General features: G+C 39.9%; 1 protein-coding gene across 1 annotated transcript; it reads left to right on the top strand.

The window, feature by feature from the left end:
• The first annotated feature begins 38,793 nt into the window (after window positions 1-38,793).
• On the top strand, window positions 38,794-231,778 carry LOC126418787 (midasin-like). The gene is made up of 32 exons (XM_050085718.1): window positions 38,794-38,871; window positions 42,559-42,673; window positions 46,401-46,691; window positions 48,494-48,703; window positions 54,559-54,689; window positions 56,619-56,778; window positions 58,625-58,785; window positions 67,975-68,160; window positions 72,931-73,224; window positions 74,648-74,897; window positions 83,683-83,909; window positions 102,252-102,466; window positions 110,535-110,866; window positions 118,140-118,310; window positions 130,367-130,756; window positions 136,679-136,819; window positions 137,647-138,623; window positions 142,319-142,460; window positions 145,596-145,787; window positions 147,964-148,125; window positions 158,027-158,261; window positions 164,306-164,434; window positions 172,946-173,271; window positions 182,892-183,126; window positions 197,719-197,903; window positions 202,561-202,645; window positions 208,288-208,586; window positions 216,088-216,252; window positions 218,073-218,207; window positions 218,948-219,087; window positions 224,612-224,858; window positions 230,780-231,778. Exons 1-32 carry the CDS (start codon window positions 38,810-38,812, stop codon window positions 230,957-230,959), a joined length of 7,170 nt encoding a protein of 2,389 aa, XP_049941675.1. The 5' UTR covers window positions 38,794-38,809; the 3' UTR covers window positions 230,960-231,778.
• The last annotated feature ends 604 nt before the right edge of the window (window positions 231,779-232,382 follow it).

The following is a 232,382-nucleotide window of genomic DNA, read 5'->3' as shown; positions in this document are numbered from 1 at the left end:
ATTCCGTTAATTACCAATGATAGATTGTGCAGGTGAGTTATACCACGCAAAGTTTAATCTACCTTATATTAAACTGAAATGAGCAAGGCTGAAATAGTATATAGTAAGCTTATCACAAAGCTGCTTGACCTACACATGGGCCACTGAAATATGTCACTTGACAGCTCACATGTTGTTGGCTATAGCTGCCTTCGCACATTCTCACAGCTCTGGTACCGAAATATGTTTTGTGAATGCGTGTTACTATCACTACACATACAAGCCACTGCATAATAATGTATATGTAAGTATAACAGAAAAAGTGTTTCTGACAATGGAGAAAATAATTACTGTGAAAAGAATTTTATAGTATACAAGAATTGACACTAAAACCATCATCATAACAATCACCATCATCATCAGCAGCAGCAGCAGTTATTAACTGTTTATTATCACATGTAGTATCACATGTAGTTGGCTTCTCCAACAAGTTTACCAACATGATCTACTTCCTTCTTCCATGAGGTGGCATCTACAGTAGCACGAACTTAATGTAACAGCCTTTCCACTTCTTTTGTAGTTAAAGACATTATTATTTCAAATGTAAGTTTGACATCACTCCAAACCAATTCAATTGGGTTGAAATGACAGTGATAAGTTGGTAGCCTAGTTACCATATGACCTAGTTCCCTTGCAGCTTCATCTACTCATATGTAAGTGCCCATAGGCTTATTTTGTTTCACAAGTGAATGTAACAGCAGCTTTGTCATACCCACTTCTGCAGCAGTGTCTGTTGCCAGCAACCACTGCACTATAATATCCATAAATGTGCCGACAAACTGCAACAGTTTGGAATGAATCAAGATCTGTAACTGCGCGAGGCTGCTTTTTCCTTTTTTCTTTTCAGTAGTACTTAAAAGTACACTGTTTTCTCCACAGGGGCTGTTCCACACAGTTTACTTAATTCTCTTGCAAGTATTGAAGTAGCCCCCTTTCCTTATTGCAGTTCTTTGACTGAGTCCTAGAGTTTTCCAGTGTAAGCTCTAAAACTTCATCCACAGAAACTGATGGACACCTACTAGCAGAAACAAATTATTTTTCTTGCTTGTAAAACTCAAGTTCTAAAGCCTAATTATTTAACAGCACTCCACAGTGCAGCAGATTATTACTTGGTGAATAATGTCTTTTTGATGAAATTTTTTAATAAACAAAAACTGTAGTCAAAGTGGTAACACGACACAACTATATAGAAGCAGGCGGTTACACACTAACATCCAATGGTTACATAGAAGCCAGCAACATGATAACGTTGATTTCGGAACTGACTTTTGTTGTTGTGCTGTTGTTGGTTCAGAAGACACAGTGCCTCGCATTCCGTGTTTGTTTGTCCGTCAATTTGTGGAGTGACCTTAAAGTACCATGTTTCAGCGGGCCAAGGTATATGTCAGTTCCACTTACTGTTAATAAGATTACTTGTCTATAGAGCACAAATATTTGTCCCTTCCCATAGTTTAGTATATTTGTTTGTTTGACTAGGAAACTGGAGCTTGTCATGTTTCTGCATTTTGTTTTATTTTGCCAACATTGACCCTTTGCTTTTGCAACCATCTTTCCTTCACTTTCATCAGACAGGCATTTTCCTTCAGGTGATAGATCTCAGAGTTGGTTGTACAGTGAGAGACATCGTCAGTGGTTTATTGTTATTGACCCCTTAAGGGATTGTTTTGTGTGCAAGGGACACTTTTTTTCAGTAGGAGCTGTCAGCAAAATAATGAGGGATATTTAAATGCATGGACCCCACAGTTTATCATTGAATCAACAGCTTTTGTGGGCAGTTTTCTTACCAACTGAGCTACCGAGGCATGACTTGCTCAGAATTCAACCTGACAGTACCCCTCTCCAACTTTCGAATTTCCGTAGGAGCTCACCTATGTACCTCGATAACACCTATGGCAGAAAGGTGTTGGTGGAGAACAGCTTAGCCACCATTCGGGGATCAGTGATTATTTGCAAAATGAATCTTTCATCAGTGCATGGTAGATGGTACCTTGTACCACTAATTGTTATTCTCTTTCCTCATCCACTCCCAGATAGAACAAGGGGAACACAACTGTTGACATTCCTCCATACAAGCCCTTATTTCTCGTACCTTGTCTTCACAGTCCTTACGTGAAATGTGTGTTGGCGGCAGTAGAATTGTAGTGTGGTTTCACCTGCAAATTCCTGTTCTCTAAATTTTCTTCATAATGTTTCACAAAAAGAACACAGTATTCCATTCAGGGATTCCCATTTGAGTTCACAAAGGACTTCTGTCATACTCGGGTATTGTCCTAACCTACAGGTAACAAATGTAGGAGCACACCTGTCAATTGCTTCAGTGTCTTTCTTTAGTCTGACCTGCTGCAGATCCCAAATGTTTTAGCAGTCCTCAAGAATGGGTTGTGCTAGTGTTCTGTACACTGTTTCCTTTACAGGTGGGCTACACTTATTCAGAATCGACCGTTCCACTTATCAAGTAAAATTGGAAGAAACAGTGAGGACAATTACTCTATATAATGAAACCACCAAATCAGACATAGATTTAATTCAGGGCATGTGTATAAAGAAATAGAATGCTTTCACTGGGACAAATGTCTACAATAAAGAAAGAAAACAGTACAGTAATTTAAGACTTCTGTGTGTGACAACACTCGCATAGAGAACTGACCAGACGGAACAAATGGTCCTTTCAGAAGGGAAGATTTTTAAAAGGTCCATTGGACTGGGCATGTGGTGCTTTGCGTTTCATTGTGCTGAGTGTAGTATACACGTATGGATCCTGTGCTGGCCCTTATTTCCTGCCGGGCCCAGGCATTTGAAAGTTCCAACAAGTTTTTGTTTGAATCTTGAGGATTATGGTAAAAATTGGAAGTCTAATGCACCAGCCATGTAGAAATACAAAGAAACATCACAAAGGGATGTGGACAGAAATCGATTTGGGGGTCTGTGTTGTATTTAGTGGCACAACACTTCTAAAATACACAAAGAGCTGGTGCTTGCCTGACAAATAAAAACAGTAGTAAATAAAACATATATCCTTCTGAAAGGAAAATTAACTACAGTGTGGACTATGATCATTATGCTAAACAAAGTTTTAATCAAAAGACACCAGATACATATTTTGCTCTCTATCTCCTTGAGGTTCTGAGTTGCAGAGACCATATAAAATTACTGCCAGAATATGTGTAAAAATAATGCATTAAGTTGCCAGCTTCATCACTGTTCAGTATTCAATACCAACCATACAGTGAGGCAGTTTCATAGGGTAGTCTTTATGTTTAAAGCTCAGAGGCAGTGCTGAACCACATAAACAGACACATGAAAAGCTATTAATGCTTCTGAGAAAAATGCGAAGGGGTATACTCTTAAGAGTGAGAAATGTATACAAAACAATGCCAGTAGATTCCCTACTTGTTATCTTGGGAATATATATACCTCGAAGACCTTTAACTACAAAGGAGAGTAGCTCTGAAGAGAAAATACATGAAAAGAATGTGGACAGTACATGGTGTGTTACTGGGTATTGGAGCTGCAGTACTGACAGGGAGTGGCAACACATGTCGGCATCACTTCTGCCAAACACTAAAGAATAAAGTAGGATGGAGCATTTAGTTTCCACAAGATAAGTGGTCCAATTCATCTCTGGGCACGGGTTTATTCTTCATACACCTATTTATACAAAATTCAGATCAAAGAAAACTGACAGCGTTGTGTGTGGTGAGACTGTAACACTGGAAGATAATATTTCGCATTGTTATGGTGCAGCTCCTGATTCAGAATGATACAGGTGTGCTGTCAGAGCAGTACACACTTATGAAGTTCTGTATTCCTCAAAATTAATGAATTCTTGCAGACAAGTCACAGAAGGAACTTTAAGCATATATCACTGCAAGATGTGCGATATGATACTCCAAGTGAGTGTGATGTCACAATGCTTAAGACCATGCACATGTATTTTGGAATGTTAAGACTAAAATCCCTACCTAACCATTGATGTTTAGGTCTTACGTGGTTTCTCTAAATTGCTTTAGGCAAACCTCGGGCTAGTTCCATATGAATTGGCAAAGCTGACTGTCCAGTCCACACACACACACACACACACACACACACACACACACACACACACACACACACACACCAAGTACTGTGATTGGTGACAACAAAGCTTGACAGCAGATGGAAAATTGGACGCTTGTCACTGCCAGGATGCCAACAGTCCACGAGAAAGAGGGATGATGCGACTTTGGTATAAGTAAAGCCATGTGACAAAAAGTGAAATGTGAGCTCCACATGTCAGTTCTGACATTGAATTGTGGTGGTTTTCAAGGACTGGCTATGACTAAATTTGGACATTCTATCGGTTAGACCTATGATGTGATGCGATGGCAGCAGATGGCAGTGGCCTGAGTTCAGTGAGAAGCGATCACAGGCTCTGCGTAACGATATTTTTCTCATACAGTGCTTCAGTAGTAGAACCGTACACACTGGCTGCAATGGTTGAAGACAGGATCCATTTCACGTTAGCTGTGCCCCTCACATTTGAAAGATATGACTCCAGAACCACTCTAATTTGCTGTGATGATAATAACAACAATAATAACAAAAGAGAAATATACTGCTATTAATAAAATAATTAATATATAAGTACAACTAAAACAGTGCAGATTGTTTGAAACATACTAACATACGTTCCAGCTGGCAGTGACTTTCTGATTGAGATATAATATACCAATACATGAGTGTAAGGCACTTATCTGTAGTATAATGACATTTCAACATAACCGTGTCACAAATTTGACCTTGCACGGAAATGTGTGGTGATTAAACTGACTTGTTGCATCTGCTACATTAAGTGGAAGAGCACTATGTGATCAAAATTATCCGAACACTTCGCCGAAAATGACTTAAAAGTTTGTGGCGCCCTCCATTGGTAGTGCTGGAATTCAATATGGTGTTGGCCCACACTTAGCCTTGATGACAGCTTCCACTCTCACAGGCATATGTTCAGTCAGGTGCTGGCAGGTTTCTTGGAGAATGGCAGGCCATTCTTCACGGAGTGCTGGACTGAGGAGAGAGATCGATGTTGGTCTGTGAGGCCTTGCACGAAGTCGGAGTTCCAAAACATCCCAAAGGAGTTCTATAGTATTCAGGTCAGGACTCTGTGCAGGCCAGTCCATTACAGGGATGTTATTGTCGGGTAACCACTCCGTACATTATGAATAAGTGCCTGATTGTGTTGAAAGATACAATCACCATCCCCAAATTGCTCTTCGACAGAGGGAAGCAGGAAGGTGCTTAAAACATCAAGGTAGGCCTGTGCTGTGATAGTGCCATGCAAAACAACAAGGGGTGCAAGCCCCCTCCATGAAAAGCACAACCACACCATAACACCACCACCTCCGAATTTTACTGTTGGCACTACACACACTGGCAGATAATGTTCACTGGGCATTCGCCATACCCACACGCTGCCATCGGATCGCCACATTGTGTACCGTGATTTGTCATTCCATACAACGTTTTCCCACTGTTCAATCTTCCAATGTTTACACTCCTTACACCATTCGAGGCATCATTTGGCATTTACCGGCGTTATGTGTGGCTTATGAGCAGCCGCTCAACCATGAAATCCCAGTTTTCTGACCTTCCACCTAACTGTCATAGTTCTTGCAGCGGATCCTGATGCAGTTTGGAACTCCTGTGTGATGGTCTGGATAGATGTGTGCCTATTACAAATTACAAACCTCTTCAACTATCGGCAGTCTCTGTCAGTCAACAGACGATGTCAGCCTGTATGCTTTTGTGCTGTATGTGTCCCTTCACATTTCCACTTCACTATCACATTGGAAACAGTGGACCTTGGGATGTTTAGGAGTGTGGAAATCTTGCATACAGACATATGACATATGTGACACTCAACCACATGACCACGTTTGAAGTGCGCGAGTTCTGCGGAGTGCCCCATTCTGCTCTCTCACGATGTCTAATGACTTCTGAGGTCACTGATATGGAGTACCTGGCAGTAGGTGGCATCACAATGCACATAATATGAAAAACTTATTATTTTTTTGGCAGTGTCCAGATACTTTTGATCACATTGTGTATGTTCCAGTACTGCATTTTATGTTTCAGTAGTATGTGATCATAATTTAAATTACTGTGTAAGACAGCATCTCTAGTTACAGTGTGTGGAAATGGAGCAGTTATCTATAAGCCACATTTTGAAAGGAGGAACAATAAGAAAGAAATCAATTAGTCATTTTGAGCCACGTCACTGAATTATCCATATCTGTTAATTATAGCACTTTCGCATATCCTTTTTCTAGAATCATACCACGTGCACGTGAAGTTCTGCAGATAGCGAGAAGCCTTAATGAAGTGTTCTTACAAGGTACATCAGCTGTTATCACAATCAGTCGGCGACTGCGTGACATTATAGGGTATGTTCTTCATATGGACTGTGATCTTCGTGTGAAACTTAACAGGTAAGAGGGATATTGTGGAAGCAATCATCATATGATATAATCCCTGTAATAGCTTAAAAATATAAAACGTAGGACTAAAAAACCACTAATCTTCACTGCAAAACTACTATTTCGATTACTGTTTATTACTCTTTAGTCCTAAATGTAGACTGTCAGAAATGTGATTGTAATGTTATAACATCGTTCAACGATAATATGATTTTACATAAATATTTTTTACCTTTATGCATTTTATGTTGGTGTACATTGAGGTGTAGGTGAATATGGAATGGGGGTAAGAAATGAAAGAGGAAGCCGCCTGGTAGAATTTTGCACAGAGCATCATTTACTCATAGCAAACACTTGGTACAAGAATCATGAAAGAAAGTTGTATACATGGAAGAGGCCTGGATATACTAGAAGATTTCAGATAGATTATATAATAGATTTAGGAACCAGGTTTTAAATTGTAAGATATTTCCAGGGGCAGATGTGGACTCTGACCACAATCTGCTGGTTATGAACTGCAGATTAAAACTGAAGGAACTGCAAAAACGTGGGAATATAAGGAGATGGGACCTGGATAAACTGACAGAACCGGAGGTTGTAGAGAGTTTCAGGGAGAGCATAAGGGAACAATTGACAGGAATGGGGGAAAGAAATACAATAGAAGAAGAATGGGTAGCTTTGAGGAATGAAATAGTGAAGGCAGCAGAGGATCAAGTAGATACAAAGACGAGGACTGGTAGAAATCCTTGGGTAACAGAAGAAATATTGCATTTAATTGATGAAAGGAGAAAATATAAAAATGCAGTAAATGAAGCAGGCAAAAATGAATACAAACGTCTCAAAAATGAGATCGACAGGAAGTGCAAAATGGCTAAGCAGGGATGGCTAGAGGACAAATGTAAGGATGTAGAGGCATATCTTATTAGGGGCGCAATAGATACTGCCTACAGGAAAATTAAAAGAGACCTTTGGAGAAAACAGAACCCCTTGCATTAATATCAAGAGCTCAGATGGAAACCCAGATCTAACCAAAGAAGAGAAAGCAGAAAGGTGGAAGGAGTATGTAGAGGATCTATACAAGGGCGATGTACTTGAGGACAGTATTACGGAAATGGGAGAGGATGTAGATGAAGATGAAATGGGAGTTATGATACTGTGTGAATAATTTGACAGAGCACTGAAAGACCTAAGTCGAAACAAGACCCCGGGAGTAGACAACATTCCATTAGAACTACTGACAGCGTTGGGGAGCCAGCCCTGACAAAATTCTACCATCTTGTGAGCAAGATGTATGAGACAGGTGAAATACCCACATACTTCAAGAAGAATATAATAACTCCAATCCCAAAGAAAGCAAGTGTTGACAGATGTGAAAATTACCAAACTATCAGTTTAATAACTCATGGCTGCAAAATATTAACGAAAATTCTTTACAGATGAATGGAAAAACTGGTAGAAGCCGACCTGGGGGGAAGATCAGTTTGGATTCCATAGAAATGGTGGAACACATGAAGCAATACTGACCCTACGACTTATCTTAAAAGATAGATTAAGGAAAGGCAAACCTACGTTTCTAGCACTTGTAGAATTAGAGACAACTTTTGACAATGTTGACTGGAATACTCCTTTTCAAATTCTGAAGGTGGCAGGGGTAAAATGCAGGGAGTGAAAGGCTATTTACAATTTGTACAGAAAACAGATCGCAGTTATAAGAGTTGAGGGCCATCAAAGGGAAGCAGTGGTTGGTAAGGGAGTGAGACAGGGTTTAGCCTCTCTCAAATATTACTCAATCTGTATATTGAGCAAGCAGTAAAGGACACAAAGAAAAATTTGGAGTAGGAATTAAAATCCATGGAGAAGAAATAAAAACTTTGAGGTTTGCCGATGACATTGTAATTCTGTTAGAGACAGCAAAGGACTTGGAAGAGCAGTTGAACGGAATGGACAGTGTCTTGAAAGGAGGATATAAGATAAACATCAACAAAAGCAAAATGAAGATAATGAAATGTAGTCAAATTAAGTTGGGTGATGCTGAGGGAATTAGATTAGGAAATGAGACACTTAAAGTAGTAGATGAATTTTGGTATTTGGGGAGCAAAATAACTGATGATGGTCGAAGTAGAGAGGATATAAAATGTAGACTGGCAATGGCAAGGAAAGCGTTTCTGAAGAAGAGAAATTTGTTAGCATCAAGAATTGATTTAAGTGTCAGGAAGTCGTTTCTGGAAGTATTTGTATGGAGTGTAGCCATGTATGGAAGTGAAATGTGTACGATAAATAGTTTGGGCAAGAACAGAATAGAAGCTTTCGAAATGTGGTGCTACAGAAGAATGCTGAAGAGTAGATGGGTAGATCGCATAACTAATGAGGAGGTACTGAATAGAATTAGGGAGAAGAGAAATTTGTGGTACATCATGACTAGAAGCAGGGATCAAAGGATCACCAGTTTAGTATTGGATGGCAGCGTGGAGGGTAAAAATCATAGAGGGAGACCAAGAGATGAATACACTAAGCAGATTCAGGATGATTTAGGTTGCAGTAGGTACTGGGAGATGAAGAAGCTTGCACAGGATAGAGTAGCATGGAGAGCTGCATCAAACCAGTCTCTGGACTGAAGACCACAACAACAACAACAACAACAACGTGCAGGTTGGGCACAGTCTTATTTGAGATGCCATTACATGCTGTTCTTCCCATACTACTGTATTTTGATCATGAATTGTTGTAAGCGTGCACTGTAGTTTTTGTGTGATGTAATTGAATTGGGCATTTTTTTAATACTTACATAATTGGTGTATTATTTCTGGTCTGCCTGAAGGTAGCCATAACTGCTAGCTTGCTCGATAACACGTACTAGGACAAAATTAGCTAATCACAAATGGAATTGAATAAAATGTGGCAGAGAGAGCAGCAAAGAGGAGATGGGGCATGGAAAGGGGGAGGGGGGAGACATGCTGATGGGCATGACCAAGCAGGTGGGGGAGGAGGTGGGGAGTGTGGAGGAGGAGATGAACATATAGGGGGGAGGGGGGGGGGCAATGATGTGGGCAGAGAGACAGGGGAGCATGTGGTGGTAAATACAGCTTCATACACAAAAAGTCTTTCAAGAAGCTTCTAAATTCTGCTGTAAACACTTTTATCTTATTTATGTGGCAACTGTGTATAACCAAGCGAAGTGAACAGTTTTGTAATAAATGCAAGCTATATGCCAGGCTCAGTCAAATGAAAACAGGACAAATGGGAGGAGTTAATATAAACTGTTTGTTATTTCAAAAGTAACCTATGCTTGATTTGTGACTTTATGCGACGGCACACCTTACTGGTACCTCTGACAAAAAGAAAGCACTAAAATAACATTTTAAGGCATCTAAATTTCAAAAAAACGTCCCCCAGAAGTTCACAGTACCAGAACCTTTTTTGCAAATCAAGCACTGGCAGTAACTTTTAGTAGAGTTATCCCATTGTGAGATGAGAGGTTCAGTGCCCTCACAGAAAAATGTTTGCGGCTGCCCATGGAACCGTGATTGTACCAAGGCATGTGCCTCTTCATCTGAAACATATCGATGGTCATGAATCTCTTTCTTCAGTGCTCCAAAAATATCAAAATTTCGCAGGGAGAAATTGTGGCTTTTTGGTGGATCTTTAAAGGCTTCCGAGTGAAACTTCTGCAATGTAGTCAAAACAACATGCACAGCAGCCTGGGAAAGTTATGGTGACCATTTTCTCCGACAGCAAGAGCCCGCTGCTCGTAGACTTTCTGAAAAATGACCCCACAATTAGTACACAGCAGCATGTCAACACTTTTCAAAAGTTAAAGAGTGCTGCAAAGTCCAAACTTTCAGAAATGTTGATGGACAGTATAATTATCTTGGTGGATGATGTCTGCCCACGTGTTGCCAAATGCCAAATATATTTAGACTTTGCTGCATACATTTTTCTGGGAAATCCTTACACATCCTCCATACAATCCCAATCTCCTTGCCCCCCTCCCCCTTGCCCCCCTCCCCCCCCTCCCCCAATGTGATTTCCATATTTTTGGAACCCCAAAGAAAGTGATTTGTCACAATCGATTTGCTATGGACGAAGAGATGTACAATCACGGTTCCGAAGACAGTCGCAAACAATTTTCCATCTGTCTCATTTTCATTTGATTGCCCCATATGTTTTACACATCTGAGAGCAGAATTACTTCATGAGAATCTTTGGAAGCATACTATCAATAAAGAAAATATTCCAATACATCAGTTTGTTAATACTGTGTGTGGCTAAAATGAAGCATTCAAAAGGAAATAAATTGTGTTGTTTAAGAACATGTGTGTAATAGTGCTGAAATTTGATTTATATTATATTCACATTCACATATCAGTGTTGTATCTCTCCCTATTATAATGACTTCTTAATGCTGTTATTTAGCACCTGTGATAACATTTTAGAACCCTGAAGATGGAGTTGAAGTTCTAATAAACCAATATTCCATGCTGTAGGAATGTTCTCGTAGAATGCAAATACTTTTGGATTAAAAGAGATCACTCATTGAAAAGCAGAAGCGTTGAGTTATCAGTACGCATATGGGGGGGAAACAACTTGTTATCTTTTGGAGTTACATATTTGAGAGCTAAAATGCCCGCCCCCCCCCCCCCAACCACACACACACACACACACACACACACACACACACACACACTTATGTCCCTACATGGTGCCAGCTGGAATAACATTGGAAATGCTGCATTTCAGCAGGTGGACTGGTGGTGGTGTGGGGAGTGTCAGGTGGAGTGGTGAGAGGGATGCAGGGGTCAGGGAGAACGACTTTCATGTGGGCGACCAACAGCTCGGAGGAAGCAGTCAGTTTCCTGCCTAGGAATGTGACAGGGAGGGGTGGCTTGTAATGCACGATTGTAGAAGCCAGTAATGAATGCGACACTCCGTGAACATGATGTGGAGATGTGAAATGGAAAGAGGTGACAGGACTGGGAAGGGAAAATTTTAGGGCTACCGTATTTACTTGAATCTAAGCAGCACCTGAAAAATGAGACTCGAAATCAAGGAAAAAATTTTCCCAAATCTAAGCCGCACCTGAAATTTGAGACTCCAAATTCAAGGGGAGAGAAAAGTTTTAGATCTCACCTCCAAATCTAAATGAAGTTGATCCATTGTAACATGAGAGACAATTTAGGTCAAATGGATGAAGATAACAGCTACAGTAGTTTGGTTCGAGTTGTAAGCTCAGCATTTAAGCTTTACCAGGTAGCCATTGTTGTGCGTCAGGTGCTCCGTCCGTATTTATACGGGCACCCTTCCTTTTTCATGTGCTTTGTCTGGTTTGAATTGATTGCTTATTTTGCTTTGATCTGATAAGTGCCGTTTTCTTTGTTACAGGTGTTTGTGTCACTCTAAGCTGAAAATGCATTATTGTACTGTGTCATGCATTGTTTGTTGCATTCCGATAATCAGTGTTTACGACCTGTCGCTGCTCGCGGCACGGCTTGCTTTTGTGTGCGCTAACGCCGCTTACAATAAAAAAAAGAGAGGAATTGTCTCATTAGCGAAATAATGGCAAGAGACTGCTATTTAATAGACTGCATATGATAGAAGATCTTCTGAACGAGAGTTTAGAGAAAATTTTTCTCTGTTTGAAAATGTTTGCAGATTCCTCTTTAGTACATTACATTCTGCACAGAAATTAGTCATCTTAGATTTAAAAATCTAGTCTGTTGCCGTGCTCCATTTCTGACTGTATCATTATTTAGCATAAGATTAATACGAATATAAACATGACATGATATGTATATTCTTCCACATTTGCAGTTGTCTCACTCTAGTTTCGTAGTTTATTAGGCAGACAGGATTTAAATGAGATAGCAGCAAACATGAAAGAATACATGGCATAATGTTTGCATTCGTGTTATTCTTATGGTGACGTGAATACTGCATGTGATTCACAATTCGTAAAAGTTCCTATTAGCAACCATCTCTTGTCACAGGTAGGAAATAATTCAGAACGTAGAGTTGGCATCACAAACAGTCTTGCCAGTCGGGTTTTCGTAGCAGATTTTTAGTGATGACTTCAAATGCAGTGTGTGTTGTTGTTGTTGTTGTTGTTGTTGTTGTCTTTAGACTGCAGACTGGTTTGATGCAGCTCTCCACGCTTTTCTATCCTTTGCAATGCAGAGTAGCAACCGTTATAAAAAAAAGAATGAAAATAACTTAGAAGTTAAATGCTGAAATTTAAAACAAAATTTTATTAGGTTTGTAATACATCTTATACGAAATGTTTAAAATATCAGTCGTGATTCTGAACCACTGTTACTCGATTCTTTGTTGCTCATTTCTTCATACAGAGCATCGTCCTCTGTACCATCTAGTGCATTGGATATCGAACATTTTTTTAAATGCTTGTTGCGTAGTCTGATTTGGAACACACTTCCATGTATCATAAATCCATTGTCACACTTGCGCGTTTTACACATCCTGTTGGTGTCAGTTGTCTGTTGCTTTTTGAAAGCCAGTCTGTGTACATGCGTTTAAACTTGTCCTTAAATGGTTTATTCAAACAGACGTCAAGTGGTTGCAGAATTGACACCATCCCGCCTGGAATTACTGCCAAGTCTGTTTTGCTTTCCCCTAATTTTCGTTTTACTGCAGGTGTTGTATGGCCTGCGTAGGCATCTAATACCAACAGGCTGTGTAAACCAAGCATTGCGCCGGGACGACGATTCCACACATGTTTAATCTATTCCAGCATCATGTCCTCCGAAAACCACCCAGTACCGTTTGCTCGTACAATTACAGCTTTTGGAAACACTTCCGATTTCGGTAAAGTCTTTCGCTTGAAAACTATGAATAGGGTTTATTTACGTCCATCTGCTGTGCAAGCCAGCATGACGGACATCCGCTGTTTTTCACCCCCTGATGTAAGAACACTTGTCTTTCTTTCCTTTGGCATCAACCTTATAATTTGACGGCATGTCAAAATATAAGGGAGTTTGGTCAGCATTTCCTGTCTGACCAAGAAGGTATTGCTTTTCAGTGCACCGCCTGATTATGAAACGCTGAAATTCCACAAGTTTTTCTTTTTTCAGCAGCTTCTGTACAACTGAAGTTCGCCTCCGAAGTGAAAAACCCCAGTGCTTCATAAACAGATCAATCCATCCGCGACTAGCCTTAAAATTTTCGGTATTTTGTTCTCTAGCAATTTCGTGTGCCTTAGTTTTTAAATTTTTGGCATTCACAGGCAGGAATTTCTGACACTGTTGATTAACAAATTCATTTAAAATCACGTCTAGTGCATGATATTGGCCCCAGTTTGCCCCACTAAATGCTTTCTGCTACTTGAACATTCAAATAATTTGTTTCTCTGCAGTCGCCATCACCTGACGTTGCTCTCATCAATCCCGTATTGCAGACTTGCAGCACGATTAGAACTTCGTTCCCCAAAAGAAATTTCTCCCATCTTGAATTTGTACTATAATGAAAGTGCTTCATCATGGTTCACTAACACCAACAAGCACTTCACAAACTTCCACGAAGCAATAGGTGCCGCTGCTTGAAACCTTAATGAGCCCCAGCATAATCAACTTGTGTAACAATCGTAAAGCCTTGTGCATTGTTGGTATTTTTGTGTAAAGAAATTTATTATTGTTGCTACAAATATTTGAAAGGCTGCTACAATCGAAGACAAACAATACGGAATTTCTATTTACTTCTTTGGATAATGTACGAAAATGCAGTGGTCGAAACTCGGTGCAGAGAAAAATTCTACCTTTTCTTAAAATTTATTTACTGACATAGAGGTTTTGGCGCCAATATTTATCTTAGTGCCTGCAAAGCATGCCTGTGTAGCGCTACACATATTTGACGGAATAAGTCAGTTGTTGCGGCACCTACTAACATTTTTCAGAACTTCCAATTACTTTGCTCTCGATTCTAAGCTGCAGGTGGTTTTTTGGATTACAAAAACTGGAAAAAAAGTGCAGCTTAGATTCGAGTAAATACGGTAGGGTTTGTAGCGACAGTGGGTTACCGCAGATTGATGCCAGGACAGTTATGGGAGCATAGTTCAGAAAAGCTGGTAGTGGAGGGAATGATCCAGATGGCCTGGGTATTAAGCAGTCATTGAAATTAAGCATGTTGTGCTTCTAGGTGGTCAGCTTGGTTCTTGGCCACAGTTTGGTAGTGGCCATTCATTCTCCTGGACAGTCAGTTAGCAGTCATACTGACATAAAGTGCTGTGCTGTTTGCAGCAGAGTTGGTATATCACACGCCACTTTCACAGGTGGCCCAGTCTCTGTAGGGGTAGCATAAGCCTGTAGCAGGACTGGAGGAGGAGGTGCTGAGTGAGTGGATTGGGCAGGTCTTGCACCTGGGTCTGCCACAGGGGTCATATCCCGGCGACAAGGGACTGGGAGTGTGGGAGTGGTATAGGGATGGATTAGTAGGTTGTGTAGGTTTGGTGGGTGATGGGGGAACACTTCAGGAGGAAGGGCTAGGGCAGGATAGCCCTCATTTCAGGGCAGGCTGAGAGATAATCAAAGCCATGGGGAAGGATGTAGTCCATGGTGATATTTGGTGACCGGGTGGGGGTCTCCTTCACAGCTGATTCTTCTTGTCTGGGGGGAGGGCGGGGGAGGGGGGGGGAATTGGGGTGTGTGGATTAGGTTCAGGGGGTGGGGAATGTATTGCCTGTATGTGAAGGCTTTTGTGAGGCGCCTTCAGCATACACGGCAAGCGAGTTCTCGTTACTGCAGATAAGCTGTCCACTGGTGACTGCGCTGTATGGGGGATGACCAGTCCACCTGATCAGAATACAGCATTGGCACTTTTAGTCCATCCAGCACTGTGTAGGGAGCATAGGTGTGTGTGTGTGTGTGTGTGTGTGTGTGTGTGTGTGTGTGTGTTTTACTGTAACTTGTCAGAGATAACTCCTAAAGCTAGCAGGTTTTCGCCTGTTGACAAAACAGCGCTTCTGCTTAAGGATGACTTCTTTTTTGACAACTCGACACTTCTACCCTTTGCCGAGTGGTCTCCTTTAACCCAGAACCAATGTTACAAATAATTGGTATATTTTTTGACTAATAATATTATATATTTAATTTGTTGATATGTCAGCTTGTGCTACTGTTTGGGAAGTACACTTGTTTATTTGCTAAAAGTAGAGCATACTGTATAAGGTGTTACAACAGTGAATGGCACATACCAAATGGAAGTCATCCATAAATTGGCTGGTAGACGTATAAATATTGTACTGACATGTCATATGCAGTGTGCTTACAATAATTAAAATTGTCTTAGATATATGGTGTGGTAATTACATAACAAATTAGAAGACTGAGTTGATGGGCAGTACTTAGCACCAGGAGGTGAACTGTGTGGTACTACCAAAACTCACATATAAAAGTGAGAGAGAGAGACACACTGCCGAGCTTTCAAAACTAGTAGACCTTTCATTAAGGAGGGGAGAGGTTTAGGCTGGGGGATGCTGAAAAGGAAGGGCAGATCACTACTGAGACACCAGAATGGGACAGCCCCACACATAGTGAGAGCAATAGTAGACAAAGGAAACAAATAAAATATTAATCTAAATTTTGTTTCTGTGTCAGATTGAGTAATTCATTTAAAATACTTCACCACATTTCACATCAATTTTTTATTCTTTCATAACCATTCCATAATGTCAGAATATACACTTTTTCTAGTTTTCTCTAGGATTGGGGCAGTTATTTGTTTATTTATCATATGATGATACAGAGCTTGGACCAAATACATAATTTTAAGAGTATACAGTGAAAGGAATGAAAAGCAGAATACAGGTACAGAATCAAATGTCCAAAGTGTTATGCTAAATTATGTACACATTACACAAGTTCTTAATTTCTAAGTCCAGTGTGTTGACCCAGTTGAGTGCTTCAGGTGATGCACGGTGGATATCATTTATTGATCCCTTGAAGGCTCGTTTCAGGCATTCACCAACAATGTGATTTATTGTTTGTAGGACAACTCCACAGTCACAATGTGGAGATGTTTCCCAGCCCCATTTGTGCTTTAGATATCCGCAGTTCCCTTCTCCTGTTCGGATGCGGTTGATGATTCTCCACTGGCGTCTGGGGAGTGTGAAACTTGGAACTTGCATGGAAGGCTTTTCAACCAGATGACTGTTGAACACTGATGATTCTTCCCACTGACTTCTCCATACTTCGTTGATGTTAAAGTTGGAGGCTTCAAGATGTTGTGCAGTTTGCCAATGTCGTTTTCTTGACTTCAGACGCTGATGTTCCCCTATTAATATATCACTGTGTACGAGTGGCTGGGGGTTCTTCTGAATGTTTCTCCAAATCTTCAGGAGAGCATCTGATCTTCGTAGAGCTGGAGGTTGGATATTCCTTAAAACTGGTAGCCGTGCAGTCTGAGTGCTAATTATGCAGCCTGTGATGAGTCGCATTGTCTGGTTGAGTTGCACATCTATCTTGCTACAGTGAGCACTGTTCATCCAAGTTGGACAACAGTATTCAGCAACAGAGTATGATAGTGCCAAAGCAGTTGATCTTAGGGTTTAAGCACTGCAACCCCAGGAGGTACCAACAAGCTTCTGAATGATATTACGGGTCTTTACTTTTGCGGCCACGTCTGAGAAATGTTGTCAGAAAGTTAGGGACCTATCGAGTGTTATTCTGAGGTACTTGTGTGTGCTGCAGTACTTTAAGGTTTGTCCTTGGAGTTTAACGTCTGGTTTATAGTCAGAGTGTCTGTTCCGTAGGTGGAATGCTGAAGTAAAAGTTTTCTGAGGGTTTAGGCGGAGGCACCATTTCCTGAAGTATGTGTCCAGGATTTCCATGTCAGCAGTTAATGTTTTTTCAACAGTGGTGAAACTGGAGCTCTGGGTTACCAAACAGGTGTCATCAGCATATATGAATTTCCTTGAGGTTGTGACTGGCAGATCATAAATGAATAAGTTGAAAAGGAGAGGGGCCAATACAGATCCTTGAGGTAGTCTGTCACTTACTTTGAAGACCTTGCTTCTGTCATTATCAGAGTAAATCTGGAAAAGTCTGTTGCTTAGCATGTTGCTAAGTAGGTTTGTGAGTTTCCGACACTGACTGATGCTCACAAATTTTAAGAGAAGGCCTTCTCACCATATAATGTCGTAGGCGGTGGGTAGATCCAAGAAAGCAGCTATGCTTACACATTTCTTCTCATATCCATTTTCAATATGGGTTGTTAATGCAAACACTTCGTCATTACAGCTTCTACCAGGCCTGAATCCAGCTTGTTCTATGGGTATTTGTTTATTAATTCTTTCATAGATCCTGTTGTAGATGAGCATTCAGTAGTTTGTAATGCTTAACAGGGCTATTGGGCAGTAACTTTCTACTTTAGTTGGGTCTTTGTTCAGTTTAAGAGTTGCTATTAGCTGGTTTTTCTTGAATAATGGTAGGAGATTTCCAGTGGAAAGAATGTCTGAGAAGAAGTTAGGGGGAGCAAGGTTACTCGCATCTGTAACATACTCTAAGTCACATGTGCCTCTTGGGTGGTGCTAAATGAGTAACAACGTGAGCAGTGAAAACGATATTTTCACAATTACAGCAAAAATTGATAGTGTGACAATAATCGATGTCTACGAGCCTCCCGGAGTAAACTGGCCTACTCCTCCTCTACTGTCTCAGCAACATCCATCTCTATTCCTGGGCGACTTCAACAGCCATCATAATCTATGGGGATATTGTGAAAACGACAGTAATGGTGAAACTCTTTGTGAATGGATGGAAGCCGAAAACTGGAAGTAATTTTTGATGCCAAGGATCCACCTACCTTTCATTTAGGATGTTGGAACAGAGGATATACACCTGATCTGTGCTTCCCAACTCAGCTTCACAGCACCCATACCCAGATACGCCACTCAATACTTAAAGATTTCCTCCACAGTCAGCACAGACCTATTATTCTAGAGACTGGAATATGTGTACCCCTTGTGCAGTTGCATCCGAAACTGAGGTGGAATTTCGAGAAAGCTAACTGGACTGAATTCAGAAAACAAACAGATAACAATATCAGATGGGTAAAGCCAAAACACACTAACTACAGTCGGTTTATAGGCATAATTAAAGGACCAGCCAGACGATTTATCAATAGAGGCTATTGTAAAGAATATACACCTGGCTGAAATGAGGACAGTAAAAAATTTCTTGAAGAATATGAAGAAAATCCAACTGTTAACAAAGCTACGGACCTTCTGCAGTCACTTGATGAGAATAGGAAGATCTGACATGAAACCATAGAATCATTCAACCACACACATTCAAGTCGAAAAGCTTGATCTGTTATAGGGGCAGTGGAACTGTTTGTGAGACTGTATGTGTATGTCAGCATTGTAAGGAAAAGATAGATTGCTACTTACCGTAAAGGTGACGCGTTAAGTTGCAGACAGGCACAATTAAAAGGCACTTACACATTATCTTGCACCCACAGTCCTTGTCAGAAAAAGAAAGAGAAAAACACACACACACACACACACACACACACATTCTTCATTCATTCATTCATACAAGCCAGCACACCTCATGCACACATTGGCAGACATTAGCACTCTGGTCCGAGCTGCTATAGGTGGCGGTCGTGTGTGTGTGTGTGTGTGTGTGTGTGTGTGTGTGTGTGTGTTTTTCTCCATTCTCTCTCTCTCTCTCTCTCTCTCTCTCTCTTTTAAATATGAAGTCTATGCCTGAAAGCTAATGTGTAAGTGTCTGCCTGCCTGCAGCTTAACGTGTCATCTTTATAGTAAATAGCACTATATCTTTAACTTGTAATGTTCTTATTCCAACTGGAGTTCCCATTGTTTTTATATGTCTGTGTGTAGTGATTAGTCAGCTCGTTAGTTACTTAGTTTAATTTGTCTGTTACCTCTGAGAAAGGCTGTAGCACAAATGGTTAGTGATAATTTCAGTTTTGTGTACAAAAGAGTTCTAAATACAAAAATTATTTTATATCTGACAGCTACTTTCTAATGTCTTGCTAGTTGATTGCAAAGTAGTTTGTATGATGTACTCTAGTACTACGTTAATTATCATTATTTAAGGGGAGTTGGAACACCCTATCCTGACAATGTTAAATTTAACGTCTTGGCTTTCCTGTATTTCAGGAACCACTGTAGCCATTGACATGAAACTTTTACTGGACATTAAATTGTATGTACTGAGTCTACTGAAGTACAATAATTGCATTTCAGCCACTGCTTTTGGAAATACAATTTTTTAATTATACGGTTAAAATTTTGTGTACTTTTTTGTACATTATCCTAAATAATTTTAATTATGCATATTATTATGTTCTTCTTTTAGTTCAGTAGACTCAGGATATGTATGTTATTACTCCCTCAAAATTTGAATCTCTACTCAAAGTGGTTTCTGAGATTTAGGGAAAAATGCAACAGAAAATGTAAATTTTCAGGAACGGCTTCTAAAGTTTCAAAAGACTGTAACTCACTTAATATGTCTTAATTTTTTATTTTTAGTCACTCAGAAACACCCTCCATCATACTGTATATCATTGTCTTGACCTTTTCCAAGTTTTTTCTTCTTTACTTCTTTCTAGACTCCAACTGTGCTGCATACTCTGCTTTATCAATGCGAACCTTGTCCATCCGTTCAAGTTCTCTGATGCAGTTAGCTCCAGGATTAATTCCCATATGCTGTAGCACTTTCACTCTACCAATGCTGCCATCATTGAAAGCAATAAAAGCATTACTGACTCTCACTTTAGTGTCTTCATTCTAACAAAAACATTTTTTGGTAACCGAGTCCATATAAGATTATTGAACGACTACTTGGGATTTTGGGTCTGACCATGAAGACAGTTCTTCAGTAATTCAGGATTTGCCAGGTCTCTGTAAATAGGTTTTATGATATCTATGAATGCTTCTGGGATGGGATGTTTATGGCTGTATGTACTGTTTGAGTACTGGGCATTGTTGTAATTGCACCATGAATCTGGTTTTGGGGGGCAAAGGTGGTGTACTGGTTTTTCATCAGTTGACAATCTTTGGAAGAAGGTGGCCCATACTGCCTGCTTCATTTTCAACAAATCCTCAGTATTATTTCTAATGGCCATTCCATAATGCTGCTGTAGTTCATCAATCATTTTGTCTGGCAGCCTGCCTCTTATGGTTTTCCCATTTTTCTTGTCTCTCAAACTTTGTTTCAACTTCCTTGACGTGGTGCCCATCCTCTTCTGGACATAACCTTTATAACACAGCAATCCACAGCCTTCTGTAAAAAACATTGCCGATTTTATTAGATCTTGAAGTAAAGCAAGTAAAAATTTTAACATTTTCAACTGGTGTAGATAATTACAATTTTAAATCATCATTAGCACCTAAACAAGTTGAAGATTGGCTTAGAAAATCATTTGACAGAGAAGCACCATGTAAGGCAACAATAACTGGTGTAGTGAATTTAAGAGAGTGCTTTTTTTAGTGATGAATTTTGTGAAGGACATCAAAGGATGCTGTTACTAATAAAAATATTACTGCTGTCTGAATAGTGCATGAAGAAGATAAACTGACAATTTATATATGTATGTATTGCTATTTGAACAGTGCTTGAAGAAGAGCAACTTTTTTTTTTGGGGGGGGGGGGTTGACACTCGACATTTGTACAAGCCAAATTCCAAAACATTTTACACTGACAATTAGACATGAGTAAACTTTGTTGTGGATGGATTCCATGTAAAATGAAAATGCATTGATTAGAGCAAAAAGCTCTGGAAAAATTCCAAGGGGCCACTTCAAATTGGTTTGGAATATTGCCACACGTGACGAATTTTGGATTTATTGTTGTGATCCTGAAAAGAAGAGTGTCACCTCAGTAGATCTTTTGAACAGAACTAAGGCCACAAAAGTCCGATGAATTCAGTGCCGATAAGAAGATAGTTGCTAGGTGCTTTTTTTCCCTTTTTTTGTGAAGTGGGCCATATTGCTACTATTGTTACAAGATAGACATACTGTTACTGCTGATTGGTACACGTCTGTTTACACACAAGTTTTTGAAAAAGTTGGCGGAAAAATACTCAAAAGAAAAAATAATTTTCCATCATGACAAAACATTGTCATATGTATCAAAACCAACGACGTTACTTTTTCATCGTCAGATGAAAAAAGTGGAACATTGTAGAAACCTTGTTTTTGAAGTCCCTCAGAAATAATGGCATAAAATGCAAAATGTATTGGTGCTAAAGGGGAATACTTTGAAAAACAATCAAATCATCTATGTATTTTTTTAAAACTGATTCTTGTTTGATTTTCTAAAGATTTTTGGTGTTACCCTCATATGTGCCTGTCAGTTGCTCAACACCTTCATTAATTTTGTCTCTAATGACTTTGTCTTTGAAGGAATGTCAAAACACTAATCCTCCTCCTCCTTTTTAGCCTCAGTTTCTTACAGATGTACATAGATAATTTGGTAAGCTATGTTGAGCAACATTATGAGATAGATTGTGTTTGTACATTCTTCTTTAATGTAATCTTTATCTTATCATCAGTGACAAAGGCCTTTTCTTCCATTAATACATGGAAATAACTTTTTAGTATAGTCACCAATATCTAATTTCTTTATGACTGAAAGAACACAATTAAGTATTAGTTCTTACAGTTTAGATTAGAGATCAGAATCACTTTTTTAATGTGTCACACCAACAGTTTCAATGACAAATATTGGTGTAAGTATTAAATTAAACTTGACCCTCACCCCTCATCTGTCTAGTCTTATTTTAGTTGTATACATTGTTTAGCATCATTTTGAAACATACCGATTACATGAATTTCTCTTCTCCAGGACTTGTGCGATACTTAGCTGCTGGCAAGAGCACGAAAGAGAAGCACAGAAGCAATTTGGTGCAGAGTGGATTAAAGCATTCTTAACAAAACCATCAGGTGTAAAAACACGAGAAAATCTTATTGAGGCATATCGCATGTTATGGTCAGATTGCAGTTCTGCAGAAGGTAATTACTTAAGGAAAAATGTTCACTGCAATTCAGTAAGGTGTGGGATATTGTAACACTTCTGCTTTTCATACAACAGTAAACATTTTCGTGTTTGTTCAATAACACAGGACATATTTTTGAAAAAGAAAATGCTGGTCATGCATTCAAGTAGCACTTTCTGTCATCTACTTAATTTTACCATAGTCGGACACAAAAGAAAGTTCAAGAATGCCCATCACGAGCTCTCATGCACCCTGATGCTATGAGCTCCAAACACTCTTAAAAGTGCTACCAGAAGTGCTGTGGGAGTAGTAACGTGTATCAGGATGGACAGTCACTAAGTCAATGTGTTTACAAAATGAATATAATCGAAGGAAACATTCCACGTGGGAAAAATTATATATAAAAACAAAGATGAGGTGACTTACCGAACAAAAGCGCTGGCAGGTCGATAGACACACAAACAAACACAAACACACACACAAAATTCAAGCTTTCGCAACAAACTGTTGCCTCATCAGGAAAGAGGGAAGGAGAGGGAAAGACGAAAGGATGTGGGTTTTAAGGGAGAGGGTAAGGAGTCATTCCAATCCCGGGAGCGGAAAGACTTACCTTAGGGGGAAAAAAGGACGGGTATACACTCGCACAAACACACATATCCATCCACACATATACAGACACAAGCAGTTTGATGTCTGCTTGTGTCTGTATATGTGTGGATGGATACGTGTGCCCGTGCGAGTGTATACCCGTCCTTTTTTCCCCCTAAGGTAAGTCTTTCCGCTCCCGGGATTGGAATGACTCCTTACCCTCTCCCTTAAAACCCACATCCTTTCGTCTTTCCCTCTCCTTCCCTCTTTCCTGATGAGGCAACAGTTTGTTGCGAAAGCTTGAATTTTGTGTGTGTGTTTGTGTTTGTTTGTGTGTCTATCGACCTGCCAGCGCTTTTGTTCGGTAAGTCACCTCATCTTTGTTTTTATATATAATTTTTCCCACGTGGAATGTTTCCTTCGATTATATTCATTTTGTAAACACAAGTGAAAAGTCACTTGAGACAACTCAAAATTTTGAGAGAGAATAAATGGACAGTGCTTGACCAATAGACACATGTGAAAGTAACATAACATCGTCCTAGTATTAGCAGTAGCTGCTTAGTGCTCTGAAAGTTTTCTTCCTGCACTTCATGTTCCAAGCTTTAGACAGTATGTTGGCCCTCCCGTAAATTAGAGAGATGCTGGTGTCTGTGCAGAGAGATGGCATATTGGCCGATACGAAATATTTATCATCTTATTTTTCGAAAACTGTTTGGTGAAAAAATTTAATTTTCGCCCATATTACAGTCCGAAATCTTCACTCGATAAAGAATTGAATTTCTTTTTGTTATCCATCATGCATACTGTGTGGCATCAAATTAAGTAAAACATTGCTCGAAATTTTAAAGAGTTCGTAGAGGTACAAATGCATTATGTATGCTTTGCATATGGTTAATTTTAGCTCATACATTGCAGTGAATGAAGAGATATCAAAATTTTCTGGACGGTTATGTCCGACAAGCCCGTTGTTTCAATGAAAGTTTATTGTGTTAAATTAAAGGCCAGTCTAATTGTGGTCTCCTTTGAAACAAAGGAACTTGAAGGTTATCATAGCAGACACTCCTCTATTGTGGATTGAAACTAGTTCACTTATCCGTCTAACACAAATTACTTAATGAACTACTAATAATTCCCCTAGAATTTAATCATTTAAGTTCATTGTTGGAACTATCTGCAGTCTCAGCATAACTCACAATATCAGTGATATTTAATATCTCTATAACTTCTGTGCGTTTCATTAGTACAGCCAATCTACCATTAGAGATGCTATTCAACGTGTGCTGGCTGCCACACAAAACTCGACACACTCCCACCAAACTGAACTGCCAAACTGTTCTTACCACACAACTGGCCACAATGGTTTCCAATGCTAACTGCCCGCTGGCCACAGCTAATTGCACTCCTGGGTTCCTGTTCTTCTATACACTCATCTCCCTAGCCTCTACCGAGCGAGGTGGCGCAGTGGCTAGCACACTGGACTCGTGTTCAGGAGGATGACGGTTCAATCCCGCGTCCGGCCAACCTGATTTAGGTTTTCCGTGATTTCCCTAAATCACTCCAGGCAAATGCCTGGACGGTTCCTTTGAAATGGCACGGCCGACTTCCTTCTCCGTCCTTCCCTAATCCGACGAGACCAATGACCTCGCTGTTTGGTCTCTTCCTCCAAACCGACCCCAACCCTAGCCTCTGATGTCACAAATTGACAGCAGAATGTTTCTCACAAGTACAATGTAAATTATTCATCACTTTATTGTTTGCGTAACAGGCAGATCTGAATTCTTGCAATGATGTAAGTTATTCATAATTCATTAATATAATGTATGGTGCTCTGCCCAGTTAAAGTCAATGCCTGTAACAAGAGCCTGTCAGTGACATTGTGTTTGTCAGAAACAGATTAATATTAATGAAAATACACATTTTGTAAGCACCAGCACACTCATTGCAGTATCAGTTCCGAAGTGATTGCTCCAGAGACAGTGCATTGTCGTCAGCAGTTCTGTCCGCTTCCTGTACGGTTGAATGTTTTAGCAAGTTAGCATCAGCATGTATGTGCGGTGCACGATTTACTGTTTGCCCCTAAAACATGTTCCTTGATGTTCCACAGTAAGAACATTCATTGTAAGACATTCGCGTCCATTCGACACGGCCATTAGCTGATCTTGAACGTGTTACTACTTCTTCTCTTGTTTATAAGTAGCTAGTACATAGCCACTATATTTGTTAACATGAGTAGGTTTGACAAAATGTATTAGAAGTATCACTCTGATGAAAAGAGGGAATGAAGGTTTAAAATCAGATTAGTCACTCTTTCCTTTCTTGTAGTAAAAATTATTTTTGGAAACATGCCCTATGACTCCATTTTATACTTACTAGAAATAAAGAAACTGAATTCTACACCAATATCTGAAATGTAATCTTTCGCATTCACAGTTACACGTTTGTCAGATGATGCTATCAGTAGCTTCTCAGCCGAAGATGAAGATGAAGATGACCATCATACAAGTGATGCAGCATTTGAAGCAACTACTGTACCTTCAGAATTGTGGCCAGTCATGGAAGTACTGTCGCTTCGCTTGGGGATGGCAGCTCTTGCTGTGTTGTTGCAGAACCCAGACAAAAAGTCGGAGGAGGACAGCAAGGTGGTCGATGAAGCTGCTAAATTTTTCTCTCGGTTGCCCAGCACCCCCCTGAAGCTTGCAGCAATCTACCTGACAGCAAAGCACACAAAGTTACAGGTAAATGAAATTACAGGTATTTTCCCACTGTATGCCTTATCCTCGTAAGCACATTCATTTGCAGCTTGATTGGTAATAAAATAGAAGGCTAAGTGTTGTATAGAATAAATTCACATTTTAAAGGTGTCAAATATCATAAAAAGGATAGATTGCTGCTCATCATATAGTGGAGATGTTGAGTGACAGACAGCCCTGATGAAGCAATTTTAGAAAATTCTGGAAGCTCGAGATTCAGCTACTTATTCAAATTTGTCTTTTAATTTTACACAGAATGATTTCAAGTTAGTGGTTCTTACCATGAAGATTAAAACATTTATTGCCATTAAAAAGACAAGGAGATTTTTTTATATGTTGCATATGTAAGCCAGTTGTCAACTTGGCCAACGAAATAGTTTTGTTTATTTGGTTCTTCATATTACTCATAATATGTGTATTTTGTTCAAATGTAGAAACTGGAATAAAATACTTTTATGAAGTTTATGTTTTAGGATGTTTTATTACCAACAGAAATTCATCCAGAGTTGGTAAATGTTTAAAAGAACTCTGATCCTGTGCTTCCAGCAGTTAAGAAATGGTAGCTAAATTCAAACATATAATACCCATTGTAGATAGTCCATCTAAAGAATGTCTAAAAACATCATGAGAGTGAAGAAAAGAAATTTTTGAATGTTTAACACCAAAGGTGCTAATTATTTATTGATACACTAGTTTTGGGCTTTGCCCATTTTCACAAGGGCTTTGGCCGTTTCACAAACCATGCATTTTGTGCTTGGTATAGGTTTGGTTTGGGCAGTTCTGTTTATGTCATCTCACTTAAACATAACTCAAACAATGGAAATTTCAGGATGGAATAACAATAATATTATGAAAATGATAGATTGCTCCTCAGGTGTATAGAGGAGGCATCGAGTCAAAGACAGGCATAATGAAACATTTAAACTTGCAGACAAAAGGCCTTCTTCAGAGCTGCAATACGTGACACACTGAAAACCTTTATATCGTGAGAGTGCTTTATGTGGTATTGCACAACTGATAATTGATGGTTTATTAAATAGCTGGCAGTACCATTGGCATATTCAGTTCAGTGCATTTCACATGAAAAGTAATAGCTGGGTGGGTGCCAGATTTGTTAATTGCTGACCCCCCTCCCATTCAAGAAAGGAGGGGCGGGGGGGGGGGGGGGGGGGTAAATATGGAAATAAATTTCATCATAATGTTTGAATTATTTTAAAATTTTATGTACCAATATGTTACTCTGGATAGGAATCCTCCACACCAGAAACTAAACAGCAGTCAAAACAGCTTTGCTGCTAAATTTTATAATTTCTTCCTAGTTTCAACCATCACATTTTCCAAATTGGAAGATACTGAGACAAGTGATTGTGGAATACAAAATCAACAAAAATTTGCTCAACAATAGAAAGGCATCAGAGATTCTACACAGATTATGTGAAGGATCTTTTTCATCTTGTACTTGCAGTTTGTTGTAGGTTCCTGTAGCAACTAAAGGTACTAACCGATTGGAAAAAATGCAGACCATTTCTGTTTTGAAGGAGGGTTGTAAAGGCACATAGTTAATAAATGAGACATTGGTAACAAGTTCATGTAGTGTTGCAAACCACTTAAACAACTACTTTCTTTCTGTTACTGATAGCTGCGGGTTATCGGGTTCAGTAAACAGTACAATGGAATATCTGATACCAGTCTTACAAATAACTTCAGTGAAATGAAAATGATACTTGTGTCTCCCAATGAAGTAGCATCCATCAGTAAATCCTTAAAATCAAAGTATTCTAAAGGTTATGATAACATATCAGCAAAATTAATCAAAGCATCCTCATGCAAGTTGAGTTCTATTTTAAGTTATTTGTGTACTCAATCTCTTTATCAGCGGAACATTTCCAGACTGGCTAAAATATGCCAAACTTAAGTCTCTTTACAAGAAGGGGGATAAAGAGATACCGTGAAATGTTTGAAAAGGTTGTCTTCAAGTGTCTACTTAAGCATCTTACTGCAAATATTATATTGATCAGTTCACAGTTTGGATTCCTTGGGGGTTTCGATATAGAGGAGGCTATTTACACTTACAGTGAGAATGTCCTTAATTAATTAGATAACAAATTAAAGGCTAATGGCATTTTCTGTGACCTGTCAATGGTCTTTGACTGTGTGAACCACAGCATTCTCTTAAGTAAATTAGAATTTTATGGTGTCTCTGGCAATACTGCGAAATGGTCTTATCTATCTAACAGGAAACAAAGGGTGTCACTGTGAAATACCTGTGCAGTAAGCAGTTAGTCTTCATCTGATTGGAAATTAATTACATGTGGTGTTCCTTGAGGTTGCACCTTGGGTCTCTTGTATTTTCTTGTGTACATTAACGATCTCTTGTCTGTTACATTGCGAGATGCAAAGTTTGTTTTGGTTGCAGATGATGCAAACATTGCAATAAGTAGCAAGTTAAACACAGATTTAGAAATGGCTGCTTATCAAATTTTCACTAACATTAATAAATGGTTTGAAGCTAATTCACAGTCATTAAATTTTGAAAAGACACAGTTCAGAGCCTGTAAGAGATTTTCTTCCAGTATGTGTATAACATATGAAGAAATGCAGATTGAAGAAGTTGACAGTGATAAATTTCTGAGATTACAACTCGGTAATAAATTCAGTTGGGAAGAGCATACCATAGAATTGCTGAAGTGCCTAAACAAGTCTGTATTTGTAGTGAGAATGATGTCAGATGTAGGAGATATAAATATATTAAAAAATTGCATACTTTGTTTCCTTTTGTTCTGTTGTGTCTTATGGTATCATATTCTGGGGTAACTCGCCAAACTGAACAAAAGTTTTTAGCATGCAAATGCATGTAATAAGACTCATTTGTGGTGTAAATTTAAGAACATCATGTAGAAACCTGTTCAAGGCACTGTGTGTTTTGAGCACTGCTCCTCAGTATATTTATTACTTAATGAAATTTGTTGCAAGTAATATGTCTCTATTTCCAACCAATAGCTCAACTCATAGTATCAATGCTAGGAATAAGAGATAATCACTTAACTTGGTCCAAAAAGGGTCCAGTACTCAGGAACACACACTTTTAATAAATTGCCAGCAACTACTAAAAACTTGGTTTCATATAAATCACTGTTTAAATAGAGTTTGAAAGATTTTTGATAGGCATCTCCTACTCTATAGATGAATATCTTATCAGAGACTGCCGGCTGGTGTGGCCGAGTGGTTCTAGGCGCTTCAGTCTGGAACCGCACTGCTGCTGCTACAGTCGCAGGTTCGAATCCTGCCTCAGGCACGGATGTGTGTGATGTCTGGAGGTTAGTTAGGTTTAAGTAGTTCTAAGTTCTAGGGGACTGATGACCTCAGATGTTAAGTCCCATAGTGCTCAGAGCCATTTGAACCATTTAACAGAGACTTGTCAGGCCAGCTGAAATAAAAATGTCTATTAGATTTCAGTTTTGACAGCATCTGGCCACAACAGTTAATATTATGTATTTTGTGTATGATAAATTTATTAAAAGTGCGTAACTATGTTTCATTGTGACAGCGTATTAATTCCGTAAATGTTAGCCGTTCCACTTCACTGTAATGTATTCAGATATTTTGACAATCTCCTGGCAAATGATCAGGGTAGTAAGTATTATATTCAAATGTTTTATGTTATTAGTTTTAAATTTTCTGACTTGTTCCACACCCATAAGATTCATCTCATTTTTGGGTCTGTGGAACAAAAACTGAATCTAATCTAATCCAACCTGGGTCTCAAAAAGTGGGGATGTACCAAGTTCCGTGTGAATGCAGTACACCTGATAGCTGATACACAATCTGCGCAATTGAAGATTGATGTACAGAACACACCACAGCAAGTGTGCAATAACAGAACATTGCATTGGAAATGGACATAAAATTAATTTACAGCAAGCAAAAGTCTTGGTTACCACTGATAAATTTTTGGACTCCATTTTCAAAGAAACAATTGAAATCAGTGTGACATAATTTAATCAATAGGGACATTGGTGTCCAATTTAGCAAGACATGGGAGCCAATACTAAGCTCTACCAAAGCAGAACGTGACATCCGGGCACAAGATGTGACAGCCCGGTGGAAGGAAGTCAATCGAAGGCACCCCCCCCCCCCCACACACACACACACACAGTTGCAGCAACATGCCCTCACACCACCGAGCACAGCATCGGGCTAACGAGGCCCGAACTCTGTAGGTATAAATACTGCCAGCATGCAGCTGAACCATATTTCCATCAGCACCAACTGATGATGGTGGAACAGTTATTCACAGAAATATCATGGACCTTTGACGATTGGCTTCAGCTGTACAGCCGAGAACCTCAGAAGCAGCATATGCTCCGGGAAAGCCTCAGATCACATATATCTTTATAGTTATACTGCAAACGAAGATCTGGCGAAACTTGGCTTGGTTTATTTTTGTATGAGATCCAGAGCTCCTCGGACAATGGAGCCTAGGTTGATATTGTGTCCTTTATCTCAGAAGGCAATTGATAGATATTTGCACTGTCACTTAGTGAACAAAACAGACATTTACTCTGTAGTGGACCAGACTGGTGACCAATTTCAGCACTTCCTTGCAAGTAGGACTCAATGTGTCACTCTTAATAGAACAAGATCATCGAGCATAGAGTTAACTTTCAGTATACCCGGAGGGAGTGTTGTAGGATTGTTACTGTTTACAGTATATATAAATGATGTGGATATAGTTAAGAAGGTCCACCAGGCCATTTACGGATGCTGTTGTCTCTAGGAATGCTGCAATGCCGGAAGGCCGTGGCAAAATGCAGGAAGATCTGCTGAGAGTCAGTGTCACTGCTGGAAACAACAATCAGCCATCAGTCGGTTTGTAACCTCTGTTGGGCACGTGGATACCCCAGCATTGTACGTTGATGATTTTTGCATCTGGTGCAGCTCCCACTCGGTAACATCTGTGGAGCACCGGCTCCGAGGTGCCACCTGGCGGGCCTCTGCAAGGGCCGTCTCCCACAGCTTCCAGCTTTATCCGTCCAAAACTCGAATTACGCATTTTTGTCATCGACCCACAGACCGACCCAACCCAGAATTTTATTTGGGTGACCAGCTCCTCGATGTTGTATCACCGTCCAGTTTCTTGGGTGATATTTTTGATAAAAATCTGACGTGACTGCTCCATATTCACCACCTGAAGACTGCACGCATGCTGAAGCTTAACGCTCTCCACCTCCTGGCCCACACTTCTTGGGGTGCAGACTGTACCACACTTCTCCATCTTTACTGTGCTCTGGTTTTGTCCAGACTAGATTATGGTAGTCAGGTTTGTGGCTCAGTGACTCCTTCCACACTGCAAATACTGGACCCTGTTCACCATTGCGGGGTGTGTCTGGTTAATGGTGCCTTTCGCACTAGTACCGTTGACAGTCTCATTGCAGAAGCGGGGATTCCCCCTCTACAAATACGATGGAGCCAACTCTCGGTTTCTTTTGCAATCACAATTCACCAATTCCCTGGCCGTCCCATGTAATATGTCTTCTTTGCCAACAAGGGAAGTCTCTCTCCTGATAATGCCCGTGGGTGGGATTGCCTGTGGGAATGCGTCTCACTCCCCTCTGTCGGGATCTCTGTCTCCACTCACTGTAATGCGCCCCGTGTATCCCCCCCCCCCTGCCCCCCTCCCCTTCTATAGTGATGGTTCTAAGATGATAGGTAAGGCAGGACACACTTTCACATCTCCTACTGGTTTAGAACACCATTTATTGCCGGGATCGTGGTAGTGTGTTCTCAGCAGAGCTCCTAGCTATTCACAGGGCCCTCCATTTTGTTTCTCAGGCCTCCCTCCACAGTGTTTTAATTTGTACTGACTCAATGAGCAGCCAGCAGGCTATCAACCCAAACTACTCTCATCACCCTTTGGTCTCTGCTATCCGTGACCTCCTCTCTGCCTTTGGCCGTGCCACCTGCTTAGTTGTCTTTCTCTAGGCCCCAAGTCATGTGAGCGTTCTGAAGAATGAACTGGCTGACCATTTGGATAGAGAAGCACAGACTTCCCCCCGTTCCCTTTCATGATTCCAGCTGTTGGGTATGCGGTTCTACGTCAGATCTCTCTTTGCCCAATAGGAGAATGTCATCTGGTGCGCTACTTCTCACAGTAATAAACTCTGTACAGTCGAGGAGGCTACTGCAGTTTAGCGCTCTTCCTTCTGCTCCTCTCGTAAGGAGTCCACTGTTTTATACCATCTACGTATTGGTAATATCAGGCTCACCCAATGTTTCCTCCTGCTTAACGAACCACCCCCACTGTGTGATTGTGGAGCCAGATTGACGGTATCCCACATATTGTCCTTCATGCTAAGCATAGTCTTCCAGATTCCTTAATTTTAATATTAGCAGACAGCTCATGGACGGTTGAACGTGTCCTCAGTTTCTTGCGTGAAAGTGGTTTCTATTTTCAGATGTAAGGTTTTGCTTCATCCCTGGAACAGCGCTGTGAGGTTTTGGTTGGGATCTCTCTTCATGTTTTGTCGGTCTGGGACCGATGACCACTCCCCCATGGACAGACTACTATTTCACCCCTCTGTTTTTCCAGTTCTTAGATTTAGTCTACCCTTTTATGCCTTCTACTGTGTGTATTTTAACTTTCTCGTTTTATAGTTTGACTCCTCTGCCTAGATCTGTCCACTTTTAGTGGACCCTCTCTCATCTGTGAGTAACTTTGGAATTGCGGGACTGATGACCTTCCCATTTAGTCCCATACGCCCCCCCTCAATTAATCTGAGAAGAGTTTAATTGACATGAAGCCAGACTGTTCAGCTGCCAGAGACTGTGTGTGTGTGTGTGTGTGTGTGTGTGTGTGTGTGTGTGTGTGTGTGTGTGTGTTTTCATCTCCAATGAAGGCCTCATTGGCTGAAAGATCACTTTCTGACAATCTTTTTGTTGTGCCTCTCCACAGCTTAGCATCTCCACTATAATATTGTTAATTCCATCCTGGATTTTCCATTGTTGGTTTTCTCTCCCAAATACCTCTCGTGAAATGACCTTGATGAGAATATCAGACAAATCAGAGCTGACATGTAGTGTTACTCTCAGTTGTCCTTGCCATGAACCACCTGCAAGTGGATCAAGCAAGGGGTAAAATTGATATTGGTACAAGAAGTGTCCTTCGCCACACTCCATGAGGTGATATGTGTTGCATAGATGTAGATATGAGTGTTCCATCTACCCTCTGTCACAGAAATCTGGTGTCATCTGCTTCACCAATTGCTGCAGTTGCCAGAAAGCTAAATGTCAGTGAGAATACAGTAGCGTGTTGGAAATTGGATGTACTGTATTTTATGAAGTGGTTATGACAGTTGTAAATGCATATATTGCAGAAATCCCAGAATTACACTTGTGTGGTGAGGTCTATTTGCTGGAAACATATTAGATAGTGTATCTAAAAAGTGTCTATGCCGAAATTTGAGTGCATTTATGACCGAAAACGTACATTCATTGTGTGGCTAAGAAATCTTCATATTTTCCTTAAAAGTTTTAAGTTAATGATTTGTTATGGACATAACATTACAGTAATACTTGTTCCATAGCTCATAGAAACGACTTTTCACAATGATGTGAAACATGTCAGTTTAGCATAAGGTTTCTTCACAAGATATAAAATTATTACTTTTTTTTCTTTACAGTTAATGCTTCATATCTAAAAATTCATCTATTGATTAGGAGGAGTTGTCATTCAGAAATTATTTTAATTTGTTTTTAAATGCTGGTTGACTATTTAGTAAATGAAGAAGGGCTTTAGTGGAAGTTAATTCTCCACTGTCTGTGCCAAAGTCAGATTTAACCCAGAATAGTGAAGATCATCCTTTCTACTAGTGTTACAACTACACAATTTGCTGTTATTTTTGAACTGGGATGGGTTATTAATAACAAATTTCATAGGTGAATATTGTGAAGGTACTGCGAATATCCCTATTTCCTTCAATAAATGTCTGCAAGGTGATCTTGGATAGGCTCTGGCTGTTATTATGATTGCATGCTTTTGTGCAATGAATGCTTTTTCTCTTAATGATGAATTACCTCAAAATGTGATGCAGTTTGAAAGCAGTGAATGAAAGTGGGCATAGTATGCTAATTTACTTATATGTTTATCACCAAAATTTGCAATAACCCTAATATCATAAGTAGCTGAACTCAAATGTTTCAGCAGATCATCAGCGTGTTTCCAATTTCTCACCAGTGCACACACCCAGAAATTTTGAACATTCTGCCTTATCAACAGATTTCTGATCAAAGTCTATATTTATCAATATTGTTGTGCCATTTACTGCACAGAACTGTATATGTTGTGTTTTCTCAAAATTTAGTGAGAGTCCATTTGCAGAGAACCACTTAATAATTTTCTGAAAGGTATTGTTTACAATTGCCTCAGCTAATTATTGTTTGTTGCATGCGATTACCGCGCATGTATCATTAGCAAAAAGTAATCACACCCAGCAAACAAGAATTAGCTGAGGAAATTGTAAATAATGTCTTTCAGAAAATTATTTAGTTATTCTCTGCAAATGGACTCTCAGTAAATGACATGAGACTTGTATAAAATCTTTTGATAATATTTTCTGGCTTTCTTAATGCAATGGTTTTTTCTTACTACAGGATGGAACAGTACCTGAGATGATCAGATGGCAGTTAGCACACCTGGTGAAGTCTCTGGCATGTAATAATACTACTGTAAAGTCTGCAGAGAGTTCAGTAGAGGTGGTGGATTTAGAAGCAGACACCAGTAAGGTATGAATTGCCCAACTTTTATCCCAAAATGTGTGAAAAATAGTTTTTGTCCCAGAAAATTAAGATTTGTATAGTGGAAATAGATTTAATATGAATATAATAGAGGGAAACATTCCACGTGGGAAAAATATATCTAAAAAGAAAGATGATGAAACTTACCAAACAAAAGCGCTGGCAGGTCGATAGACACACAAACAAACACCAACATACACACAAAATTCTTGCTTTCGCAACAATGGTTGCCTCGTCAGGAAAGAGGGAAGGAGAAGGAAAGACAAAAGGATATGGGTTTTAAGGGAGAGGGTAAGGAGTCATTCCAATCCCGGGAGCGGAAAGACTTACCTTAGGGGGAAAAAAGGACAGGTATACACTCGCACACACACACATATCCATCCACACATACACAGACATTTGTAAAGGCAAAGAGTTTTTGAGTGCATTTATGACCGAAAACGTACATTCATTGTGTGGCTAAGAAATCTTCATATTTTCCTTAAAAGTTTTAAGTTAATGATTTGTTATGGACATAACATTACAGTAATACTTGTTCCATAGCTCATGGAAACGACTTTTCACTTTGCCTCACGAAATACAACAGTTCAGTATACCTGTGTTAATGAAATCAGTTGTAGTCACCTTGCTACACCAGCATTCATATTCTGCCTCATTTGCAATAGCACCTCACGGTATGTACGGTTACTGGGCACAGGGAATTCAGGGAAGTGAAGCCACAGATGAAGCAGTTGAGAATGTCCACGTACACCATATTGTATCTCAGTGTGCCATCCACATACAAGTTATCAGCTTACTGTCGAGTCACAGGATCACATAAAGTGAGCAAAAAACTGTCTGAGGTTGAGGAATAAGGAGCTGCCTTTAGTTAAGCCAGTTACATGGCTGTGGAATTCCCCCTCTTCAGCCTGTGAGAGTAGTTACACTGTAATGTCCTCTGGACAGGACACATCCAGGCAGTGCACTGGTTCTGTCTCAAGCAGAGTATGGCATCTGTGGTGTCCATATGTTGTACAACATATCTTAACTAAAGTAAAGTTGTTTTTGAGCTGAAGGTTTATTTGGACACTGCTGTGCGTTACCAGTTGTGGTCCTGTTGGAGGTGGTATGACCTTCCTCTAATTTTGAAATTACTTACCCATTCACTAGAACTACAGTTACAATGTGGACTCTGAATCACAGTGCAGCTTGATATTTTTCACATTTGTGCAAATCCTTGTCAGAGTAGGAAAAAAAAAGGTCAGAATAAACCCTATGACAGTTTGGGAACTGAACTGCAGACATTCGGTTTGGTATTTCGACAGTTATCCACTTGACCACCAAACCACACTATGATATATATCGCTATACGTGGGCAGCAACTAGTCAGTCTGTCATTCACCACTGTGTTCCAGGTGATGATGACACAAGTGTAAGTAGGAGATGTACTGTGTTTTCAGGGTGGCAACGCATCCGTTGTTTATGTTTATGAGTAACCAGCCACATTACATCAGCTTTCGTGTTATTTCTTCCATTTGTATAATTTTGTCAAATGTACCTTCTTAAAATATATCTAAAAACAAAGAGTTTGGGCAGAGATGTCAGTCGAGGCGGAAGAGACTTCCGCCTCGACTGACATCTCTGCCCAAACTCTTTGCCTTTTAATATGTCTGCTTGTGTCTGTATATGTGTGGATGGATATGTGTGTGTGTGTGCGCGAGTGTATACCCATCCTTTTTTCCCCCTAAGGTAAGTCTTTCCACTCCCGGGATTGGAATGACTCCTTACCCTCTCCTTTAAAACCCACATCCTTTCGTCTTTCCCTCTCCTTCCCTCTTTCCTGACGAAGCAACCGTTGGTTGTGAAAGCTAGAATTTTGTGTGTATATTTGTGTTTGTTTGTGTGTCTATCGACGTGCCAGCGCTTTTGTTTGGTAAGTCACTTCATCTTTGTTTTTAGATATATTTTTCCCACGTGGAATGTTTCCCTCTATTATATTCGTACCTTCTTAAAATGTAGACATCTCACAGTGTTAGTTTCTATGTGCAACAGAGCTAACTTGCGTGCCACAGTGGAGTGTAGAGTGAGTGAATGAGCTTTCAACGAAGGTTGTATGTTATCAGTTTTAAAGATTTCAATTGTTTAAGGAGCGAAGGTAACAACTGACTATATACTAGTGGCTCCAAGTCATTGAAAGGCACATTAGCGAGACTAAGAACTTTGCTATCCTCTCCTTTGACCTCTCGTCCACTAATAACTGTGCTGCTGAGCACCTTAAAAACTGGAGTTTTCACGATCGTTCACAATTTTGTGTTGCGTTGAGGTATGTCTTGCACAGTTTTTAGTGAAGGCATTCAGTCGTGAGGGATGTTGGCAGTCGACCACCCACTCACATTCGTGGGCAGTCTGATTGCTGCAAGAACCTCACAGGCACTTCTAATTTTTTGCTTGTGTCCCATCACTTGTGGACGCACCTGTTAAGTGACTCTTCAGAGAACATTTATTTATTCAAGTCAGAAGCAAATGCAACACACGATAATTACCATTAAAGAAAAAAAAGAGAGAAAAAATTATTAAGCTACACTACCATTGCTCAAAATCTTGCAACATCAGTTGCGCTCGGAGTCTCGAGCAGAAGAGCAGCATACGGGACATAGTTGACAGACCAGTGGGTGTTCTGTGGTGTGTTATCCTCCTCTGTCACAGTTGGTTGTATCCACAAGGAAGTGCTATTTCTGGAGGTTACTTCTGGCTCTTCCAACTCCAGTCCAAAGGCGGGTGAGTGACTCCCGTAGAAGATTATTAACAAAATTGTTGAGTATGCCATATAAAAACAATATTTATAATGCTTACACCTCTGGACACAAAATTATGGACTGTGCTCAGCAAACATCATTTGATCAAAAGTATCCAGGAAACCGTCCGCTGCTCGTGGTCTCGCGGTAGCGTTCTCGCTTCCCGAGCACGGGGTCCCGGGTTCGATTCTCGGCGGGGTCAGGAATTTTTCCTACCTCGAGATGACTGGGTGTTGTTGTGTCATCTTCATCATCATCATTCATTCCCATTACGGTCGGAGGAAGGCAATGGCAAACCACCTCAACTAGGACCTTGCCTAGTAAAGCGGTGCGGGTCTCCCGCATCGTTCCCCTACGCTCTGTAAAGAAGCATGGGACTTCATTTCCATTTTTTTTTTTCATCCAGGAAACCACTAGTGGACATTATTATGGGGTGTGCCCACCCTTCATCTTTATGGCAGCTTGAACTCTGCTGGAGACCTTTCAGTGAGGTGTCTGAATGTCTTTGGAGGAGTGGCAGCCTGTTCTTCCTCAAGAACCAAACCCAGAGAAGACAATGGCGTTGGATACTAGGATGTAGTGCAAAGTCAGCATTCTAACTCATCAGGTGTTTGGCTTGTGAGACTCTGGGCAGGCTGGTCCATTTCAGGAATGTTACTGTCCACAAACCATTGCCTCACAAATATTGATTTATGAAAGGATGTATTGTCATCCTGATACAGTTGGTGATCGTGTTCAAACTGTTCCTCTATTGTACATTAAAATGTGTTCATATCCTTCCACATTATAACAACAAAAAGTACCCCCAGAGCAAAAGGCCGCCCCCACCCCCCTCCTCCACCCCGTGCCCCCGTACTTCACTGTTGGCACTACACATGATGGCAGGTAATGTTTTCCAGGCATTTGCCAAACCCAAACATTAAATATCAGAAGTAATGTTGAAGTGAAGATTATTCTACTTTGAAAACTTTCACTAAATTGCTGATAATGGGGTAACAAAATAGATGTTTCTTACATATTTTAAAGTATATCAGGATATTCACATAATCCAGATTTGCACTGTATTGTTGTGGATCTAAACAGTTTTTATATAGTATTTTTTGTTCTTGTTAAAGGTTAAAAGCAACCTCAGAGTCATAGCATTTTATGTGAAGTTGTCCAGGTCACCAAGTGGCATATCATGCAATGAACAGTTATACTGTCTAATTTCCATTTCAGTTTATTTTGTATTAATTTGAATAATGACACTTTTGAAATGATTAATTGTTGAAGTTTGATTGTGTTCCATTCTTCTCAGATAACTTCTTGTCTGCCACATTACTCTCTGTTGGCCTTACATAGTTGGAGACTGGTGGAAAAGGCATTTGGCATTGGTGCAAATGGAGACATGCTGCAAAATGTTTCACTCAGTGATTATAAGGAGCACTGCATCAGACTGGAGATGTTGCGTGCATTTTTATGGAAAAATGCCATTGCACTTGACAGCAGTTACCTTGATATTGTGTGAGTATCCAACTACAGTGCATTCCGCTTCACTTCCTAATAAGGCTCTAAAATTCTAAACTAGTGTCAGAAGTACATCTCTCATAATAAATGCTGATCTTTTCCCATTGAGGCTGCGTGCCTCTTAAATATATGTTGTGAATTGTCTGTTGTTTCAGTTAAATTGGGTATCATTTTCTTTGTGAAACGTGAAATCTTAATGAATACAGTTAGTTGTATTAAGTTTTATAACCAGGTCTTTTTTCCCAACCCAAAAATTATAAAAACTAATGATTGGTGTGATATTTAGTGATCATATTCCATTAATTATGCCACTCAGAAAAAAAGCAACAGGAAATGTCTTGTGATGGTGCCTAATGGTTAGTCCTGCTGAGTTGCTCTTCTATACAGTATCCCATCAAGCAAACCAGTTGCTTTTTTACCTGCGATTGTGCATACTTTAGGTATACACGACTCTGTTTAAAAGAATAGCTTGATGTAGTTATAGGGTGAGCTGTGCACATCTGCTTTCGTGCCTCACAGCTAATTGGCTGAAAATAATAACCAGTAGTTGTGGTCCTGCAGTTAAATAGTCTATGCATTCGCTAGAATTGTGAATTAATAAAATACACAGAAATATAAAAAAAGAGATAAATAAATAATTTAACGAAAGAGGGTTCTGTTGTAACATCTGTAATTGATGTAGATGATGGAGAATTATATTGAGAAATGTTTATTCAAGAAAGGATATCCCAAATAAATGGAAAATGCCTGTGCAATAATTAAATATAATATAGACCGAAACTCTCTTCTAAACTGCAGTTAAGTAACATTGAGAACATTATGAGAATGGTAGCAAAATCCACAAACTAGATAGTTAAAAAAGATACGTGAAAACTAAGTCCATTTCATAATCACAGTACATGAAATATTCATCAGTTCAAAATAGTTCAGAGTTCAAGATGATGATTCACATATTGAGGCACATGATACAAATAATAGTAATGGATAATCCAGGATAGAATGTAACAATAGTATGAAAAGGAAAGTTGCCACTCACCATATAGCGGAGGTGCTGAGTCGCACAAAAAAAAACTGTCACATATAAAGCTTTCGGCCAGTGAGGCCTTTGTCAAAAATAGACCCCCCCCCCACACACACACACCACTGAGTGTGGGGTTCAGTTGCCGGAGACTGCAGAGAGAGAGAGAGAGAGAGAGAGTGTGTGTGTGTGTGTGTGTGTGTGTGTCTATTTTTGATGAAGGCTTACTGGTGGAAAGCTTTATTTTGACATAGTCTTTTTGTTGTGCCTGTCTGCAACTCACCTTTCTGCTGTATGGTGAGTGGCAACTTTCCTTTTCATAATGAAGAATAGTAACTCATACTCTGTCTATCGTCAGTTCTGTGATACAGGCAGAAAGAATTAAAGTTGTACTCTGGAGCACATTTAGACCTTTTGAAATATAAAGTCCCATCAGAATAAAAAAAACTCCTCCATGATCGAATACCACTTGTTACCACATGGAAGCCTGCCTCCTTCCAGAACTAATGTAAAATTGTCCAGAATCGTTCCCTTGAGCTCTTCACTTGAAAAAGTCCCAGTCTTCACTTTACCTCTACTGTCTGCTTTCCCATCAGCTGATGAAGACAATTCCCACAAAAAATACAGCATAACTAAGCTTTAAAGATTTGTTTTGACTCAACAAGATCACTTCCCAGACAAAATTAATATGTTAAATCAATATTTAAATAAAGTATAGTTATAAATATTTGGTCACATTGAGATCATTCACAATAATTACAAAAAAAGGGTTGTTCGTAACTAATAGGCTAGTATTCATGTGCATTTGCACCCACGTTACATGACAACAAATTGTTTAAACAATTATTTATGCCTTCTTGACAGAATCATCTTTATTTCTCTTTTCTAGTGTAGCACCCACTAACACGTGTGATTGACCACTTGTAAAATAGCACAGTTTTGTAATAGCACTTGCAATCAACATTTAAGTAAAGTTACTAGCCAAATAGTAACCTGCTCATTACATAAAAACACAAGTATAACAATATGTGACTTATTCATACTGTATTCGTTTGCAGTGTAGTTGTGGAGAATATGACATTCTGATAAACATTTTTCTAGTGAAAAAGGTATAAAATATTTCATAAATTAACAAATAAAATAGATACACATGAATGGCTTTCTGGGATGATATCTATCATACTACATATAGTTTCTAGAAATTGCACGAGACATTTCAAAGTTGTTAATTCAGAGATTCCTTGTGAAAATGTTTATTTGTTTTGAATATTAACATTTGTAATTTTAAAGGTATTGAAATATTGGTGAATCCTTGGATGTGCCTCATTTTCTGAGATCGCAGATGTATTCATATTTGGTTTAATATTCTTTTGTAAACTATTATAGACTCCTAAAGAGCTAAAAGAAGCCATCTTTCAGCTTGTTTGACACCCCGCAGTTTTTGGAGCATTGTCTCCTGCATAAAGGCCATACGAACAACAGCCATCCAAATTCCCAGCTTTGGGATTTACACATTTCTGGTGACACTGCTCGTCCTTGCACCTGGCTCACCTGCGGTGGCCGCTGTGTCCCGCCCAGACGAGACACATTCTCTGCCCTGGGGCCAGCCAGCTTTCAGCTACACAAGCAAATTCACCTCCCCTTATACCAGTTGTAAGCAACTGATTAGCTTGCCTACATATGCGTAATGTTAAAATATGTAAAGTGTACGTTTGTGCAGTTGGCATGAGTGCTAAGTTATTGGTATAGAACCATCTTCGATTATGAACGTTTTTGTTTAATGCTTGTACACTGCAAATTTTATCTTCACTTTTTATTTCTTATTAAATAGTGTTGATATGGACATGCTGTCTCACAGGTATTGGTAATTAAAAAAAAAAAAAATTGCTGTACTTTTGAGGCAAGGAAATTGCTGCTTCCATTAGACTTGTAAATATCAGTAAGCTGACAACAATATGGACAAAATATTGAAATGAAAACAAAAAGAATAAGGAAAGTTGTCAAATGTCACCTTGAAACTTTGGACAAGAGAAATATATAATATTATAGGTGGGATAGAATACACAGGACAAAATAATTTCCGGGAAATTCTTTTCCTTTGTGTTTAATTACTGCCAATTACTTGTTTGGGCATGGCATATTCGAATTTGACTATTATATTAGTCTCGTACCTATTAGCAGTGCTGCATTTTACCATCTACTAACTAGTAACATAATGCAGTATCATAGCTAAGATATTGTCGGCCAATGAGTTCCAAATTTTATCTGTTGGTGTAGCAAACTTCTTTTGATACTTAAAAAACTAAGTTTCAACATTCCTTCTTCTGACCCTCGTTTTATTGATTATGGCACTTTATTTCTGATGAATTCATTGCTAATGGGGCATTTGTAACTTGACTGCAATATGAAGGGGAGAGAGGGCCGAAGAAATAAAAACAGAGTGATGCAGAAGATTTCAGTCAATCTGGCCATAATTTTGTCAGCTGAGAATAAGCATGGCATAGCTCAAGATCTTTGCATATATTTAGTTTGATGCTAATGACCCACTCTTTTGTATTATAAGCTAACTTAACTTGTATACTTTTGAGAAATTTCTTTTTTATGCTTAACATGCCTCTTGGTTTTTGCTTTCTGTTAGCTTACTGACATTTTGTTTTCAACTATAGGTATTATGACGCTTTAGCTTGTAAAGGAACATTCAGCTGGTTCCTAGATGCCCTGATACATTCAGTGCCAAGCTCAAATAGTCTGCTTACCAGCAGTCTTTCTATTAGTGAAAAGGTTCGTATACTCCATTATTGAAGTGAACAGTATTTTTTAGAATTGATACTTTATGCCATAAAAAAATTCTGCCTCCTTATTTTTTTAATAATTATTGTATCTTGTAGAGCAATATTTTGCATTGTTTTATATTTATTTACTTTCATTTGACGTCACAAAGCCATTTTTAGAGTTACAGCAACTATTTCATTTTGTAAGTGAGCACAGTAAATGCAGATGGTTTGCTGACAGATACACTGTATATACAGGATGTATAAACTTTTAAGTCACAGTACAATGGTACAATGTAGAATAATAGTTCCTGATTTAATATTTGCAGTGAAATAAAAGTAAATAAAAGTAAAGTGAAATAAAAGTAAAGTGAAATAAAAGTAAAGTGAAAAATAAAAGTAAAGTGAAATAAAAGTAAATGATCTGAAGGCTGACCGATCCATCGTCATTCTTCCGGCGGACAAGGGTTCCACAGCTGTGGTACCTGATCGTCGGGAGTATGTGGCTAAGGGACTGCGTCAGCTTTCAGACAACACTACTTACAAAGTTTGCCAAGGTAATCCCATTCCTGATGTCCAGGCGGAGCTTCAAGGAATCATCAGAACCTTAGGCCCCCTACAAAACCTTTCACCTGACTCCATCAACCTCCTGACCCCACCAACACACCGCACCCCTACCTTCTACTTTCTTCCTAAAATTCACAAACCCAATCATCCCGGCCGTCCCATTGTAGCTGGTTACCAAGCCCCCACAGAACGTATCTCTGCCTAAGTAGATCAACACCTTCAACCCATTACATGCAGTCTCCCATCCTTCATCAAAGACACCAACCACTTTCTCGAACGCCTGGAATCCTTACCCACTCTGTTACCCCCGGAAACCATCCTTGTAACCATTGATGCCACTTCCTTATACACAAATATTCCGCACGTCCAGGGCCTCGCTGCGATGGAGCACTTCCTTTCAAGCCGATCACCTGCCACCCTACCTAAAACCTCTTTCCTCATTACCTTAGCCAGCTTCATCCTGACCCACTTCTCCACTTTCGAAGGCCAGACATACCAACAATTAAAGGGAACAGCCATGGCTACCAGGATGGCCCCCTCGTACGCCAACCTATTCATGGGTCGCTTAGAGGAAGCCTTCTTGGTTACCCAGGCCTGCCAACCCAAAGTTTGGTACAGATTTATTGATGACATTTTCATGATCTGGACTCACAGTGAAGAAGAACTCCAGAATTTCCTCTCCAACCTCAACTCCTTTGGTTCCATCAGATTCACTTGGTTGTACTCCAAATCCCATGCCACTTTCCTTGACATTGACCTCCACCTGTCCAATGGCCAGCTTCACACGTCCATCCACATCAAACCCACCAACAAGCAACAGTACCTCCATTATGACAGCTGCCACCCATTCCACATCAAACGGTCCCTTCCCTACAGCCTAGGTCTTCATGGCAAACGAATCTGCTCCAGTCCGGAATCCCTGAAGCATTACACCAACAACCTGAAAACAGCTTTCGCATCCCGCATCTACTCTCCCGACCTGCTACAGAAGCAAATAACCAGAGTCACTTCCTCATCTCCTCAAACCCAGAACCTCCCACAGAACAACCCCAAAAGCGCCCCACTTGTGACAGGATACTTTCCGGGACTGGATCAGACTCTGAATGTGGCTCTCCAGCAGGGATACGACTTCCTCAAATCCTGCCCTGAAATGAGTTCCATCCTTCACGAAATCCTCCCCACTCCACCAAGAGTGTCTTTCCGCCCTCCACCTAACCTTCGTAATCTCTTAGTTCATCCCTATGAAATCCCCAAACCACCTTCCCTACCCTCTGGCTCCTACCCTTGTAACCGCCCCCGGTGTAAAACCTGTCCCATGCACCCTCCCACCACCACCTACTTCAGTCCTGTAACCCGGAAGGTGTACATAATCAAAGACAGAGCCACGTGTGAAAACACCCACGTGATTTACCAACTGACCTTCCTACACTGTGACGCATTCTATGTGGGAATGGCCAGTAACAAACTGTCCATTTGCATGAATGGACACAGGCAGACAGTGTTTGTTGGTAATGAGGATCACCCTGTGGCTAAACATGCCTTGGTGCACGGCCAGCACATCTTGGCACAGTGTTACACCGTCCGGGTTATCTGGATACTTCCCACTAACACCAACCTGTCAGAACTTCGGAGATGGGAACTTGTCCTTCAGTATATCCTCTCTTCTCGTTATCCGCCAGGCCTCAATCTCCGCTAATTTCTAATTTCAATTTGCTGCCTCTCATACCTCATCTGTCTTTCAACAACATCTTTGCCTCTGTACTTCCGCCTCGACTGATATCTCTGCCCAAACTCTTTGCCTTTACAAATGTCTGCTTGTGTCTGTGTATGTGCGGATGGATATGTGTGTGTATGCGAGTGTATACCTGTCCTTTTTTCCCCCTAAGGTAAGTCTTTCTGCTCCCGGGATTGGAATGACTCCTTACCCTCTCCCTTAAAACCCACATCCTTTCGTCTTTCCCTCTCCTTCCCTCTTTCCTGACAAAGCAACTGTTGCTTGCAAAAGCTTGAATTTTGTGTGTATGTTTGTGTTTGTTTGTGTGTGTATCGACCTGCTAGCACTTTCGTTTGGTAAGTCACATAATCTTTGTTTTTAGATATAAATAATTCATTAGTTACAGCCAGACTTAATTACTAACATAATTATCTTAATTTCAAATATATTTTGTTCTATTCAAGGATGAATATATACCATAAATTATTCACAGTAATTAAGGCTAAGTGCACTTGCTTGTACTTTTTATTGTTACATGTATGCTTCAGTAACACTGATCAGAAGTATTATGAAAAGGATAGATTGCTACTCACCAGAAAGTTGACACATTGAGTTACAGACAGGTACAGCAGAAAGACCATTACACATTTAAGCTTTCGACCAAAGCCTTCTTCAAAAAACACACACACACACACACACACACACAGTGACCCAAGCACGTGACCTCTATCACCAGCTGGTCCGGACATAATCTCTGTGTTTCTGTCTGGAGTGGCCAGAGGTAGCAATCGCTACCGCCATGAGAAACAGCAGCAAGTTAATGACTAGCCTAAATTACTATTAACATACTTGTTGTCAGCCAAGGGCAACCATCGTATTGGTAGATACAGGTTCCTGATAAAAGTCAAATCCTGTACCTGATTGAACAAACATTAATCATTCTATAAATCAGATCAGTTGCTACTACTCAATGAATATCTTAATAAATTCCTGTAATGAATTTAGTAGCAAAAGAATTTCCTAAGAAGTTGGATTTGCAGAGATCTGAAAAACTGTCATCTGTCTAATTACATTTGTGTGATACTGTTGCCCTTTATGATTAATTCAAAATATCTAGTTACAGCACTTCTGAAATGCAGTAATATTTGATTTGATTTTATGTCTGTGGTGAGATATTTCATGGCCATTGCAAAACCAGATCTTTAGTGGCTAGAAAACCCAACATATTTTTGCTTGCTTTAATAGTTGTGCTTCGGTATTTCTTTATTTATCAAATAAATTTTGCAGTAATTTTGTGTACAAAATTTATGGGAAATATATAAAAAGAAAAGAAGAGAAAAAAAAAAACTAGCGTCCAGGTGACTATAAATTGATCAATATTAAGTTTAAGTCTAACTGTAAAACATGGAAGAAAGTAAGTCAGACTTGATAATATTTATTTTTTTTTTCATTCCAGATTGATACCGCAAGAAAGTTTCTGAGGATTGCCGAGCCTCATAGAAATTATACAAACAACCTGAATGGATGTCTTTCTCTTTGTGAGTCTTTTGAAGACATAGTGCAGTTTCACGAACAATTGCAGCAGGAACTCAGTCGCGGAAAATCTACTGTGCAGATCAGAATCACTGCAATGGCAAGCCAACTTTGGTTTGCAATGGGCCAATTTCAGATGTCAATATTTACTCATCTCGGTCTTGTCGATCCTGTTAGGAAGAGGACGATGAAGTTGTCCTATGCCAAGGAAGAGGTATTATGTGTGGTAGTATTTTTGAATACATTTAACTCAATTTTTGTGTCTGTTCATTTAAAATTAAAAAATTGGAAGGAGGAAAGTTGCCATCATTGGCACGGTGAGAGTAGGCGGGCGGGGATGGGCAAACAGCTGACGTGCAAGCAGTCTTGCAGCTGGGCTGCAGCACACGCAGCCGTAGTCAGTTTGCTGAGCTCGGATGGCTGGTGGTGGCCAAGCGGGTTGTGCATGTGCAGAAAGTGTGCAGTCAAACTTTCTGGTGGCTTGCCTACACCAACTGCATTTGCCCGCAGGCGAGCTGGAGAGTGTTGGTGGATGCCCGTGCCCGATGGGTCGGCATTGGAACAGCCTGGTCTGGAGCTGAGCATTAGGACAGAGGAGAGCAGGTGTGCTGAGGACTTAGTTCCTGAGTTGTAATTTTTTATGTACTTTTTTTTTTTGTGTGTGTGTGTGTGTGTGTGTGTTTGTGTGTGTGTGTGTGTGAGATTGATACACGGTATACTTTTATGCATTGAGTCAGGATGACAACTCTAGTTTCATGTGTAATACCTTGGAAAGTGACCTGATCATCTTTGTCAAGTGCTGTGATTGATGATATTGTGTGTACTTGCCACCTGGGCTCAGACACTGTGAACAAAAATGATTAGGTTGTCAGAATGTTGGAGAGTCTCTTAACATTGTTTCAGGCACAACTTCCTTCAAATTAAATATGCAGCCATTTTACCTTCACTCGTGTCATAATAGTGCTGTTATGTACAGTTTATTAGTAACTTAATGGGGGGAAATGCTCCAATATTCAGTAAATAATATTTGCCTAATGTTAGAGGAGTTAAATACAGGAAGAATACTTACAATTCATAACAGTTAATTTATTGTGTGTATGAAACCTATAACTGCAAATATTTTTCTTTTGTTTTTTTTTTTTTTTTTAGTTTCTTCTTCAAAAATAATTCTAGTAATATGGACTGATCTGTGTCTATTTTCACAAATTTGTATCATGGACTTTTAAACGTTTGACATGATATTGAATGGAAAATATTTCTCAGTAACTGGGAAGACTATTTTGTTGTGCTGTCTTTTCGCCTTTCTTCATGTCATGAACCTCTTTGCAACCACACCCAGAATCAATGGAACAAATCAGACAGTGTGTCAGGCCACGTATCACACTAGACAGTTTCCTGCTTTCCTAGGATGTGTCTTCATATTCTACTGGTATATTTACGTTGGCTTTAAGGATTGTAGTGACCATTTACAGCTGTCAGCATTTATAGCAATCACTCTAGAGACCAGCCGGAAATTTAGTTCTACCTCCCTTTGTGACTTTTGTTTTCTGTGCTCCTTGTGTTCTTGCAAAGATATGAAATACAAGAAGAGCTTTACCTCCAAAATTGTTGACAACTTGGTCACTATGTTATGTAACCTTTTTTTTTCCGTCCCATTAGGTAGTTGAGCAATGGTTTTCACCATCGTCTTTTGCAGATCAAGAATATTTTAGTCAGGACACCGCTTGTATTTCATTGAGCACACATTTAAAAGTGTCATCTTAGTTCTGTGTTAGTAAATACTACTGTATGATATCTAGGGAGATGAAGATAAAACCTATTAGTTCACATGTGAAAACAAACATTGTTTATGTGAATTTATAAGGGCTCTGATTGTCCAGAAACTGAGTGATGCATTTTTATTGTTTCTGATTTTGATTGCACAAAAGTTGTCATCCACATTGTCCATTTGTAATATTCTTATGAAAGAGAAATGTTTTTACTCTTATTTGAACATTGTAAAATCTTTGTCTGCAGTTGGAGTTTGTCGAACGTCTTCTCAAAGCGTTTGAGATAACAGCAAGACTACAGAGCCGAAACTGGGAAGTTATTCCAGATGCTGAGGTGCCACCCTTCATTCGTACCTTAAGGCTTCTTAAGGCAATGTTGAACGAAAAATGCACGAAACTTGAACAACAAATATCCACCAGGCCACAGAATGCTAAGCCTTTCACACTTCTCAGGAAGGTATGACTAAAATGTACTGCATTAGTTGAGACTTTTTTTTTAAAAAGTATGGAGATGTTGTATTGATACTCCTATCAAACATAAATGGGTAACGTGTAAGGAATTCTGCATACCCCCTATAGTTCGCAAAACAATACAAGTATAATGCAAGAAAGTGAAGTGTATGTCTGGTGAAGAGAGTAATGCTCTGCAGTGCCATTGTTCTTAGGTAGACTGTTCACAGAGTTTTACAGGCAACATATGATTGGTGCGCACACACACACACACACACACACACACACACACAGAGAGAGAGAGAGAGAGAGAGAGAGAGAGATATACATATATATATATATATATATATATATAAATCTAACAATGAATGTGAAGTAAGGAACTCGACACACCAGGAGTAACATTGTACCAATGCAAAAGACTTGTTAATAGATGGGGCACTGATTCTAAATTCTCACACCCGCAGTAGAATTGTGGCTGCAAAAATTACAAAACAAAAAGAAACTACATTTTAATTGCAAAATCTTGTAGCAGTAGATGGTGATGAGGCTTTTTCAGCGGTATTTCCCACAATGATTGGGCTGACTCCGTTTCACCTCTTATAAAGTGGTATCTTGTAACTATATGTTTGGTTTGGCTCTGAAAGCCACTAGCCTTCGACTGGTCAGTTGCTCATTCTTGTCACACGCTAGTTTGGTTGGGTATTTCTTATTGGGTTTGGAGGTAGTTCACTGTGTCTTAGCCTTTGAAGCCGCAGAGCCTTCTGACGTGCTGAGGCCAGGGCCATATGTTGTGCATCAGTTGTGGATTCAGCTACTGTTAATTATTTCTTTCTATGCCAGGACATCACTGCTTCTTGATATTTAAAAGATATTCAGTTGTTAACTTTATATCCTTAGAATCTCCTGCCCAATCTGCATCACAGTAACCTATTATGTGGCAGTTCTCTGCTTTAGAAAGCAGTAGCTTCATACTCTTGGTACTTTTGGGTATCCATAGATCCTTCTGACTGCCACCAGCGTATCCATGGATTATTACAAAAGTAGCTGACAGTTCATATCGAGTAAATGAGGTCAGACCTTGTTGCTAAATGAACCAAGACTATTGCTTCATGATAGGGTATGTTCTTCATAACTTCTTGCTTGTATTCTGTTTTTGGACTCATATCGAGAGTGAGCACCAGGTTATCGTCCACTGGCGTAGATCAGGTTACATTTTTTTTTATCGAATCTGTTGAGAATTTGCTGTACATAGTGCATGCTCCATCCACAGACAATGTTTTCTGTGCTTCCTAATAATTAGGGTATGTAAACAGTTAGTAGCTTCACTGAGCTGGAAGATTTCTGGTAGATTGTTTTTGAGGAGATCATTTTCTCCTTGTTTGCTACTGAAATGTTGTCCACACAAAGAGCAACCATTTAAATGTCAGAGCCTTGATTTTTGCAATAGTCATTGTCATGTTTTTGAAGTTTACATTCAACTGTGTACCGTCTAATTTCAAGTTTGTTTGTTTGTTTGTTGTTGTTGGTGCCCCCCCCCCCCCCCTCTCTCCCCTGCCCAAGTGTCATTCACTCTCCTCAAAACTGGATCTACTTCTGTAGTATTCACATAAGTCTCTCCAGGTAAGTCAAGAAAGCTGTATCAGCATCTACAGGGTTATTACAAATGATTGAAGCGATTTCACAGCTGTACAATAACTTTATTATTTGAGATATTTTCACAATGCTTTGCACACACATACAAAAACTCAAAAAATTTTTTTAGGCATTCACAAATGTTCGATATGTGCCCCTTTAGTGATTCGGCAGACATCATGCCGATAATCAAGTTCCTCCCACACTCGGCGCAGCATGTCCCCATCAATGAGTTCGAAAGCATCGTTGATGCGAGCTCGCAGTTCTGGCACGTTTCTTGGTAGAGGAGGTTTAAACACTGAATCTTTCACATAACCCCACAGAAAGAAATCGCATGGGGTTATGTCGGGAGAGCGTGGAGACCATGACATGAGTTGCTGATCATGATCTCCACCACGACCGATCCATCGGTTTTCCAATCTCCTGTTTAAGAAATGCCGAACATCATGATGGAAGTGTTGCAATTGTAAACGGTAAGGCTTCTGCTTTAGCCTTTTCCGTAAGATTTTCCAAACCGTCGGCTGTGGTACGTTTAGCTCCCTGCTTGCTTTATTCGTCGACTTCCGCGGGCTACGCGTGAAACTTGCTCGCACACGTTCAACCATTTCTTTGCTCACTGCAGGCCGACCCATTGATTTCCCCTTACAGAGGCATCCAGAAGCTTTAAACTGTGCATACCATCGCCGAATGGAGTTAGCAGTTGGTGGATCTGTGTTGAACTCCGTCCTGAAGTGTCATTACGCTGTTATGATTGACTGATGTGAGTGCATTTCAAGCACGACATAACGCTTTCTCGGCTCCTGTCGCCATTTTGTCTCACTGCACTCTCGAGCGCTCTGGTGGCAGAAACCTGAAGTGCGGCTTCAGCTGAACAAAACTTTATGAGTTTTTCTACGTATCTGTAGTGTGTCGTGACCGTATGTCAATGAATGGAGCTACAGTGAATTTATGAAATCGCTTCAATCATTTGTAATAGCCCTGTACATGATCAATGTCAAGTTCACGTTCATCAGCCACAGCGAATAAGGACCTTAATGATTATACCTGATAACTGGTGCATATGTTTCATCCTAGTCCAAGCCTTGCTTCTGAGCATGACTTTTTCTGGCGAGTTATGCTTTGTAGGGTACAATGTGGCCTTTCAGATCTGTCTTAGTTTTGACTACCCATTTTGCATTTGTTGGCTTCTTGTCTGAATGTAAACTGACAGACACCATGTGTGGTTCTCTTTACAAGATTGTAACTCTTCTTCCATTGCCTTCAGCCAGGTTTCAGCATTGTCTTCCAGTGAGACGGGATTGGCTTTAGTTGACTGTTTAGCCCAATAAGTAATCACGTCATGTAGCTTCTTTAACTATAAAATGCTTGATGACTCTTCAAACAATGGAAAACCCAAGATAGAATATAGCGACTCAGCATCTCCACTATTTGATGACTGTTCATATTGACTCTATGTGCAGCAATTGCTCATTGTCATCATTTGCATTATCTGGACTTAATTCATAATTGCTGCCAGTGTGCAGTGATTGATGTTATAGTCTCAGGTTCACCTTTTTTTCTAGCTCAGTTGTTGTTCTTGCATTCCGTTTCTGTTCTGTGAATAGAATGAACAATCGGTTTGGATCCTGTGACTCGATTTCTTCTTTATACAGTATAGAAGCACCTTCATAAAAAAGTGTGTGCCATTTTATTGATTCTTCAGCAATTTGTTTCAAAAAGCCTGTAAGCTTTTAATTCTTCACAGAATGCTACCAAGACATACTCAATATTTTTGTTGCCCCATTGTCATTGGTTAGTTCCCAGAATGTGAATGTAGGCCTTGCTTCCAAATATTTTGAGATTTAAAAGGGGGACAGAGACAAGCTTGCAGTGGCTCTATTATGCCCTCAGAAACATTCACATGGGCGTCCATGGGTCCAGTGGAGATTATGCAAGGCACCATGATGACCAAGGAGTATCTATCGTATGCTCTTTACAGGCCATTTACACTGTTTCATGACAATCATGTTTGCCTATGACAGTGGCACTTTTCAGCAAGATAATGCACCATGTCACAAGGCCAGGAGTGTGATGGGGTGGTTCGGGGGCTGATGTGCTGGCCTAGCAGCTCGCCAGATCTGAACCCAATTGGACACATCTGGGATGGGACTGAACATGACATCAGAGCTCATCGTCTCTCCTCCCCGGAATTTACGAGAGTTAGGTGACTTGTTTGTGCAGATGTGGTGCCAAATTCCTTGGTGACATACCGAGAACTCATTCCTTCCATGCCATGATGCTTTGCCACTGTTACCTGTGGCAAAGGTGGACATACTGGCTATTAGATAGGTGGTCATAATGTTCTGGCTGATCAGTGTAGACATCTGTTGGAGGAGCCAAGCTACAAGCTATTAATTCATTACAGAATTCTCTTACATTTCTGTATGATTATGTTGTACTAAACTGGAGATTTAGCATTGCCAAGTGCCACAGGAAATATTGTGGCTTTACCACACACCAGTCACAGTATTACTTGGGTTTGTTTGGTGGTCAGGCTGTTCACAGGAACTTTTACCCTTTCCTTGGTGCAGTTGGTGGTTTTGGCAAAGCCCTGCAGTTGAGATGAATGTGAAGGAGTCCTACATAACACTGCGAAAAAAAGTTCCCAGTCTGTTCCCAGTCCCTTCCTCGTACAGCCTTTATTGAGCTACAGGGAGGGTACATTCCAGACCTCTTGCTGGTGTACTGTGGCACCTTTTCCCATCACAAAATAAGCATGACTTTGTAATGTCCCTGCCCAACATCCATCCCCAGCTCCGACAAGCAAAGCTCCTGCTCCTGCTGCACATCATCAGTACTTCACCATTCGTCTCGGTGGAGAAGCACTTTGAAAGTGTATGTCCTGTTTCTCTACTTTGAAAGTGACATTTTTGGTGTTTAATTTTTTTAATAACAAACAAGTTTTCTTTTTTCCCCTAGCCCAGATTTGTAATTTTCAGGGTTAAATTTTAAGTAATGACATACGAGCAAAAATATCTTTTGTGACTATTTTCTAGCTTTGTTTCCTGATTCATTAGATTGCTGGATCTAATCAAAGGGGTGGAAGTCAGGTTGTTAAATCAAAGAGGAGGAATCAATATTCATACTGATCATACAAGAAGTTCTTTGTATGTACTAGTGAAGTATGCTTGCCTTTTTGGTACTAAGGTAATCTCTCTTCAAAAAACATTGATTTGAAACTGTCAATCATTTGACATACGATAAGTGCTGTGTACTTCCATACAGATTTAGTTTTCATTCAGATTTAGTTTTCCAACTCACTGAGTCAGCGATATAAAAATTACCAATTTTTAAATCGTGCCCCTTCTTGGATACGTTTTTGTGGATGTCCATGACTTGTTACTAAGTTTCTGGATATGTTAGGCTGCAGCACGATGACAATATTGTGTGTGTGTGTGTGTGTGTGTGTGTGTGTGTGTGTGTGTGTGTGCGCGCGTGTGTGCGTGCGCGTGCGTGCGTGTGTGCGTGCGCGCGCACACCTTTCTGGTGGATTGCCTCGGCTATCAAGTGAGTGCTTGCCTTTATTAAATTTACAAATTGTGCAAGTTCTAACCTTACCAGTAAAGTTCTCCAGATTGTGCCTAACAACTGTCAAAAGACCTGCTGGAGGCTGTACAACCCTTTCCTCACATCTCTTTTTATTCATTTATTTTTCTCTCCTGCTCGTCTATTATTTACATTTGTGTAGGTTATGTTGCAAAGAGAATTTATGTCTTATGTCTAACATAGTCCCTGGTGTGAAATACCATCATTTCCGAGTACTTTTAGGTTATATCTTTCAAAAGAAACTCCATTTTGTTGTTATAAATAATTTACAGATTGTGGACTAACTCTCTCTTAATTTTTCATGGTTAAGTAAATTTTTAATAATAAGTTACAGTAGCAAGAAAGTTTTTGAAGAGACACTGTCAGATTTTGTCCTTTTTGTAAAGGGGTGGGGTGAAGGAGTACTGTGAAAGTGAGGTCTCATAAGTCCATGCATGTGAACTAACAACTCTAAAACAAACCCTGGGTCTAACATTTTGTACTGAATGAAATGTTGCTATCATTAAGAGTATATTCTAGTTTCTGAATGAGAGCTTTGAGTTATGAGACCAACTCGTGCTGATCCCTAATCCCAAAGTACTTGCTAGAAATTGTCCAATAACAAATGGAGTTTTATTTACTTATTTGATATTTTGTGCACAGGAAATCGAAAACTACAAGTTGAACCTTCATGGAAAAATGGGAGAACTTAGTAAGCAACTCTCAGCAGTCACACACAAATTACTGCAAAAAGAGGCCCAGAATGGTATGACACAGGGAATCCCAGAAAACAGGTAATCAGTATTCGTAAACTTAGTTTTAATGTAGGCATGCAGTTGGTTTAGTGGTACAAGGAAGAGGCTGAAGCAAAATATTCATAAAATTAGTGAGTTTTTGGATATCTGTGTAAAAAAAACCAACCTTACAAGAAGGAGCTAGTGAGATTTTAAATTTTATGAGAAAAGAAACATACACTGTTAAAAGATACATTAAGCTGCAGATTCAATGCGCGAATAGAGCAAGAAGGGTGAAAATAAGTTCTATGCCTCAATCAAAATAACAAAGTGATTGACAGATGAGCATTGGAGGGACCGATATTGTCTGTCCACATTTGCTTGTGGATGCAATGTGGCTGTGGTAGCAATAACTGAGCATTTCAGTTATGGATACATTCATATGCTGTCTGTTAACAGCCTGTGTTAGATGTTCTGTCACATAAATTGCTCACAGAAATGATGTAAACAATACAAACAAATCACACTTGTTATTTTACTGACTGGTAGCATTGTTTGAAACTTTTTGCAACTGGCTTATAAGGTAGCAATGTGATGTGACAATGGTGAACAGACCAAGCTGATTCTCTGATTGATCAATATTATTCTGTGAGTGGTTGTTCTAAGGGTAGCTGTACTGAAACAACTAGTTACCAAGTCACATTTTTTATTCTGAGTCAGGTATAGAGATGGATACAATCACCCTTAATAGCAACAAGAGTCTCACAGGAAAGTTATGTGATATTAAGGATGTAAATCATGTCACCTGGTATCTTCATATGTCATTGATGGCTGACATTGCTGTGTTCTACCAATAGTTGTTTGACATGATCACTTCCTTTAATTCTATAGTAATTTACTGATTTCATCTGCCACTATCTCTTTCCTGCACACATTGCTGGACTTGCACCCCTGAGATAAAAAGTAAAAAAATTATTGTAATAATAATAAAATAATAATAATAATAATCATACAGTCTGAAGAGTTGTAAAGAGGTCACAAAATATGAAAATGAAGGCTCAATAACATGTGTTACGGCATGTTCTTCATGATCTTTATTCTTGCAAGGAAATTTGTTGTGGGTTTGCAACTGATGATAATATTTCAGAAAATAAATCATCTATGTCCCCAGTTGACAATTTTTATTTATCCTGTCATAACTAGTTTTGAGACCAAAGCATCATCATTTGTCATACCTCATCACTAAATCTTGACTACTATAAAGAAGGTACAGAATATGGAAATTAAGGCCAACATTACATCACTTCTGTGCTCATTATAACTAGATTAGATTAGATTAATACTAGTTCCATGGATCATGAATACGATATTTCGTAATGGTGTAGAACAAGTCAAATTTTCCAATACATGACATAATTAAGTTAATTTAACAACATAATTAAGTTAATATAACAACTTTTTTATTTTTGTTTTTTTTTATAATTTTTTTTTCCTTAATTTATATCTAAAAATTCCTCAATGGAGTAGAAGGAGTTGTCATTCAGAAATTATTTTAATTTCTTCTTAAATACTTGTTGGTTATCTGTCAGACTTTTGATACTATTTGGTAAGTGACCAAAGACTTTAGTGGCAGTATAATTCACCCCTTTCTGTGCCGAAGTTAGATTTAATCTTGAATAGTGAAGATCATCCTTTCTCCTAGTATTGTAGTTATGCACACTGCTATTACTTTTGAATTGGGTTTGGTTGTTCATAACAAATTTCATAAGAGAGTATATATACTGAGAAGCTACTGTGAATATCCCTAGGTCCTTAAATAAATGTCTGCAGGATGATCTTGGTTAAAGTTACTAGTATTGTTATCATTGTGTACACTAATATGTGGGATATGGTAAGATATAAATTTCTGTGTCATAACAAACAGAAGCAACTGTGCAATGGGAGTATATGGGTGAATACCTTGATAAAGTGGTTACATTTCCATTCCAGAATGTATGACATTTTGAGTATAAGAAGAGAGGCAGTTGATGTGATTGACACGGCATTTGGTATGCGAGAATCGCAGCAAGCATTTACTGCCAGGCTTCAGAATATGTATGGAGACCACTACCCAGATCTTGTGACTCCTATTCTGTTTGCTCTTACTCAGGTATGTTAAGAATTGGATATAATGTAAGTACATAAGGGAAAGGTAGATTACTACTTACCATAAATGTGACACATTAAGTTGCAGACAGGCACGACTAAATGGCAATTAGTCATCAGCTTTCTGCCACAGCCATCGTCAGAAAAAGAAACACGCACACATTCATTCACACAAGCAAGCACACATCTCGCACACACACATGACCACCATATCTGGCAGCTCAGACCAAAATGCGACTGTCGTGTAGAACAGAAGCAGCACTCTGGAGGGAACTGGCAAGGGAAGGAATAGCATTGTATGGGTGGGGGCAGGAGAAGAATGCAGTCTGGAAGTGGGTGCAGGGACTAGACTGCTAATAAACACAGCATTGGAAGGGATATGATCTCTGTGGCATGGGGTTGGGATTATGCGTGGCATAGAGATGGACTAGAATGATGTGGAGGTTGGTTGGGTGACAGAATACCACTTTAGGAAGGGTGAGCAGTATCTTGGTTAGGATATCCCACGTATCAGGGCACAGTGACAGGTAACCAAAGCCCTGGCGAAGGATGTTCCAGTCCAAGGTGGTGTTGGATGAGGAAGGGGGCATTCCTTTGTGGCTGGTACTTAGAGGTGGTGAGATGATTGGGGTTGTGAGAAGAAGTGGCATAGGAGATCTGTTTGCAGACTAGGTCAGGGGAATAGTGCCTCTCTCTGAAAGCCTTCATGAGACTGTCAGCATGCTTGGCGAATGCGTTCTTGTGCTGCAGATACAGCATCACTGGGTGGTCAGGCTGTATGGGAGTGATTTTTTGGTGTGGAATGGATTACAGTTGTTGAAGTGCAGGTGCTGTTGGCGGTTGGTGAGTTTAATATGGACAGAGGTGTGGGTGGAGCCATCAGGGAGGAGGTGGCCAACATCCTGGAAGGTGGCACACTGGGTTAGGGAGTACCAGGTGAAGCGGCTGAGAGAGAAGGTGTTGAGGTTGTATAGGAATGAAGACAACATGTCATGGTCCTGAGTTCAGATCATGAAGATATCATCAGCGAACTTGAACCAGGCTAGGGGTTTGGCGTTTTGGGAGGCTAGGAAGGTCTCCTGCAGGTGGTCCATAAACAGTTGGCATAGGAGGGCGCCATGCAGATGCTCATGGTTGTGCTGCAGATTTTTTTGTATACTTACCCTTCAAAGGAGAAGTAGTTGTGTGTTAGAATAAAGTTGATAAGGTATATGAGGAATGAGGTAGTGGGTTTGGAGTCTGAAGGACAATGGCAATGGTAGTGTTCAGTAGCGATAGGACTGTGGGGGCGATGGATGTTCGTGTGTTGGGAGGTGGCATAAACAGTAATGTGTAAGGCTCCAGAAGGTAAAGGGGTGTGGTTGGTGAAGACTTGGTGAAGAAAGTGGATGGTACCTTTGACATAGAAGGCTAGGTTACAAACAGTTGTTTGGAGGTGTTGGCCAGTGAGGGCCAAAATTCTTTCAGTGGAGCCACAACAACCGGTCACAATGGGGCTTCCAGGGTTGTTGGAGCATGTAGAAGGTGGGTGTGTCATGGGGGTGAGGTTCTGGGAAGAGCCTAAGGCTTGAAGCATTTTGGATTGGAGGTTATGTTGGATGTCTGGGATGGGATCACTCTGGCAACATTTATAGGTAGATGAGGCAAATAATTGGCAGAGCATATAGCTTTTCTTAGTGCCCCTAAAGATACAAGAAATGATGATTGTGAAAGTTAGTACGACTCTTTTCATTTATTCTGTTCTTTGTATTGTTTGTGCCTTGATGCATTATATTGTTGCTTATTTGCCCTTGTCTACAATCTCATTTTTATATTTCGTTACGTGTTGTTACTCTTCATTTGTGACACAGGTTTCATATGCCATTGAAGTACAGTGCAGTGTGATCCATAAACTTATTGAACCAAATGATGATACTTGGAAACTGCTTTGTTATCCTTCTATTGGTACTGTTTATCAAACAGTCAATGAAATTCTATTGAAGTCAAGCTCAGGAAGTGACTGGAGTTTTCAGTGAGTATTTGCAGTGCATACACACTTTTGACTAAATTACTATGTGAAATAATTGTCAAGTTTTTGAAAAGTTAGATCTGCCTTTAAATACTGCACTCACAGGGTTTTCATTAAACTGCTGGGTGGTGGATTTTTTTTTTTTTTTTTTTAACTAACATTAAATGATTAAGCTTAAGAAAGAAAGAAAAGACGTGCAGATACTCTGATTCAACACTTCACATGAGAGTATCTAGAGCACACACAAATTAAATGTTACTTATCATGCTGTTACTATGTAGTTTATTTGTAACAGGCACTGTGATGACTAGTTAATGATTTTCAGCATGAATTTTTCCTGAGTGTGAAATGACACAGAATATACCAGTCAGAATCAGTGACGTACCGTATAACAGGAACAAATATGTTGGTCTGCTAGACTGTATTATAGTTGCTTTTTCCATGCATCCCGAAAAAATTGCAGTATATTTGTATAGCCTGTCTTACCTTTTATTTCATAATATAATTTACGTAGTCCTGACAGTTGGAATACCAGTTACTTTGGAATAAGGCTGGACATCTCGGACATCTTCTGAGTCGTGGTCACCTTTGTGCTCAGACAACAAAGACTACCAAATCCACTGGTTAGTCCCTCAACCGTTAGGGGCAAGTAAGGCCAGCAACCTGCTTCTCTGGTACTTTAAATATGATGCTGGCAACAATCAGAGCAAAATGCCTCGGACCTTTGGAGGTGACACACTCCCACCTCTAATTGACAAACCAGGGAATCCTAAGACACGACTCGGCAAACGAATGATAACGAGATGGGGAGCTATTAATATCAATGGGGGCTACTCTGGGAAGAAGGTAGAGCTGGCAGAGGCTGCAAGTAAGATGGGGTTGGACATTTTAGCTGTTAGTGGCATTCGGGTAAGAGGTGAGAAAGAAGAGGAAGTGGGAGAATACAAGGTCTACCTGTCAGGAGTCAAAGCAGGAATAGCACAATGGGGTGTAGGGCTTTACATCAGGAAAGAAATGGAACCCAACATAGTTGCAATAAGGTATGTAAACGAACGACTGATGTGGATAGATTTGACGGTGTCTAGCAAGAAAATTAGGATTGTGTCAGTATATTCGCATTGTGAAGGGACAGATCAAGATAAGAAGGATAGTTTTTATGACACACTCAGTGATGTGTTGTTAGAGTAAAGGACAAGGACAGTGTTGTGCTCATGGGTGATTTTAATGCCAGGATTGGAAATCGAACAGAAGGGTATGAAAAGATTATGAGTAGATTTGGAGAGGATATGGAGGCCAACAGGAACGGGAAACAACTCTTGGATTTCTGTGCCAGTATGGGCTTAGTAATCACAGACTCCTTTTCTAAACATAAGAACATTCACTGGTATACTTGGGAAGGCAGTGGAACCAGATCTGTCATTGACTATATAATAGCAGATCAGGAATTCAGGAAGGCTGTGAGGGACACACATGTATTCAGGGATTCTGTGATGACACTGATCATTATTTAATCTGCAGTGAAATTGGGATTGTGAGGCCGAAAGTGCAGGAGGTCAGGTCCATATGTAGGAGATAAGAGTGGAGAAACTTCAGGATAAGAAAATCAGGCACAAATACATAACAGCGATCTCGGAAAGGTACCAGTTAGTTGAATGTCAATTACAGTTATTGGAAAAGGAATGGACAAGGTAAAGGGACACAGTGCTAGAAGTGGCTAAAGAATGTCTTGAAACAGTAGTGTGTAAAGATAGGATGAAGCAAACAGCTTGGTGGAATGACACAGTCAAGGCAGCCTGTAAAAGGAAAAAGAAGGCGTATCAAAAATGGCTACATACTAGAACTCAGGTAGACAGAGAAAGTTATGTTGAAGAAAGAAACAAAGCCAAACAGATAATTGCAGCATCCAAGAAGAAATCTTGGGAAGACTTTGGAAACAGGTTGGAGACTATGGGTCAAGCTGCTGGAAAACCATTCTGGAGTGTAATTAGCAGTCTTCGAAATGGAGGTAAGAAGGAAATGACAAGTATTTTGGACAGGTCAGGAAAACTGCTGGTGAACCCTGTTGATGCCTTGGGCAGATGGAGGGAATATTTTGAAGAGTTGCTCAATGTAGGTGAAAATACAATCAGTAATGTTTCAGATTTCAATGTACAATGGGATAGGAATGATGATGGAAATAGGATCACATTTGAGGAAGTGGAGAAAATGGTCAATAGATTCCAGTGCAATAAAGCGGCTGGGGTGGATGAAATTAAGTCTGAACTCATCAAATACAGTGGAATGTCAGGTCTTAAATGGCTACACAGGATAATTGAAATGGCGTGGGAGTCAAGACAGGTTCCATCAGACTGGACAAAAGCAGTAATCACACCAATCTTTAAACATGGGAACAGAAAAGATTGTAACAACTACAGAGGTATCTCTTTAATCAGCATTGTGGGTAAAATCTTCTCAGGTATTGTTGAAAGGAAAGTGCGAGTATTAGTTGAGGACAAATTGGATGAAAATCAGTGCAGGTTTAGACCTCTTAGAGGTTGTCAGGACCAGATCTTTAGCTTATGGCAAACAATGGAGAAGTGTTACGAGTGGAACAGGGAATTGTACCTATGCTTTATTGATCTAGAGAAGACAGATGACTGGGTTCCAAGGAGGAAGTTATTATCTGTTCTACGAGATTATGGAATAGGAGGCAAACTTTTGCAAGCAATTAAAGGTCTTTACATAGATAGTCAGGCAGCAGTTAGAGTTGACGGTAAATTGAGTTCATGATTCAGAGTAGTTTCAGGGGCAAGACAAGGCTGCAACCTGTCTCCACTGTTGTTCATATTATTTATGGATCATATGTTGAAAATAATGGACTGGCTGGGTGAGATTAAGATATGTGAACACAACATAAGCAGACTCGCATGTGCGGAAGACTTAGTTGTGATGGCAGATTCGATTGAAAGTTTGCAAAGTAATATTTCAGAGCTAGGTCAGAAATGTAAGGACTATGGTATGAAGATTAGCATCTCCTAAACGGATTGAGTGCCAAATAGGAGGAATAAAGTTATAACTGGTGGATGGTTTCAAGAACTTAGGATGCATATTCTCACAGGATGGCAACATAGAGAAAGAACTGGAAGCAAGGTGTAGCAAAGCTAATGCAGTGAGCGCTCAGCTACGATCTACTCTCTTCTGCAAGAAGGAAGTCAGTACCAAGACTAAGTTTTCTGTGCACTGCTCAATCTTTCAACCAACTTTGTTGTATGGGAGCGAAAGCTTGGTGGATTCAGGTTACCTTATCAATCATTTTTTCCCCCATAATCTTGTAGATAACCTGTTCGCCATATGCCACTTACACTAATAATAATAAAGTAATGTAGTAATGTCACCACCCCACATTTCTACACTGGGGATCAGGCATTTTTGAGGTGGAGATTTACCAGAAAATAGAGCAAACTATTTGTTTTAAGAAAACTAGTCTGCACGTAGCTGATGACCCATTTGATGGTATTTATAGATTCTGCTCTGTATATAGTTATACAAATAACGCTGTGCATACCACATACAGCTGTGTATACGTGTACCCCACAAGTGGTACCCCAACACAAGAATGAAAACTTGGTGAATGTACTATGAGGGCACTGAAAATTCAGCAGTACAAAAATAAGAAAAATTCTCATGATGTGGATGTAATAACTGCTGTGTCACCAACAAGAATCTGGGTACATCATTTGGTATCGTACACAGTACTAACTCTATTAAAAATAGGAGTACCACACCATTATGATGATACAGAGAGCAAGGATCAATAACCAGTCAGTGCAGGATTATCAGTATAAAAATGACAATCCATGCTGTTAGCACAGCAAGTAGAGGAGAATGTGTGCTAACTCCACTAGTTCACTGTCCCTGCCACGACATGTCAGTTGCTCTGTGTAGCATTAAACATTCACGTCACGATTATTAGATATGATGAGTATTCATTAAATAACAATTGAAAAATTTCATGTAATGAAGAATCATTTAGAAAAGATATGCATCACATGATCTTTGCAGCACCATACAATAGAAATTTCTACACAGATGTAATCAAAATTTTTTGTTTATAAAATGTGTCGCCACAGAAACTGTTGACACAGGGCTTTACCGCGGTGATATTTTCCATCTGCACAAGAACTTTAAAATATCTTTTGATGGATATGTGAATAGTGTTTTTCTTCTAGTAGAATCGTAGTATCTAATACGCTTAAGCACACTGAGTCACAATTTCGGAAGAATTCCCCTTAAAAGGCACAAAAACTTGTGTATTTCAACAGGTCTTTGTACAGGAATTTGCTGCTTTGTTTGGGCTTGACCTTTCCTTAATTTTCCTCAGATTAACAGAAGGATACCATTTCTAGTCACCAGTAATGATACAGGATTTGAAATGACTAGTGTTGTTCAAGAGCCAATTGATGACAAGCAAGCAAGAGATGCACGTAAGGCCACTTGCTGATTTTTGTGACTTTGGCGTATAGCATGCCAGTTCTCAAACAGTGCACTGACACGGACAATTGTGGATCAATGTGCTTAAACGATCTTCATCAAACCTTGAAGGTCTTCCTGAATGTAGAGTCACTAATGTCAAAATGGTCCTCCTTAAAATGAGAAAACTGTTTTCTTGCCATGCTCTGCCCAACAAAATTATCCTCATATATTGCACTAATGTTTGTGGCTGCCTCTGGTGCTGTCACCCCTATATTGAATTCGAACAGAAGAATATGTTGGAAATGTTCTGATGTCCCCAGTTGGCATTCCATTGTCTAGCACCCACAGCCCCACTCACTATCTCCAAATGACAAAATGACAACTCAAATAACTACAGTGAACTACAAATCAAAAATTATGACTGATAAATAAATCCATCACGACCTAAGTAACAACATGCAAAGCAAAAGGGCTATGCACTTATGCACCAACTTAATATTGTGAAAGAGCCTGTGAGTGTTTGTCATAAAAACATTGCATACTACAATTCAGCAGTATATTGTAAAGGAAATGTGTACATACATAACATGGAAAAAATGTTGCTTACGGAAGCAAGGAGCAAATAAAAAAATTAAAAAAAAATTGATGTTGCCTAAGTATGCATTCTGTATATATGAGGCATATCACCTTTGTTGACATTTGACATAATGGAAGAAAAAAAAACATTTTTTCTATGTGCTTTTCATGGAAAGATGCCGACAGTGAAGACAGCCACAGCTGAACATCGTTTTTTGCATCCTCGTCACAATCAAAAAAGCTTCCTCCGAAAGCACACTTAAAGCTGAAGAACAAGTGGTAGCCACAAGGTGTGTAATGGAGGCTGTATGGCAGGTGGTCGAACTGCTCTCGGTCAAACCGTTGAATAACGTTATGAGTGACACCAGAAAAACGGGGACTTGTGTTGTCACGAAGCAACACAGTGCTTGGCTGAGCATGCCATGTTTTTTTGGCAGTGTCATACCACATTGTCGGTTTCACCTCTGGGAAGCAAAAAAGTACACGTGATGTTTTTGTGCTGACAATGTTGTCTTGCATTTTTGTTTTTTGGGGTATCGTAGGTGCCTCCACTTCATTGATGGAATGTTTTGATTCTGGACTGGCATGATAAACCCTAGTACTATCACTGGTTACAATTTTTTTTTTTAAGAATTCATCTCCCTCATCTCTGTATTGGGTAAAAAATGTCAAAACACTGCCAAGTTGCTTCGTTTTATGGACATCAATAAGCGTTTTTGGAATTCAATGGGAGCACAATTTGTGAACATTTCTGCAATTTCTGACAATCTCATGCAAAACAGTTTTTGAAGTTTGTGGAAACTCAGCATTCTTGTTGTGAACTATGTGTTTCCACAGTGGATGTTAATTCTGGTGGCAGACTAATGGACAAGCGCACATGGTGCACTGTCAGAAGTGCTGATGCATCATGCTTGAAGTGTGGTGGGAATTTAAGGCATGCCAGTGTTTCCTTGATTTGGAGTGTACGTCTCTGCAATGATGGGAAAAGCTTTTTTGCTGGGGGGGGGGGGGGGGATGAATATTAGCTCATTGCCTATTCCTTTTGCTCATCTAGAAGTCATGTCAATGCTATTCAGAACTGATTTATTATTTTGTTGTTCTTCATCAGTTTAAACTTTCTTTGAAGACATTGTTGCTACTGTCTTGCAGAAACTAGTACCCAGACCTATGCAGTTTAAACAGACAGCTTTCACATTGTAATCTGATGCTATACAGCTATATGATTACTATAGTATTGCAACTTAACCTATTGTAAAAGTGGATTTTTGAGGGATATGCAGGGCTACTAAATCATTTTCAAAGCTCTGTATTTTCCAAAGTGTTACATGTGCAGATATAATTGATACATGAATAGAACTGTAAACTTACCAAATTTGCATACTGCACTCTACAGATGTTCTACAAGTGATGCTTTCATCGTGTGACACACATCTGAGCGGTAGTCAGTTTCATTCCATATGTCATGTAACAATATCCTGTCATATCAGAGCAGCACTGATACATTGTCTGGGCTGTTTCGGTGTTCATGGCAGTGTGGGGTATGTAAATACAGTTGTTAATGTACTTCCAAAGAAAAAAAGTCACAAAGCATTAGGTCAAGCAACCGGGTGGGGGGTGGGGGGTGAGGGGACAGACAAGGAAACAGAGCCACATCATCTTCACCGCTATGTCCAATCCAGCGATGCAAACGTTGGATTGGGTTGAACATCAATGCCCTAGTGAGATGTGCCTCATCTTGTTGGAATCTTAAATTCATGGAATCAGCAGTCAGTAGTGGAAACAGTGATAACAGCAACACATCGAGGTAAGAGGTAATTGTTACAGTCTTCTCACAGAAGAAAAATGGTCCATATGGCTTTGTCTGTGGGACAGCATAGAAAACATTAACCTTTGTTGAATCTTGTTGTGTTCTGCAATTTCGTGAGGATATTCAGTGCCCCACATTCTCACATTGTGGTGATCGTCCTTTCCAGATAAATGGGAGGCTGCTTCATTGCTGAATATCAGCTTGGGGCAAAATGTTCATGTCAAGTGGTTTCTGCATTGTGATGACAAGTGAAAGCAATAATTTTCTGATTTTAGTTATTGCACAAGCTACAGACATTATGGTTTGAAATTTAACCACTGTCGAAAAATGTTCCCACAGTTTGTTGCAGTATCCTAAGTTTGTGTCTTGTGTGAGCCACTGATTTTTTTGGACTGTGTACGAAACTTTCCCTCACCTTCTCCAACCAGTGCCCATAAATTGTCGATACCGACACGCAGTGCTCTGTTTACGTGGCGTTTCGGTTTTGTAATTCCTTCTGCATGTATACTGCACTGTTGTAACAGATAAACATCTCACATATTCCAACACAAAAAAATCTCTTTTTTGCATTGTCAACATTTTGTCAAGACTTGCACTCATAACACCAGCTGGTGGACATAGTGCAAACTGAGTGAGTTTACTGTTCTGTTCGTGCATCAGTCATATTTGTACGTGTCAAACAATGGAAAATCCACAATAGAATAATAACAATATTAGGAAAATGAAAGATGTGATAGATTGCTACTCACCATACAGAGGAGTTGTTGAGTCACAGACAGGCACTACAAGAAGACTACTGAACAAAAGGCTTTCTTCTAGTGTAGAAAACGCACACACTTTCGTGGCGGCCACCAAGACCAGACTGTGAGCGACTGCACCTGATTTGAGAAGCAATCTGGGTGGTGGTGGTGAGGGATAGCAGGATAGAAGTGGTGAAGGGTGTAGTGCTGTTTGTGGGAGCACGCAGGAACTTGGTGGGAACAGTAGTGCCACTAAGTGTAGTCAGGGGGTTTGTCGGGAGGGCAGTGGAAAAGGAGGAAAGTAGAGAATGGAGGGGACAGCGTTTATTTAGCTGTCTTTTTGTTGTGCAAGTCTGCAACTCATCAGCTCCTCCATATGGTGAGTAGCAGTCTTTTGTCTTTGTAAGTGTAATACTTTGGAAAATATAGAACTTTGAAAACAAATGAATCATCTATAGTACCTCTGTATATGACACCTCATTTTTTATTGGCTGAGTGAATTGGGAGACACGGTTTCCTGTGTTGTATCATTCCATTCTCTTGCACTGAGGAACTCAAATGTGCCAGTTGAAAATAAATTACGTTCAAAGATTTTTGACTGAGGAAGCTACATAGGATTGAAATTGTTGTCTGATGGCAATGCCTAGTATTGACAGTGTATACAATCAAATGTCGAGATAATTTCAAAATCAAAGAGTAGTACACAGCAAATTGCAGCCACATTATTTGGAAGTACATTAATCACTTCATGAGTGATGAGTAATAGCTATACTATATCGTTAAGCATATCTAAGCTGTTAGTCCTTGCCAATAATAAGTGAGATCTGAGGGGTAACAGTTTGACTTCACATTAACATGTAGTCAAATGTGCTGGGTGGGTGCTTGAAATAACAGCGCAGTTTCTATAGATGCCGCCTCACCCATCAGTCGTAGTCTCTTACACGATTTTATGCATTGCTCGTGGTTAGTCGTAATTGATTTTTATCACTCTTTGAACTCATTGTCATTTTCTACTCCCATATGTTTAAGTAATTTATATCTGGATTAAATGTGGGAAGGTACAGAGGACTGCAACTGCGGTTGTTGTTTTACTAGAGATTGCTTATCGTATAGCATATATCGGTGGAAGAAAATAAAGAAAAAAGGCTTCGCCTGTGGCATAAATTGTAAGCAACTTTGTCCCTGTTTCATTATAGCTCCGGTGTCCTTGCTGATATTTATTTGTCTTATGAATCAGTCATGAGAGAGAACTTCAAAAAATAAAATATTTTGGGGTTATTTGAGGAGTCACTTTTCGACTTGTTTATTATCTTTCATGTTGTGAACAAATTGCAATTTACTAAACTGATCAACTAATTCCAAATGTAGCAAGTATGTAGTCATCAGTATATGGATTGTTTCACGTCAGAGTTCAGTCAGTTTATTTGTTGTGAGCTTTTTATGTAATTAAGGCAGTTTCATACATACTTTGTTGAAATGTTATTGTAGTTATTATTATCACCATCATTAGTTAATTTAAAGGCAAAGAATCAACTTGTTCTAATTGATATTATTGTGCCTGATTCAGTTATTTTAATTATATACTAAGTGTACTTCTAGTTGTAAATACCATTACAGGCAGTGCATGGCTAGCTTGCATGACCTCGGATGTCTGATGTCTGTTATGGGTAACTACAATGATAACTGCAGGAAAGTATGGGCACATTTACATAACCATCTGAAATATGTTGTGTCCATTTGGAAGAAACAGGATGATGAAAAACGGATTCGTGAGAAGGAGAAAGAAGCTCTTTATGTACACAAGTGAGTCACAATTTCCTTTAGCCTTATCTTTGTTTCTATTAACAACCTTTTATGTTTAACAAATTTGAAAAATATTGTGGTGCTGTTATTGTTATTATTGTAATATTCCTCTAGACATACACTGGACCACACGGTTATTAATCTTGGCAAGATTTCCTCTTTGTCCCGTGCTCTGTCATCTCGACACAATGACTGAGCGAGGTAGCGCAGTGATTAGCGCACTGGGTAATGATTCAAATCCACGTCCAGCCCTCTAGATTTATGTTTTCTTTGATTCCCCTTAATTGCTCCAGACGGGTGCCAGGATGGTTCCTTTGAAAGGCCACGGCTAATTTCCATCACCATACTCGAAACATTCCAAACTTGTTCTCCGTCTGTAATGACCTCGAAGTAGATGGGACGTTAAACTCCAATCTTCTTTTCTTTTCTCCTGGCAGAATAGTTGTTTTTAATTCCTGAGTCAATCTCACTCTAGTTTCTATACACATTTCCACTGTTTTTAGTAAATGCAGAGGATCAGATGCTCTAATAAGCGTCCTATACTGATCTCTGTCGTGAATGGTGTTTTTGGTCAGTTTTTAATCGCTCAAGATCTTTCCCAATAAATGTTGTCCACTTGCTTTCCCTCTAAGGACAGTAGTGATAATCCTTGAATTTTAATAAAGAGAAACTAAAGTGATTGCCAGGCCATCAGGAAGACTTATTTCAGGATGTCCTTTCAACGTCCACCTTTGACAGTACTTTCACCTAAGTACTTAGATCATCTTGGTTGTCAGTAATATACATCAGTATTGCTCTTGCATGCTTCCTAATATTGTCTCTCCATCTTCCATCAAGCCATTGTCTCAGTGTTTCTTATCTCTTGGAATCCTTCTTCCATGTACCATCTAGTCTAACATTTAAATCTATATCTACATATATCAATGTTTCTCCTTTCTTTTGCTGACTTCAGTTTCAACACCAGATCGATCCACGAGCAGTGGAATGTAAAATTTTGACTCACTCATTGACCAGAACTTCCTGGGATTTTCTGATAGATTTTTCAGCAGAATCTGACAATGGTAACAGCTGTAGGCTTCACACATGACCCGTCTTGTGGATGCACCAGTTGTTATTATATTTTGCTCTATCAGTTCATTTGCAGACATAATATTCAGGATTACCTTAAGACCGGTTGTTTTTACCACCTATAACATACGCATAATCTTCCCATTTTATACTGGGCAGGTTGAAGTCACCCTCTGCTACTACCATATCCCTGGGGTAGTTTTGTGTTACCCAGTTTAGTTTATTTTTAAGTGATACCAAGCACATTTCTGAATCTGATGAGCAGTAGAGACATCTAATAGTGAATCAAAGTCCACCAATCTTGTTTGCTCTTGTCTGTATTATTTTGCAGCTGAATTCATTTTGGACCCTGCTAGAGCTAATGTTTCTGCTTGTCACCATAAACTCTCTTCATCCATTAGAGTTTTATATGTCTTTTGAACGCGAATTCCATGTGTTGTCAGAAATTTTACTAGTCTCCACTTCCAATTTCAACCAACTCTCGGTTTCTAGTAAGTCACGAAGGTGAGTACTTCATATGAAAGATATGAGCACTGGGTCTTTGCTGTGGATACTGTAGCAGTTCACAAGTGATATTTTGAGATTCTTACTCTCCGGATTTGCTAATTGGTCTGTTGAGATAATTGGTTTATCTGATGCTTATTTTTCTGTTGGATGCCTCAAAGATTCACTTAACACAAAAAGTACATAAATAAATAAAATAAAAATTTGCAATCCACACAACCTCTGCCGCTCAAGTGGCCATTTGTGGTACGTAGCGCCGAGGCCGACTTTACAAGTTTCCCCCGAGTAGCGCAAGTCGGAGGAATCTGGAGCCCGTCTCATCACAAAACCTCTGTTTAGACCTATCACTCAACTCCAATCCAGAGGACTTCAACCTTTTCTCGGAATGATGCTGCCAATAGACAACTGTGCTGAACTTCATGAGGGTAGCTAGCTGTCTTCACCATGTAAAAATACACACTCTTCTGGAGATATCCATTAATAAAATATTTTCAGATTTCAAGCCACATAAAGTGGTTTACGGTCCACGAACTTTCAGCAGAGATTTCCTCCTTTCCATCGGTTGACTGTTGTGTGAATGCAGTAGCCGCGCTTATATAGCCATGCCGTCGTCAGTGACGCCCCACACCATATATGGCAATGTTTCGGTTGCGCGACCACCTTGCCAGCTTCAACTCCCCAATCACAGGATCCACTGTCTTTATTGATGGTGTTGTCAAATATTTTGATCTCTATTACTTCATTCATTATTCTGTCAGTCTGTTAATAATAGAGGTATTGTCAAACGCAATTCACTGTCCGTTTTCCAGTGCATGTTCTGCTACAGCTGGTATTTTAGGACAGCAGAGGTGAAAACACTTCTCACGTTCTATATGGCACTGTTCAATAGTGCAGACAGTCTGACTGACATAAAACTGTCCACACCCACACGGTATTTTGATTTTGTATACTCCAGGTATTCTGAGTTCTGTATTGTCTTTCACAGGCTTCATTAGTTGCCAGATGCACAGTAAAAATGCAATCTTCATTGTGTCTTCTTCGGAGGCTTTCTACTGTTGTGGCTTGGATGAAACTGCTTGTGAAATTTGTCTTTTATTTTAACCATTTTCCTCGAAAACTTTTCGTAAGTGGCTGAGTTCCCTCTGCAGGTTTTCGGTGTCTGGGACAGTTACAGCTCGATATACCGAGGTCCTCAGAACAGCCCGATTTTCTGCTTTGTGCTGGTAGCTGGTGGCATGCTGATACCAATCTGTGTGGATAGGCATGCAGTAAATGCTATAACCGAGGCATCCATTGGGTTTACAGTGGACAAGAACGTCCAGCAATGGCAAGGAACTGTCCTTCTGTGCTTCCATCGTGAACTTTATGTGGTCGTGTGTGTTGCTGATGTGTTCTAGGAGCCCTTCCAGCTTTTCATGCCCACAAGGCCATATGATGAAAGTGTTGTCAGCTTGTTAAAAACGCCTAGGCTCTGCAGGAGCCATGTCCGAGGTGATGTCCTCAAAATGCTCCATAAAGAGGTTGGCTACAACTGGGGCTAATGAGCTCCCCATCACAATGCTGACCGTCTGGTTGGAGTATTTTCCACCGTGTAAAAAAAAGATGACTTGAGGGTATGTTTAAATAAATCTACAATGGTGACATCAAAGAGCTGGGACAGCAGGTCTATAGAGTCTGTGATGGGTACACATGTGAATAGGGAAACCACATCAAAGGTAATCACAATATCCCTGTCACCGAGGTGTAGACATTTAATTCTATCGATGAAGTCCACCGTATTTTTTATATGGGGCATGCGATGTCAAACAAACATCAAGAGAAAGCTTTGCAAATCTAGAGATTGATGGTCCGTTGGTCCTTACTATAGGCTTTAAAGTAGTACCCTTCTTATGCACCCTTGGCAGACCGTAGAATGTGGGTAGTCTCACGTCAGTGCCGGAGGGAGAAGGTTTTTAATAACTCTCTCTTCCAGCGAGGACAGTTTGAGAAGCCCCCAGGTATTCCTCACTATTCTGTATTTTGGGTCGTGAGAGAATTTTTCGTATGTGTCTTCCTCCAGCATCTGTTGGATTTTGGTGTCATAGTCAGCTCATTCCATGAGGTCAGCAGCATTTCCCTTGTCAGCTACCAGGACGATGACGAGAGAATTGTTGCAAAGGGCACGGAGGCCATTGCATTCAGCTCTAGTCGTGTTTGGTGCTGACAGCTTGAATTTTAAAAGAATGTGACTCATTTCTCTACAAATTTGTTCTGCAGTTTCACTGGAAAACTTGAGAAATGCTTGAATGACACCACTTAATATGTCAGCAAAAGGGATATTTCGTGGTGAAGCCACCCAGATTACACACATTCCCCTATTTTATTAATGTCTTCAAACAGTGAAAACTCCAGGTAGGAATATCAACAATGTAGGAAAAGATAATTGCTACTTACCGTGACGTGTCTTATTTACGGTTGTTAATGTCTTCACTGTGTCTGCCATTCTCTGGAAAGAACTGAGAGCCAGGCAAAAGACATCTCTGCCCGCGCGTAATGTTTAGAAGTTATTAATATAACATCAAATAAGTATCAAATAGCATGTTATTTGATGGTGTAGGTGCTTATTGCAAATATTTCAGCTTGATTGCAGTCTTACGGGAACTTGAAAAAATGTATGGTGAAAATCCCATTTTCTACGTATTGATAACAAAATTTCCTGGTGAGTAACAGAGAAACAGAACAAAGAGAAGGATCTCAAAAATGAATCTAACCAAATAAAGACAAAAAATGGAACTTGCCAGATGACAGCTGACGTATAGATGTGCAGAACCTGAGAAATAGCTTGTTTTAATAATAGCCCTCCCTGAATGTAGTGCAAGAGTGGAAAAGGCCAATAGAAATAATAATCTTCAAGAACTATGCAGTACTGTCATCCAAGATCCTTGATTGCTGAGTTCCCTCTTGTCCTTTCCTGCTCTCTCTTCTGTATCCCATGGTTCAGAGAGACTTTCACACAGTCTCCTTTAGTAGTCCCTCTTTTTCAAAAATCTTTCCCTTGCTAATGGTAAGTATCCCACTGCAAATGAAAGTATTTTAATGTATCCCTTTAATTATTGTACTTTCATAATAAAAAGAAGTTGAGCCTACAAAAGTGAGTTGATGCAATTTTGATGTCTTTTTCAGTTATTTATTTGTTTATTTATTTATATGTTGTGACAGGAGTACTGTATCAGAAGAACAACAAAATGAAGAGGAGCTAAATAAACTCTTTCCAGTGTGGAGCACTCAAGACTTTTCAGAATTCCAGCCACAAAGCCTTGAACAAAGCAGGCCAGTTTCAGATAGCGTGGCATCAAAGGATTCACAGCAGACAAATCCTTTATTAACGGAAGATGATTTCTACTCAGTAGTAAAGCTACACGGTTCTCTTGTAAGAGCCTTCAGTCACTCATTGTGGCTTCAAGGATCAGCCAAACAGTACACACCTGATTTTTCAAAGGCATTACTCCTCAGGTCTGGCTTCTACATTAATTCATTAGATAATAACATTACATAACTGGTTCCTCTTGGCCTCGCCCCTCTGCCCTCACACTCATCCCTTTTATTCAGTTCAACCTCCATACTTCCTCTCCCTTAAGTTCATCCCATCTCTCACCCCCCCACCCCACCCCCACCCCCCCACCACCCCCAGCCCTCACTTTCCTGCCTCTTTTCTCACTCCCTTGCCCTACGTATTAAGCACAATCTTTTTCTAATTCACATCTTGTCCTGTTTCATTCTCTGTCTTGCTTTCACACTTCCCATCTCTCACTGCACAGCTCAATCTCTCTCTCTCTCTCTCTCTCTCTCTCTCTCTCTCTCACTCACTCTCCTTCCATCAGTAATTCTTCCACATATTTTCATCACATGTATGTAAGACATAAAGTAATATTTAAAATAGAATTAAATCAGTAATTAATTTCTTTTGACAAAAACTAATTTTATTTATTTTTTATTTTTTTATTTTGTAATGCTCAGCAGTTTGTGATCTGCGTCTCTGTAAACACTCAGTTATCAATTTTGAGTAAAATTGGACGAAGTATTAGGATTTGTCTCACATTTTTAAGTATTTTTAAGTTTCTATCTTAAATTAATGTTGTATGAAGGTGTAATATTGCACTGTCATAAATTTAATATTTGCATAAAAAATTTCAGTTGAGTCAAGTAACAGAAGGTGAGATACATGTAGTTCAAGCCACAAAGAAACACACTCCTAAATCTTTGAAAAGTTCTTTTCTAATGAATGAAATCAATTGATAACCTGTAGAACCAACAAGGAGGTTTCACTTTTTAAAGACTAAAAGTTAAAGTATAGGGTTGTTATAATTAAACTTTTGCTACTTGGGAGGACCCCTATGAAAAACTACTGGTCTTAGGACAATGAAATTTTGTGGAGATACTTGTAAGAACATGTAGAATAGAAATAACAAGTAAATCAATGAAAGAAGCACATTTTAATTTCTACGCGGGAGGATAACAGGTGTTAATTGCATGATTTCTGGCTGTGATGCTGCATGAAGAACAGGATTTATCACAAGGGAGAAGTTGGCAAGTAACTTGAAGTTTGTACAGGTGCTGTTTTACAGTTACTCACAACACTTTTCAAACAGTGGGCTGTGGAATGTTCAGCTGTCGTGACACAGCTTATGCATGGCTTGGAGATTACACATTGTACCCAGTGTTCTCAGCCATGGCAACAGTAATTTCTTCAACAATTTGTGGCACACCTGCCCACTGGCCTCTCCCAGTAGCAATTCCCGTAAAATGCCTTCAATACAGAAAAAACGTGTAGTTCCTTTTTCCAGTGATTTGTATGTTGTAACTAATATGTTTTATTCCAGAGATGAAAATGCAAAAATATTTAACAAAAAGCAATTTTTTTTTCATACAAATACAGGTATGAACACATGCATGAAGACATTCCAAATATTCTTCAGTCACAGAACAGCTTTGTTGACAGTAAACTAATTGCAAGTCTTCTGGTACTGGCGACAACAGAGTCACACAGAAAAAGAGTTGAAAAAAGTGATTTCTACCAAACGGGGCAAATCGAGGAAACTGCACGATGCCTTCCTGTGCTGAGGAGAATTCGAAGTGATATTTGTAAGCTCTTAGAGCAGTTCCCAAATTTTCCTACATTGAGTCAGGTTGGTATTAGATTAAATGAAAGACAGATTAATAAATTGTTGCTAACCAATTCTCTCTCACCAAACTCAGAAAAGGTAAACTACATGTGGTTCAGACTTGTCAAAGATTTTCTCCCATTGTATGCCATATCTAAAATATGAAGATAAACGGATAGAAGTCAATGTCAGTGTTAAATTCTTCCAATTACAACTTGTTAATAAATTCAGTTGGGAGCATACCACAGAACTACTGATGCACCAAAATAAACTTTTATTTTCAAGCTCATCAATCCAATGTAAAGTTGTCCAAGTCCTAAGAATAGCTTGAATTATTTTACATGTGAACTCAAGAATATCCTTCAGAGGCCTGTTAAAAGGACTTGGAATAGTAACTACTGCATCCCAGCATATTTGTTCCTTAAGGAAATTTGATATATTTTTCAGACCAACACCTCAATCCATGGAATCAAATCTAGAAATAAGAATAATCTCCGTAAAGATGTACAGTGACTTACTTTGGTCCAAAAATGTGTCTTATTATTCAAAAATACACATTTTCAGTAATGTGGCAGCAACATAAAAAGTTTAGCTACTGATCAAATTCAGTTTTGAGGAGTGCAGTGGATTTATCCTGCTACTGCATTGATGAATATTGTTGTAGAACCAGTTAATAATATCAACAAATGTGAATGTTATGTAAAATTTGAGTTCCGCACAATGCAGTACAGTAATGTGATACATGTTAACAACTGTTGTAAACTGCTTTTGTTCAGTGATGCTGGGCTACAATATCTCAAGAATTATCTTGTGCACTTTGATGTATATACATAATTTAGAAGCAAAGGTAAACACTCTATGAATAATAGAGGCAATGAGTCATCGACTGGCATATACACAAGACTCAAAACTTTTCTAGCTATTGCAATAAGTACTTTTTCTGAGCTAGAGTACACCACACACACACACACACACACACACACACACACACACACACACACACACACACAAGTGAGGTGTTTTGTCAAGTGCAATGGTGAGGGGAGAAAGGAGTCATGAAGCAAGAGCGAGGCTTGAGGTAGTGTGGCTGATGGCTGGGAGGGAGGACGCAGTTACCTGGTACATGAATGTGATGTGGACACGCACTGGTGAGTTTGTGCAGCCCATGATGATGATGATGACAGTGACTTAGATGGGTAGATCAGGATGGAGTATCAGAACAGAGGGACAACAAGAAAATCCAGGAAAAATGTGGGAATTTTTTCATCAGGGAAGAACCCAGCAACTTTGTAGAATTTCAGTAATTTTTCAATGTTTTAGTTTTAAGTTGAATTTCGGTAATTTTGACTGGTAAGAACTGATACCGTAAAAAGAATTTTACTGTAGCCTGCTACTGCAGAAGTAAAACATGAGAGAATGACACTGGAATAAACATTAGTTGCAAAGAAAATGCACCATTTACCAAAAAAAAGGGGGAGGGGGTCAAAGGCTTTATGATGAAAATGATGAAAACTATGCAATACTTCCTAACAACAAACTGCTTTCGAAGAGTGTGATATCACAACTGTTTACATTTCTAACAGGTCATGGGAAAATATTGTGAATGATGGTTTGAGAAGCGTTGTCTCAAAGTAAATTTCCTTTTATGCTGGATGAATCATGGTACGTGTGGGAATGAGCAACTAATTTCTGAAGTTGTGGAACATTTGACTCTCATTCAAAACTTAGCACTTTGAGGACCAGCCACTTCGAGGAATGTCAGACCCCGAAGACCAGCCATTTAAGCCATTATTTAAAATTTTACCAATACATTTTTGTTTGTTATATCTTAAAGGGTAATATATGCTAAAAAATAATAAGCTTAAAGGTTAGTTTTTCATATTTATTTAATTTTTTCACAGATCACAAGTTGTGCAATAATGATTGCAAAAAGTATAGGTTGAAATGCTAGACAGAACATGTTAACATTTGGGGTGCAATAGTGAAATTTATAATCGTACTTGTCCAAAATATTTAGCTGCTGCATTTTAAGCTGTGCTCTTAGGATCCTGCCTAACCATCACATGGGGAAAAACAGCAAGAAACTTTTGATTACCAATATTATAAGTGAAAGCTTAGCTTTTCCTATTTGTGTGTCTGCACCACTGATCAGTGTTGTTTCTATTGGCTAACTGCATCATTTGTCCTATGCTCTGAATATCTGCTGTCATTGGCTGGCAAGATCACGACATGAGCTGTGATTAGCAGACAAAAGCACACTGCAATCTTGACTTCAGTGCTTCAGAAGCTACTGTGCTGTATTGGATGGAATTCATATTTATACTTTCATAATACCGAAATATGCAGTGTAATTTTGGTGTGCGTTAAAGATCTTTCTAAAACACATTATTTTTTGCTGGATGTCACTTGCTAAAGTGCCAGGAAGTTGTACATTGTTGCCTAAAAACTTTACCATTTAAGGGATTGATAAATTGTACAGCTCTGAGGGAAAGTATATTGTCATGTAACACAGAAAAAGTGTACTTTCACCCTCCGGGGTATATCGTATCTTAATCCGGAAAGAAAGTATTTTCACCCGGAAAAAATTGTATTTTTAACTTGGAAATACGAAATTTATTTATTCGTATCTCTTTATTTTTTTGGCGTATACACCCTGGATTAAGAATTTTTACATCACATTTCTACCAAATGGTTAGAAAAATATCAGTTGAATTAACAACTTTTGTACTGTCTTCACCAAACATATCTTACTTACACTGTATCAGACTTCTTTGTTCAAATGCTTCGAATTAGAATGAATCGCAAAGATCGTTTGTAAGGTATTTCCTTAACTAATGTCCCCCCCCATGAACCATGGACCTTGCCGTTGGTGGGGAGGCTTGCGTGCCTCAGCGATACAGATAGCCGTACCGTAGGTGCAACCACAACGGAGGGGTATCTGTTGAGAGGCCAGACAAACGTGTGGTTCCTGAAGAGGGGCAGCAGCCTTTTCAGTAGTTGCAAGGGCAACAGTCTGGATGATTGACTGATCTGGCCATGTAACAATAACCAAAACGGCCTTGCTGTGCTGGTACTGCGAACGGCTGAAAGCAAGGGGAAACTACAGCCGTAATTTTTCCCGAGGGCATGCAGCTTTACTGTATGATTACATGATGATGGCGTCCTCTTGGGTAAAATATTCCGGAGGTAAAATAGTCCCCCGTTCGGATCTCCGGGCGGGGACTACTCAAGAGGATGTCGTTATCAGGAGAAAGAAAACTGGCGTTCTACGGATCGGAGCGTGGAATGTCAGATCCCTTAATCGGGCAGGTAGGTTAGAAAATTTAAAAAGGGAAATGGATAGGTTGAAGTTAGATATAGTGGGAATTAGTGAAGTTCGGTGGCAGGAGGAACAAGACTTCTGGTCAGGTGACTACAGGGTTATAAACACAAAATCAAATAGGGGTAATGCAGGAGTAGGTTTAATAATGAATAGGAAAATAGGAATGTGGGTAAGCTACTACAAACAGCATAGTGAACGCATTATTGTGGCCAAGATAGATAGGAAGCCCACACCTACTACAGTAGTACAAGTTTATATGCCAACTAGCTCTGCAGATGACGAAGAAATTGAAGAAATGTATGATGAAATAAAAGAAATTATTCAGATTGTGAAGGGAGACGAAAATTTAATAGTCATGGGTGACTGGAATTCGAGTGTAGGAAAAGGGAGAGAAGGAAACATAGTAGGTGAATATGGATTGGGGGACAGAAATGAAAGAGGAAGCCGCCTGGTAGAATTTTGCACAGAGCACAACATAATCATAACTAACACTTGGTTTAAGAATCATGAAAGAAGGTTGTATACATGGAAGAACCCTGGAGATACTAAAAGGTATCAGATAGATTATATAATGGTAAGACAGAGATTTAGGAACCAGGTTTTAAATTGTAAGACATTTCCAGGGGCAGATGTGGACTCTGACCACAATCTATTGGTTATGACCTGTAGATTAAAACTGAAGAAACTGCAAAAAGGTGGGAATTTAAGGAGATGGGACCTGGATAAACTAAAAGAACCAGAGGTTGTACAGAGATTCAGGGAGAGCATAAGGGAGCAATTGACAGGAATGGGGGAAATAAATAAAGTAGAAGAAGAATGGGTAGCTTTGAGGGATGAAGTAGTGAAGGCAGCAGAGGATCAAGTAGGTAAAAAGACGAGGGCTAGTAGAAATCCTTGGGTAACAGAAGAAATATTGAATTTAATTGATGAAAGGAGAAAATATAAAAATGCAGTAAGTGAAACAGGCAAAAAGGAATACAAACATCTCAAAAATGATATCGACAGGAAGTGCAAAATGGCTAAGCAGGGATGGCTAGAGGACAAATGTAAGGATGTAGAGGCCTATCTCACTAGGGGTAAGATAGATACCGCCTACAGGAAAATTAAAGAGACCTTTGGAGATAAGAGAACGACTTGTATGAATATCAAGAGCTCAGATGGAAACCCAGTTCTAAGCAAAGAAGGGAAAGCAGAAAGGTGGAAGGAGTATATAGAGGGTCTATACAAGGGCGATGTACTTGAGGACAATATTATGGAAATGGAAGAGGATGTAGATGAAGATGAAATGGGAGATACGATAGTGCGTGAAGAGTTTGACAGAGCACTGAAAGACCTGAGTTGAAACAAGGCCCCCGGAGTAGACAATATTCCATTGGAACTACTGACGGCCGTGGGAGAGCCAGTCCTGACAAAACTCTACCATCTGGTGAGCAAGATGTATGAAACAGGCGAAATACCCTCAGACTTCAAGAAGAATATAATAATTCCAATCCCAAAGAAAGCAGGTGTTGACAGATGTGAAAATTACCGAACTATCAGCTTAATAAGTCACAGCTGCAAAATACTAACACGAATTCTTTACAGACGAATGGAAAAACTAGTAGAAGCCAACCTCGGGGAAGATCAGTTTGGATTCCGTAGAAACACTGGAACACGTGAGGCAATACTGACCTTACGACTTATCTTAGAAGAAAGATTAAGGAAAGGCAAACCTACGTTTCTAGCATTTGTAGACTTAGAGAAAGCTTTTGACAATGTTGACTGGAATACTCTCTTTCAAATTCTAAAGGTGGCAGGGGTAAAATACAGGGAGCGAAAGGCTATTTACAATTTGTACAGAAACCAGATGGCAATTATAAGAGTCGAGGGACATGAAAGGGAAGCAGTGGTTGGGAAGGGAGTAAGACAGGGTTGTAGCCTGTCCCCGATGTTGTTCAATCTGTATATTGAGCAAGCAGTAAAGGAAACAAAAGAAAAATTCGGAGTGGGTATTAAAATTCATGGAGAAGAAATAAAAACTTTGAGGTTCGCCGATGACATTGTAATTCTGTCAGAGACAGCAAAGGACCTGGAAGAGCAGTTGAATGGAATGGACAGTGTCTTGAAAGGAGGACATAAGATGAACATCAACAAAAGCAAAACAAGGATAATGGAATGTAGTCTAATTAAGTCGGGTGATGCTGAGGGAATTAGATTAGGAAATGAGGCACTTAAAGTAGTAAAGGAGTTTTGCTATTTGGGGAGCAAAATAACTGATGATGGTCGAAGTAGAGAGGATATAAAATGTAGGCTGGCAATGACGAGGAAAGCGTTTCTGAAGAAGAGAAATTTGTTAACATCCAGTATTGATTTAAGTGTCAGGAAGTCATTTCTGAAAGTATTCGTATGGAGTGTAGCCATGTATGGAAGTGAAACATGGACAATAAATAGTTTGGACAAGAAGAGAATAGAAGCTTTTGAAATGTGGTGCTACAGAAGAATGCTGAAGATTAGATGGGTAGATCACATAACTAATGAGGAAGTATTGAATAGGATTGGGGAGAAGAGAAGTTTGTGGCACAACTTGACCAGAAGAAGGGATCGGTTGGTAGGACATGTTCTGAGGCATCAAGGGATCACCAATTTAGTATTGGAGGGCAGCGTGGAGGGTAAAAATCGTAGGGGGAGACCAAGAGATGAATACACTAAGCAGATTCAGAAGGATGTAGGTTGCAGTAAGTACTGGGAGATGAAAAAGCTTGCACAGGATAGAGTAGCATGGAGAGCTGCATCAAACCAGTTTCAGGACTGAAGACCACAACAACAACAACAACAATGTCCATTGTTCATATACGCTTGTGCTTTGTGTCTCTGCTTATCTCCAAGGCAGACTTTAATCTCTGCATCTGAGCTGGTACTTCCTCTCTCAAAGTTGCTGCAATTGCCGTCCCAAGTTAAAGACCTGCGTCACACCTCAACATAGACCACCACACGCATATAAAAACAACCCCTCACACAGTATTTGTACCTTTAGATTTGATATCTTATTTTGTAACTTTTAGTTGCGAGTATCGTTCATTAGAAAGTAGACGTAGGGACAAGCATCACTCCTCTGTAATGGTATGTGTCACTCAGCATGAAGTGTGAGGCAGCCAGCAAAGTTTTCAGTCTTGTTTGTGAGCATGTCTATGAGTTGTTGCCTCTACTATTCTGTGAGTGGTTATAATTGCTGGAGCTCATTCAAGATCATCCTGCAGACACGTATTTAAAGAGCTAGGGATTTTCATTGTAGCCTCTCAATATATATATTCACGAATTCAAAAGTAATAGCAGTGTACATGGCTACAATACTAGTGGAAAGGATGATCTTTACTACTCAAGGTTAAATTTAACTTTGGCTCAGAAGGGGGTACATTATGCTGCCACAAAAGTCTTTTCTCACTTACCTAATAGCATCAAACGTCTGACAGATAGCCGTATAGCATTTAAAAGGAAATGAAAAGAATTTCTTAATGGCAACTCCTTCTACTCGTTAGATGAATTTTTGGATATAGTAAGTGGGAAATTCCCCCCCCCCCCCCCCCCCCCAAAAAAAAAAAAAAATAAAAAATAAATATCATGTAATATTTTGTGTAATGTAATATCTTGTATAGACACATTGTATTAACCTGACATGTTCCACATCATTACGAAGTGTCATACTCATGATCTATGGAAAAAGTACTAATCTAATCTAATCTAATCTTTACTCCTAATTTATTTACATTCTGCCAGAACTTTCTATTACTATATCAGGGTGCATAAGTTTGTGTGTTTGTAGTAAGTTTAATTTTGCTCCATAAATGAAAATCTGTTGATTCCCCCCCCCCCCTCTCCCCCTCCCCTCCCTCTCTCCCTCCCTCTCTCCCTCCCTCTCTCCCTCCCCCTCTCCCCCTCCACCATCTCTCCCCCTCCTCCCTCCCTCTCTCTCTCCCTCCCCCATCTCTCCCTCCCTCCTCTCTCCCTCCCTCCTCTCTCCCTCCCCCATCTCTCCCTCCCCCATCTCTCCCTCCCCCCATCTCTCCCCCTCCCCCCATCTCTCCCGCCCTCCCTCCCTCTCTCTCCCCCTCCCGCCCTCCCTCCCTCTCTCTCCCCCATCTCTCCCCCTCTCGCCCTCCCTCCCTCTCTCTCCCCCATCTCTCCCCCTCTCTCCCTCCCCCATATCTCTCTCCCTCCCCCATCTCTCTCCCCCTCTCTCCCTCCCCCATATCTCTCTCCCTCCCCCATCTCTCTCCCCCTCTCTCCCTCCCCCATATCTCTCTCCCTCCCTCCCTCCCCCATATCTCTCTCCCTCCCCCATCTCTCTCCCCCTCTCTCCCTCCCCCATATCTCTCTCCCCCTCTCTCCCTCCCCCATATCTCTCTCCCTCCCCCATCTCTCTCTCTCCCTCCCCCATCTCTCTCTCTCCCTCCCCCATCTCTCTCCCCCTCTCTCCCTCCCCCATCTCTCTCCCCCCACTCTCCCTCCCCCATCTCTCTCTCTCCCCCACTCTCCCTCCCCCATCTCTCTCCCTCCCCCCCCTCTCTCCTTCCCCCCTCTCTCTCCCTCCCCCCTCTCTCTCCCTCCCCCCTCTCTCTCCCTCCCCCCTCTCTCTCCCTCCCCCATCTCTCTCCCACTTTCCAACTCCCCACCTATTTTAGTTCCATGAGGACTATTTAACTTAGTATCTCAGGCAGGGATAGTAGCTAATCTCCTTTTATGAAATGCATGTAATCCATTCCAGTTTGACATGTTTTACTTCCTTGAGAAAGCCCTCACTATGGATGCATGGAATATAAAGTATATCGGACCTACCAGAATCACATAAAGTCTGTTGGTGGCGTGTTTTAAAGTATTTCATTCACAGTCTGTTATAAGTTATCTGTGAAAATGTAGTGTGCATCTTCAGAGTGTCATTCTTGAGCTACATGTCACTCTGGTATTGGCAGGAAGGTATCCTCATAAGAAGGACTCAGCTGATTTCAGGATGTTACTTGTTTATGAGGATTAAAACGTTTGTGTACCTATAAGGAATATGATTTTAAAATTTACTTATCTACCCATAGCAGATCATAAAACTACAAAAATGGTTGCTTCTTCCTCTCAGCCGGTCTTGTTGAGGTGAAGTCTTAAGAATTATGCATGATTTATATGTTGTCTCATTATGCACACAGATTTTAGTGAATCATTTGTGTTCAAGCCTGTACTAATAAAACAAAACTACATGGTTCCAGAGACCTTTTCAAGGCTCAAACATCTATGATGTATGTAAATGTAGACTGAAGTGACAAGTGAAAATTTGTCCCAAGACCAGGATTGGAACCTGCATATCCTGCTGGAGACCCAGGTTCATATCTCGCCCTTGGTACAAATTTTCACTTGTCACTTCAGTCTGCACGTATACATCACCATCTCTAATAAATCAACTACCTGATAATTTATTGTTCTTAATTATGTATTTTAATAAAGAACTGTTTCAAAATTTCCCAGATGCTCATTGTGGTGGACCGAATATTGGGATTTCCTGTCTCAAGCCCACTACCACGCTTTCTCACGGGGCTGGAACTTTTGCTGAGTAAGTTTGAGGAATGGGAACAGAATGCTCACCAAGGTGTTAGTCTGCTGGAACACCGTGCTGCTCTGACACAGCTGATTTTCGACTGGAGGCGGAAGGAACTGGACTGCTGGAAATCGGCATTCGATGCTGCTTTGACCAGGTAACTGGAAGGGGATTTGTTGGGGTCTAAAAACACACAATTTGCAAACATGTGGTATGGTTCACTCCAATTTGGTTTTTTGCAGAATATCTATCAACAGAACATTCCGCTTACGAAAAGGGTAGTCAGCATGATCTTGCTAGCTAATGTTTCTTGTCCCCTCCCCCCCCCCCCCCCCAACCACTCCTCCCCCCTCCCTTCTCTCTTTCTTTGTACAACAGAGTACTGTCTCATGATTTACTAGTTATCATTGTTACCTATTTATGCAAGAGTTCTATGTTGGATTTTCAGTTTCTTGCTACGTGTGTACTAAGCTCCAAGCTGCAAGAGATTTAGTCCGCTGTGTATTGTCTTTTGCTATTATAACTTAATAAATGAACTCTTCTTTTCTATAATGCTTTCATCATCCAGCCATGATATACTCCACTAAGGCACGTATACCACATGATAACCAAGGAAGACATGTCAAGTTGCAGTCAGGCACTTGGCCACTAGGCCATTAGTCCAGATTATGAAGATATAATCAATGAACCTGAACCAGACTATGGGTTTGGTGTTTTGGTAGGTTAGGAAGGTCTTCTGTAGAAGATGTCCACCTGGGGACAGCGTATCTGAGTGACAAAAACTCCCTTTGTCACTATACTGGGGGCTCGCTAAGGCCTTCACAGACAGGCACTATCCACTAGACCTAGTCTGCAAACAGATCTCCTGTGCCATTTCCACTCACATCCCCGGTCCTCCCACCACCCTTAAGGACCAGTCACAAAGGAGCACTCCCATCATCACCCAGCACCACCCCAGACCAGAACAACTTACCATATCCTTCTCCAGTGCTTTGAACACCTATCATCGTGCCCTGAAATGAGGGCCATCCTACTCGAGATACTTCCCACCCCTCTTAAATTGGTGTTCTGTTGCCCACCCAACCTCCACAACATCCAAGTCCATCCATATGCCACTCCCAGTACCAACTCCTTGCCACAAGAATTGTATCCCTGGAAGATCAGGTGCAAAACCTGCCCTATCCACCCACCCATCTCTTTCAATTTCAGTTCTGTCACAGGATATCCTACCCCATCAGGGGTTGGGCCACCTGTGAAAGCAGCCATCTCATTTATCAGCTCTGTTGCAATCATTGCACAGATTTTTTATATTGTTAAGAGTACCATCCAGCGGTCCACTAGGATGAACGACCTCCACCAAACTGTGGCCCAGAGCCAAGTAGACCACCCTGTGGCATAACATGCAGCCGAACTCGAGACCCTTGATTTCAATGGCTGCTTCACTACTTGAGCCATCTGGATCCTTCCCTTCACCACCAGCTTTTATGAACTTCACAGATGGCAGTTATCCTTACAACACATAATTACCCTGGCCTCAACCTAAGGTAACATACTGTCCCCACACCCTGCATCCAACAGTTTCCACCGCCTCTGTCATATCGTCCCTTCCCCATTCTCATCTCCCACCCTGTTTATTTGCAGCCCTCTGCCAGCTTATCTGCCTGTCTTTCCCTGCTCCTCTCATTCCGCCCCCCTCCCCCCACCTCTCTGCCCCACAACCTCCTGATGCTGCTCCTGTTAGTGTTCTAATCCCTGCATACTCCACCAGACAGTGTTCGTCTCTTTCCCCAACCATTCCCTTTGCCGCTCCCTCGTGATTGCAGCTTGCATTCCACGTAATAGCTGCCTTCCAGTCTGAGATGCTGGAGTTGGAGTTCGTGTGTGAGTGAGGTGTGCTTGCTTGTGTACGTGAATGGTGTCTCTCTCTTTTTTACTGATGAAGGCTGTGGATTATGTAAGTGTCTTTTAATTCTGCCTATCTGCAACATAACATGTCGTCTTTACGGTAAATAGCAATCTGTCTTTTCCTACCTGGAGTTTCCACTGTTTGATTTTTGCTGAACGGCTTCCTTCCACCCTACAACCCTGCGATGTTTTCCATTGTTGCTCTCTGTAGCATTACTCTTCTCAGTGTCCATTCTTTCCTTTGTTTATTCATTGCATTCCAAACTGTATCTACTTCCGAGCCACAATGTATCAGTGATCGTCCACGTACAACACAGACTTTTTCTGACCACACAGGTTGTTGATGCAGCATCTAATGCCTTAGATTCTTTCCTCCAGTATTATAATTATATTTATCCCTATTGATCCCACATCATCCCTCTTCCTGATGAACTCTAGCGTTTTATTTTCCACACTTGCCCTTGACACGCACACACACACACACACACACACACACACACACACACACACACACACACCCTGTACCTCATCATTCCTTTTCATCCTTGTATCTGTACTTTTTAACGTATTTGTGCATATTTTTACATGGTTTTGTGTATTTTTACATATTTGTTCATATTTTCTGGTATTTGTGCATATTTTTGTGTATCTTGTGTGAGTTTCTTCATGTCTTTACGTTTTCTTTGTGCATCTTTACACATCTTTTCACTAATCCAGCTCCTCTCAGAAACAGTAACCCCTGTTGTGCCCATTTCTGTGTCATTTCCGTTTCCTTTTCACCATTCCTGCCACAATGAACCCTTGCTCCATCTTGCTACAGCAGTTCAGGAAAGTATCCCTTTCCGTTGCTAAAAACCAGACCCACATCCTGCTTCTCAAATGCTGCCTAAACCATGGAATCCCCACAAATGACCTACACCTTTTCAGGCTCCACCAGTCCCTGGCCCTCACAAACCTGGTACCACGAAAACACATCTCTATGGCACAGGCATCCCAGAACCATCTCTGCTCCCTCCACAAGATACTATTACTCTGCAATCCCTACTCCATACATCACATCACCAAAATTGAAACCTTTGCTCTCCAGAAACTGGAGGAGCATTCCAGACGCCACTTGCATAAATTATCCAACCTGCTGACATCCTACTGCTGCCTCGGGTCACCATTATCCGACCCCTATTGTACCCACAGTGTTCCTCCTCATCCCCCCTGTTAGCACCTAAACCCTGCCTACCTGACCTTCTCAACTCGCCGCATCCTTCCAAAACTCCCTACCAATTTCCACCAAAACCAGAGCCAAAACATTCCTGTAATACTGTTGTTAACATTATCATCAAAACCCTCAGCTCCACAGAAGTTTCAATCCTTTCCTAAGGCCTCACCTTTAGCCTACACCCAACTTTAACCATGCTAGACTTTTCAGAGACCTACTCTCCTCCTCCCAATCCCTGCAATGGAAACATCTCTTTCCCACCAGTCCTTCCAATCAAAACACCCTAATTCCAACACTGGACCCTGTCTCCCAGTTCGTACCACAATCCAACTGTGCTACTCCCCCCTCCCACCTGCTTGTCACATTCCAGGGATCCCTTACCTCTAACTTAATCTCACTATCATTCCCTGGGTCCCTTCCTCAGAACACCTACCTTTCAGTAGAAGAAAGAACAACCACAGACAATCTCAAAACAAATCCTGACCTTATTATCCTACCTTCAGACAAAGGTTCCACTACTGCTGTTGTGAATCACAGTGAGTACCTGGCAGAAGGCCTCCGCCATTCATCTGACTCCACCTGTAAACTCTGCCAGAGTGATCCCATCCCAGAAGTCCAACACAAACCTCAATCGCTGCTTAAAGCTTTACGCTCTTCCCAGAACATATCCGCAAAATCCATTTCCCTCCTCACCCCTATGACACCCCACACACCCATCTCCTACATGCTCTCCAAAATATATAAACACAACAATCCTGTATGCCACATTGTGGCTGGTTGTTGTGCGCACACTGAATGAATTTGAGCCTTCATTGACCAACACCTCCAATTATTTTATTTAGAAACATTCGTACTAGTCTTGCAATGTGTGATGAGTGCAGATGTTGCTGTAGGATAGTCAGAGAGGGAGTGGTCTGTGTAGACTGTGGGGTGGAATTTCATTGGGGTGCTTGTAGTGGGAAACTGAAGGGGGAAGTCAGTGAGGCTCTTCCATGGAACTGTAGGCTCTGCAAAAAAGACAAGAGAATCACTGAACAGAAGGCAAAGATTTGTGCCCTTCAGGCTGAATTAGATCATGTGAAATTGGAACTAGATAGATCGAAGGGGGGAAAATGTCGTGGGAACTGGGTAAAGGTAACAAGCAATGGGCGAAAGTGGAGCAGCTCGACAACTTCTACATTTGAGCTATCAATATCGAATAAATTTGGCTCGTTATCTGAAGTAGGAGGGGAAGAGCCACATACAGCCGTAGGTTACAGTAGGGTGCAGCGGGCTTCTAACCGAGAAACTCAGTGTAGGTCGGTACCGAAAGAGAGTAGGAATAAGAGAGTCTTGCTGCTAGGTAGTAGCCATGGGAGGGGCATAGGCCAGATGGTGCAGGAAAAGTTAGGAGCACAAGTATTGTGAAGTCAAGTGCTAGCCATAGCCAGGTGACAGAGGACATAGGAAAATTATGCAAATGTTTCGGCAGAGAGGATCACATCATTATAGTAAATGGTGCAGGAAATAGCATGGCTAAGAACAGTAGGGGTTACCAGGATAAAATAGGAGTAGCACCTACATACACAAATGTGAGTTTCATGGAGGTCCTGCAGAACCTTGACCAGCTCCAGGTTAATACTTCTGTGAGCCGTGTTTACTCCGAGTTGAGCAGGTTACTGCTGACTGAAATGAATTCTCACATGACCACAGTGCCTGTTGGTACAATTGGGAGATGGGGTTATACTAGACATAGCCTGCACCTGAATAGGAGAGGGAAAGATAGGTTGGCTGAACTTTTTGCAGGAAATGTACAGGGGCCACCATCACACAGTGCAAGATCCGTGTGGTTACTGGTGTCAGAGGGGCCCCGTTTTTAGGATAAAATCAAGTTTCAGGCATCCTGTTTCGAAAGAAGTCACTGAAGCAGAAGTGTCCCACAAGAATGCACAGAAAAGTAAGGTTAGCTTATTCGACCAAAATTTCAGAGGATTGAGTAATAAGGTAGAAGAGCCTCTTGCCTGCTTGCAAAATTTAGAGGAAAAGAAAGACATCCTGTGCCTGTCTGAGCACCACATAATCACAGGGTTAGATAAGTTACATATAGAAAATTACAGTCTAGCAGCTTACTCGTGGAGAACTGATATGGGAAAAGGAGGAGTTGTTGCATATATTAAGACAGAACACAACTTGAAAAGCATTGACACAAGTAGATTTTGTAGTGATCAGCACATAGAAGTGTGTGCTTGTGAATTAATTCTGGAAAACAGTTCACTTTTAATTGTAACAATACATAGATCCCCACTGGGAAATTTTGAATTATTTATGAGGAACCCGGATTACTTACTGTGCTGTCAGTCCAACATCAGCAAGCAGTTAATAGTTAGTGGTGACTTCAGTGTAGACTTCCTAAAGGATTCTGATAGGAAAAATGATCTGGAAACCTTTTCTGGATCCTACAATTTGCTCTCAGTAGTTAACTTTCCAACACAGGTGGATGGAAGACAGTAGGTCCCTAATTAATAATATTTTCTTTGGTGAGGCACAAAGCAAGAAAATAACTGTTTACACAGTAACAAATGCTCTCTCTGATTATGATGCACAGTTAGTCAGGATAAATGACACAGTGCCTTACGGTGTGAATACACCTCAGTGGAAGTCGGGTAGAATCATTAATGATAACAGGGCAAATGTTTTTAAAGAGTAGTTTACGAGAAACAACCTGGCATGAAATTTACAAAGAACCAAATGCCAATATAAAATTAAATCTATTCCACTATAAAATTCGTATCAATATTTGAAAATAGCTTTCCGCATAAGCTAATCGGAAGGGACATTACACAGCCGTGGAAAAAACCGTGGATCACTAAAGGGGATTAAAGTATCTTGTGAAAGGAAAAGGGTAATGTATCTTTTGGCAAGAACAAGTAGAGACCCTGCAGTGGTCGCACACTACAAGAACTACTCAAAATTACTATGAAAGGTTATTAAAAAATCAAGAAACATGAACATAATGTCAGAAATCAGTACGTCTGACAACAGAGTTAAGGCAGTATGGAATATAGTGAAGCAAGAAACAGGATAACATTAGTACTGAATTGAATGGAAGGGTTATAAATGACAAATCACAGGTAGCAAATGTATTTAATAATAGAAGAAAGCATAGGGACCAACAGTTAAAGAGAAAGATCACAGCAATATGTTTAAGAAGTAACCCTCATAAAATTACATCATATGAATGTACCACCAACTTCTACTTCTGAAATTAAGAGGTTCACACTTTCTCTCAAGAATAAAAGATCTTCTGGTTTTGATGGTGTTTCCAATACAATACTAAAGATTTGTTCCTATATAATAAGTCCAGTACTCAGTATTGTCCGAAATATGTAATGCATCTCTAACTCGAGGCATTTTTCGAGAGACTAAAATATGCCGTTGTTGAACCCCTCATTTAAGAAAGGTGAGAAGTCAGACGTCAGTAACTACTGACCTGTTTCACTGCTGACTTCATTTTCCAAAATTTTTGAGAAGGTGACGTGTTCTAGAGTAGTATCTCACCTCGGCAACAGTAATATTCTCAGCAAATCACAGTTTGGTTTTCAGTAGGGTTGTGATACTGAGAATACCATTTACATGTTCACACACGAGGTGTTACAAGCATTAAATAACAAAATAGCACCGGTAGGTATTTTCTGTGATCTATCCGTGGCATTTGATTGTCTGAATCATAGTATACTCCTAGATAAATTGAAGTTTTATGGGACTGATGTTATAGCCAACAAATGGATCGTCTCATATCTAACCAAAAGAATGAAGAAAGCTGTTCTTAGTAGTAATTCTGCCAACATAATCCAGGGACATAATTCTGACTGGGGAGAAATCACGTACGGTTTTCCCTGAGGCCGAGTCTTAGGTTCGCTACTGTTTCTCATATATGTAAATTATCTACTGTTTAATGTACAGCAAGCAGACTTAGTTCTTTTTGAGAATGACACTAGTATTGTAATCACTCCCAGTATACATACAGAAATGGAAGAAATGGTGAACAAAGTTCTCAAAAGTATCATTTACTGGTTTTCTGCCAGTGGTCTGAATTTCACAGACACACATCATAATCAGTTCTGCACCTGTATGGGTACTGCACTAGTGATAAGTGGGTGGAAACTTCAAAATTCTTAGGTGTCCATATTGATGAGAATTTAAATTGGGAAAAACACATTTTGGAACTCCTAAAACAACTTTGTTCAGCCACATTCGAACTTAAAATCGTAGCAAATTTTGAGGAGAGAGAAATAGTAAGTTGACATATTTTGCTTAGTTTCACTTAGTAATGTCATATGGAATAATGTTCTGGGGTAACTCATCTTTGATAAAGAAGATCTTCATTGCCCAAAAATGTGCTGTAAGAATAATATGTGGTGCTCACCTGCTATCATCGTGTAGACATCTGTTTAAGGAGTTGGGCGTTCTGACTACTGCTCCACAGTATATTTATTCCCTCGTGAAGATTCTTGTAAATAATCCACTACAGTTCAAAAGGAACAATGAGGTACATAATTACAATACTAGAAGAAAAAATGACATTCATTACTCAGCTTTAAAGTTGTCTTTAGCACAGAAAGGGATGGACAGTGCTCCAACAAAAAAATTTTGACCACTTATCCAGTGATGTAAAGTGTCTAACAGATAGAAAGATAAAACTTGAAAATAAATTGAAAAAGTTTCTCCTTGACAACTCCTTCTATTCCATAGAAGAATTTCTATGTTTGTAATGTGTAAAAGGTGATGGGTAGGAATTGTTAACTCAATATGTATATCTTGTTTTCATTTTTTGGGGGGGAGGGGGGATTATATGGTGATGTTTAGAGTACAAGTAGATGTACAAATTAATTTGCAATATGAATGTAAAATGACTTGTTCCACAACACGACAATTTACCATGCAAAATGATCCATGGAACATGAAAGTGACTGACTGACTGACTGACTAACCAACCAACCAACCTACCAGCTACTTGTAATCTAGCCTCCCACATCAAAGGCACCACCCACTTCCTTTACCAACTCGCCACTATCCCCCACCCATTTACCTCCTGACCCCACCTCCCTATATACCGACATCAGTCATGCCCATGGTCTTACTGACATTAAACACTATCTTTCCCAATGTCCTTCAGACTTCAAACCCACTACTTCATTCCTCATACACATTACTAACTTTATCCTAACCCACAACTACTTGTCATTTGAAGGGGAGATACGTAAACAAATCTGTGGCACAGCCATGGATACCCGCATGGCACCATCCTGTGCCAAGCTTTTTATGGGCCATCTAGTGGAGACCTTCCTAGCCTCCCACAACACCAAACCCCTAATCTGTTTCAGGTTCATTGATGATAACTTCATGATCTGGACTCAGGGCAAAGACACCCTATCTTCGTTTCTTCACAACCTCAACACCTTCTCTCCCATCCACTTCTTGTGGTCCTCCTCAACGCAGCATGCCACCTTCCTAGACGTTGACTTCCTCCTCTCTGATGGCTCCATCTGCGCCTCTGACCTCATTAAACGTGCAGACCACCAACAACAGTACCTGCTTTCCGACAGCTGCCATCCCTTTTACACCAAAAAATCCGTCCCATACAGGCTGGCCACCCAGTGATATCGTATCTGCAGCAATGAAAACTCCCTTGCTCACTATGCTGAGGGTCTCACAAAGGCCTTCACAGAAAGGCAATACCCCCCAGACCTAGTCCGCAAACAGATCTCCCATGTCATTTCCCCTCACATCCCCAATCCTCCCACCATCCTCAAGAACCAACCACAAACGAGTGTCCCCTTCATCACCCAGAACCACCTGAGACTGGAACAACTGAACCGCTTCATTCACCAGGGCTTTGATTACCTATCATCATGCCGTGAAGTGAGGGACATTCTACCTGAGATATTTCCCACACCTCCTAAATTGGTGTTCCATTGCCCTTCCAACCTCCACAACATCCTAGCCCATCCTTATGCCAGTCCCAATCTCAACTCCTTGCCACAAGGATCATATCTCTGTGGAAGACCCAGGTGCAAAACCTGCTCTATCCACCCACCCAGCACTTCCTATCCCAGTCCTGTCACAGGTTTATCCTACCTCATCAGGAGCTGGGCCACCTGTGAAAGCAGCCATGTCATTTATCAGTTCTGCTGCAGTCATTGCACAGCTTTTTATATTGATATGACTACCGTCCAGCAGGATGAACGCCCACTGCCAAACTGTGACCAAGAGCAAAGTAGGCCACACCATCCCTTTCCCTTCGCTGCCCCTTTCAGATTGCTGCTTGCATCCCACTTGATAGTTGCATTCTGGCCCGAGATGCGGCATTGGCAGTTGTGTGTGCATGAGGTGTACTTGCGTGTGGGTCTCTCTCTCTCTCTCTCTCTCTCTCTCTCTCTCTCTCTCTCTCTCACTCTGTTACTGGTGAAGGCTGTGGTGGAAAGCTTTATGTAAGTGTCTTTTAATTGTGACTGTCTGCAACTCGACATGTCTCCTTTACGGTAAGTAGCAATCTGTCTTTTCCTACGTTATTGATATTTTTGCCTGGAGTTTCCATTGTTTGACATGATAACCAAACCTTTTTATAACATCTATCATCCTTGGGTGTTTGGGTTATTACTGGTATTTTAATTTATATCCCATTCTTGTTGCTGGACTCATTACCATTGTATGAGGAAAGAAGAATAGAATTTCTTGGTCATCATTGTTATTTTAACTTAGTAGTTTTGGTTTTTATTTCAACACCATTCTCATATTTTTGTTGTTTTATATTCATTTTACATGTACTTATTTTATTTTATTTGTGTTGATGAAAAGTTGTCAGTGAAGTATAAGAAGTGGAATAAGTAAAATTAATAATTCACCACTAGTTGAGGCATTGAGTTATTGATCGACATACAAACTAGACTGAGAATGTCGCAAGATATCAAATAAATCCTAACAGGCACACACCTGCATTGCTGACTACAGTTTGTAGGCTCTGTAGTGATACTGTGCTGAGAGGTCGTGTCAGGTAGAGTGTGTGAGGAGGAACAAAAGGTGAGGAGTGGGGCTGTGGTGGTTTCAGAGTATTCAGTGGCATGGTGGAGATCAAGTCAGCACATTACACATTGAATGCCACAGCCTGTGTGACACTGCCTTTGGCCTGTTCACATTCTGGCGGCCTGTGGAGTGGAACTCCTTTCTTAAACGATGCAGTCAGCTGGAGCATGACATGTAATCAATTGAATATTTGAGTCTTTAGTGTATTTGAAGCCTTGGCTTGATCATGAGGTGCATTTTACTGGGAGTCAAATGGTCTTTAGCTCTGTTTGTTTCATCATTAAATTTTGTAAACTATTATCATCCATATCACAATTCAATAGTCATATAATGTACATTTTGTCATGGGTACACTTGTACTCCACTGTAATTCACTGATTATACACTTACATCAATGTACGTTATTTGGTTAGTGAATTGTGGTACAGATGAAAATAGTTTACAAAATTTAATAAACAACATGCTGAATTAATGAACATGGGACTGTACTAAAATGTACCTGATGATGAAGCCATAGGCTTTGAAATGCATTGTGTTAGAGAACTCGATGAAGAAGGATTTCTTAACCCAAATAGCCATATGAAAAGCAGTGAAGGCACAAATGCCAGTAATGAACAAATTGAATTGTCAGTTGTTACAAATGGTGTTGTGCACACTGAATTACACTGAGATGACGAAAGTCATGGGATAGTAATATGCACATACATAGATGGCGGTGGTATCGCGTACACAAGGTGTAAAAGGGCAGTGCATTGACTGACCTGTCGCCTGTACTCAGGTGATGTATATGAAAGGTTTCCGACATGGTAATGGCTGCGTGATGCCAATTAACAGACTTTGAATGTGGAATATTAGTTGGAGCCAGATGCATGGGACATTCCATTTTGGAAACCAGTAGGCATTTCAGTGTTTCAAGATCCACAGTATCAAGAATATGCCTAGAATACCAAATTTCAGGCACATCATCTCACCATGGACAACACTGGCTGACAGTCTTCACTGAACCAAGAGCAGCGGTGGTTTTGTAGAGTTGTCAGTGCTAACAGACAAGCAACACTGCATGAAATAACCATAGAAATAAATGTGAGACATAAGACAAATGTATCTGTTAGTGTGTTGTGTCGAAATTTGGCATTAAGGCCGGTATTACACTATCAAATTTCTTTGTCAAAGATTTGATCAAAGATGTGATCAAATATTCGTCTAATATTTGTGACAAAGATCTTTGATGTGGCACTAAAACGGGGAATTACACTGTCATCATATTTTTCGTCAAAGTTCAAGATAGCTGACAACAACAACTTGTTATTAACAGCAGCAGTTGCATGTACCACAATTGCACTGCGTGCACATGCGGAAGAGAAACGGGGGAAAAAAAGGAAACATACCTGGGCAAAGCCGTGGGTTTTACGACGACATGATAAAAGCATTCAACAAAACTTGTTATGTGAGCTTATAGTGGAGGACATCAAGTCGTACATAAGTTACTTAAGAATGGATGAGCTTACATTTCTGTATGTGCTCAGTGAAGTGTATCCTCATATCACAAAGCACAATACTCACTTAAGAACTGCTATATCTGCAGAAGACAGGCTCACTGTAACACGTTGATTCCTTGCTACAGGAGAGCGTTCGGTTAGGTCAGGTCTCCAGTCTTCTTAATCTATTTTTGTATTCAGGGCGCCTCACGTTGTAAAGTGCCTCATCAGCTTCATACATCTCTATTAATTTTGTAGTTATCGGTACACGCCAATTGTAATTTACTGGTAATGTTTATAAAAAAATTACAGGTGACAGAACATTGCAACGATGCTAGTGCTCCACGTGGTAACACGTACATTGCAGTGAACAGATGACAAGCGACTTCTTTGATCAAATCTACTGCGAGGCCCTAGATTTGATTAAATATTTGACGACATTTGACGAAGTTCCCTATCACACCATCAAATTTCTTTGACAAAGATATTGGACAAAGAAATTTGATAGTGTAATACCGGCCTAATGGGCTACAGCAACAGATGACTGATGTGAGTGCCCTTGCTAACAGTATGATTTTGCCTGTAGCACCTCTCCTGGGTTCGTGATCATATCGGATGGACCCTAGATGAGTGGAAAACTGTGGCACGATCAGAAGTGTCTCGATTTCAGTTGGTTAGAGCTTGTGGCAGGATTCGAGTGCAGCAGACTCCACAAAGCCAGAGACCCAAGTAGTCAACAGGGCACTGTGCAAGCTATTGGTGACCCGATAATTGTGTCAGCTGTGTTTACATGGAATGGACTGGGTCCTGTGGTCCAACTGAACCGGTTGTTGACTGGAAATGGTTATGTTCAGCTACATGGAGACTATTTGCAGCCATTCTTGGACTTCATTTCCCAAACGATGATGCGCCATGTCACTGGGTCACAGTTGTTTGCAATTGGTTTGAATAACATTCTAGGTAATTCGAGTGAATAATTTGGCCACCCAGATCACCCAACATTAATCCCATTGAACATTTGTGGGACATAGTTCAGATGTCAGTTCAAGCACAAAATCCTGCGCTGGCAATACTGCGGACAGCTGTAGAGGCAACATGGCTCAATGTTTCTGCATTTGAATCCGTATCACATCCAGTTGCAAACACTACGCCAAGCGAAAGGAGATCCTACATGATATTAGAAGGCGTCCCATTACTTTTGTCACCTCAGTGTATTTTACTGTTTGACTTGTCATGCAGGAATGACTTGTCAGCTGTTTCCATTATTGCTGGAAAGTAGCTGGAGCACCCAACTACACCAAATGTTAGGCTCTTGTATTTGTGCAACTTCTTCTTCTTCTTCTTCTTCTTCTTCTTCTTCCTCCTCTTAACATGTCAGTGACACCCATTTAAATGAAGTGTAGTGCCTCAGCAAGGTGCATTGCTTTTGTGTTTCCTGATAGCAGATCCTCTTGTGTCACGAGGAGATGGTGTAAACAGGGCAGTGAAGGAAATGGATCATCGTCTGTTCAACACTGCATGCACGGGACACATCTGGGTTATCGCACGGTACCCATTTGAACAAGAAACTTATAGTTCGGCCAGATCCTATGTGAAGACAATTAAGTGATTTCCATGTTGGCCACAACAGACTGTTTCATGTGGGCAGATCCTCTTTTGGAAGTATTCAATCACTTTTAGCTCTTTCCTGCCAGTGCTGAGGTCTCTCTTCCGCCTTTGACTTCACTAAGGGGTATGTACTTGAGATGAAACTTTTCCTACTGCGAAGATGTATAGCAACAGCTTCGTGCCCATGATGTGTGTGTCTGTCATCATTGTTCACTTTGCTCCTCTCGGATTTCGCAATTACTATCTGCCCAATATCGGCTGGAGCTATTCTGACCAAAACCTGGATCTTCTCAGTTGGGGCTGGTGTCGAGCATTGTGTCACCTGGTGGCAAGTTTGGCAAAGAGCAATACCAACGTGTTCCAAGTGGCAGGATTGATGCCACACTGGGGAAGCATATTCTCCTGCCAGGCAGCACAAGGCTAGAGCTGAAGTCAAAGTACTTGTAGGCTTGCATCACAACGTGTGCATTTTTAGTTTTCTTTAAGATATTATTTCGTGCTGCAACCTTCAGTTGGATGTGTCACAATGTTCCTCAAATGCCAGACTCCTATCAAGAATAACCCTTCGGTATTTAGGGGTAGAGATGTGAGTGAGAGGAGTTACCAGCTATGAGACGTTTAACCTGCAGGTAGCATATTTGTTACTGGGATGAAAAATGCTGACTGCTATTTTAACATATTTGTTACTGAGATGAAAAATGCTGACTGCTATTTTGCTTGAATTTGGCTTCAGGCTGTTGACCTCATAACACTTTCCCAGATCAAGACGAGCAGACATAAAATGTTTTCAGTGTCTTCAATGTCTTACATTGGGCAGAGGTGGCCACATTGTCTGCATAAATAAATGAGGTGCAAGCCTTGTTATGTGGTTGGTCATTGGTGTACATTTTAAATAGTGTGAGAGTAAGAATGCTTCCTTGGGGAAGACCTTTTCTGTTGCTCAGGTGTTCTGCAGTGTTCTTCTTAAAGCTGTTTGTCTTTGGTTGTGTTCTACACCTTTAGGAGAAGTTTTCTGATGTTTTCCATGTCGTAGGCCACACTCAGGTCGACAAAGGCAACACTGGTGTCAGTACCTTTCTCAAAGCTATCCTCAGTATGCTGGGTAAGATTCAATACCTGCCCTGTGCAGGACCACCCAGGTCGGAAACTGGCTTGTTCTGTAACGAGCTTATGTTCTATGAGTGGAGTGAGGCAGGTTAGATGAATTTGTTCAGATAGCTTGGTCAGATGACAGAGTAAAGATAGCGAAAACTTTTCAGGTAGTCTTATGATTTTCCGGGCTTGATCAGAGCGATAACATGGGCTTACCTTCAGAGTTTCTAATTGTTGAACATTTCCAGGCAGTCATTGAACGTCTGGTGGAGCCAGTCGGTACCCCTTCTGCCAAGGTGTTTTAACAATCCTACATATACATGTCTGCCCCATCTTTCAGAGCTCGGATACCATTAGTGATGTCTTCTTTTGTGATGGGGTGACTGATACCATCGGTTTCTTATTTTATATTGCATGTTACGTTATCTGTAGTTTTCAGATGCTACCTGCTGCACTTCCCATTAAGTAGACATTGATGGGTGATTTCATTTGGTGTGACGTTGCTAAATCGTACAGGTTTGTGAGTGCCATTGGAAAATGTCTTAATTGCGGACCGAGACTTCTTGCAGTGTTGTGTAAAGTCTAGATCTGTCTTCAGCTTGCACCACACAGCTCTGTAAGGGAAACCTACGACTGCATTAGTGTGTCACCTAACTCCCTCATTATGTTGGAGAAAGGGTCTTCCACAAAGCTGCAACAATAATCGTCATATAGCTGCATATTACCATCTTGTAACCATGATACGTAGCTGATTCTGCAGCCTTTTGCAATGAATTTGTTCTGCTGACATGCTGCTTTAAGTAGGGGTTTGATAAATGCATCATAGTTCTTTGGATTTGAATCTATTTCCAACACTTTATCTTCAACCATTTTGCTGAAGATGTCCCTCTTGGTGTTTTTAAAGTTGAATTTGTATTGAAGGCATGTGACTTGAGGTTGTAAAACTTTGTGGGTGGTACACATAACTGGTCTGTGTTGTGCGGAGGGTATTGCTTGGAGAACCTGCTTCTTTATTATTTGCCTGGTGTACAACTGACAAGAAGGGGATCAGGGATGTAACTCTTCTCTCATTTACAGCAGTAGAATGTCTTGTCTTTGGTTGCTTTAGATCACAGGTGAGCTTGAGTTGCTGGCACTCTGTCCCACAGCTCAACTTAAAAGTTCATCATTGTTACCTGCACTATATCCCCAATCAGTGTGGTGGCTGTTGTAGTCACTGATAATGACTCTGTTTTCTGGTTAGCAGTAGGGGGATTGTAGACAGAAGTTGCAGTGCACTTTTCGAATCCCATAGCTAGGATTTTGAAGTCCTCATCATCTTTTAGATAAGCAGATTTTATCACAAGGCTTGGTTTGCAGAATATTGCAATTCCATACTTAGAGTGAGGTGTCTCCATAACTAATCTTATGCCATCAATTCTTTGTCAGCAGTAGTTCATAAGATATTGGGTTTCTTGTACGCATAAAATATCACAGTTTTTGACATAGGTCAGATAATAAGACTGAATTCGTGGTTGAAAATCCCTTGATGTTGATTGATCAAGGACAAATACAGCTCAGAATGTGTGTTCGTTACAAGGAGTTGGTGTTCTGCATCGTCAATTGTAGGTTTCCATCCACTGACTCATTTAAAAGGTACTGACTGTCCGCTTGTATAACAGCTCTTACATGCACGTTATGGGATATGATTATTACTGCCTGAATATTTGTGGCTATTGTAAATGCACTGCATGCAGTGTGTGTGTGTGTGGGGGGGGGGGGGGGGGGGGTCGGGCATTTTTTTATTACTTCCCTCAGCGTTGTCCACTGACTTGATAACAGTTGCTTGAATAATACTCTGAGTCTGTAACATGCTGAGTTATTCATTTATAGTGTACTGTAAAGAATAGGGAATGTCGCAGCATTGAAAGAGTTTATGTACCACTGATGACATCTTGGGTATGTGAGCTGTAAAGTTATTCACACGTCCAAGCACATGACTAAACAGTGCTGTCAAATGCTTATCCAACACATCTAATGTTTGGTTGGGGATGTTGTCTACAGATGTTAAATTGATTGGTCTCTTCCATGTATACAAAATTCTTTCACTACTGCTAAACCACGTCTTAGCAAAGATTAGAAATTGGAAAAATCTGGATTTTGCAATAGATGCAAAATAATGTGAATTCTGCCTCAAAATGCAAAAACACAGAATTACCAAATAGATGCTATTTCATGGCAAATTCTATACTGAGGAACTATTTTATCAGAGATAGTTTGGATAACTTTACTTTTGGCATTTAATATCGAAAATGTAACCAATTTTCCGTTTGTGACATTGTACATCGTTTGGCAAAGCCCAATTTGGAAAAATAATGTGCATCAAAACCTGTCTGCAACATAAAAAGTGCACAAATGAAATGACCTCCAAGTGTGCCCCATGCTCTGGTGCCATGATAACTGTGGGTGGTTGAATGATTTATTTAAGATACATGCCATATAATGCAGCTTAATATTCAGCTGTGGGATCTACCATTTTATAACAAAGAAATGCATACATTTATTTAATAGCTAAAGTTCAAAAGTTGGTATAGTGTGGACACTTTTAATGTGCCAAATTAGGTGGTAGATGTTTGAAATGATGGTTGCATTGAATACCTCTAGAGGTCAGGTGTGAAATACCTTGTTAACAGTATTCTTAAAATCACAACAAGCAGTTGCACGGTAGCTATTCCTGGATGTTTTGTGTTGTGCATTGCTCGTTGTTTACCTTTCTTATTTTGAAGTGAGTGATGTGTCTAATCCTAGTCCATCACGGATTTCGATTATGATGCTTACAACACCATTAGAGTTATCCTTGCGACAATAGTGTGTCAGTTCTGCTTTTGCAGAATGTGGATGTGGGCTGCTGACCATGAGAGGGATGCAGGGCTCGTTTTCCTGCACTGCTCCTCTCCCCTTGCATGCTCAGAATTCTGGTTTGTTTATACTCGTGGTTGGCTGCCACTGTATAGTGTCTGCACTCTGCGCTATAGCAATCGGAAAAAAAAAATTGTCACTTTTTTCTACTGTGCCGAACCCCTAATGCTTGAGTAGAGTTATGTAATTTTGGTTACGTCTACTCTGCACCTTGTCATTTCTACCTGTAGCACTGTTGAGCATCGATCACACAGCTATGAATGCTCATGAAAGGTAGAGATTAATATTCTGCAATCAGTAATCATTGAATTGAATGGGAAAAGACAAAGAATGTTGAGAAATACCTTAAATCAGAGATGACATTGGTTCACCCATGGGAAAATGCTGCTGTTTTTCAAGACAAAAATCATTTGTTAAAAGTTTAAATACAGCCATACAGTTTTTGCATGAGCAAACATTTCAGTATTTCAGTCAAACAGTTCCCAATCAGCATTTTTTCAAACTGTAAATTTTTTTTTAGAGAGCGAGAGAGAGAGAGAGAGAGAGAGAGAGAGAGAGAGAGAGAGAGAGAGAGAGAGAGAGAGAGAATATTAAATCCTGCTCTCTGCATAATTCAATCAGCTGACTTCCCTTTCATTCATTCCCCCCACCCCCCCCCCCACCCCCCCCCCCACCCCCACCCCCACCCCACCCCACCCCCCACCCCCATTCCATGTGTTCTTGTACTATTTTTCCTTCTCTTCCTTTTCCCACTATCAAAATCCAATTCCCTGTCACAGTTAAGGCTTTGTCTCTCTTAACAGTTTAAATAATTTAATTTACCTCGTTATAAATTCTTTCAAACTACTCATAATCTACAGAACTAGGATGCAAATATATCCTTGATTTCCTGAGATTGGTCATGGTTTTTGTGTTTATCTTTTGCTATGATAATCCATTCACTATGCTGCCCAACTCACATTTCTATTTTTTGTTTGTTTGTTTATATTCTTTGTTTATTATTACATCTGTTCTTGTACTACCCCTATTTGATTATGCATTGATGGTATCTAGCCTGCCTATATATTTGTGTGTGTAACATTCAGCTTTACACCTGTTTCTTTCTGTGACTGTGTGTGAATTGTTATTACTTATTTTTTTAGAGTAATCATCATCCATATATGTACTGAACTTTTTCCCTTTGCAAGAATCATCATCTTCTAATTTACTCATAATTTATATTTGTTTCTTTTTCTGATTGCAGGGCGGAAACTAAAGCCACAAAATGGTGGTTTTACCTCTTTTCAGTAATTGAGTCCTTTGTTTCTGATGAAGGAGAGAAAACTTCTATCGCTGAATTGGAAGGAACGTTGAAAGCATTTATAGAAAACGGAACACTTGGAGACTTTGAAACCAGACTTGAGATGCTTTTCAACTTCCACTGTCATGTGCTGCATATGGAAACTTCAGAAAGGCAAGGTAGGATAGTATGGAAAATTCTCTCCTGCTTCTATACATTCATTCTTCATATTTTGTGGATTGTGTAGGAGAACACTCGGGGATATGAAATGAGTTAATGTTTCCAAAACAGAGAACAGAAAACCAGGAACTGGTTTTGTAGTATTTCTTTACAAGCATGTGCTACTTTACTGAAATATAGTTTCTTCCAGCTGGAAAATGCTCCTCTCAGAGCACAAATAAATCAAATACTGCCCTCTGACAGAAAAGGGGAACCAGCAGCCTTAATCCTCATTCCACCTTCCTCACCAAAAATTTTGACACACGAATGTATTTGCGTCGTCCTTTTCCCCTTAAGCCTTCATACTCAGTGTCTCCATCTCACTGCTACCATCTATACGTGTCTCTCCCCCACTGTCTCCTTTTTATCTGATTAGCACGATCTCCGGTCTGTCTCTCCCACATCCCTTTCTCTCTTACCACTTTTGGTGTCTCTCTGTCCTACTGCCATTGCCTTTGTCCCATTCTGTTTCTCTGCCATTGCCACTGACTGCATCTTTTTTGCTTGCAGTCTGCTTTCTTTCTCTTGACCACCATTGTCTCCTCTTCACACATGCCCTTGGGGAAGGTTTGCTCAGCTTTTTGACCTCTAGACTGGGAAACTTTTACACATGGCTGTAGGGAGTGTGTGAAAGTGGACAAATTTTTCGTGTTAATAGTTTGCCGGTCTTGGGAGAAGGGGTGAAGGAGGGGAGGGGGCCGTGTCCATACACCCCCCCCCCCCCCCCAACCCATGCCTATTTTATGTTCTCCATTCATTCTCTTTTTCATTTCCACTGTCTCCTCTTTTTCATTTCCACTGTCTCCTCTTTTTGCTCCCACTGCTGCTATCCCCATCCAACTCTCATTGTCTTTTACTGCCACTATCTCTCACTATCACTATCTCCTCTCTCTTTGGCTAACACTGGTATTCTCTTCACCCATCTCTCTCTCTCTCTCTCTCTCTCTCTCTCTGCCACTTTCTCTCTCTCACCACCATTGCTTTCTTTCTCTTTCTCTCCTACTGCCACCGCCTCCTCTCTCTTCCACCATCACTGTCTCTCTGCCACTCTCTTTCAGCACAGAAAATGTGAATATGCAAATTTTTTTGTGAGTAATGCAGAATTAGAGTTGAGGCAGCTGGTTCCCCACTTTTCTTTACAAGAGGAACATAATCACCTCTTCTGTTATTTGAGAGAAGCATTATTTCATCTGGTTCTCCTCTCTTCCCTATTACAGCAGAATATGCTGCATATATAAAATGAATTCAGTAGGTCATTAAAGTTTTAATATTTTATCTATATACGTCCAACAAATTTGCATGTCTTGACACACACACACACAACAGATAAGTACGCCTGATATATGGTATACTCAAATTCATCTCCCATCCAATGCAAGTTCACTTTACACTACTATACATAAAATGCACAACATTTTCAGACTAAACCTACAGTATCCCAAAAAGTACGGTGTTTGATTTGCAAGTATAAAGAATTTCTTGTGACAAAATATTCTTCCCTGAGGTGCTTACACTACTAGAGGGTGCTGTCGAATGATTTTCAGATCAAAGGTGTGCAGTGCCCATTATATAGAGTTTTACTGATGAAAAAATGGCAACAGGCATGATATTATGTGCATAAGTATGGTAACTTTGAAACCTCTCGATCTCAGTAATGGATAATGAAATCAAAATATCTTTTTTCAATATCCGCCAAGAACATCATTGTAAGAATATATGCCAAAAATTTCTATGATTTCCCATGAACAGAAATTATAGAGGTGGCAGCCCCCACAACTAGTACTTTTGGAACCCAAAAATTATGGTTTTCAAGGTTTTCTCAGTTACTGCCCATAAGCAATGGTGCTTTTATAAGCTGCCTAAGGCCCACCCTAGACCACACCTGAATTAAGAGAAATCAGCTGATTTGCTGAATTTGCCTTGGCTAGAGGAAATCTGTAATGTTTAAATTTTGACCCTATACTATAGTATAGCTACAGCATGACCATTCTTTCGATATGTATACAAATGGTTGCTAGGCCAAGGGCTGTCCAAAACACTTGACCTCTTATCACCTGAGATGTAATCCCCCTGAGAAACTGCCTTTTTCCACTTGGCTTTTTGGAACATATTGGCAGTGTGCACAGTCGTGCATGAACTGATGTGTGCTTACATGTGCTAATTGAAATACAATAAATTTGACAGAAACTGTACTAACCTGAACAAATCTGCATCATCCTCAGGTCTAGTAGTTACATTTAATCTATTACTGTCAAAAATACTTACCTCGAGCACACTGAAAACTATCCAAGAGAAATAATTATCTACATGCTGTAAAGAAAATAGATCTATTTGTAACAAACTATGTTGAATTATTAAACACAACTTTCAAAATTATTTTTGTTAAATACAATGTGACCCAGAAATTTATAAAACCATTATTTCCATGATAATTTATGTCTTTAAAAATTTTGTAATTGTTTACTGTCAAATAAGTTAGGTAAGTCAAAAAAGAACCAACAAGGACTGTTTTATTATGAAACCCTTTAAATGTTTCATGGGCAAATGTAAATGGCATTCCCAAGTAAGCAACCTGTTTGATATCCAAACTCTGATGTGTTATGTATCTTTTTATGAAGTTGGGACACAGTTCTAATGTAAATTGCCTTCCTAGATTTGTAACAATATTTTACCAGTGAAATAGGTTTGTAGTTATAGATATACTTTTTTTAGCTTTCTTATGTGAGATTACCACTCCACTTCTATTCCTTGTGTGAGGAAAAGATAGGGAGGGAGTGTGATATGAACCCTTAATGTTTTTTGTACTTGAGTTAAGATTTTCTTGATTGTTTGAGGACAATTTCTTAATGTTCTAATTATTTGTTATGACTGTCTTACATAGATTTTCAATAATCCCTTATGAGAAATATCTTTTGAGTAGGGTTGTGTATCTTACTTTCCACCTTTCATTTTTGTTTTTTATTTTTTTAATTTACCAATCAAAACACAATTGTCAGTCATGGGATATTCTTTAGTGATTCAGCAGTAAAACTGTATTTATGAAAACAAGAGATCCAAATCTGAATCCTAAAAGGTAGTTTTTCAAGGCACATCTGAGCCTGGACCCAAGTGATTCACAGCTTTCATATCATGATAAATAACTTCGTGCAGACAAGTGACTGGCAGATAGGCAGCGCAACCTTTAAATATGCAGGACATTTGGCTATTATAGGAACAGGTGAACGAGGGGAGTACAGGATGGTGAAACGAAAAAATAATCCCAATAAACATACATCTGGAAATCGGCTGTCTTCCTGACATGACATGTTATGACTGAGAATATGAACACCATATGACAAAGTCCCCGAGGGTCCAGACTGCTGACATGTACTTCAGGATAAACACATTACAACACATTCTCCACATGGTCACATTTAATGTGAAGGCAGGCTTCACAGCTTTCCATCGATGTCCATTACACATTTAAAAATCCAAGGTGTGTTCTGAATGCATAGACAACTGTCCACAGTGAGTTTATAGAGACTGTCGACAGGGCTGGAATACACCAAAGCTTCATCATCATAAAAAAAAAAAAGTTCATATTGGGGAACCTGGGAGGCTTATGTATTGTTGAGCCACAGCCAATACACTTGTTGTCAACTGCTATTTGCTGGTACTTAGGTATCCAGAATTATGACAACATCAAATGAGGGCAGTTTATCACATTTTAATTGACGCGTCACTTGCAGACTTACCTCATGCATGCTGTCTTGTGCTAGTAGTGTTTAAAAATGTTAATTATTCTAGCAATACTGACAAACTGGGCTGTCTGACTTCAGAAATGCAAATTCTAACTCATGTCATTGAAGCAATCATATAACCACATTTGTTTATTGAAAAAGCGCACCATACAAAATTAAAATGATAAACACACCTTAAATTTAAATTCAAATAGAAATGAAAGCTCTTTAACCAATTTTATACATCACATAGGATGGTCTGAAGTTCATTTTCTAATTATAAGTGAAGGTTCAATTCTGAATACTCAAAGAATTCACACATGTAAGATAACATTCTTTTATTGAATCATAAAGCACATTGTACTTGAACAAAATGAGCAATCATTGATTATGTGAGGGTGAGAATGAATGTGTGTGAGATAGTGGGCTGTTAAGCCACATTAAAATTTGTTTTATAGTAAGCAATCAGTCAGGGAGTGGGTGCCATAAGCAGCATGTAATCCCTACATTGATAAGTAATATAGCTTCTCTGGATGGCAGCCGCTCAAGACAAAGATATCACGGCCACGCCAAGTTGTTGTTGTTGTGGTCTTCAGTCCTGAGACTGGTTTGATGCAGCTCTCCATGCTACTCTATCCTGTGCAAGCTTTTTCATCTCCCAGTACCTACTGCAACCTACATCCTTCTGAATCTGCTTAGTGTATTCATCTCTTGGTCTCCCTCTACGATTTTTACCCTCCACGCTGCCCTCCAATACTAAATTGGTGATCCCTTGATGCCTCAGAACATGTCCTACCAACCGATCCCTTCTTCTGGTCAAGTTGTGCCACAAACTTCTCTTCTCCCCAATCCTATTCAATACTTCCTCATTAGTTATGTGATCTACCCATCTAATCTTCAGCATTCTTCTGTAGCACCACATTTCAAAAGCTTCTATTCTCTTCTTGTCCAAACTATTTATCGTCCATGTTTCACTTCCATACATGGCTACACTCCATACGAATACTTTCAGAAATGACTTCCTGACACTTAAATCAATACTGGATGTTAACAAATTTCTCTTCTTCAGAAACGCTTTCCTTGCCATTGCCAGCCTACATTTTATATCCTCTCTACTTCGACCATCATCAGTTATTTTGCTCCCCAAGTAGCAAAACTCCTTTACTACTTTAAGTGCCTCATTTCCTAATCTAATTCCCTCAGCATCACCCGACTTAATTAGACTACATTCCATTATCCTTGTTTTGCTTTTGTTGATGTTCATCTTATATCCTCCTTTCAAGACACTGTCCATTCCATTCAACTGCTCTTCCAAGTCCTTTGCTGTCTCTGACAGAATTACAATGTCATCGGCGAACCTCAAAGTTTTTATTTCTTCTCCATGGATTTTAATACCTACTCCGAATTTTTCTTTTGTTTCCTTTACTGCTTGCTCAATATACAGATTGAACAACATCGGGGAGAGGCTACAACCCTGTCTTACTCCCTTCCCAACCACTGCTTCCCTTTCATGTCCCTCGACTCTTATAACTGCCATCTGGTTTCTGTACAAATTGTAAATAGCCTTTCGCTCCCTGTATTTTACCCCTGCCACCTTTAGAATTTGAAAGAGAGTATTCCAGTCAACATTGTCAAAAGCTTTCTCTAAGTCTACAAATGCTAGAAACGTAGGTTTGCCTTTCCTTAATCTTTCTTCTAAGATAAGTCGTAAGGTCAGTATTGCCTCACGTGTTCCAGTGTTTCTACGGAATCCAAACTGATCTTCCCCGAGGTTGGCTTCTACTAGTTTTTCCATTCGTCTGTAAAGAATTCGTGTTAGTATTTTGCAGCTGTGACTTATTAAGCTGATAGTTCGGTAATTTTCACATCTGTCAACACCTGCTTTCCTTGGGATTGGAATTATTATATTCTTCTTGAAGTCTGAGGGTATTTCGCCTGTTTCATACATCTTGCTCACCAGATGGTAGAGTTTTGTCAGGACTGGCTCTCCCACGGCCATAAGTAGTTCCAATGGAATATTGTCTACTCCGGGGGCCTTGTTTCGACTCAGGTCTCTCAGTGCTCTGTCAAACTCTTCATGCAGTATCTTATCTCCCATTTCATCTTCATCTACATCCTCTTCCATTTCCATAATATTATCCTCAAGTACATCGCCCTTGTATAGACCCTCTATATACTCCTTCCACCTTTCTGCTTTCCCTTCTTTGCTTAGAACTGGGTTTCCATCTGAGCTCTTGATATTCATACAAGTCATTCTCTTATCTCCAAAGGTCTCTTTAATTTTCCTGTAGGCGGTATCTATCTTACCCCTAGTGAGATAGGCCTCTACATCCTTACATTTGTCCTCAAGCCATCCCTGCTTAGCCATTTTGCACTTCCTGTCGATCTCATTTTTGAGACGTTTGTATTCCGTTTTGCCTGTTTCACTTACTGCATTTTTATATTTTCTCCTTTCATCAATTAAATTCAATATTTCTTCTGTTACCCAAGGATTTCTACTAGCCCTCGTCTTTTTACCTACTTGATCCTCTGCTGCCTTCACTACTTCATCCCTCAAAGCTACCCATTCTTCTTCTACTGTATTTATTTCCCTCATTCCTGTCAATTGCTCCCTTATGCTCTCCCTGAATCTCTGTACAACCTCTGGTTTAATCAGTTTATCCAGGTCCCATCTCCTTAAATTCCCACCTTTTTGCAGTTTCTTCAGTTTTAATCTACAGGTCAATACCAATAGATTGTGGTCAGAGTCCACATCTGCCCCTGGAAATGTCTTACAATTTAAAACCTGGTTCCTAAATCTCTGTCTTACCATTATATAATCTATCTGATACCTTTTAGTATCTCCAGGGTTCTTCCATGTATACAACCTTCTTTCATGATTCTTAAACCAAGTGTTAGTTATGATTATGTTGTGCTCTGTGCAAAATTCTACCAGGCGGCTTCCTCTTTCATTTCTGTCCCCCAATTCATATTCACCTACTATGTTTCCTTCTCTCCCTTTTCCTACACTCGAATTCCAGTCACCCATGACTATTAAATTTTCGTCTCCCTTCACAATCTGAATAATTTCTTTTATTTCATCATACATTTCTTCAATTTCTTCGTCATCTGCAGAGCTAGTTGGCATATAAACTTGCACTACTGTAGTAGGTGTGGGCTTCGTATCTATCTTGGCCACAATAATGCGTTCACTATGCTGTTTGTAGTAGCTTACCCGCATTCCTATTTTCCTATTCATTATTAAACCTACTCCTGCATTACCCCTATTTGATTTTGTGTTTATAACCCTGTAGTCACCTGACCAGAAGTCTTGTCCCTCCTGCCACCGAACTTCACTAATTCCCACTATATCTAACTTCAACCTATCCATTTCCCTTTTTAAATTTTCTAACCTACCTGCCCGATTAAGGGATCTGACATTCCACGCTCCGATCCGTAGAACGCCAGTTTTCTTTCTCCTGATAACGGCATCCTCTTGAGTAGTCCCCGCCCGGAGATCCGAATGGGGGACTATTTTACCTCCGGAATATTTTACCCAAGAGGATGCCATCATCATGTAATCATACAGTAAAGCTGCATGCCCTCGGGAAAAATTACGGCTGTAGTTTCCCCTTGCTTTCAGCCGTTCGCAGTACCAGCACAGCAAGGCCGTTTTGGTTATTGTTACAAGGCCAGATCAGTCAATCATCCAGACTGTTGCCCTTGCAACTACTGAAAAGGCTGCTGCCCCTCTTCAGGAACCACACGTTTGTCTGGCCTCTCAACAGATACCCCTCCGTTGTGGTTGCACCTAAGGTACGGCTATCTGTATCGCTGAGGCACGCAAGCCTCCCCACCAACGGCAAGGTCCATGGTTCATGGGGGGGAGGCCACGCCAAGTATGCACTTGTAAATATTTTAAATAGATTTTAAATCGTACGATTGCACGATAGATTACATTCACCCCCAGTGGCAAGATACTTCGATTACTAGCAATAAGTAGGTTTTGAGCCATTTCATATCCACATGTGATTATGATTTTTATTTTGATTTAAGATATTCAACTGATTTTTCTTTTTTATATTGATTCAAGATGCATTTTGTTGTTAGTACAATGTTCTTTTCATGGTTGAGTTGAACAAGAAAACAAATATTACATAGTGATAGATTTTTTTTTCTTTTTGAAACAGATTGTAGCCTGTTAGGCCCTTTCATTTGTACCTATAATTGTGAAACACCTTGTGTACATTTCATTAATCAGTAATGTAATAGTGTATATCAACTTGTTTTCATGTATAATTGATGTTGATGTTGTTTATTGTCTTTTCAGAAGTGATGTTATGTTTGCTGTGGAACTTACACAAGAGGTTTTCGCAGCTAAAAGTACCTATAGCAGAGCGTCTCGCACGTCTGAGAAACCCTATAGAACGAGAACTACGTGATTTTGTAAAGATTTCCCACTGGAAGGACACAAGTTACTGGGCAGTGCGGGAAGCAGTTGCTAAGAGCCACCGCACTGTCCATAAGCGTATTCGAGAATTTGAGAAAGTGTTGGCTGAACCAGCTCTTGTTCCTGGTGTAGGAGTTAAAACTGGAGGGACAATTTTTGTTAGATTCCCCACAGTTAATGCTGCTGCCTTCATTATGCCTTTGGCTTGGCGAGTAAGTCCAGTATTTAATTACTTTTTTTATTACAGCTTTGTTGGCCTTTGTATGTACTTCAAGTTCATTAACAATTCAGTCCCACTGTCGCAGATTTTATGTTTCTTTGTAATATATATATCGAAATGCTTTAGAAAGAAGTATCTTAAAAAACAACAAAAAAGACACCATGTCCTTTCTTAAAGTATGTAAAGCTTTTTTTGCTATATGGTGTTATAATGCTAAGCAACAAGGAAGGTGATTGTATTATGCTTTGACCAGGAAGGGAAACAGAGCATACATTGCCAACTTGATCTCTCGGGCCCTACATCAGATGCTTCATGTCTTCTCCTGGCAGTTGGCAACTTTGGAACAGGCTACATGTGAAGAGTCAGTGGCTGCTTTTGTCAGTTTCGTAAATGATTAGTGTAAAAGGATAACAAGAAAATCAGTGATGTATAGAGTGTAGATTACTCCATCAGTACTTGGAGGAAAATAGATGTATTAAAGACAGAAATACACAGTACTGATGGTCCACACTGTTGTGGAATATCAGTACTGTTTGTTTCAGTTTATAATGTCAATGCTGTGTGTATTGCACGAGGTAGTGGAAAATGTTTAGTCGAATATAAGAAATGGAAGGAATAACGGCTTTGAATGGTCGATATGCACATAGATAAGACAGGAAAGTTGCTAAGCTTAGGGACATAAGACGCTTCAGAGCTGACAGAATACACAAGCACGTGCACACACACACACACACACACACACACACACACACACACACACACACACACCAGTCATACATGCACACTGTCTCAGTTGGCTACATTCTACCCACACTTCATCTCGACTAGGGTGAGAGGTTTACTGTGAAGCGGGTATATTACAGAGGAAGAAGAAGAGTGTATGAGTGTGGAACAAAAGAGGTAGGGTGCACAGGGACAGGGACAGGGGCGGGAGGGGGTGGGTGTGGGTGTGGGACAGGGACAGGGACAGGGACAGGGACAGGGATGAGGGCTAGCAGCTATTGATGCCAAGAGGACTGCTGGCTCCAAGGGGGGAAGGGGATGAGTATCCAGAGGGCACAGGATAGGACATGACACAAATAGGATGTGCTGGGTGTGTGCATAGGTTGGGTCTTGCACCTTTGTCTTCTCAGGAGTGTGACCTATTTTGAAAGAAGTTTCAAGGAGGGACCAAGATATTTCGTAGATTGGGTGATTCCGAATCAAAGCCATTTTATTTATGACGCACACATAATGTGGGAAGGCAGGGGCAGAGTGTGCAATTATTTGGGTATTGATGCAACTACTTCAGTGTCTTACCTACTTACAGTTTTGTGTCTTGTGAAAATGGATAATGGCATTATTGGTTTGCAGGACCTCCCATGGAGCTACTCCTTTGACATCTCTCTACATACCCAACAAAAACTTACTGGGAAAAAGTACTACTGTGAGTTGAGAAATACAATGCAGAAACATGGCAGACAGCACTTGATTGTTTTGCATTACATATCTCAAATCTGTTCCCCCAATATTGTGTCATGAACTGCCATTTTATACAGGAAAGGAAGAAAAGACGAGCCACATCATTTGGCCTTTTCCATTCTGTACCTCATGCTGTCCATCCTTTCTTGCTCTCTCATGATTTTTTTCCTCTTCTCCTTAAATTATTTACAAAATCACTTATCTTTGTTTCAAAGGATAATACTTTTGTAAATTTTGTTTGGTATATTTTGAAAATATCGTCTTAAACCTCTACAGTTGGGCTCACTTTGTTTCTTGCAGATGGATCAATACTTAAAAAATAAATAAATAGACAACCAGACTGTGGTTAGTCAGGTTAATCAAGTCAGCTTCAAGCTGCAGTGCTAATTCTCAAAATCATTAAGTAATATGCATTCATTAACGCATAGTACTCCATAAATCCCATAGTGAAGGAAAGCCTCTAGTGATGTGGAATGATTCAAATTTTACATCAACTGGCAAAAGCAGCTACTTAATGCAAGCTACTTCTGTATCATGTAATACAACCATTTAAAACTAGTTTTGATGTACTTGCATTGCTAATTATTGGAAATGATCCTAGATTACTTCATTGCTATATATCTCAGTTGAAAAAAATTAAGGCTGCTGCTCTTTCTCAGATACTATCAGGCGTCATTATCCCAGACAGGTTAATAACTTATTAGATATTTTCTTTATTGTTAACCATAATTTATGCATCCAGGTCCAAATATCTTCATAAATTGTGGGTATTATTTTACTTTAGATGTGAATAATTGAGCATACCAAATTTGATGCCTGATGGTAACATAAGTCTTTGCATGAGTGTATAGCACTCCTCTCCAAACACTACATTGTGGCTGTGAATTTCACAGTTCATTCTGAATTCCCTCTTTATTCTGAGCCATAGATACCATTAAAGTGTAAATGTTTTGGCATGTAAGTGCAAGTACCCTGAGGTCCATGAGGCAGCTTCTTCAAGATGTTGGGTTATTGACTTTACACAATATTCATACTGCACGTCTGTCAAATAAGTGCCTTTTTTACATTAGCTGCATTGTTCCAAAAGATTGTGAAATAGAACATTGCTAAGTGAAATTATGTAAAATATTATACCATTCTCCTCTGCAGGTCAAGTCAGTGAGATGGATTTTAACAGCAAAACAGGCAGCACTGAACTGTTTGGTTAACTTAACCAAGTACTGCCCCCCCCCCCCCCCCCCCATCAGATTGTTGTCCATTCGGATGCCTAGGAAAGCTTCACAAGGACTTTCTTTTATTCAGTTCCCATTCATCTCCATTTCTGTTACCTGTAAGTTTTATTTTTAGAAATTTTAGAACATGCATATATGTAAGATTGTAAATAATTTAGGAATAATGTTAATAATTTACTGAAGAGCAGAGGCATTGAGTCATTGGCAGGCATGTAATAAGAGACTGAAAACTTTCCCATCATTTGGACAAAACCTTTTTTGAGCTAGTATGTAGACCCCCCCCCCCCACACCTGTACAGCTACAGTGTGTTGACTGAATGCACAATGCTGAGACTGCATTTCTGCACGTTGACTGGGATGAAAGATTGTGTTACGAGGGGAAAAGGAGATGAAGAGCATGAGGGAGGGTTGGAGAATGTTGGCTGTCGGCTCAGCAGGGGATAGTAGGTGTACTGGATAGGAACACGAGAGGGGCAGCAGATTGTAGCGGTTCTGCCTGCTTTATTTAGTTCATTTGTGATTATCCTCGATGTCAATGTACTGACTGAAAAAATAGGTGGTGGACGTGCAGTACTGTCTACTGTAAATGATGTAGCCAAGAGGCACAGTTATGTTTCACAGTCTTTTACTTTCACTTTTCACAACCCCCCAATAATACACAGTTATATATGGCCAGTGCAGTATATTTCTAACTTTTTATAAGCCTCATTAATAGTTAGCAGGTGAACCATCCACATACTGCTACAATAGTTTACTGTTGAACATCTACAAGCAGTAAAAACTTAATTGCAGAGCTCATAGTTCTTGAACAATAGAAAGGTACATACAGAGCTGACACTTTCAGTTTGCTTTAACACACAACCTAATTGTTTAACACTTATTTTACGGATGCATTGTTGTTGTTATAACTAACACAGGTTTCTCATCTGAAACTCAGATGTGGACTGACTGTCTCAGGACCAAAAATTGGGCCCATATATATCATCACAATAATAGGTACTGAAACTACATATTGTTTAAAGTTAAATTTACAGAAATTACAATTAAAACTTACTTCATTCAATTAACTGAATACATCAAAAAATTCCGTCTTTTTAACAGTTTCTTCTGCTGCAAGATTTAGGACAAATTATTTGTTTAAATCATGAAATTTACATATATAGTTATGCAAATAATACTTTTGACAAAACTTTTAATTACTTTGGAATTAATGAAGGGCTAGTTTTGCTAAAATGTTTCCGGCCAAATAGGTACTCGGAGAATACTAGCATTTCATCTTCCAAATGTTTACAGTTATTACAGAATTTATATTTTTTTATATGTCAACAATAGAATTTAAGTTAGGAAACAATTACTGAGTTCACCCTATAGTGAAAGTATTAATTAGGAATAGTCAAAATAAATTAGAAAATCAAATACATGCATAAAACTAAGCTTAAAATTAGATCCGGTGTTATATTCTTTAAAATTGAGGGCCAACTTTTCTCTTTTATGAAAATTCAGATTATGTTCACGTATGTTAATACTAATTATTGAAAAAACAAATTTAAGGAGGCAGATAGCAAAACAAGAGGGGAAGTAAAATTAACCCAGCTTGCTTCATCGCAGGGCGCTTGGGATACGAATTCGAAACATGGATATCGACACGGTGAGTTTGTGCAGAACACGATGATGATGATGATGATGATGATGATGATGATGATAAGGAGGAGTGGATTGAGAAGGGATGACAAAACAGGAGGGGGAGAGTCTGTGGTGAAGGGGGTGTGGGTGCAGCACAGGTGAAGTTAGAATGCAGGTGGCACAGATTGTGAAGCATTCATTGTTCTCTAACATGTTGTGATCAATGGCACGGTCCACATCCACCACGGTGGTAAACTCTGCTATTTACTACAGTCCGGCAGTGGCCATTCATTCAGGTGACCAGCTGGTTGGTGGTTATACACACACGAACTCTATGCAGAAATGGAAGCAGAGCTGGTATACCGCACAGCTGCTTTCACATATTGCCATGCCTCTGATGGGGTAGGATAAAGCTTTGATGGGACTGGAGTAGGATGTTCTGAGTAGGTGAATTGGACAGGTCTGCCATCTGGCTGTCCATAGGAATAGAGCCCGTGTAGCACAGGATTGGGTGTGGTTACGGCATAGGGTTTTACCAGAATACTGCGTAGATTAGGTGGACGGCAGAATTTTACTTTAGGAGAGGTGAAAAGGATTCAGGGTAGTATGTCAACATTTGCAGGTAGGATGATAGATAGTTAAGCCCTGGCGAAGTATATGGTTCAGTTGTTCTTGTCCAAGATGATATTGTTTGATGAGAGGGTGTTTCTTTGAAACTGGTTTTTGGAGTGGTGGGAGGATTGGGGACGTGTGAGGATATGGCATTGAACATCTGTCTGCAGACTAGATTTGTGGGATGGCACTTGTCTTTTGGAGCCATTGGTGAAGCTTTCAGCATACTGGGCAAGATAATTTTTGTCAGGCCAGACTATACAGCAGTCCTTTTGGTGTGGAAGGGATGACAGCATTCAAAATGCAAACTGATGAGTAGTGGGCTTGTGAACAGAAATATTGATGGAGCTGTCAGAAAGGTGGAGGACAATGTCCAGGAAGGTGGCACATTTGACTAAAGGGGACCATGTGAAGTGGAAGGGGGTCGAAGGCCTTGACTTCGTGCAGAAATGAGGATATGGGGTTTGGACCTGGGTCGAGTTCGTTAAGATACCATCAGTGAACCTGGCCTGGACAAGGTGTTTGAACCATAAACATACACCATATCTGCATATTCGTCATTAGTGTGGATATGTGGCATTTTAGCTGGAACAGGTACAATCACAGTTAACCGATTCTTCACTCTGACACACTATCAGTCCCTCACACTTTCACTCACGACATACCGTATACAAGTGTGTGTTTAATGGGCTAGTTTAATGGCAGACAGAAATCCTAAGCAAAGAAGCAGTAAGGTAGGTTGGGCTAGAATAAAATGACCGAGAGTTTCAGTGAGTAAGACGCACACTTGCAAGCCACTAGCCCGAAAACAAATGTACGTGAAATGTGTTCTATCACTGATACCATCCAGAATAGGGCATATTGCCTTACGAATCTTTTTGCATTAAATAAGTGTTCGTGTCGTATCCTGTATATCGATCATTCCTGTCGGGGCACCCTACATATGGGAATAACAGTGAGTAGAGCGACGGACATTCCTGGACAGCCACACGTGTTAGCACGCTGCTTCCGGAATTCGGGCAGGCGCACCGGCCCCGGATCAAATCCGCCTGGTGGATTAATGACAGGAACCAGTGTGCCGGTCAGCCTGGCTTTTGTGTGTATGTGTTCACATGCAATTGGGTGAATACTGGGCTAATATGCAGGTCCCACTTCAGTTACACAACTAGCAAACATTTGGAAACATTCACACTGGATAACACTCGGTCCAAGTAGATGGGGTACACAAATTCTGTCCACAGTGAAGGGGGGTGTCGTCAGGAAGTGAATCGGTCACTCTCTACCACTAACACTGGCCGATCCAGGCTAACGTGCTGACCCTGTGAGGCATGAGGGTAAGGACAGGAAAAAGAATGAGATGGGAGTAGGACTGTGATGTGGAGCAAGCACAGAGTCCCAGCTGCAAGTAATGCAGATAGCTGGCTGTGTGCGATTCATTAGTAGGAGACTGGGGACTCCAGCTCATCTGCAAAATACTTCTAATAGCCGATACTCGAGTATGGCTCGAGTGCCTCGACCTACATCTCGTCAGACTAACAGGGACACTGATTGTCTATAAAGGATGATGTTGTTAATGGCCACGGGCTTATTTGACTGTCAGGAAGGTAACAGATGTGATGAAAAATCTTAATTGATAGCAATTGGAAGAAAGAGACACTACATATAGCAAGAGACTGCTCGGGAATCTACAGGAATTACAAATGTGTGCTGCGGTGTTTTGTTTGACCTCCTCTGGTCACATGCTACAGTACTGTACAGGGCGGATTTCATTGTGTACCAGAACAGAAAACAGATCTTAAAAAAAGAAACATACTTTTTTTAGTAGGTAATTTAAACTTTGCCTTTCCCCTCATATGTTTTGTGCTGTGCCCTTTATTTTCATGTTGTTTAAGTATGTTATTCACTCTGTTAGATGGTGTATTTTCTTTAGCTGGCCACTGTGGCCGAGTGGTTCTAGGCGCTTCAGTCCGGGACCGCGCTGCCGCTACGGTCGCAGGTTTGAATCCTGCCTTGGGCGTGGATGTGTGTGATGTCCTTAGGTTAGTTAGGTTTAAGTAGTTCTAAGTTATACGCGACTGGTGGCCTCAGATGTTAAGTCCCATAGTTCTTAGAGCCATTTGAACCAATTTTGTATTTTCTTTTATGCATATTTGACAGTTTTAATGGAATTACATTCAGAATATTGTGTTATTTTGCAAACTTTCAAACAGAAAGCAAAATAGCTATCTAAAAAAAATACCTCTGAATCTCTTTCTTCATATCCAGTAATAGCCCAAAGTAGGTGTATATGAGAAAATCGGTAAATATGACCTACTGTTTTTCTTTCATTCTTTATAGAATCTCTTCACAATGGGTGATGTCCTTCCACACCTGGAATCACTGTTTATGAAATGTCGACGACGCAGCCGCCAACTTGCCGAGAGAAGTGAATATGGTACGCTGCTTGGTACACTTGCTTCAGTAATGAATGAACTTTTTGAGAGAGCAGATGAAGATAACAAGACGGAGGTATGTAATTATCTTTGTCCGGTGCTTATTGTAAGTAAAATTTCAGTTTATAGGTAGAACTAACCTTTTATTTGGAACAGAAAATACTGGTGACACAGATCCTTGTGAAAGTTTGCTATGTCTACAGCTCTTTGTGCTGACACCACTGTCTGTGGAACTGCTTCTTGTTTTGTGTATAACAGTTACCGTGAGTATTCCTTTTTCTGACGCTCTTTGAAATATCAGGTTGCAAAATGTTGATTGTTGCCATTATTGTTTTTTGTTTGCATTTTCATTTTATGTAATTTTTCCCTCCTTCGTATCATATGCAATGGAGAGGGATGAGGAAGTAGTTGTTCGACATTTTCCCTTTCCATTTAATTTGTCAACAGACTTTACACTGTGTTACTTGGTTTTAAGATGTCTTATCTTAGATGTCTCATCTTAGAATATTACACTTAAATTAATTATTGTCATACTGGCTAATTTTAAGAATAGTTACTGTATGGAATAATTGTTTGTATTTTTCTGCTACCAGTCACATTTATTTATTTTGTGTTTAATGTAACACATTGTAATATGTTCCGAGCATCTTTTACTCATCATCATGCATTTTGGGATGTCAAAATTGCTGTGGTATCAACCACAACAATGAGGCACAGTTCCACATCAGCAGAAGACAAGACTGGACGTTGAATTTCAGCGATCCCCTGCCCTCCCACTCTCCTCAAATTCCCTGGTGGCCACTCCAGAAGTGGAATGAGTGATGAAAACAGTTGTAGGTTAATTCAGACTAAGACATTTTATCATTAAGTAATATCTGTATGATGATGAGCAAGAAATGCATCTAAAAAGACATTATGTTCTGACCAGTGAAATATGTAAAGATAATTGTGCATCTTGCAAATAATCTAAAAGTGATGAACACCTTTGAAACCTCTAGAAATATTGTCTCCAACTTTCCAGTTCTATAACTGTGTTCATCTTTTCAACAGTGTTTTGCTGTTGAAACTGTATGAAATTTGTATCATATTAAATATTCATCTTCTAGTATTCCAGAAATAGCTAGCTAAGTTTTGACTATTATGTAACAATTCAATTTTTGGTTTCTACAAAACTTGTTTCTTGCCATCCAGACATGATAATAAATGGTTATTTCTTAATACTAAAAGCCATTGCTAACAAAATATTGTCAGGTTCATATTAAACCAAATTTTGAAGGTGTATCTTGACATTAGTGAAGCAAAACAATACAGTCTGACCACCATTGACCAGTGGATCAGGATACTTTTTATCCACTTTAGCTTTTTCTTAATTACTCATAAGCCAATCATTGAGTTTCACTTGTTTCAATTACGTAACCTTGTTCAAACAAGTGTGTATTTCACTTGAGTCACCATGTTGTGGTAAGACCTTTGATTCACTGTTCAGCTTCTTATTAAATGCAATATTAATTATATAAGTAATAACTAGAGAATAAAAGTCTTTTCATAATGATGTTTTAGTGTTGTGTCAACTCCAGATGCATTTTGTGTATGTGTTATTCTAATGGGTGAGACTCTGAGATTCTAATAAAATATTAACATTCTTAGTGCCATGCTTTTTCAAGGTTTGTAGGGGAAACTGCCATTACTTTTGACTAACTTGTAAAACCCAATAACACTTGCAGTGAAATCTGTGAAACAGGGTGAGGCACTGAGCAGCAGACAGTCATGGATCAGTTGTTTTACACAAATGGCCTCTGGAAATCAGCTGTTACAGTTTACAATTTAGTCAGAATAATGGCCATTTCTCTTCAAGTAAATATCAGATGTACAGCTTCGTGATCACTCTAATAAGTCGCTCCGTCCTGTTTATCCAACAAAATACATAACTTGTATACCTAAACACATTTCAGAAATGATTGTGCTTGTACTTCTTAGTGATAGAGGAAATGTGGCAGCTATAACCACAGTTCCAGAGGAAATATTGGAGTGGTTGCATAACCAACAAGAAACGGTTTACAAAATCCAGTTTTGGGAGCCCCATGTGAACATAGTGACTGAGCATCATGTCATAGTGTCGGGGAAAAACAGTGGTTGTATGCGCTTTCTCTGAAAGTTAGGTAGTTCCCTCCTCCTCCTCTTCTTCTTCTTCTTCTTCTTCTCTCTCTCTCTCTTTTTTTTTTTTTTTTTTTTTTTTTTTTTTTTTTTTTTTTTTTTTTACATTCCTGTCTACTGACTGCTCAGTGTTGCCTCCATTTGATGAGTACTCACATACACGTATTCTTCTGTCCTGTTCATTTTTTCCCATCATTTTCAATAACAGTTTTTTTTAAAGTAAATGTGCTTTGATTTGTGTTAATACACAGTGTGCTCATAGTTGTAAACCTTTATTGAGTTTGAAAACTGAGGTCTGTGGTGAATAAAACTAATAAATATTCATCAGTTTCTTTGCCATATTGTGACTTGAGTAGAATCTTTAAAAAAGTTTGCCATTGATATTCTGAATTTGTTGTCATTAAACACTCTAAATCGCAGGGTCAAAACTTGCCCATATTACATAAATGTTGGCCATTAGATACGGGATACTATAGCTTTGTACAATGAAATTCACAACTAACTAAATACTGTGACGTGTCTTGCACCTGGAAATGACAGTGAATGTTCCTTTGGTGTTTAAGGCAGAAGGATTTCCTTCACAAAATAGATTTAAGAAAAATACAGAAAGATGATTCTCAATTTTTTTTGTGTGTGTGTGTGTGTGTGTGTGTGTGTATATATATATATTATTATAAAAACAAAGATGAGGTGACTTACCGAACAAAAGCGCTGGCAGGTCGATAGGTTCCCACGTGGAATGTTTCCTTCCATTATATTGTGTATATATATATATATATATATATATATATATATATATATATATATATATATATATATATATATATATATATATATATATATATATAATGGAAGGAAACATTCCAAAATATAAAAACAAAAATGAGGTGACTTACCGAACAAAAGCGCTGGCAGGTCGATAGACACACAAACAAACACAAACATACACACAAAATTCAAGCTTTCGCAACAAACTGTTGCCTCATCAGGAAAGAGGGAAGGAGAGGGGAAGACGAAAGGAAGTGGGTTTTAAGGGAGAGGGTAAGGAGTCATTCCAATCCCGGGAGCGGAAAGACTTACCTTAGGGGGAAAAAAGGACAGGTATACACTCGCACTCACGCACATATCCATCCACACATACAGACACAAGCAGACATATTTAAAAGACAAAGAGTTTGGGCAGAGATGTCAGTCGAGGCAGAAGTGTAGAGGCAAAGAAGTTGTTGAAAGACAGGTGAGGTATGAGTGGCGGCAACTTGAAATTAGCGGAGATTGAGGCCTGGCGGATGACGAGAAGAGAGGATATACTGAAGGGCAAGTTCCCATCTCCGGAGTTCGGATAGGTTGGTGTTGGTGGGAAGTATCCAGATAACCCGGACGGTGTAACACTGTGCCAAGATGTGCTGGCTGTGCACCAAGGCATGTTTAGCCACAGGGTGATTCTCATTACCAACAAACACTGTCTGCCTGTGTCCATTCATGCGAAATGGACAGTTTGTTGCTGGTCATTCCCACATAGAATGCATCACAGTGTAGGCAGGTCAGTTGGTAAATCACATGGGTGCTTTCACACGTGGCTCTGCCTTTGATCGTGTACACCTTCCGGGTTACAGGACTGGAGTAGGTGGTGGTGGGAGGGTGCATGGGACAGGTTTTGCATCGGGGGCGGTTACAAGGATAGGAGCCAGAGGGTAGGGAAGGTGGTTTGGGGATTTCATAGGGATGAACTAACAGGTTACGAAGGTTAGATGGGCGGCGGAAAGACACTCTTGGCGGAGTGGGGAGGATTTCATGAAGGATGGATCTCATTTCAGGGCAGGATTTGAGGAAGTCGTATCCCTGCTGGAGAGCCACATTCAGAGTCTGGTCCAGTCCGGGAAAGTATCCTGTCACAAGTGGGGCACTTTTGTGGTTCTTCTGTGGGGGATTCTGGGTTTGAGGGGATGAGGAAATGGCTCTGGTTATTTGCTTCTGTACCAGGTCGGGAGGGTAGTTGCGGGATGCGAAAGCTGTTGTCAGGTTGTTGGTGTAATGATTCAGGGATTCCGGACTGGAGCAGATTCGTTTGCCACGAAGACCTAGGCTGTAGGGAAGGGACCGTTTGATGTGGAATGGGTGGCAGCTGTCATAATGGAGGTACTGTTGCTTGTTGGTGGGTTTGATGTGGACGGACGTGTGAAGTTGCCCATTGGACAGGTGGAGGTCAACGTCAAGGAAAGTGGCATGGGATTTGGAGTAGGACCAGGTGAATCTGATGGAACCAAAGGAGTTGAGGTTGGAGAGGAAATTCTGGAGTTCTTCTTCACTGTGAGTCCAGATCATGAAGATGTCATCAATAAATCTGTACCAAACTTTGGGTTGGCAGACTTGGGTAACCAAGAAGGCTTCCTCTAAGCGACCCATGAATAGGTTGGCGTACGAAGGGGCCATCCTGGTACCCATGGCTGTTCCCTTTAATTGTTGGTATGTCTGACCTTCAAAAGTGAAGAAGTTGTGGGTCAGGATGAAGCTGGCTAAGGTAATGAGGAAAGAGGTTTTAGGTAGGGTGGCAGGTGATCGGCGTGAAAGGAAATGCTCCATCGCAGCGAGGCCCTGGACGTGCGGAATATTTGTGTATAAGGACGTGGCATCAATGGTTACAAGGATGGTTTCCGGGGGTAACAGATTGGGTAAGGATTTCAGGCGTTCAATGAAGTGGTTGGTGTCTTTGATGAAGGATGGGAGACTGCATGTAATGCAGAACGTATCTCTGCCTACATAGATCAACACCTTCAACCCATTACATGCAGTCTCCCATCCTTCATCAAAGACACCAACCACTTCCTTGAACGCCTGGAATCCTTACCCAATCTATTACCCCCGGAAACCATCCTTGTAACCATTGATGCCACGTCCTTATACACAAATATTCCGCACGTCCAGGGCCTCGCTGCGATGGAGCATTTCCTTTCACGCCGATCACCTGCCACCCTACCCAAAACCTCTTTCCTCATTACCTTAGCCAGCTTCATCCTGACCCACAACTTCTTCACTTTTGAAGGTCAGACATACCAACAATTAAAGGGAACAGCCATGGGTACCAGGATGGCCCCTTCGTACGCCAACCTATTCATGGGTCGCTTAGAGGAAGCCTTCTTGGTTACCCAAGTCTGCCAACCCAAAGTTTGGTACAGATTTATTGATGACATCTTCATGATCTGGACTCACAGTGAAGAAGAACTCCAGAATTTCCTCTCCAACCTCAACTCCTTTGGTTCCATCAGATTCACCTGGTCCTACTCCAAATCCCATGCCACTTTCCTTGACGTTGACCTCCACCTGTCCAATGGGCAACTTCACACGTCCGTCCACATCAAACCCACCAACAAGCAACAGTACCTCCATTATGACAGCTGCCACCCATTCCACATCAAACGGTCCCTTCCCTACAGCCTAGGTCTTCGTGGCAAACGAATCTGCTCCAGTCCGGAATCCCTGAATCACTACACCAACAACCTGACAACAGCTTTCGCATCCCGCAACTACCCTCCCGACCTGGTACAGAAGCAAATAACCAGAGCCATTTCCTCATCCCCTCAAACCCAGAATCCCCCACAGAAGAACTACAAAAGTGCCCCACTTGTGACAGGATACTTTCCGGGACTGGACCAGACTCTGAATGTGGCTCTCCAGCAGGGATACGACTTCCTCAAATCCTGCCCTGAAATGAGATCCATCCTTCATGAAATCCTCCCCACTCCGCCAAGAGTGTCTTTCCGCCGCCCATCTAACCTTCGTAACCTGTTAGTTCATCCCTATGAAATCCCCAAACCACCTTCCCTACCCTCTGGCTCCTATCCTTGTAACCGCCCCCGATGCAAAACCTGTCCCATGCACCCTCCCACCACCACCTACTCCAGTCCTGTAACCCGGAAGGTGTACACGATCAAAGGCAGAGCCACGTGTGAAAGCACCCATGTGATTTACCAACTGACCTGCCTACACTGTGATGCATTCTATGTGGGAATGACCAGCAACAAACTGTCCATTTGCATGAATGGACACAGGCAGACAGTGTTTGTTGGTAATGAGGATCACCCTGTGGCTAAACATGCCTTGGTGCACAGCCAGCACATCTTGGCACAGTGTTACACCGTCCGGGTTATCTGGATACTTCCCACCAACACCAACCTATCCGAACTCCGGAGATGGGAACTTGCCCTTCAGTATATCCTCTCTTCTCGTCATCCGCCAGGCCTCAATCTCCGCTAATTTCAAGTTGCCGCCACTCATACCTCACCTGTCTTTCAACAACTTCTTTGCCTCTACACTTCTGCCTCGACTGACATCTCTGCCCAAACTCTTTGTCTTTTAAATATGTCTGCTTGTGTCTGTATGTGTGGATGGATATGTACGTGAGTGCGAGTGTATACCTGTCCTTTTTTCCCCCTAAGGTAAGTCTTTCCGCTCCCGGGATTGGAATGACTCCTTACCCTCTCCCTTAAAACCCACTTCCTTTCGTCTTCCCCTCTCCTTCCCTCTTTCCTGATGAGGCAACAGTTTGTTGCGAAAGCTTCAATTTTGTGTGTCAGGTCGATAGACACACAAACATACACACAAAATTCAAGCTTTCGCAACAAACTGTTGCCTCATCAGGAAAGAGGGAAGGAGAGGGAAAGACGAAAGGATGTGGGTTTTAAGGGAGAGGGTAGGGAGTCATTCCAATCCCGGGAGCGGAAAGACTTACCTTAGGGGGTAAAAAGGACAGGTATACACTCGCACACAAACACATATCCATCCGCACATACACAGACCTTGTTTAATGGGGGGAGAAAGTGATTTTATTTTATATAATATATTTTATAATGGGAGACCAATCATGTCAACTAATTATGACTGAACATGAGGGAAAGGTAATTATTGGCATGCAATATGTTACATAACATACAGCATGTAAAATGGCATATTGCAATAATTACATGAGATATTTATGAATATATTGGTATAAATGTTGTATAAGGAATGGTATCATGGCACTCAAATTTCTTTGGAACTTTCTCCTTTTGTTATAACAAAAATAGTTTTCTATTTTTCAGTGTTCATTTTTGTATGTCTGTCCTGATATTCCTAGGAGGAGAACTGTTCAATGATCTGTAAGATAATGATATTAGTTTGTTTTGTGTGAAACTCCGATCTATTTTGAAAAACAGTTCAACACCAGTGTAGATTTAACAGCTTGAATATATATGTTATCATTTCTTGCTCATTTTCAAAAGAGAGAAATTTTTACAGTTCATACAAATCTACAAAATAAATGTTTTACTGAATGTTAAAAGTTGCAAGAGGTTCTAAAACCTCCAGTGTTCTATCCATCACACGTATCATCTTGTCAGAAAAAGTGAGTGTTGTGCTTTGAAGATAATGTGAGCATTCCTTTGCACCAAAAAAGTTTATCTTATCATCGGAGCAAGTATTTCATCATGTGTAAACAATTTTATATTTATATTTTACTCTTCACCAAAGCCAAAGCCAACAAACAACAATCGAAGATGTCGAGGTGCAGATTGGGGTGCCGAGAAATGGAGCCACCATGACCAACCCATGTACTAATAAAACAGAACACTCCATATTCATAAATATGATGGTAGATAATGTCGGAACTCCATAACGCTGTTTACAGATGATACTATTGCACACAGTTGAGACGTCTGTGATAGTGAGTAGTTCTCTGTCATCCCGAAACTACGTAACCAGTGCTGCAACCAAAACAGTGTCTTCTAGTAGTATGGCAAATTTCTTGCAAAAATTACAAATATACTTTTGCTTCCATATGATAAACAGATTAACAGGTTCTGACAGTGTGTCATGTGTTCAAACACTTTTCATTTTGGAAAAGATGGCACTGTCATTGGGGGTTGAGTATTTCATTATGTTCTTTTATTTTTTTATATTTTGTATGACATGGTGCCCAGGTGATTGCATTGTATAAAATATAAAAAAATAATAGAACACTAATCATTGACTGATAAATGAAACTGAAAATACCTCTCTCCAGTGGCCTGTTGGTTTTCATTGTGAGTGATAGAATCAAATTAACAGTGGTGAAATTGTAGATGCTAGGCATTACTCCATATGTAGAGATTTATGTATGCTGTATATTTCAGTACGTAGTGTTTGCTCTATGGATTTGGTGCACCAAACAGGAACTAACTAAAAGTGCAACTGCAGTGGACTATCTATGTAACATTTTCTTCCTCCTTTCTATGTTATTACCCCTGTTCAGTTTTCGAGTTAGCATTTATTAAGATATCAGTCTCTCAAAATAACTCTGCCAAAACACCCCTCAAGTAGGCTGCTGAATCCTTGACAGCATCAGCAGTACCACCTGCGACAACTTTTATTTATCTATCTATTCACTGCCCGTATAACAGTCAGCTTTCAGACATTGTCATAGTTTTAGATTACACATGTGATGAGATAAGGTTCTACTAAATTTTCTTCTTTTATCAGCAAAAGACAAAGGCTTCCATTTATATAAAAATAGTTTTAAAATACATCCTTTCTGAAAAAAGTGACTCAGAAATTATCAGTTTTCCAATACAAAAACAAGCTTGTGGCTCTTCACACTAATGGTTTTACCAGGATACATTACAACTCAATTTTTTAAATACAGTATGAATATTAATAAGTGTTTCAGTTCATTCTTTAAGGTATTTAGCTGTCTTAATATCAGAGTGTAGTGTATTGTAAAAAACTTTGTCCCTGTTGTATGTGGTCAGTTGTCTGCAGTCTTTTTATTACTTGTAATTCTGTGAAAATTTTCCCTTACCCATGTGTTAGTTAACAGGAATTATTGCCTTTGAATAGACATAGAGTAGATGATAACTATTCTATATTTTATGAAAAATTGCTACAAGGATCTCTCTTGTTTACCGTAGTAGCAACTCATACTGCCTTCTTTTTCATCTGAAAAGCCTGTCTGTATATGCTGCTGGTTCTCCACCCTGGATTTCAACACCATACTGCCAATATGGATTTATCAGTCTGAATTATATTTGCATTTAGATATTGGTTCAGGAAGGCTGAGACTCATTTTAGTAAATACATACTTTTACTGACTTTCTTGCAGATATGATTTATATGCTGTTTCCATGATAACAATAGTAATTACTGGATGGAATAATACGTAAAACAAGCAAAAGGCATCCACTCGCCAGTCGTGAACTAATGTGTGGTGCATAGAAACGTGCAATGGAAAACAGTATTACACTAATTTTCTGGCTCTTGTTCTTTCTCTAGTACACACACACACACACACACACACACACACTCACACACTCACTCTCCCCTGGCTGTTGAGAGACTGGCTATTGATTATCAATTATTGGGAGCTATTGTATACGTTTAGATGGGTGTGGGGAGGGAGTAGGGAAGGATGCACGAGGCAAGAAGGGGGTGGGTGGGTGGGCAGTTTGAGGCAGTCGCTGCACATTGAGATGAAAGGAGGTCAGAGGGCAGAGTATATAAGAGATACGAGAGAGAGAGGGTGTGAAGGGAGGAAAGGAGGTGAAGGTGGATATGGAGACAGAGAGGGAAGAGGAGCAAGAGGGGAGTGGAAAAAGGGGGGGGGGGGGGAAGAAGAGTGGTGATAGAAGGCAGTACATGATCTGGACAGAGAAAGAGTGGTGCGGACAGGAGAGAGAATGGAAAAGGTAAGGTGAGGCATGGGAAACAGATTAGCAGAGGCTTAGGCCAGAGAGATTGTGAGAGTGCAGGACGTGCTGGAGAGACAGTTCCCACCCTAGTAGTTCAGAGAAACTAGTGGTGGGTGGAAGTGTCCAAATGATGCATATAGTGAAGCAGCTGTAGAAGCCATTTGCCTTCTGGTGCGCAGGATGTCGTATAAAGAATTTCAGGAGTGTACAGTGTGCAGCTCATTGTTGGCAGCCTGATTGCAAATTGAGAAGACAGAATTCAGTGCTGTTATTAAACATTTGAAGGGTTGGAATGCCACACAAATCAAAACAGAATTGCATGGAGTTCACATGAACACTGCACCATCATTGGAGACCATTTACTTTTGTATTAATGAATTTAAGCGCAGCCCGACAAGTGCCGAAGACAAAGTACGCTCCGGCTGTTCAGTTGTGATCACCGCAAAGGAAACTATTGACAAAACTAATGATATCGTAATGCGAGACTGCCAAATAAAAATCTGTGTAATTACTGAGACTACAGGCATCTCAACTAAATACTACAGGCATCTCAACTAAGTGAGTGCGTAATATCCTGCATGGAGAATTGGCTATGAAGATGCTGTGTGTGAGGTGGAGACCACGATTGCTCACAGTCAACCAGAAGCACATCTGGCACAACATTTCGACACAATTTCTGGTGATGTTTAATCACAATCCGCAAGGATTTTAGTGCCAATTTGTGACTGTTGATGAATCCTGGATCCACACCAAAGTCAAAATGGCAGGCAAAACAATGGACAAAGATTAATGAAAGTGCACAGAAGAAGACAAAGACCATTTTATCAGCTGGTAAGACGATGGCCGCTGTTTTTGAGGATTGAAGGAATAATCGTCATAGTTACTTGGAAAAGGGCAGAACCATAATTGGACTGGACTTTGTTTCATTGTTGGATTTTTTTAAACTTGTGTTAGCTGAAAAATATACCAAGGTTGGCATGCAGAAAAGTGCTCTTACTCCAGGATATTGGACCATCCCACACATCAGCGATAACAGTGGTAAAAGTGCATTAATTGGGCTCCAAATTGGTTCCTCATCCACCCTATTCACCAGACTTAGCATCAAATGACTTCTTCCATTCCCTAACTTGAAACTCTGGCTTGCTGGGAAGAAATTGTCTTCAAATGAGGAAGTGATAGTTGCAGTCAACAAGTATTTGGCAAGGTTTGACAGAATCTGTTTTTCTGATGGGATGATAAAGTTGGAGGGTCACTAGATCAAGTGTAATCCCTCAAAGGAGACTTACATCAAGAAGTAAAGAGAACTGTTTATGAAAGAAATATTTTTTTATTCTTTTACCAGACTTGTCAAATCACCTTGGCTACTTTCACACATGGCCCTGCCTTTTATTGGGTAGGAAATTCCTGTAATTTGACTGCAATAGGAGGTGGTGGGTCGGTATATGGTACAGGTTTTTCACCTGGGTCAGCCAACAGGAAGTGGTCCATGAGGTGCAGAATGAAACAGGGATGGACAAGAGTATCAAGAATATTCTGTAGCAGTCACTGTGATTTGTGACCGCTGTGCTGGAGCGTTCATCTGCAGAAAGGATGATAATCTCTGGATTGGTTTCCAGGTTAAGGATAGCTGGGTGTTCCATAGCAGTCCTTTTGTAAGTTAGCTTAATACACTGTTAGTAGGAGGGAAATAGGCTTCTGCCCTCATCCTGTATTCTTCGAATTTATGCCATAAAATGGTATGATCCACAGTATCACGAGCTTTAACTGTATCCAGAAAGGTGACTGTTCCCTTGACTCTTTCATCCAATGGAAGATTTATTTATTTATTTATTTTTTTTTTTTTAATTCTGAGTTGTCTTTTTGTGCTATATGGCTATAAAATTTTGGACTACTGTTTTGTCCAATGATGTAATAGCACTAACAGTATTAAGAAAGGATAGATTGCTATGCTCCATAAAGATGACATGTTATTTATTTATTATTTTCCAACGTGGAATTTCCAGTATTTAAAACACATTATTCCATCAGGAAGTACACTTCTTCTGAACATTTGTGCACCCGACACAGTCTCATTTCCAGATATTTTCTGCAATATGTGTCATTCACTTGTAAGTTATTTATGTTAAACATGGATAAAAAATAAGATAATTTCCATCCTGTGGAACAAATAGTACCAATTTTGTGTGCTAGAACCAGCTTCTCTTTTATTCCATTTGTTTATATGTAATTGCCTGATATTTTAATGAAATTAGATATTATTTTCTTTGATCTGAATTTGTTTCAGGTGAATAGATCATTGCCCAAAGAGAAACAAAAGTCAGAAGCTAAGCACTTATTGCACAGGAGACGAAAGACACTGACTGACATCTTTCACAGTTTGCAGTTAATGGGACTGTCATATCGCACTGGACGCCGTCTCTGTGAAGATCAGACAATGAGCTGCTTCGTTCTCTCGCCAGTTGATCCAGTGATTGCAGTCACTAGCCCCGATGCAGAGCTTCTTTCTGCTCATGCTGCTGATTCACTTATAAAGCAGTCTTGGTTGGGTTGTGAAAACCTCTCCTGCTGTGCTGAAATACATTATGAGCAGCTTGTTGGTTTTCTGAAATCACCAGCTCAGGATCTTGGTCCAGCAAACATTGAGAGACTGCAAGGCTTTGCGTTTCATCTTCTGGTAATGTGTTAATTTAATTTATTCTTTAAATTGTAAGACTTCTACAGTCCTTTGTCTGTGCAAAATCGAAAGTGGAAGAAAAGCTCTAATATTAATTATTTCTCATTCTCTTTGTGTAGTTGTAATTTGTTATATATAAACAAAACAAACAAAAAACATAGTATCCTATGACTATAATGAGTAACTGTTATCAGCCAAGTCATACAAATACCTGGGTGTAATACTTCGTAAGGATAGGAAATGGAATTATCATATAGGCTCAGATGGGGATAAAGTAGGTGGTAGACTTCTGTCTATTGGTAGGACACTGGGGAAGTGCAATCAGTCTACAAAGGAGATTGCTTACAAATCACTCATGCGATTGGTTCTAGAATGTTGCACAAATATGTGGGATCCATACCAGATAGGATAACAGGGGATATTGAAGTATGCAGAAGGGCAGCACGAATATTCACAGGTTTGTTTGACCAGTGGGAGCTTGAAATAACTGAGCTGGAAGACTCTGGAAGATGGTCGAAAACTTTCCCAAGAAAATCTACTGACAAGGTTTCGAGAACCAGCTTTAAATGATGATTCTTGAAATATACTTCAATTCCCTAAGTGTCGCTCACATAGGAATTGTGAGGACAAGATTAGAATTATTACTGCATGCACAGAGGCATTCGAACAATCATTCTTCCCATGCTCCATACCTGAATGGAATGGATAGAAACTGTAATAACTGGCACAATGGGATGTACCCTCTGCCATGCAACTCATGGTGGTTTGCAGGGTACAGATATGGATGTAGAATAAGCTGACAAGGAATAATTGAATTGTAAAGCATTGCCAAAATAGGAATTTCTGTGTTTTCACTACCTAGTGTGTAACTTTTCTTTTGAAAAAATAGCTTCCAAGTGTAAATACGGAAAGCTGAGTTTCACACAGTCATTTTGTGTCCACTCCGACTGAGAAGCTGCACTCAATGGAAGTTGTCATATTTGAGCATGAGGTATGCGATTGAAGGGAACAGTTTTGCTGTATAAGCTGTAAACTTATTTGAAATACACAATTACATCACATAATTTGCCAATTTCGAAACTAGGTGATTTTCAAGTATGCGCGAGCATATAGTCCTCCTATATTTTTTGAGCCTCTTACTGTCTGTCATTCAGTAATATTTGTTCAGACCATTTTGCAGGGTTATACACTCATGTACACCTGTGAATTATGAAGGTGTCAAAATTGACAGATCATGTGCAGTAGCTGTTTATTTCAAATGAAGTAATGGTCTGTGCAGGAAAATGGCTTCTTTCATTGTATTCATTATAGCCACATACATTAGTCATGGTGTCCCATTCGAGAATTAATAATGTGATAAAACTTCATATTTGTAATAACATAACAGCTTCTGGTGTAACTATTTCTTCCAATGAGGTATTTGATATTAATACAGAGTCATTCAAATGTCCTCTGTAACTGTGTGCACACAGTCACCCCATTGAAAGTTTCATTAAGCGTTCTGGTTCTCACATCAGTGACAATGACTATGCACCTGCATAGTGCCAGGTTGACTCACAGCACTGCTGCTGCTGCAGCACTTCAGCAGGTGGACTAGGTTGGAGTGGGGGTTGTGTCTGATGGGGTGAGTAGAGGGAGAGGGGAGTGGGAGGAATGGAGAGAGGTTGAGGTTGGGTGGTTCATCAGGAGGCAGCCAATTTGCTGGATTGGAATGCAGGAGGTTGGGGTGCAGGTGTACGTGCTAGACGTGTGATGTACGGATGTCTGGGGGGGAGGGGGGGGGGGCGTCGTAAACTGGGAGTGGGTGACAGGATGGAGGAAAAGAAAGCTGTCGAGTGGAGAGTTTGGGGACAGTGAGCAACTTGAGATCGAGGCCAGGTCAATTAATGGGAGCAGAGGACGTGTTGCTAGGATAACTCTTGTCTGCGTAGTTCAGTGAAGCTGGTTGTGTAGGGGAGAATCCAGATGGCTCATGTTGTGAAGCAGGCATTGAAATTGAGCATGTTATGCTCAGTTGCATGTGTACCACCGGGTACTTAACTTCGTTCTTTGCAATGCTTTGGCGGTGGCCATTCGTCCTGGTGGACAGGTGCTCGATAGGCATACTGACATAAAAAACTATGCAAGGTTTGTAGCAGAGTTGGTATGTAACATGGCCCCTGATGGAGTTGGATAAGCCTGTGACAGGATTGGAGTAGGAAGTGCTTGGTGAATGGATTGGGCTGGTCTTACACCTCTGTCTTCCATAGTGATATGATTCCTGTGGTAAGGGGTTGGGATTGAGAGCAGCATAGGGATGGACTAAGATGATGTTGAGGTTGATTGGAGGATGGAACAGCACTCAGGGAAGGCTAAGAAGGATGTTGGGTAGGATTTCCCTCGTTTCAGGGCATGAAGAGAGATAATCAAAGCCCTGATAACAAGGGAGGTGCTCCTATGTTGCTGATTTTTTAGATTGGTGGGAGGTTTGGGAGTGTGTGGGGATATTTCTTGGGAAACGTGTTGCAGACTAGGTCAGGGGAGGTGGGTGTCATGCTTGTCGGTGAAAGCCTTTGTGTGACCTTCAGCATACGGGGTGAGGGAGTTCTCGCCACTGCAGATGTGTTACCCATAGGTGGTCAGGCTTATGGGAGAGATTTTTTGGTGTGGAAGGGATGACAGCTGTCGAAATGAAGGTACTGTTGGTGGTCGGTGGGTTCAGCGTGGACAGAGGTGTTGATTGAGCCATCAGAGAGGAGGTGGTCAACGTCTGTGGAGGTGGCATGCTGGATTAAGGAAGACCGTGAGAAATGGATGGGAGGCGAGGAGTTGAGATCGTGAAGGAATGAGATGGGCTGTCTCAGCCTGAGATCTTGAAGATATCATCAATAAACCTGAACCAGACTAGGGGTTGGGAGTTTTGGTCTCCTCTGGAAGGGCTGTAAGTAGGTTATCATAGGAGGGTGGCATGCGGGTGATCATAGCTGTGCCGCAGATATGTTTCTGTACCTTCCCTTCAAAGGAGAAGTAGTTGTGTGTTGGAGTATAGTTGGTAAGCTGTATAGGAAATGAGGTAGTGGATTTAGAGACTAAAGGACAATGGGAAAGGTAGTGTTTGATAGTGGCAAGGCTGTGGGCATGAGAGATGCTGATGTATAGGAAGGTGGCATCAATCTCACAAATCTGGTGCTGCAGATACGCCTCTCCGTGACACAGGCATCACAGAAACACATCTCCAAAACTGAAACCTTTGCATTCTTTCACGAATAAGAGCATTCCAGACACCATCTGCAAAAATTATCCAACCTGTTGACCTCCTGCTCCTGTCTCGGGGCACAACTGTCGATCAATACCTATCCTACGGAAAGCAAACCCCCTTGTCAGCCCCTCATAGCACACAGACCCTGCCTAGCTATCCTCTTCAATTTGTCACATACTCCAAAACTCTCTCCCAACTCTTCACAAAATCTAGAACCTAAGCAAACCCAAAACATTACTTTTAGCTGTTCACCAAAAAAACTCAGTCATAAAAAGTTTCAGTCCTGTCCAAAAGCATCACTTTTAGTTCCACACCAAAGTTTGTGTTTAACCACACCGGCCTTTCAAGATCTATTCTTTTTCTCCAGAGCCCTACAATGGAAACACTTCTAAGCCACCAATACCTCCAAACCCCCCCCCCCCCCCCCCCCCCCCCCAAGGCCACCTTCCAGTAATTCCTTACCTTCAAGTTGACCTCACTCTCCTTTCCCAGCTCCTTTCCTAAGAACACTGACCTTTCATCAGAAAAGAAAGGACAGCCATATACAACCGACCTAATCATCTTCCCTGCAGACAAAGGCTCCACAATGTCGTGATGAGTCACAGTGACTACTTGGCAGAAGGACTGCGCAAACCATTTAACTTCTCCACCTACAAAATCTGTCACAGTTATCCCATCCAAGGAACCCTACCTAACCTCCAAATACTACTGAAATCCATAGGCCCTTCCCAGAACCTATTATCCTAGCCCATCTCCCTTCTCACCTCAACGACACCTCACACACCTGCTGACTACGTGCTCCCTAGAATACACAGACCTAACCATCCTTGACACCCCTTAGTGACTATTTTGCTCCCACTGAAAGAATATTGGCCCTCATTGACAAACACCTCCAACCAATTGCCAGAAACATAGCCTCCTGCATCAAAGATACTAACCAGTTCCTTACATGCACTCTCCCCTATCCCCACCCCTTCACCTCCTCTATCCCTGATCATCACTCACTCTTGAAGCCACCTTCCTATACATCAACATCCTTCATGCCCCTGACCTAGCCACTATCAGATGCTATTTCTCCCTAAGTTCCTCAGATTCCAAACCCACTACCTCATTCCTTGTACAATTTACTAACTGTTTCCTGATGCACAGTTACATTTCCTTTGAAGGGTAGGCATACAAACAAAAACAGTCACTACATCCCAGACTTAGTCCACAAACAGATTTTCCATGCCCTGTCTTCACAAACCCCCCAATTCTTCCACCATCCCCAGGAATCAGCTACAAAGTAGTGCGCACTCATCACCCAATATCACCCTCGTCTGGAACAGCTGAATCCTATTGTTTTTCAGGGCTTTCATTCTCTATCACACACACACACACACACACACACACACACACACCAAATTTTGAGACGGTGGGAGAAACTGACAGACTACAGGTCACTTACAACTCGTTCATTTGCTTAAGGAAAGAACTAATCTCTATGATAAACTTAATGCATTCATTTGATAGTTAACTTCGTGGATGACCTTTTAGTCGTGTTGCTCATCCCATGGGAACAGTAGTCGTGTTGACCATCCCATGTGAACAGTCATTTGTTTCAGAATAAAAGCTAGCCTTTGTTGTAATTGATTAGGCTAACTCCATTCCAAAGTTCATACAAAGCTGTCCAGCTGCTTCAGTGTGAAGGAGTAACAAACATACAAACTTGATGAAGAAGGAAAATCAACAATTTCTAGTTCAGTGCAGCACAAATTTTATAGGAGACGAGGTACTGGCAGAAGTAAAGCTGTGAGGACGGGGCGCGAGTCGTGCTTGGGTAGCTCAGATGGTAGAGCACTTGTCCGCGATAGGCAAAGGTCCCGAGTTAGAGTCCCGGTCTGGCACACAGTTTTAATCTGTCAGGAAGTTTCAAATTTTATAATATTTGTATGTGCTACGATGTCATCTGCCCTTGTGTGTGCCTGTTACCACTGGATACACTCACATATCATAATCAAATCCAGCTCACTAAAATCTTACCATGTGCTACTTGTAAAGGCATGGCATCTCTCTGCTTTACAACATTTAAATAACACCATCATTGTGAATCTTCAAGCATCTCAGGAGCTATAAGATACATGTGATGCCCAGCAGCTAAAACACAGTAGGCTTGTTTGGACTAAACACTTTGAGGAGTGTGTAAGCATTGTATTCATTATGTTAAATCGTATTATGTAGGACATATTAAACAATACAAGCATTTTCACAAATACCATACAGTTCAAAAAGGAAAGAGTAAATAGCTTTTTCTAAGAGTAAGTACTGTTCCACATTTTGTGTTATATTATTCATATCATTAAATATCTTGTAATACAAACTTTTAAAAGTAGCCTGTTTGTTAGTTCAGAGAGTAAGCAAGTTCCATTCCAGATTTCTTCCAAATCTATCCAGCCGTGATTTCAGCATGAAGGAGTAATATACTTTCTCTCTCTCTCTCTCTCTCTCTCTCTCTCTCTCTCTCTGTGTGTGTGTGTGTGTGTGTGTGTGTGTGTGTGTGTGTGTGTGTGTGTTTTTCATGCTGTTCATGCACCATCCATATCTGGATCAGAGAAAATAGCTACATAGCTCTAGGTTATATTATACTCTCATCATTCCAACTAATTTTCATTGTTTTATATATAATATATATAATTTTGTGACAGGCACTGGCAAGAGAACAAAAATCGATGATAAGCAGTTCAGTAAAACAACTGCATGGGTTGCGGAGAATTGTGATGGAACTCTCAACCCATTGCCAAGACACTTGTGATGGGGCTAAACCATCAGAAATTGTTCAAGCAAAGGTAAGTAGATTTATAGACTTGACAAGTAGTCTTATTATCATAGGGCCCCCGTTCTCTTTCTGAAGAAAATAAATCGCTTTGCCATGGTAATATTAACTTTGCCCTAAAGTTTATGGTAAAGTTGCAAGTAACAATACTGCAATGCTGTTCATTGCTTGGGGCTTTATGATGTAAATGTTGACCATGTTGTCTTGGAGCAATCTCACATTAGATTTTCTGTTAGTTTTGCATTATTCTGTAAAAGGTTTTTAATCATTGTTACATTATCAAAGTATATTGTCAGACGGGTAGGTGCTGACAGCCCTCAATCACAATTAATAAAATAATCCAGGCTATTACACTGCGAACGAATGAATTTCACATTAAAACCCAACATTTTGTCCCCATCTGCGGAGAAGACATTCTCAAGGGGGATCATAGCTTCTTTGAGTGTTAGATTCACATCCTGGCTCACTACTGACTGCAACAAAATTCTGTTTGTGTGTTCTCTTGCAGTGGCCTGATGTCATTTGTGTAGTTGGCTGTTGTCAGTTGCTGTCGTCAGCTGTTGCTATTGCCCCACGGTGGAAAACTCGTACACGTATTCAAAGCATCATGCCACTGTGCGAGAGAATACGTAAATAGAATTTTGGATGCTCAAAGAAGCTACGACCTGCTTTGAAAATGTCCTCCGCAGGTGTGAACAAAACCTCAGGTTACAATGTGAAATCCATTTGACCACAACATAATAGCCCAGCGTTCTTTATTAATTATGACAGATCCAGCTGTGAAAGTTTACACTTTACAGCTCTTAGATCTCTGCTAAATGCATGACTTATTTGTTCCAGTCTCGTGTGGTGGATTTGCTGGCAACTGTGCAGATGTGCATGGAGCAGTTTCGCGTCACTCTCAAGTCTTGCCCCTCTACATCGTCGCCTCAGGTGCCCCACGTGTGGTTATCTACAAAGAATCACATGCCTGCTTTGGTGTCAGCATCATATGGTGATGCTGAATGGCGAGATAGTGATGCTCTCATTTGTGACATTATTTTAACGACTGGGAATCTGAAAGCCTCTCTTGATATCCCTGTTATAAAGCTGAAATCAGTTGTGGAAGCATACAGTGGTTTACAGACAATTATGCAAAAACTCAAGAAATTGCAGTTAAAATTTGAAGAGGACGATACAAACCTTTCACAGAATCCGTTGGCAGAATGCCTTAGGTGGCTATCCACACATGTACATCAGGAATTGGAAAGTTTCCACCAGTCTAGTTTATTTGCAACAGTAAATTCACCATCATACAAAAGTGGTTCACAAGTGTTAGGAAGTGAATCAAAAACAGATGATTTCATGTTTGATGTGTTAAGTCAAGTTCCAAAAGTTCATCTGTCACCTGATCTTCTGCGAGACCCCACTTTTAGGCCCAAAATGAAAGAAACCCTTGTGAAAATTATGCTGGTTGTTCAGAAACTATATAAAAGGAATGACAAAATATCAGTAGGTGCAGGAAACGATGATGTCTGCAATGTGATGGCGGGGGGAACTGACATGGAAGAAACACAGGGTATTGATAAGGAAAACAACATGACGAAGAATGCTGTGAATGTCATAAGTTCCACTCCATCTGTGGATACTTTTGAACATGAAAGCCATCATGAGCTTCAAAAGGATCACTTTAAGGAGAAGATACTTGGTGGATTAAAAACTGACATTAGTTATTTGAATCTGAGTGCTATCTTTGACACTGTTTCAGATATTAAAAACATGTTAATTAGTGTATTAGAAGTAGGAAAAGAAACAGAAACATCTGTGTATTACAAAAGGTAAGACTGTAAAATAATAACCAGTATTAACGATAGGGTAGAATAATTAGAATAATGGAATACACCTATATTACTATTGTTAATCCTGGATATGTTCATAAAGTAGACATTATGTAGCGTACCCTAATTGAAACTGTTTCAGAAAAAAAGTACTAATGATATTATTTCTTTCTATCACATGCACTATTTCATGAAGATGTAAAATTATGTGAAGTACCTTGGTACTTACACGTTTGCAACTGAATGGCACAATGGATTACGTGTACCATGAATAGTTGTCAGTGTGATTCTATTACTAAAACAGTTTTGTACGACCTTTTTGCCAGTAAACAGAACATATTACGAGGGCATGCTGGAAACTAACGCCTCAGAATTTTTTATTCTGTTATCAATATCGGTTGAGGCATTACATGTCACGCACATTACTCGGTCGACTTTCCCACTTTGCTGATGCAAGTTATGACACTCTGATGGTAGAAGGCTCCAAATTGTAGCATGTAAGAATGGCTGTGTGTAATGTAACTATATCAGAGGGTGCTGTAATTGAGTTGTGAACTGCAGAAAATATGCCTCCAATTGAAATCCACAGAGAAATTAAAGCTGTGTACAATGAATGTAGTTTTGACATCAGTAATGTGAGACGTTGGGTTGTTTGTGCTTGTAATGGAGAAACCTCTGTGTGTGTGTGTGTGTGTGTGTGTGTGTGTGTGTGTGTGTGTGTGTGTGTGACAGAACTCAGAGCAGATGACTGCACAGAGCAACTGATGAGACCTATCGGAATTGGGTTGATGAACTCACCAGAGAACTCGCCAAAAACTCTGCTGTCTGCTAAGTTTGGAGTATCATGAGAGCATGTACAGGCTGTCATTGCAGAATGCTGTAAAGAGAACTCAGTGCATGAATGCTTGTTCCTGATATGAAACAGAGGAGTCTAACATCTGTTAACAATTTCTTTTGCATTTTTAGTGTTAGAGTGGTGGGTTCCTTGACAACATTGTGACAGGTGATGAAAGCTGGTTTCCCATTTTGACTCAGAAAACAAGAGAGCATGAGTAGAGTTCTGCCACGAAGGATCATGGACCCAAAAAAGTTCAAGACAATGCCGTCAGTAGAGAAAGTCATGCTCACAGTGTTCTGGGGTGTTCGCAGTGTGGTGCATTTGGAATTCGTGCCCAAAGACACCACCATAAAGTCTGCACGGTACTATGACACCCTCAGAAAACTAAAAGCACAAATTCAAAGAGTTCCTCCATACATAGAGCATCCTGCCCTTGACCGTGATGTTTCCATGCCTTACACAAACGCTGTGGCATCTGCAATAGTGTGATGCCTTGCATTCACTGTTATCAATCATCCTCCGTGCTGTCTCAACTTGGCTCCATCAGATTTTCATCCATTTCCCAAACTTAATCCACTTCAATTTGATAGTGATCGATTGTTTTAAGCAGAGGTGAGCCTGTGGCTCTGCCAACAAAGTCAAACATTCTACAATGACAGTATTGACAAACTGTTCCCTCGTTGGGAGAAATGTGTTTGTCACCAGCATGACAGTGTAGAGAAATATGTAGATGTAACAAATAAAAATGTAAGTGTGTTCTATTTAAAAACCTTTAAAAGTTTGTTCATAAAAAATTTGGAGGCATTACTTTTCAGCATGCCCTCGTATCATCATATAGTTTTGTGCAATCAGTATGTTGTGTCCAAATTAAATACTGATGTTGAATTTTAGGACATAGGACATTAAAAAACGAAAAATATTGAAATAAACAATCTTCTTTACATGTTAATTTTCAAATCTGATGTCATACATGAAACAACAGTTGCTTAACTGAGTGGCTTAAGGTAGTGTTTTTGTAAACAAAAGCCTCTACCTGGATCAGAACAACAAACTGATTGACAGTTAGTTGTCAGCAGGAGAGCTGTGCCATCTAATCTCACCATTGTCACCTCTCTCTGCTATTTTAAGTGCCAGTTACAACAGTCATTTGTGGAATGTGCCAGCAGGTGGCAACATAACTGCTGTGATCCATTTTGAGTTTTATTTCTCTGCACCATTTGTTTATTTTATGCAACAAAATGTTGGAAGTTGCAATAGGAGCGAAAGTGCACAGTAAAGTGATATTCCTGTTACTATCCTTTAAAACAAGCTTGGTATGGCATATTAGCATGAAGCATGTGAAAGTGTTCAAATCACTTTGTGTTGTTCTGATCCTGTTCTAGGCTGGATAATTACTTGATCAAGAGAAGTCAGCAAGTCATTCTTGTTGGATGTTGGCATTAGTAATGTGTGATGCCACTGATTATTCACTAAGTTACATCACAGTTATAGATGAGGTTTGTTTTGGGGGACATGTGGGATGGGGAGGGGGGAGGGAGAGGTTGGAGGGGATAATATCATATCTCAGAAACAGACAAATATTTGGGATTCTTCTTTGCATGTACTTAACATTGTTGTAGCTGTTTGTCCCTGATACTATGAATCTTGATTTGACCCAGGAAAGTTCCTTCACAATTTTTTCTTCATCCATGAATTGTGTGTACACATTTTGATGAGGTTTTTGAATGACACTTAAATTTTACTTCTAGTATGTGTGACTGAGACGTGACAACAAATAATAAAATTTAAAAGTAACCTCCAAAAGCATATCCTACTTCGTAATCCAGCTACCCATTAAAATAAAATAAAAAATTGTCTTCTGTATTAGATGTAGTAGCATCTCTGAGGGTGATTCTGTAAAGGATTGTGGCTGACTCTAGTGCAGAGATAGATGATAACTCCGGAGTTAAATTGATGAAATGCAACAATATGCAATGATGTCAGTGAAATCTGTTCAATGATACTGACACTTTGGATGGGGACAGGAGGCTTGCTCAGATAACGTGATGATGTTGTCATCTTGTGGTAAGTAGGAGACTTGGGTTTGAATTCCATTAAAACATAAAGTTTCGTCTGTTGCAGCACTTTCATTACATTGCATTTTTAGCATTTTTGAACAGATTACACTGATACTGTGTTGTTTCATTGATTTCACCCAGATTAATTACATGCCCTTCATTCTGAGTCGGTTTGTATAAATTTCTATGGGATGGTAATCAGTGACCTTCAGCAAGATCCATTTTCCCAGCACACTGTTCCATGTAGCTTCCAGGTAGCTTTTGGTATACAAAAGTAGCAGAAGGAAAGATAAGTGGCAGTGAAAATTTGGAAACATAAGTCCCAATGAAAATCTAATGGCATGTGCATGTGCTGTTGTGTCTCTATCATAATCTTCATAGTATCAAGTAACCCAGTAGGCCACATTCAAAAATACTTTACTGTCTCCTTCAACAGTCTTCCATTTAGCCAAATCATCCCCAGCCCAATTCCTCCACATTTAACCCACCATATTTAGGTTAGGTTAGGTTAGGTTAGGTTAGGATACAAAGGTATCAGAAACAGAAGATTTATGTTAAAGCATTTGACAGTATTGCAATAAGGAGAAGGAGAGTAAAAATGAACATGAGCTTTTGTATCTGTGGGCAGAATGATTCAGTAAAAGAGCTTCTACGGAAGAAAATCAAATTGTAGAAAATAATAGGCAGTATAAAAAATGTAGGACATTTGTTGACTGAATTATTGCATATTAATTATCTATCTTCAGTTTGTGGGTATTTATTGTGTTAGTGATTCTGTGTTTTATCCCCATGCTCCACAGGCTGATTCAGATGCTGCTGCCATTCCTGCACCAGCTGGCACTCCTTGCAGAACTTACTGTATTTCAACAAATTCAGGCATTTCATGTATCATGCCAGTTACTCAATAAACTGTTGCCTTTGTTCCAGCATCTTGCACAAAAGGTAATTTTATTTCTCTCTCTTGCATCAGTGTAATAGTTGCATAATCATATATGAAGCTTTTATGCTGTAACCAGTACACTAAATTAATTATTTAACATAAGAAGTGGTAATTCACAGTATGTATGATAGAAATACTTAAAAAAGAACACATTACAAAAACAGGAATTCCAGGATATAAAAAGGCAAGGAAAGGAAATCACTCATTTGTTGTGGATTGCTGTGTAATGCATTCAATCAGCTATTGATGAAAGGTTGCCTTTCTTCGTTTTAATTTAAAATAGAACACCGTACTGCTAACGTTTGGAACAACTGGTTCCTTTTTCAGAGAGAAAAAAAGGGATTGAGTGGAGAGCTTGGAAAAGGAAAGGGGGTAGGAAAATGAAGGAATCCCTCTCTGTTTCTTACTCAGTCCTTCCCATTATCTCTGGAAAGAAGGTGGTGCATTGCTTACTAATCTACTGTCTGTGATGTTCTGGGCTGTCTGACACCTCAGATAGTAAGCCGTCACGCAGAATTGGATTGAACGATCACATGTGCAGAACAAAAGTTTTGCCTTCAACATACATTGCCTCGCAGGTTGTAGGACTTCAGTGTGACATAACATTTGCCCCTAAGCAGTCGGAAGATCTTTTGTGTCTACTACAGACAGATTGCATTAAAATATACTGTGGATTTTGTGCACATTTTGTTAATACTATCTGTGACAGCACTTGGGCATGATATAGAGAAGTTGGCGATGTATGTCCTTGTCGATTTGGAGGTAACGAGTGGGTTGGATAGTATGGATCAGCCAGTGAGTGGCTTTGTGTAGATGGCCCTTCCTTTACAGTCTGATTTTGCCACACAGTGATATTTCTAATAGTGATAGAAGCATTACACTTTTGCATTTTATTGTTAAAATGTTGAAATAGTTATTAATGAATTCCTCCCAAATACGGAATCTTGGTTCTGATGATAGACAGTTTGATGTCTGAGGTATTGCTTGTCAGATTGTTAAGCCAGCAAAATCAAATTGTGATTTTTTTTTTTTTTTTTTGGTGTGTGTGTGTGTGTGTGTGTGTGTGTGTGTGTGTGTGTGTGTGTGTGTGTGTCTGTCTAGTCACAGTTGTGGTTTCAGAGTGGTCTTTATATCATTGTCTATAAAAATGAGCTACTCCTCTATCTTAACTTCCCGTCATTGCTCACAACTGGTGTTACCTACACACAGTTCGAGGCAAGAGTGCGGATGGCCCCTCATAAATCTTTTTCACTCAGATGTCAGTATTTTCTTTGCTATGGGAAAATATGTGATGGCCACTGTTCTTTTATTTATTTTTTTAAGGTTTATTTGAATCGTACAGTTTAACCCATTGAGTGAAAAGTCAGGTTAACAGCAGCAAAGGTAGTAGAATGACACTCGTGAAGGAGGATGATGGCATCTTATATAGTAACATTATTATTCAAATGATGAAAAAGAAACTATGTAGGGAAAATCCACCAGAACTTCTCCCCCTCTCTCCCTCCCCTCCAAAAGCATTTTAAATATTAATTGCACAAAAAAATCATTGTCCACATTTTAGATACTAGTTTTATAGTTCCACATTCTGACAACCTTATTTTATATAAAGACTTGGAAAATAGAAGAAATGTCTTAGAATGTTGTGTATAACTGTTGTCTACAGATTAACACTGCTCAAAATACACTCAGTGGTTTGATGACAGAGTAATCCCAAACAATTAAACTAATCTTATCTTTGTATCATAAATACATTGTCTTACAGTCACAGAAATTGGCCGTATGATATCACACTTCTTCCAGTACAACTTATCGCATGACTAATGGAAATAAGAAGTGGCAACATATGTATTCATATTTTGTATTGACTGGAATGGTGCCATGAAAGCTGGTTTGACCACCACCAAATACAAATCAAACTAAATCCCTATCCAATAAAAAATGATTTAAATTTCTTTGGATTATACCCTGATGTGCCAATACATTATGACCACCTGCTTAATAGTTTGTTTGTCCATCTTTGAAATGAAATACATGACTTACTCTGCATATCACGGATCACCGACAGTTTGTCTGTAGGTCTGTGGAGGTATGTGGCGTTAGATGTGTATGCGTAGGTCATGTAATTTGCATAAATAATGGGCCACTGATATGCATATGTGGTGCTTGTACCTGATAGCGACCTGGACGTGCTCCATAGGATTTACATCAGACGAATTTGGTTGCCCTGATGACGTGAGTTCACTATAATGCTCCTCAAACCACTGTAGCATGGTTTTGGCTTGCAGGTGGTATGCAGCTGTCAGCATCAAATCTTTGATTATTACCACAGGTCTGATGCAAGTACAGGAAAATGTCTCCCATAGCATAATACTGCTCCCACCAGCCTGCACCGTGTGCTGCACGTTTCGAGCTGCCGATGACGGCGTTTGCGGAGACGACCACCAACCTAGTATAACAAAAATGTGATTCACCCAAAGAGTTGACATGTTTCTATTGATCGACAGTCAAATGCTGATAGTCCTGTGCCTACTGAAATCTTAGTTGTTGATGTCTTTGGGTCAACATGTGAACACTGAGTACTAGGCTGCTGCGAAGCTCTATGTTCAACGATGTACGATGAATGATGTGCTCTGAAAGACTTGTGCATGCACCAGCATTGTGTTCTCTTGTCAGGGATGCCACAGATCAGCATATGCCCTACTTTACAAAGCAGACAAGCCTCTGAACCCCACATTCTGTGGAGTGTTGGAGACCCAACCATTTAGTGCCTAGTGGTAGTTTCACGGCCTCTCCACCTCTTTCTGTAGATGCTCACAACAGAAGCATGTGAACATTTGACCAACTTCGCCATTTTCGAGACACTCATTCACAGGCATTACGTAATAATAACATGTCCTGTGACAGAGTCGCTTATCTCAGTGGGTTTCCCCATTTGCAGCACATATCATTGCTAGGGTAATCCCTGTTCGCCTCTGCTGCACTTACATACTTTTGTTACTGCATCGTGTGCCTACAACGTCACCATGCGGCATGCCACCTTGGGGTGGTTTGAACATGGTGGCTGTAATTTTCAAACTACATTTAACTATGTGTAATTAAACTGATCAAATTATTATTTTATTTCTTTTTTTCTGCAGGGCTTTGGCATACCTCCTGATCTAATGCCAGATGATGAAGGTGAGGATTCGGGACCTGCTAAAGGAGGTATGGGGCTAGGTGATGGCGAAGGTGAGACAGATGTTTCGGAGCGAATTGAGAGTGAAGATCAGTTGGAAGATGCTCGCCCTAAGGGGCAGGAGCCAGAAACAGATGATGAAAAGGAGTGCAAGGTGCGTTGTGTATATCATATCCTATTGATTAAATCTGCTTAAAGGAAGTGTAAGTAGTTCATTTGTTGCCTGTTCTTGGGACCATAAGAGCTCACCAGATAAAAAATTGGTCGCTCCTGGAGAAATTATGGCAAGCATCATTTAACACTGTGTAATTTTACCCCTGAACTCTATAACTGCCTGGATTCAGTTAGGAAGTGAGTCCACATCGCGGGGATGCTGATGTCAGCATTTTCCCAACTGTTCCAGTATGTCCCACAGATTTTGTATGGGGTCCAAGTCAGGTGATTTTGCCGGACAATCAAGATGTAATTGGATGGGGGACTGTTCAGAAAACCATTCACATATTCTTCCGGCAAGATGAACTTCATTGTTGTTGTCTTTATGTGTCTGTGTGCGCAATGGCCTCATTTAAGATGACTGACTCCAAATGTTTGTCACATGCAGTTCCCGTCACAATGTTTTCTCACTAACAGGTGTGGATGGACCTTCATTCACTGCCTGCAGAAACTGCTGTCGGGTTTGGAAACAATTCTGATTCTGAAACACATATCCGGTCCCTCTCAGTCAGGATTTTTTTCTGAACACATTTTTGATGACATGTTTCATGGCCATGTGCGATACACCATTGCTTGTAGACAGGTTGAACAGTCTGCTGCAAAGCACCAATGCAGCAACTTCACACACCATATGGCCAAGGGCATGACCAAACACAATTCCCCTTTGTGCCACTCTGTCAAGTCCTTACATTTACCTACAGTAACGCACAATACCTGCTTGAAACATAAATGTTTCACTGATCATACCACCACATGCTCACATAGAGACTGTGTGTGCACAGCTGAGCACGTGACTCGATTGCTGTGCTCCTGTAAAAGCTGAGATATTTGTCTGTGGGTGTGCACTGGGCTGACTAGTTTTTTTTTGTTCAGTGAGCTTATGATGATGAGCTGAACATAAATGTTGTGCTTCTGACATACAGGTGAAAGTAGCTGATATGAACTGCAAAATATTTGAAGAAATTGTCATTATTTTTATGTTTTTACAATTATTTAGAGACTTGTCTAGAATATAGTATAGTCCCGATCGTTCTTGCAACAGAGTGGGACATTGTCAGTTATCTACATTTCTTAATACAAAGATGCCAATCATTTCTATTGTTCTATTTTGTTCCTATTGCCTACTCTATTCCCATTTAAATTTCATCCGTCAATCAACCTCTTAAAGTCAAATGCTGAGGGGGTTTCTGGGGAACAAGCAGCTGATTTCCTTCCCCAGCCTCTTTCAGATACGAGCTTCTGCTCCATCTCTAATGGCCTCCCTGCCAATGAGGTTATAAATCCTAATCTTCCTTCCTTCAATACAATGTTCTCTAATATTTCATCATCACTTTTAGAAAATGTCAGTAGTACTTGGGCTTTGAACCAGATCTCTGTTTATGCTGGGGATCATCATTATTCAGTACTGAATTTTTCTTTAATGAGGGCCAACCTGCTACAGAATTATTAATTGTTGCGAGCTATAATAAAAAGGGCAAGATCATGAATGCTATATTTTCAAGTAGAGTTAAGTATCATGCTACAAAGTACTATTAGCTGCAACCTCCAGTTACACCTTATACATGTTCAGAGTGTAAAGATGCCACAGTAGTATACACTTCCATATGGCAAGACACTTTATTTTATGTCGGATACATTTGTTCAGGAACTTTGGTCTGTATGGCTGTAAATGGGGGGGGGGGGGGTGTTACCATGCTTACTCCTTATTTTGGACATTTGGGTTTATGATAGGATGGCACATGGCATACCTTTCATATAAAAAATGTTGTGCACGTTCAGGAAGAGTGGTAGAAATTTTCTTGAGTCATTGTTCAGAATTTATATGATAATTTCTGCCATAAGATTATATACCATCCAACCATAGAGTGGCCTTAAAATCCTCAGTTTTTTTAATAGTCGGTGAAGTTACTCCATGTTTTGCCCATTTGCAGATGATGTATCTGTCACTGTGACCAAAAGTAAGTATTCTTGGTATTAGTTTTTAATTATTCTGATAACCCCCGCCTCCCTTCCTCCCCCCCCCCCCCTCTCCCCCCCCCCCCCCCCTCTCATGTCCTTTCTGTTTTGTGTAGAATTTAAAGTCTAATAATGTTTCATAACTAAATTATTTTATACAGGAGGAATCGAAAGGAATAGAAACATCAGAGGATTTTGGTGGTAAAGCGCAAGATATTGATAAAAGTGGAGATGATGAGAATGAATCAGAAGGTAATAGTGAAGAAGATTTGGATGCTGAAATGGATGACACTACAGGTGCAGAAGAAAAACTTGATAAACAGGTATAATATTCTAGTTTTAACTATCATTTCGTCGAACGTTGGAATTACGATTTTATTATATCTTTTAGATTACTGCTTCTCTTCACGTAAAAAATTGAAAACAGTTGCTTGGCACATTGTTTTGATGCTGGTATTAAGAAGCTTCTTCCAAAATTCAATAGCAGAACTACCACTACATTTTAGTCCTATTAATCTCCATCTTTTTTTTTTAATTCCAGTAGCTCCAACTGTTAAATACTTTATAATAGCCAGTAAGACTGGAGAGCCATTTGCCACAAAGTCAGTGGCAAAAGATTTTCTAGGAATTAAAATTAATAAAGTGCATTCAGATAATAGATTGGAATATCAGCAATGTAGGAAAAGATAGATTGCTACTTACCATAAAGATCACACATTAAGTTGCAGATAGGCACAATTAAAAGACACTTACACAAAGCTTTCAGCCACAGACTTCATGAGAAAAGGAAAGAGAAACACTCACCATTCATTTACACAAGTGAGCACACCTCATGCGCACATCACAGCCAATTATGGCACCCTGGACCAGAATGCAGCTGTCACGTGGAATGGAAGCAGCAATCTGGAGGGGGGCAGGGAAGGAGAAGGGACAGCATGGTATGGCGTGGTGGTGGTGGTGGTGGGGGGGGGGGGAGGAGGAGGAGGAGGAGGAGGAGGAGGAGGAGGAGGAGGAGGAGGACTGTCTGATGGGACTAGTCTGCTAAAAGATGCAGTGTCTGGCCGAAAACTTTTTGTAAGTGTCTATTAATTGTACCTGTTTGCTACTATGAAATTTCCTGCCAACTTTACCTTCTTAAAATTTTTCATTTTCAAAGTTTGGTTTATTTGCAAATCAGCATCTTTATTGATATTAGTAAACTGTTACCTAATATTGGTCTAATAATCCAGAATTGTTTCGTAATAAATAAATAATAATAAAACTGACAAAAATTTTTGTGGTTTTCACATCATAAATTAAACATTTATAAAGAAATCATATCGGTGATTTTCCTTCTCATTTGTATCCACAACAAAGTTGCAGATAAAATTTCTGAGATGCCATTGCCATGACCTCCATGCAATGTTTAGGGCACTATATTTTATTACACGACATAACTGTGCCACAGTCAGTAATGGAAACATTTCATCGATGAACCGACAAGTTGAGGGTATTTGGTCACAACTCCTGTACCACTGATTTTAACACTGTGACTATCTTACTGCCATTCAGATAAGACTCTGACATTGACAAAGGTATCAGTAAATGTATGTTTCTTAACTGCCTCCAGTGAATTTCCGATTGGTTCTTTGTACCAAACATAGATAAAAGGGAGATCATGTGGTGATAATTCAGAAGTAGAAGAGCCAGTCACACTGAATCACTCACTCTAGTTTCCATGCAAACAATATTTTTTATTTATACATTGACATGTCCATTTTTTTTTTTTTTTTTTCAACAAAGATCTCTTTCTGCTTGTTATCAGCTCTCTAACAGTGCAAGATTGATACTAAAAGGCCACTCATTCCTAAGCTGAAATTACAAGATTAACGTTTGAAAATCGGAATATCAGAAAAATCAAAATAAAACTTTAATTGTAACTGTGATTTAATGCTAACTCTCCACAATTGAAGCATATTTCTGCTGCCAAATTTTTTTGTCATTGGGAATGGAAAACTACTGTTACTGATTGCTTCCACACTTTGTTCTACAGGATGTTAATGCTCGTCTTCCAACATCCGCAGTGGACCACAAAGCACACCCAGATTCCACAGGTTCAAAGTAGTTGCGAAAATTACAAGGGAAATGTCATAAGTAATGCTCCTTTTTTTTTTTAACGTACATTTTTATTTTTTTTTCTCTTCAATATCTGTTAACACTCCTCTCAACCTCCCTGCTTCTCTGTGACTGAATCCCAATGTGTCAGAAGCTCTATTATTCCATCCAGGATTCATATCCGAGCTGTAGGGAGGATGTGGCAACAATTCCAATCTGTATTCACAAAGATTTTGAGCTACAACATTGCCAGTATGAAGTCAAGAATTGCTGTGGAGACGAGTGGCCCAGTCTCAAGCAACTGAGGTCAGGTTTTGTGCTCTTCTCTGCACAGATTTTGCGTGAAGTTATGGTAGTAATACACTGGTGTGAAAACGTGTTCCACACGGGACTCGATCTGTCTTGATGTTTTGGCCATTAGCAAAAATCTTCATTTGATTGACAGCATTGAAATGCAATGGGGAGTTCCCTTGTTAAACAGGAGATTACTTACTCTATGGCTCTGTGGAACACAATATAGAATCCACATTTAAAAAAATAGATGACCAAAGAAAATGTTTTCTTCAAGAGTCCACTCTAATGAATTATGTTTATTTTAGGTACTTGTAGAATTTTTCCCTCCTCGCAACTCAAAATCTTCACAGCAGCATCACACTGAATCTTTTCCTTGCATGGTTCACTGCTAAGACCTCATTCTTAAACGAGTAAAATAGCACCAAATGGGAGCACAAGACAAAGTCCAAATATTATTTGCATAGTGAGACCATAAATCACAGACAGAAGCCTCTAGCGTTAAGCTATCAGAGTTCCTCTTCAGATATCAGATGTGTCTTCAGCTGCTTCTTCCTCCTTCTTTTTCTTCACTTCATGGATTATTCTGTAGGTTTATTCTGTTAGGATTTTCAAAACATGCAACATATTCAGTTCCGCACATCTAGGGGTACTATGTCAGTGATAAGTGTAACATGTGGCCACGAAATAATAAATAGGGTGGAAACTTCAGAATTCTTAGGTGCCCATATTGATGAGAATTTAAACCATAAAAAACCCATTTTGAAACTCCTAAAATAATTTAGTTCAGCCAGATTTCCTCTTAGAATCATTGCAAATCTTGAGGAGAGACAAAACAATAAGTGGACATATTTTGCATACTTTCAAGCAATGGCATCATATGGAATATTGTAACTTATTTTTAAGAAAGGAATTTTTCATTGTATATAAAAATGCTGTAAGAATAATACCGTGGAATCCATATTATACATTTTCATGTGGTCCAGACTTAAAAGCAAAATTGAGGAAAATGTTAAAAAAAAACCGTAAATATGAGCAAAAACACATTTAATTTACATACAGGATTAGAAATCATAATCCTCTCCGATACTTTGTATAAAATCTAAGTGAGGGAAATGAAATGTGCAATACAGTGTTTATGCAATAACTTGTGGTAATGAATTGCATCAGCTCTTAAAAACTCACAGATTAAAAAATTAGAATTGGTATTTGGGTACAAGATAATGAGCTGTTTCGTGACATGCTATGATAATCAAGCTATTTTCTGACATGCCATGACTACAAATTATATGTTCGAAACACATGTTTTTGAGAGATCATTCTTTGTGGTCACCCGGAAAAAAACAAAACTTGATGAACAAGTTGAATTAAACCAATAACATCACAACAGCTAAGCGGTTAAACCATAAGCATAAATGCGGACATCTGCTTCATGACATACTTTGTCACCATCGCTGTTATTGTTTAATGCTTTTCTTATGAGCTGAAATTCATATTCCCACCGCTGTTAAAGTGTTATTTTAGGCTTGATGAGAGAAACAGAGACATGAAGAAATGAATTTACTTCCCCAACTGACGTTACAAGCTTATTAGAAGGCAGCTTAGTGAATTTCTGTACGCTGTAAAATGTATATTTGAAAGTAAGCTGAGGCGCTATAGTTTCACTTCATACCCTGTATCACTGCTGCCAGTCTTTACGATCTACAGCGTGTGTGGCGTAAAGTATTTATACGATTAGTGTATGTAGTTGTTGCAAGTCTATCATGTCAGATTTGAACATGAAAGTCTTGAAAATGTTTTATCGCAAAATCCTTGATCTATTTCCGTGTGACATCTCTGTCATAGCACTTCATCTGCATGAAAAGTATAGTTTTAGCACTTCACAAAATGCTTTCACGTCTACCTGCACTCCCATCACTGAAGGGCCATTACCCCTCTCCACACATCTAATAGGTGAGCTCATTTGACATGTTTTAGTATGGTGTGGTGGCTGTGCTGGCTGATGGATGACTTAACAAGTCACCAGCCAATAAGAGTTCAGTAGCAGGAAATGGGTGATGTTTTCTCGATTATGACCGATCAGATTCTTTGAGACTCGGTGTTTGAATTTGAAAGGTTGACGATTGATATTGTTGCTGAATACAATACTTCAGAAATACATGCAAAAAGATGAGACTGAATTATAAGTGGCACAAGAAAAGATGGTGGCTGGGCCCTTTCATCATGTATTAGCTCAGTTCAGAACACTTTGCCTCAACTGTCTTGTTTTTCCATTACCGCTGCAACGTAGCAGTAGTTGTATCGTAATTGCGTGGTGAAGCTAAATGTTGAAAGTTGTGTTGGCAACACCGACCGTGGATTACATCAGTTCCTTTCTCACACCTCCTCTCCCCACAGTGGCCTAAAATATCCTCTTAATGTTGCCACCACCAGTGGAGCGAACCATCTGTTATATGAGCCACTTTTAACTTGTTCGTCAGCCATAGTGGCCGACCGGTTCTAGGTGCTTCAGTCCGGCACCGCGCGACTGCTACGGTCACAGGTTCGAATCATCCTCGGGCGTGGTTGCATGTGATGTCCTGAGGTTGGTTAAGTTTAAGTATTTCTAAGTTCTAGGGGACTTACGACCTCAGATCTTAAGTCCCATAGTGCTCAGAGCCATTTGAACCATAACTTGTTCAGTCACATCAAATGTCAATAGGAAGAAAATGGGATGAAGTCAGGCAGGACGTTGAGCAAGAACTTAGAATCGAGGTAAACCTTATTAGGAAGAAATGCAATATCAGGGAATTTTTAGCATTGATCTTGCAGGTTTTTCACAGGAGCTACGAATTTATGATGTAGAATTGCAGAAAACGTAAAATTGGGGAACGTACAATCGAGGTTCCACAGTATGTGGTGCTCACACAAGATCAAATTGTAGACTTCTCTTAAAGGAGTTGGGCATGCTGACAACTGCTTCACGTATATTTATTCCCTCATGAAGTGTGTTGTAAGTAATCCACTACAGTTCAAAAGGAACAGTGATCTATGTAATTACAATACCAGAAGGAAAAGTGACATTCATTATTCCATGTTAAGGTTGTCTGTTGGAAGGAGTGCACAATACTGCAACAAAAATTTTTCATCACTTACCCAGTGATGTAAAATGTCTGACAGACAGCAAAGTAAAGTCTGAAAACAAACTGAAAAAGTTTCTCCTTGATAACTCCTTCTAGAAGAATTTTTATTACTGTAATTTGTAAAAGGTGATGGCTAACACACATAATCTGTATATTTTTTTTCTTTTTGGCAGGGAGGGGAGACCACTACAACAACAACTTTAAAATATTTTGAATCTAACCATACCTACAAATCAATTTGCGATGTGAACATAAAATAATTTGTTCCACATCATTACGATCTGTCATGCAAAATGATGTGTGGAATTTGGAACTATCTAATTATATTGTCTGAGACCACTGTCTCTCTACTGGTCATCCTGTCGTGGTTGATTACAGTCATATCACAGAAAAATGCTGAGTCTTGGTTAACCAGCATCTACAACCAGTTGTCTGTAGTCTCCTTATAAGAATCCAACAACTATTTACTTTTTTTGCCACCTTTCCCCATCCTGTTACAATGAGACTCCCCACTTGGTCACTGCGGATGCTACACTATGTAATCAAAAGTATCCGGATACCTGGCTGAAAAGGACTTAAAAGTTCGTGGCACCCTCCATTGATAATGCTGGAATTCAATATGGTGTTGGCCCACCCTTAGCCTTGCTGACAGCTTCCACTCTTGCAGGCATACATTCAATCAGGTGCTGCAAGATTTCTTGGAGAATGGCAACCCATTCGTCATGGAGTGCTGCACTGAGGAGAGGTATTGATGTCGGTCGGTGAGGCCTAGCATGAAGTCGGCATTCCAAAACATCCCAAAGGTGTTAGTAGGATTCAGCTCAGGATTCCGTGCAGGCCAGTCCATTACAGGGATGTTATTGTCTTGTAACCACTCCGCCACAGGCTGTGCATTATGAACAGATACTTGATCGTGTTGAAAGATGCAATCACCATCCCCGAAGTGCTCTTCAACAGTGAGAAGTAAGAAGGTGCTTTAAACATCAATGTAGGCCTGTGCTGTGATAGTGCAGTGCTAAACAACAAGGGGTGCAAGCCCCCTCCACGAAAAACACAACCACACCATAACACCACCTCCTCCGAATTTTACTGTTGGCACTAAACACATTGGCAGATGACGTTCACCGGGCATTCGCCATACCTACACCCTGCCATTGGATCGCCACATTGTGTACCATGATTTGTCACTCCACATAACGTTTTTCCACTGTTCAATCGTCCAAAGTTCATGCTCCTTAGACCAAGTGAGGCGTCATTTGGCATTTACTGGTATGATGTGTAGCTTATGAGCAGCCGCTCGACCATGAACTCCATGTTTTCTCACCTCCAGTCTGTCGTAGTACTTGCAGTGGATCCTGATGCAGTTTGGAATTCCTGTGTGATGATCTGGAGAGATGTCTGCCTATTACACATTACAACCCTCTTCAACTGTTGACAGCCTCTGTCAGTCAACAGACAAGGTCAGCCTGTATGCTTTTGTGCTGTATATGTCCCTTCATGTTTCCACTTCACTACCACATCAGAAACAGTGTACCTGGGGATGTTTAGGAGTGTGGAAATCTCATGTACAGACGTATGACACAAGTGACACCCAATCACCTGACTCTGTTCGAAGTCCATGAGTTCGGCAGAGAACCCCATTCTGCTCTCTCACGATGTCTAATCACTACTGAGGTCACTGAATGGGGTACCTGGCCGTACAATGTATCTAATATGAAAAATGTATGTTTTTTGGGTGTGTCTGGATACTTTTGATCACATAGTGTACTTCCCTATACACTAAAAACCTATTACCACGGCTCCAGGTACCCGCAGGTATATTCATGGATATCTGGAATAATAATTATTTTTTGGGTCAAAGCAAGAATGAATGCATTTATTCGTAGCATGTATCTGTGGACAGTGTCAGTGTTAAGTTGCAATTTTCACTTACATGCAGTATGTGTAGACGATATACAAAATAGTGTGAAGCAGTGCTACACATTGTTTTGGAAGGGTAGTTGAAAACCTTCAGATATTCTTGGATGTCTGCAGCACCCATTTTCAGTAGAAATTTGCTTTCTTTCTTTATCTTCGACCTACAGTCACTTTACACATGTCTGTTCACTTTACATTATTGAGCCCTTATGTTTCATGCAATCTGAGAAACATGTTCCCCAAGACAACCCTGACCATAGAAATAGATACCTGAAATGTACAAGGTGTGATTTTTATGATATCCTTAACTATTGCCTTTTGCAGTGAACCTCTCTAGCAATGAAAGAAATGGCATGGACTGAATTTTGTGCAAAATGAAACAAAATGACTGTACTATACTGAGAGAAACCAAACTGAAATTAATTATTTTGCACAAAAAAATTTGTTATTTTTGATGAAAAAGAGAGAACTCAAAAGACATAGCCACTTCACGTGGAAAAGGTGTACACTCATAAAAGACACAAATGTGGGACTTTATGTTTGGTGAAGCATAAGTGTGATGCTGTGGCATTGTGCTCAGGGTTTTTGTTGTGAACCAGAACGGCTCTCTCGGATATTTGCGAATCACACAGGTGCGACTCATCACCTCAGACAACTGCCTCATCTTGCACCCAACATTCAGATAGTATTATTTTTTCCCTGAACAATATGTTAAGCACTAACATTGCCATTTTATTGTAAGTGCATTTATACATGGAATATTTCAATATAATAACAGGACATTATTGTATTTGAGATGGAAGAATTGCATAGTATCAATTTGAAACAATGGTAAATCTGCAATGGGATAACAATATGAAAGGAATAGAGTGCTGCTCACCACTTAGAGGAGGCATTGAGCAGCAGACTGGCACATTTAAAATAGTTTCAGCCCAGCAGTCTACGTAAAGTAGCACTCAAAAGTATTTTGACAACATAAAATTCGTTATTATTTCTTTTAAAATAAGATGCTACCAGACAGTATCTTGAGTATAGTGGAGAACAGTATAACTGTGACTATTCGAAGGTGTCAGATTGTGACTTGTTTGTTTACATTCTGTGCTGCTGGTTGAATGCAACTTTCAGTGAGCTCAAAAGTATATTGACACACAGTTTTCTCCATGAATTCGTGGATGTTACTTGCTTCTTAGTTCTGATTGCTAGTGATATTTACTTATAGTGGTTGTTTAAATATACCGAAATGTAAGGAATATTCCAGTGACACTTTTGGAAGGTTGCTGTCAACAGCTGTTACCTAAAGTATAAAATGCATATTTGAACCATCAGCTGTTTTTCCTTTAAACACAGACATCTACCGGTTTTGGTCTTGGATCATCATCACTTAAAATAAAAACAGCTGATGGTTCAAATATGCATTTTATACATATTCTAGTGACTTTAGAAACATCTTGATAAATGCACTGAAGCAAGGACTGAAACAAACCGAAGTTGTTCGTATTTTTAAAGTGTGTTGTCAGCTTGTTAGTACATAGAACAAATTATATAATAAACGGAAGACTGTCAAAAATAAGCCTCACAGTGGATGTCCAAAAAATATCTCCTAAAACAGATCATATCATAAAAAAGTTATCAACAAGCGATGTTTGCAAGTCAGCTGTAATGATACAAAGAGAATTAAAAGAAAAATATAACATCGACACTCACATTCTCACTGTCAGATGACACTTGAAACTCATTGGAGTACATGGATGAAGACCGACGAAAAAGCCTTTAATGTCTATGAAAAGCAGGAAGTGCTGACTTGCAAATGGGCCCAGATCATGGTCAAGTTCAGACTGGAGAGTGACAAGAGCAAATTTAATTTAATGTCATCTGATGGTACCAAGTATATTCGACATCCTGTAAATAAAAGCTATGACTTTCGGTACCTAATTCCCATGGTCAAATATGGAGGTGTGATGATTTGGGGATGTTTTTCACACTCTGAAGTTGGACCAATAGTTCGAATTCAAGGTAATATGGATGGGTTCATTTACGAAAAACTATGGAAGACTCAAATGCTACCATACGCTAAACACCACATGACAGCTGGATGCTATTTTCAACAAATAACGATCCCAAGCACAACTCCAAGTGCATTAGTGATTTATTTTTAAGCGCAAAAAAAATCAGGGTTTTGGAGTGGCCAAGTCAAAGTCCAGATTTGAATCCTATAGAACATATGGGGGAGGAGTTGGATCACAGAATAAGAAAAAAAATTATTCAAGAAGCTCTCAAAAATGAGTGGGATAAAACTCCGATGGATCGATTCCAAAAGTTGGTAGACTCAGTACCGGCATGCTGTGAGGCTGTCATAAAAGCCAAGGGATATTCCACTAAATATTTATTTGCTTATTATGGTAGATGATAATTATGTGTTAAAAATATTTTTCAACAATGTCAAAATACTTTTGCTCCACCATTGTCCACGTTAAAAAAATTGCACTCTATTATGTTGCGAACAAGGGATACTTGGTCACTGCTCTATAGAACATTGAATATCCATCAATGAAATAAATTACTGATTTAAATGTGTAATATTTGTTTGTAATTAATCCAATTAATATGTTTGTCAAAATATTTTTGAGTGCTAATGTATAAATGTGCCTGCCTGTTGTTAAACGCTTCCTCTTAAGTGATGAGTAGCACTCTGTCCCATTCATATTGTTATAATAACAATCTCTACATTTGACTTTGTAGTTTGGTTTTAAAACTAGCAGTACAATATAAATGCTGTAACTATTATTGTTACTTTATGAAGGTGTGGGGTAGTGACTCAGAGGATGAGAAAGAAGAGGAAATGCCTGAAGATGATGCCAGAGGGGGAGAGAAGGATGGAGAACCAGAACTTGGAGCAGCCAATGGCAAAAGGAAACGTGATGAAGAGAGTGATGAAGAAGCTGGGAGTGGTGATGAAAAGCGCAAACAACAGCGTCCAGAAATTAATGAAATGGATGAACCTGAGCCAGATGATGATCAGATTGACCCATATCATGGTAAGTCATTAACTCTTATCAAATGGTTTCTAAGTTTTACTGTGCAAATTCCAAAATTATATGTTAAAGGGAGTGTCATTAAACTCTGCTTCTAGCAGAGGACATTATTGGGGTTCTGCGCTGCCAAGTAAACGTGGTAATCTTGAAATGGCCAAGCTGTTGAAACAAATTGTGGAATAGTGTAGGAGCTTGACTGTTCAAAGCTTTTGCACTGGGCACTAAATAACAGAAATAATTTGTGTTTAAATATCCGAAATTCAGATTCCAGCATACGGGCAATGAAGTGCCTCTTGGAAGGCCATGCCCCCAGGACTTCTGACATGGTCAAAAGGTCTCAAGTGTTCATTTAAGAGAATCCAAGGCAATTGTTGCAATAATTGGTATACGCGAACTGACAGTGTATAGAATTGCCAAGCGGATCTTCAATAAAAAGCCTACACATTGAAGTTAAGACAGATGCTCACAAAGAATTCTAGGGCAAGTACAGTCAGTAGCTGGTGCATGCAGCTGTGTTGGTTGAAAAGCAATGCTGTGGGTGACTCAGATTCTTTTTAGGCAAGATGATTTTCAAGGTACGTGCAAAAACAACTGGAGAAATGACTTCTGGCTAGCACACGAATTAGAGTACACACTGTTGTTGCGAAAACAAAATTATTCCTCTATCTTCATGCGCTAAGAATTGTGTCTATAGGGTCATGTCATGACCTTTGACACCCCCCTCCCCCCAATTTGTTGTCATGCAGCTTTACAGTGAACACGGGTGCTACCAATCATATAATTAACAGGAATTTTCAACAAAAGAATATAATTTGTAAGAAGAGTAAGTAATGAGGGATTTGTAAGTTTCCTTTTAAATTGGCAGCGATTCCCAGTTTCTTGATTTATGTTAGATGGGGTTAGCCAAATATTTTTGCACCAGAGAACACAACTTCACTCTGATATCTAGACAAAAAGGTGAACTCTAAATGATCATTTTCGTGCCCTGTTTTGAGGTTGTTGAGAACTCATTTCATCTGAAACTGATTTTTATTATTAATGACAAAAAAAAAAGGAATTAAGAAATAAATGTACTGGGAAATAAGTTATCTACTTTACATAATTTCCTAGCCATTTGCTTCCGCTGAATACATACATCATTCACATTACATGTTCTGTTTCAGAAGGAAATTCTGCAGGGAGTAGAAATATTCAAAAGCACCAATACCATTGTCTTTAGAAACCAGTACCATAAGAGATACTTCTTGGACAGAAGTCCTGCCAACCTATCCTGTCGAAATTGGATGGAACAGTATGGGGTTGTGGAATGAGCACTTTGGCATTAGCCTTTGTGTACAGTGTGACTGAATATTACGGTATATTGATAACTTTTACTTATGGACCGTCTGACAGCAACTGAATAAAACACAATTTTAGTGCCATACGCGTTTCACCTTTATTTTCTGCAAGGCATCATCAGTGGCCTGGAATATGTACATATGTTAGCTATTTTATTTACATTTTTGTCACTGTGCCTATAGGTTATAAACAGTTCTGGTGGTTGGTATTTCCTATTAAGTAGTAATGTTTTGAACTGTACTTACAGTTTGCGTGGACAGTTTCGTACATATTACGCTCCTGTTGCATTTTTGGTGTTGTTGTTCTTGTTATGAACGCCAATTTGCGGTTTTTTCCACATTCCACAGCACTATGCACTGAACGCTTGTTTTAATGCAGTGTTTTGGTTTCTGTTGCCGACTGTCAAATGTTTCTGCCAAAGATCAAATATTATTGCCAAACTTATGAGAGTAACTATTGAAGTATCTGATATTATTGCCAAACTTATGAGAGTAACTATTGAAGTATCTGATATTTGATCTTTGGCAGAAACATTTGACAGTCGGCAACAGAAACCAAAACACTGCATTAAAACAAGCGTTCAGTGCAGAGTGCTGTGGAATGTGGAAAAAACTGCAAATTGGCATTCATAACAAGAACAACAACACCAAAACTGCAACAGGAGCGTAATATGTAAGAAACTGTCCACACAACCTGTAAGTACAGTTCAAAACATTACTACTTAATAGGAAATACCAACCACAAGAACTGTTTATAACCTATAGGCACAGTGACAAAAATGTAAATAAAATAGCTAACATATGTACATATTCCAGGCCACTGATGATGCCTTGCAGAAAATAAAGGCGAAACGCGTATGGCACTAAAATTGTGTTTTATTCAGTTGCTGTCAGACGGTCCATAAGTAAAAGTTATCAATATACCGTAATATTACACACAACTGAGGAAGACAGGACCAAAAAAGTTGAAGATGGCTGAATATTGTTCACCAGTCTGTATAAGAAGTGCATATGTAGCGAAAGTGGACATCCAAACTGAAAGAGGCAATGTGGATAATCTCTGGAACACTTACGGCCATCAAATGTGTCTGGCTTTCCATCCTAGCAAATACAGAGCCTCCTGAAATTCGGTGGTAACAGTTAATCCTAGACAGCCCAAAAGTCTCTATACACCAAATCCTGACACCTACAAACAGACTTAAATCTAGGTAACTTTTGTGGAAAATGAATGAAGAACTGAAAGGCAGAGTTAAAGGCAGCTTGGAAAGAACTATGGTCTGCAAGTGAACATAAGAACCAAAGTTTGGTGAGTGACACCAACAAGAAGACTGAAGGATTCAACCTAATGAGAAAATTGAGGACAACTTTGAATTATATTGGAACGAGTTTTGCCAAATTTAAGGAACTGATTAACAAATAGGGCCTTTTGGATGGTCTGGGGTGTGAGTGTGGTAGAATCCAATCAGTTGGCCATTTACTTGTATGTGAATTCTGTGAACTGAAGGGTATATACAGAATCAGCCTTAGGATGGCTAAAGAATATTTGCAATATAATATAAAATTACAATAACATAGTATTGTAATTTAGTACAAAGCTATGAGAAGATTTGAGCTATTAAATCACACTAAGTATTTAATCTGAATATAATAGAGGGAAACATTCCACGTGGGAAAAATATCTCTAAAACAAACAGGTCTATCGACCTGCCAGCACTTTCGTTTGGTAAGTCACATCATCTTTGTTTTAGATATAAGTATTTAATCTGATGGTTGCCTTTGTAAATGCCGAATGAGTATATGAATAACTTGTTATTCAGCTTGATGCTCTGTTCTGATGCCACCAGCTGCTTTCTGCTTGTTTGTAATGGCATAGTATGAGCTTTTGAATTAAGATTTTAACTGTTCATTGTGAACCACTAATAGGATTGTGTGGCTATCATCTGAGCTGAGCTGTCAGGTAATGTTAACATTGGACCCTTTAGTGGTATGCTCGTGTGGTCAGTGATCGTTACAGATTTTGAGCTGCCCTTTAAAGTCATTGTAGTTTAAGGATAAGTCTAGACCCAGTACAAATCCTTGTGAGACCCCCCAAAAAGGGATATCTTTAATACCAAAATATGTTAGATTACTAAAAAGAATTTGTGGTCTGCACATTCAAAGGCTCTGGCGTGGTTATAGAATCTCATCTCTTGTTTAGCTGTTGTTGTTGTTGTTGTTGTTGTTGTTGTCTTCAGTCCTGAGACTGGTTTGATGCAGCTCTCCATGCTACTCTATCCTGTGCAAGCTTCATCTCCCAGTACTTACTGCAACCTACACCCTTCTGAATATCCTTAGTGTATTCATCTCTTGGTCTCCCTCTACGATTTTTACCCTCCACGCTGCCCTCCAATGCTAAATTTGTGATCCCCTGATGTCTCAGAACATGTCCTACCAAGTTGTGCCACAAACTCCTCCCCAATTCCATTCAATAGTTACGTGATCTACCCATCTAATCTTCAGCATTCTTCTGTAGCACCACATTTCAAAAGCTTCTATTCTCTTCTTATCCAAACTATTTATCGTCCATGTTTCACATCCATACATGGCTACACTCCATACAAATACTTTCAGAAACGACTTCCTGACACTTAAATCTATACTCGATGTTAACAAATTTCTCTTCTTCAGAAACGCTTTCCTTGCCATTGCCAGTCTACATTTTATATCCTCTCTACATCAACCATCATCAGTTATTTTGCTCCCCAAATAGCAAAGCTCCTTTACTTCTTTAAGTGTCTCATTTCCTTAATTCGACTACATTCTTCCGTGGTTTCCCTAAATCGTTTCAGGCAAATGCCGGGATGGTTTCTTTGAAAGGGCACGGCCGATTTCCTTCCCAATCCTTCCCTAACCCGAGCTTGCGCTCCGTCTCTAATGACCTCGTTGTCGACGGGACGTTAAACACTAACCACCACCATCGACTACATTCCATTATCCTCATTTTGCTTTTGTTGATGTTCATCTTATATCCTCCTTTCAAGACACTGTCCATTCCGTTCAACTGCTCTTCCAAGTCCTTTGCTGTCTCTGACAGAATTACAATGTCATCGGCGAACCTCAAAGTTTTTACTTCTTCTCCATGAATTCTAATACCTACTCCGAATTTTTCTTTTGTTTCCTTTACTGCTTGCTCAATATACAGATTGAATAACATCGGGGAGAGGCTACAACCATCTCTCACTCCCTTCCCAACCGCCGCTTCCCTTTCATGCCCCTCGACTCTTATAACTGGCATCTGGTTTCTGTACAAATTGTAAATAGCCTTTCGCTCACTGTATTTTACCCCTGCCACCTTTAGAATTTGAAAGAGAGTATTCCAGTCAACATTGTCAAAAGCTTTCTCTAAGTCTACAAATGCTAGAAACGTAGGTTTGCCTTTCCTTAATCTTTCTTCTACGATAAGTCGTTGGGTCAGTATTGCCTCATTTCTATGGAATCCAAACTGATCTTCCCCGAGGTCAGCTTCTACCAGTTTTTCCACTCATCTGTAAAGAATTCGTGTTAGTACTTTGCAGCCGTGACTTATTAAACTGATAGTTCGGTAATTTTCACATCTGTCAACAACTGCTTTCTTTGGGATTGGAATTATTATATTCTTCTTGAAGTCTGAGGGTATTTTGCCTGTCTCATAAGTCTTGCTCACCAGATGGTAGAGTTTTTCAGGGCTGGCTCTCCCTAGGCTGTCAGTAGTTCTAATGGAATGTTGTCTACTCCTGGGGCCTTGTTTCTATGTAGGTCTGTCAGTGCTCTGTCAAATTCTTCACGCAGTATCATATCTCCCATTTCATCTTCATCTATGTCCTCTTCCATTTCCATAATATTGGCCTCAAATACATCGCCCTTGTATATGGACCCTCTATATACTCCTTCCACCTTTCTGCTTTCCCTTCTTTGCTTACGACTGGGTTTCCATCTGCGCTCTTGATATTCATGCAAGTGGTTCTCTTTTCTCCAAAGGTCTCTTTTATTTTCCTCTACGCAGTATCTATCTTACCCCTCGTGAGATAAGCCTCTACATCCTTACATTTGTCCTCTAGCCATCCCTGCTTAGCCATTTTGCACTTCCTGTTGATCTCATTTTTGAGACGTTTGTATTCCTTTTTGTCTGCTTCGCTTACTGCATTTTTGTATTTTCTCCTTTCATCAATTAAATTCAGTATCTCTTCTGTTACCCAAGGATTTCTACTAGCTTCGTCTTTTTACCTACTTGATCCTCTGCTCCCTTCACTATTTCATTCCTCAAAGCTACCCATTCTTCTTCTATTGTATTTCTTTCCCCCATTCCTGTCAATTGTTCCCTTATGCTCTCCCTGAAACTCTGTACAACCTCTGGTTTAGTCAGTTTATCCAGGTCCCATCTCCTTAAATTCCCACCTTTTTGCAGTTTCTTCAGTTTTAATCTACAGTTCATAACCAATAGATTGTGGTCAGAGTCCACATCTGCCCCGGGGGTGGCCAGAAGACTGTGCATCAAAATATCATGGCACAAGGTTACTGACATTCGACAGTTTGCTAAAAATTGTGTGGAACAGTCTTCATTGTTGTTCCACATCCTTAATCATTTATATTACAGTTTGTTTGTCGCCTAAGAGAATGGATGACAGGCAGAGCAGTGTTGCTTTTATTTTATAAACTGTTGCTTTTATTTTATAAACTTTATTTCTTTGGCAGGCAAACAACCACCAGAGCCTGAGCCTGAAGCATTTGACCTACCAGAAGACCTACAACTGGATGATGGCGCAGGAAAAGATGATGCAGAAGCAAATGAAGAAAACCCATTTGATATTGATGAAATGAAAGGTCTGTGATTGGATCTCTTATGGCATATTTTTATCAGAAACATTGAAAATTAGTTATTAGTAGTTCTGATGAGATATATGTATGTGGCTACATAGATTATTATGTGTAATTATGAAAAGGATAGATTGCCACTTACTGTAAAGGTGACACATTGAGTTGCAGATGGGTACAACAAAAAGACCGTTACTTTTGGCTAAAGCCTTCTTCGGAAAGAAAGGAAAAAAAAAAAAAAAAAAAAAAAAAAAAAAAAAAAACACACACACACACACACACACACAGAGAGAGAGAGAGAGAGAGAGAGAGAGAGAGAGAGAGATATTCACACAAGGAGGCACATCTGAGACACACATGACTGCTATCGTTGGCCGCTTTAGCCTGTCTGCCAGCTAAAGCATCCGGAGATGGTGGTCATGTGGGACTGATGTGTGTCTGCTTTTGTGTGTGTGTGGCTCAAAGTTAAGCGTGCAAAAATCTTTTCATTGTGCCGAACTGCAAGTTAACTGTTTACTGTGAATAGCAATCTATCCTTTCCATAATTGTTGATATTCCAAACTGGACTTTCCATTGTTAAGATTATTGTGTGTGTTCTTCCTATTTGAGCAATGGCACATTATGGAATAAGGAAAAACTTTAAAATGTACCTTTTCTGGATAATATAGAAGTTTTCAGTTGGTGTTGTCAGTTAATCATTTAACAGTTTGGTGAAAGTGATGTCCATGTAATGGACATCAGTAATATTAAAGTATATTACATCAATATAAGTTGAATTTCGAATTGCTCATGTGACATGGACCCTGTTCTCTTTTAGCCTCTTGCTTTATTAAATTTCAGTATTCATAATAATATCCTTCTGAAAGTTACAAAATTGAGTAATGGGAAGGGAATACGATTGGGCTGACCAGGGATAATTTTTTATAGTATTATTCTGCCTAAATGTACTTTGAGATGATGACATAAAATAAAAGTTGTGTGAAGTAATGTATATTCAAAGAGAACTTGAGGAGGAGTGAGTGTCATTGTTGTTGTGATCTTCAGTCCAGAGACTGGTGTGATGCAGCTCTCCAGCCTACTCTATCGTGTGCAAGCCTCTTCATCTTCAGGTAATTACTGCAACCTACATCCTTGTGAATTTTCTTACTGTATTCATCTCCTGGTGTCCCTCTACAATTTTTACCCCCCACACTTGCTTCCAGTACTAAATTTGTGATCCCTTGATGCCTCAGAGTGTGTCCTATTAACCGATCCCTTCTTCTAGTCCGGTTGTACCACAGATTTCTCTTCGCCCCAATTCTATTCAGCACTTCCTCATTAGTTACACATCTAATCTTCAGCATTCTTCTGTAGCACCACATTTCAAAAGCTTCTATTCTCTTATTGTCTAAACTATTTATCACCCATGTTTCCCTTCCATACATGGCTACGCTTCTTACAAATACTTTCAGAAAAAAAACTTCCTGACACTTAAATGTGTGCTCAATGTTAACAAATTTCTCTTCTTCAGAAATCCATTTCTTCTTGTTGCCAGTCTACATTTTATATCCTCCCTACTTCGACCATCATCAGTTATTTTAATCTAATTACCTCAGTATCACCTTATTTAATTCAACTACATTCCATTATCCTTGTTTTGTTTTTGTTGATGTTCATCTTATATCCAGCTTTCAAGACATTGTCTATTCTGTTCAACTGCTCTTCCAAGTCCTTTGCTGTCCCTTACAAAATTGCAATGTCATTGGCAAACCTCAAAGTTTTTATTTCTTCTCTCTGAACTTTTATTCCTACTCAAAATTTTACTTTGGTTTCCTTTACTGCTTGTTCAGTGTACAGATTGAATAACATCAGGCATAGGTTACAACCCTGTCTGACCCTTTTCTCAACCATTGCTGCCCTTCCATGCCCTTTGACTCTTTTTACTGCTGTCTGGCTTCTGTACAAGTTGTAAATAGCCTTTCACTCCCTGTATTTTAACCCTGCTACTTCCAGTATTTCAAAGAGAGTATTTCAGTCAACATTGTTAAAAGCTTTCTCTAAGTCTACAAATGCTATAAATGTAGGTTTGCCTTTCCTTAAACTATCTTCTAAGGTAAGTCGTAAGGTCAGTATTGCCACGCGTATTCTTACATTTTTCCGGAATCCAAACTGAGCCTCCCCGAGGTCGGTTTCTACCAGTTTCTCCATTCTTCTGTAAAGGATTTGTTTTAGTATTTTGCAACCGTTACTTATTAAACTAATAGTTCAGTAATTTTCATACCTGTCACCACATGCTTTCTTTGGAATTGTGATTATGATATTCTTCTTGAAGTCTGAGGGTATTTCGCCTGTCGTGTACATATTGCTCACCAGATGGAAGCGTTTTGTTGTGGCTGGCTCCCCCAAGGCCCACTAGGTCTAACAGAAAGTTGTGCAATGTCGGGGCCTCGTTTTGACTAAAGTCTTTCATTGCTTTGTCACATTCTTCACACAGTATCTTATCCCCCTTCTCATCTTTGTCTGTGTCCTCTTCCCTTTCCACAATATAGCCCTCGAGTACATCTCCCTTGTATAGACCCTCTGTATACTTCTTCCACCTTTCTGCTTTCCCTTCTATGCTTAGGACTAGATTTCCACCTGAGTTCTTGATATGCATATAGATGGTTCTCTTTTCACCAGAGGTCTCTCTAATTTTCTTGTGGGTACTATCTGTCTTACTCCTAGTGGAACATGCTTCTACATCCTTACATTTGTCCTCTAGCCACTCCTGAATAGCCATTTTGAACTTCCTATCGATCTCATTTTTTAGAGATTAGTTTTCCTTTTTGCCTGCTTTATTTATTGCATTTTTATATTTTCTCATTTCATTGATTAAATTGAATATTTCTTGCATTATTCAAGGATTTCTACTAGCCCTCGTCTTTTTACCTATTTGATCCTGTGCTGCCTTCACTATTTCTTCTCTCAAAGCTGCCCATTCGTCTCGTACTGTATTCCTTTCCCGCGTTCTTGCCAGTCATTCCCTAATGCTCCCTGTGAAACACTCTACAATGTGGTTCTTTCAGTTTATCCAGGTTCCATCTCTTTAAATTCCTGCCTTTTTGCAGTTTCTTCAGTTTTAATCTGCAGTTCACAACAAATAAATTGTGGTCAGAGTCCACATCTACCCCTGGAAATTTCTTACAATTTAAAACCTGGTTCTGAAATAACCATTATAAAATCAGTCTGAAACTTTCTGGTGTCTCCGTGTCACTTCCACATATACCACCTTCTCTCATAATTCTTAAACCAAGTGTTACCTATGATTAAATTATGCTCTGTGCAAAATTCTACCAGGCAGCTTCCTCTTTCATTGCTTTCCCCCAGTCCATATTCACCTACTGTTTTTCCTTCTCTTCCTTTTCCTACTATCAAATTTCAGCCCCCCACGACTCTTAAATTTTCATCTCCCTTAACTGGCTGAATAATTTCTTGTGTCTCATCACATATTTCTTCAATTTCTTCATCCGTTTAGCTGATTGGCATTTGAACTTGTAACGGGGTGGGTGTGGGCTTTCTACATCTACATTTATACTCCGCAAGCCACCCAACGGTGTGTGGTGGAGGGCACTTTACATGCCACTGCCATTACCTCCCTTTCCTGTTCCAGTCGCGTATGGTTCATGGGAAGAACGACTGCCGGAAAGCCTCCGTGCATGCTCAGATCTCTCTAATTTTACATTCGTAATCTCCTTAGGAGGTATAAGTAGGGGGAAGCAATATATTTGATAACTCATCCAGAAACGCACCCTCTCGATACCAACAATTAATTTTATATGATCATTCTACTTCAAATTGTTCCGCAAGCATACTCCCAGATATTTTACAGAAGTAACTGCTACCAGTGTCTGTTCCGCTATCATATAATCGTACAATAAAGGATCCTTCTTTCTATATATTCGCAATACATTACATTTGTCTATGTTAAGGGTCAGTTGCCACTCCCTGCACCAAGTGCCTATCCGCTGGAGATCTTCCTGCATTTCACTGCAATTTTCTAATTCTGCAACTTCTCTTTATACTACAGCATCATCCACAAAAAGCCGCATGGAACTTCCGACACTATCTACTAGGTCATATATATATATATATTGTGAAAAGCAATGGTCCCATAACATTCCCCTGTGGCACGCCAGAGGTTACTTTAATGTCTGTAGACGTCTCTCCATTGAGAACAACATGCTGTGTTCTGTTTGCTAAAAACTCTTCAATCCAGCCACACAGCTTGTCTGATATTCCATAGGCTCTTACTTTGTTTATCAGGCGACTCTGCAGAACTATATCGAACACCTTCCGGAAGTCAAGGAAAATGGCATCTACCTGGGAGCCTGTATCTAATATTTTCTGGGTCTCATGAACAAATAAAACGAGTTTGGTCTCACACGATCGCTGTTTCTGGTATCCATGTTGATTTCTACAGAGTAGATTCTGGGTTTCCAGAAATGACATGATATGCAAGCTGAAAACATGTTCTAAAATTCTACAACAGATCGATGTCAGAGATATAGGTCTATAGTTTTGTGCATCTGCTCGACTACCCTTCTTGATGACTGGTACTACCTGTACTCTTTTCCAGTCATTTGAAACCTTCCGTTTCTCTAGAGACTTGCGGTACACGGCTGTTAGGAGGGTGGCAAGTTCTTTCGCGTACTCTGTGTAGAATCAAATTGGTATCCCTTCAGGTCCACCTTGGATACAATAATGTGTTCATTATGATGGTCATAGTAGCTTACCTGCATGCCTATTTTTTTACTCATTATTGAACGTACTACTGCGTTGCCCGTATTTTATTTTGTATTTATAACCCTACATTAACCAGACCAGAAGTCCTGTTCCTCCTGCCACCAAACGCCACTAATTCCCACTATATCTAACGTTAACATAACCATTTGCCTTTTTAATTTTTTTGACGTACCTGCGCGATTAAGAGATGTGACATTCCATGCTCCAATCAGTAGGATGCCAGTTTTGTTTCTCCAGATAATGACATCCCCCTGAGTAGTCCCCACCCAGAGATCTGATTGGGGGACTATTTTACACCCAGAAAATTTGGCCCAAGAGGATGCCATCATCATTAAACCACGCATAAGAGCTGCGTGCCCTCGAGAAAAATTATGGCTGTAGTTTCCCCTTGCTTTCAGTACAGCACAGCAAGACCGTTTTAGTTGATGTTGCAAAGCCAGATCAGTCATTCATCCAGACTGTTGCCCCTGCAACTACTGAAAAGGCCACTGCCCCTCTTCAGGAACCACACATTTATCTGGCCCATCAACAGATAACACTCCATTGTGGTTGCACCTACGGTATGGCTATCCCTATTGGTGAAGCGCGTAAGCCTCCACCACCCCCCCCCCCCCCCCCCCCCTCCCCGCCCACCAATAGCGGGGTCCATGGTTCAGAGAGAACTTGAGGAGGGGGAGTAGGTGCCATTGTAGTACGATAAAGAAAGAGCAGTGACAACAAAACCAACAAAGCATGAAGAAAGGTAAATCAAGAAATTCTACATAGATATTATTGTTGCAAAGATAGGAAAATTAAAAGCTAATTCTTCAGTCTCGGACTCCCAGAATAAAACACAAAGAAAGTGATAAAAACAAACAATGGAAAATCCAGAATGTAATGTAATAAGACAATGTAAGGCAGTGATAACAGACAGATAAGTGAGAAACTTGTATTAATTTTATTGGGAAGAAAGGAAAGCCGAAAGAAAGCACCACCTGGATCACTGAATACATTCATTATGGTGGTCACCAGATCTGATGTAACGTGCAGCCACTAACTTCTGACCTGTAACTAGTGTTGCAAAGTACAGTTTGCCCTAAAGTCCTTTTGAGCAAATTGCAATTTGTGACACTAGTTTTAAATCTGAAGGTGGTTGTGCATCTGTTTTGCCAGTTTATATGTCGGCAAAACACTTGGCCTCTCTGCTCCGGCCACACGTGGGGAAGACCGACACATACATTAAGGACTCGGGACATTTCATTGAGAAGCTGAAGAAACTGAAACTTACACCAAGTGACATCCTGGTCAGCTTTGATGTTGTTTCGTTATTTACGAAAGTGCCACTCAGTGACGCTCTGGAGCACATCGGTTCCATTTTCCCGCAAGACATCAGAAAGCTCTTCCAGGCATGTCTCACCACGAGCTATTTCACGTGGAATGGCGATTTCTACGAACAGCTGGAAGGCGTCGCCATGGGTAGTCCTCTCAGTCCAGTGGTGGCCAACTTCTTCATGGAACAATTCGAAGCTTGGCGACTTGCAAACCTAAGGTGTGGTACAGATACGTCGATGATACTTTCGTGGTGTGGAGCCATGGTGAAGAACAGCTCGGTGACTTCCTGAGACACTTGAACAGCCTCCATGCCAACATAACATTTACCATGGAAGTAGAAAAGGACAAAAAAACTGCCATTTCTAGATGTGCTGGTCACAAGGGACGGCGAAAACCTGGGACACAGCGTGTATCGAAAACCGACACACACGGACCGATACCTGCACAAACTGTCAAACCACCACCCGAGCCAGAAAAGAGGCACGATTAGTACGCTCGTAACGAGAGCAGGACGAATATGTGAGCCGCAACACCTCAAACGAGAAATGCAACACCTGGAAACTGTCCTGAGGAGCAATGGGTTCTCCACAACGGCCTTTCTGCCATATATTCCCAGAGTGACGGACAGAATCGGCTGTATATTGCGCAAACGTGGCGTAAAGACGATTTTCGAACCGACAAGGAAGATTAAAGAGTGTCTTAGATCGGCAAAGGAGGAAAGGGACCCACTTTCAATGTCGGGAATATACCGTATACTGTGCACATGCGGAAAAGTTTATGTCGGAATGACTGGACGATCCATTAACACCAGGATCAAAGAGCATAAGCGACATTCCAGGTTGGGGCAGGTGGAGAAATCGGCCGTGGCAGAGCACGCACTGAATGAGACCGACCACGTAATAAAATTCGCCGACACGGAAGTTCTGGCTGTAGAGAAGCACTATCACACGCGCTTGTTCAGAGAAGCTGTAGAAATACAAAAACGCGCGAACAGTTTAAACAAGAAAGAGGAAAGCCTTAAGGTAAATGGATCCTGGCTTCCCGTACTGCAGCGAACAACCGTCGCAGGTAGCAAGAGGAAAACCGCACCGGAAATGACCGCGGAGAAGCCCTCGGACGTTGGTGCACCAGGTACATATAGTCTGCGGCCGCGAGCTCGGCTCCAGTTCACCACCGGCATTGGAGGGTGAAGCTTTGACAGTGCCAGCCACTCGTGCTGGCGAAATGTCAGGAAAATCATTATATGAACGTCGGCCGAAGAACCCGAGACAGAAGCCAATAGGCAGTTTGTCAACAAGTGGCCACGAAAGCCGTAACAATTTTGACATAAATTCCTCATTGGAATGTACAAGTAAATAATGGAAGGCGTAACTGTAGCAATCATAGCAACAGTTGAGGCATCGAGTCATCAATAGTGACTTAAACAAGACTGAGAATGTCACCAGCTTTTGGACAAATCCTCTTTTAAGAGTTGCAGTGACAGCACAGTGCAGTCAGCCGGGACAGTGTAGCTGTGCTAGTGTAAATGTATTCTGTTAGCTCTGATCAAGCAACCATCAAAAGGCTAACAATTTCCTCAGTTGTGTTTATGCTTGTGTTGACGGGTCAATGTGTCAGATGTATGGCGAGTTGTTCCTTTGCTCTTTCTGTTACTCACATAGAAGAAAGGTATGTATTTGCACAGAATATGTGTTTTCTTATCTTGTTATTGATTCCCGTAAAGATGATTTTCTTTTTCTGTGAAAGAACTTGAAGAAGGTACACATGTTTTATTGAAGTTACGTTTAATATTGAATTGTTTCACACACACACACACACACACACACACACTACTTTCTGTGTTTCAATGATTTGGCACCATCTCTATTTGTGGTTTTTCTTTATTTATTGTATGGAATTTCAGTCTTAGCCCATTATCAAGAATCTTGTTAAATGGAAGCAACATAAATTTAGTACAGTGACAATCAATTAATAGTTAAACATGGTAAAAAATCAAGTCTTACAGTGTGTTAGGATCGATAAAAACTTTCGTTAGGATCAATAAAAACTTTATGTGTAAAAATTCAGTGTTGGCATGTTATGCCATACAGTTAAGGGACCTGCACTTATAAGCACAATGATAGTGGATGCCATTCAGATATAACAATTCCAGAGACTTGTACAGCATAATTTGCTATTGCTGAATTTTTGTACAGTAATTTTAATTAATTTTTGCACATTTAAGACCTGTTTTATTATCCTATCCAATTTTTTACAAATTGTCAATGCACTGAACTCATGTTGCTTCCATGGTCTAAGAGCAAAATTGTGCGATAGTACAACAAATAGAGAAAAAATGACAGCTGCAGGTGATATCAAATCATTTAAGTGTTTCATAGCAGCTGCAGACCCACCTTGAGTGAAGATAATTTTAATGTGATTACATATTTCTAGTTTCTTCATTTTCAGAACAAAAAGAGCCAGAGAAAGAAAATACAGATGAAACATCAGAGGGAAAGGAGAAAAATGATGACAAGACTGAAGAACCAGAAAGTTCAAGTGAAGATGAAATGGATAATAATGAAGACCCCAATGGAACTACAGGGTTGGAGCAAGGAGCTAGTGATAAAGAAGAGGAAAATGCTGAGATTACAAAAGGAGAAAAAGATGGGAAAGAAGGAGAAAATGAAGATAAAGGGAATGACCAAGAAGAAGCCAGTCCGTCAGATGACCAGCCCAGTCACAACGCTGCAGAGCCTGCACCAGAACAGGCGGAAGCCGGCTCAAAAGACCAGGTTCGCTTCTGATATTTGTTACTGATAATTTTTAAGCATCCACACATTTACTGTAATTCTTTTTGTATTTGGTTGAGAGGATTTATACAGGCATCCTTATAAGCTGTTACATGTGTCAATGTGTTTCAGATGATGAATATCCACGTTTGTCTGGTCTGCCATGTTATACCCTCATATGAGGATAGTTTTTTCAGAGTCACATGTTACAGAAGTATCAACAACATGGTTGCAGTATCCCGCATTTTTAAGTGACTTATTCAAATTCCCACAGTGAACTTTATATTCTTGCAATGTCCCACAGTGATCTTCACATTTCAAGACCCATGTGTAGCATTAAAGAAGTGCAAGGTTTATTAATAATAACTTTGAGGAGCATTTTGTGTTTTGTAAGTAGTGCATCTTACTGGACCTATGTTACGATAAATGCAGGAACATTTCAGTATGTTGCTGAATGTAAGAATTTCATTAATGGGTTCCATATGTACATGAAAACTAAATGTCGTGTGGCAAGGGCCTCCCGGCAGATAAACCCGATCGCCTGGTGCAAGTCTTTTGAGGTGATGCTACTTCAGTGACTTGCGCGTCGATGAAGATGAAATGATGATAATGATAATGATAATGAAGACGACACAAACACCCAGTCCCTGAGCGGAGAAAATCTACAACCCAGCCGGGAATCGAACCCCCCACCCCTGACATGACAACCCGGCACACTGTCCATTCAGCTGTGGTGGCGGGCCATATGTACATAACTAGATGTAACTATCAGTTATTAATTTGACTTTACAGTTGACCCCGAGTATATACAGGGTGAGTAAGGAGGAAAGGTAAGTGTTTCTGATGGGTGATAGCATTAGTGATTCTGAACAAAAAAACTTGATGTGGACATATGCCCTATTCCGAATGGTTTCCGAAGTAGAACACTTTTAATGTACATTTGTATTTATTTTCTGTATTATTTATTGTCATTGTTTACAACATACCACAGTAGTATAGAGGAAGTTGAGGTGGACATTTTGATACAGGACACTTGTGGTCAATAAAGTCAGAAAACTACCTGGCCTACAAAAAGTACCTAAGCTACATCGTACGCACGTCGCGTGAGACTTTCAATATTCTTGCGATCTCTTTGTGCAAACTGTTAGTCCTACCTTTTTTTGTTGTGAATTTAATTTAGTTTAATGGTGTACTGAGACACGTTTTCATTGGAGTGTGGGGTTCTTGAGTTATTAAGAAAAAATGTACAAAAGTGATACTAAATGTCTTCTATCTCAGAAACCATTCACAATAGGACATATGTCCATATGAAGTTTTTTGTTCAGAATCATTAATACTATCATGTCTCAAAGCATGTACCTTTCCTCCTGACTCACCCTGTATTTGTGTTACTTTATATAACATCATCATTATTGCTGTTCTCTTGGTATTCATTCACTGACACAGCTTGAAATACTACAGCAGAAAATTGAGCATTGTTCTGCTGTGAAAATGCTATGATCGCAGATAGTTGTGGGAGAGATATAGTGTACTGCTACCTGTGAGTAATTAACATCATTTCTGCTATTTTCTGCGAAAGATTCAGAAATGATTAGTTGACTATGAAATAACTGATCAGATACTCTTCTTTTAAATTTTTGGTATGAAACATAGCAATACCTTTTGTTTAAAAATAAAAGATGGATTAATCTTAGGCTTTCACTGCTGGAGGCTGTAGTTTTGTTTGCTGAGAGACTCAGAAGAGGTGGAAAATGTGTGATTTTTTACTAAATGGGGAAATAATACAGGATTGTAGAAAAGATTGACTTCTAGAGTAAAAGTTTTGCTGTGTTACAAAGTTAATGGTTCAAACTTGTTTTAAAAAAATCATATAAATATGATAATAGAAAGCCCATCACAAAATATAAATAACGTTACAACACACACACACACACACACACACACACACACACACACACACACCCAGAGAGAGAGAGAGAGAGAGAGAGAGAGATGTTATCTCAGTTTTGCGTGTGTGTGTGTGTGTGTGTGTGTGTGTGTGTGTGTGTTATTCATTTCTTAACTCTGAAGGAGGACATTGTCTGAAAGTTCAGCAATGTACTCAGTCTTGTTTATATGTCTGTCTTTCACTCAATGCCTCAGCTCTTCAGTGAGTTGTTATCTTTACTTCTTTCATTATATACGATGGTCATCCAGAAAGTAATGAACAATCGTGTGCCACACCCAATGCCGACACCCCCCCCCCCCCCCCATCCTCACCACCACAATTGTAATAATGCCAGTTAACTCCTTTACTCGTTTTCAATGTGAGCTGAGTTTTGTTGCTAGGTGGTTATGCTTTTTTGTTCTGTAACCTTTTGAAGTAATGGTACCCATTGAAAATCTCACTGTAGACAAAGTGTGTGTTGTCATTTATTTTCTGAATGCACAAAATGTTCAGCCTATCGAGTGTTATAAGTAAATAAAGAACATTTGTGGTGATAGTGGAATGAACAAGTCTTCAGTGACATGGAATGTTTTCGGCATACGTGTTTTTGATTCATGACAATGTGAGGCCTCGTGCATCAGCGTGAAGATAAGAACTTCAGCATCTTAAATGAGAAATTTTCTGGCATCCTCCTTATGCACCTGACTTGGACCTAAGTGATTTTGACTTAAACACAAAACTAAAGAAATGTTTTGGTGGAAAACAGTTTGCAAATGGTGAATACCTCGAACAGTGACATTGTGGCTCAAATCTTTGGTGGTAGAGGAGTAAGCATGGAATTTAAAAATTAGTCCCGTTACAATAAAAGCCTTGACTGCTATTGCAGCTACATTGAAAAACAGATTAATATTTTGTATCCTTGTAAATAAAGTTTTTTGTTTGTTGTTGTTGTTGTTGTTGACGTTGTGGTTCAGTCCAGAGACTGGTTTGATGCAGCTCTCCATAATGCTCTATCCTGTGCAAGCTACTTCATCTCCAAGCAACTATTGCAGCCTTCTGAATCTGCGTAATGTATTCATCTATTGGTCTCCCTCTACGATTTTTACCCTACCCGCTGCCCTCCAATACTAAATTGGTGATCCCTTGATGCCTTAGAACATACCCTACCAACCGATCCCTTCTTCTAGTCAAGTTGTGCCACAAATGCCTCTTTAACCCAGTTCTGTTCAGTATCTCCTCATTAGTTACATGATCTACCCATCTAATAATCAGCATTCTTCTGTAGCACCACATTTCGAAACCTTATATTCTCTTCTTGTTTAAACTAATTATCATCCATGTTTCACTTCCATAGATGGCTACACTCCATACAAATACATTCAGAAAAGACTTCCTGCCACATAAATCAATACTCGATGTTAACAAATTTCTCTTCTTCAGAAATGCTTTCCTTTCAATTGCCAGTCTACATTTTATATCCTCTGTACTTTGATTATCATCAGTCATTTTGCTTCCCAAATAGCAAAACTCATTTACTACTTTAAGTGTCTTATTTTCTAATCTAATTTCCTCAGCATCACTCGATTTAATTTGATAACATTTCATTATCCTCATTTTGCTTTTGTTAATGTTTATCTTATATCCTCCTTTCAAGACACTGTCCATTCCGTTCAACTGCTCTTCCAAGTCCTTTGCTATCTCTGACAGAATTACAATGTCATCAGCGAACCTTAAAGTTTTTATTTCTTCTCCATTGATTTTAATACCTTCTCCAGATTTTTCTTTTGTTTCCTTTACTTCTTGCTCAATATACACATTGAATAACATTGGGGAGAGGCTACAACCCTGTCTCACTCCATTCCCAACCACTGCTTCCCTTTTGTGCCCCTCTACTCTTATAACTGCCATCTGATTTCTGTACAAATTGTAAACAGCCTTTCGTTCCCTGTATTTTACCCCTGCCACATTTAGAATTTGAAAGAGAGTATTCCAGTCAACATTGTCAAAAGCTTTCTCTAAGTCTACAGATGCTAGAAACGTAGGTTTGCCTTTCCTTAATCTATCTTTTAAGATAAGTCGTTGGGTCAGTATTGCCTCATTTGTATGGAATCCAAACTGATCTTCCCCGAGGTCATCTTCTACCAGTTTTTCCATTCGTCTGTAAAGAATTCGTGTTAGTACTTTGCAGCCGTGACTTATTAAACTGATAGTTCGGTAATTTTCACATCTGTCAACAACTGCTTTCTTTGGGATTGGAATTATTATATTCTTCTTGAAGTCTGAGGGTATTTTGCCTGTCTCATAAGTCTTGCTCACCAGATGGTAGAGTTTTTCAGGGCTGGCTCTCCCTAGGCTGTCAGTAGTTCTAATGGAATGTTGTCTACTCCTGGGGCCTTGTTTCTATGTAGGTCTGTCAGTGCTCTGTCAAATTCTTCACGCAGTATCATATCTCCCATTTCATCTTCATCTATGTCCTCTTCCATTTCCATTATATTGCCCTCAAATACATCGCCCTTGTATATGGACCCTCTATATACTCCTCCTACCTTTCTGCTTTCCCTTCTTTGGCTTTGAACTGGTTTTGCACCTGAGCTCGTGATATTCATACATGTGGGTATTTTTTCTCCAAAGGTCAAAGAATTTTCCTGTAGGCAGTATCTATCTTAGCCCTAGTGATACATGCCTCTACATCCTTACATTTGTCCTCTAGCCATCCCTCTTTGTTGATGTCTTTTCTTTTTATTTAGTTATATCAAAACCTTCTTTACTTTCTGGATGACCCACATAGTTTTTAAAACATGTTATTTTGATGAGCTTAATGTTAGCTTCCAGTAACCCACCAACTGACTGATTTTTGATAACTGTAATTTGCTTCTCCCCCTCATTCAGACTTGCTAGTAGCAGAAATTACTGAAGGTCCAACAGGAACGTAAAACATTTAATAAAAATGTGTAATTAGTTAAAATTTAAAATAATATTAACATTTGTTAAAGAAAGAAATATTTCTTTATTTTATGAAAAGGAATAACTGTGGCAGTGTTCACAGAAATTGTAGTTAAAACATTTGCTTTTAACTTTTTATGTACGTTTGACATTGTGTCAGTTGTCGGGGGTGATCTGAAAGCTATATTATTCTTGATGACTCAAGTTTGCCTAGATCACTAGCAATTCTTTTTATTACTGTGATTGGTTTTGACAGATTTGTGCTGTAATCATTGTGTCTTGTAACATTATTAGATGTACATGCTCATTACAACACTGAAAGTCACATAGTGATGTTACAATTTGATACAACATCATTATGTGACTTTAAGTGTTGTAACAAGCACGTACATCTGATAATATTACAAGATCCGGTGATGACAGCGTATCTGTTGGAACAGGTTGCAGTAATAAAAAGAATTGGTAGTGACCTTGGCAAACTTAGTTTTTCAAGAATAGTAATTTCAATTTTTCTTAGCATTGCTTCTGTTGCCCCTATTTTGGTGAATGCTGCACTTACTTCACAATTGTTGTTATTGAAACAACACAAGACGTAGCAATGAAAATTCTTTTTTTGATAGTTAAGAGCAAAATAGGACGACTTAAAAGACATTCTGTCTCTGTATTCCCTACCCTCCCTACCCCTTTCCAAGCTCATGCGTACTCTTGAAATCGTTAAGTCTTAATACAGACTGACAGTCTAAAGGTGCTGTGTTTATCCCTTTGCGACCCTGCAGATGCATTAGCTGCAAACGGCTGTTAAATGAAGAGACAAGGGGATACGTGCAATGGTGGAAGGTCACGTGTGCCACTGATTTGTGCCTACAGATCACCAGCTGCATGTGCAGGCATTTCCCAAACACAAATGGGGAGACATGTACAACAGCTCTGCAACTGTCTGCGTTTCAGTTCATTTGGTGCTCTGTTATACCATATCCCACTCTTAAAAGATTCAGTTCTTGCACGCTTCTAAATTTGCTTTTGCTGTAGCACTTTGGCTGGGTGGTCTAATGAGAAACGTGTGGAAACTGAAAAGCATTATCTTGAAATTTCATGTTTATGGTTAGTTAATGCCATGGATTATAAAATCAGAGGGAAATCAAAAAACTGTCTCAGTTCCTCACAGATTGGAACGACCTGGAAACAACAAAGGCAGTCTTGAACAAAATCCTTTGTTCGTACTTCTGACGAATACATATTGAAGAAGAGGAGTGATCTGGGCCCCACAGTGTGCTGGACCCATACTGGTGCTTTCACAAACCCTTTTGATTCATAGTTTTCATCAATTACAGCAAACAAAAGAATAAGAATATTGAAACTGTGCTTGTAAATGATATCTCTGCTTCCACTGTTGTATGCAGAACCTTTTTTGACATCTAAAGCTCCCAAACAGTGTGGCAAATTCCACATAACTTCAGAGTCTAATGCTTCATCCAACTACTCTTATCTGGAGTTTGGATGCTTAAGGTAAACTAAAAGGAAACTACTAAAAAATCTAATTAAACACTTTTGACAAACAAAGACCCCCCTCTTGCCACTGAAAACAAACACACACACACAGTAATGATGGGATTTGATTGATATATACAGGGTGATTCATGAAGATATGCAAATATTGTAATATGTTATTCTACAAGTAAAACTAAAGAAAAAAGTTCATATAAACATAGGACCACAATACTGCAAGAGGTTAAAGTTAAGTACGATTTCCGTTTATTTTGTTGTTATTGGTCTGATGAATCTAATAAAGCATACCCCAGATGTGTATCTGCAGTAGTTTTCCAGAACATCACAAGCAGCAAAGAAGTAATTTTGTAAAATTTTTAATTTATTAACTGCTTGGCCCAATTTGTTTTTTAAATTTCAGAAAATTGCACAAAGCTTTCAACAGAAGGTGTAGAGAATTTAGTTTTGGAAAAATGATGGTAATAACGTTAACGGAAACTGTATGAATGTTTCAGATAATCTGCTTTCATTAGTACCGTAGCAGACACAAATTCACGTTAAACTAGAAAAAACAATGCTCAGTGTTAAGGAAGTTGTACAATGTATGTACAATTTCACAATACATTCACAATAAATGTTCAAAAATGTCTCCACAGAGTTCAATGCATTTAGCTGCATGTGTATGAATGGATTTTGTTGCTCATTTCAGTTTCACAGCGTTGGTCTTAATTTCATTCATTGCATTCAGAATGCGAGCAAGTAATCCCTCACATGTATTGACTTTATCCTCATAAACTATGTCTTTCATCTATCCCCATACATAAAAATCCATTGCGTTAAATCGGGCTGTCTGGATGGCCACAGACGTGTAGCACCACAACAAATATGTTTCTGGGGAAAATGTTCAGTTAAATGTGTAGTAACGATGTTGGTGAAATGTGGAGGCACACTGTCATGTCGGAAATACATTTGCAGTCACGTAGCAAGTGAAATATCTTCGAGCAAGCGTGGCATTTCTTCTTGAAGGAATTGTAAGTACATCTCACCAGTTAGATGTCCTGGTGAAATGAGTGTTCCAATAAGGAGTGTGTTGATTATACCACACCACACATTTATGCTAAATTGCTGCTGGAAATTTCGTTGCACTGTTGCACATGAGTTTGCTTCAGACTGTACATGCTCATTATGTAAATTGTTTATACCATCTCAAGTAAACTGTTCCTCATCAGTAATAAAATGTATTTGTGTAACTGCTGATTAGTATTGAACCATTTGCACAACTCCAAATCAAGGGCAGGATCTCCCTGATGTAAATGATGCACGTTTTCTTTTTGGTAGGGATTAGCGTACGCCATACCCTAGATTGTGAAATGCCTAATCGTTGAGATATCCGTTGTATACTGGTAGCTGAGGTATGTTGAACAGCATCCATAATATCCTCCTCATTGTCTTCAGGTATTGAGCGCTCGTACTAATGCTAGGTAGAGAACCTGACTCCCGTAACATTCGAAATACTCCACTGATTGTTTATGCAGTCTGAAACCTCAGAGTTGGATAACATACATGATATTTTTTAACTGCAGCCGTAGCATTACCATCACATTTGCCATAAATAAACACCATATTGGCATATTTCTCTGTCGTAAATTTGGAAGGCATCCCTATTTCACAAATAATCTACATTGTTGTTATGTTCTTTCACTGAACAATACAGAAAACTAGCTTATTTCAATGTTAGGAAATGACTGAAACAACTCACTAACAGTTACCAACAATGACATAAACCTTTCGACATTCTTAATGGAAAGTAAACAAATTTACTTGTATAATAATCTTTGCATCTCTGGATGTTCTGGAAAACTACTGCAGATACACGTGTGGGACATGTTTTATTAGATTCACCAGACCAATAACAACAAAATAATTGGAAATCATGCTTTACTTTAACCTCGTACAGTTTTGCAATGGCTTCATATTAGCAAAGTTGCTAAATGTGAGGCAAAATCTTTTATTAGCCATAACTCCGTAACTAAACATTTGCAGACCTATGTTTATATGAACTTTTATTCTTTAGTTTTACTTGTAGAATAACATATTAAAATATTTGCATATCTTCATGGATCTCCCTGTATATAAAAAGAAACGTGTTATCCTGTCAGTGCTTCCTTTCTGTGTACCCTTACTGTTCAGAAATATGTATTAACATATTCTTAGACTACTGACTGCAAACATTAAGCAAGAAGTGTCTGTTTTGCTTTCCAGATAAAGAAATATTAAGTGGTTGTCAACCAAGCTTAATGTTGTTTTCCAGGGATTTCCCCAGAGCATGCAAAACTTTAGGGGTTACATTATATTTTAATGCAATATATACCATGAACTGAAACTTCAAACTGTCATATTTGTCCACAGTAGCAAGAACTAGAATTGGAAGAGGTAATCTTGTTGCCACTGATATGTTGTCTGCGCATTTTGCTTTTTTCTCTGCTACCAGTTGTCCAACAGAATGAAATATTACTTCAAAATCACAAGTACAATTGTTGAACACAATAGTGCTTGCCATTTTTATATTTTCTACCACGTTCACACATTCGATATGCGTAAGGTATTTTCTATCCCAGTGTGTGGGCTTTTGTTTAATATTTTGTCTTTGTCTGAAAATATACTCGCTATGGCGACAGATGTGTTGATTGCCGGAATGTGTGTGTCATTCTGGCTCGGTGTGAATGGCATTGCACATGGCACACGTGTCAAGCATGATGTGTGCACCTATATGTTTGCCTCTTCTTGCGTGTGAGGCAAACCCAGGCTCGTAGGAAGTAGGCACACGGCACACAGATGGAGACGCACACTAATTGCCAGTAATACATATCAGTTGGGTAAGGATACACCAACAAAAATCGTTAAAATCCAGAAGAGCAGTTGTTCTTCTGATTAAGAAGGCATAGCAAGAAACTGTGAAAAGCCTATGTCAACTTAGTTGTATCTTTCATGAACATTGGTTTGAATTTTAATTTCATCTCTTTCACTTTGTTGTTGGCACTCATTGTCTCTGATACACCTTTCTTTAGCTTGATTAGCAGGCCTCTGAGTGAGAGAGATATATATCCTTGCTATTTTCATTGTGTTGCATTTTCTCCTTCTCTGCTTTCCCCTAAATTCAGTTTTAACTTTTTTTGTTAACATTGACTCGTGCAGTCAGTGAAAACCTCAGAATTTCTATGCAGTATCACTCTGTAAATGGTATTACAAAATAATTTAATTTTTTCAGGTGTCATCAGTCCCCAAAGAAGATGAGAAAGATTCCAAAGATGGAGGAGATGCAGGAGATCCAGGTGAAATGGAGCAGTCAGGAGTGGGTGGAGCACAAATGAAAGATGATCAGACTGGACACCAGGGGAGACCAGAGGGAGACAGTACGCCAGAAGCACGAGCAGACCAGCAGGGGCAGAGAGATGTGCGCAAGAGGGACCGACCAGGGCAGAGCGACGCTCAACGTAGTCTCGGTCAGTACTTTGAAACTGTCGATTGCTGAGTTATTTATACTACAAAAAATTCTTGCTAGTGCATAGTTGTATTTGAGTTTACTGCTGACCATCAGCTTTGCAACATCAGAAACTATAGCAAATAGCAAAATTGTGCTTTCTGTGTGCATAAAGTATAATAAGATAGTAGTATTGTAGATGATTTGGGGGGGGATATGGCTGCAGTATTTATTACATACAACTATCTCTAGTGTCAGCAACAGTTTTGGCCTGACTGGGCGTAAGATCGAACTGAGCTCGGCTGACAGATACGGGTAGATCGTTCCACACCATTTCAGCTGTATGACAGCGTTCGTCGATCGTAGTGACTTACTTTTGGTGGCTTGCCAGTGTCTCGCCATCCCGTAACCAGGTCTTTTCAGTAGTTGAGAGATACAAAGAATGTGCTGCCCAGGGTGGCCATTGAAAACCTTCTATGTTCCATCAGAACAGACTGGGCAACATGAGGCCTCGAAGTGACATATTGAAAGGTAATGTCACAGAGATCTCAAATGTAGGGCACAGTCACCAACCCTAACATACCCACCACGTAATGACTGCTGTCCAGATTACCAGCTTGGTGCACCGGAGATGTGCATCCAGCAGCACCCCGTACTGGCACACCCGATGTGGGCCCTTGTAGTGACAAATGCAGTTTGGCAGTCCCTTCTCGGAGCCAATACACACGGGTACATACATCCACTGTGATGCTGTACTCGGAACTGAGACTTGTCTGGAAAGATGGAGTGGTGCCACCCCAGTGTTCAGTCTTATTGCCGGATGCACGATTCTCTGCCTGCCACATTAAGTAATCCAGAAATGACCGTCAGTGTGATGATAGTTACGATGCTCGAGGTGTCGCTGCATTGCCCGTGCAGTCAGCTGCGTTGCTGCAAATGAACCCATTTCCTGTCCTGCAGATGTGGCTGCACAACCCTGTACAGCTGAGCAAACGGCGTTTCTGTCTTCCTGGGCAGCAGGCGTGCACGGGCAGAGAGAACCGGCACAGCGTTGAGTATGGCCCCTGTGAGCTCGTCAGTTTCGTGTTCACGTGACAATTGAGAGATCCCAACTGACATGAGCAACAGTTTGATAGCTCGTGATCCTGTTGCTGTCAGAATCCGGTCTTTTTGTTCTACTTAAATAATGTAATTTTCTCACAAACTACCAACATTCCCGAATCGTAAAACCGACGTGTAACTTTCCTTATATATATGGAATTGAGATGGCATTGCTCTTACGTACTTGCACTTAAATGTTAATCATTTGCAAATCCAAGCACATAGTACACATCAAGCCAATTTGCTGTTCGTTGGATGCGATACTCGTGGTGTTGCAGTTTTATTGACCAGGAGAGTAAATATTTCCTCACCCCTAAAGCTGAGTTGAACCTCATTGTGCTTCACTAAGCACAATCTTACTGGAAGTGGTGTGCCTACATACAACTACACTCGCATCTAAATCTATATCTACATTCCACAGCCATCATAGATTGTGAAGAGTAACCTCCCTGTAACACTTCCTTCGAGTTTCTCAAAATTACTTTCAACAGTGTAAGGGAAAGGTAAATTGCTACTTACCCAAAGTTGACATGTTAGGTTGCAGACAGGCACAACTAAAAGATTACACATCATCTTCCAGCCACAGCCTTCATTAGCAAAAGAAGAAAAACACACACACGCGCACACACACACACACACACACACACACACACACACACACACACACACACACACTCCTCACACACATATGACCTCCATCTCAGCATCTCGGATCAGAATGCATTCTGGTGGTCATGTGTGCCTGAGGTGTGTTTGCTTATGTGAATGAATGTGTGTGTGTGTGTGTGTGTGTGTGTGTGTGTGTGTGTGTGTGTGTGTGTTTATTTTATTTTTTATATCACTATATACTGGTCAACACATAGAACATACGAACTTTTTGTGTACATTATTGTAGAAATATAAGGTTACCTACAAATTGTGCGCATCTATATCAGGTGATGTGAATCTAGAAAACATAGAACTCCATGGATACTGAAAATGTAAATTTAACCATGCCCATTTGATTATGATAGGGTCCATTATGGTTTTCGTGTGTATGTGTCATAGCTGTGAAATATGGGATGGTAACTCGCAGTTTGTGCACAGCAAGATGTCTTTTTAAAAAAGTTGAATTCTGTCTCCTAGCAGGTACTGAATCCAGTCACAGATCTGAACCACTGTAGTTGGAAGAAAGCACAGGTTACACCCATCTACGAGAAGGGTAGCATAAGTGATCTACAAAATTGTCATAAGACATCACTGCAATCTACCTGCTGTAGAATCTTAGAACATGTTGTGAGCTTAAGCATAATGAGGCAGCTAGAACGGATTTCCTTTCCAACCACCATGGATTCCATAAACATCAGTCATGTGAAACCCAATTTGTACTTTTCTCACTTAATGTTCTGAAAGCCACAGATCAAGGCAGTAGAGTAGATGCAATATTTTCTGTCTTCCAAGAAGCTTTTGATTCAGTACCACACCAATATTTATTAAAGTGTGATCATTTTGGGTGCCAAATGAAAATGAGGATTTCTTGGCAGGAAGTATGCAGAATATTGTTTCACATGCAGATTCATCAACAGATGTAGACATTATATGTAATGAAGTACCATCGGAGAAAAGCTGGAGAAATGTTCAGTCAGATGTTGATAAGATTTTCAAGTGATTTAAGGACTGACAACTTCCTTTTAAATGTTCAGAAATGTAAAACTGTGCTCTGCACAGAACACAGAAATATAGTATAGCATGACTACAATGTCAGTGATTCACAATTGAACTGCTTATTGCAGAAACCTCTCATGTCCAATAGGAGCATTTTGTTCCCCCCTCCCCCGCCCGCCCAGGAGAAGGAAAAAAATTAGATAATTCTTAATATTTACTGTGGCGATATACATTGTTAAATTTGTTGGACATGAGGTGTTCTGAAAGAAATGTAAACACATTTAAGTGAATTAAACAGTTTCATGTAAAACCCATTACTAAGAGTACGTGTTTCACCACAGCATTACATCAGTCACTTTTCTTTGTCCACTTACATCGTTTGGAAGTTTAAATTATTGTAGAATCACTTAATTTCTTTGGGATAAAGTGGGTAAGGTTTGATTTTTTTTAAACTGCCATTTTTTGTCACTGATCATTGGCACTTCAGGTTGTGATGGAAAATCTGAAATTTGCTCTGCATCTAAAAGTCTGAAGGTATGTTCTGCAACAAACCAATGAATGTTCGAGTTTTCATCGCATCAGGAGTAAGGTTGCTGTATGAAAACTCGAGAAAGTCTGAAATTGAAAAATGCTGCTTCTTTCTCAAGGAATTTTCCTTCCTTGTGATTCCACAGATGCCACATTCTTCTTGTAATGCGCTGGCCACTGTGAGTTGAAGTCATGAATTCTTCTTTATTCACCATGTGTACTGCAAAATTTCTTAGAGCTAGAAGAGAGGATTAATTCCGTTTACTCCACTAGCAAGTACACTGTCAGTCATTTTCACATTTCTCTTCACAACACTGAAGTCCCTGTCACAAGGCAGATAGCAGTACCCTTAGCTGGCGAAATAGTGATGGATTGAATCAAATTGATTAAATCAAATCTTAATGCTGGACATTTTTGGCAACATATTAATTTACATAACTTAAAATAAAGGAGAAAACTTCATTGGGGCTGCTTTCAGGCATTGTTTCATCATATTTGTAGGATATAGCCATCCCAGATTTTAAATCACGTATATTGGACACATTGTTAGTAAGCTGACACAAATAGAATGGGTCTTGAATGGGGATAACTGGAAGCATCAGATTTTGCATTAATCCAATGCAGATGCCGGTGACATCTACAGAATCTCTGCACATTTTCTGCACACACTCAGTTGTCTTCTTTTATGAATTAATAGCTTGGCTAAGGCCACACGCTTTGCACAGTCGTTTAAGGTAGGAATTCTTATTTTCACAGTTAAATTCCTTGCAGGTACATCATCTATCTACCTGTGGTTGATCAAATTTCAAATTGAAATTTTCATTAATTATTTTCCAGTGATACCAATATGTAACTTTCACTTAATGGTATTGCGATTGAAACAGATCCCACATCTTTTTCACATTAAGATATGAAGCCAAGTATTTGTACTCTCTACTTGTGTAGAACAGAGAGAGAATAGAATTGGGGAGTAGAGGTATTTGTGGTGCAACTTGAATAGAAGAAGGGATCGGTTGATAGGACACTTCTGAGGCATCACCAATTTAGTACTGAGGGGAAGTGTGGAGAAGCTTGCACAAGATAGTGTGTGGGAGCTGCAGCAAATGAATCTCTGGACTGAAGACCACAATTTTTTTTTTTATTTTATTTATTTATTTATTGTTCCGTGGGACCACATTTAGGAGAAGTCTCCATGGTCATGGAACGAGTCAATACATGAAATTATAACACGATTGTAGAAACAGATAAAATGAAATATAAGAAACATATTCAGGCAACAAGTCGTTAGTTTAAATAAAGAAAATCAAGAATGTAACACTGGAATTTGCTTAATTTTTTAGCTCTTCCAGGAGCTCCTCGACAGAATAGAAGGAGTGAGCCATGAGGAAACTCTTCAGTTTAGACTTAAAAGTGTTTGGGCTACTGCTAAGATTTTTGAGTTCTTGTGGTAGCTTATTGAAAATGGATGCAGCAGAATACTGCACTCCTTTCTGCACAAGAGTCAAGGAAGTGCATTCCACATGCAGATTTGATTTCTGCCTAGTATTAACTGAGTGAAAGCTGCTAACTCTTGGGAATAAGCTAATATTGCTAACAACAAACGACATTAAAGAAAATACATACTGTGAGGGCAATGTCAAAATTCCCAGACTATTGAATAGGGGTCGACAAGAGGTTTTCGAACTTACACCATACATAGCTCGAACAGCCCGTTTTTGAGCCAAAAATACCCTTTTTGAATCAGATGAATTACCCCAAAAAATAATACCATATGACATAAGCGTATGAAAATATGCGAAGTATATTACTTTTCGTGTTGAAATGTCACTTATTTCAGATACTGTTCTAATGGTAAATAAAGCGGCATTTAGTTTCTGAACAAGATCCTGAACATGGGCTTTCCACAACAGCTTACTATCTATCCGTACGCCTAGGAACTTGAACTGTTCCGTCTCGCTTATAACATGCCCATTCTGTCTGATTAAAATGTCAGTTCTTGTTGAATTGTGGGTTAGAAACTGTAAAAACTGAGTCTTACTGTGATTTAGCATCAAATTATTTTCCACAAGCCACGAACTTATATCATGAACTACATTATTTGATAATGTTTCAATATTACACACAATATCCTTCACTACCAAGGTGGTGTCATCAGCAAACAGAAATATTTTTGAATCACCTGTAATACTAGAAGGCATATCATTTACATAAATAAGAAACAGCAGTGGCCCCAGCACCGACCCTTGGGGAACGCCCCATTTAACAGTGGCCCATTGGGACTGAACATCATTACCACTCTCAATATTGCGGAGGATTACCTTCTGCTTTCTGTTCTTAAAGTAGGAGGCGAACCAATTGTAAGCTATTCCCCTTACTCCATAATGTTCCAACTTCTGCAGTAATATTTTGTGGTCAACACAGTCAAAAGCCTTCGTTAAATCAAAGAAAACACCTAACGTTCGCAACCTTTTATTTAATCCGTCCAAAACCTCACAGAGAAAAGAGACTATAGCATTTTCAGACCAAACTGTACATTTGACAGCAAATTATGTGAATTTAAATGCTGCAGTAACCTTGTATATACAACCCTCTCGATAACTTTAGCAAACACCGATGGCATAGAAATAGGTCTATAATTGTCAACATTATCCCTGTCTCCCTTTTTATAAAGTGGCTTCACTACTGAGTACTTTAATCGGTCAGGAAACCGACCACTCCTAAAGGAAAAGTTACAGATATGGCTAAGTACTGAGCTAACATACGTGGAACAATACTTCAGTATTCTGCTAGATACCCCATCATATCCATGAGAGTTCTTGGTCTTTAGTGATTTGATTATTAACTCAATCTCCCTCTTGTCAGTATCATGGAGGAGCATTTCAGGTAACAGTCTCGGAACACTTTTTTCTAAGAGCGTTATATGATTTCCTGTTGGGACTAGGTTTCTATTTAGTTCACCTGCTATATTCAGAAAGTGATTATTAAGTACTGTACATATATGTGACTTATCAGTAACACGGACATCCCCACTACGCACAGATTCTATATTCTCGACCTGTCTCTGCAGACCAGCCACTTCCTTTACGACTGACCATATGGTTTTAATTTTATCCTGAGCCTTAGCTATTCTATCTGCATACCACATACTTTTTGCCTTCCTAATAACTTTTTTAAGCACCTTACAATACTGTTTGTAATGGGCTGCTGCATTTAGGTTTTGACTGTTTCTAACGTTTTGATATAATTGCCACTTTGTTCTACAAGATATTCTTATCCCTTTAGTCAGCCACCCAGGCTGCCTGTTTGTGCTAGTACCCTGTTTTGAACGTTCTAACAGAAAGCAACTTTCAAAGAGCATGAGAAAAGTCTTGAGGAAGGCATTATATTTATCGTCTACTGTATCAGCACTATAAATATCTTGCCACTCTTGTTCCTTGATAAGGTTTACAAAAGTCAGTACAGCAACTGGATCAGCTTTCCTAAAAAGTTGGTAACTATATTTAACATGTGTTGCAGCACAAAAATCTTTTAGGCTTAAAATTTGTGCATCATGATCTGAAAGGCCATTCACCTTTTTGCTAACAGAATGCCCTTCTAATAATGACGAATGAACAAAAATATTGTCTATGGTTGTTCTACTGTTCCCTTGCACTCTCGTTGGAAAGAATACGGTTTGCATAAGATTATATGAATTAAGGAGGTCTACCAGCATCCTTTTCCTTGCACAATCACTTATACAATTAATATTGAAGTCACCACATATAACTAACTTTTTGTATTTCCTATAAAGTGAACCAAGAACCTCCTCTAGCTTTAGCAAAAATGTTGTGAAATCGGAGTCTGGGGATCTATAAATAACAACAGTAAGAAGTTTAGCTCCACTAAATTTAACCACACCTGCACAACATTCAAACACCTTTTCAGTGCAGTACTTTGAAACATCAATTGACTCAAATGGGATACCGTTTTTCACATACATGACTACTCCCCCACACCGCAAAGAGCTCCTAGAAAAGCTGCCAGCCAACCTGTATCCTGGTAAAGGAAGCCTCTGAATTATCTCCTTATTTAAGAAGTGTTCAGATATACCAATAATTTCAGAGTGAACATCTATAAGCAGTTCACTAACTTTATCTCTAATACCTTGTATATTTTGATGAAATATACTAATTCCCTCATTAATCGGATACCCAAGCTTTGTAGAAAGTGGTTTCTTTGTTAGAGAGACTTCCCTTAAGCAGGAATACCTATCAGCTGACTTCAATCTAAAAAAGGTACAGCTCTAACACCCACAACTACCAGAATTTTCCCATGAGTGATCCCACCACCCCCACCTACGCTGTCACCTATAAGTTTTGCCAACCTCCCGTTCCCATACCTGTTGAGGTGCAGGCCATGTCTAGTGAAACCCATCCTACTGATAGACACCAACAACAACATTTATGTAGTGTGTGTCATGAACTGGAAAACTATTTATGCGGTTCTCAACTAACAATGTTACTTCAGCTGGATATGCATTTTCTGGCTGCTGTTTTCCCCACTTGTCTTTGGGGGACTTAGTCGAGATTAGTAGATCTCTTAATCTCAGCAGTCTGTCATCAGAAGCACCATACATGGGTAAAAATGCGGACTTACAGACATGAACATGGCCATCAGAGCTAAAGAGCCAATATTTGTATGTATAACCTTTGGGTTTGTTGTTGATAGGTAAGCTGTTGTCACCTTACAATCTTGGACATTTCCTTACAATGTCACATACTTCTATTATGCTCATTTTTAGTGTTGAAACTTTAGAACTTAGAATATAATTCCGTCATTATGTCTGAACTAATTTTAGTAATCATGCATTTCCACTTACACCTGCAATAACAGAGCAGTGCATTCGTAAGACGAATAATAGTAACAGAATAACCAAACAATAACATTAGTTTCACTGGCATTGTTAATGCACATGGCTTACCTGCAATCGACACCTTTTTCTTTAGGCGTAACTGTTTCTCCTCTATAGTTCAAGTATTCAGTGTTTTTAATTCTGCTTTCTTTTATTGGTTCTGATTGGTATATAACTCTTTTCGATCCTTTCTTTCTTTTATTCAGACCGACTTCACCACTGCCACATGCCATTTCACTTGGAACTGATGCATAAAATCTGAAATGTACATCCAGTAAAAGTGTGGGAAGGTACCAGAAGCAGTAGAATAACAAGTGACAGTGTCAACCTTACAATGAATAAAAAGCCCCTCATCTCCTTGACATGTGGTGTTCCTGCATCAAATGGAAACTTCCACCAATTACTGGACCCACTGTTTACCACTGACGTGAGGGGTTCCCGCACAAACCGATATGTCTATACACAAACTATCATATGATCACATAATTTCAATTTGCTTAAAAAGTGAACATCTGGAGGTGCTGCAACAAGCAGTTCAGTGGGAATCAGTCAACCCATGTAAATACGTAAGAGAAACAATTTGGGAATTTTGAAACAGAATGATAACATAGGCTCAGTCATTGGAAAAAGCAGCTGCTAGACTTCAGTTTGGAACTGCAAAGAATTTACAAAGGAGGCTGCTTAGGAAACACTGACATGACACATTGTAGAATATTACTCATGTGTGTGGGAGCCATACAAAATACAAGTAACAGTGCGTAAAGAAGGTCAGAACGCATAGTTACACATTTCTTTGACCCGCAGAAAGATTTCAGAGAAACACTGAAAAGTATCATCTGGCAGATGCTTGAAGATAGCTATCATCTATGCTGCAAAAGCAAACTTACATAGTTTCAAGGAGGAATGCTAAGGGAGAACTCTAGGATTATACTAAAGCGTCATATGAACCTCTCATGTAGGGACCTTGAAGACTAATCACCACACGATTGGATTCATTCATTCTAGTGGTACTCTATATCTCTCTGGCTTTATTATAATACCTAAATTATTACTCAAATAGGACATGAGAACCATACGAAATGTTATGTCCAGTCTCTGCACATGTGGCTTTATTACTGGCAGCACTGCATTTTCTCCGAGTCTGCAATATTAGATTAGCCGTAACAGCCATTAGCTTATCAATGAAACTAAAATTGGTAGTTGTTGTACAAATACTGAGATATGCAACTAAATATTCTCACTGTGCATGCTAGAATAGTCATCTGAGGTTTGTTATCAGATCTGTGGTTTGTCATCAGATAGAGAGCAAATTCATTACAATAACTTGTGACACCTATGGAATGAATTGAAGCAGCTGATCCTACATTTTCTCCATGTTGTAATATCAACAATATTAGGAAAAGAATAGATTGTTACTCACCATAAAGATGGCATGTTAAGTGGATTGGAGGGGGGGGGGGGGTTGGGGGGGGAGCACTATCTGGAGGAGTGTCCACAGACTAGATGTAGCCACGACAAGGTTGCCAAGTGCAGTGTCAGGTGGTGGTGGTGGTGGTGGTGGTGGTGGTGGTGTGTGTGTGTGGGGGGGGGGGGGGGGTTAGTGGGGGCAGAGTGGCAAAGGTGAGGTGCAGCTAAGAGGAAAGATGGACAATTGTCTTGGCAGAAGGTGGCACATAATGTGCGTGAGGGATGTGAATAATGTAAAGGTCATAGGACAGAGGGGGTGGAAACTGTTGGGTGTAGGACATGGGGACAATGGGTTACCATAAAGTGAGGTTGGGGTAATTCGAGAATGGAACAGCTGAACCACATCATTCATCAGGCCTTGCATTATCTATCATCCTACCCTGAAATGAGGGACATCATATCAGAAATACCTCCCACCCCTCCTGAAGTGGTGTTCTGTCACCTTCTCAACCTTGACATCGTCTTAGTCCATCCCAGTACAACTCCCGGTCCCAAACCCTTGCATTAATGATTGTATCCCTGTGGAAGACCCAGGTGCATCATTCGCCGAACCCACCCACCGAGCACTTCGTAACCCAGTCCCATCACTGGTTTATCCTACCCCATCAGAGGCTGCACAACCGGTGCTAGCAGCCATGTCATATAGCAGCTCTGCTGCAATCGTTGCACAGCTCTTTATATTGGCATGACTACCAAACAGCTGTCCATCAGGATGAACGACCACCGCCAAACTGTGGCCAAGAGCAAAGTAGACCACCATGTGGCACAACATGCAGCCGGGCATAATATGCTTGATTTCAGTGGCTGCTTCACTTCTGGATCCTCCTGTCCACCACCACCTATTCTGAAATGTGCCGATGGGAGTTACTCCTACAACACATTCTATACTCCCGTGATTATCCCTGCCTCAACTTATGCCTCCATATAGTCCTTGTGCACACTACCAGACAGCACTCTTCCCTCCCCGCGCCCATATCCTGCTATCCTTCTCTCTTATCTGCCTCCACTGAAGATTGCCACTCAACGTGACAGTTGCATTCCTGTGAGCTGCCGGAGGTGGCGTCCATGTATGTGGTAGGTGTGTGTGTGTGTTTGTGTGTTTGTGTTTGTGTTTTCTTTTCTGAAGAAGGCTTTGGCAGAAAACTGAATGTGTAACAGTCTTTTTGTTGTATCTGTTTGCAAATCTTTGTGTCACCTTTATGGTGAGTATCAGTCTGTCCTTTAGCTTTGGAGACCACAAAACAGAATATATCAAAGCTCTTAATATCATCAAGTTTCTGAGTGACGTAGTTTAGGATACAAGATGGTTGTTGCCTTGTTAAGTTTCTGTTCTTTCCTGGCTCAAACTATGAGTGCATTGTGTGTAGCTCAGAAAGATTCTGTAACCTCAAAATATTTTATGTATTCACATTGAAGCTAACACAATTATCCCAATTCCCATTTCATGCAATAAACCACAGTTATCCCAATTCCCGTTTCATGCAATAAACCTTCTAAGACACCACTATCAACTCAGTGATAACTTTTCACACTTTCCGCTGTTCGATCGTGTGTATTGGAGAGCACCGAATTACGTAGGGATCCAAAGGGAACGGTGATGGACCTTGGGTACAGAAGAGACTGGAACAGCACATTACATCCACATGCTAACACCTTTTTATTGGTCTTTTTCACTGACGCACATGTACAGTCCCCTAAAAACTTGTTTGTCAGCACAATGTGTAGGTACTGTGGTTAAGACACTGGACTTTAATTTTGTAGGAATGTGGTTCAGATCTCTTTGTAGTCATACAGATTTAAGTTTTCCATAGTTTCTTTATCACAAGTAATGTCCTTTCTCTCCTAGGATAGTCTAAGCTTTTGCTTCCTCTCAATTCACCTTATTCTCAACAGGATTTTAAACCATAACCTTTTCTACTCATTTACCATAACATTGCTTGTCAGTCACTTAATGCTTTCTCACAGTATTTCATCAGCAAATAATCTCATTTGAATGACAACAAGGCTCAGCCCCATACTTCAAAATGCATTTTTAATGCAATACTTCAGCATGAGCCATAATTGTTTACTTTAAGACTCCAGATATTATTCCAGACTGTCCTGTGCCACCTCAAGTGCCCACCTGTGGGTGCCCAGATGTCTGTGAGATGGAAGGACAGCCTAGTCAGTGGTATCTGCAGTCTTAAGGTGTGGGGGGGGGGGGGGGGGGGGGGGAAAAAAAAAAAAAAAAAAAAAAAAAAAAACCCACACAACTGTGGTACACATCGAAACTATGCACAGGTAGTTATGCCATACCCTACTGGACTGTCCCACCTTGACTCAGCACCTGCAGTGAGGGGTGGCCAAGTTGGTCAGTGTGTGCCCCTGCATGTGCCCACGGGTGAGTTGATAGCATGCTCTGGGTTGCCAGTGCCCTGTGGGACAGTGGTGGAACAGCCACCTCTAGGCCATTCACTCATAGAGACTTGAATTGCAATAATTTGTTATTTTCCCTAGGGAAAGTGTCAATCGGTGACTAGTAATTGTGACTTGTCGTGTTCAAACATATATTTTAAGTCAATAGGTACTGACAAGAAGCCATTTTCAAGCATACAGAATAGTATTGTTTTAGCAACTAATGAAGATAATACAGCATGTTGGCAAACTTCTCTGGATCATTTGAAGTCTTCCCTTAATTTGCAAGTTGTATGTTTTAATGTGTTACAGGTTTACTTATTTGTACTTAATGGTTGGACAGCCACTGAAATCATACTTTGGGTTGTTGTAAAGTGATTCAAAATCATTTCGAAAAAGTAAAAACCCATTCTTCTTTTATCAAGCAATGGAAAGTCCAGGATGGCATAATGACAATATTATGAACGGGATAGTTGCTACTCACCACATAGCGGAGATGCTGAGTTGTAGTTAGGCACAACAAAAAGACTGTCAAACAAAGCTTTCGGCCAAACAGACCATCAGACTTAGACCCCCTGCCGACACACACACATCCATTTTCACTTCTGTGCGTTCTTTCTATTCATTCTCCAGATGAAGCAATCTTAGTTACACAGTTAACACTATATTGCTTGTAAGCCTGCTACTAACGGTCTGGTGCTCCCTTTCAAGGTCACAAACATACAGGGTGAGTCACCTAACATTACCGCTGGATATATTTCGTAAACCACATCAAATACTGACGAATTGATTCCACAGACCGAACGTGAGGAGAGGGGCTAGTGTAATTGGTTAATACAGACCATAAAAAAATGCACGGAAGTATGTTTTTTAACACAAACCTACGTTTTTTTTAAATGGAACCACGTTAGTTTTGTTAGCACATCTGAACATATAAACAAATACGTAATCAGTGGTGTTTGTTACATTGTAAAATGTTAACTACATCCGGAGATACCGTAACCTAAAATTGACGCTTGAGTACCACTCCTCCGCTGTTCGATCATGTGTATCGGAGAGCACCGAATTACGTAGGGATCCAAAGGGAACGGCGATGGACCTTAGGTACAGAAGACACTGGAACAGCACATTACGTCCACATGCTAACACCTTTTTATTGGTCTTTTTCACTGACGCACATGTACATTACCATGAGTGGTGAGGTACACGTACACACGTGGTTTCCGTTTTCAATTACGGAGCGGAATAGAGTGTGTCCCGACATGTCAGGCCAATAGATGTTCAATGTGGTGGCCATCATTTGTTGCACACAATTGCAATCTCTGGCGTAATGAATGTCATACACGCCGCAGTACATCTGGTGTAATGTCGCCGCAGGCTGCCACAATATGTTGTTTCATATCCTCTGGGGTTGTAGGCACATCACGGTACACATTCTCCTTTAACGTACCCCACAGAAAGAAGTCCAGAGGTGTAAGATCAGGAGAACAGACTGGCCAATTTATGCGTCCTCCACGTCCTATGAAACGCACGTCGAACCTCCTGTCAAGGGTCAGCCTAGTGTTAATTGCGGAATGTGCAGGTGCACCATTATGCTGATACCACATACGTCGACGCGTTTGCAGTGGGACATTTTCGAGCAATGTTGGCAGATCATTCTGTAGAAACGCGATGTATGTTGCAGCTGTTTGGGCCCCTGCAATGAAGTGAGGACCAGTGAGGTGGTTGCCAATGATTCCGCACCATACATTTACAGTCCACGGTCGCTGTCGCTCTACCTGTCTGAGCCAGCGAGGATTGTTCATGGACCAGTAATGCATGTTCCGTAGGTTCACTGCCCCGTGGTTTGTGAAACCCGCTTCATCGGTAAACAGGTAGAACTGCAACGCATTCTCTGTTAATGCCCATTGACAGAATTGCACTCGATGATTAAAGTCATCACCATGTAATTGCTGATGTAGCGACACGTGAAACGGGTGACGATGCAGTATGCGCATGACACTACTTTGACTCAGTCCACCGACTCTCGCAATGTCCCGTGTACTCAAGCGTCAACTTTAGGTTACAATATCTCCGGATGTAATTAACATTTTACAATGCAACAAACGGCACTGATTACGTATTTGTTTATATGTTCGGATGTGCTCACAAAACTAACGTGGTTCCATTTAAAAAAAACTAGGTTTGTGTTAAAAAACATACTTCCGTGTATTTTTGTATGGTTTGTATTAAACAATTACACTAGCCCCTCTCCTCACGTTCAGTCTGTGGAATCGGTTCTTCAGTATTTGATGTGGTTTACGAAATATATCAAACGGTAACATTAGGTGACTCACCCTGTATATGTTATGTTTTACATGGTTTTAAACAATGTAATGGTGAAAGATAATCATTTGCCATGTAGTTAAGGCATTGGTTGAAGATTGCTTAGTTTCTTGTGACAATTTTTACCAAAATGCTGAGTGCTGTCAAATGTGTTGTTATTCTAATTAATTTATTGCATACTAGTGTTATATGAAATCTTAAAGGAGACCGAATACATAGTATAGATTCTAAATGATTTTCTTTGTAAATGCAATTTCTCTGTAGGTGATGTGAAAGAACCAACAGTAAAACGGCTGAAGACTGTGGATGCTACAAATAAGGAACAAGAGTCCAAATCAGAGGATGAGACAGAAGAAGGGGCGGATTTAGGCCGCAGTGCTGATCTCTACCAACACATACGTGATTCCAAAGAAGCATTTGATGCACACACTATAGATGCGGCCACAGAGGTTCGTATCAAAATGACATTGAGTTTTATTTTTCAGAAATTGTGAACCCAGGAACAGTTGCTGCATTAATAATGGAAAATGTTGATCTGTTTAAATAGTTGCCATTAACAGCATTCTCTCTTTATATTAATTAATTAATTAATTAATTAATTAATTTCGACAGACAGTGAGAGAAATAGTGAAAGAGAAACGCATACAAGTGTGTCTAGAAAATACAAGATTAAGATGGTATGTGCTTGTTAAAAGTGTAGGAGCTAGCAGGATACTAAGTCAGGCCCACGAAATGACAAAGTAGTCATACGGAGTAGGTTTGCCAGATATGTGAGTGGCTCGAAGACTTTTTAAGTAATAGAACTCAGTATGTTATGCTCGATGACGAGTGTTCATCAGAGACAAAGATATCACCAACAGTGGCCCAGAAAAATGTGACAGGACTGCTATTATTTTCTATATACATAAATGATCTGGAGGGTAGGGCGAGCAGTAGTCTGCGGTCGTTTGCTGTAAATGCTGTGTTGTGTGGGAAGGTGTCGAAGTTGAGTGACAGTAGGAGGATATGAGATGACTTGGACAAAATTTCTAGGTGGTCTGACAAATGGCAGCTAGCTCTGAATTTAGAAAAATGTAATTTAGTGTTACAAAAAGTAATTGGGGTAGACAAAAAATCTACTCACCAAGTGGCGGCAGAACACACACGTAAAAGAAGGTTGTAATTAGGCAAGCTTTTGAAGCCAGTGGCTGCTCCTTCAGGCAGAAGGGTTGAAGAGAAAGGAAGAGGGATGAAGGGAAAGGACTGTAGAGGTCTAGGAAAAGGGGTAGATTTCGTAAGTCACCTAGAACTGCAGGTCAGGGGAGACTTACCAGATGGGATGAGAAGGAAAGACTGATTGTTGGGGACTGCACCGAACAAGATCTGAAAACGTGAGAGCTTAAAAGTGGAAGACAGGGTAATATGCAAGACACAGATTACTGCTAAAACTCATGTATGAGTTAATAATAGTGAAAAGCTAAGTTCATTGTACGTAACAGAGGTGGGAGGGATAATTACTGCTCCTTTATTCATTCCATTTTAGTTTTCTACATCTTTCAATTTCTTACCTGCCTATTTTTCACCCTCTCCGTCCCACTGCCGTAATGTACAATGCACTTAGCTTTTCACTCCTATTAACTCGTACACGATGTTTTACAGTAATCTCTGTCTTGCATGTTACCCTGTCTTACACTTTGAAGCTCTCAGTTTTCAAGTCTCGTCTGGTGCAGTCGCCAACAATCGATCTTTCCTACTCGTCCTGTCTGGGACAGAAAATCAGAGATGAGATAATGGCAGTATAATGACAAGGATAGACTGCTACTCACTAATCACGGAGATACTGAGTCACAGACAGCCACAACAAAAAGACTAATAAACACGTGAGCTTCCGGCCAAAAGGCCTTTTCCTGAAATAGACAACATACACCCACATTCACTCAAATGCAGTTCGCACACACAGGACAACTGTCTCTGGCAGCCATAATGTGTGTGAGCTGTTTGTGTGAATGTGTGTGTGTATGTTGTCTATTTCAGATAGTTGTTTTTCTCTCACTCTGTTTATGGGTGGAACAGGAAAGGAAATGGCTAGTAGTGGCACAGGATACCCTCCACAACACACCATACTGTGGCAATGTTACCTGGGAATAACATTGCAAAGCAATCTGAAATGGAATGAGCTTGTGAGGATTGTGGTAGGCAAGGCAAATGATCGACTTTGGTTTACTGGGAGAATTTGGGGTAAGTGTGATTCATATATGTAAAAGCAGACAACATACAGGCTGCTAGTGTGACCTATCCAAGCACTGCTTGAGGTTTTTGAGATCCTCACCAAGTCAGATTAAAGGAAGACATTGAACCAGTTCAGAGGCGGGCTGCTAGATTTTCTACTGGTAGGATCGAACAACACTCAAGTATTACGAAGATGCTTGGGAACTGAAATGGAAATCCCGGAGGGACATTCTTTTTGAGGAATGCTATTCAGAAAATTTGGAGAACCAGCATTTGAAGCTGACTGCAGAATGATTCTTCTGTTGCCAATGTACATTTTGTGTAACAACCATAAAGATAAGATATGAAAAACTAGGGCTCATACAGAGACATACATATAGTTGTTTTTCCGTCACTCTGTCTGTGAGTGGAACAGGAAAGGAAATGGCAAGTAGTGGCATAGGTACCCTCCAACACACACCATGCTGTGGCTTGCAGAATATGTATATAGATGTAGATTTAGAAGGGAAGACCAAGAGACATACAAATCGTCAGAGTAAAGGAGTGTGTGATGGAGGGAAGAGAAGGCTGGGACAAATGGTGAGAGAAACCTGTTGGGGTTCCAGAGAAAGATTGGAGAAGCTCATGTTCTGAACAGACCAGCCAGGAGCTGGAAACTGTAATAGTAGAAGAAGAAGAAGAAAGATGATTATGATTATTTTAAATTTCTGACAGTAGTAGCCAGCTTTAATAGTCCCTGATTCATCTGTTCAAAATAAAAGAATCCCCACTGGCAACAGTTTTTGTGACCTAGGGGAATATGTAGTTAATAGCCACTGAAATAGAAACAGTTATAAAACTCAAGTGAAATAACTTTGTGATCAGCAGTGGCAGAGGGTAATGTTGCTCTTGTGTGCGCAGCATTTTATGTTCTCGTGTGCAGAATCATAGACAGTATCTAAACATTTGCTTCAGATTGCTAGCACAATTTTCTTTGTAACAGTGAGTGTAGGGTGCTGAGGCAGCAGTGGTAAAAATGGGATGTGTAAATCAGTATTTTAATTACAGGTTTAAAGCCAATAACAGCTGCAGGTCAGGTGTTCAGTCACGAGCAGTAAATGTTAAGGACAAAGTGAATAAATGCAGTAATGTAAATTCGGGAATGAAAATGATAATGAAAATTAAGATAGGTACCACCTGCCTGCAGCTGATTGATGTGTGGCACTTGCACATGTAACAGTGCAGTAAATTTCACTATTTTGCTAGGCACCTAGGGTGTGAACACAGGTTACCACAAAATGGATGCACTCACTTTATGTCAAATTGGAAATATGTTGATTGTATTAAAGGAAAAATTGATCAAGAAAAACAGTAAACTACGAGACAGAGTTGTTGGCGAGTACTCGCTTCAGGTGTACGTCTGTCTCACCCTCGGGCCTAAGTGACCCGTCCCTCCTTTTTTAACCTCCCCCAACAAATCCCCGTCTGCTCTTCAAGGAACAAACTATTAGTCACGAAATCTAGGTAGTTTATCACTTTTATACATGTCTGTCATCCACTGCCGTAGCCGAGTGCTCGTGAGGCCGACTGCCGAGCAGGGGGACCTGGGTTCAATTCCCGAGTGGGTCAGGGATTTTATCCACTCAGAGACTCGGTGTTGTGTTGTCCTCATCATCATTTCATCATTATCGATGCACAAGTCGCCTGAGTGATGTCGAATAAACAGACTTGCTACAGGTGGCTGAACAACCTCAGATGGAGTCTCCAGGTCAATGATGACGTACAATCGTTTCATTTGATGTGTCTGTCAGCAGTACTACACATTTTGCCTCCTGAAGATATGTATCATTCCTTCGTTAACAGTTGTAGTTAACTGTGTATTGTAGTGGGAGTATATCTTTCACACTACAGAGAGCAAGACAGATCGAGTAGGGTGCGCGTAAGTATGCCAGTGGAGCTGCAGTAGTCTGTCTAATTGACTCCTAAGAAGAAAAATGAGAACAACTGTTAATGCAATGTAAGATTTTATTATGACCATATATTAAAGAGGAACACGAGTGGCATTAAAAATTTGTGTGCGGTGCAGTAGGACAGCTTGGGGCATGGCTCAGCTTGCCTGCAGTTACTTGATACACAGGGTGTATCAAAAAGAATCATCCAATTTGGCACATCTATATTTCCAAAACTAATAACATATGCAATGAATTTTGTTTTTTGATAAACAGGAAACTCAAAGTTTTTTTTTTTTTTTAAATACCTTTTCATAGGTGTTCAATATGCCCCCTTGAGAGGGGATCACCATTTACTGACTCCAGAATTTGTAAACACTTGTGCTGAGATGGAAGACTCAGGTGCTGAACTGTGAAATAACTGTCAGGCTCCATCCTGTTAAGTTTCACACTGTATGCGCTGACAGGGTATTGGATGTTACTAGTATAGACTATTTCCTGTGGCCATTGATTCATTCTGGACAAAGGTAATGTTAATATAAAAGTTATAAAAGCTACAGGTTGGTTGGTATTGTATATGCTTCCATTGGCTTCCTAAGAAAATGTCTTGCCAGTGATGAGTACTGGAATCTGTAATACTGGAATGGTGCATAGAAATGCTTGAACTGGGGCATTGCTCACAAGGATAAGAATAGTCATAGAGTTCGTCAGCTGTAGTAAGGAGACTGGCTTTTCTCAGCAAACCAGTCTGGAAAATATCAGAAGGTGTATTTTTAAAATTGTGTGTTTTGAGCCAAGTTCCAGTTTCTACTGGATTGGCAGCTGTTAAGTTGATGCTCCCATCATTAATATTTTGAATAGATTGAAGTTTTTTTTCCCCCCTCCTTTCTTCATGCTTCAAGTATCATTTCAATTTATTCCAGGATACCTTTAAACATGTGCAGAATTCTTTATTTCTTTTATGTCCTAGGAGCAAGCAGAAAAACAGCCTGTTCCAAATTTGGAAGAAGAAAAGGGTGAAGAACTGAATGATGATGATATAGAAATGATAGAAGGTAAGAACATAAATGCCTATGAAATTATCATGAGAAAGAATTCATAAAATAAGATTCAGTTGTAATACATTTTATATATCTTCCTAGGTAACTTTAAGTATTTTACATGAAAAAAAAAAAAAACCCTCATGTCAGGAGTTCTCTGCAAATGTTGTAGTTGGTCAGTTATTCTTCTTCATGCCAGAATACTGCTCACAGTTCACTGAGGCCCAAACCTTATACCAAACGTCTTGTGTAGTGTTTATTCTGTAACAGCCTTGCATAATGTGCACGTATAATGTTCGTTCATGATCTATATCAGTGGAATATGCAACAACTTATGCACTCGTACAGCACGAAATTCAGTGGGTGGTGATGTGTGTGAAAGCCTATCAATATTATGTAGTGATGGGTGCTCCCATTCTTCTATAGTTGAACAATGTGATACAAATGTGAGAAGTTGACAGACATTAAAATTAAGAATGAAGATTCAAAGTTCAGTATCCATCAACAGTTGTTATGCACTTGCATGATTTGCTGCACTTTAAACAAAGTAGTTTCTGTCACACACGATAAGGTGTCTTGCAGAGAGTGATGTAGAGTCATACACTATTTGATCAAAAATATCCGGACATCTATTAATAAAGGGTGTATCCTCCCTTCAGCTTTATTACAGCTTGAATTCTGCTGGGGACAACTTTAAGTGAGTTGTCTGATTGTCTGTGGAGGAATGGTAGCCCGTTCTTCCTCAAGAGCAGAAATCAGATAAGTTAGTGATTTCTATGCTGGGGTCTGGAGAGAACTCGATGCTGTAACTCGTCCCGTAAGTGCTGTGTCGGTTCAGGTCAGAGCTCCGGACGGGTCAATCCATTTCAGAAATATTGTCGTCCACAAACCGTCGCTTCGCAGATGCTACTTTAAGGCATGACGTATTGTGCCGATAGAAACATTCATCATTTCTGGACTTATCCTCTGCTGTATGCAGTACACATTGCCGTAAAGTGTGTTTATATCTGTTTCATCTTGTGTTCCCTTTAGCACAGTAAAGGCACCACACCCTAACTGTGAAAAACTCCCCCATAACGTAACACTACATCCTCCATTCTTTACTGTTGTCACTACACGTGATGGATGGCAGGTGACATTCTCCAGACATTCACCAAATTCAAACCCTTCCATTGGATTGTCACAGAACGTGTTGTGATCCAACGCTCCAAATCATTCATTTTCACTCATCTACTCCCAGTGGCATCTTCCTTTACATCTCTTGAAGTGTCACCTGGCATCGAATAGACACACATGTGGTTTATCGGGAGCTGGTTGACCATTATACCCCATTCTTTCTAACTCCCTACACACAGTCATTGGCTAGACGGTCTGCTGGTAGCACTTTGATTCCTTCTGCTGATTTTCATGTGATTTTCTGCAACTGTCCTCTGCAGTGCTCGACGGTCCCTGTCTGTCAGAACGTGAGGTCTGCCTGGTCTCGGTTTAGCTGCGGTTGTTCCTTCACCATTTTACTCCTCAGTCACGTCACCAATTTTCAACTTGGGCATCTGTTGAAGGACGGGAATGTTCCTGTAAACCGTGCAGTCTTTGTCAAAATGCGAAAAGTGGAGTGATTTATCTGATGTCCAAAAGAGTATAATCCTTGGCTTTCAAGCCAAGGAAAGAAACATTTCCGAAATAAATAAGTTTGTAAACTGTTCACGTGCAGCTGTGGTTCAAGTGTACCGTGCCTGGAAAAATGGCACTATCCAAAACTGGCCCCGAGGCAATTGTAGTGGACCACGGGCCATCGATGACAGGGGTGGGCGACAGCTGTGGAGATATTTCCACACGAATAGACGTATGACTGGCCACCCAGAGGAACCAAGGGCCTACCGACAGTGTCTCCTCAATGACCGGTCAGTGAAGGCCTCCGTAACAGCCACTCGATTCGAGCTGCTATGCCGACTGCAGTCCATCGGCGCCGGAAGCTGGAATTTGCGTGCCATTACCACAACTGGACATCCACTGTATGGCAACCGGTGCCCTTTTCAGATGAATCACATTTTATGCTCCAGTGAACAGACGTCCATTGGTACATACTGCCCTGCAACGAGGGTCAGAAGGGTTCAGGCTGGTGTAGGCAGCTTTACCATCTGGGGAGTGTTTCCGTGGCATTCCCTGAGTGATCTCATCATTATGTAGGGCACAGTGTATCAACACGAGTACGGCTCTATCTCGAGATTCATTTCCAGTTCTACCACAGTTTGTTTTTTCCTCAGCACTGTAGCATCTACCTGTAGAATGATGGAACATGTCACACAACTCGCTGTGTACCTGCATCAGGATGCATTTAGCGTACTCCCCTGGCTACCCGAGCCCCTGCCAATTTAAATCCAGTCGAGAATCTGTGGGACCACCTCAAATGGACAGTTCGCGCCACAGATCCTCGACCGAGAAACCTAGCACAGCAGGGCAAGGCAATGGAGCTGGCACGGCTCCACGTCCCTGTCATTACCTTCTAGAACCTCATTGACACACTTTCTGCACATCGACACTTTAAAAGGTGGCTATTCGGGCTTTTAACAGGTGGTCACATTAATGTGACTGGACCGTTTAGTTGGTTACTCTTTCACACGAATCCTACTGCCCCGAGATTTAATAATAAGTTGATTAGGTACATAAGGAAGATGTTTCAGTACACCGTGTTATGTCATCATTTTGTGTTACCTTTTACTTGCTAACCAATAAACACTATTTCATATCAACAATAAATCAAAATTTAATCTTAAGTTTGGCATCAAAAACTCAACAAAATGTTACAACTATGCTATGAACTATCTTTTGATTGCATTACGACCTTCAGAAGCATACCTACCTGCAACTTCATAAAGATATAATTTTTTATGTTCACGTAATGTTAATAGTGATGAATAATACAATCTAATATTTGCTGTCCAGACATGTTGTAAGGCAGAGTTACAGTGTGCTCCCCATTATTCGTGTATGGATTGTTCATACATTAAAAAAAAAAGAAAAAGAAAAAAAGAAAAAAATCACCATCACGAAGTTGGCAGCGCAGACGCTAAGCTGAACCAGCAGTGGAAGACGACTACACCGAGCCACGCCCACTGAGAATGGCCAGACACTGGGTGCTGATGCTGTTGCCATTACTCATCCACTGTATATCCTCCCGCATACATGTTTGAAAATATCTCGATTATTTATGCACCTCCTTCCCCACGTTATCCCAAATAATCAAGACTGTCAGGTTGCCTCGCTGTAAGTTTCTGTACCAGACAGCCCTAAATTTTCTTTGCAAACTTTTAGTAATTATTCTTAAAAGAAAGATCCTCTCAACACCAAAATTAAGTAATGGATTGGAGGTGTAGGTTATTTGGTATGTTTTTTGGCTGATTCACTTACGCCATTAAGTAAATTATTTCAACTCTTGAAATAATAGGGCTCAAATCCCCTACTCTCCACTTCACGGTATATCACGATTCACCTTACGCGATGCATTTGCCTCGTCTCTACCGTTTCTGGACCCTGATTTTCATACTGGATGACAAGCAATTAAATAGATCGCCTGTAGCAGTGGCTACAAGTCTGGCCTGATTGATAACAATATACCCAAAAAGAAAAAGACATAGAACTCTGTTCCTGCTGTTTTCTGACTAAAACAAACTAGTGCTGAAACTTCCTGGCAGATTAAAACTGTGTGCTGGACCGAGACTCGAACTCGGGACCTTTGCCTTTCGCGGGCAAGTGCTCTACCATCTGAGCTACCGAAGCACGACTTTTACAGAAGCTCTCAGAGTTCGAGTCTCGGTCTGGCACACAGTTTTAATCTGCCAGGAAGTTTCATATCAGTGCACACTCTGCTGCAGAGTGAAAATCTCATTCTTCAAACTAGTGCTTTTTATAGTGGTAACAATATATGCCGTATACCATTCAACAGTGGATATAATATCAAAACTTAGAATAATATTTTGTTTATAGAACTTCTTACACCAGTCTACTCTCATCTGATGATGACCAAGTAGTCTATCAGTTCATAAACAAATAAAAATTATTTCAAAATGTCAATAAAAGTGTTCTCTCTCTTGTTATTGTCATCATTATGTACTAAGCACAGGTGGAAATTTCTACGAATACTATCAAATTAATGTAGAATGTCCTGTATCACCCTTTTCTTTGTTATTCAACCTTATTCTTGTGCATTTGGTGACCATCTTTGGCTTTTGGTTCTGACAGCTCTGAAAACATTCCACCCGTTACCACTACTTTATATCTTCTGTGTCTTTTATTAATGTCAAGTTAAGGAGATGGAATTTGTCACTTTCAAAACTCTGAGATTTGTTGCTTATATCTGAATATGTGTGTCAGCAGTGCCACAGTTTTGCATAACTTTAAAAATATTATTTTTGTGTGAGTCTTTAAACATATTGCAAATTTCCACAAGAACTTAACCATACTTGTCTTCATAGATGTGGCAGAATGAAGACTAGAACCAAATACGGAAGCACATAAGCTATTGTTTTGCACACAGTCCTTTCACATACAAATTAGCAAAATCCTCAGTTATGCTCACAGAACCCTCTGCTTTACCTGTGGAAGTAACTTGTATGTAGCTGAAAAGCATTGACATAAAAAATATATCTACTTTACATTACAGTTTTCTGTTTTCATTTTGTCTGTTAATTGGACAAGATAAACATTTGATTATAATGTTGCAACAGAAGAAATGCTGTCTGCCATTAAACTGATTTCCAAGTCTATTGGAACTGAAATGGAATGAAATATATTAGTTATAATAACCAATAACATATGCAAGAAATGTTATTTCTTTCAATAAATTCATAGATGTTCAGTGCCTATAGACAAACACCTTCATTTATACTACTTATTTTCCTTTCTGTCCCTCTGATATCTCTTTTTGTGTTGGTCTCTGCTCAAAAAGTTTTTCTGTCATCGTCTTTGGCATACAATCCTCTTGAGCATGACACCTAGTGTTTTTTCTTTGTATTATCTAGTACTGGTAGTATTTTCTCTACAGTTCTTTTAATACTTTTTCTTGTCATTTCTGGAAGCTGTCCCGGACCATACTTTAAATTGTCTTTTTTGCATATTATGCTTCATTTCCGTACCCAAAATTGCACACTCGTCCCTTCATAACTTTAAGCATGTTTTGACAACATTTTTGAAAATCACAATTTTCTTTTCATTTATAAAACATTTAGTATTCTTTGAGAATGAAATTTACACTCCACAGCAGAATGTGTGCTGATATCAAACTTCTTGGCATATTAAGGGAGGAAGTTTCACATCAGTGCAGAGTAAAACTTTCGTTCTGGAAACACCCCCAGGCAGTGGCTAAACCATGTCTCTATAACATCCTTTCTTCCAGGAGTGCTAGTCCTAGAAGTTACACAGTAGAGTTTCTGTGAAATTTGGAAGGTAGGAGATGAGGTACTGGTGGAAGCAAAGCTGTGAGGGCGGGTTGTGAGCTGTGTTCGGGTAGCTCAGTCAGTGGAGCACTTGTCCGCAAAAGACAAAGGTCCCGAATTTAGAGTCTTGGTCCAGCACACAGTTTTAATCTGCCAGGAAGTTTCATTTAGTATGCTGTTGTGCTCATTGTTCAGATCACTGTTTTACTATTTACATGTTTGTAGATCAACCACCAGCTAATGAGAAGAGTCCACAGCAGCGTATTCCAGCTGAGAATGTTCCTGGTGCGAAAGACAAGTCTGACCTTGCTGGAGAAAATATGGACACTGGTGGAGACGGAGAAACTAATGTAGAAGTTGAAGGGGAGCGTGTAGAAACAGTTGGTGTGAAACGAGGTGCGGAGACTACTTTCAATACCACGATAAAAGAAAGTGAATCGGTTCCTGTATCGAGACAGGTAGTGGAAGAGGAAACACAAGCCATACGACTGGCTCTTGAGAAACAGCTTGGGTCTTGGGTACAGGTAAGTGTGTGTCTGCACAATTTTACATTCTATATCTACATGTATGTGACTACCTGCAATTCACTCTTCAGCGTTTGGTAGAGCATTCGTAGACCTATGTTCAAACTATTTCTCAACTACTGTCAATCCATCATGGAATGGGACATCAGTCACTTAGACATTTACCAAAGAAAAATCAGCAAAGAGCCATACATTTTCTTTTTTAATTTTTTAACATAAAGCTGTTTAATGATTTTTCATTGGCAAATTTCACAATTGTTCCACTCTCCAATAGTATGTGGGAAAAATGAACACCTAAATCTTTCTGTGCAAGCTCTATTTTTTCTTATTTTATTACAGTGGTCATTTATCACTATGTAAATGGGAGTCAACAAAAGATTTTTGCACTGAGGAGAAAATTCGTGATTTAAATTTTGTGAAAAGATCTTGAAGCAATGAAAAAGCCTTTTTTCAAATGATGCCACTCCAATTTGCATATTGTATCCACGAAAATCTTTACTCTACTTCATGATAATACAAAATGTGCTGCCCTTCTTAAAACTTGTCAATGACCTTTGTCAATCCTGCCTCGTAAGGATTCCATACCATGCGTCAGTACTCTCGAAGAGGACAAACATATTGTAGAGAATGTCTTTAGTATCATCTTCCAAGTGTTCTACCAATAAAATAGTCTTTGATTTGCCCTCCCCACAACATTTTCTTTGCGATGATTCCAGTTTTAAGTTTTTCAGAATAATAACCCTAGGTATTTTAGTTGAATCAACAACTTTTAAATCTGTGTGATTCATTATGTAACCAAGTGTGGCTTCAGCTGCCAGAGGCTGCAGTTCATGTGTGTGTGAGTTCCATTTGTGTGTGTGTGTGTGTGTGTGTGTGTGTGTGTGTGTGTGTGTGTGAGCGAGCGCATGCGCACGTGTATCTATTTTTGACAAAGGCCTTGTTGGCTGAAAGCTTATTTGTGACAGTCTCTTCATTGTGCCTATCTGCGACTCAGCATCTCTGCTATATGGTGAGTAGCAATTTTTTCTTTTCATAATATTGTTACATTCCATCCTGGATTTTCCAGTGTTCAGAATTTTTAATGGATTGTTTTTAGCAGTCATGGAGGACACACACTTTTCAGTTTTGGATCAGTTACCGTGTTTTGCATCTGTGGAATGAAAACTGAATCTAATGTAACGTAATAGATAATTTGTCTAAATCACTTTGCAATGTAGCAAATGGCCCTTAAAATCTCCTTGTTGAACACAAGATATCACTTCTGTTTCACTGGGTAACTTTCCATTAATGACTGTGAATCGTGACCTTTCTGACAGGAACACATGAACCCAGTCACACAGCTGTAAGACAGTGTTTTGTCTACCACTGATTTCAAACGTATTTTTGCCAAAAACCGAGGGTAGATTAATAGCTCCACCTACCATAATTGTGAGAGTTGGGTTCCTATTCGAAATGGGATTCAAATTTTCCTTGATCTGTTCATAACAATATTATCCAGGTCAAGAGGTTGAAAAGGAATCAATTATTAATTTATTCTGATTGTTGAGAATAATCTCTATCCATATTAACACCCCAACATCTATCTTATTTCAATTTCACTGCAAGATAAACTACTTGTGTAACAGCAACAAACACGCCACCACCTACTGAATTTAACCTACCCTTTCTCAACACTTTTAGATCCTTTGTAAAATCTTCAACTAAACTGGCTTTAGCCATCTTTCAGGCTCTGGGTCTTGCCTGACACAGCTACAAAGATTTACAACCATTCTGAACATTTAAATCAAGTTTCCCATCTTTATGTCACTTTGAGACATTATCAAAATCTTTTTGAATATTTGTGCAGCTTTTTCCCAGACAGTACTTCATTCCAGATAACACCTGCACGTGCAAAAATGTGAGGTTACTGTTAATTTTGTCTCCAAGGTCATTAATATACAACATGAATGGCAAGGCCCCCAGCACACTTCCTTGGGACACACCTGAAGTAATTCCTACGTCTCTCAATGAGTCTCTGTCCGAGATAAAATGCTGTGTCCTTTCTAATAAGAAATACTCAGTCTAGTCACAATTTCTGTACCTCAGGCCTTCAACTTTGTGTTTGAAGACAACCGTGCCCAATTATGGTTCAGGCCACAAGTTTCTCAATGTGCAAGCTACCTATCACTCAAAAACTGGACTCATTTTATATGAGAACAATATATAGATGTCTTGTGACTTGCCTCTTGACTGATGCTATGTCCTTTTGTCAATTTCTATTATTATTCTGAAAGAACCATTAGCGGAAATGCTGAGTCACAGATAGGCACAACTAAAAGACTGTCGAAAGTGAGATTTTGGCCACCAAGGCCTTCGTTGGAAATAGACCACACACACACACACACACACACACACACACACACACACACACACACACACACACACACACTCTCTCTCTCTCTCTCTCTCTCTCTCTCTCTCTCTCTCTCTCTCTCTCTCTCGCTCTAACACACCTCGCATACACATGACCACAGTCTCTGGCTGCTGAGGCCAGAATGTGGGCAGCAGCACATGATCTGAGAAGCCCACTGGGTGGTGGGGGTAGGGAGCATGCTGGGGTGGGGAGGGGGAGGGATACCATGGTAGGAGTTGGGGATGATAAAGTGCTGCTTGTGGGAGCATGCAGGGATGAGATGGAGAGAGGGAAGGGGAGCTACATGCAGTCAAAAGGTCAGACAGAGGGCCGGAGGGGGGTGGTGGAAAAGAGGAGAGAACTAAACTATTGTGGGCACGTTGATGGCATTGAGGGCTGCGTAGTGGTAGTGCTGGAATGGGAACAGGGATGGAGCTAGATGAGTAAGGACAATGACTAATGAAGGTTGAGGCCAAGAGGGTTATGGAAATGTAGCATATATTGCAGGGAGAGTTCACATGTGTGCAGTTCTGAAAAGCTGTTCAAGGAAGGGATTCCGGGATTAAGATGGCATAGATTGTGAAGCAGCCATTGAAATGAAGAACGTCGTGTTGGGCGACATTCTCATCAGTGGGGTGATCCAGCTGTTTCTTTAACACACTTCATTGGAGGCAATTCATGTGTACAGACAGCTTGTTGGTTGTGATGCCCAAGTAGAATGCAGCACAGTGGTTGCAGCTTAGCTTGTAGATCACATGACTGGTTTCACAGGTAGCCCAGGCCTTGATGGGATAGGTGGTGCTTGTGACCAGATTGGAGGAGGAGGAGGAGGTGGTGGTGGGAGGATGTTTGGGACAGGTCTTGAACCTAAAGTCTGTTACAGGGATATGTGCCATGAGGCAAGGGTTGGGAGCGAAGTAATCCTCTTGGTTCAGAACAACAGTGGTGGAGCCTACATCAGCACATAGGATTGGTATCAGTTTTTGGGTGGTGGATTGCGGTTCTTTCTATGGATGTGAGGTTAGTTTGGATGTTGAGGGATTTGGGGAATGATGGTGAGGCAAGGTTAGAGGTTAAGAAATTCTGGAAAGTTAACAGGTGTAATTAGGGAGCAGTGGGAAGGGGGTAGGTCACAATTGGATCCCTTATCCCTAAAAAAACTCTCCACCCTGTTCAGTTCCAGGTCCTGCCTCGGACAACCACTGTCCACTACCTCCACAACAACCTCCAAACCTCTCCTATGTCCCCCTGCCTCACAGACATACTACATTTACTTCATCCTCCAAAACTCCCTCCCACCACCACATGGAATCCAGAACCTAAACTGACCTGAAACATAGTCATGAACATTTTCACCAAAAGCCTTAGCCCCAAAGAGATATTAGTTCTTTCCATAGGGCTCAACTTTTGCGCCGCTTCCAAATTCAATCATGGAGGACTTTTTAAAGACCTTTTCTCATTCTGCCGGTCACTGAACTAAAAATACTTTTTTGCCACCTACCCTACCCTTCAGACTCAACCAAAGAGCAATGTTTTGCCTGACTCAGTCCACTCCTCCATCCTACCATGATCCACCCCGACTGCCCCAAATCACTCAACATGCAAACTAACCATACACCCACAGAAGGATCTGCAAACCACCACCTAAAACCTGATCCCGAGCTTACAATCCTTTGTGTTGACAGAGTCTCCACCACTGTTACTTTGAACTGCAAAGATTACCTGGCAGAAGTATTCCACCAGTTGTCAGATCATCCACCTACAACCCCTGCCTCAGTGACCCCATTCCAGAAATCCAGCAGGATCTCCAGTCTCTACATCTACATCTACATCTACATCTATACTCCGCGAGCCACCTTACGGTGTGTGGCGGAGGGTACTTATTGTACCACTATCTGATCCCCCCTTCCCTGTTCCATTCACGAATTGTGCGTGGAAAGAACGACTGCTTGTAAGTCTCCGTATTTGCTCTAATTTCTCGGATCTTTTCGTTGTGATCATTACGCGAGATATATGTGGGCGGTAGTAATATGTTGCCCATCTCTTCCCGGAATGTGCTCTCTCGTAATTTCGATAATAAACCTCTCCGTATTGCATAACGCCTTTCTTGAAGTGTCCGCCACTGGAGCTTGTTCAGCATCTCCGTAACGCTCTCACGCTGACTAAATGTCCCCATGACGAATCGCGCTGCTTTTCGCTGGATCATGTCTATCTCTTCTATTAATCCAACCTGGTAAGGGTCCCATACTGATGAGCAATACTCAAGAATCGGACGAACAAGCGTTTTGTAAGCTACTTCTTTCGTCGATGAGTCACATTTTCTTAGAATTCTTCCTATGAATCTCAACCTGGCGCCTGCTTTTCCCACTATTTGTTTAATGTGATCATTCCACTTCAGATCGCTCCGGATAGTAACTCCTAAGTATTTTACGGTCGTTACCGCTTCCAATGATTTACCACCTATGGCATAATCGTACTGGAATGGATTTCTGCCCCTATGTATGCGCATTATATTACATTTATCTACGTTTAGGGAAAGCTGCCAGCTGTCGCACCATGCATTAATCCTCTGCAGGTCCTCCTGGAGTACGTACGAGTCTTCTGATGTTGCTACTTTCTTGTAGACAACCGTGTCATCTGCAAATAGCCTCACGGAGCTACCGATGTTGTCAACTAAGTCATTTATGTATATTGTAAACAATAAAGGTCCTATCACGCTTCCCTGTGGTACTCCCGAAATTACCTCTACATCTGCAGATTTTGAACCGTTAAGAATGACATGTTGTGTTCTTTCTTCTAGGAAATCCTGAATCCAATCACAAACCTGGTCCGATATTCCGTAAGCTCGTATTTTTTTCACTAAACGTAAGTGCGGAACCGTATCCTCAGATCCTTAGGCCCATCCCAATCCCTCCCCCCAGAGCCCATCTCTCTCCTCACCCCTACCATTCCCCACACTCCTTCTCTTCAGCATGCTTCCAAAAGCCCGTATACCCAACAACACATGACACCCCACAGTGGCCAGCTACTTGGCCACCACTGAGAGAATCTCTGCTCCTGTAGACCAGACCTTCAGCCTGTCACCTGCAACCGATCCTCCTACATAAAAGATAGCAACCATTTCCTCCACCAACTCCTCACAGTTCCTGTTTCTTTACCATGTGGTGCCCTGCTCATCACTGTCACTTCCCTTTACAGTAACATTCCTAATGCCCATGGCCTTACTGCTATTGAACACTACCTTTCCGAATGCCCAATGGATTTCAAACATACAACCTCCTTCCTAATCACCATGACCAACTATATCCTCACCCACAATTACTTCAAGTTAGAAGACATTAAAACTAAACTAAACTCTATCCAAATTAAAACTAAACTAAACTCTATCCAAATTAAAACTAAACTAAACTCTATCCAAACAGGCCATGAGGGCCCAGTGGTACCGAGCAGCTGTCATTTGATCCTCTGCCCACAGGCATCATGGGATGTGGATTTGGAGGGGCATGTGGTCAGCACACCACTCTCCCAGCTGTATGACAGTTTACAAGACTGGAGCCGCTACTTCTCAATTGAGTAGCTCCTCAGTTTGCCTCACAAGGGCTGAGTGCACCCTGCTTCCCAACAGCGCTAGGCTGGCCGGATGGTCACCCATCCAAGTGCTAGCCCAGCCCGCATGTTTCAGTTCTGGTGTCATCCATGAGTGCCTGAATGCTAACCTTGGTGTTACCAATAGCCTCCGCATATTAACAGAATTTCTTTCAGTAAGATTTTGCTAAGGTAGTCATTGAAGGCTTTATGCATTGCTGTTTTACCAGCCTAATATATTTCATTCAGTGTCTGTCTAAACCCTGAGTCTTGTTTTACACCTGTTGTGCATTAGTCCCTATTTCATTTAAAATTTCTTTACAAAGGGTGTTAATAACTCCTCATGACCTGTGCTGCAAGGTAGATATCTTTGAACTTGGGCCACAGTTCGTCTACTTACTACTAGCCAGAGCTCAATGCTTCGAATGTCTCCTCGATGTGACACTACTGCTTCCGTACCTAGTTTACTGCCCTTTGTACTTTGTTAATCATTGTGAAATGGAATGTTCCACCTCCCAATCAAATGCACTGATATCACACACCTCGTCCATGCTGCACTTGGCTGTCACGCCAGTGTCCAGAACGAAGTGTGGTGAAAGTCTCATCATTGCTCTGGAAGAACTATTCCATTTACCACAGTTGAATGATAAATTGTCTCTCTGCAGCACAGCTATGAAAGTTGAGAAAAAGTAACCACTCAACCACAAATCACAGGTGAATGATGAGTGGTGTGAGAGTGTACAGTCTCATAAAAGAAGAGAAAATGGTGGAATATGACTGGGGGAGGGGGGGATGGTTGAAACCAAGGTTGTGATGTATGGGATTGAGTAAGTAGTCTATTGCATCTTCAAGCATGGAATATTTGCTGTAGTAATATTTGCCACATACACAGTTATGAGGTAGTGGTGCTGAAGGGTAGATCCAGATGGTGTTTATTGACACAGTTGTTGATCTAGGTTGGGTGGGAGCTAGAATACGACTGTTAGGGATGAGGGTAGTTTTTTTGGGTGTGATACCCCTCTTTTCAGAACATTAGAAGAGGATGTAGAAGTAGCCAGTCAGTCAAAATTAAAACCCCATTTGGAGGCAGCCATGTGATGTACCAGATTTGTTGCAATTAGGCTTCATAATTATGTTTGAGTATAATAACTAAAAAGCTATATATCTGCACAGATGGCCACGAACAGGCTACGATTAACCACAAACTCAGAACACCTGATTCTGGAAATGCTGTCCACCACAACATGAAAGATTGGTGATAAACACTGTGTCTGCAGAGGCGTTGTTGTTGTTGTTGTTGCTGCTGCTGCTGCTGCTATAGCCCTGCTGAAATTTCAATTATCATAATATTTATTTTGATGAATATGCATCAACATAAAAACTACTTCTCATTAGTATTTATCTATTGTCTCATGGTGTTGTTTCCATTAACACATATTGTGTTTATAAACACACTTTTGTTAGTGGCACATTAGATGGTGATTAAACTATAAACTGTTAAGAAGCTTCACATACTTTTTACAGCCACCATCTGATGCAGAAGCAGAAAGAGCTTGGGATTCTTTCAGCCACACCACTCAAGAATTGGCTCGAGATCTCTGTGAACAGTTACGCCTCGTGCTAGAACCAACTCAAGCATCACGTCTTCGTGGAGATTTCAGGACAGGGCGTCGAATTAATATGCGGAAGGTTGGTATTGCTCTGATTTATACACGAGTAAGTTCTGAAACAAGTAAGAGATTTAATACAGAAAATTTATGAACTTGACCTCCAACGACTTTGTTGTGTCCATAGTTTGTACGAGGTGTTTGGGCAATTCTGAACAAATGACTAAAACTTCAATGCATTTATTTACAATATGTACAGCATAGTAAGATTACAGATAGTTTTAGTATCACTGATTGACTGTGCACCACACTGTCTCCCATACAATAATGTTCATCACTTGCTAAACAGAGCCAATCATTTTCCAGCCATTATGATAGTAGTAGCTTCGTGCTTAGGTGCTTAGTGGTCTCACTGCTGATCTTCCATGATCTGGAGCAGAGCTCAGCATGAGGCATCTCAAAAAGACGCACAGACAGATACATTTGCGTGCAGTGAGGAGAAGCAAAGATGGTCTGCTCTGGTGGCATCTGGAGCACCATCCGCAATAATACAGCGAGCCCTGTAGGTGGTAGCACCTGACGGTGGCCTGTTCAAATGCAATTTTTGTGAAGATGTCTGTGGCGTGCAGGGCACCGTGTTCAGTCAACATAGACATTGTCGACATCGTAGACCTCATTGGGAAAACAAAAGAAAAGTCTATATTAAACTATATTATATGATATTATTACTCAGGAAAGGTAAATGCATTATGAGAATGCTGCGCTGTATTTTTGTTGTGCCCCAGCAAGTCAACATATGGTGTTTTATTAGACTATGGTAACATGTTTCTTCATTCCTCTCAGAAATTGAGTTTTCATAATTTTAAAAGTAATTATTTTGTGCTGCATGACATCCTCGTTTTAACATCTTCCACTCCATTCTATTGAACATTAATACACTCTTCCTGACTGAACATACAGAAGACAAATCAGTTTATTCTTTGGGCCTTTTCTATCTCCTCTGCTCATTCTCTTTGGTGAAAATTCTAGACAGGGGTGGGAACAATACTTTTGCTACCTGTAGGCCTGAAGTTTATTATTTCAAAAACTTGATTCATTTCATCTTGTGAAGGCAGAGAGATGCTTTGTGTCAATCTAGTTTCTGTCCTCTGGAAGAGAGCCAGTGACCAGTGTCGGGAACTGAATAAAGTAGTTTTGATCGAGAGAAACATATAATTAAATTTTAAACAAAAGTAGAATAAAAACAAAACTGAAGAATCCTGTGGTATCAAAGATCTGAGTAAAGCGTAGTCCCGAGACACAGCAACTGGGGAAACGAAAAAGTTGGATCTGTGTGACCAAATACAGTTAGAATGTTGAGCTGCAGACAGGCACAATGAACAGACTTTTACTGTCTCGTGTTGAACAAAAGCAGCAGTCTGGAGTGGGGCGGGGAAGGGGGACGGTCAGTAGGGTACAGGTGGAAGGAGAGGCGAACGCCTTTCTGGTGGAGTGCACTGGGGACCAGTTGGCAGCAGGACACGGCTGCCAGGCACAGCCTCCCGATGCTCCTTCAGGCTGTGCTCATTTCTCTACCCCCCCCCCCTCGCCCCCCCCCCAGCTGTACCCGACTATCCCTCCCTCTTCCTGCCCCCACTCTGGATTGGTGCTTTCATTCAGTGCAAAGACCTTATCAAAATAATGATGAAAAGCACACCAGAGACAGATTCTAGTTTTTGTACACTACCGTTTTCAGCTTTCCCATTATCATTTTTCTCATTAGCTTTTTTTTTAATAAATAAAAAAAGTCCAACACTCCATGTGTTTGCAGTGTCAGCTTAGCTGTTGTAGCTGTTAATGATACTATAACATACTATTTCACTAAATACAGCTGTCTTCTTATGTAATCTGTTAATTTTTCAGGTTATCCCATATATTGCTAGCCAGTTTCGTAAGGACAAAATATGGTTGCGTCGAACAAAACCGTCAAAGAGAGAATATCAGATTGTTCTAGGCATAGATGATTCTTCCAGCATGGACTATAACCAAGCCAAAGAGGTACTCTGTTCTTAAATACAAAATTATTTTTTGTTGTTTTTGTTTTCATGTTGCTGTTACCTTAGCTAAAGAATATTTTCCAGGCTTTCCCATAATGTACATATCGCTCTGTTCGTGTAAAAATACTACATTCCTCTTACATGTAGAAAAGGGAGAGAAAACAGAGAATCAGTCAGAACTACAATGTTTGAAACTCATACAAAACTAAAGAGAAGCTAGTATTTAACTCTTGATAAGGGAACCTGACATTCAGAAAAATAAAAAAGTTGTCTTCGTCCTATTTTAAGTGCCTCCTGTTACTTTATGAATTGCAGACATTATCAAGACAAGCAGCTATATGAAATATAGAATTAGGCCTTTATTTAGTGTAATAAATCAGCACAAATGTAAAATGGTATCAAGATATAACTATTGTGGGAAGACATATTGTAAGTTTAGTAGTAGTTCATTACTTGTTGTAGAGAGACAGTTTAGGATACCTACGCCTGCTCTCAAAATGCCTTTCTGTCGGTAATTTTTGATGTATGATCATTTGTCACTGTGCTTCAATTTTTAAAAATGTATTTACATCATGGAAGTGTGTGTGTGTGTGTGTGTGTGTGTGTGTGTGTGTGTGTGTGTGTGTGTGTGTGTGTGTGTGGTTTTTTTTTTGTGGGGGAAAGGATGAGTTGTTCTATAATCTTTCTCCTCACTTTGAATATTTACTCAGACCATTCTAAAGCCCTTGATATTTTTAACAGATGACATTTGAGTCCGTGGCCCTGGTCAGCCAAGCGCTGACTCTCCTGGAAGTGGGTGAACTCGGAGTTGTCAGTTTCGGAGAGGACATCCACATCCTACACCAACTGGGACAGCCGTTCACCCACACCAGTGGTGCAACGTAAGTAACTGATTTGTTGTTAGTCAATTTGAGATAGATAAACTGAAGATTGCAGTATGATGACCGTCTTGAATCCTTAACATATCACCACCTAGCCAAGGGCATAAATAATCATTTCTTTGGGGGGGGGGGGGGGGGGTGTTCTAACTCTGACTCTGTTCACATACAAGATGTTCATCCTGGCCATTACTGGTATTCATCCCAAAATATTAGCAGCTGAACTGTCATAAAGTGTTTCAATGTTTAGACTTGGAACACAGTTTGTATCCACTGCAAATTCTGATACAAATGAATGGAAATAAAGACACTGCAGTTGAAAAATTATAATGCTTATTATGTTGATATAACTTGCTAGTACTTAGAGCCTGTAGACTGCACGTTATGCGACAGTCCATTTCTAGTGCTTTCTTTTTCAGCATATTCTTTAATATTTCAAATTGGTCAGCCTTGCTTAAGTTTCTTCTGTCAACAAATGAAGAGATGTCAACTTTTTACAGGTGGAATTGCAAATGGAGAAATATTAACACAATCATTCCTATGTGAATTTAAGCATCACACAGAGAACAAAAGGTGAAAGTAGAACTATTTTAAACATCTTTGCAACATTTTTAACACCTTCGTAACATTTTTTAGGTCTTCATTGGGTGATTCCTGTTTTGCTACTTTACTTTGTGATTGCGCAGTTCCTTTTTGAGCTGTTGACTCCATGATAATTTCTAAAAAGAGGCAATGAACATATGAAATGTTTGAAATTTTGTCGACATTGTAGGGCTAAAATAATCATAAATGATGTGTGTTAAAGAAAAAGAATGAAAGTAGTTTAAGCAAGGTGATTTGTAGAACATGTGTTTTCTAATGTATAATCTGAAAAGTGAGGAATGATATAGAATGAAATGTTTAAGAATTCCACACACTGACTTCGTTAGTTTCCAGAACAGGGGTACCCAGACTTTCTGCCACTGCCTACTGCACAGCACTTTTAGAAATTTAGGTTTATCACTGTAGGTTTTTCTCTTTTATAACAAACCCTGGGGTGGAGGAGAGGTGAGAGTGGGTGCAAAAAGTTGAGCGTTGACTGCTACAGAGATGAGGACTGGTACAGGAGGGATAATTTTTGCCATTTTCTTCAGTAATGACAACACACGTGTGGTTCTTGCACCGCGCCGGTCAACAACTGTGTTTGGTAGAAATGTGATGTACACAAATCATTAGGTTTCGTGGAAGCACTCTTTTACAGAGTTGTTCATGCTCACATGTGGTGTTTATTTGTGGCAAATAATATGAAACAAAATTAAACTGGTTCTGATACAAATCTTCAATGAGTAAGAAATGAATGAGATTTAAAATATATATATTAAACTTTTACATCACAAATAATGCAAACCAGTTGTGCAAGAGAGTAATAAACTGAACATACAGTGTAGTAAATTAGAGTCCAAAAAGCAAAAAAAATGTGGGCTCAAATTGAACTTTGATGCTGAATCAGACATCAGAATCAGTAATTAGATGCTTTTCAAATTTAGATTATGATGAAAGAACATCTACATGTTTCAGGTGGAAGTATGTTGCTGTCTCTCTTTAATTGGAGCTTGAAAGTTGGCTCAGTTGAGGTCAGCTTCACCCCCAAGTCATCTTAAGCACTAATTCTATTTCTGTACTTATTTTTAATGTAAAAAATCTTGGAAAATCCACTTTTACGCTTGTAAGTAGTAACAAGTGGCACCAAAAATCTGATTGTTCACTGCAGAAGAGAAGGGTTCTGTAGTCGTCTTTCACTGAACTGTCACTAGTCACACCAATGAAGTTTTCTTTTGTGATTACTTCTTCTTGAAAATGGATTTGTTGTCCAGTAATATTTTGTGAAATATTCGGCAAAGAACTTTTCATAACTTTTTGAAGGACCTCCAAATGTGTAATAATGTCTTGAACTAAATCTTCCATGGCTGCTAGTTCATTGTCTTCCAAAAGCGATGTAAGAATAGATAATGCAAAAAACGTTATTGAAAGTTCAGCACTTGTGAACTAAAATGAGACAACTTTCTTTTCAAAGATGATATTTTATAACATGCTAAGAAAGCTAGCTGTTGGTTCTCCTTCTTGTAAACCCTTATTCAAAGTAGGAAGCCTGTCAAAGATATTAGTGAAAAAGACCAATGTAGATAACCACTGATCATGAATGAAAAAATTCATTGTATAATGTACCAGTGTTTTTGTCACTGAGAAACATAAAAACCTCAGACCTTAGTTCACGTATTCTGTTTAAAGTCTTTTTGTGAGAGAACCACTGTACCTCTGTATGTGGGATCAAACTTCTAAATTTACCTACCATATCTTCACACACCGGAATTAGACATCATTCTGTTAGAACTACTGATAGCCTTGGGAGAGTCAGCCATGGCAGAACTCTACCATCTGGTGAGCTGGATGGATGAAACAGGTGAAATACCCTCAGACCGCAAGAAGAATGTAATAATTCCAATTCCAAAGAATACGGATGCTGAAACAGGTGTGAAAATTACAGAACTGTCAGTTTAATAAGTCATGGCTGCAAAATACAAAGGCTACTCAGAAAGTAGGGAATGTTTTGACATAAAAAAAAATAAGTACAAGAAATACATTTTATTATATACATCTGAAAGAGCGACTGACGTGCTACTTTTACACCATCACCAAACACATTGAGGCACTTATCATAGCAGTGGACAAGCTTTGAAAGACCTTCGTCATAAAATTCTGCCACCTTAGTCTTCAGCCAGTGAGTCACGCCTGCCTGGAGTTCCATGCAATCATCAAAGCGCTGTGTTGCAAGCCAGTTCTTCATCTTGGGAAACAAGTGGAAGTTGCTTGGTGCAAGATCGGGGCTGTAAGGTGGATGAGGGAAAATTTCCCATTTGAATGAATTAAGGGGTTCTTTAGTGCAGTTTGCAGTGCGAGGTGGGGCATTGTCACGCAAAAACAAAATTTTGGATGTCAGCTTTCCTTGGCGTTCGTTTTGAACTGCTCTTCTAATGCTGTGCCAAGTTTGACAGTACTAGGCAGAATTTATGGTTGCTCCACGTTTGAGAAAATCAATAAGAAGCACACCTTGCCCATCCCAAAACACTGTCACCATCAACTTCCTTGCTGACAAACTTTGCAAACATTTTCTTGCTTTTTGGGAGGACCTTGTGTGCCCCCACTCCATGGACTGTAATTTTGTCTCGCAATTGATGTGTTTCACCCAAGTCTTGTCACTAGTTATGATTTGATCCGGTAATGAATCACCATGTTTGTGGTAGGCCTCCAGAAATGTCACATTGCTCCCATTTGCTGTTCTTTATGGTGCTCTGTAAGCATTTTGTGCACCCATTGCGCACAAAATTTGTGGTAGCCTAGCTTTTGAGAGACAGTTTCAAGCAACAAAGTCTGTGAAACTTGTGGAAAAGAAAGTGAAAGCTCCATTATTGTGAAGCGATGGTTTTCAAAAAAACGTTTCAACAACTTCAGCAGCAAGATTGTCAGTCACAGTACTTTGGCGTCCACTCTTCTCTTCACCATGAATGTTGGTTCAGGCATTTTTAAACTGAATGCACCATGTCCGGATGGAACATTAATTCATTACGTTGTTTCCGTACACTTCGCACAGTAAAAGATAAATTTCTATAGGTTTTAGGTTTTTTGCCAACAAAAACCACATCACAGACTGCACCTCACAACTGGCGGGATTTTAGATTACAGCGCACATTTCAAATTTGAACATCAAAAGAACCAGATGCACAGAGATGTTCCCACTGTCACAGATGGATGCCAACTGAGCTGCTGAGCACGCACGTACCAAAAATACACGCAATCGGCACGTACCTAGTGGCATCAGACGAAATATTCCCTACTTTCTGAATAGCCCTCGTACTAACATGAATTATTTACAGATGACTGGAAAAACTGGTAGAAGCCAACCTCGGGGAAGATCAGTTTGAAGAAATTTAGAAATACCCAAGGCAATACTGACACTATGACTTAGCTTAGGGGATAGATTAAGGACAGGTAAACCTATGTTTATAGCATTTGTAGGCTTAGAGTAAGCTTTTGACAATGTTGGCTGGAATACTCTCTCTCAGTTTCTGAAGATGGCAGGGATAATAAAGAGGAGTGAAAGGCTATTTTCAGGTTTTATAGAAACCAGATAGCAGTCGAGGGGCACGAAAGGGAAGCAGTGGTTGAGAAGGGAGTGGGACAGGGTTGTAGCCTATCCATTATGTTATTCAATCTGTATATTGAGCAATCAGTAAAGGAAACAAAAGAAAAATTTGGAGTAGGAATTAAAATCCAGGGAGAAGAAATAAAAACCTTGAGGTTTGCTGAAGATGATATAATTCTGTCAGAGACAGCAAAGGACTTGGAAGAGCAGTTGAATGGACAGTATCTTGAAAGAAGGATATATGATGTACATCAACAAAAGCAGAACAATAATAATGGAATGTAGTCAAATTAAATTAGGTGATGCTGAGGAAATTAGATTAGGAAATGAGACACTTAAAGTAATAGGTAAGTTTTGCTATTGGGGCAGTAAAATATCTGTTGATGGTCGAAGTAGAGAGGATATAAAATGTAGACTGGCTATGGCAAGGAAAGCTTTTCTGAAGAAGAGAAATTTGTTAACATCATGTACATATTTAAGTGTCAGGAAGTCGTTTCTGAAAGTATTTGTATGGAGTGTAGCCATGTATGGACGTGAAACGTGGATGATACACAGTTTAGACAAGAAGAGAATATAAGCTTTCAAAATGTGGTGCTAAAGAAGAATGCTGAAGATTAGATGGTAAGATCACATGGCTAATGAGGAGATATTGAATAGAATTAGGGAAAAGAGAAAGTTTTGGCACAACCTGACCAGAAGAAGGGATCGGTTGGTAGGACACAATCTGAGGCACCAAGAGATCACCAATGTAGTAAGGGGGGGATGTGTGTGGGGTAAGAATCATAGAGGGAGACCAAGAGATGAATACACTAAGCAGTTTCACAAGGATGTAGGTTGCAGTAGTTACTCGGAGATGAGGAGGCTTGCACGGAGTAGATTAGCATGGGAGGCGGCATCAAACCAGTCTTCGGACTGAAGGCCACAACAAGAACAACGGCAACATCTTCACGCAATAATGTGACCAACTGTGATTTTAGAGCCCTTTCCATGGTGAAGTTTATAACCTTTACAGCATCTGTCAAAACAATATAAACAATTTCAGGGCTTCGGGCATATTATACATATTTTATTGTAACTGTTGTGTCATTATTTTCCTAGATGATAGCTCTTTGTGATTTTCTGGTTTTGTTTCCAGATATTATAATTTTAACTATTTGAAAATTAAGCACTTCATATGAATTCAAAAGTCAAAATGATCTTTTATTAATAATGTAATGTCTCCTATGAATGACTGAAGGCATTCGTGTCTGTAGAACATGTTATTGAAAAATCTTTTCATTACTTACTAGCTTAATTAATTAGAACAAATATTACAAGATTTGTAAAAAGATGATCTTAATTTTACAGACTGCTGCAACACCTACGTTTTGATCAGCGAAGTACAAAAGTGGGCTCCTTAGTCCAGTTTGTGACTGAGATGTTTGAGAACCATGGGACACGCAGCTCTGCAGATCGAGCACAGCTCTTAGTAATCTTGTCTGATGGACGTGGTGTTCGCAGTGAAGGGAAGTTGCTTGTAGAAAGGGCCGTTGGTCGAGCACGTCAAGAGCGAATTTTCACTGTGTTTATTATTATTGATAACCCAAAATATGAGGTATGTACATGATTTTCCTTTTGAGAAACCTCTTCCTTCTTGAGCATTTTATTCATATCAATTTCAGTAGTTACTACATAGTATGGATTTTTTCCCCATTGTGTATGGAGCTCTGTATTGAAATATTGGACTCGTACAAGTCATTTTGTAGCATGGTCAGTTACTCTTTGATTTACTGTTAGATTCAGTCACAAATTACAACGATGGAAAAGCTTTTTTGCTAAAAATACCTTATTCTTATGTTTTTTAGGGTGGGAAATCCAAATATGACACTTAAAAAACTGTATCACCCACCATTTCTTCACATTTTATAGTTAAATTTTTTAAATTAAGTAAATTTTTAAAAGATTTACAGCTTTTATGTAGTTAAAATAATTTAAAAAGGAGGTGTAATGAATGTAGATGACTTGGGTAACATGCTGAAAAACATTTGCTGGCATAAAAAAAAAGGGGGGTCGATTCTGCTTTTGTGTTAACAGCTGGTGTTTTGTTTACTGTCAGCCTAACCTCACTTTCCCGTTTCCTGCACATGTGCTCAGTACAATGTCTAATCATGGTTGGAAAAGCTTTGCTTAGAGGTTTTGTTATATTTGTGGTGAATTTGTGATTAAAAAACACCAAAGAAACATTGCAGACTTTGTAAAAAGGGTTTATCTATCATACTTTGGATCTAAACTTGGTGATCAAGATAAATCTTTGGCGCCGCCTAAGGTATGCTATGTGTGTGTTGAAGAACTGACAAAATGGTCCAAAAAGGAGAAAAAAGTCTTTAGATTTGCTGTTCCTATGATACGGAATGAGACAAGAAATCATTCCGATTTTTGCGGTGTTGATATTACTGGTCACAATTCGGAAAACAAGAAGGCAATAAGCTACCCTAACTTCCGTCCACCATCCGACCAGAAGGACATGGTGTAGATTTGCCAGTTCCTGAACCACCAGATGATTTAAATTCTATTCAGAAGTATTTTCTGATGTACAATCTAATTTAGATGAACCAGATGATGATGAAGTCCACTGTAATACAGAAAGTCTAAAGCCCAAATTGTTTACTCACACTGAGCTTAAGGATTTGTTTAGGGATCTGGGCATAACAAAAGAAAAAGCTGAATTGCTTGGCTCTAGATTAAAAGAAAAGAGCTTATTGGCAGTTGGAACCAGCATATACATGTATAGAAAGAGAGAGTAGCAATTTTTCAAGTTTTTTCAACAACAAGGTGATTTAGTGTACTGCTCAGTAATTCCCAGTCTGGTGAATGAGTTTGGTATTGAATACAAAAAGGAAGACTGGAGGCTGTTTATTGATTCATCCAAAACTAATTAAAAGGCTGTTTTATTACACAATGGAAACATGTATGCACTTCACCGAGAAGTTCAGCAAGCAGTTCATCATAGAAAAAGCTACACAAGAAGCTTCAAAGAAAAAAGAGAAAGAAAATACAAACCAATTCTAGCTGACAAGTGAAACCACTATTAACACAAGTAATCATTTTAAGTAGCTTACTGTAAATACAATACATGTTGTGTTTCACTAATTTCCCCATCTACCTTATAGCATAGGATTTTTATACTACATAATAAAAAGCATATTGCCCGAAAACTACGGGTGATACAAAAAACTAAGGCTAGATTTGGATTCAGCTCATAAAAATCTATGAGGATCAGCTACCAAAGTAAAAAAAAATTTTTCGAAAAAAAAAATTTTCGTTGACCTTTGTTATCAAAAGATTGGCCCTCACAATTAAATTTGTGCTTTCAAACCTTTAGTTTGTAAGTCAACTTGATGGTGATCCGCAATTTAAATTAGTCATTAAATTTTTTTTAATATAATAGCAGTTTTTGGCAGCTAGCAGATGTCATTCCTGAGGCCAAAATAAGAGAGGTGAAACAATGTAGCAGACCGAATAGTAGGAAGTAGTAGGGAAGTCACCATCATGCAGAAGCAAATCCGTTTGTTATCTTGATTTGGCAAGCTGTGGCTGCTCTGTTTGTTCGATGGGACCATACTCCCCGGATGTAGGTCATTGTGTATTTGATTTGACTCTAAAGATGAAGGAACCACTTCGTGGCATTCACTTCAGAACTGTTCCAGAGATTCGACAGGCAATAGACAGCTCCATTCACACCATCAACAGAACAGGCTCTGCTAACGGTATACTACCCCTTCCACATCACTGGTAACGGGTTCTACACAATGCTGGTGACTACTCTGAAGGACAGTAACAGATGCAAACATGTAACTCTTTTATATCGGTTGTGAATAAATAGTTGCCACATTTTAAGTTCCAACCCTCATATGTCTGAAAGTATTGTGTTTGAAAAACAGATTTCTGAAATGGGTAGTTCTCTTGTGAAAGTGGAATAGAAAGTCAACTTAAATTGCTAATAAACAAAATACTGCTGTACCCTTAAATTTGAATGTAGATTACGTTAAAGAATTTTCTTACCTTCCTGCAACATTGTATTGTATTTAACTAGAGCAGTGAAGGATTACAATTGACTAGAAAGAGTGACGGGTTATTTTTATTTTGATGAAGAGTTGTCAGATCTCAAGCTATAACATTGCAGTGCCTGTGTTGTTCAGAAATAATATGCAATGTTCCTTTGGTATGCTTGTCCAAAAAAAAAAAAGTGCTGGACTGGGACTTAAACCCAAATTTCCTGCTTATTGCGAGTAGTTGCCTTACCATTAGGCTATCTGAGCACACTTCGTGACCAGATCTGACTTTCATATGTTGTCAACCATGTGTCTGTCAACGCCCTATGGAAGTTTGAATCTGGCCATGAAGCACGCACATATACCCTACTGGAAAGGTCATTCCAGTACACAGCGGATGGTTATCCACACTCGCAACTGTGAACACATTTCATGTATTTCATAATGACTGGAGTCACCGCAGTACCTATTCCTTTGGACATCCATGCATGTCCGAAGGAACACTATTTCACTTCTGAAGAACAGAGGTACTGCAATATTGCATTTAGCGAGCAAGCGACTTTCAGTTGAAGTGTCTCCCCTGTTGAGGAATATACGTGATGGCTGTACGGGTGCAGGTTGTACTCACATGGACATGTGGGTGTTTGGATCTGGCCGCGAAGTGTGCCCAGATAGCCTGTTGGTAAGGCAACCGCTCACAATAAGGAGGAAATCCAAGTTGAAGTCCTGCTCCAGCACAGATTTTCATTGTTGTCATTCTGTTATAAAGCCAGAGGTTGTCCATATTCACAACTGTGAATACACTTCATATATATCTCAAGCTCTGTAGGATTATGAAACCTATTTTATAGTTGCACATTATGGCCTTTTTGGAAATGGAAATGCGAAATATGAATCAAGGAGTAGTCCTCGAACAGCAGCCTCATAAGAAGTAAGTTTCTTCTTAGCATAGTTCTTTCATTGTCACATTGTGTGCCATAAATCACAATTTGAAGGAGAGCATTCAGGGATGAAGACTGAGACAAGTCATTAACAGGCGAAAACAGCCACTGCAGGCTACTTCAGTAAAGTATAGTAAGATGACCTTGAACTTTGTTAGAGAACAGAGTCATGTGGCCGATTTCTTCATCTCCTGTTGGCAAACTAATCAGACTCTTTGATTCAGTTACCATAAATGATCATAAGGCTGTGACAGTTTATGATTAGAGTTAATCTATTCACAAGTTACTGATTAGGGCTAGTTGTCTACATTAAATAAAGTTCTCATTTTTAGACTAAAACACATTGATTCCATATGTTAGCCACCCTTTTGCTTGGCTTTTACTGTAAATGTTCCTTCCTGTTGTAAAGGAAGACTGAATTCATATGCTCTAAGAATATTTTTAGGAAATAACAAAATTTGTCATCTACCTTGTGTTCTTGGTAACAGTCATTTAATTATTCATGCAGTAAATACTCTATGAGTTGTGTGACTTGAGTAAGCATTTAGATTCTTTGAAATTCTTAGCAAAATTGACAGATGATCAGAAAAACTGTTCACTATCACATCTAGTTCATGAAAGATGCTTGGTTTTAGTATTAAATTATCAAGTGCTGTTGCAATATGTCCTCCTGTTCTGATTGTTACTGTGAGGATCAGACCATAGCTGGACGTCAGCAACTTTGAAGTGCTCTTCGATCAGAACTACCCGAGATGAAATAAATAGTGAAACCTCTACATCTAATAGCTCCCAGTTGTTTCTAGTGGGTATTATTATTGCCATTTATAATGCTTAAATGAGTCTAAACATTTACTGTTGGGGCACTGTGTACTGTCATGTTATCTTGTATGTTCCCTAGTCTATTAATGAAGTACAGTACTGAAGAATTACTCTGTGTAATTGGTCTGTGGCTTGGGACTTTCTCCTCTTTTTCCATATGTTCACATATATTGTGCCCCTACTGTCACATGATATTCACTTGGATCCATCTGAGTATATCTGTTCCATTTCTGTTTAGTTCAGTTATTTGCGCATTCCACAGATCATATTTGCAAGCTCTCCCTGTGATGTGGAACGAGTCAGTTTTAGAATTATGGCACACTCCTTCAGTGTAAACTATGGCAACATACTGACCATTTACATGGCGGTTTTAAGTCACAAATTAGGATACATTGCAGCCCTGCCACATCACTCTTTAGGACAAAGACCTCCATCAGAGTGAGGACACCCACTTGCACGCAGGCGTACGTGTGCACAAGTCACACGCACATGGCCACTGTCGTCTCCGGATACCGTGTCCCATCTGCAATGAGCAGACTGGGTCTCTTACTGAACATGAAAGGCGTTGAAGACTGATAAAGTATGATTCCATATTTGCTGAGCATGCTCTGAATGAATGTTGTTCTTATGATATTAAATGTGATGTCACCCATAGCGGAAGTACACACAGTTCAATTATGCGCCCTTCTAAAGTAGCAACAGCCAATTAATATTTCCCTTGCCATAAGACTGTTCCCTTCCTCTGCTCCCTCTTCCTCACAGTCAGCAATTATTTTCTCCATGTTACATAATAGTCTGTGCCAGTACTCACTTGTGTACTGTTTTTTAGCTTGTAATTCATTTACTTTTAATCCTTATGGTTAAAGTAATATAAAATTTATTTGTTCTTCTATGTGAATTTTGCCAAGCCTGTGATTTGTATAGATGTATGCTTTTATAACGTCATATATCTTTGGAAAATCATTATTTGTACAGCTTTAAACTTTTGCTGATGTTGTGTGGACTATCTGTTAGTCTCAAGTTTTCTGAGGATGGCTAGAATGCTGAAAGCTGGTTCACAGTGAACTGTTAAATAAATATTATTGTGGAACATCAATATCTGCATGTCAGTTTGTAATATGTCTATGTCCCTCCAAGTACTGACAGAATATTCCACAAGTAAAGGAACATTGAAAATCCAACCAATTACAGCCAGAACAGCAGATTATCATTATTCAGAAAATTTGTTTAAACTGTGGGCCCCATTGGGTGTACAAATATCCATTGTTAACTTCACTCCAGTCTTAATTTTTAAGCTCTGTCTTAACCCTTCTGTAGATTTATTATGGTGCACTAATCTCTAATCTATTATTGCCGAGGCTTTGGTGAGTAAGGGGAAAAAAGCTGCAGACAACAGTCACTATATAAAAGCAGACCTTGTATTAAGTTTGAAAACTGAGAGATACATATAGTGAAGTGTCGACAGTGTAAGTTGCATTGCATTCACAAGAAACTGACTAAATGTAAGAAATGTGAAAGTCTTGTTTCCGTAGGTGCTTTGTTATTTACAGATGGTGTTTTCTTTTGCTCCCCTAATTTGCAGGCAAAATTTGTTTGTTTATGGATACATTTATTTAGTTTTCACTGTGTGTTGCAATTAATTTTTAGTTGTGGCTATAAACATATGCCAGAGCAGTTATTTATTTGCTTTATCTGAGAGTGGTGTGTTTGCATCTGTGTTTCAGACATCAATTTTGGATGTGCGAAATACTGACTTCACTGGCGGGAAAGTTAAATTCACATCGTACATGGATGACTTTCCATTTCCATTCTACGTAGTGCTTCGAGATGTTAGTGCTCTTCCGGCAGTTCTTAGTGATGCCCTGAGGCAGTGGTTTGAATTAGTTGCAACATTTGATAGTTAGAGGTGGTTGTTCTTGCATTTATGCTCTTAATGGTTCCTGTTTTGTATTCTGTAACTAAGCTGTGGTTTATTGCATTAAATATGTCACCACAAGTGATTTTACATATAACAAAGGTAATGCAACCCTGCAGTATTTTGTATTTTAATGTGCATGTATGTGTTCAGTAAATTCCAAATAAGGACTGACATGGAATGCAGTTACAGTGGTAGCAGACTTTTCTGTGAAGTATTGAGATGTAAACTCCAAATATTTTTGGAGAATTTTAATCACAACAGTGATCGCATTATGAAGTTTTCTTTTTTTCACTTTCCTTTTAGAGTAATAAATGAGTTTGTAAGTGTCAGAATGTACCAGTATTGCTTTTTCCTCCTCTTCCACTATAAGGTCTAGAGAGAGCTTTTTATTTTATCACGCAAAAATACATTTTGACTCATGTTCTGTTCCACACTCAATGAAATGAAATTTAAATAAATTATTGTGGTTCTGTTCCTTAGAGATTTTTGGTTTTATTATGTTGTTGTTATGATGCCAAAATTGAGTTTCACTCCAAATTTGTTGTGTGTAACATGACAAAATGTGAATAAGCTCCTACTGTCCATGTTGTTTTTTTTTTTTGTACCAATTTTGAAGACTGCTGATAGATTACTTTTGTACCAATTAATTACTGTATTGTGAGTGCTAAATATGAAAGAGAACATTAATTCATTAATTTATTTTTATCAAGGATTGGTGTTCCTGTCTTTGCACTCTGATACTACTTTATCACCATGTACTGTGTATTTTTGGTTCATGTAAATTTATTTTTGTTGATTGTTTTATAGTTCTGTACATGTGAATCAAATTATGTATGATTTTGTGAATAAAATATTTGTATATGTTCTTTATTATAACATCATCTTTTGAACACGTTCTCATCCCTATATTGTTGTGCATGACACTGTGTTGCAAATGTGAGGCATAGCCTACTGCAAAGCTGGACGTGGGCTGTGGGTCCCACTTACCACCTGTGGTGGTGTTCTGCTGGTGACACAGGAATATCAATAAAGAATGCACAAAAGATGCCCAGCTGCAGATCAGACCTCTGCCTTGGAATCGAGCAGTGGTCCTTTATATAGCAGTTTGTGCATAAGACATTGGAAGAGAGAGAGAGTAAGTTCTGCAGAATTGACATTTCTGTGTATCCATGTTTAAATTACAAATCATTCTCATTTATATACTCTACTTCCCCCACTTAAATATTCTTCAGTCAAGTGAAATGCTGTAATATAACTTTAAAGATTTTCCAAATGTTTAGACCTCAGTATTTGCTTTTATGTTTTCACAAACTATGTCATAAAGCTTAACTTCCATGTAGAAGTATCTCTCTGGCACAGGGTAGTGTTGGTTTGGACCAAATTTATGTTTTTTGCCTGCAATAGTGATC

Source organism: Schistocerca serialis, chromosome 9, assembly GCF_023864345.2.
Source record: "Schistocerca serialis cubense isolate TAMUIC-IGC-003099 chromosome 9, iqSchSeri2.2, whole genome shotgun sequence".
Lineage (NCBI taxonomy): Eukaryota > Metazoa > Arthropoda > Insecta > Orthoptera > Acrididae > Schistocerca > Schistocerca serialis.
Note: the sequence above shows the minus strand (reverse complement) of the source record. Positions and strands in the feature narration are given on the sequence as shown.

What these genes read in the sequence shown, in the direction of transcription:
- LOC126418787 (XM_050085718.1), top strand. Translation starts at nt 38,810, where the DNA reads ATGTTGCGTGCATTTTTATGGAAAAATGCCATTGCACTTGACAGCAGT. An exon ending in GTCTTTCTATTAGTGAAAAG is followed by an intron (nt 42,674 to 46,400) that starts GTTCGTATACTC and finishes TTTTCATTCCAG; the next exon opens with ATTGATACCGCAAGAAAGTT. An exon ending in GAAGCTCTTTATGTACACAA is followed by an intron (nt 68,161 to 72,930) that starts GTGAGTCACAAT and finishes ATGTTGTGACAG; the next exon opens with GAGTACTGTATCAGAAGAAC.